At 45.9% G+C, this 256198-nt stretch overlaps 4 protein-coding genes and 4 long non-coding RNA genes across 13 annotated transcripts; 4 read left to right on the forward strand and 4 right to left on the reverse strand.

Annotated features, from left to right (window-relative positions):
• The first annotated feature begins 10860 nt into the window (after positions 1-10860).
• On the forward strand, positions 10861-43022 carry ankhb (ANKH inorganic pyrophosphate transport regulator b). Its single transcript, XM_018757767.2, has 12 exons — positions 10861-11078; positions 18614-18830; positions 20523-20641; positions 23605-23688; positions 24442-24612; positions 25513-25647; positions 29894-29986; positions 32345-32440; positions 36994-37123; positions 38442-38565; positions 41502-41601; positions 42391-43022. The coding sequence occupies exons 1-12, from the start codon at positions 10983-10985 to the stop codon at positions 42508-42510; spliced, it is 1485 nt and encodes a 494-aa protein (XP_018613283.1). The 5' UTR covers positions 10861-10982; the 3' UTR covers positions 42511-43022.
• Positions 42699-54051, reverse strand: otulinb (OTU deubiquitinase with linear linkage specificity b). Its single transcript, XM_018757766.2, has 10 exons — positions 53777-54051; positions 50873-51298; positions 49912-50091; positions 49238-49519; positions 47939-48042; positions 47540-47655; positions 47197-47340; positions 46569-46700; positions 45799-46068; positions 42699-44980 (listed from the first exon to the last, which is right to left on the reverse strand). Exons 1-10 carry the CDS (start codon positions 54004-54006, stop codon positions 44789-44791), a joined length of 2076 nt encoding a protein of 691 aa, XP_018613282.2. The 5' UTR covers positions 54007-54051; the 3' UTR covers positions 42699-44788.
• Positions 54052-74539: 20488 nt separating this feature from the next.
• LOC108937540 (POU domain, class 6, transcription factor 2-like) lies at positions 74540-145731 on the reverse strand. Its single transcript, XM_029253680.1, has 9 exons — positions 145557-145731; positions 130037-130134; positions 126345-126573; positions 107522-107877; positions 90562-90699; positions 85161-85364; positions 80662-80836; positions 79293-79461; positions 74540-75238 (listed from the first exon to the last, which is right to left on the reverse strand). Exons 1-9 carry the CDS (start codon positions 145729-145731, stop codon positions 74722-74724), a joined length of 2061 nt encoding a protein of 686 aa, XP_029109513.1. The 3' UTR covers positions 74540-74721.
• A 3561-nt stretch (positions 145732-149292) lies between these two features.
• On the reverse strand, positions 149293-156912 carry LOC108937507 (uncharacterized). The gene is made up of 3 exons (XR_001966350.2): positions 154721-156912; positions 154453-154546; positions 149293-150995 (listed from the first exon to the last, which is right to left on the reverse strand). It is a non-coding gene; the product is annotated as an uncharacterized LOC108937507 (long non-coding RNA).
• An 857-nt stretch (positions 156913-157769) lies between these two features.
• On the reverse strand, positions 157770-170246 carry LOC108937526 (uncharacterized). Of its 2 annotated transcripts, XR_001966351.2 has the most exons (5): positions 170045-170246; positions 169731-169868; positions 169583-169624; positions 158707-158800; positions 157770-158632 (listed from the first exon to the last, which is right to left on the reverse strand). It is a non-coding gene; the product is annotated as an uncharacterized LOC108937526 (long non-coding RNA). The 2 variants fall into 2 exon arrangements; XR_001966353.2 differs by lacking the exons at positions 169583-169624; positions 169731-169868; positions 170045-170246 and adding an exon at positions 160434-160959.
• Positions 170247-170384: 138 nt separating this feature from the next.
• Positions 170385-239303, forward strand: amph (amphiphysin). 5 transcript variants are annotated; one of them, XM_018757916.2, is made up of 25 exons: positions 170385-170504; positions 187852-187932; positions 195581-195635; positions 197457-197551; positions 200081-200176; positions 200674-200781; positions 201759-201844; positions 204414-204489; positions 211165-211247; positions 214545-214683; positions 214786-214914; positions 219037-219135; positions 219304-219327; positions 221267-221290; positions 223585-223617; positions 224813-224854; positions 225525-225761; positions 228485-228544; positions 232590-232640; positions 233620-233673; positions 233867-233908; positions 236209-236274; positions 236865-237029; positions 237570-237671; positions 238052-239303. In XM_018757916.2, the coding sequence occupies exons 1-25, from the start codon at positions 170436-170438 to the stop codon at positions 238154-238156; spliced, it is 2121 nt and encodes a 706-aa protein (XP_018613432.2). In that variant the 5' UTR covers positions 170385-170435; the 3' UTR covers positions 238157-239303. The 5 variants fall into 5 exon arrangements, with proteins under 5 accessions (XP_018613432.2, XP_029109534.1, XP_029109533.1 ...); XM_029253701.1 differs by lacking the exon at positions 233867-233908; XM_029253700.1 differs by lacking the exon at positions 223585-223617.
• A 1688-nt stretch (positions 239304-240991) lies between these two features.
• Positions 240992-241637, forward strand: LOC114910985 (uncharacterized). Its single transcript, XR_003797833.1, has 3 exons — positions 240992-241260; positions 241360-241480; positions 241568-241637. It is a non-coding gene; the product is annotated as an uncharacterized LOC114910985 (long non-coding RNA).
• Positions 241638-252407: 10770 nt separating this feature from the next.
• Positions 252408-253005, forward strand: LOC114910924 (uncharacterized). The gene is made up of 3 exons (XR_003797815.1): positions 252408-252502; positions 252602-252722; positions 252810-253005. It is a non-coding gene; the product is annotated as an uncharacterized LOC114910924 (long non-coding RNA).
• Positions 253006-256198: the final 3193 nt, after the last annotated feature.

Below are 256198 nucleotides of genomic sequence, written 5' to 3' on the forward strand. Positions count from 1 at the left end.
AAGCAGCTTCAGACTGTGTGTGTGTGTGTGTGTGTGTGTGTGTGTGTGTGTGTGTGTGTGTGTGAGATACACGATACTGCATACAGCTACTTTAAAGGGTAAATAAGTGTGAGTAGTTTGTTATACAAACGTAACATTCTAAGTCAAATAAAACAAAGGTGTCAGTTGAATAATACCTTAATAATAACAATAAAGTAGCTCTCAACTACCCAGTTGGTTTATTTCTGAGGACAGGTTTCGCCTAAAACCACGGATGTCCAGCTAGGGCCCCTTTATGCGATTACTGCACGCACACGAGGAAACGAGGCGCGTTGTCCTCCCCGCTCTTCCGCGTCCCGTGTCGGACACGTGCGCGTTGCTCTGCTTTCACTCTTCTGCCCAGTTTGTCCCATATAAGCAAAGGCGAGGCGCACTCAAACTTTTGACTTTGCCTGTATGCCGCTTCCTAACCCCCCCCCACCACCACCACTCCCCACCCCAAGATGAGCTATTCATTTAAAAACAGCAGTGCTGTCTTCTGACGGAGGGGTGGCTGGAGCTTGCGCCCGTTCCCCCAGTGTGCCGGATGACCTAAGGCCATGTTTAGTAATGAAACAAGGCCTGAGAGGGTGGGGTTCCAGGGTGGGGGGGGTAAAACTGGAGCTGTACCTCTGCCAAGTGCTCAGCGGAGTTCGCTGGGGAAGCCCTGACCGGCGCCGAAAGCTGAGCCTCGGTACAGTACGCTCCACAGGCCGGGCCACGGTACCGGACCGCACCGGGGTGTGTCGTGCTCCGGTCAGACGCTATTCCGGGTCCTCGCCACGCTGCGATCGAAATAAACTCAGCTGCCACCCGTGGCGATGAAGAGAGTGGTGGATTCCTCTGAAGATCACAATGTACAGAGCCTCAGGGAAACCTTTCGCTCGGACCGTTCTGTGCGGTCAACATTCTCCGCTCGGACTCTTCTAGAACAATAACGGAGCGTCAGCACAGCGCTCACCTCGACCGTATTATTAGAAAAACAACCTCATCGACCTTGAGCATCGCCGCCCTGTGCGCTGAACGATTCCGCAGGGTCTTATGTTATTTGGGCCCTTTGAAAATGAATACATGTATAACTAAGTGGTTGTACTGCCCTCATACACTCTGGCTGCAAACCTGTTTTATTTAAGCAACACAATTTGTGCTACACAAGCATTTCGGCACAGAATGTCCCGGCAGCAATGTGAGCCCAGTCGTGCTGACTGTATATTTGCATTATGAACTGTAATTGCTGTAATATTTCCTGCAATTTTCTCATTTTTACACTTCCAGTATGGATTGGAACCTACATACAACCAACGTCAGACCAATCTGCCACAAGGCACCCCAAGCAGGGCTAAAACCTCACACCCACCACACAGGGGACACTGGCCAAACCTGCTGTGCCGCTGTGCCACCGCACCCCCCCACCTACATACATTTCACTGGATAAAGGACCGTGAAGGCCAAACTCTGCTCACTGTACATGGTGAGGAAAGGGTGTGCAGTCAAAGGGGATGGATGAGTGACCCAGTGTAAGTAGTGTATCTAGCAGGGTAAGTCTTGGAGTGCTCTGGTTTCCTCCCACACTCCAAAGACATGCTGTTCAGTTTCCCCTATAGTGTGTGTGTGCTCCACTGATGTATGGATGAGTGACCCAGTGTTAAGTAATGTATCTAGCAGTGTAAGTGACCACGGTGAATAAGGTGTGTGGGCTGGTAACACTACATAGAGTTCACTGGAAGTTGCTTTGGAGGAAAGCGTCTGCTAAATAAATGTAAATGTAATTATGGGAACCCAGTAGGCGGCTGGGTTACATCGCCCGGCAGGATCTCTTTCCACAAATGCACATTGCTCAATGTCAGTGTGGTGCATTCTGTACCGGCGACAGGCCACACGCCATGTCTCCAAACACTGGATCATGTTTCCAAGCTCAGTGTCTCTGCTTTTACTACATGAAGGCGCAGAGGGAACAACGATCACCGCCCATTTTTTGAAGGCATTTAGAAATCGGTGCCACCAGGTTGATGACACCGAACCACATGTGAACACCAGAATAAAACGGAAAAAACGATCAATGCCCTTGTGTTTAGGAGGCAGTGAAAATACAGCCCAAGACGAAAGAACGATCAGAGTCCATAGGGTAAAAACAAAGTCATCTGTCCGTTGGTGTTTTCCCATGTGGCGGGTGGTCGTGAGTACAGTTGTTTTGTTGCGACCAGTCGACGAGTTTCAGCATCGAAAATCGGAAAATTCTGCTGGCGATGGACTATTCTGATTGGCGACTGAGTTTGAACAAAGACACCAACACCAGGGATGAAGAGGATTCAGTTGCAAGAGTTGCTTCATCGCAATCTGACACCCACTTCTAGATCATTGCCAGGAAATGTTTACATGGGCATGACTTGCTGAGTCTTAAAAAAATTAAAGTGTATTTTTCTTGGAATGAATGTTTATGGACCTTGATTGTTCTTCCCACTGCGCCTTCACCTTCATTGTGCACCTCCTGCTCCCGGGCACCTTTTTTTACCCCAATCCTAGTACGTTTTCTGCAGCATCGCGCTACGTTGTGGTGTGCAGAGCAACTCCAGGAAAGAAAGGGGAAGAAAACATTTTTGACAGCTTTCGACGACTCCAGCTGACACATAACGGATCAGACGGAGTCCTCAGTTTAAACATTTAGAAGTACTTATCGTGCTTAAATATATATATTTTAAAGCGTTTTTGTGCTTCTGAAAGAATAAAATGATGAGGAAAGAGCTCAGTAAATAATTCCGGCATGCAGAAAACATGACTGGAGGGCATTTGAAATGAATGCCTCCGCAGGGGACACTGGAAGAACTTTTAAGTGATAAACATTTTTTTGTTCGTGAAACTGGAAGAGGACAATGATGGAGTACAGAGCTGCTGAATCTATGTGCACCTCATAGGGATGGTCATTATTCTTGCAGAAAATATTAAAACAAAAGTATAAAATCTAAATGTTCAATCTTAAAATAAACTTATGAAATGAATAAATGACTATGATTCTACTTACCTACTTGGTTTAACCAATGAAACTTGGGCTTCGCTTATTTTTACGCCTGCACTACTTGTGTGACCCCGTAAGGGACAAGCGGTTCTGAAAATGTGTGTGTGTGTGTACTTGTGTGTTTCTACCACACACACGATTTCCTCTAAGAAATGCATGAAACTGGAATTCACACACCGGTAATGTCACATGGGAAACACTGATTCTCATTAAATACTCATTTCATGGTGAAAGCAAGGGACGCTTACCGCAGGGCAATTCGGCTGACACTGGTATGGAAGGTCTCGGAGAGCATAAAGAGTTTTTCGTAGCGAAATAAAACTGTAATTTCTCCACTGAGATGGAATTTCGCATTTCTCAGAGGTCCAGCCATACACACTTTTTTAGAAAGGTGTGTAGACTGTAGTTGTTCAACACTTATGATGCTGTGAAATCAGCAAAGTGCAGGGCTGCTCCCGAGGAGTCCGAGTTCTCAGTCTTGACCCTGTCAGGTACAACAATTACTCGTTATTAAATTATGAGATCTTTTCTTCAGAATAAGGGGGGCATGGTGGCACAGCAGGTTTGGCCAGGTCCTGCTCTCTGGTGGGTCTGGGGTTCGAGTCCTGCTTGGGGTGCCTTGCAACAGACTGGCGTCCCATCCACGGCGTGTCCCCTCCCCCTCCAGCCTCGCACCCTGTGTTGCTGGGTTCGGCTCCAGCTTGCCGCAACCCCGCTTGGGACGAGTGGTTTCAGACCGTGTGCGCGTGTGTTTTCTCCAAAATGATTTGCAATGTTAGACTTCTACATGTAGCTTCTTATTGTTCTTTATCAATTTATACAGCTGGGACATTTTTCTGGAAATCAGCAAATTAGCTCAGAGGTGGGATTCAAACCGAGGTCCTTTGATTGCTGCCCCTATAATGTAACTCCGTTGTTCACTTATTGTCTCCAATTTGACTTGGACACAAAGGGACACGTAGAAGTGTTGTAAAGAACCACAAGTTGGTGTTTCAATTCATTCAGCTGACATTTCTCTCCAAAGTAACTTACAATCATTTACCCATTTATACAGATGGGTAACTTTACTGGAGCAATGTAGGGTAAGTATCTTACTCAAGGGTACTACAGCTGGAAGTGGGACTGAAACCTACAACCTTTGGGGGCTAAAGGCAGCAGCGCCAACCCCTACGCCACCAGCTGTTTTGGATTCACCGTGTGGTGTTCAAACAAACAACAGAGTGCCGCCCACCATGTCAACAGGCTCACTGTCCGAAAAGGACCTGATGCCTGGACAGCGGGGGACATTGTCAGAAGGGTCTGCCAGGACGCAGTGATCGGGAGTTGACAAACGGTAGGAGGTTAGAACATGGCATGTTACGCATGGTCACCAGGACACTGAGCCAAGCATTTGTCCTCCTAATTTTCACCGCTGCCTTTGACCTCGGTCCAACTCGGACGGTCCCGGAGCGCTGGACCATAGATGAGTTTCCTGGAAAGGTATTTCTGTCCGTTTGACCAGGTACCCAGCGAAAGGACATATGGCTGCTCTCGCCTGAAGGTTCACCAGTCCAGGAACGGAGAGCTCGGTGAGAAAGCGGACTTTTAAGTACAGAACGCAACTGGGGAAGTGGGCCGTGGAAGGTGAAAGTAAACCGGAGCGGGACTGAGAACAAACACCACAGCGGTCATGATGACACGGTTGATTAACGCTGAACGCAGATCCGTTTTTATTTATTCATTTATCTAATGCTTTTCCACAGAGACTTACTGCACATTGATAGCTTTGTACACTAAGCTACTTAGAAGGATTTACCTATTTATAAAGCTGGGCAATTTTTTACTGGAGTAACGCAGAGTAAGTAAGCTGCTCAAGAGCATAACAGCGGGAGAAGGGATTCGAACCTGAGCGCTTTGACTTCCCCGCAACAGCGCTAACTGCTACGCCCCCTGCTGTGAAGTCAGTGGGTGAGAATTGGTAATGGGATGGGACATCGATAGTATGTTAATGAATAAAGCAAACTTTTAAACAGCAGGCTGTATGTTCAAGTCCAGAGCAGCCTAAGCTCCTTCGCTGTGTTTTGGGGTGAACTGTTTCAGTGAACATCCACACACACACACACACACACACACACACACACACACACACACACACACACACACACGCACACTGTCTGAAACCACTTGTCCCAAGCAGGGTCCATGGCAAGCCGGAGCCTAACCTGGCAACACAGTGCTGTTTAATTCTGCAAATGTCTTATGATGGGACCCTGCTACTGGACTTCAGAGTAATTGGTCATTGCACTGTACAAATTTACTCTGAATGTTCACTACGGGGTGCGATGGCACAGTGGGTTTGGCTGGGTCCTTCTCTCTGGTAGGTCCGGAGTTTGAGTCCCACTTGGGGTGCCTTGTGATGGACTGGCGTCCTGTCCTGGGTGTGTCCCCTCCAGGCTTTGTGATGGAACACACGGATGGGAATACTTTGATTAACGCACCTGAAAGAGTGTTAATTATGCAGTCATTATTCTTTTTCTGCAAACCATTTTTCATGGTTTGATGTCATTTTAAGTTAATGCAAAGTATAAATAGATACTAAAATGGGCAAAAGTATTTAAGATTTTGTTGTGGGCCCTGCTGTAGAAATGATCACATCCATTATTCCACTTATGTAACAAAAGTACCGTATTCCCTCGATTCCATGGCGCCCTTTTTCCATTTGAACTTGAAAATAGGGACGCCTTACAATCGGTGGCGTCTTTGTTTTGAGTAATTACGGTAAGTCTTGTTCTCGAGCTAAACACATGAGCGCACTGACACCTACTGGACAGTGATGGTATTGAACTGCATCGCACACTTTTTTTGTAAGGTTTTGCTTTTGATTGAAAAATGTTAAGGTCATATTTAGGAAATGTGTTCATTTTATATTTAGGTACTTTGCATGTTTAAGGAATAAGTGGCTCCTTCGAAACTCAGGGACAGCCGCTAGCATACTGCTGTTGCCTTGGGGCCCAGTGGTTGCAGGTTCAATTCCCACCTCTAGCTGTCGAATCCTTGACCAAGGTTCTTACCTTAAAATTGCTCCTGTAAAATTACCCAGCTGTATAAAGGGGTAAATAATTGTAAGCTGCTTTGGAGAAAAGTGTCAGCTAAATGCTCTCTTTTAACATGCTAGAGAGTTCTTGGCACCAAGGTCTTGCAAAAGTTAACCAAGAAGCTGGATTGGATGTCCATCTAACCCACTTCCACATGGTCCACTAGTCGTATCATGAAGTTTTCATCGTCCCTGAGCACACGACAGATGTTTAACTTCATTAACACCGATTCACTAACCTGGTTTGTGGTGTAAAACTCAGTAAAGGTTGCTGAGACGGAGATGTCAGCCCCCAAGACTCACGACCCTTTGGATCCAAGTCTCCTCACCCGGAATGGTTCGTATTTTTCCCAGTTCCGTACTCTGGGAGTGTTTTAATGACACCCACAGGGAGCATGTATTGGAATGATGACCCATTTATCACCTCTAAAGCTAACTTGTTATTGAGACAAGCAGCAGGTCTTGTCTTTAGGACCCTTTCTGTGTAACCTAACAGGGTAAAATCTTGCAAATATGAATACTTTAGCAGTGTTGAAAATCCAGGTTTTTCAATGAATGTCAAAACTGCTCTCACTTTAACTGCTAGCTGGTATTACATTCCTGCATGAATTTAGGTAGTTGAAAAGTAATAATAATAATAAGAATAATAATAATAATAATACACCTGCTACCTTGCAATCAAAGTTTTGTAAATTTTAAAATATAAAAGAAATTAATTACCCTTGTTTAGGCCCAAGCGACTTGCCTTATACACTTATCCAGTATGGGTTCAGTCCTTTTTGTGTGAAAATACACACACACACACACACACACACACACATCTTCAGAACCGCTCGTCCCATACGGGGTCGCGGGGAACCGGAGATACATACAAACATAAATAAATACATTTTCAATATTTTATGAATGGTGACCGTTCCCCAAGTTTTCCACTGGATGCCTCTTGCGCTTAGGTTTGTCTACCTCACCAGTAGGCTTTGTGTGCAGGAACATAGGACCAGGTCATGGTCCAGGGAATAGGCTCTGAAGTGAGGGGTTTAACTAGGAAAATTGGGAGCCATGGCAACTAGATGCTTGTTTACTGCATAAGGGTGCCTGTTTTGGGGGGGCAATGTAACTAGGTGCAGATGTTGGTGTACGTCGGTGACTCCCCCCCTGTCCCCCTGGATGGCACTGAGAAATTTCACACTGACAGTTTACTCCAGCTCTGTTCAGGTAATGCTGATTGCTTACCTGTGACATTTCACCACACGCCACAAATTTTCCCTCAATCTCCGTCCCTTAACGCACATCAAAACACCACCATCGCAGATAGCTACAAACTAACGCGGCTACATATATTTATTTTTAATCCTACTGCTGTTTTCATCTCTATGACCATTTCACCATTTTTGCCCATGTGCTCATAAACACCCCTGCACGTAACTGTTCTGTACAGGTTGTGCTCATTGTCGATCTTTTAAACCCTTTTGTAGCACATTTTGAAAAAAATTAAGATATGGAACCTACCGCTTTTGACGTCGTTCTGTATGTTTTTGAGGCTGATCCATATGTCACGTGTGTCTCAAGGCGCATCCTTGTATTTGCCAACATCCTGGGCCACTGAAGGTACCTGCAGAAACAGCTGCAGTTTCTCGGAATGACCACAAGGTGGCGACGTCCGAAAGCACGATTTGGATACTGGGAGTATTTCTGTCAAATATTTCACATTTTGATACCATTACCACAAATTTTGCGCCGGTTATTGCAATGCCTCGCGTGCTCAGATGTCGCCAGTAAAGTGAAGCGAAAAGAAGCCAGCCAGTGACAGCTCCCTCATTATTAAAAGAAAAGGTGTAAAGTAAAAACTGTAATCCCATACATGGAAATGAATGCGCTGCGGAGCCATATAAATATTTTTGTTCTGTCAAAAAGAAAAAAAAAAAAAAAAAAGAATCAGATTATGAGGGAATCTGACATGTTGCCAGTTCTCTGTGTTTATCATAGATAAACTTTCTGTTATTTGAACTTTCCTGAAATAGCAGCGTCAATATGCAGCAGAGGGACCAAACTCTGAGTTCTAATTGCTGGTAAAGATGATTAATAATTAAAAACTGACTTTATTAAGGGAGCAAAAGGGAGGCAGCAGATGCACCAGCTGCCAGGTATTCACCTCTAAAGTTCAGTTTTTGGTCAAACTCTTCATACGGGTATGTTTATTCATAAACAAGGCCGGACTGGACAACAGTTAGTGTTATTACAGTATTTATTATTAACTATTTATTGTTAATTATTCATTTAGCTGACACTTTTCTCCAGAGTAACTAACAATGTGAACCTATTTTATTTACAATGATTTATCCCTTTCGTACAGCAGGCCTGTGTTTACCGTTCGCTGTAAGTACTTTGCACGAGGGAACTAGAGCAGGAGGTGGGATTCGAACCTGGGTCCTTTGAGTGCTCTAACCACTGCGCCACCTGCTGCCCCCCGCTGGCTGCTTCACACACTTCATGTACACCGATACATGTACCCAAGACAGTCCCATACCTAAACCTTTGTTCTCACAGCCTTTACCATATTGCACCATATTGCACCGCATTGTTTCCGGAACTTTACCTCTTACCATAAACGTTTAATTTTTTTTCAACTTTATAAAAGAGTACTCACTGTGTTAGTGCGCTCACTGCCTGAGTTCTGCTGCACTGCATTGCAGGGCACTTCTCACACCTTCACATTTCACCTTAAAAAACCCTTTTCTGAGCTGAAAAAGGAACAAGGAAATAATGAAACACTGGACTGCATGATTTTGCACTATATTGTTTCCAGACCTTTCTATGTCTTCTGAAAATTCTCTGTATTCATAACCCAAACATGTCGCAAATCAAACCTTAACTCACATTTTCATATCAGTTAAACCATTTTTAATACTCATTTTATTCCTAATATTGCAGTAAGAGCTGTGTGTAACATGTACTTCTTAATGGACATGTCTGAGCACCTATTTCTGGAAGGAATAAAATAAATGATAAGATAATAAGAAATGAAAAGCTGCAGTGCTGTGTTTTTCTGGCTATGTCTGTTGGTGAAGGTGAAGGTCGAGGGTGGTTATGTTTGCCAGCGGTTTCCCTTGATCGGAACCCAAACCACCTGACTGACACACACACACACAGCTGGCTCTGTCAGTGGAGCCACCTCATCCTACATCAGCCAATTCTGGTGTGCGGGGAAGTTTTCAATGAAAATTTTCCACTATTTTGGCTTTTTTTGGATTCACAAAAGGATTCAAGAATAAAGTGAGCAGCGGAGGGAAAAAAACTGCTCACTTTGTTCCACGCAGCATGGGGGGGGGGGGCAGGGTGGAACAGCATGCAGGTGGATCTGAGTTCCCCACAAAATATATTTAAACACAGAGTGACACTCATTGTAACACAAGCACTGCAGTGGTATAGTATGGGCCCCTCACAGCCTGTGGGCTCTGGGTTCGAATCCAGCTCAGCCCATCTGGAGCTTGTTTGCGTTTCCTCCAGGTGCTCTGGTTTCTCTCACAGTCTGAAGACATGTTTCAGGTGGATCAGTGACTCTAAACCGATTATTGAGAGTGTATGGTGCTACCTCTGTTGGACTTATGTCTTGTCCGGGGTGGACCTTGTATCACGCCCTATGCCTCCAGAATAGGCTCCGGACCACCGCGACCTTGTATCCGATGAACGGGCCCATTAATCACAGTACAGTCAGAGCCCGAGGGTCACTTTAGACACAGAAACAGTATAATTCAAGCTGTAAAATCATTTATAACTGTAAATGAGAGTCAGTCACGCGACTCCACTCTCCCCTCAATTGCACGCGACGCAGACCATGACTCCGGGCCACGTGACGAGCGGCTCGGTCACGTGACGGAGAGTGCGCCACCTGCACCGCAAACAGATTGCGCGATACATTGTAACATGTTCATGTGTTATTACGTGAACGCGCGGCGGTGATACTCACACTTCTAATCTAATTCTATTTAAATGAAATAAATGGGAAGATAAAATGAATAAAGAAATAAATACATTTCAAGATAAAATGTTGTTTATTACATAACGTGGACAGATAGATAGATAGATAGATAGATAGATAGATAGATAGATAGAGAAAAGCCTGGTGTCATATCAAGATTGTTCTCGAGATGTTGTCCAGCACTCGCAGCGCGCGACTGGTGACGTGACGTGACGTCCTCGAGAGGAGTGGTTGCAGCGTGCCGAAACCCCTCCCCCTGCCGCGCTCGCTCCGCTCCTCTCCGCTCCGCTTCTCCACCTCCCACGTGCCGCCGCGTTAAAGAGCAGGGTGATGAGGAGGATGATGATTTGATGGTGATTGATGATTAAAGTGCAGGTGGTCATGGAGCTGCAGAGCAGCGGGGCCGAGTGACGTACCGTGCGTTTGCACGCGCGCGTGCCGCGTTCGTTTCGCGATTTCTTTCTTTTTTTTTTTTTTTCTTTTCCTTCTTATCCCCGCCTGTTTATTCGCGTATTTATATATATATATATATATATTTTTTTTTTTTGTCGCTTTCTCGCGGGTGATGGATGAACAATGGAGAATCTGTCAGCAGAAATTTCTGGCGAGTCTGTGCTGCTCGCGCGCGGCTCATCATTGTGCGGCGATGTTGTTGTTGTGTAGGAGGGCAGTGCGGACCGAGCGCGTCTTTGGCCTCTCCTGATCATCATCATCATCATCATCATCATCGTCGTCGTCGTCTCCTCTCCTCCTCCTGATTATCATCATCATCATAATCTCGGGCTAGAAAAGCGCGGAGGAGCTCGGCGTTGCTCTCAGTCCCGGTGGGCTCTCCTCCTCCTCTCTGCTGCTCTCCTCCTCCTCTCTCCACCATCCACCATCCACCATCCACCGGCACCATGGTCCAGCTCCCGGCGCTCACCCACTACTGGCCGCTGGTCCGCTTCCTGGTGCCCCTGGCCATCACCAACGTGGCCATCGACCTCGGCGAACAGGCGAGTATCCTCTGCTTTCGCTCTTTTCCTGTTTCTCTCTCTCTCTCGTTTATTTATTTATTTATTTATTTTATTTATTTTATTTATTTAAAACCCTTTCAAACCCCCCTCTCCTCTAGACTAATGCGTGCCGTTTGTATGGATTCGGGGGGAGCGACCGCGGGCGCGCGCCGTTCTGCGGGGGGTTTCTGTCGATTTGCCGCTAATCGCAGCAGCCCGAAGAAGCGTCGCGCGCGACTGTCATCTTCGTATTTAGACCGCAGACGGATGACAAGGACGCGGCCTGGGTCGTGCACGAGCTGTCTTGCCGTCATGGTGGCGTTTTGGAGGACGGCGGGGCAGCAACGACTGGGGAAGCGCAGAGACCGGACCGGGGTTGGGGGGGACGAGAGCGCGAGCCGATCACTTGTGCGCGTGTAAACAGCTGGCCAGCCATCCATGCGGGCACACAGCTGTACATCTAGTACATATCCATTCTAGTACGAATCTAGATATTCCAGCAGTTCTAGATCTACATGTCCATTCTAGTACACATGTGAACATCTATATACATTTTGTTTATTTATCAGACTTTTATTTATTTATTTTCCCCCCCCCTCCAACCAAAGCCACTTTCAATGAACTCTATGTAGTGTCATCAGTTCACACACCTTATTCACCAAGTTGCCTTCCACTGCTAGTTCTGTACACTACATACAATGGGTCACTCATCCATACATCAGTGGAACACACGCTCTCTGTCACTCACACACCACAGGGGAAACTGAACCGCATGTCTTTGGACAGTGGGAGGAAACCAGAGCACCCGAAGACATGGGGAGATCATGCAAACTCCACACAGACTGAGCGGGGATCAAACCCATGCCCTCTCACACTACCCAGGTGCTGAGAGACAACAGTGCTACTCGCTGCACCACCATGCTGCCATACATCCCTACAGCTGTACATCCACATATCCATTCTAGTACACATCTGAACATCTATACATCTGTTAACTTCTACATATTCATACACCCACAAACGCATTGCAGCACGCATCCACACCTTCATACATGTAACCCTGCACACCGGTACACATGCATATATCCATTTTAGTAAATCTGCCTATATCTATACATGAATACATATAATTAAATGTCCTTTCTAGTACATATGTAAACATCCATATATCCATTCTAGTATGCAACCAGACATCTGTACATTCATACCTGGGGTAATATAGGCTGTATTGTAGGTGGCATTCAAGGATGGAACAATGCAAAATGAACATGAGAGAGATGATTGTGCACTTTCGGATGGGCTCATTTTCCCCCCGTTTGTTATTTACTCCCAATACCCCACTGGCATTATTGTTACAGCAAACCATCCTGTTTTGTTTGCTGGTTTGTTTTGCGAGGATGTGAAAGCAACCTGAATATGAACAAAAGCATAAGAATAGAGGCCAGATGAAGTGTAAAATTATACATGTAAACATTGTATTGCTATTTTTTTAATCATACTGTGTATGGTTCAGTATGTGGCCTGTTACTAAACTGTAAATTTGTAGTACTGCTGTCTCAGCAATTGTTTTGTTAGTGCACTATATATAAAATATAACCTACAAATGTTACTTTTGATTAAAAAAAAAAAAATCAGGTGTTTGCCAACTTTGAATAAATTTGACCGCAATGCACATATAATCCAAATAAACAGAAAAATTGAGGTTTTTTTTTGTATCCTGATTGGAATTAATTACGCTTAAGAGTTTCAAAAGTCTTCTGATCAAGTGTGTCTGTTCTTACGTTGGTCTGAGTAAGAAGGACCTTCCCTTTGCTGTCTGTATGAATAGTATAAAGTGTTCCAGTGTTCTTTAAGTGTAAAAGCTTAAAATGACTCTGCGTTGGAGTAAAGCTGTGCCCTTAAAACAATTATCACTGAAAACCTTTTTATTTGCTCTCATCGCTGGAAAGTTATCCAGTTCTGTAAGGCGCTCACGAGTGTCCATGTTTACACATGATTTCCTAAATAAGAACAGCCTGCTGATCTTACCACTGTAGGTATGGTCATTTACCAGGATTGGCCCTGCTGGTCTCTTGAATTATGCGTAAAGGTGATCATTTTGAGCTTATGCGGCATTGCCCCCCCGCCGCTCCCTTATTGCCACGGAATGGCACCGCCTGCCTCCTCGTACACTGAATAGGTGTGTGTGTGTGTGTGTGTGTGTGTGTGTGTGTGTGTGTGTGTGTGTGTGTGTGTGTGTGTGTGAACAGAAGGTATCGCATGCACACGCACCTTTCCCATACAAGGTCCAGTGCTACTTGAAACCATAAGCAGCTGAGGTCTCACGTAAAAACGATTATGCTTTGAAACAGTTCGTTCAACGCGCAAAGTTCAACGGATGCGTGCGTAAAGCACTAGAAGATGTGCGTTTCTCCCCAGTGCCTCTGGTCATGTCATGGAAAAATTGAGCTTCAGTAGGCCACTATCTATTTTTTGAAGGTTGGGTTTTTTTTTTTTTTTTTATATAAATTTTTCCCTAGCAATTCTTAATTTATCTAAAGACGACCTCCTGCCCGTAAGAGGAGGTCTGGCAATTAGCAGGCCAGAAAAAGACGCCACAGGAAAATGGGACACCTACAGAAGCACTCAGCCAGCGTAGGGTCCTCCTACTTAATGTCCCAAAAGGAGGAATTTATTGGTTACACAGCAATTATGTGTTTTTGAATGTAAGGTACTCGGGCAGCCAGGCATTTAACCAAAACCTGAGGGTGACCACGGTTAGAGCGCTCGCTAGGTTGGCGTTGGGGAACAGGCGGGGATCTGACGTAATTCAGGGCTAAATGTGAACACAAGCTAGATGTTTTACTTGCTGCCTGGAACTGTAGTGCTCAGCCTCTGCTATTTTATAAAAAAAAAAAAAAAAAAAAAAAAAAGCTGTCATCCAAGGTCACATTTTCCACTTTCTTTTTTTTTTTTTTTTTTTGTTTTTTTTTTTTTTTTTTTTTTTGGAGCGGTTATTTAGATAAAACTGGAATTGTGGGTCCAAGTTTTTGCTGCAAACATCATTACACATGGAGGTTCGCTGCTAAATTAAATTTACCGACAAGACCTTCCAGAAAAACATTTCAGCGTTTAACTGGGATGGAAGATTGCTTTGCTGTTCAACTTCATTATTCTATCTAAGCAGCACATCTTAATCCCCCCATAATTTATGCAAGAAAATTTATTTTACGGACCCCGGTGACTTAACACTGAATATTCATCCAATTAGGCTTGGTGAAGATAGGAACGTAAATAATATGGAAAGCAGAAAATTGAACACCTCTGACATGAGGATTAAGAGGTGCCTAAAACCATCAAGAACTGGACTGCTCACTGAAATGTAAATATCCCCCCCACCCCCCATCTTTGGTTTTTTATTTATTATACCCTTTGCACATGTAATGCGATGTTGAAAGTTGACTTCATATGGTGATAACCATATTCTTCTGTTTTTATCTGATTCACCTAATCAGTGTGTTAGTCTTGCTCTACCACCCCTCTTATTTTTGTAATATTTTGTTTCATGACAAATGGAGACAGTAGTCAGAAGTTTCACGCTGTCCAGGTTTCTTTATTAACAGGTTTCTGTGGTTTTGTTGTAATTTTCAAGGTAAAACTGGGATGTGGGGTCCTGCCACAGTGGGCTCTTACCTGGATCCTGGTGCCGTTAGGGCTGGAGATTGGTTATTCTAAGGCAGACGTTCTAAACCTGGGCTCCGTGGATGGCCCGGGGGTCTGTCGATGGTCTCCACGGGGTCTGTGAAGGGCAGGTTTGCTTTGAAAGTAACACTAAATAAGCTAAGGAATATTTTCTGTGGAGGTAATTAAGTTTCCCTGAAGTGCACTAATTTCTCTGAATTAATTTATGGACATTTTTCTAGGAGGGTTCCTCAGATTTATGGCCAAGAAAGGGTTATGAAACTCTGGTCTAAGTGGGTCTCTGAAGTAGTGGTGGGCTTTTTTTTTTTTTTTCTTTAAATAAATAATAAAATCTCTAGCAAAAATCCTGCTAAAGGTTAATGATAGGACTTGGCTCAGCTCTATTTATTCTAGCATGACGATTGAACATAATATGACAAGGACTGTATCTGTTAATTTGCTCTTTACTTATTCCTTCGTAAAGGTTCTACTTGATTCAGGAGCTGAAGTCTGACCCGGTATTTTAGCGAGTGGTGCAGCACTGCTTACTCACTGTTCCTCTGCACCTTCCTTCTTGGTCCAGATTTACACTCTCACTCTTGCAGATGGATTTCTGTTCCTTAACCGTCCAGCCAGCAGGAGCTCTCCTCCTCCTTTGCTGATTCTCGGGGCGCTCTGCCAGCCTTCTGTTCGTAAACCTGTCGCTTTTCCATTCCCTCCTGGACTTCCCATCGGGCTCTTTTTTTTCTTCTTCTCTCTCCTGCTTTCCTTCTCCCTCCAGAATTGAGGTTCTCCTCTTGTGCACCACTTCCTTCCAAAGGCTCTTTGATGCCGCTTCCCAAAAGCTCTTGTTGACGTTCCCTTCCACATCCCTGGCATGGTGCCCTCACATCTCCTGGGGTTTTTCACGCTAAGCTTCCCAGCAGGACACTTGTCCAGTTATGTGGGTGTGAGGCACCGAGGAAGTAGGATTACGGTTACGTAATGGTCAGGCGGAAGGGTATAAATAGCTGTGGTCTTTGCAGCCATGAGGAAAGTAACGCACGGCATTTAGGTTGCAAAGAGGTGGCTGCCGAAATTAATAATTCAATGTCGCTGTGTTGTGAGACGGCGTTTTCCTGCTTGTTGAGCTTTTTTTTAAAAGCAAATACTGTTGTATCAGTATCTCTCATGATCTAATTAATTCTATCACATTGTCTCCGAAACGGTTCACGCACATTTTGTGACAAGCAAATAGGTCTGAGAAATCAGCCAAAGTATCAATATTTACAACATATAAAGAATGATTAATAGATACAGGCATGACTTAAAAAAAAATTATAAATGTGTCTGATCTTGTTCCAGTAAATGTGCAAATTTTCTGTTTCAAGGGAAAATGCTTGTTTTGCAGAGTTACTGCAATTATTTTACAGTAGTATATGTACCCCCCCGGTGTTTTTTGCCCTTTACTGAAATGGTAATAGGGAAGTGGTTCTTAAGGGTAAATATGGTGTAAAAGGAGCACGAAGGTTCATTGCGCGAGAAACGATGATTGTGCGTCTGGCCTTGATCGGTGCCAGCGGAGAGAATGTGGAAATGAAAAGTGAATGTAAAGTTCAGGAGTGTTACAAGGTATGACGGAAGTTGCGCGTATGTCGTCGGGAGGGTGTATTCATTCCGTAGTTGCTGCTACTTATCTCTTAACTGTCACGCTTTTTAAAATACAGATTGAGTGATTCTGCACTTTCCACCTGTTTGCATTTCTTTCCTTCTCCATGATGCTTGCTCTCGCCGGCAAAAAAGGTCTCTCACTTCTCGTAGTGTGTGATAAAGGAAGCAGTAAATAAATAAAGCTAAAATGCTAGCAAATACAAAGTAGCGTGACCGGCCTGAACGGTGTTTTCTCATGTTTCATGTTGGCTGCAATGTCAATTTGTGGCTTTCAAGACAAATATTTGCGTATGTTCTCCTAGTCATGTGTGAAATTCATGGGAGGGCGGGTGTTGCACTCTTTATGCCCGGACTTAGTTAAACTTTGAACGTAAAAAAAGGTAAATTGCCCTGTGATTTGTCCATTTTTAATAGTATCCATAAAACAAATAATTAAAATTTCTTCTTTGCCCTGAGCGTACCTTGCTTCACACCCAGGGTGGACTCTGGATCTCAGTGACAAGTACAGAATTTTTTTTTTTTTTTTTTTTTTTTTTTTTTTTTTTGGGTGATCATTTAGTGGTGTTTGGCTTCATTTAAATTTTTGCATAGCAAAAACATGTATTGTGTGCATGTTAAAGAAGAGAATATTGTGCTCATATGTGCCGTACTTTTTCTAATTATTTGATTAACTTAGAAACACCACCCCGATGAAATAAAACTTCCAGTATTTTCCTCCATTTTGGCTTTCGACCTGGTGGTGCAAGTGGTTGGCCAGGAAAAACACAAAGCTGGGAAGTACTGGGTCTCCTGAGGAGGGTTCCTCCATCTTTAGCTCGTAGCTAATGAGACGTGGCACTGCAGGCCGCCTCCGTCTCGAAGGAGCATTCCTTGCGGCGTGGCACTCGCAGCTTTGTTATGGCATAAACATACTTAACTCAGACATGTAAATATAAAGACAAAGCCCAGAGAATAACCTTCTAGACTGTTCTTAGCTACAGACTTGTTGGAAGATGTGCAACTATGAGCCATACTTTGGATCTCTACTCATCCTCCCATTAAATTTGAGCAGCACAGTTAGTTGTCTGCATTGTGTGTCTCTTCGTGTTTCTTGAGTTAATTTTCTGTTTTTGTGAGGGTGTTTAACTCATTTGTCGGCTCTTTTCGCGAACAATGTGGAGCACAAGGCCATGACAGAGGCTGTCAGCAGTTAGCGTGCAACACTGACACGCTGCACGCGAATGGAAATGCTTCTTTGACTAGTAAATTTTGTATTTTTTTTTTTTCCCTACCTAGTTTACTCGTCATTTCCAAATATAAAGTGGCATGTATGTATCAGTCAAGTTAATCTTAAACAGAGCAGTAAGTAATCTGGCATTTACCTAGAAAAACCCATAAATATAGTACAGAAATTACTCAGTGTAGAAATTTTTTTTTTTTTTTTTTTTTTTACTATAAACCCTACAACAAATTAATAATACAAGGCACCCAAGAGATATGTATGTATACCTAAGGTGTAATTATTTTTGACTCAACGAAAAGGCATAAAGTACCAGGGACCTGATGTAGTCTGTGATTTGTGGTGCGTGAATCTGACAAGGGCGCATTTGGTAGCGGTTCCAACCGAGCGTAGAGGTATTGTGCGCTAAAACAATGGCGGTCTTGTCAAACACTCTGTGTTTAAAATGGGAGCTCTTGAGGGTTAAATAAGAAGACTGCATTTCTTTGTGGGAGATGTCTTGCGTTAGTGGACCCGGCGTGTCGGTGAGCCGATACGGTTAATGTGCAAAGTCACGACTCGGGGAGTTATGAGCCGGTAATGTGAGCCGGGGGACATCCAGTCGAGTCCAGGATAAGATGGGCTTTACGCTTTACGGAACTGCTTCGACAGGCCCCGGATTGAACGCGCAACTTTAATCTGAAATATAGTGACTCGTATCGGAGTACTACCGCAGATTGTCCCGTGAAATACATCAAGGATTTTGGGTTCTTGCTATGCTGATGCTTTCCTTCAGATTTTTCAGAAATCTGAGAAGCCCCTAACGATGTAGTTTTTTTTTTTTTTTTTTTGTAAGTTATACTAGTATGCCTTAATCGTTTTGCTTTTTCATCATTAAATCTATTTTTCCCCAAAGTACTCTGCAGCTACCACTGTAAAACAGTGGTATTTCATGATTAGAAATTATGATGTGTATTTTAATGTTATTACAAGTGCTGATGTTGCAAGTCTTCCTTGTCCCCTGAAGGCTCTCAACAGGGGCATCGCAGCTGTTAAAGTCGATGCGGTGGAGATGCTGGCCAGCTATGGGCTGGCCTACTCCCTGATGAAGTTCTTCACCGGGCCCATGAGCGACTTCAAGAACGTGGGCCTGGTGTTCGTGAACAGCAAGCGAGACCGCACCAAGGCCGTCCTGTGTATGGTTGCAGCCGGAACCGTGGCCGCCATCTTCCACACGCTCATAGGTGAGCCGTTCCGTCACCCGTCTGGTGGCACACGTCCATCGCGAAGACCTGTGGTGCGCTGAAGTCAGCCAGAACGGAAGCTTGAGTGTGTTTACTCTTATTTCATAACTGAGTTTGAAATGAATGAGTTGTTTGATTTTAATTTTGAATGTGTATTTTTTTATATATATATTGGAGCGTCTGCTTTACCAGGGGAGAAGGCAAGAATGCAGTTTGTGACCATAGTTTAAAGTATTAAAAAGCCCAAATCATCAGACCAGATGTGTAGGTGGGGGTGATCATTAGCATTTTTTCCACACGCACTTTGCACTCAAAGGAATAAACAGAAGAGCACCGTGTTGTAGATGTACCTCACGTTGCTGCCCTGGTTGTGCTGATGCTTCTGCTTTCCCATGATTACACGCTGCTGGGACAGGGTGTTCTGCGTTAAATAAAAGGTGAACTCGAGCATGAGTTTTTGTAACCCGCGTGTCTTGGGGAAGCAGGTGAAAACTGGCTTTACACTTACTACAGCACATTCTCAGGGGTCAACGGTGTCACGTGCTGCTACCTGCAAGTACGCTTGCGGTATTGTTTGTCAGCAAGAAACAAACACGCCCACACACCTATCTTGCAGGCACTTTTCACATTATGGCTGTCCTGTGGCTTGATACTCGTGTGGTAAGATTATCCTGAGGACGCTCTGGCCTCTTGGCCGTCCTGTGTCCGGGCTCTCGACGGGCCCATCCGAACTGGCCGTTTTCTGGCATGGCTTGAGATTGACCGGAGAGCACTAGGCATGCTCCCCGTGGACCGCTCTTCCCTGGGTATTTCGCATTGTTGGGTAGAAGGTAAATATTTTGAGGAACACTGAATGTCAACTAAAGGAAGAACAAAAATGGTAGTGCTTTTCTTCCCAACCCAAAAACCCGTTAAAATGGCAGCTTTATCTCAAAGCTGCAGTCCTGCTTGCTGCGGATCACGGTTGGTTTCTTGCGGCCCTTCCACAGGAGCGTGTGACTGGATCCTCCTGGCACTGTCCAGATAGAGGTCTCTTGTCTTCGCCTGAGATAGTCCAGAGCGCTGGCTGAGCCGCGCGTATGAACAGAGTAGCAGATAGATACGGTAATGATAGTTATCTTGTAAATGATACGTCAGGTTTCGCTTCCAGACCACAACAGAGCATTTCAGCTGTGTCAAGGATCTTTGTCTCTTCCTATCCAACAGATTTGAAGTTATTAAATGCAAGACCTGAACTCATTTTTGACAATAATTTCACGCTAAAGATAGTTTCTAAGGAAATGTTTTTGGTTTGATTTGATCAGAAGGAGTTTCCAGAGGTGTGACCACCTGAAATGTCAAGTGACAAGAAAAGTGGAAATTAGTTATTTTATAGAAATTCAATATCTTTTTGTTCATATAACTAGAAAAAACTGCGACCTTTTAAAGGATCTTGCTTTTAAAAAGTTACAGAAGTTTATGTTCAGTAGGGTCATTATAAAGAGAACATACTGTGACATACATGACCTTCAGTGCAGATTTAAATGTCACAACAGAATCTGATTCCATCCCAGTCCATGTTTGACTACTTGGCCTTTATTTCCTATTAAGATTGCTCTCAAACTTTCAGGTGAACTTCCTGTTGCAGATGAGCTTAATTTTGTGGGGGTGGATGGAGAGTGTTTCTCTAAACCGTTTACCACTGTCATCCAGCTTACACGGATCTGGGGTACTACATCATCAACAAGCTGCATCACGTGGACGAGTCGGTGGGCAGTAAGACCAGGAAGGCATTCCTCTACCTGGCAGCTTTCCCACTGCTGGATGCCATGGTGAGCTAATTCCTCTGTTTGCCTGCCGTTCAAACTGGGGGCACAGCGGGATGTCACTGGGGTGTTGGGGGGGGAGGGGGAGGGCATCTCTACTGATTCACTCCAAGAAGAGTCCCATAGTCCTTCATGTCTTCAGTCTAACCGTGCCAACTTGAGCGGTGTGGGAAGAACTCTTTTGACTATCAGCTGGTTTCTCTGAGGATCGACCAAAAGCCTGAGGTACTCTGGAGGGATCTTGGTCGACTTGGAGTTATGGTAACCAGGCTTGGAATAATGTGCCGTTCTTGGTCACCCAATCTACTTTCAATGTTCAGTCGTTGTTCTTATTTTACAGTTTCATTTATTTAACTGATACTTTTTTCCAAAACAGCTTTCAATGTGAGGTTAGTATACTAAGCTCCTTACAATGATTTGCCCATTTATAAAGCTGGGTAATTTTTTACTTTAATTCTCGGTAAGTACCTTGATCAATGGTACTAAGCAGGAGTGAGAATTCATTTGGATGGTGACCCTTCTAACCACTGCGCCACCTACTGTCTCCTATATAGGATAAAATGTTGTGCATTTGCTTGATTGCTCTCCAAAAAAAGGAATTTGTATTGTAAAGCTACATGTTCACACCTGGGCATTTTAAAATAGAAATAGAGTAGTCTGCAGTTTATGTATTTTATAAGTGCACCAGCGGGGGGGAGGGAACAAAAGTGTCATTTAACGCCTGGCAGCTCTTGCCTTCCAAGCGTGATGGAAAAGAGGAATGCTGGTTTTGAGCACCCTGTCAGCATCCCCCTGACTGGGCTGTGGCAGCATGCCATGTGGCTTTAAACACTCTTACATATTTAATGTTGTTTATGAAATGGAGGAAAACAAAGTTGTAAACTGCATATATGGGGAGTCAAAATATGCCTTGGTGTGGAACATTGAGTGTTATGGAAGCTATAATAGTTTTAAATATTTGATATATGGATGAAGAATTTCAGACTGAGTACTTCTCTCAGGGGTCCAACAGACAGGTTCCTCTTTGGCTTTGAATTGACAATGTTCTGATTGCTTCTGTCCTGGATCTCTTGTCCTGAAGTGTTGCCTGCTATGCCACCTTGATGAACACCTGTTTTGAAAGTTAAAATGCAAACTGGATTCAGTTGCTGCATTCAGTTCATACTTAACAAAAAAATTGTAGTACAGTTTTTAAAATTTGGGGAGAATGAAGTACAGCACACTTTTTCTTTTGATATAGTTATTTCAAATCCACATTGTGAGTGGATGGGTGGGTAGAGGTGGGAAGAGGAGGTCCAAGCAATGAACCCAAAGACCTCTCTGGGGAATGGAGAATCCCTTGCCAATCACCACAGCACAAGAGGCCTCAAAATATAGCTTTGACCGGCAATGCGGGATGATGATGATGGATGGAAATAGCACAGCGCAGCAGATCTGTGAACTTAGATCCTTCCCTCACTGTTTCTGCAGGTAGCAGGGTGTCAAAGATAAGGCCATTGGCTGTAGAAGCTTTGACGTCTCAATATTTGTGTCCTCTGATCATTTTTTCCTCTTTGGTACTTCACATAGCCTATGTGCTGTGCTGAAATGTGTAGTATTTTATACGGCTGTGTCTGTTGGGGCAATAGGTGGCATAGTGGTTAGAGTTGTATTTGAATCCAGGTCCTTCAACTGCAAGGTGCAGTTTAAGGACCTGGGTTCCAGATATTGTTCCTGCTACAGTACACTCAAGGTACTCGCCCTGAATTGGCTTAATTTTTAGTACTATAAGTAAATAATTTGTACGTACAGCTGGTCTCCGGCTCATGAACTTCCGAGGATTTAACTTTTTGTTGAACTTGTTCTTGAAGGATTTAGGCTGCCGTGCAATTCAAATAGCCTGCTGAAGTGTCACGCTTTCTGCTGACAGGCAGCGGTCATGAATAGTAAGCTTTGCTTTAATTCTTTCGAAAGAAGGTGTTAAAGAAGCATCCATAAGATGGACAAACTAGATGATCCTCTATCTCCTACATCCACCAGATCTGAGCCTTCGGCCAAGTCCTGCCTCTGTCATCCTCCATTTCCATGTAATGGGTCCAGCTAGTTCTTGCAGAGTTGTCTGTGCTTCAAGACAAATGACATTCATCATTGTTTTTTGTTATTACACTGGTATTGGGTACTGGTGAATAAGGGCGAACACTTTGGTCTTGCTAGGGATTATTGGGCTTTCTAATTGACACAGCGCCGTAAGTACTATTACGAGTGGACTCAATGTCCAGGCGTGTGCACAAGCTGCCCGGCTCACCAGAGGCAGGAGCTGTCTTTTTCTCCATCTAGTCTGCTCAATGGGAGAAAGATATCAAATAATCCCCACCCCATGGAGCTGTTCAGGCGGTTGACATTTACGTTCAGTCATTGAAGACACTTGCCTAAAGTGACATACATCTCTGAGAAGGACACAAAAAGTTCATCACACCAACAGAAGGAGAGATTGGGATGTAGATGTGTGATTCTTGAGTGCAGTTTGTCTCACAGCAGTGTATAAACCAGTACATGTTACGCAAGTAGCTGAATAGTGGTGTGTGTGGGGTTTTCCCCCCTCTTCCCTTTCCTCTCTCCCCTCTTAAGATAAAGATGGTACACCTTTATGAAGCACATAGCAATCAGAAGAGAAGTCAGTCTGAACTCTTGAATGTTGGGAGTGGTTCTAGATGAAGGCACACAATTCTCATAGTAACCTAGTCCAGTGCCGCACTTTGTTTTGCTGGCACGCGTTACCCCAATAGTGGCACGTAGCATTAATGACAACGCTCCTCAACCTAACTTTTCACATGATAAAATGAAAAGAGCAGAATTGTGATACTTTCAGTCTCTATTAAACTTGTAAGTTGGGGACCAACTGTAGCTTAGTGTCCAAACCCAACGTAAGTTGTTTGGACAGAGGTGTGAGGTAAATGTGATGTAAATGTCTTCCTGATTGCCTGTTTCAGGCGTGGACCCATGCTGGTATCCTCCTGAAGCACAAGTACAGTTTCTTGGTGGGTTGTGCCTCCATTTCTGACGTCGTAGCTCAGGTAAGGGTCATCGTCACCGGTAATCACTGAGTAAACCCCACCCCCAATAACACACACACACATTGACTGAAACCGCTTGTCCCGAGTGGGGTCGCGGTGAGCCAGAGCCTAACCTGGCAACACAGGGCGTAAGGCTGGAGGGGATAGGGACACCCCCCAGGAGAGGACACCAGTCTGTTGCAAGGCACCCCAAGCAGGACTTGAACCCCAGACCCACTAGAGAGCAGGCACAGGCCAAACCCACTGTGCCAGTGCACCCCCCCCCCAATAACATATAATTTAATAATGTGTTATCATTTAATTGTACACAGATAGGGGACACGTTGCGTAAATATCTTTGTGAGCAGATGACATTTGCAAGGCATGTTTTGTTATGAGTGCAGAATGACTGGGAATTTGGGTCTAATGTCTTTCTCAAGGATTTACAGTTGCTTTCCTGGGATTAGAACTTGCAACTTTTGGGGACCACTTTTTATCCCTGTCACCCTTGACATAGTTACTAAAGCTTGAGTCAATATTTAATTAAAAAAGAAACACTTTAGAATTCTAGGTACCAGGCATTTTTCATATTTGAAAGTGTAACCAGATTTCTGGTTATGTTTGTTTTTGGAAGTATGATGTTTAATGAAGTATATTTGCCTTTGTAATGTGCTGGTGTCATGACATGCTTGTGTTGAAATGTTATTTTTAATGTTTCATTGTAACTGTTGGTGGGCACTCTTATCTGAGCAGACCTGCTCTTTCTTTTGGCAGATCATGTTTGTGGCCATCCTGCTCCATAGTCACCTCGAGTGTCTGGAACCTCTCCTGATCCCCATCCTGTCGCTCTACATGGGCGCCCTGGTGCGCTTCACCATCGTGGGCCTCAGCTACTACCGTAACATCCACGACCGCATCCCCAACTCCAGCGGGCCTGAAGTGGGGGTGAGACCACAGCGCCGCTGAGGCTGGACGGCCTCCTTTGACCTGTTGGCGTCGGGGTTGGAATGTGCTGTGGGAGGTGGCCGACCTCAAGGCTGTGGCCTTATCTCAAAAACCCAGAAGCTCAAACCCAAACAGGCTGGTGCAGCTCTGAGATCAGAACCCAGTGCTCGAGCCGGAGGGCAGACTACTTCCTAATGTGCCCAGGAAACGGGGAAAATGATAACTAGTTATCTATTTGTGGCAATAACAGGTCAGGAACTAGAATAAACAAAGATTTAGACTATCCTGTAAACTGAGAGCTTGAAGAGCTCAGGGATTAGATGGAATGATGGTCTCTGGAGTTTGCAAGTGCTGTTGGAGCACTGGTCTAGAATTGTGCAGCTGCATTAAGCTGTTTTGATTTGTGTAAACCGATTGTATCAGTGAATCTCTCAGGTCTGTGTTACTCAGAGAAGACTTTGCAGAACATTTATTAGGTTAATTTCCATCATTTTGTGTGTTGGGCACTCCCCCCCCCAACAAAGTGACATACGACTCGGAGCAGAAGTGCGTCAGCAAGAGAGGAGCTTCAGATACAAACACATGATGGTCAAAGCACAGATTGCTTGTTTGATTTTGCTCGTGCATCAGTCTAGTAGCTGCTTATAAAAGCAATACAAACAAATGGCAAAATGCATAGATAAAATGAAGAGGTGGTGGAAAAACTAAGTCCTGAAGCTGTCAGGAAGGAAATGGATCCGAAAGAGATTTGTTTTGAGGCCCTTTATGAATGCTGGAAGGGATCCAGCAGTTCCGAGGGTCGGGGGACCTTGTTCCACCACAACGGAGTTGAGACTGAGACATGTTGGGCTTTACATTTTGGCTCCTGCACTCCTCACCACGTTGCTCTTGGTCTTCCAGGGAGATGCCACCATCAGGAAGATGCTGAGCTTCTGGTGGCCTCTGGCTCTCATCCTGGCCACCCAGCGAATTAGCAGGCCCATCGTAAACCTTTTTGTGTCCCGGGACCTCAAGGGAACCAACGAAGCCACTGAGGCAAGTTACAATCCTCGTTGCAGAAACACCTCCCCTCAAAAACACACCCCTGGCGTTGATGAGCTTTGATGCACCACATGTGGATTTTCAAGTTTCCCCGCATACCCAGCCGACAAGGAACCGAATGATAATCATTGACAAACTTGCCGGTTTCATAAGAGGCCATGTGCTGCTAATCTTTGACCGAACTGCCAATTGGAATGCCATGATCAAAAGCGCATGCAGCACCATGGCTGAACACCCGGTTCAGTGAGTCATGGGTTGTCTGCAGTGTGTCGCTCGCTCGAAGTGCTGCTTCGTAAATCTTGTGTATTTATCGCCCAAGTTGTTCCAACAGGGTGTCTGTGCCTGAGGCCATGAAGAGTTTCAGTTTTTTGTTGATCTAGAGAGAAGTGAGGAACATCAAGCAGATAGACTGCTCTCCTCCCCATGGACTGTAGGTGATGGAGGGACTGTCCAACAGTGCCTGTTGGGCTCTGAGGTTCAAAAGCCCCATCCCCACAATCAAAAAAACAAAAAATGCATAGAGGAAGGAGGCAAAAGCTAGATACTCAGCATTCAGTGGCTTTGTTTTGCACGAATGAAATGTATAGGTCACCTTGGTTCATAGTCCAGCTTGTCACCCTACACCTCATGCGTACAACATCTTTTCGCCACAGCATGTTGGCTCGTGTATCACGTGAACGCTGTTTACTTTCACCTGCTGGACTGTAAACCGATCAAAGCGTCACGATTCTGCACTTTGAACATCCATAAAGCCTCCATCCAGGCTTTGTTGAGCAGCACTTGTCGTTTTAGGTCACATCACTAAGGTTATTTTATTGTGTCTGCGCATTTTATTCTTTGCTTTGTATTTTCAATTTAGTTTTATTAGATTTAACATACTTGTGATGTACATATGTTGGTTTTTAGAAAAATATTCCACATTCTTAAAATTAGCAGATTTTGGCACCAAATATCCTAGTACCTTGTAGGATCTTATGTTTTCTAGAATGTTCTGATTCCCTCTAGAATCTTCCTATGACTAGAAAGTACTGAACTAAAACTGATACTCTAGAAGAACTAGTGGTATTTTTGTAACCAGTGAACTTTAACTAATCATAATCAATGCAAAAATCAACATGGCCAAGATCGTTGGAAAATTTTGTTGTTTTCAGGCCAGATGTCCCCCCCCCCTATTTTTAAAAAAAAAAAAAAAAAAAAAAAAATACATTTTACAAGTTTACCGGAATTATGGGGGAGCAGGTAGTGTAGTGGGTTGAGTGGCTGCCTTGGACCTGAAGGACCCAGGTTCAAATCCCACCCCTCTGCTGTAGTACCCTTGAGCACACTACTCAACCTGAACCAATACAGTAAAAATTAGCCAGCTGTATAAATGGGTAAATCACTGCAAGTAGTATCTTAAGTCACCTTAAAGAGAAGCATCAGGTACAAGAATAAGTGGTTGGACCGTCAGTCATCTCAAGGTTTCTTTGACTGAAGGCATTTAAGTATGAATGAACTGAATCAAATTTCATCTTTATTTGTATTTCTTCCCTAGGGCTTCATTTGCAATAACCGATAGGATTAATATCTCAACCCACTTACTGTCACTTATGTTTACTATACTGTAAGTGGCTATGAAAAATTGCATTTGACATGCTTGCATTAAAACTTTACATCGCTATGCACTATTAGTCTGTCTACATCTATTTATCTTTCAGACTCATACCTGTGTATTGCTTGCCTTCATTTATATCACTATAAATTTTTGTATGTGTAAAACACAAATGCGTCTCATTCTGACAGATTCAAAAAAGTAGAAATCCATACTAATAAAAACATGACTCATGTTCCCAAGAGTACAATGCTGACAGATCTGTTTTTGATCTGTCAGCTTTTGTTTGTGGTACGTTTTGTGTGTTCGAATCCGAGGTCTTATCTTGTCCGCAAAAATATATGTAAACGCGCATACAGCTCTGCCACAGTTTTTTTGAAGTATTTACCGTGTAATTACGGTGGAGTGTTTCACCGGGGGGGGGGGGGGGGGTGGTGCAGTGGATTGGACTGGGTCCTGCTCTCCGGTGGGTCTGGGGTTTGAGTCCTGCTTGGGCTGCCTTGTGATAGACTGGAGTCCCGTCCTGGGTGTGTCCCCCCCCAGCCTTTCACCCTGTGCTGCCGGGTTAGGCTCTGCCTCCTCGCAACCCCATATGGGACAAATGGTTTCAGGTGCGTGCGTGCGTGCATCTCACTTCCCTGTGTCAATGTGTTTTAATTCTATGGCACAACATCTCCATGTTGTCTGTGTTTAGACATAAACTGGCTGCGTGGTGTTGGAAGGAATTAAAATGGTATTTGATGTGTAAATACTCTATTCCAACTGTCCAAGTGAGACTTTATGTTCCATTCAAACAATGCGCTGCTTTGATCTACAGTCTAGATTTGATGTATTATTAAACTGGTACATGAGTTCAAAAGTACAGTGTTACATAATTCAGTAATTCATTATAAATGGGTGGCGGCACATAACATGCAGGTAAGGAGAGTCTTGTATATGTCTGTGTCTCGAGTGCTGTGCTCTCGCTGAATGACGCGTACAAAGAGAAGGGAGAATATTACGCTCTATATCGCTGGGTTATCGTGTTTGCTTTTGTGTCAGGAACCAGGCAGGGACAGACTCTGAAATTTTAATTAGGATTTCAGGGGACACCAGTGAACTTGGACTGCGGGTCCCGTGTACTGTCATTACAGCAGCTAAATGAGACATGGAGGCACATGGTTGTGACACGACGCCCGTGACCTTAACCCGCTGGGCGACTAACACGGTACTCGGCATCACTTGCAGTCCCCTACCCCACCCCACCCCACCAACATCACAGTCCAAAGGCAAAACAAGAAAAATTTACCTGGATGAAGCTGCCAGGATTCTGTGATTCACAGCAGCCATGTGACGATGACGGGTAGGACTTAGCACCGACATGAGAGCTTTTTTTTTTTTTTTTTCCCCTCCCCTTGTCCTTCCTCTCTTCTCTCGCCCCTTGCCTGTATGTAATTAAAACCTTTCCAAGACTACCAGTGGTTTTTAAACCATGGGAAAAGGAGTTGGCATTGCGTCACAGAGCTTTTGTCATGAAAGGACAGCAGTGCTTACATGTCATCCACCTTGCAGCAGTATACAGTGTGGAGTACATACTCTGATTTACTCCCAACTGTTAGTATTGTTTGTGGAGCTGCTGCCTTTGTCCAAGGTGATGTACAATGCCAGGATTGATATGATCTGGTAGCAGGTAGAGGACACAGGTTTGAATCCCACCTGCTGCTGTAGTACCCTTTAGGAAGATACTTGATCTGAATTACTGCAGTAAAAATTTCCCAGCTGTATAAATGGGTAATTGTAGTGCTTTTGAGTGTACAATTACATTGCAGATCTTAGATAAAGTACAGTATTGTGGTTAACAGAAGATCAACCTGTTTGATGACATCCAACGGTTGGTGAAATAAAATATCAGTGTGGTATAGAATCGGGTGTCTTGCAAGAGCTGAGTGAGACATGCGTGTTCGGTTAAGGTCACAGATTGTCTCAACAGAGCGGGGCTGAAGGGTTCCAATGTGGTGTGAAGAGGCGCTTCTTCGTGAGGTGATTGAACTTCAGGAGACTGGGAGCAGGTGTGGTCTCGACAAGGTTGTCGTTCCAGAGCTTGGGAGCGGACTGAGCAAGAGAATGGACGACAATTAATTACCTTTTTAAAATAAGTATGTCTGGAGAGTGCAGATGAGCAACAGGATGTAATGAGCTGAACTGCCTGGAGAGGACAGACAGCAGATGTAGGAAGCCCTGCTGCTTGTTGCTGTTGCATAATCATGATGGCCACAGGTTGGGGGGGGGGGGTTTAAATAAATTCATCAGTTACTTTTTACATTATTTTTTTTGGTGGCTTTTAGTCACAGTGCCTTACTACCTCTTTCAGTTTGAACCAGTGACAGTTTGAGTTCCCTGCACGGTGCCTGTCAAACCAAGGTGTCATGGTTTGCACAGTTTTCCCTGAGTGCTGTCCTGTTAACTGGGATTGGGTTCTTCACGCAGTCCATACATCGTACGGAAAGGAGAAGGTCAGCCTGTGCCAGCGGGAGCACGGTTCTCAAACTCGCACTGGTCGGGGTGAAAGTCAACACCATGCTGTTCGTAGGGATGGATTCCTTAGAGGATCCTCAAGCTGACTGCTCTCCACACCTCTGACTTATTTACTCGGTTTTGGGTGTTTTGCAGGCCGTGGCTGTGCTCACTGCTACTTACCCTGTGGGTCACATGCCCTACGGCTGGCTGACGGAGCTGCGGGCGGTCTACCCAGCCTTCGACAAGGTAAGAGACGACCGCTCGGTTACTGTCAGCAACTCATCACCTGGAATGAAATAACTTTTGATCCACTTGGACTTTAACATCTGCTATTGATCCTCTGGACTTTGCTCCTAACTAGGTCACTTCACACTTACAATCATAAGTCTATGTTAAGTCATAACACAAATCAGGTCACTTTTACCATTGAATCGCAATGAATAAAAGCTACACAATGCAGGTTCCCTCATTTATTCCTTGGTTATGTTCTGTCAGACCTCAGATGAAGTTATAATAAAATAGAACTTCCTTACTCATGTCCTCTTCAGGTGCCTTTTACTGCCAATTAGTGGCTGGGCATGGAAAACTGGTTGCGTTTTTCTTCCTCCCCCCCCTTATCTGCAGCCAAAAGGAATTTAAAAAAAAGAACAATGAAGAAAATATATTCCAGTTTATTTTTAGCAGTTTTAATCTTCAGAAATCTGTAACTTGAACCACACCGGGATATTTTATGATATACAAGCCTTCCCTTTTTCCTTTATACAACCTTATGCTCTTTGTCATCAAATAAATAGCAAAGTATTAATACATTTGCGAGTTACATAACTGTGTGTTGTGTAGCAAAGAAAGTAGCCATTAAATCATCCCCATGTATTATGTGAGCCAAGGTATCTGTTAGAGCAGGAAGAACTTTTCATTAAAGCCACAAGTCAACCACACACACAAAGGACAACCCCCATCGCTTGTCAAGCAGACCTGCACTCGCCTGTAGTGTCAAACACTCTGGTTATGTAATCTGTGTTTTTTATTGTTGCTCAATCACCTGAATGCCTTGCAGCTCCCTCCCAATGTTATATGAGTTCCAAAGAAAATAGTAAATAAAAAGTAACATCTTAAGATTTAACAATGTTAAGAGATTGCAACTCATTCAATTTTAACAGAATCAGCTTCATAAATAACTTGTTTAGAATGTTGAATCGTGTTTTTATTTGCTCGTTTTGCTTTGTGTGCAAAATGATCAGTAAACAATTGCTGATATCATCATCTGTGGTTGACGTGATTTATCCATCGGCCCTGTGGTAACTGTATGTGTGCTTGTGCAATCCATCGTCACACTTTCTGTGCTTTTAGATTAGTGTATTAAGTGGGGGAAAAATAGACAGATACAATAATACACGGGGTAAGATGACTGTTGAACTTTTGAATAATGAACTTCCGGGGTCTTTAATGGAAACTGGGGATTTTGAGAGTACAGAGCAAAGTGATGTTGCCAACCCAGTAGATCTATGTATGTGGAAATATTTACTTTAGCTCTGTGACGTGTGGCGTTACGGATTTGCGTGTTGTTCTCTCGGGTAAGCGAGTAGAGTGCAGATGGAGGTTTACAAAGACAAGAACGTGAAGGAGGACGGACTGACTGACCCGTAGCATGTGCTGACATCGGGGGCCTGCGGAGAATGTGCAGAGGAAGGATGGGTGATGAAGACACAATTGAGTGCTACATTTAACAAGGCGGTGCATGAAAAGGGGGCCTTTTGGAATTAGCTGTAGGCGTCTACAGGAAACTGATGTAAAAGTCTTTTTGAGGACTAGAACAGTCGTGAGTTTCCCCACCTAACATTTTCATTATAGGCAGTGGAAATTTCCAGAAATAAAGGCGTTTGTGGCCCTTCTCTGGCTTCTTCGCATGGCTTCTTTGTAGAGGAAGCGTGACGTTCGTTAATCCTTTTTGTTGAGATCAGTTTTAAGAGAGGGACTAACTGCCGCATGACTAATATTCAACAAGTTCAAACAAGCCTTGAATAAGTATAGTTGTGATTCATTTATTTGGGTTTGATAGTGAGGTGACGACTTTTTTTTCCATCACTGCACAACATAGTTTTTTTGTTAAATTTTAACTGATTAGTCTTCTCATAAGACTGCCCTTCTGTAATAGATGCACCTCTAAGATGACCAAAGCGATGACCGCTTTTTTTGAAGATCTACGTAACCTTAATGTCATGAAGACTTGGTGAAAAGAATAAATGAAGGAAATTCACAAAAGGAAAGCAAGCACTAGATGGAATACTAGGTAGTGCTGTTGCTTTACAATCTGAAGATGCTCTCTTTAGACCTCCGTTCCTGATGTAGTCCCCTTGATTAAGGTACATTCAGTTGATATAAGAATACTGTATAGATGGGGAAAATCATGGTAAGCTTGATTAATGTTATAAGAAACCTTGAACAAAGGTATCAGTTGGATGATGATGATGATGATGATGATAAATTGACATTTCGGTACTGTGATTACCAAGCTGTATTTCATACACTTTTTTTTTTTTCCTCTTCTTTCTCCCCCTCTTCTCTTCCCCTTTCCCCCCCACCAACTCTGTCTTTCAATACCAGAACAACCCCAGTAATAAGCTGACTAGCGGCGGTGCCATGGTCACAAAGTCGCACATCAAGAAGTTCACTTTTGTGTGCCTGGCGCTTTCCATTACGGTAAGAAACGGATATTTTTGGGTGGTTTTATTTCTATATGTTTGCTGTGAAATTTAAAAAAAAAAAAAAAAAAAAAAAAAAATTTTTTTATTTTATATTCTTGTTTGGTTGTATATATTACAGAACAGTTTGTGCTCATTGGTTTGGGTGAAACGTGCAGCCAGGGGAAGCCCTAACACATTAACCCTTGGGTTGTGTTTGAAACAGCTTTCTAGTGTTGGTGTTCCCATCCAAAATTAATTGACCCTATTATAATTGCTTATGAAGCAATAATACAATGTTTATTATAATCCAATGTTGTAATACACCTTTTTAAACATTGTTGCTTCAAGTCATTATCACAAGTTAATACCCTTTGTTTTGGAATTTATAGCCTATAGACCACATGTCACTGCACTGATACCTGTGTGTGTGAGACAGAGGGAGGGAGAACTCCTGAATGTGGAATTTGATGCTCAGTTACCCTACAGCTGGCCAGATGTAACCAAACACACCCCTGATGTGATGAATGACTGTATTTGTGTTTTACTCACATTAAGTACAACTGGTGATCATTAGTTTTATGTGTTCAGATGCCTGCTGTGGATGTTGTCATGTTGCCTTTATGGCAACCAGATGAAAGAAATCATATTTATGGCATATAAAACTTGTAAATGGGTTAAATTTGACCGGAACATAACCAAGGGTTAAATCACTGCATGTACAGGTAATCCCAGGTAATAATGTTGCTGGTACACAGAACTGTTTACAGAGTTCTTGCAACCAACCAATGTTACAGCGAAGGGTTAATTTTACAGTGTGACAGGGGATGAGTATGAATCTGGAGAGAGGCTCTGTGCCAGTGCAGTCATCCCTGACTCTTTCCCCTCACACAAGGGGAAAATGTGATGTCTTTGAGAGCCGTTTTCACAGAACTTGTTCTGTATGGGGGGGCAAAGGGGTGGAAAACTTGCAACTTGTTCCTTTTTTCCACTACCACACTTTTTTTTTTTTTTTTTTTTTTTTCCTCTCTCCCCCCTTCTTCTCCCCTTTCCTCTTTTCTCCTTCCTTATTCTCCCCCCCCAAAAGACCTCTGTCTGCTTTTTGCCCTGGTTTGATAACGCAATGTGTAGTTTCTTCAGAATGTCTTTCAGTGACAAGACCCAAATTGGGAATATTTAAAGGAAGATTTTTTTTTTTTTTTTTTTTTAAATCATAGAGAGATTAAAAAAAGCTTAAGTAGAGGGAAATGTGTGTAAATCTTTAGCAACTGCTTCAAGATGTATTTTAAAGATCTGTTAAGTTGCTTAAATTCCAGGGAAAAAGGTGGTAGCTGTAACCTCTCCCCCTCCTTGTCAACCATCCCCGTGTTGTAAGCGGTGGTGTTGCAGGCTGGCTGTAGGAAATGATGACAGGCAGGCACAGATGTGCGAGCTGCTGTTTGTCAGCAGAGCTTCTCTGCAAAAGCACCTTTCGGCAGGAACGGGTTTTGCTAACCTGTGAGGGAGAATGTCCTTCTCGCACTGTCGAATGCATTCTGTTGGACTGGGCTCGTGGGACCCAGAGTGGGGGCCCAGGGGAGGGCTGGTGGGGAGAGACAGCTGCCCTGTGGACACCTTAGGAACGGAAGGGCTTTGACTGGGCTTGGGAAAGGGACGGGGTTCAAATCCCTTGCCCCCATATTCCTGTAAGTAGCATAGGGTAGCATGTCCAACATTTTAAGTCACCTTAGGTGTCTGCTCAATAATAATAATAATAATGGGTGGCTGAAAGTTGCCTCCAAGCTGAGACTGACTCATGGTGACCATTTGTGTGCTTTCCAAGGTAAGGTAGGAGCGGAAGTGGTTTCCTAGTGTTGCCTTCCACGCGTGTCTAATGAGTGCAAATACAGGGAGAAACATGCAAACTTCACAACCAGAGCTGGACTCGAACCTCTCACCCACCGAGGAACTGCAAAGCACCGGCTGTATGCGCTGTCAGCATGCCCCGCAATTTTAACAGCGATGGTGGTGATGATCCCTGACTGGAGAGAAGAGAAAACCATGTGACTAATGAACAATATAGAATTTAATGAGTTAAAGCTGAACATTCAGCATTCAGTGGATATGAACACGGTAAGATGTACACGAACCAGATATGAAAAGTGATCCAAACAGATTCTGTGCATTTCCCTTGACTGGCCGGATCAGGGTGGTGCAGCCTAATGGGTGTTTCTGGCCGTGGCGGCAGCTCTGCTCGGTTGACCGCCTAACAAGGGGTCTCTTGACCGACATTAATCCCAGCCTGCAATCTTGCTCCTCCGCCGGACTCCCTGCCGCATTCGCCTTTTTGACAGGTCTTCATTAGAGCCGTGATTTGGCAAACGACAACGCGGGGGGGCCGTTCCCGTGCAACGCGTTTACAAGTCTGTTGTTGACCTGCGGACAGGAGGCGTGGGGGCCTGCCAGCCAAAATTCCATCCTACCGACAGCTCTTTACGCATGTTTTTGTCTGATGCCAGACAGGCACCCAAGACTTTTGTTCATAACAATAACACAATGTAACAGTTTTTCTAAATTCTTAATTATGTTGGCTTTCTCCCCCCCCTTCTCTCTGCTGGTTATGATTAAAGTTTGCTGAATACAAAAATACCACTACTACCTCTAGAGTCAGTTTTAGTTTGGTACTTTACAGCCATTGGAAAATTGTAGAAGGTACCAAAATATTCCAGAAAGCATCAGATCCTGAAAAGTACCGGAATATTTGGTGTTCAGAACGTGGTGCTAAAATTTGCTAATTTCAAGAATGTGGAATATTACCCTAAAAAGTGACAGTACAATCTAAAGCCAAAAGTACGTTTAACAAAACTAAATGGAAAATGCAAAAAAAATTTACATAAGATTACACAGTGTAACAAATTTTATGTAAATCTGGGACAGGCTCCAGACCGCTGTGACCCTGTATTGGGTAAACAATTTACCTAGTAGCTAAATACCTAAATGATGTGTATTGATGGAACTGCAAAGGCTGTAAAGATGAAGACTGTTTTGTTTGTTTTTATAGTACAGCAGTTGCACACTTTTGCCAGAACCTCACGAGTGTAGTCTGGGTCCTCGTGTTCCTCCGCATTTGCCTGTAAAGTGCCCTTAAAACATTCAGTTCCCAAAAAGCAGCAGGGATCGCTTTCTGGAAGAAATTAAAGCCCTCAGACGCAGTACCCCCCACCCCCCCATGACCTGTTTGTTTACAATGTTTTGGCCCGGCCCGGCACGTTCGGTCCTGTCCCGTGAACTAGCCTACAGGTAAGCTGCATTTTTCCCCATTGTAGATCGCGGTCTTTCTGATAGGAGCAGGAAGACAACGGCCGAGCGCCGCCTTCTCTGCAGGCTCCGATCTGCTTGTGGTATTTTAACGAGCTGCTGCTCAAAACGGGAAGCTATCATGCATGCAGGGTGGCGAGCGCGCTCTTCCACATGTTTCCTCCCCTGTAAACAAGAGAGGAGCCGCCCACCCAAAGCCTGGGTGCCGTTCCTCGGGGGGGGCTGCAGGGTCATGCTGGGGCGAGCATGCCTGGTCGGAGTGGGACAGCCCCACCTGCACGTGCTCATTCCCACTCGCACTCACTCACGTGGACCTTGGAATGCAAAAGCACACCAGGCTTATTTAGAACAGAAAGCAAAGATGAAAAATTTGGATGCACTAGGATGGAGGTCCAATGTAAGCATCTGGTACACAGTGACAATCTGTCAAAAATGGTCCCCTGGGTGATGAAAAGCAGTCGTCCTCCACTGCCTGGAGGGGGGAGGGGGGGAATTGAAGGATTGAGGAACCCAGGAGTGTGTGGCCATGAAACGCAGTATGGCGAAAGCCTGCAGGGGGGCGTTAGGGTTTGGGTTTCTGGTTAATGTGCGATTTTTAGCATGTGGTAAATTGTTGGGCTTTTCCCAGACTGAATGGGACGGCTGAAGTGAAGCACTGCACCTACATTCCTGCAGACAGGTAGCGCAGGCATGTCTGGAGTGCAGTCGCGTGAATAAATAATATGCGGTGGTGTCCGAAAAAGGTAATATTTTATGGACAGATAGTGTGGATTTTGCCATCTGCTGCTTTGGCCTTTCCCTGCTGCAGTTGTTTAATAACTCTGTTGGCATTCTCAAATGATGTCAGCAAGTCTGGTGACAAAGGGCCCGAGTTAGGATTTCTCTGTAGCACCAATGACTGAAGTATTTACCCTGCACTGATATAGTAAGAATTACCCTGCTGTATAAATGAGTAAATCATTGTACATAGTTTAGTATACAGTAGTTTAGAATACAAACCTAGACTTACCCTAGTAAAGTGATTGATTCTTTTAGTGTTCCAGCTGTATAAATGGGTAAATAACATTGTAACAAGTTTACAAGTTGCTTTGGAGAAAAGCATCAGTGAAATAAAGAATAAATCTAAATGTAAAATCCAGAGGACCTTAAAGGATGTGGAAATGTGCCCTGGGCTCAGAGTTTGTTGGAGCTGTGAAAGGTCTATAGGTGTCCACTCCAGCTGGAGATGACTGCCTTTGGTCATCTGATGAATGCCTCCGTCTCTCGTCTGTGCAGCTGTGCTTCGTGGTGTTCTGGACCCCTCACATCTCGGAGAAGATCCTGGTGGACATCATCGGGGTGAACGAGGCCTTTGCGGCGCTCTGCGTCACACCGCTACGGATCTTCTCCTTCTTCCCGTTTCCAGGTAAACCATTGCATAGGCCGCTGTCCTTCCCACACGCTGGCGCAACCCTCCAAACTGCCAATGGGCGTTTGCCGCTGCTCCCGCCTGCGGGTTCCAGAGATGCATCCTGACTGCCAGCGACCCAAATGGTCCACTTGCGGTGAAGGGATGTTTTGCGCTTTGGCGTCACGCAGCGTAACGCTCGCCATGCCGCAGTACCCTCATCCGTGTGCCGAGACGTGACGAGCAACCATCTAGAGATGCTTTCTGGAGCATTTAAAGTCCAGCGGGTGAGGAAGGTTTTGTGTTCCTTCCCAAAGAGAATACACTGGAATGTGCCCAGTTCTATTAAACTGTGGGATTGCATTCCTTCCCTTGTCCACAACCAACCATGGACAGGCCTATCGCACACTCACCTTAAACACCATAAACATATTTTGCTTTGCAGTAGGTGCTGTGGGGGATGCAGTGGCACAGTGGGTTTGACCAGGTCCCGCTCTCTGGCGGGTCTGGGGTTCGAGTCCTGCTTGGGGTGCCTTGCGACTGCCTGGTGTCCAGTCCTGGGTGTGTGTCCCCCTCCCCCTTCAGCCTTGTGCACTGTGTTGCCGAATTAGGCTCCGGTTCACCGTGACCCCCTTGGGACAAGCAGTTTCAGCCTGTGTGTGTGTAGGTGCTGTATAGGTCATGGTCTTGTAACCTGAAGCTTGTAGGTTCAACTCCCACCCATTGATAAGTATCCTTTCCCTTGATTGCTCTAGTAAAATTATACAGCTACATACATGGATCTAATATGGCAGGTCACTGTGGATGATAAGGTCAGCTAAGCAATGAAATAATAGTAAATAATATCAGGCCAGCTTTTCCGAGACTTACCATTAGCATTTGTTTCTATTGTCTTATGAAACAAATGCATTTGGCCTCCAAAGGTCCAAACTGGTTTTTCAACTGCTGCCCATAAAAAAGAGAAATTTCAATGTTATCAAACTAGCCCCGCCATAAATTCGTTTCCTTTCATTGTAAAGATCCTCTTTGAACCAAACTGTCTTTTATTTGTCTAATAGTGTAAAAATGTATTGCACTGCATAATGAAATTTTACTTCCCAGCGGTTCTGTGTTCATTTCTGAGATGAATTAATCCTTTTGTCAAATTTTAACTACTCAACACTGGCCGAATAAGAACCAATTTCCTTAAATATGTTGCAGAAGACCATAAATAACGGCTGACAAACGCTGACGTTTGAGTTTCCGATTGTGTGATTTATACGGTATTATAATTATTTTTGAAAGTAAGAATCGTTTGTCCGGCTTTTGTAACCTGGGCCTCTGTGCCTCTTTCCAGTGACGGTTCGAGCTCATCTCACCGGCTGGTTGATGACTTTGAAGAAGACCTTCGTCTTGGCTCCCAGCTCTGTGCTGCGCATTATCGTCCTCATCGCCAGTCTCATTGTGCTGCCGTACCTGGGGTATGTTTGTTTACTTACCAGTCGTGACCTCTGCGCTGTCTACCCTTACGTTCGGTTGTTCATTTGAGTTCCATGAGGACAACTTGTGGACTCATCTGCAAGATGAAAGATGGGGACTGGGTGCAGTGCCAACCATGTGGTAGGGCTGGGTGGTATGAGCTCTGGACCCGGGGAATGCAACTGGCTCTGGGAACACAGTCACTCCTCTGTCAAGGAAAGAGTCTGAGCTGATGGTGTAGATAGGGAAGTACCGGCTAGATATAGTGGGTCTCACCTCCAGATTTCTTGAGTGGTCATCTCTCTTTCTTACTCTGAAGTTCTTCCTCGTGAAAGGAGGCAGGTGTCGGGATATGCTCAAGCCCCCAGCTGAGGACCATGCAGTTGGAGTTCTTCCCAGTGAACAACAAGGGTAGAAACTAAAAGAACAAGATTGTGGAGAGAAGTGGCCATGATAGTACTTCCCAGACTGATCACTGGGCTCACTGTCTGCAGAAGGGTGAAGAGTTTTTGGCAATTCAGGAGAGCACCGGAGCGGACTCCTCCGGCTTGAGAGAAGACGGATGAGGTGCTGTGAGCATAGTAATAAGAATACCCTAGTTGGCTGTACTGGGCACTTCCCAGTAGGAGGAGACCCGTGGCTGACCCAGGACGTGTTGAAAGGAGTAGATATCTGTTGGTCTGGGAACACCTGGACATCCTTCAAGAGAAACTGGAGATTGAGGCTGGGAAAAGGAAGGCCCGTGCCTGGATGGTCAGCCTGTTTCCATTGCACTCCTCCCCAGGACAGATGGAAGGAAACGGACTACTAATGTAGTCTTAGACAAATATTCTATCAATTTTCATATTTTAAAATCCATTCCAGTCACCAAAGACAAATTTCCTGTTCACTTAAGTGGTATTTACAGACTTGTTCTGTACCTGATGTGGTGAAATAAACGTGACGGTAGACGCGCACCCCCCCCCCCCCCCCCCCATTGGCTATTGGTCCATCACTGACATTTAACCCCTCACTCACATTCATTTCACAACCTTATAGCTGACAGACAAATGATTTACTGCTCTCTAGGCTGGAAGACAAAGGAATAAGAGAGCTTGTCCGTAACTCTTTGCTTGGGTGAAAACATTTACGCATTTTGCACCTCTGAGGAAACTAGACATTTTATGGCCATGATTATTTCCAACTGCGGAAGGGACCACTAAAGGTAAACAATGAAGTGATTACATAATCTAAATAGGTTCACTAAGGGCAACTTGCCAACAAAACAATTATCTAACTAAAATTTTATAATAATATGAAGTCAATTTAAAAGCTTTTCACTAATCTTTCTTACCGTTACATATTGAAATGCCTGGATTAGATGTCTACTTCCCACCCACATGTTGTCATGTGGACTCTCCCAACCCATGTTCTTTGCACTTTGCTTAGAAAGTGCATAACATCCTGTCTACTTCATGGGCATGTTGGAACCAAATCGCCTGCAACAGAGTTCATACACATCTGATTTTGCTTCAGGCAGCAGGAGACAATACATTCCAAAGGGTCTGTTGCCAAACTAGAAATTTCCATTCACTAAAGAAGTCTGGGAAACCGAATAAATGTTGAACAGCATTTTCGCTCTCATTGTATGTATGGAAGTAGGGCCATCGCCTAGGATTATGAAAATTTTTATCGTGGTGTAATTAATTTTTGGTTGGAAAGTTAAAACGCCAATACAGTGGGGAGTGGCTTCCTGTGCTCTTTCCATTAAACTAGTAATGGATCATCCAGAACTCACATTGTCCTATGAATTTGATTCTGCTCACGTGAAATTGGCAGAGTGAGGAAATGAAAGTATTTCCCATATTTCATCTGTCCAGCTATCGATAAACTCTTGTCCAGCGTAGGGTTGTAATAGTCCTGGGTGCCTTCTGGATGCAAGGGATATGACTGTACAAGGTGGCCGGGATGCCAGTCCATCGCAAGGCAACCACACACTCGTTAAGGACAATTCGGAGTCACCACTTCGCCTGAAACATGTCTTTGGAGTGTGGGAGGAAACGAAAGCACCTCGGGGACATCGACGTGAACATGGGGAGAACACCACAACTCCACAGACTGAGGAAGATTGAAACGCAGTGCCCAAAAGGTGTGAAGAACCGGTGCTATCTGTGGTGCCCCTCCCTGATTTGTTTCTGGTTAATTTTCCCCCAGAAGTGCAGCTGCCAGTCCCTCAGGAATTTTTTGTTTTGTTTTTGTCCCATATTCAAAGTGAGAGTCTCGTAACCCCTGTCCACCAGTAGAAAGATCACAAGTAAATTTCGGCATCGCTGTCAGTGACTTCGGCACGAATTATTCACCAGGCTGCATCAATAATTCACTCGCTAACTGGGAAGGTTGCGTGGGCATCGTCTTTGGGGGTCTGAGCTCAGGTCAAATACCCGTTCTTACCCTGTTGGGACTGCACGGCGTTGTCGCCTTGCTGGCTTGTTGTCTTCTACCCCTCAGACCTTTAATCAACAGTGAGAGCTGAATAATGGAAGGGTGATTCACCTTCAGTCTTCCAGGAACAAAGAGAGAAACCCATTGTCATGCCCTTTCTCTAGCGAAATATCAGAACTTGAACAGCTATTTGTCAACCGTATCCAGGCCTCAAGAATTTTTGTTCAGCTTGTGCTGATGTTTAAGGTGAATGCCAACATGGGAACCTGATCACATTGTGCTGGTTGGGTTATTGATACAGCCACAAGCAGGATGTCTTAATGTAACTGTACTTTACACAAATGTGTCAAAACACATGTGCTGTGTGAATTTACTTAAAGAGCAGGCTTTTTTTTTTTTTTTAAATTTCATTTTGTGGTGCAGTTACACAAGCACGGTTGGCCATGTGGGTGTGTGTTCTGATTGTGTGAACTGCACGTTGCCTGGTGTGTGAGCTATGTTCCGACTTGTGTTGCAGGGTGCACGGTGCCACACTGGGCGTAGGGTCTCTGCTTGCCGGCTTCCTGGGAGAGTCCACCATGGTGGCAATAGCTGCTTGTTATGTCTACCGAAAACAGGTGCGGTAAACCCCCAATAAGGCTGATTAAGCGGGGGGGGTCAATTTATTCCCCAAAAAAAAAAAAAAATTAAATGATCTGCTGCAGATGACAAAATAGATGAATGGTCCATGTTTTTGATTCTGGTGTTGGGGAGGGTGGTAAGAAGCTCATAATGCACAAATAACTTTCAACAAATGTAAATGATTCTCTCCAGCAGGTGACTTTGTCTTGGTAATAAAGGCCCCTCAAAGTCCAGGGGTCTCAGATGATTATCAATTTTTTTTAACAATCATGAGATTTCTGGAATACAGTATAAATCTTTTGGTAATATTTATCCAGCAGCTGTTTCTGGTAACAGTGATTCAGGAACATTAGAACTTTAGTGGAGAGTAAGAACTATATTCATAAGATGAAACCAGAATTATGAGTTATGATATTAATAAGATGGAAACCACAAATTTATGGAAACTCAATCTAATATTTCTTGCTTGGCCCTGGGCAAAATGTTTTACATTTATTCAGTTGGTAGACTTTTTTGTCAGTTTAAACCTTATAATCTTATCAGCCTGTAATAGTTGATCAATTGTGACCAGTAAAATTTAACTGCCATCATAGGGAGCCACTGATTGAAGGACTAGAATTATCAACTACATTATGAATTATTTGAGCTGAAAAGTACTCTGGGAAAACTAATTCATAAGGGTTCATGGGTCGGTGCAGCTCAGTTATTGATTTAGTACGTTGGTAGCTGGGGAATTTTGCTTGATCTTGGAGTTTCAACCCTTCTGTCTCAAAATCTCCTTTCAGAAGAAAAAGAAAGACACGGACAACGAAGACAGAGCTGCTTGCGAGGACTCGGCACCCATGAACGAAGGGTCCCGCAACCAGATCGACGACATCCTGGAACTGCGGGAGGAGGACGAGTAGATTTGCTATGTCCAGGAGGATATAGCCGAGGAAGGAGGGGTCACTTTTGTACCGGGACAGTAGTGAATTTGCTAAGCGCTGCCTGTTTAACACTCCCTTACCTGAAAAGGGGTGGCAGGACCTGACTTGAGCTGACTGACCCCCCCATGATGTGACCTGTGGGCTACCCCCGATCTTCATTGTGTTGGTTTTTTTTTTTTTTTTTAATTATGAAAGTCACTTGACTCCAAGAGGAACCTTTTGTGTACGTGTACCAGTGACGCGACACAACTGTTGAAAGCGGGTTCGTGTACCGCAACTTATCCTCTAAGAAAATATTCACAAAGACGCGCAGGGTCTTCCGTCTCCCGCGTGGTCACTGCGGAGGCAGGAAGGTACAAAAGCGAAGACGCCAATTTGTACCAAAGCAGTCTCGTATCTGTTCCATGTACGCTGAACTTCTTGTGCTGCCGTCCTTCACATTTATGAACCATTTACCAAAAAAAATAAAAATTTCTATAGAATAACTTTAATTGCTTGGACAACTAAGACTTTTTACTTTGAATGTATAAGAAAAGCTTAAATGGCCTGAGGTCCAAGTGCTCTGACCTTTGTGCTTCGTAACTGCTGCAGAGCTCCCGAGGGGCCGCGATGCCCAGATTCCAGGTTAAGTGCTTCAGCTTGAGTCGCTGGTGGTGCAGGTAGAAAAAAAAGCAGATATTCTATAGCTATTGAGTTCTATTTAAGTTGAGTATCAAGGGGGGGGGGGGGGACTGTTTCTCATGATGTGTGAGTGCCGGGTTGGTGCATTGGTGCCATTTAAAGAACATATTTTTTTATCATGTTATAGGTGTACAAATATTGTTACCAGTTTCCTTTTTTATGGGTGACATATTGTATTATCTGACGCAGGTCGGGATGAGGACAGGATGCCACGGTGGGACTGGATGTGGGGAGGGGTGTTCTGTAGCTTTTTTTTTTTTTTTTTATAATGGCATGTCATTTGCAATTCCCCCCCAGCTGACTAGGGCATCTCTTTCAATCTCAGGATGTATCTCCATACCTTGCATGGTTGTCTAGCTGTGTTAGTCCTTTTAGTAAATGGTGCATAGTCCTATGTTAAAGATGCACAACTACAAGGTGTCAAAGCTTCTATAGGTTTTTTTTTCCCTTCAAACTAGCTGGTGTATAGACTTTTTTTGTAGTTAGCAACTGCCTAATTCCCGACCAGTGCAATACTGGATTTATGATGTTACAGTTAAAGAAAAAGGGACAATAAGTGATTAAAGGGTGATTCGGTGGCTCAGTTGTATTGTTTTTCTTGTTTAATCCAACTTCTGTTCAGTACATTTGCACAAGTGATTTTGAAGTACTGAAAAAGCCATTATTTTGACAAAGCAGAAATCCATCCAAAATTGTCAAAAGGAGGGCTAAACATAGTGCAATTTCAATTTTACAGTTGTCACATTTTTTTGTAAATGGTTCCTGAACTTGATATTAAAATTGTATACATTTACATGTATTTCAGATTTTTCTTAAATGGTCCTAGAAGGACCTCTTTCCCCACTTCACAAATCTATAACCTATAGATTACCAGCAACATACCAGTTTTTTCAAAAATTCAGGACCAAGTTCAGAAGTGTTCAACTAAGAAACAGTGCAACAAGTAGAGGTTATTTAAGGCAATGCTAGACTATCATACAATTTAAAGTTGCACATTCATGGTCACTACACTTCCAGGCCCCTCTTCCGAAGCAGCAGAGACTTAAATACACTCAGGCCCCAGTAGATGCTGGTCAGTCATCTCAAGTCAACAAGGATCCCATGGAAATTGTATGGTTATCATTCTGGCAGCCCTGGCAGGCTGTGGGATTGCTGCTGCTTTTGTTTTCCTTTTGCATAATGCTTTCAAAATGTTCCTCTGCCCACACATTTGGGTTAGGCTGAGAAATTCTCCCATCAGCTGAACAAATGACAATCATGGGGGGGGGGGGGTGTGAATCTAAGATGGACTAGAGCCTGACAAGAGAACCAAAGTATCAGCTGCAGTAGTTAAACCAAACAGAATTCTGTATGTCATACAGATAAATATTAATAGTTGTCTATTGTGCCTTATTCAAGGGCCTAAGCCCTCAAGAAGGCATTTTTGCCAGGTGTTTACTGATCACTGTAAAGTGCTAAGTCCTGGCTGTCAGGAAATATCCTGAATCTGTTTTCAAGTTTACTAAAACATCACAGCTACTTCATTAAACAGAAGAGCATAGGGTGAGCTGAAGCTTATTTTGGGAATTCGACAAGCTCAGCTCTCTTTCTCCCTCTTAACCACGGGAATGTTGTAGTGACGGTCATCCTCTGTGACCAGACAAACGTGGGGCCAATCCTCCTTGTGGTCATCGGGGTAGTACGTCACAAACTCCTGTGTCTTGGTCTTGTATAGCCGGTACACTTTGATCGTCCTCTGTAGAGTGTAGCCCAGCAGAAACATCTCCACCTAGGAGAAAGGTGTCAACAATACACCTCCCACCACCTCTCCTTCACTATATGGATTTAACTACCCAACTTAATGCACTTCAGAGCAACACTTGTCACAATTACTAACGGGACAGTGCCTCACAATGAGAAGGTTCCTGGTTTGAATCCCTTCTGAGGTCCTTATTCTGAATTAGTCCAGTAAAAATTACTCAACCATACAAGTAGGTAAATCGCTGCAAGTAGTTCAGTGAACAAACCTAATGTTACATCACCATAGACAAGGTATAAGTGGGGGGATGACAAATACAACCTTTGCTTACACAATGTCTTCATGCAAATCTCCTGGTAAGGTAACCAAACTTACATGATTTTACAGGATACTCTGAGCGACACGATTACAACGGCAGTGTGCAGAAGAAGCCACGCCAGGTGTTGAGGGGGTCCGCTCACCCCCTGAGGTGTTTGACATTACCCAAAGGCTGTTTTTGAACAGAAATTTCCGTTCTTGTAAGATATTATGTGAGCTTGGTATGCTAACTTTAAGGTATAAATTGCACACATTTTTAATTCCAAATTCATGTAATATGAGCACTCGTTATGTGGCAGAAGACTAATTCAGATGTCAGAGGTGGAATCAAACTTGTTATCCAAAATACAAAACATACAATCCTTTCATCTCCAAAAGCATTTCCCATTTGTGTAACATAGAATTCAATAAAAGACATGAGCCTGCAATCATAACCTGGAACAAAAGAGATGACTGATAGATCAGATCTGCACCCACCACAGCTAAAGGGGACAGCTCAAACAAAGCAAGCGTGCCGAACGCAGACTCACCTGTTCAAGGCCACCGCTGAAACCAACATGGCAGAGGTGGTTCGTGAGGAATGTGCGCGGGCAGTCGGAGGAATCACGGGCGAAGAGCAGCCAGCAGAAGACCGGCACTGGCTCGTCCCGCAACATACGGCCATGAAGCTCCATGGCCATGCGCAGCATCAGGAACTTGACCGCTTCCAGCAGGCCATACTCCTCCTCGCCACCCTGGAAGACCTCTTCGCAAATCTCATGTCTCTCCTGGGGGTTGCGTGCCTTGGCGGCTGAGTGCCACTGTCACGCGTTTCATATCCCCCAAAAAAGATAACTTTAATGTACAACGTTCACTCGCTTACCTGATATTCTATCGTTTAAAATCTTCTGTTAAGACTCTTCAAATGACATGCTCTAATTTGAAATGACATATTTACTATGGCTACCTTGGAGGTTACAGCATTTGAGGATTGATGCTGCCAGAGAATATTAAAAGACAAAGATTAAAGTCACTTAGAAGTACTGAAAATATTTTGGCTGAACAGCATCTTTGGGTTCATTTGTAGCCCATGACAACCAGAGTAAATACCTATAATTTTGCTACAGACGTAGGGTGGGCATTATACACGTTTGTCAAAGACGAGATCCAAGCGCTCATCTGTTTTAAAAGAACCCAAAGCAGCCCGTAACACAGGGGCCTCTCTGAACTACATTTGACAACATAAACCAGTGGAGCAGAACATGAGCTGGCGTGCAGACCGCTCTCAGAGTCAGACGAAACACTGCAGATGACAACGTACCCTTTTCCTCAAGAGGTTCAGGTAGAGTTTCAGCTGCTCAACAGAGGACGGTATTGAATCGCCATCCCTGTGGTCCAAGGGAAACCTCCACTGGCCAATAAGCTCCTCTGTTGCCAGCAGCTCCTCTGGCCACTGAAACAGATATCACCAGATCCCTCAGTTTTAACCGCTAACTGCAGGTTTCTAATCACACAGTTGGAGGACAGACTTGAAGCAGCACCCTTCAGGCTTCAAGTTCTGGGAAGAACCCACTGTAATAGTTTGAAGTACATAACTTAAAATACGCTGCAGTGAGCATAAGAAAAGCTGCAAGTCTCGCTCAATATCGACAGCATTAGCGTATCCTAAGGCAGGGCTCTCAGTAAAGACAAATCAAGAGGCACAGCAACGAAAGTTGAAGGTCACACTGTGCTGGCTGGTGAGGAATGTGCCGTTTAATCACAGTGGAAACATACAAGATTATTGCTCTTTTTCATTTGTGAGAAAGTGCCAGGCTGGACAGCAATATCTAGTGCCAAGTCCACAACCCTCTGGGCGGAAGTCCACCTCATACATAAATATCACACAGCCCTCTGTGGTATTTGTGTGGTCTAATTAGTGTGTTACTGCTACGTTCTACTTGATGGACCTGGGCGATATCGCCTTGCTGGAGCCAATCAGGAAGCGGGTGATCCTGGGAAAGAACTTGGAAGAGGGTGGCCCTCAGAGCGCAGTAGTTGTCTCCCCTCACACGGCGGAGGCTCTGAAAAGTGTGCGACACCTCCTCATAACCCTGGGGGCACAGCATACATAACAGCTGGTTATTCAAAACACCATCACTGGCTCAGGTCCCAAGGCCAACAGGTGATAATTAAGCCTGAATTAGTCTGGAGGAAAAAAACCACGAGCCTCAACAGGTTTACTGCTTGCCGGGTGGCGGCTGTTCAACTCCACCACACGTATCCAGATGTGCAGTTTTCACACTGTTGTACCTTCCTGATGAGGGCGCTCTTGGCTGTGTTGCCCCTCCATTCCATCTGGCTGTAGAAGAGGAGGTCCACCTCTGCTGCCACACTGCTCCTGTCCTCAGGTTCACAGGTTGTGTTTCCTGGTGTAAAAACCAAAGAGGTGCACTGAGGAGAAGCAGGACCTTTGGACCATGCTCCCCATCTCAGCATCTTCTCCATGGCCTCTGTCCCCGTGTAACTGAGAACCATGGCTAAGAAGTAGTGCTGCCATGCTCCTAACTCCCGTCAACACCAGGGCCAATGGTTAGTACATAAGAGAGAGCGCGGGGAGGTCGGGGGGTCTAAAGCAAACAAACAAAGGCAATAATGTTCTCACTGGTTAGAGAACCAAGACAGAGGGGTTGGGATTATAGTCATACATACGGAGAGCGAGCAGCGCATCTGCAACTGACTCCTGCACTTGCAGTTCCTCCTTCTTGAGCCGTTCTTCCTCGATCTCTTCAACTCCTCTATAGAGGTCCACCTCGCTTGGGGGGGGGGGGGGGAGGGGGGGGTGTAAATAAAAGAAACATTTAAAGAAAAAAAGAAAAAAAAAGGAGATTTTTAATGAAAACTTCATACAACCATCTGTTCGGCACTTCGACAAGGACAATTATTATTTTGCCAGTAAAATAATGGCAAATTAAAATGTTTACAACGGAATGTTACGGAAGACCATCAAGCCTACAGGAGCAGAAAATGCCAGAGATGAGAGGGAGGAGCATAGTTAGGGGGATATACGAGGACCGAGGACGCAAAACAGGAATGAGGAAGCTGGGTATTAATTTTTATGTGATGCGAATCCACGCATCCAGCTGTATTTCAGGAGCACTTATTCACACACCACGCTGATTATGATCCAGACTAAACACAGGCACGAAAAACAGCCATGTGTTGGGATAAAGTAAAAACGCCAGAGGAATTGAGGGCACCAAGAGTTCCCATTTCATCTCGAACACCTAGAGGAGGAAAACCAGTCAAAGGCTGCTAAATCACGTACGTTAGTTCCTCATCTAACAAATGGCAAAATCACAAAAAACATTTTTCAGTTTGTTCATATACTGTAACTTTTAACTGCATTCATTTAACGGTTCCATTTTCTACGAGTTTGATTCAGAGAGAAATCTACCTGTGTTTAAGCACCCTGCTGGCAAAAGGAAATAAAACGCACTCAGAATAAGGAATGTGGGACAGTGTTATTCAATGGGCTTCCACAGTATTTACAGCTCCTGTCTGCTGTTTCTCAGACTTTATTATCAATAGTGAAACTTTAATAGACACTGAAAAAGAGTTAGTGGAAATTTTTATTTTCAGTCATTTCAATGTTTTTTCTTTTTTTTTTTTTAAATTGTTTTAGCTATATTGGAGAGTTTTGCACAGTCTAATCCACAAAAATTGTGAGACCTCCGTTTTATTAGGCTTCGACTCTGACAGTGTGAAGTGACTTTGGATTTACAAACAAATTGTGTTCATAACTACAGAAACATGTGTACCAGTACCACTTAAACACCTGGCTAGTCATTAAAAAAAAATCTTTATAGGATCCAAAAAAAAAAAAAAATAAATAAAAAATGCATGTCTGTCTTTTCTGCTCAGGAAAAGTACATCCTAAAATACCTTACAAATCAATCTTTTTGTTTTACTTGCAATGAAATGAATTTCATGAAGTCCTCATACACATACCTGCTGTCCTCTTCCATTTCATTTGAACCACTTTCTCCTTTCATTGGTTCTTCTCTCACCACACTGGGGGGACCTTTATTCTGGTTGGCTGGAACTTCCTGGACTTTGGCTGAAGATTTATTGACACTGTCCCGTCGCGAACCAGCATCGGTTTTGCTCGCGTCTCCCCCGAAATCCTGCTTGCCTCCCTGCGGCTGCTCATCGCTGTATCGAGACGATGGGTCACTCGCCGCTGCGGACCCAGCCTGGGAATTCCTGGCTCTCTCTTCCTTGCAAGCATCACTGTGAAAATACACAAAGAGTCCTTACATTTACATTTATTCATTTAGCTGATGCTTTTGTAATACCGCTGTGATCAAAGTACTTACTCTAAATATAAAGTTAGAATACCCTGCTGTATAAATGGATAAAACATTGTAAAGTTCATCACCTAGCACTCCAAGTTACCCTACACCAAAAAGTGGGGAAGATAATGAAAATTAAAGACACAACTTGTGACTTTTCTAGAAATATACATATTTAATGTAAAGTAATACATATAATTGCGTTTACTGTGTAAGAACACAAAACCAAAGCAAGTATCTAAAAGGGGTTACGATCCTTTACTCAACGGTTCAACAAAGCGGTACAGTCATACAGTGTGTGAGCGCCCCCTGGGGGAAGCTGTTACTCACCTCTTGACAGGTGACGATTCTGCATCCTTTTTTGACATTTGACCACCCTGGTTCTCGTCTGTGGACCTCTGCTTCGTCTTCAGCTTCTTCGGCATGTCAGCCTCACTTTTCTCTCCACTGCTGTCTGTTAAGCTTCTGCCTGAACACATGCCAGCGGTCACATCTGCCTCGAGTGGCACGCTGCGTTGACAGAAGAAAACACCGAAAGGTAAATGGCTCATTGATTCCCCCCACCACCACCCATGTGGCTTTTATTTCCTTCAAGTTTACTGGAAGAATTCACATTTCAAAATGGCCTAGCAAGTTAAGTGCTGCATCAGATGACCACAGTCAACCCAAAAATATATATATACATAATTTTCAAACGTGTATGGTTATTAGTCATCACCACATTTAACGGACATCACTACACACGTTTGGAATCTCCGCTGACATATTTTCCATTGATGGCATCTTCAACTCATTAGAACGCTATAAATATGGTACAGGACAATGTCTCTCTAAATTAAGGACATCTACTTTTGACAACACTTGAATAAAGACAAAGGAGGACAACAAAACAAAGGTTTAACACTCAGACTTTATACCTAAAATGTCAATTTGCCTGACCCTGCTGTCCATGGACCCAACAGCAAATACAACAAAAGCAAAGATGCTGGAAAAGCTACCAAAAGGTCACAGGATTAAACACTGTTGTACTACTGAACCTTCTGCCACGAATCTTAAAACGTGAAGCATGTGTATTGTGTATACACCCTTAGGTGAAATAAATAATGCTGCAAGCTATGTTTCTGATGATTTTTTTTTAACCCACATTCTACAGGAAACCTGTGTCCACCTCCCAGAAAGTTACTGAAGTGCTCTTCATTCAAACTGATTTGCCACAAACACCAGTGGCATCATTTCCATCTGATAAAGGTAGAATCTCCTAAACCCACATTCCTGTAATTGAGAGCCTCACCTGCTGGGGTCTCTGAGAAGGTCTCCATCACCATGCTCTGCAGATGCGTCCTCAGAGAGGCTGCTACTGGAGGGATGTTCCGCTTGGGTGTCCGACTGAGATATTGTGCTGTTCTGGAAAACCTCAGACTTTTCAAAGGAAGCTGCAGTCTGTTTGTCTTCCACTTCTAGAGGGCACTTGTCTTTGTGTTTGTCCACCGATGTGCTGGAGGCGTCCGCTATTTTGCCTGCTAGACACTGATCCTCGACACTGGTGTCAAAGTTGTTAATGTGCGTGTCTTCCACAGGACAGGAGAGATTGTTGACATGTGGCAGCGAGGCGTCTCTGCTGTGCTCCTCCTCAGCCTTGGACTCCTTATGAACCTCCACACAGGACCTTGGATTCACCGGATCAGCATCACTCCACCCATCAGCTCCCTCTCCTCCCCTGGCACGGAGAACACCACAAGTCTTTGGGCTTTAGTTTTCAAATCTGAAGGTTACCTGTTCAAATCCTTCTCCTGCTGTAATACCCTTAACTGCAGAGTCTACCCTGAATTGATACCTGAAGAATACCTTACTGAGTAAATGGGCATGAACAAAGATCTCAGCAAAATTTAGTTTAATAACATCAGGAAACCTGCAAGTTCTAATGACACTAACTGGCATTGTAATGTAGTGGTTAGAACAATCACCTTGCTATAGGAAGGACCCAGGTTCAAATCCTTTAATAAAGGTACATTACTGATACAGTTTAAAAAAAAACAGCTGTATACATAAATAGGATAAACAAACATTTGTTATATATGAATACATAGTTTTCAGTATCTTAGCATAGAACTGGAGGAGAGAGGTGGTAGTGTAATGGTTAGAGCTGCTGCCTTTGGATACAAAGGTCACAGGTTTGAATCTCACCTGAAGCTACAGTACCCATGAACAAAGTATTTACTGTAACTTGCTCCAGTAAAATTACTCAGCTGTATAAATGGGTAAGTAACTGTAGGTATATTAACACTGTAAGTTCCTTTGGAGAAAAGCATAAATATACAACCTGAATGCTTCAAATCAGCTAAATGGACATAGATGTAAAAAAAAAAAAACACCTAATTTGTCCAAGTAATCAGGGGCAAGGTGCTGCAGTGGGTTGGGATTCAAGTCCTGTTTGGGGTGTCTTGTGACAGACTGGCATCCTCTCCTGGGTGTGTCCCCTCCAGCCCTGCACCATGTGTTGCAGAGTTAGGCTCCGGTTTGCCGAGGAGCGGTTTCAGTCAGCGTGTGTGTCAGTAATACTCCACTTTGGTTACATCTCACACTTTAATATCTAACTCATTGAGCACTAGTCAACTACTCATCCCTAAACATATAGAATCATTCATGTCAGTGATGCTTTTCTGCAGAACAACTTACAAATTTGATCTACCTACAGTTATTTACCCATTTATACAGCTGGGTAACTTCACTGAAGCAATTTAGGGTAAGTGACTCATTTCAAGGATACGACAGCTGGAGGTGGGATTCAAACCCGCAACCTTTAAGTCTAAAGGCAGCAGCTCTAACCACTACAGTACCAGATGCGCCAGATAAACAGCATTTACCTTGTAACAGTAACTTCCATTTGTTCTAATCTGAACTCTACACTCTAGATGTGTTGCTGAAATTGCACAACACACTGACTTCCCATCATCAGTGTTTTTGTAGGAACATGGTGTAATGCGGTTTAATTCGATTCAGTTCAATTTTATAGAGCGTTCTTCTCGCGCGGAGACACGGAGCACTGAAGAAAGGCACAAGAGAAAGAAACAAATAGGACAGATGACCATTTACTAGAATAACACATTATTATATATTATTAATTTCATGCATTCATTAATGTTTAAAAGCTATAATCCTGGCCATGGCCTCCTAGGCTAATGGACTCCTTAGGCTTATATAAATTACTAGGAGTGGGTTACTGTTGTTGACCAGCAGTTCTGGTTTCTGGATGAAAGTTCTGAAGGAAGGCGCTGGATACGGAGAAAAGAAAGTAAATAATAGAGTAAAGACCCGAGAAACAGGCCTGACTAGTCTCTCAGTACTTACTGTCTGACTGAGGGCTGATTGTACACCATTTTACCACAGAGCAAGAAAAACAGAGCAAGACTGAGGCAAAATACCCATTAAACAGGCGATATATCTCCTAAAACGAGATACAAGTTAAGTTTACCCTGATTGAAAGGCGCCGATAAGCCACCATGACAGCTCTCTGACACTTTCAAAACTAACTTACTGGCTGACGTATCAAAGTCCAGGAAAGAACTTTTGAAGAAACAAAGAATACCGTATTAAACTGTCTTCTTTAAAAAATAAATAACGTCCTCCACGTCGCGTAGTTCAACTACAAACAGCTTCTTGGTAAATAAACTAAAAAATTAACCCAGCAACACACCCTCTTCTCGTCGGAGTTTTTTAAAAAAAAAAGTGACGCGGCGTTATCGCGAGAGTGACCGACTGGAATGCTGGGAAATGGATGTCGCCAAGGCTGCTGCAGAAAGACGGTAGCTATGGCGATCTCACGAATACGAAACTACACTTCCCAGTTACGTTCGGGTTCGCACATATATAGCTTCCCCGGTACAACCAAAGCGACAGGAGCTGGAATACATACTTCATGGTCCTATAATTTTAATAAAAAAAATTGTGCAGCTAAACATAAAACGCTGTCTTTTTAGACTAGGTTAATCTCATAGCAATTTCGATTTCATTCTTATGCGCAGAAGTTTATCCATGCTTGTTTTATCTGCTTAACAAGGAAATCGCCGCAGTGCCGCGCGAGCCTCCTCCAATCAATGGTGTAAAGATAAATAAATAATAAAAACGTACTTTTTTAAACATGCAAAATAGCTGAGTGTTACATAAATAAGAGGTGGTGTCACGAGCAGGCGGTTACCATGTTTCATGAGCATCACCGGGGGCAGCTACATCCCCGTCTCTCTGCAGCTTGTCCTGGGGACCCATTTGGCTCCGGGACCCCTTCCGCTTCCCCACGTGTCCCTCCTTCGCCTTGGCGTCGACCAGCAGCCCCTTCCGTTCCTCTGCGGAGGCGAGCTGCTGGGTGGCGGGGCAGCAGTTTCCCATCTTGACCACAGGCTTCCTTTTCTTCCTTCTGTTGACACGCATTGGGACCGCGGAGCCGAACGCGTACGCAGCGCCGCCCGATCGTCCCGCCCGCGGCCTCGGGAGTCGCACCGTACGATCGGATCGATCGGAGAGAGAAAGAGGCAGAAATAAACTATATCTTTTATAAACACAGCGACGTGTGTTTATAGTATCACTGAGAAAGTGTCACCCACAGCCACCGCAGAGTCCTTCAGGTCACTTCCTGCAGAAGTGATCTTATTTCTGGAGCTTGTCACCTCAAGGTCTCGGGTTCGAATCCCACCTCATCCCACCTCCACTGATCGATACAGCGAGAATACGCCGCTGTATAAATGGGGTAAATCAATGCACGGATGCCTATCTACCAGTGTAAATCATCTTGGACACAAGTGTCAGTCAAATACATTGATTCAAAAGATCAAAGTGACATCCGGTTTCACATTCGCGGCGATTAAAGGGCCCCGGACGCTTTGAAGAACATGATCAAAACATAACAGCGGCATAATCTCCAGTGCTCACTGACCTCAGAATCGCATTGTAATTAATTTTAATAATTAATCCCTTTATTTATGTAGTGTCTCTCGAACCCAATTTAGCAAAGGAACGTACTTTCGGAGGTAATACTAAAATGCTGTAAATGACTGCAGATTGAAACTAACTGTTTTTCACACCAGTTATTATTTCCATTTGGGCTTTTTGCCCAGAAGAGAAAGGTCTTAAGTATGAAGTTTTATTTCATTTGTATGACTTGACGTAACATGCTACCCTGTTCTCATGGAAAGGCCGACAATAAAAAACTGTTAAATGCGCGCTGAGGTGGGATTAGTATTGAACAATATAAACGCATTTCTTGCAAATTAACTTTTGAGGACTTGATATTGCTTTTGACACACAGCAGCTATTAAAGCAGCGCACTTGCGGGGAAGAAAAAGAGAAGTGCGGGCACAGCAGCAGCCCGTTTTGGGGAAGCGCCGCCGCCTCTTCAAACAACACAAAATATCGTCGAGACGTTACGATCTGAAAACACGACGCAAAGTTGGCGAGGCAGCGCGCGAGGGCCCCGCGAGGCGGAGGCACGCGACACACGGCGCGCGCAAGTATAATGATTATCGGTGTGCGATCGGATCGGCGTTACCTCGAACCCGCGCCGCGTGTTTGTGTGCGGTGGGCAGGAAGTGCGCAGTCGGGCTCGGGCACCTCCTGTTGGACCGCGGAACGGTGCAAAAGAAAGCGAAACGAAAAGAAACGGGGGGGGGGGGGTCCGTTACCCCGCTTTGCCCGCGTTATGCACGAGAGCGGTTTACACCGTCCACGCGCTGAACGGGCACGATCGCCGCCGCATCTGCGCGCTCCCCGCTCCCATCATCTTCATCATGATGATCACGGTCACCGCCGTCACGCACGCTTCCTGGATGCGCCGGCTCCGCTCTCCGCGGGTTCCCGCTGCCTGTTGCGCGCCGCCGCGCATCGCTCATGCTTTTTTAAAATATCACACTTCAGTGATGCCCCATTCTGGGGGGGGTGGTTGGTTGGACCCCCCCCCCCCCCCAGCAATGCATCTCTATGCACGTTCATGCAGGAGTTTACGGAAGGCACCCATGTAATGAGATGATTATTATACGAAGCCGCGCGTGCCTTACTGCTCCATATTTGTATCCCGCTTCTGGACTATTTTTCCCCTTTGCCTGTCCCCTCCCACCCCATACGTAGGGCACAGCAGGGCAGGGCAGCAGTACAGTAGTGAGTAGAGCCCATATTAACGCCATCAAAGCGCGCTGGAAGCCAGGTCACGTGACTTTCCTTTCTCTCCCACTGGCACTGCTGTGTGTTTATGAACATGCAAAAAATACGAGTTATGCATTGCTACACGTGCTCGACTCTCGCGCAGCTGGAGCTTTGCATCGACGTATATGTTTTATGAATTTTTCTCACGTAAACTGACACGGCGACGTGACACATTTCCCTTTCATGTTTCCGCCCGCGCACTGCGCTCACGTGACCGCCAGGTGGCGGCATTGTCTCGGAAAGCGAAGGCAGCGGTATTTATAGCGTTCGGGTCAAGCGTCAGAAAAGGCCTTAAAAACACAGTTAAAAATACGCGCAACCTTTTCTAGCCGTGTAAAGCAACAGGGGTGTGCTTACTGCGATTAGTCTGGGAGAACAGCAGGACAAATAAAGTCAGTCCCTGACAGCCAACCAAAGACACATGTTTCTGCTGGGCTGCTGAATCGAAATTGTCCTTAGTCTCTCTGTGTGTGTGTGTGTGTGTGTGTGTGTGAGTGAATGAATGAATGAATGAATGAGTGTATGTGTTGTCCTGTGCTGGACTGTCCTGCTGCACTGCCGTGACCCTGATCTAGATCTGCTGTTTCTCAAAATGGATAAACAGCTGGATGGACTCAACACAAAGTTGTTAAAAAATGACCAAGTAATTACATGGTTATTAACAGAAAGAACACAGATTTGTTTTAGATTACATGAGTTTAAGTATGTCTTCGTCTACGTCCTACGTCTGAGTATAAACTCGTCTACTTCTGCTCGCTTGGTGGTCCCGCGCACGAAAAGTAAAGCACGGAGGTTCTCAGTTCTGGCTCCATTGTGATGGAATGACCTCCCCCTCTCACTCAGAACTGCTGAAACTCTGTCCACATTTAAAAAGTGTCTTAAAACTCACCTTTTCCGTACTCACTTCGCCCAAGATCTCTCCAGCTCATGTAAATGTTCATGCGCCATAACTTCATGATTGTCCCTAGATAAGCCTTTACACAGCCGCTACTCCTGTATTGTATGTAAATATTTGTGTACCTTATTAATAATAAAAAAAAAATTGTAGGAAGGTTATCAGGATTCATCTATCCTGCATTTTATACACCTACTCCAGTGATGAACATCGGTGCATCAAGTGGAAAGTAAACCTGGTTTATTTAAAATCACGTCTACAGCTCTGTCTCTTTCTCCTAATGTAATGCACAAATTGTATTTTTGCAGAGATGTACGTCGCTTTGGAGAAAAGCATCTGCTAAATGAATAAATGTAAATGTAAATATCAGGCTCACTCTGCTTGGGCTCATCAGCAGTTTGCTTATTTTATTCACTTAACTGATGCTTTTCTCCATGGCAACACACACTTTTAAGCTATTTAAATGATGTAATGCATTTGTACAGCTCTGCAACTTTTTATTGTATCAGTTAAGGGTAAGTACCCCGATCAGCGATATTAGAGCAGCAGTGGGATTCGAACCCGGAATCTTTGAGCACCATGCAATAAAAGAAGTGAAGATGATGGCTGACTTCCAGTCTATCATCCGCGGGTGGCGAGGTGAACTTTTCCTGCTCAGAATAAGGTGCTCGAAACGCAGCCGGTCCACCTGCTGCACCACGATGAGCCGGACATTTCGGGAGGGTGAGAAAGGAGCGGCGAATCGCTCAAATCCCATCCGAGTTTCTCCCTTTAAAAGCTTCCGGTAAAGTAAATTTGTATTTGAAAGACCCGTGCGGCTCTGGTCATAGCGGCGGGCCGTAATCCATCCACCGCCGGTGGGTCCTTCATCGCTGCCGCCAGTCACTATTCATCAGGGCTCCACTCTGTAAGGAGAGCCTGCTTAATAATTGATAAAGAAATAAAGGAAAAGCAGCAAATTGGATGTATCGGAGTGAAGCTCTGTCCCGTCCCATCAGCCGGACGTTACATAAACCTCTGCGCATCTCCACCTATTACGGAAGGGGGCCGGAGATGGAGGAGCAGGTCGGTCCGAGGGCTACCCGAAAGCCGGGCGAAGTCGTCCGCCGCGGCTGCGCCGAGGTTAAGCGGCTGATGGCGCCGGATTTGGGCTCGCCGTGAGGGGGACGTCTGCCAAGCGAGTGCAATAAACCGCCAATAATCACACTCTCCCCCCCACCCCACCCCACCGTCCGCTAAAACGTATCGCCCTTCCTCCGTTCTCATTGCTCCCTAATCTCTACATTTGTGCTTATCTGGGCGCCGCCGCCGCAGCTGAATAATGACCCTCTTAACATTTCCTTTCGTATAAAACAAGGTGCTTTCCTGACGTCGCGCAGATTATCGGCGCCGCGCCCGGCGGACGGGAGCGGAGATTAGGGGCGCGATGGAGTCCAAACACCGACAGGAGAGGAGGGGTCGGTCTTCTCGCCCGGGACGCCCCCTCACGTGTCCTGCTGGAGCTCCAGCCTCCCTCCATTGTATGCATTGTTTATAAGGGCCTCCGCCAAGAAATATGTTATTTTTTGAGGACAAACACATCAGAAATAATAACGGATCCATTAATATTGCATCGGCCTTTTCTTTGCCGCGCTCACAAAGAAACTCCGGCTTCACTTTGGGGGTTTTTTTTGGTTTTTTTTTGCCCGCCCCGTGCCATTATTGGGGAAAACACAGGAGAGTCGGGCGCTCGTCAGACAAATGCGTTTTAACCCGACGAAGTGCATTCGCGGGCGGCGCTCCGAAGGCCCCGAGCGCACGGCACCGCCGCCCCGGGGTTGGCCGCGCTCTCCAAATGGGCCGCGCTCCGAGGTGTAATTCACCGCGGACACTCGCTCGCCTCCGCCCCGGGAGCCCGGATGACCCCGCGGGCCGGTCACCTGACAAATTTCCATCCAATTATAACGCCGCAAATACTCCCCCACCCCACCTCCACCCCCACCCGCCACCGCTTTTTTTTTCCGCCTAATGGGATGTCGTTCCGTAGGTGCTCTTGGTCAGGAATTAATCCCGAAGTCAAAACAGATTTTCTGGAGTGTGGTCTTCCATCATGTATTGATTTTGTTACACTCGCGTGCTCTGTACTCCCTAATTTAACCTGACAGCGGACGACACAATGGACCGGGCGCCGCGGAAACTCGCGTAAGGAACTTGGCCATCGCTCTTTTTCCAAAGTGAAATGGGGAAGAACAACAAGAAAACAACGCGCGCTCGCTCGCTCGCTCGCCCGCGCACGCCGGGCCCAGAGTGCTCCTCCGCACTGGCTGCTGCGACTTCGCTTCCGCCATTTGGCCGCTAATTGTGTTTTCAAGCCGGGAGTGCGCGGCGGGGAGAGCGCGGCCGCTATCAGGGCGTCTTCCAGTCATCTTCCCCGAGGAGTGCGGCGCGGCCGCGGCACAGCCTTGTTAAAGAGCCCGGAGTGGGAGCCGCGGGGAAGGTTTAATGACACCGAGATCAGAAGCCGCTAAGGGCGCCTCTTTGTCGGTCGGCCATTTTCCGGCGGCCCGTCCTTCTCCGGCGACGCTCTAAATTGCAGCCTTCGGTTTGCCGGCAAAGGGTGAGAGAGGTGGTGGGGATTCGAGGCAATTTGACCCAAGAAGGAGCGCAAAAGCCGCCCGTAAAGCATGTGGGCCCCGATTTAATAACTGTTTTTCGCGCACTCTCCGGCGAGTCGGGGCCGAGCCAAAATGGATCCGCAGAAATAAAATGCGTCGATTCACCTCCTCCAGTGTAAACTGAACCGACACATCATGCTTTATACCACTGGAATTTGCACTACAGATAGTGACTCGCCGTAATTCACATATTGATTCACTTTCTTTACATTTATTTATTTATCAGACACTTTTCTCTAAAGCAACTTCCAATGAACTCTATGTAGTGTTATAAGGCCACACACCTTATTCACCAAGGTGACTTACACTGCTAGATGCACTACTTACACTGGGTCACTCATCCATACATCAGTGGAACACACACTATGGGTGAAGAGCATGTCTTTGGACTGTGGGAGGAAACCAGAGCACCTGGAGGAAACCCACACAGACACAGGGAGAACATGCAAACTCCACACAGACTGAGCAGGAATTGCACCCACATCCTCTCGCCCCACCCAGCTGCTGTGGGACAGCAGCGCTGCTTGCTGTGCCACCGTGCCGCCCACCAGACAGTAAGGTTATTACCTATCAGTTCGTTCACTATCTATGGTTGTCTGCTGCAGGGTCCTACGAGTCCACTAGTCCATCACAGGACGATGACACACTCATTTACATGATATTCATTTAGCGGGCGCTTTTCTCCAAAGTGACTTCCAACGTTAATCCACCTACAGTCATTTACTCCTTCATACAGCAGGGTAATTTTAGTGCAGCAATTAAGGGTAAGTACCTCGCTCAAGGATACTGCAGCTGGAGGTGGGATTCAAACCTGCAACCGATGGGTTTAAAGGCAGCAGCGCTACCGGCTGGGTTCAACACACATCTTTTGACCACAGGAGGAAACCCAGGCGCGCACAAAAAACATGCGCCTCGCTCGGACCAAGCGGCATCCAAAGCCACGTCCGACCCTGCGGTCCAGGAGCTATGATGCACCACCGCTACCCGCTGCACTGATCTGCATTTTTATTCTTATTTCTGCTGCAAGGGGCTTAGTGGACACTCATCAGAAGGGAAGGACAAGGCATCAAACACCAGCATCCCACACCCGCACCCCTCCGCCGCCCCGCAATTCAGCAGCCACAAATGGGCCAGAAGAGGTCCGATCCTCTAAGCTGATGCCACCACCAGCAGCAGCACGTAGGCTCTTCGGGCTCCTCGGCAGCTTCTCGCAAAGACGGCTAAGTTACACTCCAGCGAACTGCTTAAAAAGCCTTTCCGGAAGGGAGTTATATTCTGTCACATCCAGTGGAAACAGATGGATGTAGATCGACCGTAATTTTGCGCGACGCTCCGAATAAAGTGCGCTGTCGCAAATGAAGACTTTAAAGTGATGCGTTCCAAAGGTGGTGGTGGTCGGGGGGGGGGGTGAGGGATAGCGCGGGTTCAAAACGAATACGTTGTCCACCGGAACGTCAAGTCAGAAAGCTTTTCAACATCCTGTTTGGTGAAACCCCCCCCATTACCGCCGGAGCAACCTCGAACCGCGGTTCCCCCCGTCTCCCTCCTCGGGCCCGGCCCGGGTGCGACGGCACCGACCTTGAGGGAGGTCAGGACGGCGAGCGCAAGAAGGAGTGCGGGAAAAAGCCCGGCCGACAGTTCGTTTAGAGAGAGCATCAGCCCGGCTGCGCGCCGCTCGCCAGATAAGGGAAATGAATACCTTGCTCTTGATGGGAGACAAAAGCAGCAATTTAAAACCCATCTGCATCCCACTTTATTTCTCTTTTTTTGTGCCGATATGGAGGTTGCAATCCTTTCGAATGGCAGACGTGTCATAATATTTACTCTGCTGTGCCGTTGAAAGCCATTTGAGTCTGTCAGATGCCTCGGTACGCTTTCGGCGCGGTGCACGGGGTGCCGGACCGGCCTGTCAGCGCCGGATAATGAGGGCGCGCATGCGGATAGTAAACAAGCTTTGTGTATTTTCATCAGTGGTCCTCGGCGTTTTGTCTCTCCTTCGCTCCTTTTGTGGGAACCGCTAAGGGCCGCCGCCGCCTCTCCGGCCGAGATCGGCGATTACGGAAAGGCGCTCCGCGTTTAAGCATTCATTCATAAATGGCCGGTGGAAGAAAGGCGACGTTAACGATGCGTCTCACTTTCAGCCGGGTCTCTGCTATTCGTTGGAAAGCCGGTGCTTTTATCGCAAGCGCCTAAAGCGTTACTGCTGGATCTTTCTCCAGGAGACCTTTGAGGTCAAGACTTTCCTTACATTTCTTCGCTTAGCTGATGCTTTTCTCCAACGCGACTTACAACACTGAGCTACTTAACAATCGTTTACCCCTCTGTACAGCTGGGCAATTTTACTGGAGTAATTTAGGGTAAGTACACTGCTCAAGGGTACTACAGCTGGAGATCAAACCTTTGACCTTTGCATCCCAAGGCAGGAGCTTTAACCACTCCTCTATTGGTTGAAGATATGGGCACAGGAACCGCTCCTGGGATGGAAACCAATAACATCAAGTTGGGGAAAATATCTCTATGATACATGGGTACATAGGGGGGTGCGGTGGTGCAGCGGGTTTGGCCAGGGCCTGCCCTCTGGTGGGTCTGGGGTTCGAACCCTGCTTGGGGTGCCTTGCGACGGACTGGCGTCCCATCCTGGGTGTATCCCCTCCCGCTCCGGCCGTGTACCCCGCGTTGCCGGGTTAGGTTCTGGCTCACCGCAACCAGTTTCAGGCAACGTGTGTGTACATGGGTACATCATTACAAATCGCTTAGTGTTGTAAGTCTCTTTGGAGGAAAGGGTTGATAATATTATATATATAGTGGTGCTTGAAAGTATGTGAACCCCTTGTGTCCCTTAGTTTTAGCTCAAAATGGTTATTTAAAGAGAATCGGCCTCTCTCATGTGACACAATAGGTGTGTAACGACCGATTCCATATGTTGATTTAGAGGAATCGTGTGTGTAGCAGAAACACCAAAGTAGTGCGGGTGTAAAAATAAGCGAAGCCCAAGTTGCATCGGTTACGCCAAGTAGGTAAGTAGAATCAGGGGTGTAAATCATAGTCATTTATTCATTTTATAAGATAATTCTGAGATTGAACATTTACATTTCAGGCTAATTTTAATATTTTATATAGAATAATGACCATCCCTACAGGGTTCACGTACTTTCAAGCAGCACTGTACATATCAATGTAATTTCGTATTCATCAGCAGTATCCCAACTCTACGGTATCTCAGTGACTGGGCTTTTTCCCACTTCCTAACAGGAGGTTAAAAAAAAAATCATGTATGAGTGGTAGCAAATATGCAAACCAGTAGGACTCGTTGGAGTTCTATAGAAATATCGGAACGGAGGCAAAATAAAAGGTCGGAGCACAGAACCTCGTAGTGTGTTTGGATCTTCGCGTGTCTCACACGCCGAAATGAGCTCTCCCTTCTCCAGAATGTCTCCACTCGCCTGCTGTATCATTTATTATTTAATGGAGCAGTCCTGTGTGTGTGTGTGTGTGTGTGTGTGTGTGTGTGTGTGTGTGTGTCTATGTATATGACTGTAACACCTGCAGCACATCAGAGAATCAAAAGTTTTAAAAATTCAAAGACATCAAAGACATCCATGAGAGCTGTTTTGTTCTTCTCCCTTAATCTGTTACCGGCGTATAAGAGCCGTAAACAAAACTCTGAAAAGCCCCAAACGGCTCCGCCGTGTGTAAAAATGGACGGCAAACGTGAAGAAGAGTTCAGAACTAAGTGCGATGGTGCAACAGTGCACAGGTGACCACATAACAGGATTATTACATAGGAAATAATTATAATTATTACAAATATTTGTCATAATAATAATAATAAGGCTCTGGATCACCGTGATCCTGCTCATGGCAAAGATTATTGAAATTCAATGAATAATAATAATAATAATAATGATGATGATGATGATGATTTGGATCACCGCGGCTCTGGTCAGGACAAAAATGATAGAAATTGGATGAAAGATGATGATGATGATGATAATAATAATAATAATAATAGGGGGCACGGTGGCACAGTGGGTTGGACCTGGTCCTGCTCTCTGGTGGGTCTGGGGTTTGAGTCCCGCTTGGGGTGCCTTACGACAGACCGGTGTCCCATCCTGGGTGTATCCCTTGCGCCCTGTGTTGCCGGGTTAGGCTCCGGTTCCCCGCGATCCCATATGGGACAAGCAGTTCAGACAATGTATATAATAATAATAATAATAATAATAATAATAATAATAATACATTTCCCTACTATCTACTGTTACTATAAATGGCATTTCCACCATCGAGAGAACAAGTCCAGGAGTGCTGCGTTCAAGGTTTTACCTGGAAGCCCAAGTTTTTCAGCGATTTTACAGCACGTAGCTCTAAATAGTACCGGGGTGTCTGAATACCCGTCCCGCGCAGAGACCCACTTTCGGAGGCGTTCGTTCTCCGCCGCGTCGTCGCGCCGTTTCCACACCGTTTTCCAGTTTAGCCATAAATATTACCCTTTTCTTTCTATTGCTTTGACTCTCGTGGATACAGCCGCAAATATACGTACACCCCTGTGGTTTTATTATTTTTACCCAGAAATCATCCATCATCCGCACTGACAAAGGCGTGAGGGAGCGTGCGGGAATAAACAAGCAGCAGCGAGTAAAAGAGAATGATGTTTGTCTTCTTACGAGCGGCTAAAACCGGCAATAAGCTCCGGAGGGTACGAAATGGGGCCTGCGAGCCTTTCAAGGCATCCCTGATGGATCCCTTTACACACCTATATGTCACTTAAAAAGACGGTAAACATTCTTTGAGGCCCGATTTATTCTGACACACAACATGCTAATTGATTCCTCGCACCCTGCACAACACGGCGTACCTTCTCAGCCCAGCGGGAAAATGGATGAATGAAGCGCAGCGCGTCTCACTCAGGCCCTGAAAGTCACCGCGTGGGGAGCTGCTGAGAGTGCGGTAAAGTACCCGCGTCGGGCCTTTGGTCTTCCTGCTCGTGCCTCTCTCCGACTGGGCCACGCATTCGCACTTGGGATCGAATCTTGCTCAGTCTGCGTCGAGCTAATGTTCTCCCCCTCTTGGTGTGGGTTTCCTCCGGGTGCTCTGGTTTCCTCCCGCAGTCCAAAGACGTGCGTTTGAGATGCACTGCTGACCCCGAATTGCCCCTGTCGTGTGTGACCGAACGAGCGTGCGTGACTGCACTGTGACGGACTAGTGTTCCATCCACGGTACGCCCCGCCTCAGGCCCCATGCTTCCAGGATAGGCTCCGGACCACCGCGACCCTGCACTGGACACAAGCCGCCAGTCCCATCGATTTCCTTCACACAGCACAGAGAAACACCTTTCGCCGACGAGCTACGGCGACATATCCGGTCCAAAAAGAAAGGGCTCGTCCTTAAGTGCCGTTCGTTTTGTTTTCCCTGCAATCCGCGGCTGGCTGCGCGCAAACACCCGGGCGCGAGCGCGACGCCGCGTTTCAAAGGATGATCACACAACAGCAACAACAATAGCGCCGCTGCATTACTGCGGATCCTGGAGGCACTGGCAGAGCCGCGGGAGAGCAGATTAGTTCACACTGATGTACACCGAACCCGGAGTTCTGGGGAAATAATGAGAGAGGAAACCTCCAGCAACTTCACTTGTAACAGTAGTGCTAAATGAAAGGGGGCTGGAGCGCAATCCGCGGCGCTGCGCGCTGCAATGAGACGATGGCTCGAACGAGCGCCTTCATTATCCAGGCCGGAGGGAGCTACGGCAGTGATGGACACATCACAGCGCCGCTTCTGCACTCGACCAGCATCAGCCTGTAGACGCGTGGAAAGGGTCTCCTATGCAGCGGCCTGCCACTGAGTGGTCAGTACTCAGATCTCGGCGGCCTAGGAGCCCCGTGACGTGGTACCGGCACGACTGGAGAGGGATCCAACGGGCTAAAGGAGAAAAAGAAGGATGATGATGAGGATGGTGATAATGATGATGATGATTATTATTATTATTAGAGACAGTTGCCACTGTATTGGTTAGAACCTCTGCCTTTAGACCCAAAGGTCTCAGGTTCTAACCAGTACGGTGCCAGCTGTCCCTAATAATAATAGTAATCATCATCACCGTTCCCGTCGTCATCATCATCATCGTGACCCAAAGGTCGCAGGTTCGATCCCCACCTCTGGGTGTAGTACCCTTGAGCTAGATACTTACCCTAAAATGCTCCAGTGAAAAAAATTACCCAACTGTATAAATAGGTAAATAATTCTAAGCTTGTAACTGTAATAATTAACCTTAAAACTGTACGTCACTTTGGAGAAAAGTGTTGGAAAAAAGTAATTATGGTTATTACGCTGTTGTTTTACTGACACCTTGGTGTAAGGGGACTGTGTGTTGACCTCCTTACTCTGATTTACCCATCTTTACAGTTGGTTAATTTTTTCTGGAGCAATTCAGGGTAAATACCTTCATTAGAGGTGCTACAGCAGGTTCCAGGGTGTAAATGTGGGGCCTTTGTTTGCATTTAATATTTATTCATTTACCTTACACTTTTCTCCAGAATCAAGTGATTCGCAGCGACTCCCTGTCAGTTTTCAGCTTGTTTTCCTTAGGTGGAACTGACAGATTAAGAACTCAAGGAAAATTCTACCATAAAGAGTTCTACGTTTTTTTCTTTTTTTAACTGATTTCGTTTTGGTAAATATCTACAGATGACTGAGTTTCAAATGATAACAAAACACAACAGAATTTTCGCAAGTTCTTAGTTATGTCGATTTTTCCGTTGATTAAAATTAAAGTTTACTGATTACAAAAATACCACTAGTTCTTCTAGACTGTCAGTTTTAGTTTGGTGCTTTACAGCCACTGGAAGATTCTAGAAGGCAGCAGAACATTGTAGAAGGTACCAGAATATTCTAGAAAGCATCCGGTCCTAAATGGTACTGGAATATTCGGTGCTTGGTACCCGGTGCCAAAATTCGCTAAAATTTGCTAATTTCAAGAAAGTGGAATACACACACACACATTTTCAGAACCGCTTGTCCCATACAGGGTCACGGGGAACCGGAGCCTACCCGGTAACACAGGGCGTAAGGCCGGAAGGGGAGGGGACACACCCAGGACGGGACGCCAGTCCGTCGCAAGGCACCCCAAGCGGGACTCGAACCCCAGACCCACTGCGCCACCGCGCCCCCCCGAAAGTGGAATATTCTTCTAAAAACTGACATATAGTATGAACTAATAACACCAAAAGGATGTTTAATCTAATGAAACTGAATGGAAAATGCAAAAAAAAACACCATAAGAAAATTTTTGTTAAATTGTGTAATTCAACCACGGGAGCTCGGAAAAAAAAAAAAAAAAAAAAAACACTCCTGGACGTTACTGAGTCGCAGTCCATTCGGAATGAACTGGAATGACGGAACCTCGACCTTAACCATAACCCTATTCCCAACCCTAACCTTAACGCTTCCAATTTCCCAGCCAACGTTCAACACGGTGCACCTACTTCGTTTCTGGTCAGGCAGCTCATGAACCCTGAACACGGGATCGAGCGAACCCCAGGTCCCTCATTACTCAGACATACAGTTTCTTTCTATGACCTGATCTTCATTAGTACGAGGTCACATCTGCTCTCGGGTCACGTCACCAGCTTCTTGCTCTTCATCTGAGGAAGTACATTTCTTCATTCAGCCGAGGCTTTTCTCCAAAGTGACTTGCAATTATAAGATTTTCCGATTACTGACCAACTTATACATCCAGGTCCTTTTGACGGTATCGTTTCAGGGTAAATGTCTTGGTCAAGAGTCTAAAGACATGCTGTTCAGGTTCATCCATGGTGTGTGTGTGACAGAGAGAGTGTGTGTGTTCCACTGATGTATGGATGAGTGACCCACTGTAAGTGGTGTACCCAGCAGTGTAAGTCTTTGGGTGCTCTGGTTTCCTCCCACAGTCCAAAGACATGCTGTTCGGGTTTCCCCAGAGTGTGTGTGTGTTCCACTGATGTATGGATGAGTGACCGAGTGTAAGTGGTGTATCTAGCAGTTTAAGTCACCACGGTGAATAAGATGCGTGGGCTGGTAACACTACACAGAGTTCTTTGGAAGTCGCTTTGGACAAAAGTGTCTGCTAAATAAATTAACGTTACTACAGCAGGAGGCTGGATTCAAACCTGGGTCCTTCAAGTCCAGCGATGGCAGATCTAACCTGACACTACCTTCTGTCCACCTGCTGTGAGCGCTGTGCTACCCACCATCCCTGGATGTGCACACGGCTGGAGATCGAGCGCAGGACCCCCGGTCTCCCGTGCACGTGTCCCTTTGGAGCAAGCGCTCACCCCCCGTTACCCCCTTACCCTGAGCGTACACCTGCAACCGCAGTGATGGGGTGAGGGAATCCCTGCACGGGAACGGCAGCTCATCACAGGACAGTCTAACATAAACACGTTCCCCTCGGTGTCACATGATCAGAGCAATTTAGACTCAGCCATTCATGTGAACACTGGGGGCTGGGGAAGAAATCAAGGCGCTGAGATGAAACGCCCGGGGAGGGGGGGCGGGGGGTCGAGTTACAAGGGGCATCGCCGAAGCCGAGGTTTGAAAAACGCTGCTGACGGAGAGCGAGCGGGAAGACGAGTGACTCATATTACAAATATATTCAAATAGAATTCACAGCCGACACGTCGCGTCGACATAAATCCCGCGGAATCGTTACCAGGCGCCGAGGCCTCGGAGGCCCCTCGGCTCGCTTTCGTGTGTTAACACCACGCGGAGAAGAACGGGCCTTTGCGGCGCTCCTTTCCTTTTCACCGCCAGCTTATTGATGGAGCGATTTCACAAGCCAATAGCTGTGGAAGGACGCAAATCACTCCGAGCGAGATGTTTTCCCACCATTTTTTCACTTTTTCCAGTTGAAATGGACTTTTTAGAAATGATCACCCCCCCCCCCCCCTCCCCAGCATATTCAGTTTTCAAATTAGGATTCTTGTTGTACAAGTTCGGTTTAATAGCGAGAAATGATCTGTCATTAGACGCCGCAAACTCGTGGCCTCAGACTGAGAAACCATGTGGAGACACACGTTACGGGGATTTTTTCCTTCAGGAAAACAACTCAAACTCAAGTAAACCCGCGACTCCGGCTAAGTTTTACTACGTAAAGAACCTGGTTTTTTGACGCGCTCCCATAATGCCGCAGTATGAAAATAATCCAAATAAATACAGATATTATTGTTCCTCTCGTTGACTGTGTATTGCTGTGATTTGCACTTGCTAAATAAAGCAGTGCCCAGGAAAGGAGAGGATGTAAGAGAAGGGCAGCGTTGTTAATAACTGGTGCAGGACGCGCGCAGGACTGGACATACGGTCTCCTGGGACGAAGTGGAGTCGGCAGGGGGTCGCTTATGTCTCCGTCCATCGCTGTGCTGCTCTGGATGTGGACCGTGTGTCAACAGAAAGAGCCGAGCACTGGAATGGGGGAGGGGGGCAAATCAGGGGCTTTTCCCACAAGAGAGAACGGGGAGAGAATGTTCCCTACCATCAGGATGCTGTTGACATCTCCAGTGACCCCCCCGACCCACTTACTCAAATATATTTCTTGACAGGAGTAGAGAGGTTAACTACATTTAAACTTGTTTGCGGACTCAAGTTATGGACTTTTGAAGATACGAACATTTTAATTTAAATGTAGCGTAATTTTAATAAATTAAGTTTTAATTGCATTTTCTTCTTTCATTTTTTTTCTCTAAAACTTTTGTTCGTAGCGGAGCGGATACAACCTGTATTTATGCGCCAAGATGATCCATGGCAGTAAAGAGCACCAAAGCGGAGTAGTGGCGTGGGACCCCGAGGGAGACGCGCACACGGTCCACGGTCACCAATTCGCTCGAAACGCATTTCTTTGCAATGTGGGAGAAAAGCGGCGCGAGGGAGCGCCTTAGTTCAACCCGCTTCCGCAGTGTTTACAGCTCATGTCTGGTGTTCCTGAGTGTTGAAGATCAATAACAAAACAAAAAGTGTGTTGCATGTTCCTGGGATAAACTGATCAATAATTAAGTAAGTTAAAATGTAGCTCAAAGTTTAAAAACAAAAATTTGTTTTTATTTATTAAAGCTAAATCTGAGGTTTTTATATACCCTAAATCATAACCCATAAATACTCAGAGGGATGTCTGTATTATTATGCTTTTATCGATGGTGACTCCTCAGCCAATCAAAATAACGTTGGACTTATGAACAAATCAAAGTACAAACAGACCCCCCCTCCCCCCTACTTGTTTTTGTGATGCATGGAGTCAGTAGGCCTATATATATGAAAAATAAGTGGGTTGATTGTCCCCCAGAGGGGGTTGCAATGGCACAGTGGGTTGGACCGGGTCCTGCTCTCTGGTGGGTCTGGGGTTCGAGTCCCGCTTGGGGTGCCTTGCAACAAACTGACATCCCGTCCTGGGTGCGAACCCTCCCCCTCCAGCCCTTCGCCCTGTGTTGCCAGGTTAGGCTCCGGCTCCCCGTGACCCCATATGGGACAAGCAGATGATGATGGTGTGTGTGTGTGTGTGTGTGTGTGTGTGTGATTGCTCACCCCCCGCCACGATGAGCGTTGCTTTTAAATCGGACGCCCATATTGTCAGGATTGTGCTGCTTACCTGTGGAGGCGCCGAGACCGACACAAAAGACACCGACGCAAAAGGGCTGAGCATGGCTGTCATGTCAAACAATTTAATATTTATGTTACAAATGAAAGTGACAGATCGGGAATCTGTAGAGAAATACACAAAGTGCCGCACCATTGACCAGACAGATATTGCTCTAGAGATTTGGGTACAGTTCTCGATGAATTTAAAGCAATCAGTGGACGTTATTAAGCTCACTTGTCTCTTTCGATTCCAAAAGACTGGCGCGTTTCTCGGGAAAACGATGCGAACTCAGATCACAGAGCCATCTCCAGGTGACTTGACATTAAACAGTGGACATCTCATAGCATGGAGGAGCGCAAACCGAAAAGGAACAGAAAAGGGAAAAAAAAAAAAGCAGCACATTGTTCAATTAGTGTGTAAAAACCTGGCAACAATTTCACAAAGGGATATTTGAATTATATACACAACCGCGCACCTTGGTTCAAAAACACGCCCCGAAATGCCAAGTAAACGCTGCTCACCAACAGAAAGATCCCATTCTTATTCTCTCTCAAAATTCTAGACAAGGTATATGAATGGCGTTGTCCACTGGGTAGGAATACAGTGCTGAGGTAAATCAGTCAATATCTATTAGTCTGTTCATAAATTACTTTTAAATAGCAGTTTAATATTGCAAGATTGTCAGCGACATTAAGCCATCATTTCTGTACAATGTGCATATACCTACAATACATTGAGCTTTGGTCCAGCATTGATAATACGAGCAAAGGCATCGCAATTCGTTCTTATTTTGGTTATAGCTTTATTACTGAGCCCCTCAGCTTGTCGACAATATATTTTCTACCAGGTTCTTTTTTTTTTTTGGTTTTATTGAGAGGTGAAGACACAAGACAGAGAGAGAAAGAGAGATAGAGATTGCTGACAAACCGTTTCCGAAATAGCAATTAAAATCTGTAAATGCGAAGACTAAAGGAAATTGTTGCCTTCGCAAAACTGGCGGCAAACTAGCCAGTTCGCCCTAGTAAATCAGGGCTTCGCCTTTCGCTCGCGCTTCGGAAATGAGAAAGACGGGACTTCTACCGTAATTCGGCCGACTCTGCGGGAAGCCGAGACGTTCCCTCGCACGGCCTCCTCGGGCCTTCGAAATTCTCATCTCAATTTGAAACCAAAGGAAAGTGGTGAAAACAATACGGTAAACCTCATATTTCAATACCCTCCTGAACGCAGCATCCCAGCACTATAAAATATCAATACGCGATGCAATCCCAGACTGACGCAATATCAAGCTAAATTATTTTACTGCTGTACGTCCTTGTGACAAAAGTAAGCGAGGATCAGTTTGTGGTGAAGGAATTCAATCCAGGTAGTTCTCACACACACACATTTTCGGAACGGCTTGTCCCATACGGGGTCGCGGGGAACCGGAGCCTACCCGGTAACACAGGGCGCAAGGCCGGAGGGGGAGGGGACACACCCAGGATGGGACGCCAGTCCATCGCAAGGCACCCCAGGCGGGACTCGAACCCCAGACCCACTGGAGAGCAGGACCTGGTCCAACCCACTGCGCCCCCCCCCCTCCCCCCCCCAGGTAGTTCAGTCATCACTTATTTTCTTCTAAAGATTTCCGTCTAGGTAGCTTGGTTAACGTAAAATATGACTTAAAATATGTCCCGGGCTGGTTCTCGGAGGCCAAAACCCAGAGGAACTAGTAAGTTCATCATCAAGTTAGTCGATTAGTGGGTTGGTTAGTCGGGATGCTATTAAACTCAGCACAGTGCCGATGAGGTGCTGTAGCCTAAAGCGGGGAAAGAAAAATCCGGAAAGGTCGCGAAAGGTTAACATAAGCGCTCCAATTTTAAAGCCAGACACGAAATGCGACACGAAGCGGGACAAGATGCACCGAACGGAGGGATGTGGTGAAATTAGCCTGAGCACCGCATTTTCACCGTCGTTTCACCGCATTTCCACCCGAATATGGATGATGAACGGCATGAAAAAAAAAACACATGCGCGTTGTTCAGAAATACGCAAACATACAAGTCCCTGCCTTGGTTATTTGGTATGACGGTAGAAAGGCGTGTCAAAGGGAATAAAAAAATGAAGAAAACGAAAAAAAGCAAAACACCACTAGAATAAAACCAATACAGTAAAATCCTCCCTGGAATTTGATGAGGAGGAAAAAAAAAAAAGAAAAAAAAAAAAAACCACGTCGGCCCATAGCGCTGCACGTCCTATTCGGCTCGCTAGCGTGTCGCCTGATCGATCCGTCTCTTTGACAGCTGTGGAAAAAGTGACTTTGAAAACACGGACGCAGAATTACACGGATAATCCACTCAAGTTTAACAGCATCTCAAAGCAAATGAACGACAGCGACCCCGTCGGATCTGGAATATTCCTTCGGTGCTGCTCTGCTGTACAGTGTTCCTAAGAGCTTGAACACACACACAACTTAAAGCCTAATAACACTGAAGCCGTTTAATCGTCTTTTCCTTTTTAAATCTAAACGGTAAATCGTGTCTCCGTTCCATTTGCTCGCTGTCTCGTGTTTCAGTTCCATTCCTGCTTCGACGCCATTACAGCAGACCTTCTGAAGCACTCGAACATTTGCGTGTCACAACCGTTCAGCATTTCCTCAGACTCTCGCATGTCCATCTGAATAAAACATCAGTGCTAAATGCATAATTGTAAAAAAAGAAAAAATTGAGAAAAAAAAAAGAGGAAAAAAACAGTTCCGGCTTACATACGCAAATGTTTAACTGGCTAGAAACGTCTCAGCATTTTTAAATGTCTGTAAAATTAAGCTAAATCCAGAAACACGCAACAAAACAAGACTTTTTAATACATTTTTTAAATTTTTTTTTTTGGCTGCCCTCTGCGCTGATGAAGGCTGGGTCACCGAAACCTTAATATAAATAAAAATCGGTTAGTTCCAGATCCTCTGCTTTCGCGCAGCTTCGTGAGTTTGAGAGAGACAACATTCCCGCTCGATTTCGCGTCGCGTCCCGCCTCGCGCCCGCGTCGCCTACGTTGTGTCACCGTAGGCCGGCGCCCCTTCGGCAAGATGTCGAGAAACTCAATGCAACAAACACAAGCTGTGAATGGGAGGGAATTCACGGGACATATTCTGTTTTTTTTTTCTTGTTTTTTGTTTTTTTTTTAAAGAAAGAACAATGTGTGAGACATAACACATAAAATATCACAAGACTTATATTCTTTACCAAGGCAATATTTGGAATTTATGTGACCTCTGTCTGCATGTATGGCCAAATACTGCACACGCGTGTACACATGGATAATCTCCAGAGCAGTAGTTCCACTTAGACACAGTGAGAAGGAAACATGAACCCACATATGCATCATATTTAAAATAAAAAAAAAAGAAGTAAAAAAACCAGTGGTGCTGTTTTTGGCTTAAGGGAACGTCCGGGGGGGGGGAGGGTTTGTTCTGGTCTGAGTTCGGTTCTTTGGCTGACACAGGAACGGCAGACTGACACAGAAGCGAGCGCCGCACGCCCGCCCGGCCCCTCGAACCACGCCATCCTCTGCTAAGCTCGTCCTGCGTGTAAATTCATTTTTAAAAAATAATAATAAATACCTGTACATCGTTTTTTTTTTTTTTCTTTTTTTTTTTTTTTTTTCTTCTCGTTACAAAGTCTTACAAAGCTAATAATTAACACACAGGCAAATAACTGAAAAGTCACCACTAAAAAAAAAAAAAAAAAAAAAGAAGAAAAAAAAAAAAAGAACAATACACAGTGCAGCACCTACAAGATTAGTTCGTACTCTGAGGTTGTGACCTTGACCGGAATAAATAATAAAGAAACGAAGCGCGTATGGACACAGTGCACCCCACTCATCCACCACGCGATGGACTGATTGCTTACAGTGGTCAGGATCTTTGGGACAAACTAATAGAAAACTGTACAAAATTCACCACTCATAAGAATCACCCCCCCCGCAACCCCCCTCGGGCGAAGAGGACTCTCCCAGAGGAGTGCACTGCATTTTTATATAAAAATGGGTACAAACACTAAACAAGAGATACAAGAGAAGTGAGACGTGAAAGGATAATTTCACAAGCGTCCGCCGACCGCGCGGAGGGCGGGGTGGTCATACATTGATTTGCTCTATCACTAGAAATGTAAAAATTTCGAAGACATATAGACACAAAAAAGTAGGTGTGTTATTGGGATCTGACACAGTAGTTCAGACTTTGGTTTGTAGTTAGTTTTTTGTTATTATTATTAATATTTTTTTTGTACAATATGTGATTTCTGTACTAAAATCCTGATAAAAGGCTTCTACAGACTCCAGGCTCCAGTCTGCCAGCTTCCCTCATAGCAAACTGTCTCCAAAAGAGGTTTACGAAAATTATTTTGCATACTTCCCCATTTTCACAGAAATAATATTTTTCTTTTTCGTTTTTTTTTTCTTTTTTCTTTTTTTTTTTTCTTTTTTTTTTGCTGATACATATTTTGGCTTTGCCTAAGTACTTTCAAAAGACTGGCTGTCACAAGCGAACCCCACCGCGTATGCATCTCTTATAGTTGTCATTGGTTTGTTCAAATGTCAAAACCAGAAAAAAAAAAAAAAAAACAAATAGTGAAAATATGTCCAGTGATGATCTTGACTGTCCTCAGAAAGCGAGATGCTTTCATCACGACGAGCATTTTGACAAGAACTCCAGGCCGGAGTTGTTCCATCGCGCGACGAGTCAGTGTTTTTTGGTCTTGTTGTAATTTTTTTTTTTTTTTTCCCTTTTTCAATTTACTATGTTTTTTTTTTTTTTTTCCAGGTTCTCTTTACGGCAGTTTTTCCGGAGAGTCCATTAGGGAGTCCGTGATGGAGTCCATCGGGATGCTGGGGCCGAGCTCGGGCTGCTTCAGCCGCTTAATCGTGTTCTTCAGCGCCTGCCTCTTGTTGCAGAACCAGACGCGCACCACCTCGCGGTCGTAGTTGAGCTTCTCCGCGATCTCGGTCATCTCCTGTCCGGACGGGTGCGTGTTCTTCTCAAAGTGGGTGTTCAAGATCTCCAGAGCCTGCGGCGTGAAAGAGGTCCTCCTCTTGCGCTTTTTGGACGGCTCGCTGCCGATAAAGTCGGTCAGGTTCTGCACTCCGGAGCGGTGCCGGGCTTCGGCCTCGGCCATCCAGCGCTCCAGAACGGGCTTAATCTTCTGGGCGCTTTTTGGGGTGATGTCCAACTTCTCGAACCTGGCAGGATATAAAAGGCCGGGGTTCAGTTTGGCTGACAGACTGCTAGCTATAGCGCTCTCCTGGGCTTCCTGTGGTAGGAAAAAGTGGCTTCTCAGGATGGTGTGTCTGGGGAGAATCGAGAGAGAAGAGTCTTACTAGAGCGCCCCTCCGAGGCCAGGACGTCCCCCCCTGCCGCAGCCGCCTCGGGTGGCCGGCGGCAGGGCAGGAAGTCACCGCAAGCAAAAGCGCACATCAATACAGAGTCCCCAGAGTCCCGACAACTCGGGAACTCGGGTTCCGCTGTTGACATCAACCAACAAGACATAATCATTGTATCAAATCCTGTGTCTATCAGTCTCTCACACACACACACACACACACACACACACACACGTACACACGGCGTGCACACACACTCTGCCGGAATAAAACCCATCGAGGGTCGCATTTACCCTGCTACTGTGTAAATCCATCATTTACACTAGACAGTTTATATGCAAGGATGCCTCTCCATAGACAGGAAGAGGGAACTTAAATATTTATCTCAAATTCACTTTTTGAAATATTTATTCCTTTACAGTACGTAGCACAGTAGCTTTCTTATTGTAAAATGCCACAAAGGGCAGCATTTTTTTTTTTTTTTTGAACAAATATAATACAAAAATGAAAGAAAAAAAAGAAACTGAAACAGAAACAAAATCAGGTACTTATACAGATACTGAATTAATTATGTATAATCAGAAATGCGGTAATGTTTCACAGTGCGGCACAAAAAACATCTAATACAGAGAGCCACTCGGGTCAAAATAAATAGAGGAAAGACAAAACATTATCAAAAACGACAAGCACTCAACTTAAAATAACATTTGAGCTTGATTTTATGTGATTTAATGCCCATGCAATGCAGACAAGCATGGTCGCAAATGTTCAAACGCGAAATACATTTAATATGATTTATTTACAGTAGTAACCTGAATAATTTACTCAGATGCACAATTTAATATATTTTAAAACTGTTCTGTGTACCTGAATAGACTTGACTGTCATTAAATGTTTAATGTGAATACATTTCCAGCATTTCCAGCTCAGGTTTAATGGAGGTTATGAAGGCTCGCAGCAATATGCTGTAATTTGTTCATCCGGTAGCTTTCTCAGAATGGCAGACTGTTAAACTTTAAAACCGGCACTCAGAAATGCTGATTTTACGGAAAGCAAATAAGGAATATGAAAATAACCGGGAACGAAAGCTGTAACACAACACAATAAACGGCCTTCGAAGTTCATTTAAAAATCCATACAACGTGGCGTTAATATTCAAGTTAATTCAATACATAATGTCCAACACCGCTGGGGTGTAAGAGTTCGTAAGAGAATTTTGACAAATCCAGTACAGGGGACCTGAGCATAGATCATAAATTAGAAAAAATAATATTTAGTTGATGACTCTACTTGACATTGCCAAGGAATCAATTTGAAAATTACTTTCAATTATTGTTATATTTTCCCCAGGGCAGATGTGGTTTGTCTGTTTGATTTAGGGTAAATGGCAGCCTTTACCCTGGTAAAGCTCTTGTTTCTGGGATTTTGCACACAAGTGGTTCTCCTATATGAATGACTATCGCAGAGGTCAAACCCTCCAAAAAAAAGAAGGTTTAGTAGATGTTTCGTGGAGGGCATTAGATGACTTTGGCGCATTAATTAAGTCGAACATCGCTTTAAATCGCTTTATATTCTCCCCGGGTTCGACGTGGTTGAACTGGTTTAGTGTAAATTCCAGTTCTTATCATGGTAAGGCCATTATTTCCAGGATTCATTCAACTGCCTTTCTTTTCCAACTGACCTTTGCGGAGGTCGTACGCTACAAAAATATTTAGCTGACGACGCAAAGTGACATCACCAACACATCAAGTTGAACACCTCGTTAATAATGATTTTTGTTAGATTTTCCCCGGGTTAGATGTGGTTTAACTGTGTGATTTAGGGTAAAGGCTGGTATTTTTCATGGCTAAGGCCCAGTATCTCAGTGTGTCCACATCCCAGGCGACTTCCGCCTTCCCCGTGGGATTCGCTGGGCCGTCCAAAGGGTGTGTGTCATGTCCGACTGATGAGTGTTTAGCTCGCACATTCAGCCACGAAGCCTCTGGCTGCACGCGGAGAACTGCGGGAGAGACACTTTGTTCCGAGAGGTGGGAATGAGGTGGGAGTGGGGGGTGTGAGCGGGGGGTGTGAACACGTTCGCGGAGCTCGCTCTGCCGGGACCCCTGTGCCTCTTTACCTGCAACCCGTTTAAAAGAGCGCGGTGGCGCCGCCCTGCTGGAAACGCGCAGGTAAATTTAAGGAGCAATAAGCAAGGAGACAGTAGCTACTTTTCACGGTTCGAACGCAGCGAACCAAGCGAGTCCGGGGGCAACTCGGAGAGAGCGAGGAGTGACGACCCCTGAATAGCCCAGGGTGGAGGAAATAGAATAAATGTATTTCTTAAACCTCTAAACATACGCACGGAGCGGTCATGCGGACGGAGTTCATTTGTAGCTGCTTATCCCTCGGAACGCATGGCGGGCGACGGCTCTCGGCGGCCGGCGAGCGTTTTTGGAGGGAAACGGTGCCTTATTAAAGCGCGCGTGCAAAACTAGGCTTCTTCGGCCTGACGCAGCACGGCGCAGACAAAATGGATCTCATAAAATATATATGGCTGAATATTACACAGAGCGGTGCTGCTTAATTTGTCACATAAACTATGCAAGGGAGATTCTCAGGAAAGGGGCTCCTCTTTGGCGTAAAATATAAATCATGGATTTGGGATATGCATGTTTTAGTGCGAATAAAAGGTGTAATTTTCTGCTGTTTAAACACGACAAGAAACGGAATCCATCTCCGACGCTATTTCCAGTTTCGGCCGGTTTGCAAACCGTCGGAGGACGACTTCCACGTAAAACCCACGGCACCGGCGGATGGCGCTGAACCAGCCATATCCTACAACGGGCCCGAACCTCAATACACCATTATTCCCGCAAGCCGTGTTAAACAAAGGAAAACCACGTTTTACTGGGAACCTTTTCAATGCGCATTCATTTTACAAATCCCAAATTATATATTTGAATTTTGAGAGATGTTGAATATTTAACGTGTGGTTTTAGGAGCCGTGTTCTAATTCCACTCTATTTCTGGAGAGCGTAATAACAGGCAGCTCCTTCAAGCAGCTTAACACCGTTTCCACCCATAGATGTTATCCGATGAAATTTTTAAAAGCGTATGGCGGCGCTGTCACATAAACAGGGCAGGTCGTCTTGTGATTTTTAAAATTGCATTGAAATTAAAAAATAAAGAGAAAGTCCTCGTAAGTGCTGATAGCTGCTGCAGACTTCAGATAATGTCAGTAACCAAAAAGTCCATGGCAACAAAGCGAGTTAAGTAGATTTTATTTATTTTTTCTCTTTGTGAATCATTCCAGTGACTTAAATGGCGGTAACGTGAAGCAATTAATGCGAATGTATTAATCATCAAGATCCAGTTTACAAAAAAGCCTTGGAAATGAAAATGAGTATGAAATTCATATGACACTTAATGAATATTGTACTTTTTAGTGCTGAAAATGCAACCAGAGATTTTTTTTTTATTCCAGTATTTTCTATTTTGGTTCTTTGTTTAAATTAAAAATTTATTGATTGACAGACGTTTTGTCGTAATAAGTGTTGCATGATGCAAGATTAAGTCAATCAGCACACGCTTAGGTGACGTACCTGAATATTTAATTAAATGTAACACGGTCCACTTTACGGGAATACTTAAGCCATTATGCTGTAAAATATCATTACTATTTAATGACTTTCCCCGTCAGCATATTTAGTGAAATGCAGCAAAACGGCAGAGTGTCGGTAATTTTTTTCCTCTGGATGCTAAATTGTGAATGTTTAAATTTCTGTGTTTAAGAAATTACTTAAGAAACGTGTTTGAAATTTTATTTCAGGAGACAGCAGTGGGAAAAAAAACCATATTGCCCTAATTGATTAGTAGATTCAAAGTTATTGCTTAGATTTAATCTTATGCTGGATTTTTAGTGTCATAATGATATTAAATGGAAAAAAAAAAGCACAATGAACACACACGAGCCAATGAAAACCTGCTGCCACACCCATGCCCACGTAACGCGGTAAATCAGGGTGCTGTTGCGCTTCCTCACCTGCAGATGGCGGACTGGCTGTAGGCGGGGCCCTCGGCGGCGCTGAGCGCCTGGCCCACCTGAGTTTGCGTGAGGCCCAGGGACAGGCGGCGGATCTTGAAGGCTCTGGCGAACTCGCGGATCTCCTCCAGGCTGACCCCGTCCACCTCTCCCGGGGCTGTTTGGGGGTCTGCCGGGGGGAGGGGGGTTCGACAGTATGTTGAAACCACCTGGCCTCACCGCAGCACCTCTCACCGTGTCCTGCCCGCACTGACACCCTCCTGCCATCACTGGGCTGCTTTCGATGACTTTGCATTCAGCCACGTTGCCGCCAGGACGCCAAATGACCGTATGAAGTTAACAGTTAAAAAAAGTCTTTAATATAAATTATTCATACTGAATTTATTACTGCTGGCATCCATCACGCATATATAAAAGAAAATGCACAGGCAGGTGACTCATCACCTATTAGAGGCACCTTGTACCTGTGAGCCCCCCTTTACTGTCCAGCCCAGGAACTATAAACTTAAACACTCTTAATAATAACCGAAACTACAGTTACTAGGATAATATTTTTCTTATGGCCAACAATTAAGCATAGAAACTTTATATAACCTTACAGACATGGCCACTGGGATAAAGACACAATTTTGAGTGCATGGCATTATCAACCAATAATATTTAATGTCAGTCTTATCAAAGTAAGTATATTACTTCAGATGCAATAACTCAGTCGTTTCAGTGCATTTACAAGGACCAGGATCGTGAGCATTTTTTATTTAACGTCACTAAAAGTAAGAATATTGCTTCAAATGTAAGTCATCATTTGTTTCGGTATATTTATAAGGAGCAACTTTGTCAGCTATTATTTAATGTCAGTATTATTAAAATAAGCATATTAATTTAAATGTTATCACTCATTTGTGTCAATGCAGTCATGAGAAAAAAACATAATCATCTTATGTATTTAATGTGTCACCTAAATACTAGGTAATTTGCTTTGGGGGAAAGTGTCCGGCAAAGAAATAAATGCAAATCGTTAAATTAATGTAATATCTGTCGCTCATTCGTTTCAATACTTTAATAAGGAGAAAAATGTCCAGTTATGGAAACATTTCCTTGTTATTTAATATCCGTCTTATAAAAAAATAGGTGCATTACTTTAAATGCAATAACTCAATTGTTTCAATACATTTTAAGGAGCAACATTATCAGCTGATATTATGCAATGCCAGTAATTATATTACTTCAAATGCAATCATTCATCTCTTTCCAATATATTTAAAAGCAGTCCACTTGTTCTCTTTAGTTCCGTTTTCTCTTTCCGGAGGTCAAATAAAATTCCAGTTCGCACGTGAACCGGGTGGAAGGAGTCGGTTCGACCGCTCACCTCTGACCAGCTGGCCCACGCTGAGAGCAGAGCAGGAGGAGGAGTTTGAGGAGGTGGACGAGGAGCACGCCTGGCCCATGGGACTCTGGGAAAAAGAGGCGCTCCCGCGGGGCAGGTGGAGGAGGCCAGCCTGGGGGGGCGTGGGGCCCGCCTGCCCCTGAGACACCTGAGACAGCTGTGGACCGAAGGAAGAGGTTGTAAAGCCAGATATGTCACACCCTCATTGTGCTCACATCCCAGAATTCCTCACTCCTCATGATGCCCCTTTAAGAATGAATATTATTATCTTACAATATAATATTCTTTATGATAATATTATATCATATTGTTAGAAAGTCTGGGTGATGGTATGAATATAACACACCTTTGGGATCAAGAAGTTAAAAGCTATCCAAATAACATATCTTCTTAACTGATACCTCTGTCCAAGGTGATTTACAATGTTACTTTTGTTCACTTGGGGATATATTACGATTTACACATTTATACAGCCGGCTTATTTTTCATATTTCTCTATCAGTTCAGGTTTAGTACCTTGATTGTGGGCCCTACAGCAGGAGCAGGATTTCAACCAAGGGGCTTCATATAAGAAGGCAATAGCTCTACCCATCGCAGCACTTGTTTAGCCATAAAGTCCAGTTGTGTTATATCACCATCATCCCTTTTTTTTATGTAACATCTTACGCACAGATTAATGAAGCATCTTTTCATTACGACACCTAGAGTGCAAACATGTTGCAGCACCGACTCCTAAGAAGCAACAACATTTTACAAAGTTGCGAGATAATGAATCAATCATTTCCATTGCTGATTAATTGATTGATTGATTGATTAATTCATTAATTGTGTGAAATATACAGTACGTGTGACCCGGGAGTGGAACCTGCACTCGACCCCCTCGCTATCGCGGCTCCCAAGGACAGACATCGGCTCGCCTTGGGGGAGAGACGTTGTTTTGTCACACGTGGTTTGGCCGCACGCATGATCACGCACAAGCCACCGTTTTGGCGGACGCAAATGTGTGTGAGCTGCTGGACCAGAAAACAAGTGGGCAGCTGAAAGACAGTAAATTACATGCTTGGACACGATGCCAACATCTCTGTAGCACCGTGTGGACGTAGCTCATGGGCCTGTCTTGAAATGGCCAGAGTCTTGCCCCTTAGACATTCATCACACACTTTTGCTCCTTCCTCTGGCTTTTTCCGCTTCCACCGGAACGACCGCGCTAAAGAATTCAGGTGCAGAGTCCCACCTAAAACTCAGGTTGAAATTAAAGGGTTGAACGAGCGGCAGGTAGAATAGTGAATAGGGCTGCAGCCGTGAAACGTCCCCCCTCTGAATCCATCTTCCTGATCAAGGAACTCACCCTGAATTAATACAGTAAGAAGACCCTGCGGTATAAATGGATAAATCACTGCAAAGTTGATTATCTAACACTGTGAGTCACCTTGAAGGCATCGGCTGCACAAAGAGTAATAATAATGAACTTTCCCACTAACTGCACCACGCGCAAGTTTTTCTCCATCCATATCATAAACAATCAACAGTGTGCGTAAAAGTAAGCTGCCCCCCCCCCCCACACAAGCGAGTTTGATATTTATTCGTTTGTTTGTTTATTTATTTATTGCTGATGGTGTGTGCATCTGCGACTGATAGGCTGTGTCAGTAGCTTTGCTCACGTTGTCAGGACCTTGACGCGTTTGAAGATCCGTCAGGCTTCGCGGGGAATACTGCTGACAGCCACACGCCTGGAACGGCAACGGCAGCAACGCGAAGCGAACGAGACAACGAGAACCGTAGTGAAACCACAATATTTGTTATGTAAATTTGTAATCTCTCCTGCTCAATATATGGCCTTGTGTTAACATATCTCCCCTTTACGTACTGAGATGCACAGTTCTCCGTGGGGGGGCTTTCAAAAGCACGTCTTGCTATTCAACAGTCAGTCTTGCATGCGACGCTGATTTGAATGTGACATCGCAATCTGATTTACATCGGAGGCCACAGGTCTCTTAGCTGTTAATTCACTATACGCTCTTCTGTTCCTGTGCGCCACCAACAACGTGCCCAGAAATTGATTCAGTTTTTTCACTATTTTATTGCTTATTTCCACGAAACGCCTCCTCCGTTCCACAAAGCACAAGCGCAGGCATCTCGCTTTGCTTCCAGGGAGCTATGAAAAATGGGCTCATCTGCAAGAGAGTTTAATCGAATTTCTTTCAAAGCACGCATTCATCAGTCCTTGAGAAGTTCGCTAATGTTCAAAATCTCATGATGCTTTCTGAATGTGCTCACAGTGCCAGTCTACAGGCTCCAAAACCTTGAGTGACGTTCACCTGTAGCTCTCGCAACAGTTCACATTTACATGTAGCAGACACTTTTCTCCAAAGTGACTTCCAATGAACTCTATGTAGTTATCAGCCCACACACCTTATTCAGCAAGGTGACTTACACTGCTAGATACACTAGCTACACTTGGTCACTCATCCATACATCAGTGGAACACACACACACACTCTCTCTGTCAATCACAGACTATGGGGGAACCTGAACAGCATGTCTCTGGAGTGTGGGAGGAAACCAGAGCACCCAGAGCAAACCCACACAGACACGAGGAGAACATGCAAACTCCACACAGGCTGAGTGGGGATCGAATCCATGCTCTCTTGCACCACCCAAGTGCTGTGGGACGGCAGCGCTTCTCACTGTGCCACCGTGCCGCTCGTTTAATTTATTTAGTCATTTAAGTCATTGCCATATCATCAGTAGAGCCAAGTAATTAGTTGTTAAATTAACTGAGTTGATTGTTCTGTGTTTTTCTCCTATTCTGGGGGACAGTGTGGAGGAACAGCAGTCAGCCCAGGTTATGATGGTGTTTTGAGCGCGAGGCGTTCAATTTGTGTGGTCAACACACCCAGACAATCATCGGACGTGGACGTGCAGGGACCGCAGCCTCTTCCCTCACAGAAACCATTACGGTGGGGCTGGAAGCTTCATCTCGCAGAGAGTCGGCAGGGCTAACTACAAGCCCCAATTTTTTTCCATTTAGTCCACTCCAACCCCTCTAAAGGGGTATGTCTTGAAAGTGGTTTTGCGCTTTTCGGGAGTGCCGCTGTATCGAAGTGAAGACAGAGGGGAGGAATGAAGAAGGGTTTCGGGCTGGAGGACTATTATTAAAAGGCGTTTTCTCTCCGCTCTGCAGAGGGGCTCATTGGGGGGAGAAGAAGCATTTTCACTGTTACTTAGCGAAGGGAGAGCTGCGCAGGACACAGTGCAACTTATACCCGGCATCAGAGAGCCGAAATGACAGAGTGCCGCGGGGAGAAAACATCTGATTCCTTTTGTCTGACATGTTTTTGTAATTTCATTCTAGTTGGCGTTCCAGCTAAATGGCACACATTAAAAAAAATAACAGGAAAGTGCTTTCTAAAGGGTTTCGATGTTACGTGCATTACGCAAGTCAGAGTTTCGAAGAGTCGGCTAAGGAGTGTACAAGTAGCGTGCCGGATGAGGTTTATTTAATACTGTTAGCTTGTAGGGGGGTGTGGTGGTGCAGCGGTGCAGCAGGTCGGATCGGGTCCTGCTCTCTGGTAGGTCTGGGGTTCGAGTCCCGCTTGGGGTGCCTTGCGGGAATACGGAATTTCGATAATCCCTGTGTGTATAGAGCACTAGTAACCCTATGCACCAAATAGTTGGACCAAAAAAAACATAAGTGCTCAAAAGAGCTGGAAAAAAAAAAAAAAAAAAAAAACCCACAATATTAGCGATTAATAATCAAGAATAATTCTGGCACTGTGGACAAAGAAAGTTTTTCATTTTTTCCAACTTTGGGCATTCCGAAAAGCATTTAAGTGTTGAAACTGAAAATTCGAGGGGTGTCGAGGGTCATTGATAATAGCGTTGGTTCCTCGTAGCACCATTTTCAAACAGGCCATCACACCGTGCGAACTGTCTGCACAGAATTTTGCAAAGTGTTTCACATTATGTAAAGTTTATTAGTTTAATGTACGATGATTTAAGTCATTCAGCATGAGACACAATTGTTTCCAAGATAAGTCGAGGGCATCAGTCGGGCTTATATAACCTTGTTCTAAGATTCCGCTTTCTCACTTGACAAAAGACGGTTTGCCGTTTCGGAAAAAAAAAAAAAAAAGTTTCAACAACTTCACGAAACCTTTATTTATTGAATTACCGAAGTACTTAAAACTCTCGCGGAAATAGCGGCCGAGATGAACGTCGCTTATTTGTTTATTGCCTTTTCTTCACGCTTTCCAAGGTTGTTTAAGCGGCACTTAATCCAACACTATTTATGCAAAGCAACCGCTTATTCAAAGTGTTCAAGGCCTGAAGTTACACGTTCTTTGAGAAGCAGCCCCATCAGCGCCACTTCACCTGCACACTCGACACCGCGCCTTCACCCCTGCGCGCGCGTGTTTGTGCGCGTCTGCGCAGAGCTGCGCGAGTCTGCACGCAGCCGTGTGCGCCCGGCGCAGGTGTACCTGCTGTCCGGGCTTCATCGGCGACAGCGTGATTCCCTGGGTGTTGATGACCGGCAGGATCTGGTTGCCGATGACGGTGGCGATGATCTGACCCTGGTTGTTGGTGAGGAGTTGAGGCATGATAGGTTGGACCGGCAGGCTCCCTTTGGCGGGCTGATTGGCGGGAGCGGCCGAGTTCGTCAGAGGGGGGATCGTCCCAATGATCTACAGCACGGAGACACAAGTGGGAAATAAGTGAGAGCGCCGAGACAACACACACATTGGTGACATTGACTGGGTTCTGCCGAACTGAACCCTCTTAAGGCCGACGAGACGGCAGTAAATGGCAGCGGACGACGTCCCTGCTTTAAAGGTCAGCGTGCGATATCAGCCTGTGGGATGGTGCAGACCACTGCTTTTATTACACGCGCCAACATTCTGGGGAGGGGTTGGGGTGGCAGCGGTCGTGTGATAATGCGGCAGCTGAGGCTTCTAATTCTCCCTCATTATTAATTCAGGCCTCGGGAGGGAGGCGTGGGAAGGGTCCCCAGGGTGTGGGGGTGCGTTATCAGCCCCATTCCTATTCGCTCTCCCCACCTCCTCCAGGCCTATCTGAGTAATTTTCCACCCCCTCCTCTGCTATCATCTGGACCTTGAGATGAGGGGGGGCACAAAAGAACCCTTACTCTCCTGCTCATCAGTGCCAGTGGCGCGAGTGGGCTGGGGGTGCGGTTTCATTCGGGAGGCGAGAGGATCGAGGATGCTGTCAGTGTGTCCGTTTCGGCTCAGTCGACCTCCCTGGCTACAAGCGATTGAACCCTGAAACTGTGAGTCACTTTAGACAAGGGGATGATATAACAATAATAATAATAACAATAATGAGCATCCATAGGTGCACAGACTCCATAGCCATATAACAAGTCACTGCACATGGCCTGATATTAGTCTCTGTCTGGAAAGTTAACTTCAAGGCCAGATTGTGACGACAACAAAACCATACAATAACACACTACGTGGATCTTAAAAAAAAAACTGCCCGGCATATTACCGCAACAAAAATCGCTTCCCGAAGCTGTCTTGTATCTGCAGCTCAAGGCATACGTGTCGGTTAAAGAAAGTGCTATTACACTGCATCTCTGCTAGGGGGCGCTGCATTTACAGGATGTACTGCGTTTGTCCCGGAGGCTGTTACATTACCGTGGTCTGACTCAATAAATCATAGAAATAAATAAATAAACAAACAAACAAACAGCATTTTAGAGCACCAATTACATTTTCTCCAGGGTTTAAGAAAATTAGTGTGGATATAATTTATCTGGTTTATCGCGAGTGGAAAAACACTGAAGGGAACCTCCGCGCAGCTACTAAAGAGTACAGCGCAGCACGGGAGGAAACAGCAGATGTATGTGAGTCAGGGTAAGAAAGGAAACCCCATACTAAGTGCCTTTTTTGCAGCACCCCATTACGGTGAAGCGGTAAGAAAGGGTCCGGGACGTCACGCAGGGAGCCGCTCGAAAAACACGGCTCCCCCTCCGAGAGGCCCTGCGACCGGAGACCTGTGTACATGGTGCTAAAATCAAGTGTTCCTCAAGCAGGTAAGATAAAGTTCGTAGTGTTACCCTTTGGCCTCCTCACTGCAACGTCGCGCTGAATCCCGAGGAGCGAAGTGCGGACAAAAGGAGAGAAAAGCGGAGACACCGAGCAGAGGTGTAATGACAGGTAAAAGCCTTTTCCATTAAACTTAACCTTCAAATCTGCGGAAGTGTGAAAAGGACTGCATCAAAACGCAGCAAACAGAATGTCACGCTCAAGGTCAGCAGAAAGTGGGGGTTGATGGGAAATGTCACCGTGGAATCCTCATGTTGTGGGGTCGCTGCCTGGCAATGAACCGGCTCGTACGCATCCGCCTGCACCCGCGCACCTCGGGTGCTGTGCTGCAATCACAGCTGATCATTCTGTCTTCAGCTACCTGTTCCTGCATCATCGTAATTGTCTCAGCTCTACAGATCTGTAACTATTCTAAAAGCGTACGAGGAAGCAGGCAGTAGAGTGGTTAGAACTGCCCCCTTTCTCTCATAGCACCCAGGTTTGAATCATATCTCCTGCTGTAGCATCCTTGATCAAGGTACTTACACCAAACTGCTGTAGTAGAAATTACCCAGCTGCATTAATGCATTAATAATTGTAAGTGGCTTTGGAGAACAGCATCAGTTATACGGATAAGTACGTCCCAACAAGACTGCTGTGGCTCTCCGCCTCTGGTCGCTTGCTGGTCTCGCGCGCAAGAGGACCGAGATTAGAAGTCCGAAGGTTGTCGGATCTGGCGCCGATGCGGTGGACTCATCTCCCTCTCTCACTCAGAACTCCTGAATCCCTCCCAGTGTTCAAGAAGACTCTTAAAACAGACTCTCTTTTTCAGACCCACTTGTCTTCGGATCTCCTACCTACTCAATACATTTACACTATTCCTCACAATTACCTTCGAATAGACGTGAGCTCCACGTGCCGCTACTCGTGTCATTTTACTGTTAATGTTGTACGTTTTACAAATGTTGCACCCTGTCAGTTCTACATTCTGCTACAACGTGCGATGTATGACACTGGCTGTACTTTAAGAATTCCTTCTTGTAAACGCAGTGTTCGGAACGAATGGGACGATGCTATGAAAAATCGTGATGGTGCCATGTACCACGCTCTGAGCTGAAGCAGGTGAGCGTTCGGCGGTACGGCTTCCCGGGGCCGCTGGCGCAGGGCCGTCCAGGAATGTTCCCAGGCTGTCGGCCCGTAACTCATCCCCACCACGGCTCATTTGCCTACGTTGCTTCACATCAGGCAGCAGATAATTTATCGCTCCTCTTTGAGGACCCCCCCCCCCCCCCCCCCCCCCCAGGCCCACGTAGCCCCCCTGCCAGCGCAGTCCTGCCACTTAGCATATTTTATTGCTCTCGCTGATGCTCCTGCCACCCGACGTCCGCTTTGCATGCCTGCACAGCTAACCGGTCGTTTCCACTCAATTATTCAACCCTGTGGCGCTGAGAGACCGCGGTGTCGCCGCGGTCGCAGAGAGGCAGGAAGTGCTCCGCACTCGTCTTGTCGCTCGTGCGTTCGCTCCTCTCTCGAACTTCCCCGTCTGCCTACCCCCCCCTCCCCCCCCGCCTGTCGTGTATTTATGTTACGGCGCTGATGATCTCCCACGGCCGGGGATGCCGGCATTGCTCATCTCTCTCCCGTGACCAGAACTCATTACGATTATGCTGGTTTTTGGGTCTCTACAGATGTCTCGGGCCTGGACAATCCGGGGTATTATCCACGGTCGGCAGGCAATCTTCTTGGCTAAATTTATTTCTATTTTTTTGTTCTTTGTGAGAGGACTGTGGAAAAATTCACAGGGGAGCAGAGAAGGGGCCCGCTTTCGTCAACTGCTGTTTTATTTCTTTAATAGACAAAAGCACAGCTAACACAAGTGCAGGATGATGGGAAAAAAACAGAGTTTTTAAGAACTTTCCAGAGAATAGCGGGTGCACTTTGAATGACTGTCCTTTCCTCCTTCCATCCACTGGTCACTTGGCGATCAGAGGTAGCCACGTCTGCTCCGGAAGCAAAGACTGCGCCCAGGTGTTGTGTCAGGAGGATGAGGCGGTTCAAAGACGGGGAGAGGAGAAGGGGTTTGGAGAGTTTGAGGAAGGATGCGGAATAAAGGTTTAAAGTGCCGGGATTTTCTACTGTGTATTGGGGCTCGGTTTTCTTTTCCTACACCGCAACGCTGATGGATCACCTCATCTTTGTGCTGCTTGAATAGCCGGACACCTCTCGCACCTTGAAGAAATTACGGAATGAGAACGGCTAAACCTGAGCACTAAGTGGACTCAAGTGGGAGAAGGAATCCTTCAGAACGTGTAAAAGGATGCACAAAAATGCGCAAAAGAGATCTAACTACCAGGAAATTGCTCGACTCCTTCTGGAAGTCAGTCCGGTACAACACATTTTGTACGTCACAAATCCTCTCCGTTGTCTACGCTGCTGCATTCCACGATTCCAAAGACGTCATATTCAAGCCGGACATGACATTGACTTGAACTTGTCACCTGAAGGGTTTCACGGTGGGCTTGTTGCACCTCTAGCAAGGCTCAGTCATGTAAGTACTGCAATGGTGGTATTTAAATGGCCAGTTGAGTTTATTCCTTGGATTTATGTGCTTTTCTCCTCTTCAAGAACCTTGGCGAAAAAATGACGGCCCCCCTACACAAAACCGAGAAGGTTCTGGCTGCAGGCTCCAACTGTCTCCATGACCCCATTGTGTCAAAGAGCGTCAGTTGGTGAGACGCAGTGAAGGCACGGAGGGGGCGTTCTGCAGCGTCCCGTTGAGTCCCGTCGCGTCCCGTCACGTCCATCTCCCCGTGCGGTGGACGCCTGGCGCCACGAGCCCCCCGAGGGTCCAAGGGATGCCTTGAGAACAGCCATGCACCGCTCAACGGGTATCCAAACCACCTTCACACCCAAATGCCAACACATGTGTACACGCTGGTGCAACACAGGCATCCGCATGCGCATGTGCAAACGCGCTGTGCAACCGCGCGCACGCTCTCGCTCTTCTTGGAACGGGGTCCTACACCTGCGCAAGGGCTACTGCAAAGTCTTCCTTTATTTCACGCCCTCCCATTTAAATGCGCAGCAGCACCACGCATCAAGAGGAGACACATGATGAATACAATCACGTGAAGAAGTTGACAGGTTTGGAAATGAAAAATGTACAGTCTTCACAGTAAGGGACACTGGCTCATCATTATTTACGTCATATAAAATATATATATACGTACACACATACACACGCAAACACACACAGACACACGTGCACACAAATATATAAATATAGCACTGTAGTGCTTTATAGCAATACATCTTCCAAGACAATGAGCTTGTGAAGCTATCTCCCCCACCGTTATGTGAAGCTTGTTACAGGAAAGCTACTCCCTTGATGGAAAGTGTGATGAGACAGGAGTTAAGGCAAACAGCACGGGGGCCGATGCTACGGCACCCATCGTCTGCCCAATCTTACTTTAATATGAGCCGGTGTACACCTGCGACGAGATGATTCATTAGACCGGGCGGCTTGCCGACACGTCTCATCACTCAAGCCTCTGGCCCACTGATGGAGCAATTGTACCACCAGCCTCCCCCCCCCCCCGTCACCCCACCCCCTTCCCGGTAAATATGGCATGGTCAGCGTTTCAGTCTGATGCCCAGATCGAGCTCATACTGTATATGCACCCTTGGATGGGCTATTGCATGCCAAACGGGGCAGCACCAGCGCAGTGCCCTCAAGCAGTGGGAAGACCTATCGGGACACAAGTAAAGGGCACTGGAATTATCTGGAAGTTTCCCGGACGATGCCGGAACTCTCCTGAAATTCTCGCAAACTTACCTGGCCTTGCGCGTTGGTGACCAGCTGTCCGCCGACTCCCTGCAGTCCGGAGAGGGTGGCAGCAAATGCCTGTGACCCAGCAAGGGAGCCCATGGCTGCTGCCGCCGCCGCCGCTGTCTGACCCCCGAGGGTGTTCATCTGGACGAGGAGAGGACCATGTTGAGACAGTGCTCCGGGTCTGCTGAGTACGACATCTCCGGTAACATGTTACTGGCTTCGTAGCCATTTATCTGCGCTAACGCACCTTTGAACCAGACCGTAATGTCTGGAGCTTCCAGCCAAGAGTGTAAAGTGATGAATAAGGCTGCCGCTGCTGTACAACCCAGAGCTAAACTTCCAGTGGGCGCCCTGTGAATCCGCCTTCCAGACCACGTATCAGTCATCCTCTCTGACACATGTCTATTTGTTTAAAAAATGAGTCGGGCTCAAACCGGCACCGGCAGCAGCCTTGGATGTTTTTTAAGATGTCACACGAAACGTCCAAGGCCTGTTGAACTGCAGACAGATATGTTCAGCACCTGGGGGGGGGGGGGGGGGGGTTAGCAGTGGCTAAGTGGCCCATTGTACTATGGGTATTCACCTTTGAAGGAGCAGACTTGCCGATTTTATTCACAAAGACTTCCACTTGTCATGGCCTCTGTTACAGCATCCAAGATGTTTTACCCAAAGGATGGCTTGGGGGGATCTGATGAAAAAGTGGCCTATGTACAACTTTAAGTGTCCCTGCACCGCCCCTCGAGGGTAATTCTGAACCCGGTTGGGTTCTGCAGGGGAGGTGGAGGTGTGTGGGGTGTGGGGGTGAGGGAATCCCTAAACAATGGCATGGATTCGCAGAGGCCATGCATCACCCTAACTGGTCCTGTCAGCCCGGCAGCCCTGCACGGAAAAAAGCTCCCCGTTCGGGCCGCTCCATCCGCGACTGGGGTACGGAGGGTTGAACACAAGGACACCGAGTCCCTGCAATTTCATGGAACAACCTCATCTGGGCTCAGAAATTAATGCGGTTCACTCACTCACTCCTGGAACTGTCCCGTCTTGTCAGCGATGGCATCAAATTACCGGCATAAATCAAGCTAACCACCTATCCGGGCCGAGAACTCGTCGCTGATTTGGTTGCGAGGCAAGAATGCAGAGGCCCATTACATGGTACAAGTGGATAACAGTGAAGACAGATTGAAAGAACATGAGTCTGTAACACTCGGACGAATGAAGGGGTAATGAATCCAAGGGCTTTGTGGACAGGTCTGCTCGGCTACTTGTACCTGCAACATTTGTAAGTAGGAAATAAGCCCATTCAAAGAAATACGTTGACAAAAGTCAGCGATCTCAGTCTTGAGACAGCAGGTGCCATCCTGTTTAGAGTCATTGGTTTGTAATGAGAGGGTCTTGGGTTCAGATCCCCAATGCTGCTATAATACCCTGAAGTGAGGTGCTTACCCTGAAGAGCTCCAGTAAAAATTACCCAGCTATATAAATGGGTAAATCATTGCAAGCCGCTCAGTATACAATTGCAAGTATAAGACCCCTTGGAGAAAAGCATCTGCTAAATGAATAAATAATAACATTGGCTATGTCATGTGGAAAATTGGATACATAACATTTTACAAGTTTCAGCCTCCTTGTAAGGGTCAGGCGGTGGTGTTAATTTGTCCCGTTATTGAAAAACTTTTTTTTTTCCCTCTGGAAAAAAGCGCTCGGGAAACACTGCGTAACAACACGCTCTCGAAAAAAAGAAAAACACCGCATGAAACCGATTTGACTGACAAAGGAAACCCTGCATCTGAAGTTACTGTCTCTTCAGACACTTGAAAGAAAACAGTGTTTATTCAACAATGAAAATAAATCTTTTGTTCTAGAAGTGGTGAGCATATAGAATCCATTGTGCAGAAAATAATAGGTAATAACAGGCTTCTTTTCACATTCACCAGAGACATGCCCTTCCATTTTTACATAAAAGGCCTACGAACACAGCACATTTCTTAGGCTGAGGCCAGTGAGCTACTATTTTTTATTATATACCACAACCATATTTTATTACTGTTTCGGAAATCTAATAAAAAAAAAAGGCCACTGAACAATCAATACTTTTTCATTGATACTAAAAGGTTAATCCCATTAACAGCAACACAGCATCTCTTTTAAAAGCATATTATACGTTAGCGATCTAAAGCTGTCTCCAGCCATGAAATTCAGGGGATCACAGAGCTTTAGTGGGAAATGCAGAAGGGAAGGGATGGAACTTTAGATCACATTCATCCAGATAATTTGGACGTAGGAAGCAGAGACTGCAGCAGCGTGTAATGCTTATTGTGTCCTACGAATTGTGGTTAACATGATTTATTTTACCAGGGACACTTCGTCATCTCCTCACGCCTAAGCCAGCAGTGCTATGCGTTTCTCATCTGCTGATGGTTTCCTGACATATCCCTCGGAACCTCACGCTCTCCAGAGACCTGCCGAAAGTGTGACGTCCAGCCTCCGGCATGATCTGGCGAAAAGACAATCTCTTCTCGGACACGGCTAAACCCTCTCAGATGGGAATGCGATACCTTTATAAAGGCGCCGCCAGATTTGAGCAAAGCCTGAAATGGAGAGAGAGAGAGAGAGAGAGAGAGAGAGAGAGAGAGAGAGAGAGAGGCCGCCTTCCCACAAATAAATATTTACGGCGGAAACTTTAGGCGGCTGGCTAGCAGCTACCTGGGAAACCCTGCTGACCGTTTCCTTCGGCGATGCCTTCAGCGATTGCATTAAAAGATAATCCCTGCTCAAGTGCCACTGGACAGATCACTCTTCTGGCAAGAGAGTCTGGAGAATTTCTGAAGTGATAAGCAAACATGTCCCAGGCCATAGAAGGAGCAGTTATGAATTATGGACCCCCCACACCATCCAACTCAGCGGTATTAGAGCATAATTCGGCATGTGGGGGTGGTAAAATGGAGAACCTCCAGGAAGTAATTTTTTTTCAAGAAATACCGGTATTTGTGACAGCTTGCCCCTATAAGTGATGCTAACTGTATCTGACTATATAGAGTTCTCTGTTCAAAGTGATTATTGGTAGGGAGCCTGCTGAGAGCCTTTGTCATTTCTGGTTTCTCAATATTCCCCTTCAAACATGGGCAGAAAGTTGGCTGAGTGTGAGCCAGCAGTGCAGGTTGGGTAGGCTTTCCAGCTTAGATGCAACCCTGTTGGATTGAGCAACTGTTTATGATCAGGCTTCTTAAGTCTAGACCTGACGTGGACATCATTCTCTGCTAAAATCCCGCCTCTTTCCAAATCAGTACGTTCGACGGTGCACCGCACCCACTCAGTATGTCGGCTGGATCTAAAGGATCCAGAATAAGGGGGATGTGGCCTCTTTTCCCAAGGCAGCGACGACCATCGTGGTTCATCCATTTTTTTTCAGAATGTCCCAACTAACGCAAAGAACATCATCACTGCCATGGAAATAATGAGGAAAGGTTGCCTCTTATCTCAGCTATTGAAGGCACAGAGACTGTAAGGCCTTCTGTCCTTGCAAACAACATCCCTGGATGAGGGCAAGAATTTCTCTAAGAGCATTCCAGCCTTCAGTTAGAGCCCACCGGGTAACAGTGAATTAGCAGAAGAATTCAGTGTCACATTTTATAAACAGAGCCAAAACCACAATAAATTATGAAAAGGCCACCTTCTGTACTTTATGGAAGGGTACAATTTCAGCTATTGAATTAATACATCAGTTAGAAATTGGATGACAGACACAACAGGATAAGAGAAGAAAGAGAGGCGCAAATGCAATAAAATGCAGCGGAGCTTATTTTTATGCTCCACTGAGTTTTCATTTAACTGTTTCTTATCCTTAGAGCATCCTGAAGGATCGATGTGAAGATCTTGTGGAAATACACCAGTTGGAAGTCTTTTCTTACGTATCAGACATAACCTCCCCACACACACTGCCACTCTCATTCTTTTCCATGTCGGTGTGAAGTTAATCAGCTGTGATATGAGAAAACATCAGACTCCCTCGTTGGTCCACCACCAGCCTAACGTCCCCAGTCGAAGGGAACTGTAGTCTCAGCGATGCTCAGTGCCCAACCTGCCCCCCCATCAGGGTAGCACATGTACATGGAAATTCCATTAAAGTGGCTAGAAAACCACTCTTCCTCCACCTGTCCCCCAACACCTCCTGTTATGGCTCCACTTGTCCTCCTCATAGGGGACTTCTTCAAAATATATTTCCAGGGGACTGCCGAAGTGACGGAAAGACCTGGAAACAGTGTAAATAAAAGAGTACCGCCGTGCATTGTCTCTGAAGACACTCGGATGTGTACGAGGGATGGGAGAGTCTCGCCGGTGGACAAATGAATGAATAAGATGACCGCAGGATGCTGAGATGACTTTGTGCGGTTTAGCCGCCCGAGAATCGCGGGACACAGAGCCCGGACAGCAGGGCGATCTGCCTTTCAGGGAAACGTTTCCATCGTAAAGCAAGTGACATTAGCCATAACCAAAGGCTCAATGCAAATGAAGTGAAGGGCCAAAGCCAATATAGGATGGATTCTGACTCTAATAGACCTGATTTAGTGCCTGGCAGAAACACTAAATCTTCACTTATCATTACCTGCATATGAAATTAATGCAATTATCACACATTTAATAGTTAAATAAAAATTGACTTTCCTCCATATCTCTTCTGTCTTTTGGTAATTGATGCTGTCAGCAGTTTATGACATGGTCTAACTTTAATGTAACTTTGACACTTCATGATAAGTGTCAAGATATATTACTGTGACATATACATTATATGAATAAATAAGAAAACCTTAGTGAAAATGGCAAGTAAGAAAAATGACCGGAAAGTTCTAATTTCATCCTGAGGTCTGTTTTATAACGTGTTCCTGGGGTGAGTTCTATTCTTTGCTTTGCTATTTGAGAAATAAATCCCCCAACTGATCTACTCTAATATCCAGGTGATCAATGCGAAGTGCTCTTTTGATGGCCTCAATTCAATACATAAAGGGATACCTGTGTCTACGCTTCCTAAACACAATAAAGGTAAATTATTAGTGCCCCCAACACTTCCAAAAATAAGGGCTCTAATGAAGAAAAATACAAGGTTCAAGGTGATGGGAACCATGTGTCATCTGGTGGCTTCAGTACCAAGATGGATTGGAGGCAATGCGCCTGCAGAGGAGAGGTTCTTTGGTCTCCTCCGGTTAGCGATCAAACCCGTCACCCATGCTCCAGTGATATGTTTCCCTTGAATTCTGTTAAAGTTGTTTTTTTATATATAAAAAAAGGAGTTAAAGAGAAATAGGTACAGCTAAAAGAACTCGGCAAAGTACCACCTAAGCATTTCCAAACCCTAGAAAGAGGGTGTGGGTTACTGGAGGTAACACCACATCTCTAAAATACTTAATCTGGACCTATGTTCATAGTGTATTTGAGTTGTGTTACGGTGAGGTGGGTTTGGCTGGTGCTCACTGTGTGGCGGGTCTAGGGTTCGAGCTCTGCTTGGGGTGCCTTGTGACAGACTGGCGTGCTGTCCTGGGTGTGAACCCACCCCCTTTGGCCTTGCGCTCCATGTTGGGACAAGCGGCTGTTGATGTTGGTTGGATTTATATTACAGCCAAAAGATATGTGTGGATATGTTGTATTTTTTTCCAGTGGTACTTTTATTTTGGAATAAAACTCCAAAATCCAGCCTTCTCCACTTCATACCTGAACACTCCCCAGACCAGAGACATGTTAGCATGTTAGCATGTCTCCCAGGGTAAAAAATATTTTTATGGGAGTGTACTTCCTCTAGAAAAAAACAAGATGTCGGGTGTGTCTTCTAAAGACATTGTGAACGACTCCCTTGTGGATGTGTAATGCCCGTCATTCTTGGGTCTGGGATGAGTGTGTCAAAGATGTGAGACTTGCTGAGTGCCACTGCCACGACAGGGTGGAGTTACGGTGGGGTTTTTTTTTGGGGGGGGATAGAGTTCAGCGCTAGTACTGATAGGTTTCCCCAGATCTTCCCTGAACTAATTTTTAAGAAAACCTAAATGTGTACGCATGATATGAGTGAGAGATTTCACTTCTTTTTCAAATGGTTTTCAGACATTCCCGTGGTATCTGAGATCCGGTGCAGATATTCAGGGTTGACGCCATCGAACCGCTCGATACTACTCAATGCAAGAAGACAACATGTCCTCTACGATCTTTCTTTTGTTGTTGTTTTATAAAGAGATGTTTCAGACACTGAACTACAATTCAAGCAAAAAAGTAACCCAAACGCCCTTTACCGGTGAACAGAAACAAGGCACATTCCATGAAGGAAAAGAAATGGAGGCCGGCGTTGATTCCCTCTCCTGGAATGAAATCAAAAACCAGTCTGAATAAAATCAAAAACCAGTTTGAATTAGCAAGGGCAGCTGGCTGGCTGCGTGCGCCACTTGCTTTTTTGCCATAGCACTTGCTCTGTCTCGCACGCCTAGTAATTATTCATCTGAAAAGTAATGTAGCGTTGACGGCCAACAGACTAATTTTCTGCTCGAGTCAACAGTGCACATTCATGTTTTTTTTTGCCCCCCATTTCTTGCATAAAGCAATTTTCTGCCATGGCGAAAAGCTCGCCTCTCCCGCGTGGTAATGAGACTCCTGCCCCCGCCAGCCGGCATTAGTCAGCCAGACACAGCAAACACATCTCCTCGCGCGAGCAATTAGCTCCTGACGCTAAGCTCGCTTAGCTCCCGGAGAAAATTAACTTGTCTGCATCGAACTGAGCGGAAATGCAGGCAGCCTGGGAAGCCTCTGTTAAGACTATGATTGACAGCGAGGTCCTGTCACATCAAAATGTGACGAAGGAGTTGTCCTGCCGAAGCACGTTTCAACATAGCGCACGGTGCCCGTCAAAAGTTTGAGCACACCCGCTTGAAACCGGTCTTGCCTGGGCAGCAAAATGCAGAAGCTCGCTTTTTCAATTTACATTTATTCATTTAGCAGGCGCTTTTCTCCAAAGCGATGCACATCTCATAGAAAACGCAATCTGTGCATTAAGTGAAAAGCAGTTCTTGCTTTTGCTCATTCAGCGTATGTTTTCGTCCAAAGCGACTTACAACGACAAGCTACCTACAATTTATGCAACTGGGGAGTGTTTTTTTACCGGAGCAATTTTAGGTTAAGTATCTTGTTCCGGGGGCGCGGGGGCGCAGTGGCGCAGTGGGTTGGACCGGGTCCTGCTCTCCAGTGGGTCTGGGGTTCGAGTCCTGCTTGGGGTTCCTTGTGATGGACTGGTGTCCTGTTCTGGGTGTGTCCCTTACGCCCTGTGTTGCTGGTTAGGCTCCGCGACCCCACATGGGACAAGCGGTTCAGAAGATATGTGTGTGTATATCTTGCTCCAGGGTGCCACAGCTGGAGGATGGATTCAAATCTGCTCTAATCACTGCGCTACCAAGTGTCCCATTGATGTACTTACTGATCTTATGGCCTCAAAAGTCAAAAAGTGAAATATATGGCTCCAACCGCTGACTATTTGCGATGCGCAGAGCTGAACACACAAGTTGTGCATTTATGGATCCCTCTGTACCGCATGGAGGAGGCAGTGTGATGTCTGGAGCTGCTTTGCCGGTAACACGGTGATTCGGGTCTTAACCATAATGGCTATCACTGCAAACTCCAAAGGTACGCATACCGTCAGGTTTATGGCTAGCTGGACAGTCCTTCACTCTTCAGCATGACAACAACCTGAAACATCACTCAAAGTTGTTCAAAATCTATCTGATGAAGAATGAAAGTGAAGGAACTCAGACCAATGACCTGGATGCGAAATATTCTCAATTGCAAAAAAGCATACGTATTCATATATTTAACATACAAGATATTGCAGGATCTTTAAGTCCACAAGCCCACAGAGACTTATTTTAAGCATTAAGGAAGTAAAGAAATAAATTAACCCCACTGACTTGCAGAACGTTTATTTTCCTTCTCCATTCGGCCCTTAAGTGTCTTCTAAGTGCAATCAAACAGCCTCCCAGGGCTCTCCCTCTGCAAAAGGGCTTTTTTTCCCCTTCCACTGTGGTAGAATTGGGATCGTTGCCAGTCTCCTGTACAGATGCCAAGGAGAACAAGCATATTACTCTTTGTTGTCTTGGCCATAACAGTGAGTCCTTCCTTAGGAAAATTGAGCAAAGAGGCCCTTTAAGTAGTGCTTCACACTGCCTGCTAATACCCACTCATCTGACCCTAAGTGTGCGCGCGAGCACACGCATACACGCATGCACACTGCGCACTGAACGTTCCTTTGTTCATTCTGCCGCGAGCACAGCGCGTGCACTGATCAGAGGTCCTCCGTCAAGAAGGAATGTCTCGTAATTGCACTCTGCGTCGCTCCATCCACCGACAGCACGTGAGGAGACGGACAGCTAGATGAAAATCTGAAAGGCCCTGCCTTCTGGTTCTGCGCTACTAATGGATGAAAACAATGTCCCTTTCGCTCGATACAGCGCACGGCGTGCAGGATGCTGCCACTGCATAAATGTTCACTGATTCCAGGCTGGTACACATCTCCAGAAAAAAAGATTAATATGTGTGCAAACACCATATAATTGCTAAAACAATTTCATATGCGCAAAGCATCTTGTACGCAAATGACCTTAATTAACCCGCAAAAGAGGAACATTGGATTTTGCGGAGCGCGTGTTGTCCGACGCGTTGTTTGATGCGGTCCACACGTCAACACCGAGCGCGGGGTCTGCAGCAGATTGTGAGGAAAAAGCTGTTGCGTGATCAAAGGCATTGGAAAGGGTGAGAAAAGCTGTTAATATAAATCAGAGCCTTTTGCCAGGCTGTTTACGTCACGTTAATGTAGCTCAGGTGGCCTGCCGAGAGGAGGTGAGGTAGTGAAAGCTATAACGGCAAAGGCCAGGTGTGATTCTAAGGCTGATGGAGGTGGATGCATTGATTTACTGGGGTCTCTGACCATGGTAGATTGTCAGTGATTGAGAGGCAAATGAGGCTTTATGACAATTATGGTGAATTTATGAAAATTCTTTTTTTAGTGATGCATTGCTTTGAGCCGTGAATTGAGTGGCTCCCGTCTAGGCGTTTGACTCTGGCCACAGGCTCTTAGCCGGCAGAAGAAACCGGGATGAAACCCAAACAGGTGCAATGTGTGTATTGGGGTCAGGAAAGGCAGGGGCCTGTTGCAACACAAAGGGAATGCATCTCGATTGACGAAGACCGCTTGTGTCGAAGTAGGACCATTTGTGAGAGGTGCTGGACATGGCGGAGTGAGAGAGACAAACATCTCATCTGTTGATGGTGGGACGGTGGAAAACAGACATGAAAAGCAATGGGAAAAATGGAAATGTAACAACACGATGAAAGGTGAACGTGCAGAATATCACCTGAAAGCGAGAAAAAAAGAATCCAAAAATTTTGTCGGGAGACAAACGGGCAAGACAGCGAGGGAGGGGGAAGGACTGCCGATTTCAAAAACGCGAAAGTAAAGAAGGAAAGAGAGAAGAAAAATCTGAAGTCTGGTACATACCGTGTGGGGGTCCCTGCCCATAATACCGTAACATCGATCCCCCCTCAATGTAACACTGACCTCCTCCCCTTGTTCTATATATAGCTTCCCCCACACTGTAACACTAACCTCCACTTGCTGTATCGCTATAGCTGTGGTCTGGAAGCCAGGTACAGTGGGTCTCCTTCGTGAGTGAGTCTGCTGATGGACCCCCCCCCCCCCCCACGAGCCCCCTCCACAGCCTAAGCTGCCGATGTAACCCACTGGAGTGGCAAATTGCACCGGCGCTACAGCTGCAGGCCGACATTATGATTAATTTGATCAGTAATTTCTCCTGTTTTTCATTTTAATCGGCGCGGCCGTTCTGCCGCAGCAGGTCTTTCAGATCTAATTAAGATAAATTCCAGTGTAACAGACCTGGCAGCGCAGCTCCCTGGGCGTGGAGAGGCCCTCAGCTCCAATCAGTCAACGCCCAGGAGATCCTGCGTGCTGCACATCAGCGGACAGCCCATTAACACACTTAAGCACATTTGCTAATCTCCACACTGGCTTTTCTGCGCCACCTATTCCCCCCCTGAGAACAACAGCGCAGAGGAGCCCGAGACGGTCTCACTTCCCGCCAGGGCTACACCAGAGGTTACTCCTCATCGGGGACGTAACCGTACTCCGAGTATTTAGAGGTGGAGTGGGGGCTATAACGGCACTGACTCATAAAAGATATGGCACTTTTCCCAACAAAGCCAATCCCCACACTGGTTACAGCACAAATTATCGTACTGAACGGTTCTCTTGACTCGACACGTTTTCACCTTGATGTAGATCCCATTTCTGACCAGGCATCAAATACCAAGGGCTATTTTCTACATTTAAATTAAGCCAAATAATTCTCTTCTGAAAACAACACATCCCAGCTGAATCCTTGCTACTGTGGTTTTACTTTTTTCTTTTCATTGTGGCACTCCCCGTGATTGCTTTTATGTTTCTGCACATTCTCGATCAAAAAAAGGCACGGTGAACAGCGCTTGTGCCTCAGACTTCCCGGGCCACGGCTGCGAATGTGGGTTCGAGTTTGTCTCGGTGTGTGTGTGTCCTTTCCACGTTCATGTGGATTTCCTCAGGGTGCTCTGGTTTCCTCCCACAGTCCAAAGACACGTGTCTCAGATTGGTTACTCTAAATTGCTCTTAACGTACAACTGCGTATTACACCTCTCTGCTATACGTAGGTATATCGGACATCACAAGTCGACTTGGACAAAGGAATTAGCCAAATACTAGATAATAATAAGCGTACATTGCTTTGGAGAATAAATGTAAATCCCATGTTGGAAAAATACATGTTGCATTCATGTAAAAACATGCAGCTGCACAGAGGTTAACACTGTTTACAGCGTGGGTGGGATCTCAGACCTCTGCAGCTCTTTGGCTTCCGCGCACAGACAGTGCAGTGAGGTTAATTTAGAGCGATGAGCGCCTGAACCTCTGGGGAGATTTTTAAACAGATCTCTACAGGAAGTGAATTAGCTCACTTAAGTGATTCAGTGTGTAGGGTTAATTAAAATCGAGGCGGCCGCGGCCTCGCGAGAAAGCCCAGGGCAGGATGATGCTTCTGCTCCTCTGTCACACGTCGGCCCTTCAATCACGCTGCTCATTGAGGCACTGATTGCTAATTGCTGCGCGCGAGCGCTCGAGCCGCCTGCCTTTTTTTTTTTTTTGTTTTATTGAAGGAATTTATAGATAAAGGCAGAAAAAAATGAAGGATATTCTGTAGAATGCCTTTCATTAAAAGGTGATTTATTCCTATCTTGTTAAAAAGAAGGCAGGATTATGGCATTATCCAAATCCAGTAATTAATCGCAAGGTTCAAATTTGTCGCCCAAATTTAGGCAGCCAATTATAACTGTTGAGAAAGCAACTATAAAATTTAGATTACCACGTAATTCTGTTACACCTTTTAAGCAACTTTGGTCTTTGTCATTATCAGAGGTTCTACACTTCTTTTTGGAATGTATGGTCTATAGACCTCATTTAGCTGAAATGATGCACTTGTGTGTGTGTGTGTGTGTGTGTGTGTTTAAACTGCCGAATTTGACATTTGATACTCTTTGCATTTCATTATAGTTTAACTCATTCAATTACCTATGACTGGCCCGATTTGACCACACATCCCACAGGTGCTGTGCTCCACCTCTCCCTGATCGATAGTCAAAAATTAGAGCGTGAAGATTTTCTGTTCTGGCTCCGATGTGGTGGAATGTCCTCCCCCTCTCACTCAGAACTGCTGAATCTCTCTCTACATTTAAGAAGGGTCTCAAAACTCTCCCCTTTTGGACTCACTCCTCCCCTGATCTCAGACATAAACGATAAACAATTCGTTTAATGATGGAAAAGCCCTTATGCAGCTACTTGTGTGATTTACACTGGTCCATATGGTGGGATGTAACAAATTCACTGCACTCCAGAACCACGTGTCTCAATCCAAAATCTCTCCTCCTGTTGATGTTTTCTTCTCCGAGATGTACGTCGCTTTGGAGAAAAGTGTGTCCATGTACAAAATCTGAAGAAAACATAAAAATCAATGAAACCGGCGATCATTAATTTCACGTGTTCAGACGACCGGCGTGAAGGAGGTCACGAAGACTTATGGCAACCAGATGAAAGACACCACCGTGCTTAACCGGCAATGACGGCAACGACGGTCGCTGGTGAATCTCAGTCTTTCTCTCGTTTCCCATCACGCCTGTCTGTTGCGATAACCGTGGCAGAACACAATTATTACCCAGGCACCCCTGCCAGCCGTGCATTGCGGTATGTCCTTTACCGTGATTTCCCCCCCTTCTGCGTTCGAGTGGGACGTGTGCCGACCACCAGCATCCCTCCGGAGAGGCGGCAGTGACTCCCACCCACGTGCGGCTACAGGGCGGCGAGACACGCGACCTTTGGCTCTGCACACAATCAGACACCTGCGAGCGCACCGCGCACTCATCGAGTGGACTTGTGTTCAAGTGTAGGTGCGCAAGCCACACCCCTTCGTCCCTGAAAAAGGGCCTTCAAGCCTCACGGACTTGATTGGACGGAACGAGGCAATTTGTTAGTAACGGCGAAGGCAGCGCCCTCGACTCTTTGTGAAGAGGATACAAGAGGCAGCATTTCCCGAGTCTGGCGGGAAGATTACGGGGCGCTCCCTCCTTCACCGGCGACGGTGCTGATTAGTGGGTTGGGTCCGCGGAGCCAAGGTTTGCGGGTAATAGAACAGCGGCGAGGATGACACGCGCCGCGAGATCAGCACGGTGTTAAAAGCCAATATTTTGGAAGCCTGGATTTTTTTCCTGGCAGCGAAGACAAACACGGTGCCGTCTTCGCTGTGCAGCGACAGAGATTACGGATGAACGAATAACAGAATGGAATGTGGTATTTTTCTCACCTATAACCTGGCAAAGGCAGCATGGCGGCCCAGTTAATAATGTGACTCTAAAAGAGGCTTTAAGGGGAATTGTAATGGTCCCATTAAACTGTGAGCGGGGGATGGTGGAGAGGCGGGTCTGAGCGGTGCCTCGCTGTCTGGCGGGTATGGGGTTCGAGCCCCGCCTGGGGCGCGGGGCTCTTCCGCGCGCCTCGTTCAACGTACAGAAGACGGCACCGGCAACCCCCTTCCGTTCCTCCCTCGTCGTGAAAACCGCACGGGCGGTCAGCTTTGACTCGACGGCCTCATCAACAACATTAAATTGCGAGCAACCTGAGTGGCAGCTGGAAACACACAGGTGACTTTTACATTAACACCTGTCGTTAGAGCACCGCGCAATGCAAAGGAGTCAGCTGTGCAAGAGGCTTCCCGTCCACGTCTCCTGGCATGTCGGACGTTCAAAGAGTCCATCGCTCACAGCCTGGGCCGCGTTTCTGGATACGGCTGCTTCCAAGGCGACTGGACCCCGGGGACCATTAAGCCGGGCACAATTTGTCCTCTGAAGCCGGGCCGGCCTTTGACAGGGTGGAGAGGGGTGCGGAAAAACAAATGGATAATCTCATCCCAGCCATCAAGAGTGGCCCTCCACAACCCAATTAGAGTCTGACACTGATAAATGAAATGGGGGGAGAAAGGCGATCCGGGTCTAGAAATGAAAGCGGGGAGGTGTAGCAGGAGCCATCATCGGGCTCGGAGGCAGACGGACGAGGTGTGGTCAAACACACGGAAGCGAGCAAAGGTCAAAAACGGGCGCAAATAATCTGCGGAAGAGCGTACAATTAAAGAGATGTGGAGACAGGCACAGGTTCCAAAGTACAGACCTTGGAATGAACTATTGTTAATATTAACATCCAACAACATCTACCGCGCTGAGGTTCCGTCCAGGAGAAAAAGACGGTAAGAAGTTCACCGGCGATCGCGCTGAACTTTTCCCTATTTCTCCCGGAGGTGAGCTTAATGCAGAACAGCCTTGTAATAACTGTCGCGGCTCTTCGAGAAAGGCCCGGGCAGATCTGTGGCAAATGTTTCACGCTATTAGGCAAGAACAACGGATCGACGACGTCTTCAACCGTCCCCGTTCACTGCTGTCCAAGCAAACCATATACCCCTTCACCCGGGAGCGCTAATGTTTACATTTATTAATTTAGCAAACACTTTTCTCCAAAGCAACTTACAGTGTTAAGGTTGCAATTGTGTACCCATTTATACAGCTGGGTAATTTTACTGGAGCTATTGAGGGTAAATACCTTACTCCAGGGTACCACAGCCAGAGGTGGGGATCAAACCTGCAACCATTGGATCCAAAGGCAGTAGCTCTAACCACTATGCTACCAGCTCTCAAAACACAGACATTCCGTTACACCACTAGTTAAAGCTGTCATCTGGCATTTGAGGGTCCCGGGTTCGAATGACTGTTCCCCTCGATTGAGGTATTTACCCTGTAAACGGTATCAATTACCGAGTCATATGAAAGGGTAACAGCTGTTAAATAGGTCCGCACAAAAACGCTGTAAATCACAATGAAGAAAGATGTCAGCTAAATTGTTATTATTATTATTATTTAATAATAAAATATGGGGAGGTGCGGTGGGTTGGACCGCAGTCCTACTCTCCGGTGGGTCTGGGGTTCGAGTCCTGCTTGGGGTGCCTTGTGACGGACTGGCGTCCCGTCCTGGGTGCGTCCCCTTCCCCCTCCGGCCTTACGCCCTGTGTTGCCGGGTAGGCTCCGGTTCCCCGTGACCCCGTAAGGGACGAGCGGTTCTGAAAATGTGTGTGTGTGTAATAAAATAATAAGAATAATAATAAGAATAATAAAGGAAACTGTGCTTTCATGTCTCCCCACGATGGAACGCTTAGAATTGTTATACTTTTTCTTCCAGTGTATATTTACTGTCTTCGAGCAGTTGTCTGGTGAAGGACGGAACACACCACACACCCTGCATTTAGCATCAAAGCCACGCAACACGAAGGCCGAATGTGATTTATTGTCCGTGCGCATTTGGGAGAGATTAACCCTTTCACACCTTCGCCTCTCCATATTAGTAAGGGCTGACAGCCCCCATATAACATCGACAATATAATGACAATTCCCCTGGACTGCCTTTCAGATATTATGATAACATATATCCTAAATAAAGTTTCGCAGCTTCATCACAGCGAGACATCATAATCCTAAATGCAATTTACGGCCTGTGTTCATTTTGCGCGAGTGTGCAAAAGCCACTCGGAGTAGGAAATGGAAGCCTAAACCGTTTATTCTCCATTTCAATTCTGCTCAGGGAGACATGACAGCGCATGAGCGTCTTCTTCAGAGCCAATATTTGTAGTCTCTCGAATTTCTCCAAACAAATTCAATCATGTTTTCGAATTACCTTGCCCCTTATTCTGACAATCGTTTTAGACCCATCTCTGAAACAATATTTCCCCAGACAGATTGTAGCTAATGTAAAAGGATTAGGTTTTTAACCGCAAGCTTAAAAATGAAGGGGGGGGGGGGGGGGGGGGATTGAGCATAATATTCAGCCTATCGCAGTGAAGGCACTAGAGCGCCGTCTCTTCCAGGGCCCCGATTTCGATCGTTACCGCAGATCTCACCGCCTTTACCGATGCAGATATAAACTGTACATCCAACGCTTATTTTCTTCCTGAACTCGAGCTCTGCGGTTTCGGAGGAATCCGTCAGCGCGTTTCCAAAGCGCCGCGGCCCACATCCACCCACCGTGTTCCTTTAATGCGCTCCGTTTTGAGGACCTCTCCGGGCTCCCTTTAGTCCTCCCGTGTGTTTTCGCCGGTGACCCTGCCTCGATTGACAGCTGGGGGGCAGGTGGATCTCGCACCTCCGGGGAAACATGCACTTCTCCAAACGTATTTTTGTGTGGGTTACACCATCTGTCCCACAGCACGGTATATTCTCACAGCATCGACACGCCGTGTGCATTTTCGCAACATCTACATACCGCAGCTTAAAATCCAGATCTGCGTTTAGAAGTATCGATCGGACCAACTGTGCCCTGTAGTTGGCTGAAGCAACGTAATATTAATGGTCTTCGTGACTGTCCGATTTCCTCTTTTCGTTTATTTTTTAAAACGAGAAAATTAAATCACATACACACATTTTCTGAACCGCTTGTCCCATACAGGGTCGTGGGGAGCCGGAGCCTAGCCGGCAACGCAGGGCGGGGAGGGGACACACCCAGGACGGGACGCCAGTCTGCCGCAATGCACCCCAAGCGGGATTCGAACCCCAGACCCACCAAAGAGCAGGACCTGGTCCAACCCACTACGCCACCACGCCCCCCTAGAAAATTAAATCAAATTACAAATAATAAGAGTGGACGTACTCCGAGTTGAGCGTAAGATCGGGGGACTGGAAATGAATAAAAAACATGGGATGAGCCACAAGTAACACACACACACACACACATTTTCAGAACCGCTTGTCCCTTACGGGGTCACGGGGAACCGGAGCCTACCCGGCAACACAGGGCGTAAGGCCGGAGGGGGAAGGGGACGCACCCAGGACGGGACGCCAGTCCGTCACAAGGCACCCCAAGCGGGACTCGAACCCCAGACCCACCGGAGAGTAGGACTGCGGTCCAACCCACTGCGCCACCGCACCCCCTCGCCACAAGTAACAACAGTGTTAAATGGTGCGTCTTAAAGTGACAGCGCCGGTTACCCTTGTACCTCACTTACAGTCGGTGCTTTTTCACCGAAGCAAAGTACAGACTTAAAATACGCAAGATTATTTAATTTGGACAGACAGTTATTTATTTATTTATAAGAATAGGAGCAATTATAGGGTAAGTACCTTGCTCAAGGATACCGCAGCAGGAGCTGGGATGCGAATCTACGACCTCCAAGTTCAGAGGCCGTGGCCCGAACCACTACACCACCTGCTGCCTCATGTAGTGTATATCTGGTCCGGTTTTTAGATTATTATATTAATTCTTTTTTCAATGCGTTACGGACTTTGGTGGCCTCGTCATCTGCAGAGCTGGAGCGCCTACCTGCCGAGGAGTGGGCGTGCTCAGGGGCGAAGGCTGTCTGTGGGCTGGCGAGTGGTTCTGCTTGTGCTGGGGGGAGCCGGCGCCCGGGCCAGCCTGGGGGGGCTGAGCCGGGCTCCGAGGGGAGGGCGAGGCGGACGCGGGGGCGGAGACCGAAGCGGAGGGCTGCTCCTGTTTAGCCATCGCCTGCTGGTGCGGAGCTGGCTGCTGACCGGGCAGGTGCGGCTGAGCCGGTGCCGGATGGTGCGGTTTCTGCTGCTGCTGCTGCTGCTGTTGATGCTGCTGCTGCTGCTGATGCTGGTGTTGCAGCTGCTGCAGCTGCTGCAGGTGCTGGATCTGTGAGTTCAGGGATGAGGTAGCTGTCACAAAGTGGAGGGCAGAGAAGAAACAGAAACAAGACGCTATTATGAACACCGCACTGGCGTTGCACGGAAAGGTGCGTTGGACGAACGGGACACACGTGGCGTCCCTCTGCCCCGCAAAATTATGTTGCGCTCACCTGGGATCTAAAGGATCGCTTCGCGGGCCTACCCAAATCAGAGCGATCGCTCACGTATAAAAAGTACTGAGGTGTCTGTCGACGGATGCGTCTCTTTATAAGAATTACCGTGAGATTATCGGAACGCGGCTCGGCAAAGGGCATCCGAACACCACCGAACACTGAAAGGGAGGAATCTATCAAACACTTCGGTTTATTTCTATAAATGCATTCGTTTATTGTGTAAGAAATGAATGCAGCTACAGTGCTGCTGTGTGTCCCTTCATAACGCCACCAAATGGTTATTTAACGACAATCAGTGTTTCTCATGTGACATAACAGATGTGTAACGACCAGTTCCATACGTTGCTTTAGAGGAAATCATGTGTGCAGTAGAATCACACAAGTAGCGCAGGTGCAAAAATAAGTGAACCCCAAGTTGCATCGATTACACCAAGCAGGTAAGTAGAATCAGCAGCATAAATAACAATCGTTAAACTTTTATGCATTTAGGAATGGCAATTTAGATTATTTTTTTTTAAGTTTATTTTAAATATTTTATACAAGACTAATGACCATCCTTCTGGGATTCACATACCTTCAAGCAACGCAGCATTTCTAGTACTCAACTGCAGTGGATGTTTACAGTAAGCTACCGCCCATGTAATGTGAAGTCACGCATGCATAATCCATACAAACGAAATGTTAGAGAGAATGCGTGCCGTTAATACAGAAATGTTACTGAGAATATAGAGGATGTTAAATTTACTCAGGGAACGTTTCTGTATTATCTGCAGTGCTTTCCGATGACCGCATCCATGCCCCGCGCTCTGGCACCTCAAGGCTTAGCCCTTCCCGGGGCATTGTGGGCACGGCTGAAAAGCGGGGACGGAGAGAGCGCGGGCTGAATGATACTTCAAGGTTAAGTCGCGGAACGACCGATCAACAGCGCTGTCAGCATTCCGGCATTGGCGGTGTCAAGCCCGCCGCCGCGACACATAAAGGATGGCCAGCCTTGACAGCAGCATTCAGCGGGAGCGCGTCTCACTGGCCACTGCGGAACAAGTAACCCCAGCAACCCGAGAGGGCGGGTCTGCGATCACCGGGGAAACGGGCCAGCAGACACATTCAAACACAGCCGTCTTTTTATACAGGTGTTGGCATTTCTGGACGGAATTTATTTGTCCATCATGTGGCCGGTGAAACAATGCCGGCTGCGGTTTGTGCACAGGAGCCATTAAGACAGACAGACAAAAAAAAAAAAGCACCACTGTTGTGGTAAAGTAATAAAGCTTTTAATGTAATGAAGCTATTACGATTATTAACTATTGCTTAACTGACACTTTGCTTTAAGGCAACTTACATTTACATTTATTTATTTATCAGACACTTTTCTGCAAAGCGATTTCCAATGAACTTTATGTAGTGTTATCAGCCCACACACCTTATTCACCGCTAGATACACTACTTACACTGATTCACTCATCCATACATCATTGGAACACACACACACTCTCTCTCTCACTGTCACTCACACACTATGTGTTGAACCTGATCAGTATGTCTTTGGACTGTGGGAGGAAACCAGAGCAACCAGACATAGGGAGAACATGCAAACTCCACACAGACTGAGCGGGGCTCAAACCCACATCCTCTCACACCACCCAGGCGCTGTGAGACAGCAGCGCTACTTACAGTATCGGGTTTGAATATTAAGCTGTTTGCAATGATTAACTCTTTTATAGAGCTGGGTAAAATTTACTGTATCAGTGCAGGGTAAGTACCTTGCTCTAGGATGCAACAGCATGAGCAGGAATTCAAACCCGGGTTCTTCAATTCCAGTTTAACAGCTCTAACTACTACGCTACTCACCGCCAGCTGGTCATCTTAAATCTCGCTTGTCAAAGTCATCCCCTTTACTTCGATATCGTGGCCACAAAACCTGGAAAAGAACGACGACGACCTAAAGCGCCTGCCATCGTCAAGGGGGTTCACGAAAGTTTTGAGATGTATTTTGACGACGAGTCAGAAACTCAAGCGAGGCCTAGCGGTGACAGTGTTAAAAAAATCCCGAGTTAAAATTTAAACAATCCTCAGAAATGAAATTCCACATGTCCGTTCCCCCCCAAACCCCCCATGAGCAGAAACATGTTGTCAAGATGCTGGATTTCGCTAACAGAGGCCGACGGCACATAATCAAAGGGTTCCAGGAACTCCCTTGCTCAGACCCCGGGGTTGAGCCATCACTCCAACCTCCCCAAAACCGACCGTGGGTAAGAAGCCTCCAACTAAAATAATAATGGAGGGAAAAAAACGTGTTCCTATTTTGAATACATCACTAGTCTAACGTGAATTAAATGGCAATTCCAAGAGGTACGGTCACGCGTTGCTTGGGCTGCGCCGCTGGTGGACAGTTCAGTAGTATTCCCTACGAGACCCCGCTGTTTCATCATAACTGTGAAGAGCGAAACTCACAATAAAACAGGCAGCGCTCTCCAGTAAACAGCACTGGAAAATCACAGCACCCCCCTCACCCCACCCCACCCCACCCCACCCCACCGACACGCTGACATCGCTCTCGACCGCGCCATGAATTATATATATTTCCAACTCAAAAAATCCAAGAGTTCGGTCCTCACTTCAAATGCGATGGCTAGTCCTCTTACGAGCCTTGACAGGACCAGCTACTCTTTTCGAATATAAGGAGTCACGCTGAAGGGAAGGAAAGGAAGAAAAAAGCGAAACAAACAAAGCAAATGAAATTTCTCTCCGAAAATTACCCAACCCCGAAAAAGATCAAAGTTGATCCGAGGGCCTCGGCTACATGGGGTTGGGATGGGGGATGCGGTGAACGATAGGAAAACAAATTCAAGGGGAACACCCGCGGGCCCCGAGTGGGCTTGTTATACCGCGGCTCCGCAGGTAACGGAGTCCTTTAACGCCGCCGCTTTATACATTCTGTCATCTCGTTAAGACTGTCAGGGCCGCTGACCCGCCCCTTCGCCGCTAACGAGGCAATCCGGCCCCGCCGCGCGCATCCCTTCCACCGAACCCTGGCCGCCGCCGCCGCCGCCCGTGGAGGAGCGCCGAGCTTGGCAGCTCCCCTCCACTAATTGTTGTTGCTGGTCCCCCCCCCCCCCCCACCTTACACAGCTTTCGCGAAAACGGGGGATGAAGGAACGAGACGGGAGCTCAGCCGCCGTTTCCTCCCGGCCGCTCGTTATTCGTCCCGCCCCTCCGGCTGGCGCCCCGTAGGGGTCAGATTGCCGTCGCTGCTCCGCCATCCCCCCACCCCTGGTAATTAATGACAGGAACTCGAACCGGCGCTCTGCTCATCCCGGCAGAGGGCCAGAAATCCCCAGGAAACAGAGGAGAACACACCGTCTCCACGGTTACGCATGTACGCTTTCTGATGGCTGCGCTGCTAGGGCCAATCCTGACTGGGCGCCGGCTGTGGAGCGCACCATACCGTGGTACAACAGTACAATGGCTCCCAGGTCAATACCCGGCCAGCGCCGCAGAACAGACAGAAACCCACCGCACATCCATATACAACACAGATTTCACACAACATTGTTCTTTGCACTCATTTAAGTGCAGAAAACTTCTAAGAGTTTAATTACCTGCTCCAGTAAAGCAACTAATCTTGGATGGTATGACGATGTGTAAAGACACTCATTTACATTTTTTTAAACTGGCATGCTTTGCCAAAACAACGTTAGGCTTCTTGCAATTATTTTCCCATTTATGCAGCTGGGTAATTTTTACCGGAGCCATTCAGGGTACGTGCCACGGAGCTGGGATTTGAACCCAAGGTAAGACGCTCTCACCGCTGCCCCACCTGCTCCCATATAGCCGCTCACCCTACAAATATTAAATGTTACTCGGCATTTATCAGGCACGTTCAAACAGTAAATAAAGGGTAATGAGTGAGAGAAATTAATTCAGCTAAACAGTCTTGATTCGCCCCTAGCGGGAATTGTGATCGACTTCAATAGGAGAGAAAGCATTTTGGTAATTTTTATAATAAACTTCCCCCTGCGGGAGAAAACGTCGGCAATTCTCAAGCGCGTCCTCCCGAGGGCTGTAGCTTAGCGTGCTTGAATAGTGAAAATCCGTTGTGGAAGGCAGACGGAGAGGCTGTAATTCAGTTTGAAGCGGACCGATAGTCAGAGGTCGCGAGTCTGGGCCAGACAGGGCCTGTTCATCAGAGGAATGTCATTTTTTCGTTTTTTTTGTTTTTTTTTTTTTTTTGCCTGTCACCGAGAAGCCGGAGGAAGGGGAGCGACTCCCTCCTCGTTATCGGTGCTCTCCTCTCCATCCCTGCCACCCTTTATTAACCAGACCTTGGCTCACGCCTGTCTTTTATCCCATCCCCTCCCTTCCCCTATCCCCCACCACCCCCCGAAGCCCCTTATTGTTCTCCCTCCTTCTGAGACCCTTTCGGTTACTCCTTGTGTCTGCCTTGTTATTTTTTATTTCCAGAGCGGCTCGACCTCCGGAAACCCCGGGATCTTGGAAACGGGTCGCCATTGCGGCGGGAAAATATATACGTGAAATCCACGGGTATCGCTCGGGGTTTGCGTTCCTGCGTGGGTGCGTCGACGTTCTGTGCGTGCATCCCGCATCGGGCTGGTTCGGGGTTTGCCTCGATGGGGATGGTCTTCTTCCTGATCACAGCACACATCCAACTGAGCGAGTGTGCAGACTGCCAGGACCGTGGCCGCCCCAACAAAACAGGACTCGGTCGGGACCGACGAGTCTACGGAGGCCTCGAACAAACGCTCATCTTGACGGTAACGGCCGGAGCGACCTTCCGCACGTTGGTATCGGACTCTGCTTTTTCTGGAGCGGCAGAAATGAATTAGGCCATCTGTGAGTAACGGTGTACAAGCAGGGTTCGAAGGGCGGTCGTTGGACTGTCGTTTTCTCTCTGCATGGAAACGGCTCTTCCTTTGAGCAGTTCGCGAACTCGGTCCCGCTTTCCCCATCACCGGTCTACCGCAATCACCGCAGTCTACCGCAACCAGTCACAAAAACTGATCAAGAATGGTCTTATTCAGAAGCGAAACAGATTTTTTACTTTACGTTTAGCCGACACTTTTCTCAAAATCAAATCATAATTTTTTACCCATTGATACAGTGGGTACGGGGGGGATGCGGCGGCGCGGCGGGTTTGGCCAGGGCCTGCTGTTTGGCGGGTCTGGGGTTCGAGTCCTGCTTAGGGTGTCTTGTGACAGAGTGGTGTCCCATCCTGGGTGTGTCCCCTCTCCCTCCAGCCTTGCACCCTGTGTTGCTGGGTTAGGCTCTGGCTCGTTGGGACAAGAGGTTTCAGACTGTGTGTGTGCGTACAGCTGGCTAAATTTACGGGAGCAATTTAGGGTAAAAATCGTGCTCAAGTATACTGCAGTTGGGGGTAGGATTTAAAGCGGCAACCTTTGGTCACAAAGGCAGCAACTCTAACCACTATACTACCTGTAGTAGCACCTACTTTTAAAGGTAAACACATAAATATGAACATTTAGGCAAAACAGCTTTTACGGCATGAATACTCTTACACTGGCCTTCCCACATTTTCGTTATGATGCTTTAAAATGGATTGATTGTGACCTAAGAATTTTTTCTTAAAAACTGTACTTAAACTGTTAAATGAACTCTGGACGTGCTTTTTCTGCAAGTGCCTGATATGTCCGCTTAATAGACAAGGTTAATGCTTGTATCTCACACCCAAGGCAGCCCTGCATCCGAAAGAGCTCATGTTTATGAATAAACCAAGTAATGTAAGTAAAGATTGCCCATATTACCTCCTTGGCCCTGTGCCATTAATGAGTTTTTGTTAACGGTTCCCTGAAGCAGGAGCTCTCACCGCAGTCCGTAAAGCCTCGGCGGGGCCCGCGAGACCAGCCCCGGAAGCTTCCGGAAAGGCCACAGTTTATGACTGTTTGCCAGCGCTTAATGTGATGGATTTGTGATGTGATTAAGGCCCTCTGATGTCTTTAATTGCGCTTGCGAGGGCTGTGGGTCTAAGCGCTGGCGGCTACATACTCCCGAGGCCGGCATCCCCCCACCCCCCGCCAGCACACGCGCGAACACACACGCACGCAAACCCCGTGCACGCACTCACACGCCCCCAGAAGTGTCGGATCCTTTCTTTAATATGCATGTCCGAGGTAAATCAATGACAAGTCAATAGAGCAATTATGAAAAATTGCATTTGCACAGCTCAATTCTGCCGAACGCTTAGCAATCGTCGGTGTTGGTCTCAACTCCTTTCCTCTGATCAGATTTCTGTCGAGCGACGAAGGCCTTTCGCTCGCCCCGATCCGTCAGTTTCGCGTGGCACGCCGGACGCGAGCCGGGCGGGGGGGCATTTTTCTGCGGCAGTAACGGAATGTGTTTTTCAAAAAGAAATTCCTGCGTGAATCAAGAGCCGAAACGAAAGAAAATTCCACAGACCCTCGGCCAGGAAAGACGGGGCTCCCGGACTCATCCTGCCATCAGGAACCTTGAGACCGGGACCACGAAGGCCACGGCCGTCTCCGGGAGCACCTACGCGGTTTGCGCCAAAGACAAATCGCAGAGCCCGACCCTCCCGGCGTCCGAACACGCGCCGTGTTACAATGAACCCGATACCGCGGTCCTTACCGCGTTTGCGTCGGGACGGTAGTCGCTTCGATCGAGATTTTACTTCCTCGCTTTTTCGCTCTTGATTATGTAAGTTCTGCCGGTCCAGCTCACCGCACAGACTTAGAAAGCAGATACGAGGAGGGTTGACCCATCACATTATTTCCCCGCACAGCGCAGCGGGTCGACAAAAGAGCCTCGTCCCGGACGACCATGCAACGGCATCGCGGCTCATACTAAGCAATTGATAAGTCTTTCGAAATGAACATAAAGACAAATGCCAAGCAAGCTTAGAAAAAGCAAAGTCTGCCACATGTATGGACCGGGAGGATAAAACCGTGCTCTTTGCGATGCCGGGCGATGCGGAGCCCCTCGCGCGCATCTCGCACAATCCCTGCTCACTCGGGGTGTAATTGAAAGTATCGATCGGGCTTCATGGAGATGAGACGGAAAACAAACAGCGGAGCACAACGCGAGAGGCCCCGCGCGACGCCTTTGATGTTCCACCCATCGATCATCTCGCCGGGCTCTCCGAGACGAACGCGAGCTCGGCCGGGTGAGCTCCTTAGCGGGCCGCTCGGGGTTCGTCTCCCCCCCCACCCCACCTCACTCCACCTGCTCAAGGACCCAGCCGGAGAGGGCGCCATCGAAGCCCCCATGAGGGCGCCATCGAAGCCCCCATGACTTCACCAGGGGTGTGGTTACTAAACGGCGCTGGCGCTCACTTCTGGGCAGCAGGTCCCGGGGAGAGGATGGGGAGTAAGAGCCCTCATAAAGAATGCATGCTTATGTGGCCCCCCGGGGGGCGGGCAGGAAGGTCAACAGAGCATGGTGGATGCGCGGCAATAAGTGAGTGCTTCTCCAGTGACACTAAAAGCGATGCCGCTGTATTTGCTGATAAAAAAAGAGCTACTTCAGAGCGACTATAATAGACTGTCCGCCTAGTAATGCCGCTTTCCGGGAATGATGCATGTACGCACGTCGCTAAAGAAAACCAAAGGGGCTGAAGGGTGGGAAGGCCTTTGAACTACAAGCGGAGCAAATGAAAAGGGCGACGACGGCCCGCATTTTGTGTTTTCGCTCTCAATGGGCAATTAGGTATTTTATATCGGTTACACGGCCGAGGGGAAGGAGGAAGGCGGGACCTGCACCCCTGCTCCCCGTAGACGCTCTTCCGGGAGGGGGAAGAGAAAGCCGGGGCCGCGAGCGCTTCGCTGCGATGCCGCCGAGGTCTGAAAGCAGGTAAAACCGCAGTAAGTGAATTCTTCGGAGCCGAGGAGGCTTCCATTAGCGCTCCGTCGGTATTCCCTGCGGCGCCCGGCAAGCGTGTCTCTGAGCGTCGGCGGCTCTTAAGAATGCCCGTCTCGCTCGTTGGCCTGTGCTTACCGGTCCGAGCCGCATGTCGATGTATGACTAACGCGTCGGCTCGAGATGGTCTCGGCGCAGGAGAGACGGAGCGCGGAAAGCGAGGCGTTCGTTTCACGTTCGCGCATTTGGCTCGCGTTTTTTTTCTCCGAGGTGACTCGAAATCGACGCGCGTCCCATGGATAGATGAGTCAATTCCGTGCGGAGAAGCCAGCGTTCGTAAAAGAACTAAGCATAAACGCACCCGAAAAACTCGCAAGATCTCAGTCGATATGCAGATTGTGGTGCGTATATAAAAAAATAGATGAATAAACGTAAACCACCATTGGAAGATATCAGGCTGTTACGGTTATTGACCGTTACTTAGCTGACGCTTCACAATAGTAGGTTTGCATATTAAGGTACATGCAATTGCATGTACCTTAATATGCAAACCTACTATTGTAAAGCGTCAGCTAAGCAGCCCATTCAAACAGCAGGGCAATTTTTACAGTGTCGGTCAGGGTAAGTTCCTTGATCGAGGGTACTACAGCCGGACCGGGATGCGAACCCAGGGCCCCTGACTGCGAGGCGACGGCTCTAACTCTGTAGCACAGATACATACATTCTATTCAATTATGAGACAATTATGCAGAGCATCACCCGCGGACGGAAACGCGGCGCGGGCAGGAGAGTCTTTCGTTAGCGTCACGATATTTCCGTGCGTCGCACGCGTTCTTCTGCGCAACGGTTCAAATGACAAGGCGCTGCTTATTGTCCCATATTATTCCATGTTCTTGTTTTGCTGCAGGGACTTGTTATTTTGCTACCTCAGTGGTTTCTTCCGGAACGGCATATGAGATCGGCGCGCGTCTGAGACGACACATGATAAATGAAGTGGCGTGGCGCTTATGCGCTTATCGTGGCCGCTGGCTCGCAACAGGTTCAGTAAAGGGCGCTGCCAGTAAATGAAATTCCCGGGAAAGACAATACATCATGGGAGGAAACGCAGAGCGGCGGGAGACGTCCGCCGCGGAGCACATCCTCCCGTGGATGCAGACGGGGGCCGGGCCTGGGACCGGGTGGGGGAGGCGAGGAGGTGTCTGTTTGGGGAGGGATAAAGAAAAAAAAAAAAAGGGTGGGCAAGAGAGAAAGCAGATTTTCTCCTGTTCTTACAGCTGAGCTGGGCCTTTTTTTAACCACTTCAGCTGTTGCGTTAAATGGAATGTGGGACTAACTAATTTCACAGTGAAATCCCTTTATGATGATGCGTGCTGCATGTCTGCGCGACGCACTTGAGCGCGTGAAAAGCGTGTTGTTCTACCAGCCTGGGCGTCTGTGATTAATGTCATATGAGCACAATAAATGTAAGAATAATTTCAAATTTGACTGCGGTCATTCACACCTTAATATTAAATATATGCTGCAAAGGTTTATATAGACAATACATATTTACATAAGGAACTAAACATATACACGCACCCCGAAAACTCGCAAAATCTCAGTCAGTATGCAGATTGTGGTGTGTATATAAAAAAATAGATGAATAAACATAAACCACCATTGGAAAGTATCAGGCTGTTACGGTTATTGACCGTTACTTAGCTGACACTTTACGATAGTAGGCTTGCATATTAAGGTACATGCAATCATTTGAGGTGTTACATACAAGTTGCTCTTCTTTGTGTAAACATGGCCCTTAAATCTGCTCTCTATAAAGCACCAAATCATTTGCATCTGTTTTGGTGCAGCGGCGAGGGTCGCTTCTTTCACTGCAGGAAAGTACATTTCTGTAGACGTGTCAAACAAATAACTGAAAAGTTCAGATTCGGTTCGTTGAAAGGCGGACCCTTAACCCACCAGCAGCAATTAAATAAGGATCAGAAATCCACGCCTTATATATATTTAATACAACTAATCTTTCCGGGGGGGTTGAACGACCTCTTGATGTCACTGTCTATTATTATTTATTCATTTAGCTGATGCTTTTGTCCAGGGCAGCGTGCAATGTTATGTTCGCTCACCAAGCTGCGTACAAATATTCACTAGTTTTTATAACCGGGTCATTGTGAGCGGAGGTGTCAAGGATCCTGCAGCAGGAGTGGGGATTCAAACCCTGGTCCTTTGATAGTAAGGTGACGGCCCTGACCCCTATGCTATCTGCTGCCCCTATAGGTAGAAAACACACCAAGTTGCATTGTCTTCTAAATTCCATTTGCATATTTCTCTCCCGCTCCTGCGTGACAAAAGTGTATTTTATTTGTCCTCCTCTCATAATGCAAACGCTGCCTTCGTATTGCCCGGTGCTGCTTGTAATAGAAGGGTGGAAAAGAGGGAAGAGGAAGCAGAGAAGGTGGCGGAGTTGGGAGAAAGGGGAAAAGAACTCGGAAGGAAAGCGGGAGGAGTGAAATGAGAGCTGAGGGAGAATATGATGGCGAAAGAGAGAGGAAAGAAGACGGGGGGAGGGGGGCACGGCCCGTACTTTGCGGGGGGAGCACGGCAGGGGAATGGATCAGCTCTCTCCCCGGTGCACGGCCCACCACCGGCTCCTCTGAGGTCTGCGGAGAGGCCATCTAATCCGTCCGAGATGTACTTGAGGTTAGCCCAGCTGGGTCCCCGGGGATCATTAGAGCCTGGAAAGGCCTCCCCGCAGGCCTTTTACCGAGCCGACACCCCGCTGACACCGGGTGGAGTGGAAAAAAAAAAAATCACAGGGCGACGCGTGCCCGAGGAGCCACCGCTATTAATTAGAACAATTAGGCCCAGGCCTGCCATTTAAAACCGCAGACTCCTTTTAGCGGCGCCGCCGTCAGGTGACCCGCCCTCCTCGCCGCGCTAATGTTCCTCTAAGGTTCATTTACGAACCATTTGGTGACGAGATTGACCACGGGATTTTGTTACGGCGGAGAAAAAGCAGAAAAGCAATACTTCATATTGACCTTTTTCGCCATTCGGAGGGAGAAGTGGCCCGACCTCGCCGTTTATGCTCCCCTTGGCTTTGGGAAGCCTGTTTGTCTCGTGTTCATATTTACACCCACCGGAGACCACGCGGAAAAAGTTTTACATGGACGCATTCCTAGGATTTCTGGAAAGTTGCCTGAGGACGTCACCGAAACTTGCGGTACCGTGGAAGACTGTCGGATGCCCTCCGTAAGGTGCGTTAACATTCCGTATGGCATCGCGTGCAATTTAGAGGAAAAGTCCTCTAGAGTGGACAAGAAAACGAACGGCTCCGGAGGATAGGCCATATCAAGAGCTGCGCTTTAATTCTTTCGGAATTGACAGTCCGCACTCGGTGTGGAAGACGCGGCTATCGAAAAGCGTTTCGCGAAAAGAGTTTCATGACAGTAACTCGATTGCCAAATATTCCCCACGGGGTATTCATTACACCCCCAGCTGCTGTTTGATAGACTCGGAGGCCCGATACAATCTTAGGCAGAGCCACTTTGCTCCGACAGTGTAAAGTTTCACCGCGTTTAATGAGAAGGAGCAGAAGCAGGCTCGCACGAGCGCGAGCGTGCGAGGGCGACGCGGCACCTCGCCCGCCTCTATCTTAAAAGCACCACCGTTCGATCTGATAATCTGTCCCACTTTTGCGTGTGTTTTGTAAATGTCAGACACGCGCATATAAGCGCCCCTCCTACTTCATGTGGCTAAAAGCTTCTCCGCCCCCCACCTACTCGTGAGAGGGCGAGCAGAGAGGTGTCTCTTCGCATCCCTAAGACGGTCCAACGCCCCGGACAAAGGGCTCCGGGCACCTAAACGAGCGACTCCGGCTAAAGCGACGGCTTCGTGTTACGGGGACTCGCGGACGGGACGCGCGCCTATCCGTCCAAGGAGCCGCGCACCCGGTATCGCCGACAATCTGCAATAGCAAGACTTTCATTTCATCTCTGCCCCATAAAATTACCATTAACATCGCAGCTCATGCGGAACGCAGATAAAATGTAGAAATGTCACCGGAATCGGATGAGATGGGATGGGAATTTCAGTTACGCTACAGCACCGACGCTCCACCTTCTCCTCCCGCAACCCCCCCCCACCGACCCAAAACCCAGCACCCACTATGTCGAATGTTTAATTTACAATATTTCATAAGCTAATTTTCTTCCTGCCAGCCATGTAAATCTCAAATCAATTTTCGTTTAAAGGGGTTCAATTCGTATTGCGTCTGGTAAGCTGGCGGAAGACGGTCGTGTCTCGGGGCCCCATCGCGAGGCTGAAGCCGTTCGAGGGACAAGACGCTTCGGAAGAGGTAATACTGCACGCCGCAGAAGGCGAATGGGCTCTGGGGACGAGCGCCCCGCGGTACGGGGATGCTGACATCACAGCGACCCGCCGAGGAATTCTCCGCAGCAGCCCCGACTGCTCCAGGGAGTGCGTGCGGCTGATCGGATATCAGTTCTCCAAATGCACCGATGCCAAACACGGTAAAAAAAAAAAAGGGTAAACTGAAAAAGAAACGTACTCCGAAATCGCACTGAAAAAGAAACGTGGCCCTGGATCAAAATAAATAAATGTTCACATAGAGCCCCACAGAATTCGAAATTTTGTTTCATATGTACATCTTGTCTGTAATCATCAGTATATGCCAGTCTTTTTATAACTAAGGATATTAAAAATATATGAAGGCTTCTGCGGGCTGTTAGGGTTTATTTCTCGCTCCGCGACTGTTGCGTACCGCCGAGAGAAAAATTCTCTTTCGTCTCTCGCTGCCATTAAGAGGCTCTGAGGCCGAGCGCCAGCAGGAGGTAACGTTCTGCCCAAAGACCAACATACATTAAAGGCTCCCCCTCGGTGGCGGTTTTTAAAGCGCGAACAAACACGAAATTATTTAAGAAGACTTTTTATCGATTTTTCTTTCATTGATTCGACATTGGATTCCTCTTATGTTATTTATCATGCTACTTTATCTTCTGTCTTTACTTTTATTTTCGATATTTTCACTGACAGTCTCTCGAATTGAACTGTTTACCGTGTTTTTAAACGTTAACTACCTTTTCCTTACCGTTAATTTTCGCTCCGTTGTAATAATCATAAAGATGGTAATGAGACGGTAACGATGATATGAATCCGGCACTTTCCTTCAACTGAAGCGCAGTGAATAAAACCACAGTGAAATTTCTGTTGCATCTTCAGGGCTGTTTCTTTTTTACTTTAATTTCTCCTTATGATGCTACTTTTTGGTTTCTGGCATCTGCAGAACTGCTTTTTCTTTCTTGACCATTAAAATCAGACCCCCACCCCCCCCCGCCCATTTTACCCTGCAGCATTTTTACCTCCCTTCTGAAGACATGACTTCTCTTGTTTAAGAAGTCAAAACTAGGCCATGATGCTGACAAAGTCATATATTCACTATATAATGGAAAGGCTCTGATATGGAAATAAATAAAAGCAGAGAAGATTTAAGCGGGACCAGATGAGGGGCAGTTAAAATGAATAAAACAGTAATAGAACAGGTTTTGGAAACGATCCACTTTACGAAGTGTGCAGGTTTCGCTCTGTGTGTGTGTGTGTGTGTGTGTGTGTGTGTGCGCGCGTGTGTGCGTGCGCGCACACTCCTCTGTGTTTACACACCGCCCGTCTACTTGCGCACGATCTGGAATATTTTAAGCCTCAGCGAGCAAGGATTGTGTCGGGCCTTTCTTCTTCTTTCCACCTTCTTCCATCTTCTCGGCGCACGCGAGCGGGTGCGTGTTGTGTGTGTGCGCGCGAGCGAGCGTGCGTGCGCCTGTTGTTTTAAACCACTTGCTGAAGGCAAACAACAGAGAGCGGGCAGATATCAATGGAATAGGAACAGAAAAAGCCGGGAACGCGGAGTCGCTGCGGCTGCCGGGATCGTCTGGCGAATCTCCGCCCTGCATTTCATCTCCGCTGGCACCTCTCACTCTCAATTATTTGGCTGCTGTCACAACAGATCAATCAAATTGCCGCTCGCGGTCTTTGTGCAGGCGCTTCTATTGAACTACGGCTGCATTAGCCATGAAATGTACAGAAGAATAAATTCCGTGTCTATTATTTATTTTATACACCCCCCACCCCAGCCCCCACCCGAGTAAACTTACAGCCCCCACGTCCCCCTTCTTCCATCCTTAAATGTCTGTGTGGAGAACATGATGCACATACAGAGTAATTCAGATGAAAAGAGTTGTCCGTGTAGCGCCGCACTACTTTATTGTAGTTCACGCTGAACCCTTCTGGGCCGACGCGATTCGTGTTTACAGTGTTTCACTAATGCTTTTTTGTTTCTGCCTTCCTTTGTCTTCCGGAGATTAAACGCATAAACAAACATTCGTTTGCATGCACCTGACCGAATCCCCCCGGAGGTAATTTGTTTTTACAAGTGTCGTGATAACTCCTGGACACCGGTGCCGGCTGGGCTTTTTCTTTTTTTTTTTTCTTTTTTCCCTCCCCTTGCTCCTTCCTCTTCTTCTTCTTCTTCTTATAGAAACATCACATGTGCGACGAAAACGTAAACAAGAGTCGGGAGAATGAAGAGAGCGCGATATCAAGCGAGCGCGAATCGAAAGAGACGCGACGACATGCGGGGAGCGAGCAAGGCGACAGCGCGGAAGGATGCTCTCCGGGGCCCGGCGTTTCCACAGAAACGGCGGCCCGTCGGAAGAGATCGAGACAGACAGCGGATGCGCGGCTCGGAAGCACGGCGACTTCCCCCTTCGCGGGCCCTTTCCCCGAATCCGCACCCTCCCGCCCGTCGCGCGGGCACCGACGGGTCGGGACGAGCCTCGCCCCCGGGAGCGACGTCGGGCTCGATAAGGACCGGCGCGGCGGACTCGACGCCCCGTACGGGCGTCCTTCGGCGGACGGGGTCTCGTTTCGAAAGAACGAGGCCCCGACGCCGCGGTTAACCCCCCTCCGCCCTTCGACGGGGACGCTGCTCCTCTGGATGCAAGCAGCTGAGGCGGGCGGGCGAGCGGGCGAGCGGGCGGGCCTCATGAATATTAGAGGATCCCGTAGACTCGGAGGAGGCCGCGTCTCTGCCTCGGCGATGCCTCGACATGACAAGGACAGAGCGCGCACGCTTTCATCCCCGTCCCTTTAAAAGGGGAAACAACGGCGCGCCGACTGCATTTAAATGTAAATTTCCCGGAGTCAAACAAGCGTCAACCAAGCGAGGTGGGACGAGGTGTACCGACATCGTGTTTCCGCCTAACGTTTCACGCCTTGCAGTATTTTCAATTTTCTTTTTTTTTTATTTCCCTCCCACCCTCCAGAATTAGTTAAGCTCGTAACGGTGGCTAAGCCCGCAGAGAACGAGCGGAGCGGCGGAGCGGCGGAGCCGACCCCGACCCCGTCAGTCACCGCGGCGCTCCATCCGGGCGCCGGAGAGAAGCAGGCGACGCGCGACGGAAACGCCGAGTTCTCGACGAGGCCTCGGCGCGCGCGCAAACTTGGGGAAGTTCCTACAGCTTCTTGATGTACACATCCTTCGCGATTTCTATTATTTATATCTTCCACCGGAGAAAATACGAGCGCTTGTCACGTCATTAAATTTGTTTGGGTGTGTAGCGTAGGTAGCTAATGTGGTACCATAAATAATTTATAAAAGGATAGCTAAACTTTAGCATTGACGATTTTCTTTTCAGACTCTTGTGCTCGGTGGCACTTTGTTCTGTTTTTTTTTTTTTTTTCTTTTTCTTTTGCACTTTATAGACAGTTCAGAACGTGTCACTCCCGTCAACTTCCTGACAAGTAAGTATTTATAAACAGGAGCCATTTCTTATTCACTCCGCACTGGTGTTCGGCAAGATTCTCTTTAGGCCACGGGGTTAATTTTACATCAAAGCCATGTCATTTTGACAGTTATTCATCACAACCAATAAGTATCAGCACATTTAGAAATTCCCTTTCATTTCTCAGCTTGTTTTCCTTAGGAGGGAACTGACAGATGTAAGAACTCAAGGAAAATTCTACCTTAAAGAGTTCTAGTTTTCTCTTCTTTTTTCTAATCTAGTTTTGGTAAAAGTCCATGAATGATTGAGCTGACTGAGCTTTGAATGATAATTCAACTTTGGGAGCTTTCAAAAAACAACATTTATGGACACAGAGTCACAGTCCACTGGGAATTAATTGGCATGAAGCAACCCTCGCCCTAACCCAACACCAACCCCGTCCAGCCTGACTTACACTGCTAGATACACTACTTACACTGGGTCACTCATCCATACATCAGTGCAACACACACACACACTATGGGAGAAACTGGACAGCGGGAGGAAACCAGAGCACTCAGAGGAAATCCACACAGACACGGGGAGAAAAATCAAATTCCACGGAGTGGAAATCAAACCTGAGGCCTCTCGCACCCTCCAGGCACCACGTGACGGCAACACCGCTCCGAGCGCCACCGTGCCGCCCTCACAGTTGTTCGCTTAGTTGAGGCTTTTCTCCACAGCGACTTACAATGTGACAATACAACTATTCCCCCATTTATTCAGCTGGGTTATTTTTTACTCGGTTCCGAGTAAGTAACTTTGGTCAAGTGTACAACAGCAGGCGTTCAATTTCAAACCTCGTTCCTTCAAGACATCAGGTCTAATCATGACACCACCTGGTGCAGTACCTCCCAGCTGGCGGTGCGAGCTACTAGAGTTGGGTTCGGTTGGCAGGGGGTGTTGGTGGGGACGGTAGGAACACGGTGCCACGGCAGTGCTGGGTCAGCAAGTGTCACGCGGGCGAGTCCTGATCTCAGGCGACAGAGTGACGGGGTGGACTGTGCAGCGCGGTGGCCGTAGGCTCCAGAACGGCGACCCTTTGCGTCACTTGTGACTCGCGTCGCTCTGCTGATGTCTCTACGCATTTGCCTACTCACATGTGGTCACACCAATTCTATCATAAGGTAACGGTACACACACACACACACACACACACACACACACCATGGAGGTAGCTGCCAAATGTCTACTGTAAACAACAGAAGAGAAAATCTTTCTGATGGACAAACCGCTATGCCTTAAAGCATCTGAAAGGACTTTTCTGTCGTGTCAAACCCAATGTGCAACGTTTGAAACTCTAAAGCCGAGACGAGACGTAAGTTTATTCTGTTTTTGGCGATTCTCCGCTGAACACAAAAAGACATGTCGGACGGAGCCACCGCAGAAGACGTCTCCGGGTTATTCCCTTCATAATTACCAACTGGACAAACTCCCTCTTTCCCTCAGAACTGCTGACTCCCTTCCAGCATTCAAGGGTCTCCAAACTCCTCTCTTCTTGGACCCAGTTCCCTCCCAATCTCCTGAGAGCTACGCAAACGTGTCCAACACCTTCGACTATGATCATCGATTTATCATCTGAATATCACTTCTACAGGCAGCGGCTCGAATGAACCAGCAACACGGTGGTAACAGACAAAGCGGCCGTGCTTTGAAAATCCCGTGTGTGTCTAAAGCTCGTCATCTGCCGATGCATTTTTGTTTACTGTGAGTTGTTTGCCACTTCGGAGAATGTATTTCCCAAATGCATAAGTTTACCTGTTAATGTAAATCATCCGGCCTTACGCCCTGTGTTGCTGGGTAGGCTCCGGTTCCCCGTGACCCCGTAAGGGACAAGCGGTTCTGAAAATGTGTGTGTGTGTGTAAATCACGGGAAGGGCAAAGAAAATGTGCAAAGGTCCACAGCTGGGTTTTTGAAACTGCGGCTGCGATTCTCGCAGGTGCATTCTGGGAGTCCAGAGGTTCTGATGGGGAATACGAGTGCTCATTAACCTGCGCAAAGTGCAGCTCAACTCCTCCGGCTAGCACTTTAATGCACTTCTGCCATTTTTTCATTCTCCCAAACTCCCTGCTTTGCATGTACACCAAATAACCCACATTGGGTTGTCCTTTTTTTTTTCTGTATTAGCATGTCCTCGTCTTCATCTAAGATTCATGACTGACAGGTCCCCCCCCCAATCTAATGGCATAAGAGAGACAATATTTTAAACATTAAACTGGAAACCATTTACAACTGTGACCAAAAGAGAGGACATCTGAGCATTAAAGTTTAAAAGGGACCGTTAAGCAGAGAACGCTGCATGCGGAAATGAAGGCGGGAGAGCTGGTTTTAATGCACGGGCGCCTGAAGTGCTCCTGAAAGGGAGTGCCAAACCCTGACCTCACGTTCAGGTAGGGAGGCTTTATTCTTGGGGGGGGAGGGGGGGGGGCAGGGAGTCTGGATTTGTATCTGTCACTGGTTAGCGGTCAGGTGGTTTGAGATGGACAACGAGAAATATGTATTTTTTGTCCCGCTGAGATATATTTGTCCCCTTTATGTACAGATATTCAGGTGGAAGCAAGGTGATGTCACATTTGAAGGTGTGCCACTCAGGTTCAAAGCCACCTGAAGACCGAGGGAAACCAGGTAATCGAATGATCCACTTACCTTGAAGGTTCTGCAGGGGCAGGGTGACGATGCCCCCGGCCGCCGCTGCCGCCATGAAGCCTTGGAGGTTGCCGAGGTTGGCGGTGGGCATGGTGAGCACAAGGCCCTGCTGCCCACCCAGCTGCCCGGCCATGTTGAAGGGGATGAGAATGGGCTGGCCGAGGCCCGGGGCTCCGGCGGGCATCACCCCGGCCACTGCCGATGCCAGCTGCTGTGCTGCCAACATGTGCTGCAAGAAAACAGCGAGGTTTATGGCATTCCGGCGCATGCAGTGAAAGCACTAAATGCGAGCTCAGCGTCAGTTAATTAATTACCACATATTGTCAACGTCTAGCTTTTCAGCGAATCATTCACTTCAGTCCTCCTAAGTGGCTCAAAAACATTTATAGTCTGTACAGATCAAATTGCTGCGGGGTTCTGAGCGCTGCATGGAATGTATGAAAAACTGTTACACTGACTGTTTATTTGACTCAACACAACAAAAGAGTCAAAAGGATGTTTTTTCACATGAGCAGAGGTGTAGGTGTAGTGTCTGTATACTGATGTAGCGGTGGCATTATTTGAAAGGCTGTAGAAATTTCGTTTTGATCCTCAGGAAAGGGGCCCCAGACAGATGGGACATAAAGGAGGATTTAATTAAAGAGGACATGATGTTATGTAGGAAGTGTTTTCCCCAGGTTGTAGCATTTCAGTGTATACGCTATGCTGGGCCGCTGAGGTCCTCGCTGCCATCCGCAGCACTGGCATACCTTACCTGCCATCAACACATAAACCCCACAGTGCAGTGTTCACATGGCAATGGCAGGCAGGAGTCAGCCCACACCCACTCCCTGCGCGGAATCACAGCCACCGCATCCTGGTGTGGGCTTGTTTGGCGGAACCGAGCACCAGGTGCGGCCAATTTGGAAATACGAGGACTTTAAATGGAAGGCTGAAGGAAAGCTTTTATATATTTTTTTTTTTTGGTGTGTGTGTGTATGTGGGAGAGGAGCCCACGGGGAGAAAACTACTCTGTGAGTAAAGTTTTGCGAACTTTTGGATATTGTGAACTGTTTGTATTTTATAGTTTGAGTAGCGGAGAACTTTGTGTTAAAGCTGAGTTGAGTCGGTTCGCGATTTTTTCCTTTCCAGCATTATTAAAATCCTAGTACATGTTTGGTTCTTCCTGGAAAAACACTGTTTTATTTGTTTGCTAGGTGGGGGTGTAGTGGTGCAGCAGGTTTGGCTGAGTCCCACTCTCTGGTGGGTCTGGGATTCGAGTCCCGCTTGGGGTGCCTTGTGATGGACTGGCGTCCCGTCCTGGGTGTGTCCCCTCCCCCTCCGGCCTTGCGCCCTGCGTTGCCGGGTTAGGCTCTGGTTCGGTGCGACCCTGCTTGGGACAAGCGGTTTCAGACAGTGTGTGTGTGTGTGTGTGTGTGTGTGTGTGTGTGTGTGTGTATTTGTTTGCTCTCAAGGATCATGTGGAAGAACAACAGAACTTTGAGTTCCCCAGTTGGTCGCTCCCAGAATCTGGTAAGATCTTATGGATAAAAATACAGGTAAGGCCTGGTCACCCAGAGCCGTTTACACCCCGGCGCGCTGCGTAAGATTTGATAACCGTGGCGGAACAAGCATGGCCGAGCTCTTCTCCAGCTTTGAAAGCATGTGGGCTCATTTCTTCCCGAGCATCGCACAGGGAGCTTCTAACGACAGCTTCCTAATACCTGTCAAGGCTGGCCAACCCTGTTAAGACTCAAGTGTTTCATCAGGAGGATCAGTGAGTGAGGAGAAAAAAAAAATCTTTAGATTATTTTTTTCCCTCCGAAACAGATGGGATGCTGCAAATGAAAGCAACATGACTAACAGCGCCGACCCTTTGGACGCTTGACTAATTTGTCTCACAGCAGAGAGAGGATGGTCGGCAGAGTCGTGTCACAGGTACGGAGAGGCTCCCGAACTACGGGAGACGGGCGCGATCGGCCGGGGCTGTCGTTCGGTCTTCCCGCGGAAACAAAAGAATTAGCGGTACAAAATCTCTCATCATTTATGCATTCTGTTGGCACCTGTTCAACAGGCACTAGCGATGGCGCTTGAGAAAAGACTCTCTGACCGCAGCCTGCATAAAAACCCCCTTTAGCCGTGCCTGTCACACCAGAACTGCGTTTGCTGTGATGCGGCAGTGTCAGCGCTGGACCGAAGGTTAAACGGTCAGCGGAGACGAAGCCGTCAAGTTCGGAGGGGCAGAGCTCATTGGCATCGCGATGAACCGTATGATACGGAAGGTACTTGTACACTTAACCGTAGCCACGGCTAAGGGCACACAGTAAAATGTTGCCGTGCGACGGAAAGGACTCGTGATCGTTCTTCAGTTGTAGCAAAGGTGAAGGGAGGTGTAAAGGAGAATCAGCAAGCAGGAACACATGCAGATCTGCTCACATCCATCAGTTCACCATGTAACGGTATTCTAGGAGATTGGCAGCACAGCTGCTTTATTTTAAACCCACGAATATAGAGTGAAGAAACCCCACTACCGAGTTTCAATCTTTCCATGTGATGGGCAAATTCTGAGTGGTAAGATGGAATTTGGCTCATAACGGTCTTGCCCTTGGGGTGCCTGGAGCAGCGGGCTTCAGCGAGGCCCATGTGGGGTGGTGGAGGCAGCAGGTGGGTGGCCTCTGCAAAGCCCTCAGTGAAGTGGATTTCGCTCAGGGCTCGCAGGAAGAGCGCATAATGACTCGGCGGCCGGGCCGACCGGGTGTTCGAGCGCTGCTGGGGGGCAGAGGGCTGAGCGTGGATTAGCTTTGGGCTAACTGCCGTCTCCTGCGATAACAGCATCTCGCTCCGCTGTTCGTCCTCCAAGTGCATCGTGACCAGATTAAGGATGCCAGCATGATCTACGATACGGATCGGCTCTTCATTAATCTGATGCTTGCGAAGCATTTTTTATTCGGGTTTTGTGATCTTGGTGTCACGTTATAAGATCGTATATATCTATTTTTAATAGCGAGACGCTATAGCGAGTGGTGGGAGATGCAGTTGCAGGGGGTGCGTGGTCTTAGTTTTGTGTTTGTGTTGATGCAATAGGTACGAAGAAACCCATGACAGAGTTCATGCTTCAGTACAGACACAACAAAACAGGATCACATGTCTTACTTTCCCGAGAACGTACAAAGTTGGCCGTCTTAGCATTTTTTTTTAGGAAATTCTCCATGGTCTACCCCAAAGGCGTACTTTTTTAAATTAACAACATATTTTTATTTATTAAAATTATTTAATAATATTTCAATAATTATATTTTTATTCTAATTTTGACCCTGTACTTCTTGCTAATGTCTCCAATATAAATTGAACGAAATCCTTTTTACTAGCATAACCCTGTACTATGTACAGTCTGAGATGCATTTAAAAACATATGTCCCCTATAGAGGACAAAAATGAATGGCTGCATCTCAAGAGGTTAAACGTAAATGTATTGATTAATTATGGAACCATCTATACTGAAGGGGATAAAACAGCTTCTAACTGTATCATAACCGCTGTTACCAGGGGGGCAAACGCCAGAAACTGTTTTATCGAGCTGTTTCACATCCGAAGCCAGAAGGACCACACGTCCAGTACTGCTTCGTTTCTGGAACCCCGGTCAAGAACGGTGGCAGTACTGCCCAGCTGGGTGTGTGTGACCGAAGACTGCACGAGCATCGAACGTCACTGACCTGTCGACCCACTGGATACGAAGGGTAGTTCTGGCTGGTCTGGTTCTGCTCTGAGGGGCTGGTACTCGGTTCCGGCTGGTGCAGGTCTCTTCGGCTTCCTGAACGACAAAGAAGGAGAGTCGGGTTAGTGAGGGACACTTCTGCGTTTTATCCCTGAACTCCTTCCGTTATTTCAACGTGTGACTTACTAACACGCTGGACGACCAACAAAACTGACACCATGTTTACCGCAGTTAAAATCGGCAGTGGCCAGAAGGTACTGCGCTGTATTTCTGGACTTTTATTTGAGATGATACAAAGCTCAATGCCAGATGGACAATGGCTGAGCCATTCTTTACGCTCCAGTGCATTCTGGGTGGTCCTGTGCTGGTTGTCCAAGGTCACACGAAAGCCTTACCAACGTCGTTCCGCTTTATCATACCTCCCGTTATCAACGAATGGCAGAGAAACTCGCAGGCGCCACCTTGGCTCAGTGATACACTTCCGAGGCCGTTGCCATTGTGCTGGAATTTTTGAAACCCCCCAACTTGAACCTTTATCGCCAGCATCTGCTATCACATGGTTTCCACGTGCTCTTAAGGGTTCTCCAATCTTGTCAGTCCAAAGCAAACATTCCTCGATCTTCTGGCCTCCTAAGAAAGTCCTCCGCTTAAAATAAACCCACTTAAATAGGATCTGTAATTGATCGTCATGATCTTTAATCTTCCCAGTCAAGGGAAGGAGTCTATGGACCCTCAGTAATGATCACCTTGCAAGAGTAGTACTTTGTATGCAACAGGGCCTCAATGCAACATTAATGATATTAACAACCGCGCACCCAGCTCCCCAAGGCTCCCCAACCCTGGAATGTGAAGGGCCTTTATGGAGGGCTTCACTTCATCTTCTCTAAGTAGAAAGGTCAGTAATTAAGCTGCAGCGTTGCAGTCATCCTTGTTACAGCATTTTCTGTATGGAGAGTACAGGACGTGCTTAGCAACGGCGAGATGAGCAGTACTGCGACCTACGAGTTTCCCTGCGTCGGTATCCCATCGCGGTGACCACGCATTTGACGGAAGGATGTTGGTAACCTGCAGCAATGTCTTGTACTTTGAATGTCACATCGGCCATACGGGAAAAGCAAAATGAGAAGAAACAGGCCAGTGCGGTGGTTAGTTAAGGCACCCAAATGAGCTCAGTGTAAGAGAAGATCCTTGGTTGTAACCCAAATTGCTCCAGAGAAAAAGGAAAAGAAAACAGAACTCGTGAGACCACAGTACATGTAGAAACACTTGTACAAATGCACACGATTGGGATTTACTGAGAGAGTAACACCACCACCACCGCCCAGTAACCAAACAAAGGGGGAATTGACTTTTATTAACTTCCAATAACTTATTTCATCGAGTTTAAATGGCTGTTTGATATAGGACCGGATAATTACCCAAGCGCCTTTATTCTAAAATGAAGCGTTTATACTGAAACATTTTTTTGAAATCCGTAAAGCTCTCGGAGAAATCTTTATTTTCAGTCAATGGAAGAGGGCAAAATAGCTCGGAGCAAACAAAATAATGTTTGTGCTGCATTCGACCTTGCCATTTAACCAAGTGCCAAGCTATGTTCAATCTAGTCCTATGAAAGGAATGCAGTTATGTACATTGACACAGAATTGACCAAGTCAGAATGTTCTATCAAGCCTTTTGACGCCGTTATTCAATCACAGTATAATAGGCTCAATGCTGGGGCTGCTAAATCAATTCCACCTTTGAATGCAGCTACCTTTAAGTATAGAAATATATTTTTTCAGATGTCTTTGGTGCAGTTTAGTCATATTATTCCTGTAAGTTAAATAAAAACCTGTGAAAAAAGCGTCAACTCATTATTAACAGTGAGGGCCACTATGGAGAAGCGCCAATGCCGCTCTTGGCGAGGGTTGCTAACCCGGGTATGCTGTGGGATTAGTATTTGAGTTTTCAGATCTAAACATTTTTTCCTTGCTGTTCAGCTTCTGTCCTCACGTTACCAGAGGTATGAAAATGCCTTCAACGATTTATCCTCCTTATTCCTCCTTACTTCAGCCTCCTGGGAGTAAATATGTTGAGATGCCTCCAAGTCTTCCAAAACATAGTGAATAAAAGGAGCCATAAAGCTTCAGGCTGATCAATGAAATCAATGGCTCTCATCAATGCCTCTCATCAATGTCTCTCATCAATTCCTAATACACATACAGCTCCAGTCTCCGCCGTCCACCGCTCCCTAACTTGTGAACCTGTAAAAGTCAAGCAGATTTAAAGCAGATTGGTAACCTGTACCTCTCGGGCACAATGCATTCTGGGTAATGGTGATGGCGGCCGTCTGCCGGGTGATGCAGTGCGTCTCCTGTGTCTTTTAACTTGGAGTGTATTTTATGAGCCTCCCATTGCCGAGGGTCCTGATGGCATCTTCCCCGGGGACGGTGGGACTGTCCACCCAGGTCAGGAAGAGCCCATTGGCGCAAATTCCTGGTGTCTCTTTCAGATAGATCCTGGACCCTCTGACTCATCTCCCATCTCTCATGGTGGCCATTAAGACGAGCTTTTTTCACACGCCATACTCCTGTGTTGGGCTTTTCTTTTTTTTTAATCCAAAAAAAACCACACAGCCAACCCCACACCGATAATTTCCTCTGCTTTATTACATAAGCCACTGTTCCTTTCCCCTGAATCCAGAACTTAGTTTTAATAATAGTTTGTAATTTATCAAGGATAACATATTTATGATGCCCCCATGGCCTGGGGGTGATATTGCTTAGAAAATTAACCAAGAGAAAGATGATATATCCTGGGAGTCCACCTGCATTTCATTGCTTCAGCTCTTAAGTCTATATATTGTGTTTTTATAATCTGTTTACCGAAATTGAGATCTCAGAGTGGATCTCCCTGCTGACTCTAAAAGCTCGCTCACGTCTCTAACGGTAACAGCAGCGCAGCAGATATTATTGGCAATAATCTCATTTCCTCACATGGCAGGAATTGTGGGAATAAAAAGGCTCCGATGACACAAGGCATCGCAGATCTCCTTTTGTGTTTCCTGGAGGCTGATATGCACAAATCCCGCATGAGGACGTAAGTGCTTTGGAATTGCCAAGCCTGTTAATACGCTGGCTGACTATACGTATCAGCTGCAAAGGAGTTTATTTGGGGAATATAAATAGGATAACCTTACGATTACAGGGTGATCTAAGTAGCGTGGAGTTTTTCCTCATCAATTTTAAAAGCGCAATTTATTCAGCAGTTTCAGAATTAGAGCAACAGTCCCTGTCTGAAACACAACATGACTTCAAATACTCTGTGTATGTAATTCATAGGGTGTGAAAAATACGGGGGTGCGGTGGCGCAGTGGGTTTGGCCAGGTCCTGCTCTCTGGTGGGTCTGGGGTTCAAGTCCTGCTGGGAGTGGCTTGCAATGGACTGGTGTCCCGTCCTGGCTGTGTCCCCTCCAGCCTTGGGCCCTGTGTTGCCGAGTTAGGCTCCGACTTCCGCGGCCCTTCTCGGGACGACTGGCTTCAGCCAGTGTGTGTGTGTGTGTGTGTGTGTGTGTGTGTGTGTGTGTGTGTGTGTGTGGAAAATATGGGGGGGAAAAATTCAGTCGGATGTTACGAAACAGTGCTCGGCGACTCCTAAGGTGCTGTGCACGAATTATTTGACAGCTGAACTCCGCAAGTGACGAAAAACATCGGGGCGCGTGTTCGTCGCCCACTATCAAGGAAGTGCGCAGGCATTAAAACGAACAGCTGACATTTTCCAATAAAGGTATAACTGCGGGGACCCCTCGGGGGGGAAATCAATCACATCTTCAGCACCAAAGCTCGGAAACTAAAAATACTTGGCTTGTTTCTGTTTCCGGGGAGATCGCTTCAGATGCCGGGGCGAGAATAGAGAAGTTTCGCCGTGGCTTTCGGCACTGCCGTGTCACGGGTCGTTGTGGGGATGGAGGGTGGCGTGGGGTGGAGTGGGGTGGGGTGGAGACACCACCAGAGCCACGAATGTCCCCGAGGCCTCCTCTTCAGCAGAGGCCTGCACAGGTGCTCCGTTGAGCAGGACTCCAAGTCACAGGTTATGTCAGGTGAGGTTGAACACACATTGCAGTGTAGGAGGGGTGTGGAGGCGGGGAGACGGAGCGCTGCCCTTCTCCAAAGCTTGACTGGTGGCTGGAACAAGGGTGTCCATGTTCTTTGAATTTCATCCCATCCTCGTCTCATACCAGATTTTTCGAAAACATGTCACGGCTTTTGTATCGTCAAGTCACCCGTTGGGGTTCTTGGGGATCTCTTCGAACCGAAGCCCGTCGGTAGGGTACACTGTGGGCTGTATGGCTCCCCTTTGTAGAACATCCATCCAAACACATCTTCATTCACACTCGCAACCTAATGCACAGCTGGAAGATCTACGAAGACGATAAAAAGCCGTGTGTAACGTTTTGAAATTCCATTTTGCCTTCCGGCACCGTAACCCTAATAATAATAACAATAATAATAGAACTAAATTACCAGTGGCTTTGTGTACATTTACTTTTGTATCGTAAGTAGATTGATTGCTGCAAATGACAGAGAGTCATTTAATCCGAAACACCAGACCAATCATTTGCACAAATGTGTCCTTCGGCAGACGATTATCGTCATCAGACGGGAATGAAAGGCTGTTCATCCCTCCTGATCACGCCTGACAGCATGCACTTAAACCCGTGCACCACTGCTGCGCGATCACTGCAATTTTAAAGGACACGTTGTGCGGAATCAGCCCTTATAGAGCCACGGAGTCCAGACAATTGAGGAAGACGCCTGTATGATGCCGGAGTGTGACTTGTATTTCATTTTTAATTAAAAAAAAAGAAAAAAAAGCTCACTTCAAAATATATGATATGCATAAACTCAATTAAAGGATTTATTTATTGAATTATTCAATATGATTTTGTACTAAGTAGACGCAAAGCTCTCTTTTAAATTCCAAGAAAGAGAATTCACAGCAGCAGCGTAATCGTATGGTTTCGAGTGCCGCGCTGTGATTTCGCCGGAGCGTCGTTCTCCCGGGTTACGAAGAGTCCAGCGGAGGGGGTGTATCTGGAAAAAGTCCCCTGACACGGATGACCTGGGTGAGCTCGCCGGGTGCCCGTGAGCGAGGGGGTGATGTGCGATACACTTTGTGTGCTCCCAGTCACTTCCAATTTATATCAGTGGTGTCCAATTCGGAGCGTCGCCCGGGGGCCCGACGAAGTGACAATTAGCCGCGATTCTGCAAAGCAACCGGGGGCCCATCAGCCGCAGCGTGCAGCTTTAAATGGGCGCAGCAGGTCCAGCGGGTGCTATTGATGGCTCCGGGTGCATCGGCTGTCATCTCCGATGCATACGCGTTTTTTTTTTTCTTTCATGAAAGCATCCTAATGCGTTGAGAGGAGGGCCGGGATATTTTTGTGCAAATGCATCTCTGAATATTTCAGCATAGAGGTTTACCCAAGTTCCTTTACTTTGTTCCCCTTAACATTTACAGGTTAATCGATTATTGATCTTACTTCCTAATCTTGGTTGGTTTTTCAGCATGTAAATCTTCATTTGTAATAATCAAGGCAGATCAATAATGTGCCTTCTAATTTATGCGGCCGGTTCTCCGCAGCATTCAGCATTTCGATACCTCTAGTATTTTCCGTTCCGAAAAATTACATTTTAATTGTACAAAGGAATTATTTAGTGGCTTTTTTTATTTTAAAGATAATATTTACGGGGTAGTGATGCGACTGCCTCAGCCTGCGGGCCCGGGACATGCTGGATCAATGCTGAGTTGCGCTAACAGCTGCATTTAATTCCGTCAATACAGAACCAATTGTCCTGGATTGTTCGCCCATTGATTCCACTTAGCGGCGCTGAAAGGTGCGACAAGGCCTTGCGTGAGCAGCATGGTCGTACATTGCAATGGGGGTGTGGCCTCACAAGGGGCGGGGCCGCAAACAGCAACCGAGAATGCATCTATTGCACATTGTCCACCGCTTTTTCCAATATATGGCTTAAACTAATTTTGCCCGTTTTCCCTGTGATGGACTGGTGTCCTGCCCAGGTTGTACCCTGTGCCACGCACTCTACGTTTGGGATAGGCTCTGCACCACCATGACCCTACAAGGATTATTGATAATGGATCGATGGGTAAATGGATGGATTGCCAATTTTCGCAAAATACAAAACTAATCCAATATTGCTTAAAAACATTAAAACAGCAGAAATGTAACTACAAGGGTAAGTCAAAAAGCATCCACAATAATAATCCAACAAAAGGAAAATATAATTAAAAATAATATATAGTATAATGGTGTAACAGTATAATTAAAAATATTATTATGGATACTAGATTTACCGTTGTGGTTTTTTTTGCGTCAGATACCATGCGCTTCCTTTTCCCTTTTACTTCCTTTGGGATCTTCAGCCCTTGTTAATCCCTCAACCCGTTCAGTGGTTTCTGAAGCACTGGAGCAATAAATGCAGCTTCGGACGACATTTTCCCAGATGGTCATTTTCTGGATGAGTTAAAGGTCTTATTACTAATTTTGTTATTTTTTCCGATGAAATGATTGGGAGCCGGGGGGGGGGGGCATATTAGGTATGATGAGGACTGCCGCAGCACCACTTCTGGGCATGGGAGCACTTTCCATACCGTGTTAAATAACCCACCAGCGTTTTACCTCCCCCCGTTTATTTATTATATTTATTATTGACAACGGCAAAGCCCTCAGCAATATCCTGAAGCGATATCTCCCATCAGTACCGCTGGGTCCCCTTTGTCAGTTGGGTCCCCACGGTACATTCTGCATGAGAAGAAAAGTAATATTGCATCGACAGCTGTGAGCGGCTCTCCGCAATGCCGCTGCGGCCAGTAGGGCTTAGGACACTTTAGGAAACATCCTCTCCATGTGAGTCGTGGAGGAGGAGGTTGCAGTAACGCTGTGGGAGGCGAGCGGTGCTCAGAATCGCAGAAATGAAGAGTGTGCCCCGCGTCCTCGGCTGCTGCGATCGCTCGCCTGCATTTACGTCGCTTGTCCGGGCGAGGCTGTTAGAAGGCGTCCAGTTGCAGCGATGGGGGGCCGTGCCCCAGGGCCAGAGGTGCACGGGAGTCCAGAAAGCAGGCGGAGAAGCGAGGATGCAGAAAGGCGAAGACCGGAGGAGCCGGGCTATCTGTCAGGAGGAAATCGCTTCGCGGCTGCTGCGAGTGATGGATGGATGGGAACTGGTGGCCCGGGTTCGAATCTCTGGATGGATGGAAGGCCAGGCCTCTTTGAAAAGGCGCGTCGATGACACTTTGAAGTCCGTAACAAGCAAGCGAGGAAAAGATGTAAAGTTTGAAGAAGCTCACCCAACATCCTCAAACATGAAACAGAAACACCTCGGGAAACTCCCCCCCGGCCCCCCCATACCGCACACCCTCACTCCCAATCCAATCTTCGGATTCAAAAGAAAGCAAGTCATCTAGAAGGACAAAAGGTTTCGCATTAGTACTGGTCATTGCTCAAAGAGGGAGACTCATAAATAATAAAGGATGCTGAAGGACAGAAGGTGGAAAAAATACACTTCAGCACCGTGGAGAACTAGTCAAAGTACAGAATGTAATTTGGACTTTAAAGAGCAGGACGGCGCAGCAGGGACAATTAGATGTCCGGGTCATGGCTGGCGCAGCACGCAAAGTTTCCGAGCGCCACGAGCAGGACCGTCAGGTGCTTCTGACCGAAAAAGGAACATTAAGAACGCACTCAATGTTTGTTCAGCAACAAATATACTTATGAAATGAAAAATGAGATACATTATTGTCACTGTATGCAAAGCAATACAATGAAATTTAGTGTGGCAATCCTCCCAACAGCAAAAAGAAAAAACACTTAAAATGAGGAAATAAAGAAAGAAATAAATAAACAAGTAAGAATTAGGTTGAAACTTTGAAGTCCTAAATCCGATATATATATATATATATATATATATATAAGGTGTGTGTATGAATAATAAATCTTGTTTTTCTTTTAGAGTGTCTATTTAATATCTGTGCAGTGCTGAACATTTTGGATTTATCGTAAGTTTATATTTGTTATTTTTCTCTTTTTTTTGTATCCCTCAATGTTTTTCCGCACAACTTTTTTTTGATTATAGTGATATTCTAATATTCAATGGAAAAACAGATATAGATCCCATTAACAGGTCCTCCTGTCACAATGGACCTCCAAGAAGCGCCTGCAGGGCCCCTTTTGGGCTCAGCTGCCACGGTCCTGCCAGCACACCTGGAGCGTCACCAGCACCGCTAACGGATCTCCTTTCCTGATCTTTAACCATTGTTATTCTCCAGTATGTGATCTCCAAGCATGCACCGCAACACAGGCCCCAAATCTTGAAAGAGACTGCAGCAGTATTTGCCAGATATAAAAAAGAATATGGGAATATTTTCGAAATTTTCAAACACATCAGTCAATCGAAGAGCAGTGGGGCTCACCTGGAGCACTGTGTCTTTACAGTTATTACATCAGTGCCATAATACCGGCCAAGGAAGCAGGTGGCTGAGTGGTTGGAATGGCTGCATTTGGACTCGGGGGTTGAGGGTTCAAATCTCCCCACCTGATGCCTTACCTATAATGAAGGTACTTATTGTGCATTGCTCCAGTTAAAAAAATACCTCCAGTGCTACTTGAAAGCATGTGAACCCTACAGGGATGGCAAATATTCTTGCATTAAAATAAAATTTAAATGCTCAATCTTAAAATAAACTTACGAAATGAATAAAATACTATGATTTCCACACCTGATTCGATTTACCTACTTGGCGTAACCAATGAAACTTGGGGTTCGCTTATTTTTGCACCTACACTACTTGCGTGTTTCTACTACGCGCACGATCCCTCTAAAGCAACATATGGGAACTGATCATCACACACCTGTTACGTCACATGGGAAACACCGAGTCTCATTAAACAACCATTTCATGGCGACACTAAGGGACACGAGGGGTTCACATACTTTCAAGTACCGCTGTACAAATGGGTAAATCAGTAAGTACATTAACACTGTAGAAAAGTGTTAACACGGTAAGTGTGAATGCGTTTAACCGGGACTTGAACAGCGTGTACCCGGCGATGGCCGGTCTCCGCTCCCAGTTCGTCTCGGCGCGGGGGGCGTCTGAGACGTAGCCGCTGGCGACAAGGGAGAGCATCACCAAAGTTCTTGCGCTCCCCCCTTCTTATGTACCGCATTAGGCGTTGGCAGCTGTAAGCAGCGTCCTCGTAATAAGGCCCCCCGGTCGAACCGTCCGCCCGCCCCTCTCTCCATCTCACCACTTTATTACTTACCCTAACAGAGCTACATTAGCGGCCTGTTGCGTGCCGAACAGCAGGCTGAGTGCCCGGGCTCCGCGCTCCCTGCTAAGCTGATTACACAAACATAATGTGTGAGGAGCCAACTGGAGCGTGGGGGGGGGGGCCCAGGGTGAGGCCTTCTGCAGGATAGCGGGGCAAACCGAGGCTCCGCAGGAGGACGATCGCGCCTTCCCTCCGGGAGACCCCGGCGATGACACCCAACCTCTGCATGGGGTCAATTTCTTCATTTAAACCAGCTGGGAACCAAGAAACTGCCAAGCGTGCCATTGGGGACGAGCTGGTGCCTCCTGACAACTTGTTTCGAAAGCGGAACGGAGACGGAACCGGTTTGGAACGTTCCGGAAGACGACCGGCACGGTCCTTAAATCTTCCATTGTTGCTTCATCAAAAGCCGCTCGCGGTTTTCGCCCATTTCTTAATTTACCCGGGTTTTTTGTACCACGCTGAAAGGTACCGGCCAAGGGCGCCTTGCAGGACTTGCACCGGAAACGTTCGTGTTTTGGGTCGACGTCCTTAACCTCTACAGTCTCCGATGTACAAAAGGCCAATCGTTTTGCATCCACATATCACGCAGTCCTACTCCTAGCCTGCATACAAATAAAAACTGATCAAAAGGAGGGAAAGAATCATGCAGCAGCAGCATGTCCACAGCTGGGGTATCCAAACAAATGAGGCTTTAGATACACATCTTTCCAAACAGACCGCCTCTTTTACAGCGACAGTCGGGCCCGAACCGCTCAGTGGCTCTTCGAATCGATACAACTTTCTCTTCCCCTCGTCCTTCCCTTCCTCCTGTCTTTCTTCTCTTTCTTTGTGGTGACCTTGCTGAAATTATTCCCCCATTTTGCCGGGTTCGGGATAAGTGCTGGGCCATTTGGTAGGGCCACTAAGTGTGCGAAATGAGAGCCTTTGTCACTCTCCGCCGCCGGCCCCCTTTGACATTATGATGGCAGAAGCGCCGAGTCCGCTGGAGAGTAAATGCAAACTGACAGGAGATGAGCCTTCAGATGCAGAACATAATACTAAATTGTCCTACTGGTGTCTTATTATCTTGTCTCCTGATGCTCAAAGGGTTTGCCTTGCGGTGGGCGGGCTGGACGCGAAATGCACCCGTCCCTTTCCATCTCGGCGTTAAAAAAAAAAAGAAAAAGATTGTTTTGCCTTTAACGACCGATCTTCTGACTCGTGTCCATTTTTTACCCTAACGGGAGGGGAGCCGGTCAGCGGGAGGTGACAAACAATCGGGGGCATCGCACACTCCGCAGCGCTGTAGTATTTTAATCGTTCGGAAAAATGAGGTTAAAAAAAAAAAAACGAGCGATGGGGGCAGGGGAAACCGGGTCGGGGGTGGGGGGGGGAGCCCTCCGCCCGTGGGCCGCGGAGGCAGCGAGGCAGGCGGGATTCGAGGCAGAGCGGAGCAAGGTAATGAGGGTGCCGTTATTACCGCCCGCCACTTGTTGGAAATTGCCGCACAGCGTTCGCAGATGGAGCTCCAGCTGGGAGCCTGATGTTGCTAAGCTCAAAGACGAGCGAGCTGGAGATCAGGCGGGCGAGAGGCTTGCGGGATACGGCCGATTGTTATGACCTGAAAGAGTTTTCACGCTCGCTGAACACCCAGCCTATGGCAGGGCTTTCGAAACACAACATCAAGCATGAGAGCTGTGATCTGACTGTTCGCACCCGCGCGCGGCAACAACGGCCTGGAAACGGACTCGGCGCTGCTCCGCTAGAGCCATTTATTTAATGTGAGTTCTTAACCGTGCTCTGATCAGTCGTAAGTTTATCAAGGCAGAATGCAAACAAATGCTACCCTTCATCGAGTATAACACAGGGACAGTTGGTAGTGTAGTGATTAGCGCTGCTGCCTTGAGGCCCACAGGTCGCAGGTTCAAGTCTCGTTTCTGTCTCTGGCACCTTCGAGCAAGGTACTTATCCTAAATTGCTCCGGTAAAATTGCCCAGCTGTTCGAAGGGCTGAGTAGTTATAAGGAGATCCACATTGTGGGTCACTTTGGAGAAAAGCACCAGCTGAATAGATAAATGTAAACCCAGGTTGCTTATTGGGTAGAACTGTGGCCTTCAGATGTAAAGGTTCTGGGTTCAAATCCTGCCTACTGCTCAAGTGCTCTTGAGTAAGGTAGTTGCCCTAAATTGCTCCAGTGAGTTACCCAGCTGTATAAATGGGTAAACGGCAATAAGGAGTTTAATGCCCTTTTGGAGAAAAGCGTGAGCTAAACAAATAATTGTCTGGAAAACAAGGTACGACGACGTGCAAATCCGATCCTTCAAAAAATTCCCGCGATCGTCAGGTTGGAGTCAATCGCGTCCCTTCATCTCCTATTCACTCTGTAGACGGTGCTCGTCGCCATCAACATCGTTGCCATCATCGCAATCCAGGGGGCTTCGTTTAAAGACGGCTTTTTTGACAAACGCAATAATAATTTGCAGCCGTCTGCTGTCCCGCAAACAGTAAACAATCCCCACGGTGCCGTGATCCGGAGCCCTTTACTCACTCCATCAGACTTGTGCATAAAGATCAGTTCTCTGAACAAGTACTGAGCGCTGATGCCTGGAGGGGTACAAAGCACACACACAGGCCTGGACAATGCGGATCCTCTCAGACACACACACACGCCACGGAGCATATCTGCTCTCGCACAGAGACCGAGCCGCTTTGTTTTATCAACAGAAAGGCCTCTATCAGTAAAGCACCAGGGACGCAAACAGCAATACAAAAACGCTCTGGGATAATTACACGCTTTCAGAGAAAGGCTACTTCACATCGAACCCGGCGGTAGCATATGAAGCGGAGCTCTGTTTGCCGCGACGAAAACTTGCAAAATTTGCGCGTGCCGCAAAATGAACACGTGGTGCGCGAGATGCTGCAGCCTGGAACGGGATGGCGAGGGCCTTGTTTTGGTGCTTCTTTTAAAGGTCAGAGGAGGTGTTAATCTGCGATCCTATCTGTGTTTCCATGGTTGAGGAACAGTCTTTGCCCAGATGGTGTGTATTTATGGATGCAAACAGACCTGACCTCACACACACACACACACACACACACACACACACACACACACACACTCACACAAACACACACTCGAGCGCGTGCCCATAAAGACTTGCAGTCTGTGCCACGGATTTGCTGCTGGAGGGGTGCGCAGGGCTTCCGCGACAGAGCAGAAGTAGACAAAACCACGTTTCTGGACAAATCCATTGACGGCAGTTTGCTCTTGAGAAGCTCTGAAGAAATCCTCCGAGAGGAGATACGTTCCATCTCCCCAGAATCGCATTTGAGACACATTTGAAACCTTGAAAAGGCCATTTTGGGTTAATGTAAATGGCCATTCTTTCATTCATGCTGCTTTCATTTGAAGGGGAATGTTATATAAATATATATAAATACCTGGGCAGTGAGCAGTGTGTGTGTGTGTGTGTGTGTGTGAGACACCTTCTCAGACGTGCCATTGAAAGCGGAGACCAAACGGTGGACACTGATTGATTTCTGTCATTGATCTCTGTCTCCAATAGATCCCCGAACAATGGTTTGTAACGGAGGGGTGCTTTTCGCATCTCCGTCTCTTACAGGACACCCCGGATCTCTCAGCACACGCGCACGCACACACACACATACACATAGCTGCGTACTGTGTGACATTATGTTATTCTGAAAGGTGTGTGGGAGTCTGGCCCAGTCAAGCTGCAGGGGAAGTGTTCTCATGCATGCTGCTGTATCACAAAGACATGCAATACACACTCCAGTAGTGAACTAAACTATGTGCAACATACTGTGTGCGTGTGTGTGTGTGTGTGTGTGTGTGTGTGTGTGTGTGTGTGTATGTGGAGGTGTTAATATATGTCTTTGATCCTAGAGAAAGAGGTCTCCAGAGAGCCTTTCATGTCAGACAGTCCAGCTAAGAGCTTTTACAGGACACACAACTATTATTATTATTATTATTATTATTATTATTATTATTATTATATGAAATAGTACATCTGTAGTTATTGTATATCACTTGTGTTTCTATATCTTTATTTATACTATGAAGGGACTGATCACCAATTTACAAAATACTGCAATACAATGAAGTAAAAATAAAAATAAAAAAACAGGAATATGGTGGGTTTTCAGGTTTTATATGTATGTCCAAAATTGACATGAACTATAGATGTTTACTGGAAGATTATAATCCTGTACTTTGCTTCTTTCTTCACTACAAAAAAGAGCAGGTTCACACCCCTCAGAGGAGAGAAGACCCCTTATTGGTTTGACACGTCCATCACCTAGACATCAATACACACACACACACACACACACACACACACACACACACACACACAAGTCCAGCTGGGGGGTCACACTCCCTCCAGGTCTCCCATTTACTTCCATTCTCATCTCCATGCTGCAGATGCCCACTTTGAACAGTGTAAGAACTCCTATTTCCAAACTTCATATCTATTCAATTACAACAGACCGGATTATTACTATGTACCAGTTACCTGAAATTCTTTAGGTGGTTAAATTATGATAAAAAAAGTTTTTGTGTTTCCATAAGGGAAAGAATAATTACAGCACAAATAAAAAACTTTCCTTTTTTTCAAATCAACCAAACTAAAATTAAACAGAAAAGCATTCATTCATGCATGCTGCTGTATCACAAAGTTAATCTGAATATTTTTATTAATATTAATTTATTTAATATTAATATTTTTAATTTAGCGGACACCTTTCTCCAGGGCAACTTGTAACGTTAATTATACAGAGTTACGGCTATTTAAAGAGATTTGCTTCAATATGAACAAGTTTGAACCAGTTCGAGGAGCGCGTAAGTAAATATGTTTTGGATACTCATCATATTATACATACATGATGATTTTAATCCCTCGTGTGAAATTCCAGCAACGACAGAAACGCAGTTCAATGGGATCATTAATTATTTGAACCCGATTTCAGTTCATTTTAATGAGTTTTACTGGTGTGAGAAGTAATTCCCATCACACACACGTCTGAAGTGAGTCTTTTATAAAACACACAGCACTAATGACACGCGATCGTGCCACGTGCTTGATGGAAAAATATACTTTCATCAGTCAGACAAGGATCTGCATATTAATTAAACACTGATCGTTCATTCATCTCAGCTCCACGTGGGGGGGTGAATAAAATAATTCTTTCAAAAGCAACAAATTAGATTTGCGTTAAACAAAACAGCATGTTTTCAGTTTAAAATGCAACTTTAGGGTTCTAGAAGGATTCCCTACTTGGCGCAAGAAACGGCTGCAAATGGTCATATAATAATTCTGTGCATAATTATAATAATAATATTTTATTCTGCACTGTTTTATTTTGTTTTATTTCTTTCTCATTGAGGAACGTGGTGCGGATGCGCTCTGGAAAGAATGAGCGTCTCCAGCCGTGTGTGTGTGTGTGTGTGTGTGTGTGTGTGTGTGTGATGCGGGGGGCCTCTTTCGCAGGTGAACATCTCGCTGGAGGGCAGCAGCGCAGGTGGCCCTACCACCATGACCCTGTCCGCTCCGCTGCTGTGCTGAGTGTGTGTGCAAAGCCCCTCCGCTCACAACACACACCAACCGAATCTGAACTTCGGCTCGATCCAAAGACACCCATCCAGACCAGTCTCTGTACGCACTCTTTACAGCTTTACACTTTGAAAAGCAAAAGAAGCTCAAGTCTGGAGCTGGAACTTCTGTTATCGACGAGCCAAGGGGAAAAAAAAGACCCCACCGAATATGTTATGATAAGTCATTTTCCGTTATTCCGCATTTTCCCCCAAAACTGCGCGCACTTGAGAGAAACAGACACTTGGGTCCCGGTAACGGAGCGCAGCTCGGTGAGGAACCCCGGGCCCAGAGCAGATCAGCGGTCCGGGTGGACGCGAGAAGCTCACGCGCAGTCCTGGGACGCGACACAAACTCCTGCGACTCGCAGCGACGACGTGGGTTCGCTTCCGAAAGTCACAAAGTGCCGCTCGGCACCTGCGCGGCGGACGCGACGGACGGCGCCACAGCGCGACACGGGGACGCGCAAAGTGAAGCGAGCCCCCGGCCGAAGCGCCTCTCTCCGTCCCTCCCTCCCTGCCCTGGTCCTGAGCTGGCGGCCAGTTCGGTGGAGGTGCTGGGGGGCGGGGCGGCGGAGGGGGGGGGTCGAGGGGGACTCACCGAAGAGCCGCTCGGGACCGTCGTCCGCCTCCACGTCGCTGGCCTCCGGCTGCAGGAGCGCCGGTTCGCTGAGCTCGCTGTCGGCGGAGTCCGGCCGGCCCTCGGGCCGAAGCGTCGCCGCGCTCATCTCGGTTCGCAGCGTGAGCAGCGGCTTCCCCAGCTGCCCGCTGATCATCGGGTCCCGGTGGGGGAGCGAGAGACCCCGGCGGCGGAGGGAGGGCGGAAGAAAAGGGGGGAATAAAAAAAAAACGCGCTGAGCTCTGGCTGCGGGTGCGTGTCTCCACTCTCCTTCCTTCGCTCTCTCTCCGCTCCCCTTCTGCTCTCCACACTCTCCCCCTTGTCTCTCTCGCTCGCTCGCCCACCCACTCTCCAACTCCCCCCTCCGTCCCTCCCTCCCTCCCTCCCTCTTATCTGAGCCGATGCTTCTCCCCATCGCCGGCTGCAGTCAAGTGAAGAGCCATTACTGATTGCATGAGTTTTCCATTACTCCCCAGCCCATTAATGGTGCTCCGCAGAGCCGAGGATGCTCGCAAACTTCTCATTAACATACGTGGGGTTTGGGGTCGAGACTCGTCCCTCCCGCAGCATGAACGCGAGCTCCGAGCGACGCCTACGAATAGGTGGGGTGTACGTGATGCGCGTACTATGCACAAGACCGTAAACTTAGCGTTGGAAGGGGGGGGGGGGATGCGCTGGGCTTCGGCGCTGTTGACCTTTTCCTGCGATTACTTTCCGGGTTTATCTCCTTAACAGGGAGACACGTGTTCTAGAGCACAAAAAGGTGCTGGCAGAAGGGTAGCCCCCGATACGCAACGGCGCTCTTTTCCTGTGCCAGATCCATATCTTTCTCGCCGTGGGCGGATTCACAATAGGTCGACAGAGGCCGCTTTGTCGATGCGTGCTCCCGAAAATCTGTACCCCCCCTCCCACCGAGCGCTGCGGCGACTTCCGGAAACTTCCGAAGGCCCCTATCTGCTGCGGTGCTGGAAAGTGAAGCACCGGCAGCGCGTGCGTGCAGAGAGCGACGGCCGCGGGAACGAGGAAGTAAAGTTAGAGTGGAGGCCGCGTCCCGGTGCGGGATGGGGACGTGTGGGTTTGGGGACGGACAGGCCGGGATAGACAGGCGGGAACCAGTGGACTCCTCAGCCGTCCATCTCAAACCCATAGCCGAGGTCACTTCTGGGGTCGCTCCCTGATGACATGCGCCAGCAGTTCTGTCAAACTCTCCCTCGTGCTCCTCCTCTCCTCCTCTCCTCTTTCCTTCTTGGCCCTCGTCCATCGCTGGGGAATAAAGAGAAAGTGCGTCGGGGCTGCTGTGACATCCCTCCCTGCCAGTCTTTCGGGGGGAAAATTTGGCCCGAATGGCTCCAAATGGGACAATGGGTGACTGGTGTGCGCACGCTGGGCCTGGGGGGTGGGGGATGGGGGAGGGCTCGGCCATCATGCGCTGTCCATCCCGTAACCCGAGCCTGTCGATGCTGTCAGCGCCCACGGGGCCCTTTTAGTGTATTCATCAAGGGGAGGAAATGGCCCTTGATATGACAGATGATAATCTATGAAAATGTTAATCAATAGAAAATGGTTTAAGCCGCTATCGAACGTGGCATGCCGGGGGGTCGATGCGTCCATCGGCGAGAACAATGATGCTTGTCCGCCTTGGCGCCGGCGCTCGAACGCCGGGACCCCCGTGCATTTTGCCCGCTCTCGGCGGCCGCCGCCGCCCCCTGCATGCATTTAACCCTCCGCTACATTCTGCCTTTTCAATGCCCTGATAGGTCCACTGGAGGGCAAAATTAATACTTAATTGAATCCTTCAGCCGTCAAAATAATCAATACTTTTTTATTATTTATCCTTTACAGTCTGTTGGCTGTTTGAGGGCTTTTGGAGGGACGGTGGGTAACTGCGGCTTGGCTTCAGACTGCTGTCATTTTCAATAGGTTTTCCGCAGAGGCGTCAAGGTTCGCCATACATACATTAGAGCGGGAGGGGTGGAGGGGAAGGGGGCGGCGGTGGGGGCGGGGTGATGCTTTTCCCGCCTCGGTATTAAAATAAAATATAACTACGGAGCAGCTACAGTGGCCGTATCTCTTCCCGTCTCCCATCCTTCCCTCTTCATCCTCCTTGAAGGGTTTACCATATCAGGAGCGTGGTGCCGCTTTCATAATGCTGACATTTCTCTTTCTGACAAGCTCCAAACAAGGGGGTTGGGGGGGTGAGGTCCCGGCTATCATCATTCTCTCAGGCAGGGGAGAACGTGACAGCCGCACCTCGATTGCCCCCCCCGCCCCTCGCACCCCTGCCCCGACCCACCAATTCCCCCTGCTGCCATCTTGTGCAGTTAATTACTTTAATGAAACTGTGATCCCACGGCACCATCATGACCCCACCGGTGGGAAACCAGAGTCCAGGCGGAGGTGCGGGTGAATGCGGGGAGGGGCTGAGTGGGTGAATCGAGGCTGGGGGGGGGGGGCAGAGAAATGCACTCCCCCCCACCCCCTAGAGCCCGCAGCCTGCCCTGGCACACGGCGGTCATCAGATGTCAGTGCTAATTGCTAATGGGCTGAACGGCGCGGTCCCCGGAGCGCAGAGCTGTGGTCACTGATGGTCACAGTACCAGCGAACCCTTTGCACTGCCGTATCGTTTCATTGTGTTCTCTCTCGCAATGGAGGAGGACCGTACAGGTTTCACCACCAACTTTCGTAACTGCATATAGTGTAGAGCAGAATTTAAAAATATAAAAAAATAATAATTAAATAATTTTAAAAAATAGTGAAAATAATAACAATTAATATATAAATATATATTAATTGTACACACACACATTTTCAGAACCGCTTGTCCCATACGGGGTCACGGGGAACCGGAGCCTACCCGACAACACAGGGCGTAAGGCCGGAGGGGGAGGGGACACACCCAGGATGGGAAACGTTGCTTTATTTTGATGTAATCATTTATGTAATCATACTTCCCAGAAATATGTACATTCATACCAGCTGTGGCTGTAATTTCAACAATACTTGTAAATACTAATTACTGTAGTACAATGGTTACACGACGTAATATGACAAAATACATTTGTTTCTCATAAAAATTGCAATACAATAATGCATATGCAAAAAAACCTTTGTATATTAATAGAAATTTTGCAAAAGTACTTTTTTCCCCTCCAAATTCAGCCCCAGTCTTTTTTGAAATGGTAATAAAAAGAATTAAAAGAACAATGTTTGCTTCTCAGCTCAGCCTTCATTTAGTCTTCCGCTGGTTAATTTTCTCGTCATTTATAGATACTTTAAATCATATTAGAGTCTGTGGAAATGCTATTATGGCACTACTGTATCCGTGAAAGAGAGTTCAATGGCATTACAGTTCTATGGTCGTAATTAACCACGGTATTTTTTTTTTTTAATATATATTTCATATCAATCAAAACACTTACGCAATTAGTAATAAGAAAGGATGATCAGAATTATACAATTACAATTACAATGTGTTCCATTATTACTGGATGTTACATAAAGAGATTTTTTTTTTTATCCATCATTATTAAAATAACATTTCATGGACTAGAAAATGAAGTTAATGAAACTGGTTTCGAACGGCTCAGGCATCCCACGAAAGCCCATCCCTGGTGCACACGAGCGCTCCCACATTCCTGGCTTAATGGGAGCTTAGTTCCCCTGATGATGCCTGGGAACCGTGGACATGAGGGGACCGCGGAGCCTTTTTGGAGCGACTCCCAGCCGAGTATGACAGGGTGAGGCCTGGGATGGGGATGGGAGGGGAGGGGGGTCTTAGTGAAAGAAACGGGCCGAGGCCTAATCACAGTCATCCTGGTTCTCGCGCAAGGATTCCGGCTCATTCCGCGGGGATGCACGTAACAGCTTGGGTCATAATCACGTTGATGGAGAAAATAGGGGGGGAAAAATCAAATTAAAATACACTAGGTTTTAGGTTAAGCCTTTTTATTTTTTTAATATTCTTTTCATGGTGTGAGACTTTTCCCCTCAGTGCCCATAAAAACTTTGTTCTGCAGAATTTAAGCACAATTACAGAAGGGGGAAGGATAACAATGGGATATGCTGTAAATGTAAATGGCTGAATTACTACTTCCCACTAAAGCAGAAAAACTGCTTTTTTCCAATAATAAAAGACTGTTTCTCTTTTCATATAGGATGGAGTAACAGAAATACAGAGGGCAGCACTGTAAGAGGGGTTACTTTACCACAACCAACAATTCATTCAGCCTGATTTAATGATCATCTGAAACCTGCAAACCGAATGGTAAACAAATTTCATCACGACTAAGATATATATTATACAATAGATATAACATTATGTAATGATAAAATTCAAAAGAAAAGAAAGTCAAAAGCAGTTTACATATGGAATTATTATGTCAGTCATGGAATTTTGCCAGCCAGGTAAATGTTATGTCCATGTCCATCTGATCAGGCCCTTGTGATCAGTCCTTGGTGCTTTCCAAGGCTCTCTTTACAACCAGTGTCATTTCCCACCAGTTCCATCTGCGACACTGACAGCAGTCATTTTTACACAGTCAGACATCCTCGGTTGATGTCAATCTGGACTTCAAACACTGCTTGAGTTCGCTTCCAAAACCTGGACTTCTGAATTCCGAGAGCCTCAGCTTTTCTCCAAAACGTCTGCTGAACGAATTTTCAGTCTCGAGTTTCTTCCCACACTTTCTTTTGCCTGCTGGGATCACCCTCATCTTGCTGGACATCTCCATCCCATCCTTCTCTGCCTTTGTAAGCCTTCTAAATCTGGAATGTGCCGCCCACAGTATCCTGTATATCCAAGCTTATGATCATCAGCACTGTAACTGTGCTCCTGCTATATATGTTATGCACTACGATGCATTATATTCAGGAAAATGAGAATATAATGTGAAAGAAAGGCAATGCTGTAACTGGATATTAAAATGCCTATTGGTGCTTATTTACTTAAGGCCCGAAGCAGTAAGGGTTTAATTCATATAAATTAAAGGTAAGCATTTTAAATCATAAGTTGCTTGCATAATTGCCGGAACTATAACCCTTACAGGTGTATGAATTATTGTAAAGAAGCTAAAATTTGTGCCATAATGACACCAGTAAGTCTGGTGCCATCTCACCCGTAGGACCAGTTGAAAGCATTTTAATTTACTTTAAAATAGCCGGTGTTATTAAATACCTTTTTGCTATTACTAGACTCAGTGGTCAAGAAACCTCTCCATGCTGGAAGCTGTTTGGTTTCGCTTTGAAGCTGTGGAGACCTAAACATCCAGCCGGTCTGTTTCAGAGGAATATAAAAAGGCATCGATTGGTGGCAGAATTGAGGGGTGGTTTTTTTACCCCCCTTTCCCCTCTCTCTGACCTTCAGGAGCATCAAAGGCGAGACAATCTGACCCCTGGTTAGGGGAGGAGCCGGGCGTGGGCGCCTGTGTGTGTGTGTGTGTGTGTGTGTGTGTGTGTGTGTGTGTGTGTGTGTGTGAGAGAGAGAGAGAGAGAGAGAGAGAGAGAGAGAGAGAGAGAGACTGTGAAGAGGGGGTATATTTCAGTCTCTCTCTACAACCCATTTTCTCTGGCATATAATAACATACACTACTAAACAAGTCCAAATTCAGAATGGTTTAGGTTAAAATCACTTTAAATCCCGATCTCCTGTCACACTGACAGCTTCTGATTGGATGCATTTACCTTAAGCACCAATCACTGCTTAGATGCTGAAAAATCATACTTTAAGCCTCGATAATTGTGCTATAACACCAATCAGATTTGACTTTTTCAATGTTGTATTGGCAGAGTTGATCGCCTGAGTTTCAGGAATATATGACTTCAGTTCACAAGGACAAAGTCATAGTTAAATTCTGCAAATTTGCCCTGTATAACACCTACAATTTAATTTAGCTGGTTTTTCCACTAAATGTACAAATCTTTCAGGCAGATTTATGAAGGCTTGGATATATGTTGTAAACATTCAAACCAAATCATGTGTCATCTTTACAGGATGTTTGCTGTCTGAGGGAATGATGTATTGAGTGAATATGGCATACGGGACGCTGGTGGCTGCAGGACGCCTGTGAAGAAGCAAACCTTGAGCTGTATAATTTATCAAGCAGACCGTACCCTCCACGCGTTAATGGAAATATGAGTCTCTTGCATTTTGACCAAGCTCTGTAGTTGTTGTCTCTCCACGAACACATGACCCAAATGCCTGCTTATGTGCCTTTTACGGGTGGAGGATACTGGACAAGCTTGGTCCAGGAGCTGAAGTCACTGAGATGGGTGGAGGGCTGTGACCTCATCACCATCCTCCCAACTCCCTCTTCTTTAAGTTACAGGCAAATGAATGGGTCCGGTTCATGCGAAGTTAAATGCTCGGCGGTAACCTCTACGCAAATTATTCCGCATTAAACAGATGATTCAAAAATCCACATTTATTATTGAACAATGTTGTCTTTTTCCAACAAAAGGAAAAACTCTCGTATTGATTTTGGTGGCTTTAAGGATAATTACTGCAACATCGTTATTCTTCTAAAGACGGACGTACGGATTAAGAGAGAAACCTCTTACTGGAATGATGCAAATGGAAAGTACACTGGGAAAAAAAAAAACTTCAAAGTGAAAACCACACTCTTGGACGAGATGTCTTAGTTCCAACAATATGTTTCTGCTGCCACATCTATTTTGACACCCCGCCGTTAGAAGATTAATCAAAATCAATACTGCCATCTAGAAAATGGAACTTTAAAGCAGGTAAAAATCCATGACTTTTTTTTCCTCCCCGTTAGCAAAGCTCAGCTTATATTTTGAAGAAAACATCAAATGAAATTATATTCACCATCTCTGCATTATCGATATTAAATAGTCGTCAGCCTACAAAGACAGGTGTCGCAAAAGGGCCTTTTTTTGCGCACAATCGGCTACCCCGGCCACCGCGTGCAGCCCCGTGCCACGCCGGCCCTCATTTAAGGTGTGAAAGTCCGATTTTCCCCCAACACGGATCCATAATTTTCCAAGGAATCTGCAATCGATAAATAATTGCCAGGACAACAGATCAGAAATACTAATCTTGTCCCAGCAAACACATATCACGACGACAAAGATGAGGGCCGACACAAGCGGAAAAACTGCACTTTTCGCATTTTTCGTGCAGAAAAACGGTAAACCGCAGCTTCGTAACAGTAACGTTAGCTTAATAAATCACGTGGTGAGCTGAAGGTACCGTTTCCCCGGGTCACAACCTTTCAGCCTCCCGTGACTCTTTTTAAAACCAAATATGGCAAACAAATAGGACATTAATTGCTATAACCACGTTCGTATCGTGACCTAAGACAGCCGTGCGGAAGAACCGAAAGCAGAGGCAAAAAAAGGACAGAAAATGTTCATTTCCAGCCTGCGATCAACACAGTGAATTAATCCACTTAAACGGAGCGCTTCATTGCCTGATAAATGTAATGGCGGCGCCGAGCGTTAGTCATTAGCGGTGAAATGCGCGCTAATTGCAGTGGAAAGGCAGCGGACCGGCCGCGGCGCAGGTGATGATTAGTAGGGAAGAACGGCCGCGTTTTATAAAACGCGACTCCTCTCCAGAGGCAGAATTAATGACCTTTACCATTCAATGCAAAGCGCCATTAAAAAGGGAACTATATATCAAGGTTCTTTTATAACAAATTGCATTTGAACAATTTGTCTGGTAATTTATGTTAGCACTGCTTTGCATTTCAGGAATTGATTACTGTAATTACTGCTCTTTTACCTGCCCTACGGAAAGAGTCCTTCCCCACGAGGGCCAGAAAAAAAAAAAAAAAAAGACGAACCGGCGGGGATCCTTTCTATTGATACCTGGAGTGAAAAATGATATTTGTTACCATGAAAATATTAACCATAGACATTTTTCTGAAATATTTTACACTATCATTAGTGCTCTCTTCTCTGGACCCTTTAATGCCGCGTGTGTTATTACTCTGATGTACGGTGTTTTTAATGATTTCTTTGCAAATAAACCCACTATGGGGCCGACACACAGAGACGGGCGGAGGGCAAGCTCATAATTTGGCCTGGATGACACTCTCACACCGGGTGTTAAAGACAAGAGAGGTGAAAGCATTGAATGCAGCCAAATGAAGGAAGAAAGAGGAAATAGCAGAGGTGGTGGCCGTGGGTGGCAAATAGAGACAACACAGCTACGTCCTGATATCAAGGGGGAAAAAAATCAAACGCAGTGCTTTTTTTTTCCATTTTGTCCTCGGAATATCAGCATGAGTTATCGACCTGGTCCGAATCCCTCAGATCTGAAGTAAATGCACCAACTGTGCTCTCGATGGGTACATCTTCACGGAAAACCAACAGGCTACCGGCGAAGCAGGGGGCGGGGTGATACCTGGACCATGTGACCGGGACCATGTGACATCATCGATCTGAGGGGGCGGAGCCAGACCGTTGTTAGCTGGGTTCATTTTTCCTGGTCACCTTGAGGCTTCACAAAGACCCAGACAGTAAGCGAAATGATCTCCAGGTTAAATGCGCCAACAGCAGAGTGCGTTTAATACGGAACCACAGTAGTACGCGTGCTTAGCACAGTATGGCACATATTCATCACATAATAATTCATTACAATAATGGATTTTGGGTTTTGGTGTAACGATGCTGGTGTTGGAAAATAGGAGGAAAGTAACGCTTTGCTAATAGTGTACGCTGAGTAACAATCCATTAACGGTGAAGGGCCCCTGAAATGGGATACAGTCATAAGCGAGTGATTAGTGTTTGACCAACTGAAATATGACCTCTGTGACAAGTGACAAAAACAAGGAGTGTCACAGCAACGCCGAGGGCGCGGCAACTGAGGGATGGGTGTCAATCAGGAACAGGCCACGACATCTACACCACGCAGACCTTAAAGGTCACCTCCCGGGAACGACGGCATCGGAGGCTGTTTCCACCTGGAGGGGATCCAGCGGTGTATTAGGAGTGGGAAAACACGGTACTGCTGAGGGAGAGAGAGAAGGGAGGGAGGGAGGGAAAGAGACAGAGAGAGGAGGGGTCGTTCAGGCATCTTGCTCTCCTGAAACAGCAAGACAAACAACCAGTGCTTCGCTGAGGACGATAAGAACCACAATGCATGTCACGGAAAAACATCTTCTTTCTGACATATTCTACTTACAGCTGTGGCCTCAAATATCCGAGTGGACATCTGCAGCACCCGTGGTTCCACGAACTCTTCCCATCCGAGACGATCCGAGCGCTCGGAGAACTTCGTCTCAGCGGTTTCCTCAACCCGACTCCAATCCGCAGAAGAAAGCAATTGAAGAAAAAGGGCTGCGTCTTGCGCTCGTCTGTAGCACGTGTGCCGGGCCGCTGTTCGGCGACGGCGACGCGCGCAGTTCGACAATGCTTCTTGACACGCGAAGGCCTCCGTTGACCTCCCACACCGTAGCTCGCGCCCATGCCCCGCTCCTATAAATTCACAGCGGCGCCCCGTGACGCACCCTTCTCTCGCTGGGAGCCGTGTCACCCTGACACTCTCTGTCACGTCCGAAATGACATCGGGACCTCCCAAGAGGTGGCAGATGTTTCCTACAGGAGAACAGCTGGCGCTCAAAGCGAAACTGAAATTAATACCCATCACACAAATATCAGTCGCATCAGGACATATCGATACATTGAAATTTAATATTCCATACTCACTCTATATCGCAATGCTTTTCTCCCACATTTAGTTTGGTAGAAATAGATATATAAAATATACACCCTTAAGAGGTTACTTTGTTCTCCATAAAAGGTACAGTGAAACCTGTTTTCATATGAAATGAAATTGCAGATTATAAAATGTAATAACGAGATTTCCCAGCATGTTCTGTCTGTTATTGGTTTCATCGTAATAACTAACCAATGGAAAATAAGGGCCGGCAGATGTAATGTAATAGCGACATATTTCTAATTTCAGCACTACGTACAAACACAATAATGCACAGTCTTTACATGGGGCTCGCTTTTGTTATTTCAGCAATTATTTCCTGCGGAAAATAAAACACAGCGGGTGTAATTTTTTGGTGCACTGGATGCTGGTAATTACGAGACATGCTTTGTTCTCCAATTACCGAAAAAATTCGCACTGAATTCGTTTATAATTTTCCGGCACACTAAAGCGTGGCACCCTTGTACATGTCCGTGGCATTGCTCTTTGATTTAGGGGGAAAGAAAAAAAAAATTATATTAGAACGAAGAAATGGTTTCTCCTAACAGGGAGGGCCTAAATGTCATCCTGTTCATATCAAAGCCATCCGGCAAGTCTAGACATGTGCACGTTATGCTGGGTTGTCATAGAAACAAGGCTAACTGTCACCCGAGCTCAATCCATTGATGGTTAAATTTGTTGCTTCATGGGATTATTAAAATTTAAGTTAAAATATTGATTTGACTTTTTCATGCTTGCCTGCTTCACCCTTGGCAGTTCCGTCTAGACGAAAAAATGGGAGCGGTATTTGGGCTTCGGGTTTTCTTGCGTCGAAGCACGATGATGGTAACAAGAAATTTATTTTCATTTCGACAACCACGCTAAGATCCTAGGAGCGCCGAGAGCACTTTGCTTACTGTAAACGCAAACATTTTAATTACATGGCTTGTCAATAGCTCTCGCGAGGGGTTGAAAATGAATAATTCCCATGTCTCTGCCTCTCGATGCTTCCTTTTTAAAAGATCTAATGATGAAGCGCCGTGTCGGGGATCCACTCGGGGACTTACATCTGACTTGCAGCTGTAGTTGAGGGAATTTTGGGACGCGCATCATTACTGCATTTCCACGAGGTACCAGCATCCCCCTGTCAACTGTAGCCGTTCGAGCTGTCATTGTGCAATTTGAATGTCCTGGGTTCGAATCCCAGCTCTACTGTTGCGCCCTTGAGCTAGATACCTATCCGGGATTGATACGGTGCTGCTTCAAAGTATGTGGACCCGATAGGGGTGGCCATTATTCTTATATTAAAGATTAAAATAAGCTTAAAAAATTAATAAATGATAATGATTTTCACACACTTCTCTACTTGGTTAAACCAGTTCAGCTTATTTTTGCACCTGCGCTATTTCTGTGTTTCTACTACACGCACGATTTCCTCAAAAGAAACACATAAAACACACACCGATTATGTCATACGAGAAGCACTCATCTCATTAAACAACCATTTCGTGGTAAAACTAAGGGACACCAGGCCTTCGCATACTTTCAAGCAGCACTGTCAATAATATTAGGTTTATAATAAGAGCATTGGGCCAGCAGGTGATACAGTGGTCAAGGGCTGTTGCCTTGCAACCCAAAAACCCTTGGTTCGAATCCCACTTCCACACAGTACCTTTGATCAAGACCCTTACCCTCAACCGATACAGTAAAAAAAACCCTGCTGTAAAAATCAGTAGATAAACTGCTTTCCTCTTTCCTACATTCCAAGTTGCCTCGGACAAAGGAGTGAGGTAAGTAAAGGCGAATGATAACTTAAAGAACGTTGGTTGTTCTCGTCGCTTTGCTTCAGGAGTACGAAGCAGCAGAGAAAGCGGTGTATTTGCAACCGTCGACTGAGACTTTCTTCCAAGTGGACACCTAGAGGGCTCTGGCTGCAACATGTCTGTAACATATAAACCTACAGGTGCTATTAATATGTCCAGTGCAATATTAATAAGTGCCCTGTGAAATTATTGTCCTCCGTTAACACCAATATTTTCTGCCTTACTGGGTGACCTGGGAGCAGGCGATGAATTTATTCAACAGACATGAAACATGGTTGGAAGGAGACACCTCTATCTCCCTATATCTCCTCCCCGTAATTCTCCGTGCCCCGATATATAGTTGCAGTCAGAGGTCTTTACGTGAGTTGCCTTTTATTGTCTCCCCGATTCCGGCTTTTTCTGCTTTCAAGCATCATATTGTTCAGAGGATCCGTCTTTTCCGGATGGCTAATCGTCATGGCACCCGGTGCGTTCATGCAGGCCGGTGCAGGGGAATAGTCGTACCCGGTTATGTCTCCTCACCTGATGGTTTATTAACTACTATTGATTTTCCTTCTCTCCTTTTTTATAAAGGAAACCCAGGGGATTTTTTATTCTTCCTTCCCTCCCTCTCTCCTGAAAAAGGCAGCCTAGCTGGAGTAAAAAGGCATTGCATGGCTGCTTTTTCTCCAAGGAGCCTCCTCACAACGCACCCCCTGCCAGGTTAGCCTCCTTACCCCCCCCCCCCCCCCTTTCCACCCAAGTGGTATTAATGATGGCACAAAGTGTGCCTTGACTGGAATTTCAACTGTATTTTATTTCCTTACTTTGCCGAAGCGCCCGTGTGCCATTCTTGCTTGTGCCTGTAAATGAAGGTATTTTGTTAAAGACGACATTGGTGTGTTGGCAGGTGTAAAGTAGATAGAAGAGTGTGTGTGTGTGTGTGTGTGTGTGTGTGTGTGTGTGTGTGTGTGTGTGTGTGTGTGTGTGTGTGCGCCAGTCAGAAAAAAGCAGGAGGAGCGAGCAGAATAACAGAATAAGACAGATATAGTGTTTAAGCCCCGCCCCCCACAATTTTCACACATTGTGAGCCATTAGAAAAAAGGGTTCGTTTTCCCGCGTTTGCTCTAGGAGCTACATTATTTGAGACACAATGCGGGCCTGATTGTAAAGGAGACGCTAATGGCAGATGTCTCTCCGAGTCGAAAGCGCAGGGCGGCGGGATCTCCGTTAATTACGTCTCCGCATTTCAAATAGCTCGGAATGTCATTTCACACCGCTGTGTTTTTAATAAACACACATGGCCCCTGCAATTTCACACTTTTCCGCACCGTGCGTCGCCACGACGTCCACCCTGCTGAAAAAAAAAAAAAAAAGAAATGTTGAAAACACATTTAAAACTAATAACTCAAGCATGCATATTAGCATCTTTGTAATTCGTTCACATCGTACGAGGGACCGAGACTGGGCCGGGAGCCTCTGGTGTCACATGCCTTGTACAGGTGGTCTTCTGGTGAACAGACCTGCTGATCCAAATCCAAAGTTGTCAGAAAGCATCTACCACTCGCTCTCGGTTCTGTCGTCCTGAGAAATGAAGCTGAACGAATAAGCGAATAAATTCCTGAAAGCTCCTCTGCGAGACGTCTGTATGCATCACCTCTCCACGCCCACCTTTGGTCTGGATGATGTCCAGAAGAACTGGATGAGAATTTGTTCTTCGACGGCGTGTAAGTCAAGGAAATCTGGCCTGGTTTGGTTCACTCTCCTACGAATCCAAAGGACCTGATTTTAGGAAATGCCTTTTAACATTTTTCAAACCTTTTAATTTATTTTTTTTAGTTCAGTTATATGCTTGATGTGCAAAGATCATAATAAAAATTGTACGTTGTATTCACTTACCTGATACTTTTCTCCAAAGCGATTCAGAAAGTGAGGTGTGTGCTCTGAGCTCCCTACAGTGATTTACCCATTTTTACAGCAGGATAATTTTTACTGTATCAATTCAAGGTAAGGGGGTGCGGTGGTGTGGCGGGCTTGGCCGGGTCCCGCTCTCTGGCGGGGCTGGGGTTCCAGTCCTGCTTGGGGTGCCTTGCAACGGACTGGCTTCCCGTCCTGTGTGTGTCCCCTCCCCCTCTGGCCTTGCACCCTGTGTTGCTGGGTTAGGATCCGGTTTGCCTCGGGACCAGTGGTTTCAGACAGTGTGTGCGTGTGTGTGAATTCAACTTAAAGGCAAGTTCCTTTTTCAAATATAGGCATTGAAACCTGTGCCCTTCAACAGCACAGTGGCGCTTCTAACCACTACGCCCCCTGCCGCTTTACTCCCTCAACCAGAGCGAAGTATTTTCATCTCACTTTTTAGGATTATGTAGACCTGAAGTTATCAGCTTTGACCAGGTGATGTCACCGGACCCATCAGCCCCGCCCACCACCTAAGTGCGGTGAAAAAATCCATTAGTTCAGGCAGGACAAGGACACGCGACACGGGGGAGACGGGAGGGTCCGGGAGACGGGGGGTGGCTTGGGGGGGGCTTCAGAGCGGCGGTCACCCAGGGCAGAGATAACCATTCCGTACTCTTTATCTCCGGCATCTGCCGGGTCCGGCGCCCTCGTGCAGCACATGGCGCTGTCATCAGCGCTTCTCCGCCGGCTTTGAGCCCCACTTTACCGCGAGGGTCTCGCGTACGTCACAGTCCAAACCGACGGCCCTGCCTCCATTCTGGCAAAACGCGTGTTTTGGAAAGCAAAAAAAAAAAAAAAAATTAAAAGGTTTCGCTCGTGCTGCTGACTCTGCTGGTATCCCTGCGGTGATCTCTGCTCCGCTGTTATCTGCTCTCTCCGCGCCGCGGCCGCCGTCAACCCACAATTCCACAGGCGGCAATACAGGCCCTGATATCGTTACAGAAAACCTCTCACCCCCCACCCACGCACCCCAACCCGATCTTGTCTCCCGTCACCACTTCCCCATTGGAACCCGCGCTCCTGCCCCCCCACCTGCTCGCAGATCGCGCCGATACCCCAGCAGCGGCGCTCGTGCTTCCCGCGCAGCCCGATGGTTTTAATCACCATTTGCGGCAAACAGGCCTCCACGCCCGCGTGCCGCCCGCGTGAGGATCGCGTTTGTCTGCCGCGATTAGATTCTTGTTAGCCATCGATGTTTGAAGCTCGGGGGCGCGCGGAACGAGAGCGAACGCGCTCGTTACAAAGATTTTGATTATTTTCCTCTCCCATAATAATAAGCAGCGCTTCGCCCGCTGCCGGTAAGTACGAGACCCCGACAGGAGGCGGCCGGCGGCTTTCGGCGGCAGATAAGAGAGAGGCCATTGGAGCTCCGCGCGCACCGCGCACCGCGCGCCGCCTCACTACACATTGTATCAATATCGTCGGGCTGCGTCACCTACCTGAAGTGTGTTCGCCGTGAAGAAGTTACACCGCCGCTACTCGTGTAACTAATAATATCCAACAAGAAGAAGCATCTTCTGCACCGCGCTTTCCAGCAATATTCCGTACAGTTCTGCTCGAGTGGAGTCGCGCAGAAAAAAAGAATCAAAATTGGTTTTATACGCAGCAGGAAAATTAGGCGTCTGGAATCACGGCTTAATCTGGTGCCAAGATAATTCAGTGTAAAAAGCTAAATAACTTCGCAAGTGTCTGAGGACTAGTTGTTAAAACGTCATTATTACCCAAGTCAGCGATGACTCAGAAGTAATAAAAAAGCGTATAAAATATGTTTTAAAAATATTGCTACATGTACTTTTGTTTTGGAAAATTTTTGACATGTAATTTTTTGTGAAGCGTTTCCTAAATGTGGTTTAAAAGAAGGGACTGTTTCAGTTCTCGCGGGGCAGACGTGGTGTTTGCAGCCAGCGGAGGGTTGATCGGTTCATTTCCCATCTCCAGCTGTAATACCTGCGAGCAGGGTACTTACCCTAAATTACTCCAGTAAAATTAAAATCACCCAGCTGTATAAAAGGGGAAATAATTGTAGGCAGTTTAATATTGTAAGTCGCTTTGGGAGAAAACCGTCCGCTAAATAAAAAAGGTATTTATTTGAAAGGTATTTAAACGAGGTATTTAAAAGGTATTTATTTATTTAACGGTCTTCGGGCGGTAGGGCGGCACAGCGAGTAGCGCTGCTGTCTCACCGTTCCTGGGTGGTACGAGAGAACATAGGTTCGAAGACCCCTCAGTCTGTGTAGACTTTGCATGTTCACCCTGGGTGCTCTGGTTTCCTCCCACAGTCCAAAGAGATGCTGTTCAGGCTCACCCATAGTGTGTGTGTGATAGAGAGAGTGTGTTCCACTGATGTATGGATAAGTGACCCAGTGTAAGAGGTGTATCTAGTAGTGTAAGTCACCACAGTGAATAAGGTGTGTGGGCTCATAACACTACATAGAGTTCACTGTAAGCTGCTTTAGAGAAAAGTGGCTGCTAAATAAATAAATGTACTGTAAAATAGCTTGCTGTATAAAGGGGTACATCGTTGTGAAGTTGATCACCAAAGACTTCTTGGAGGTCAGCTAAATTAATAACTATTTAATGGTATTAAGTGGGGTTACATGTGATCACACACTTTCCTCCCATCTAGTGAACACAAGTAGTTTGAGCTAAAAACATCAAGGACATTTAAATGTGGGGAATTACATTTCCGATGCATTTTATGGGTAAAATGACCGTGGAGCTGTTGGATGGGTGAGGGTGAGAGCGGATGTGTTGTGGGAGCGCAGCACTCGGCGGGGGCACCGTGGGGAGACACGTGGCACGGCTCTTGCAGACTTCGACCGGCACTCCAGCGAAAATGAGTCAGATCTCATTCGGCAGCGAGCCTCTTTTTCCCCACTAACACCTACAGCGACACAATAACCTTCCGAGGCGCCTCTCTGCTCGGGCAGGAGGCCCCTAAAGTGTTAAGAAGTAATTTCATAAGATGTACTTGGAAGCTGCAGTTCGAGCGCTGCCCACCACGAGGGTCAGGGGTCGCGTCAATACGGCAAGCAGCTGCTTGCGCCGGTGGACTCAAACATCTGGGGGGGGTGGGGGACACGCCACGCTTTTCACATGTGCTCACACCAGTGCAACACAAGGCATCATGGTCATCATCATCAACATCATCATCATTATCTCTACAGGCTCCTGGGAGGCGAACAAATAGAAAGCGCCCGTTATGACCTGTGCCGACCCGGACCGGGTAGGTGTTTGGCTACGACGTGCTCGGCCCCAAGTGGCAGGTATTATCGAACAGGAACATACACATGCAGTGGGCCTGTTCCGGCGTGCCGCTCAGTGTGTGGATGGAGGTGCAAATCCCCGAGCAGCTTCCACCCAATGAGCGACTTTCGATCGGCGGGGAGGAGCCGCGCATCACACCCGCCGAGCAGGACGTGGAGCAGTGCACACATGCCGATCTGTGGGACACATCGTCACGTGTGTTAGAAGACCAGGAAATGAGCACTGGGGCCCCTGTGGTAAATTGTATGAGGTTCGAGTTAAACCACTTGTTAGCATCAGAGATAGATGATAGTGTAAAGGTTAGGGCTGCTGCCTTTGGCCCCACAGGTTTGAATCTCATCTCTGGCTGTAGTAGCCTTCAGCAAAGTACTTATGCTGTACTGCTTCAGTAGAATTACCCAGTATACACTGGTAATTAGTTGTAGGTAGATTAAGTTTGTAAGTCACTTTGGAGAAAAGCATCTGCTAAATAAGTAAAGTGTTGCTGCCTGTGTCATGTGTTTAATGCTGATGTGTGTGTTCATGGGATGCTGATGATGACTGCTGGTGCAGTGTGGCTTAAGGGCACTGAAAGTCACAGCCGGTATTTAAATCCATCAATCAATCCATGGTCAATAAGCACTTGTTCAGTGCAGGGATGCCATGGTCTGGAGTCTATCGTGGAAGCGCAGAGTGTGTGGCAGGGTACACTCCTGAGGGGACACCAGTTCATCACAGGGCAATCACACACTAATACACTCACACACACACACTAAGGGCCAATTATAGACGCCAATCCAACTGAAACACACATCTTTGGAGTGTGGGAGGAAACCAGAGCACCTGGAGGAAACCAATGCAATCACGGGGAAGCATGCAAGCTCCACAGTCCGCAAAGCTGAACTCGAACCCGTGTCCAAACTCAAAAAACTACTATGGCCATATGAGTTATGCAGCCAATAGTTAATCACTAGGTTCAAATACTGGATGGAACGGTGGAGCGGGAGGGGGAAATAATGCCAGAGGCTCATTTTCATAGGTTCTAATGGTTGGATTGGCTAAATGGGCTAATACATTTGCATACACCAGAGGCATTCTGGGAAAAACCCTCCACCTGGCTCTTCAGTAGATTAAGGCGCTCTGTCACTTTCACACTGTAATGACTGAGGTATACTAGTGAAGAGCTCTGATGTGGAGCCAAGTGTTAAAGTACCGCCGTCCAGCGACAGGAAGAAAGAAGAAGTGTAAGCGCATCACAATCTGGCGCCCCAAGTTCCACTTTGAGGTGAAGGAACTGGAGCAGCAATATGTGCCACCTGACCTCAGATGCAAGAAGGTCCACTGAGCCGTGGGACGGGGCTGTGAGAGTCCACTCAAAACAACGATATGGAGGGGAACCACAGGGGAGCACTGCCTTCTTCCGGAAACTCGAGCCAGAGTCCCGAGGGGATTAAGCTGAATCACTGAGGGACATCTCGGCAAAGGTTCCGCAGTGATGGAGGGCCGGAGGAGGGTGGTTGCCAGGTAAACCACGGTCTTCCCACTTTCAGAGCCTCCCACTTCAGGCCCATGACAGGTTCTACAAGGAAGGACCATGAAAAACTCCAACCACTGAGACCGATATGCCTTGGAGATCCATGCGTCAACGTGGCGGATCTCAGTGGAGTTTGACATGGTTCCTGTCCTTTTCCAGTCCTGGGAAAAAAAGAAGGAGCCTTGCCACCCAAAGAGCCTGGACAGAAGTTTGAGTACATTTGCTTGAGAGGAATGCGGTAAACAGGTTTGATGAGGAAATGAGGCACTGTGTCTTCCCAGCTCTTCTGGAGCACTTCCTGCAGATGTTGGACACGATGCAGGACTCTGCTTTCACTCTGCTTTTACCCTTCTGTCCTGTTCCTTCCACACAATGTTGCCCAGAGCTGCTTTGACTGGTACTGAACCTCTTTATACGTCTGGACATTGAGCAGGTATCCAGTCAGAAGCCAGTACAGGACGATGAAGGGGGCTCTTGGTACTTTCTCTCAGGAGAGGAGCCATCCGTGCCAAGAGCACGTTGCCCTACCCATCCGCCACCCGCCAAAAGTACTCAGCACTCGCGTGTGCTTACGAAACGCAAGCGGGGGAAATAACAGTCATTACGGGAGAGAGCCGCCCCTCCCAGGTGTGCCGTGATGGAAGGTAACAAGTGCCGGTTCCTTCCGCCGTGTTCCTACCAGCTTTTACTGCCGTCTCACTCACCCCGAGGTGTGACGGAAGGTCTTGGAAAGACCATGTGCTTCACCCCCCAACCCTCCTCTCTTCCCCATTTTAGCATTTTAGATTTTCCTCCCCGTAATGACAGCATTCTTCCACCGATGGCTTTCCGCGGTTCTTCGCCGAAGCTCACAAACACTCAATGCATAGAAAGTGTGTGTGTGTGTTTTTTTTTTTGACGCTGCACTGAGTGCTGTAAAGAGCAGAAAACATGGTTGAGGGTTTGAAATGAAGACTCCGTAGGACGAGAACATGAAATGGTTTTTTTTGGTGAAAACGCCTTCATGTTGGAGGATGAAGGTCACATATCTTTCCCTCCCTTCTCCGCCTCTGGGACGGGGGCCTCTGGACATGAGGCATAATTGATGAAAATGTAGCCACAGAATCACCACGGCAGGAGAACCCTTTTCACACTGAGTTTTGCCAAGTCGATAAACAAATTCGACTGAAATGCATTTTCATTCGTTCGATGTGCTGGGGTCACGGGGTCATCCCTCCTCATTTGGGGCAGCTGATAGTATAGCAGGTAGAGGTGTCATTCCTGGATCTGAAAGTCACAGGTTCAAGTCTCACCTAGTGCTGTTGTACAATTGAAAAATGTACCTACTTGAAATTGTCCTAAAAACGTTACCTGCCTGTATAACTGGGTAAATAAGTGTAGGGAGCTTACTATGGTAAGTTGCTTTGGAGGAGAGGGTCATGTACATGAGTGAATGTGAGGGAATTTCTAAGGCAGGTGCATGATTTGTGTGACACTGCAGGTTTGTGAAACAATAAGCAGTGTTCTGGAAGAACAGGAACCAAAAACCTCACAACTAGACACATATGAAGTATGTAACAGGACACATTAAGACACAAACATGTGAAAGGTGATGGTAACTACTATGGTAAAGTCCAGTGCTTGGCTGCCCCCTGCTGGTGCCAAAAAGAGCACAAGGAAGGTGGGAAGGCCCCCTGTCTATGGGGTCCTGAATGCAGGGCATGATGGGTAAACAACCACCAACATTGGTGTTAGCAAAGGAGGCAGCGATGGACTCTTTGTAAAGCCTGTAACTTCAGTGTTACCGCAGTAAAGGCGTGCAAGACACTCATCCAACACACACACACAAAGTGACAAATCAAACTGGCACCATATTTAGAGTTGCTGTGTTTGGACCCAAAGGTTGCAGATTTGAATCTTGCCTCCAGCTGTAGTACCCTTGAGCAAGGTACTTACCCTGAATTACTCCAGTAAAATTACCCAGCTGTATAAATGGGTAAGTAATTGTAGATAGATTAACACTGTAAGTCATTTTGGAGAAAAGCATCAGATAAATGAATGAAAGCAAATGTAATTTATACTAATCACATAGCAGTGAGTACCTGAGAACCTGGTAAATGTTCACCACGTTTGGACGCACTGTGATCCACTGAGCCCAATCAGATGTTGCCATAGAAACTGACAACATGGGACCGGCTTAACCAAAGCAAACATCAATTAGTGGGATTTAGTGATTTTAACTAATTGACAGGCGATTGGGATCAATTGGCAGCTAGAGACACTGACAACTTGTTGAAATAATTTCACTGATGAATTTGCCCAACTTAGTATCTTATATTTCTATAATAATATAAATAATAATTGGCTTCCCTTCGTTGAACTGGCATCCTGTCCAAGGTGTACCCCCTTCTCCAGCTCTGCACCCAGTACTTCTGGGATAGGCTCCGGATCACAGCGAACTTGCTCAGGGCAAATGGTTATTGAAAACTGGGAGGATGGATGGATCATAAAAATTACATAAGAATAATATTTACATTATGAAAATCTACACCATAACTTCTGACGAGTGTCTGGTTACAGGAATGCGTAGGACCACTGTCACGGGTGATGGCTAAATCAGCTATGAAGTTACTAGATGTACTACATTTAATTTAAAGTTACTGCATTTCTTACTGCACTGTCTTCAAACTTTGGTACTTTATGGCTACCCTGTCATTTTGATGTCGTTCTGTTATGATCAGTGCATCTCAGCAAGTATCCATCGTATTCATATTCCTTGCGTATGCCAACGTACTGCGCAAGCAAAGCATCACAGGTGTATTATACACCTGGGTCACCTTTGGGTAGTTTTTAAGGTAGCAATTCAGAGCACGTGTCTTACTCTGGGATATCGCAGATCCTTTAACTGGAAGGTGCTTTAATCACTTTTCCCCCTGCTGTAAATGCTTGGAACAGGTGGGTAAGTGACCCAGGGTGGCTCAGCACCATTTGTAGCTAATTGTTAGTTAATTAGTGGATGTGACCAAGCTGAGGCTCTTTTGACCCCACCTCAGGTGTGCTGCACTGAGCAAAGCAGGTGGCTCTTGGGGGGGCTCAGTAATCTGACGTCACTCTGGCACACTGCTGCTTTCTTATGCCTGACCAGCAGGTGGCGCTGCATTCCAGTTAATGGTGTGTTCCTGCTGAAACACAGGAGCTCAACTCAGCCACGTTGCAGTACAGGAAATCAGCCTGGGTGTGTGTGTGTCATGTGAATTGTAGAAGTGCAGGTGATGGGGATCCGTTCAGCGCACGTGTTCATGGTCCTTCCTTTAACAGGGGAACGTACACACCACCCAATGGCTACAACCGCTTGTCCCGAGAGGGGTCGCGGCAAGCCGGAGCCCTACCTGGCAACACAGGGCGCAAGGCCAAAGAGGGAGCGGACACACCCAGGACGGGATGGGATGCCACTCCATTGCAAGGCACCCCAAGCAGAGCTCGAACCCCAGACCCCCCCACACAGTAAGCACTGGGAAAACCCGCTGCACTACCCCAACTCCCGCGTCATACAAGTGAGGTGCAAATACTACACTACTTATAATTTAGTCATCATGCAGCTGGGTAATTTTTACCGTGTCGATTCAGGGTGTCAACCTTGCTCAAGGGTGCTACAGGGGGAGGTGGGTTTAAAACCTGAGTCCTTCAGCTGTGAGATGATGGGTGGAACCATTAAACAAACCGGTCTACACTCCACTATGACAGGCGACGGCACCAGAACAGAGGAGAACAAAGCGGAAGCGAACAGTCTGTTCTTCTCTGTTCTGTTCTGTCCTATTGAATGTTGCTTTATGTGTTACAAGTTGTATAAGTTCATTAAAGGCCACATAATAGAGAAAACTATAAAATCAGAGCTCACAACTGCAGGCTGTGTGATGACAGCGTCTTGTTGCGGCGTACAATAAGGACTGAAAGAAAAAAGATCTGAAAAAATTACAAATTATGAAAGGATTTCAAAAAATTTCTCAAATATGAGTGACATCTCAAAACCTCCTGTGATGGACTGGCATCCAATCCTGGGTGTACCTCCTCCCCCACACCAAAGAGACTTGTGCCCCATTCTTCTGGAATAGGCTCTGGGTCACCGTGATCCTGCTCAGGACAAGTAATTGAAATTAGATGGACGTTTGGATATATCTCAAAACCTATTTGGTGGAATAGAGTGGCTACGTCTAAAAAACAAAATCCATGTGACCTGGCAGTGGACCAGCTGTCAAGCAGAGTAAAAGAACAAAAAGGGTGTTTCCAGGGGGCAGATGGCATCCAGGAGGAACAGTAACACAAGTGGAATCACATGGTATTGTTTTTTCTAACCCTCACCCTCCGCACTCCATCCACAGCTCAATGGGATCTGGGACAGGAGAGCAGGGGGTGGGGGGGGTGTGACACTCGATTTACAGTAGTCCAATTACCCATGATAACCACACTGAACATGTTATATTTGTCACAGAATAGACCTGAGAGTCACATGGTCACCGATGAACACCTTCTACTAGCTGATCAAGTACGGTGGCTTAGGGTTTGAGTGATAGTTAGGATTAGGAATAGGGTTATGGTTAGGGTTAGGGTTAGTGTTAGCATTAGTATTCCGGTTAGGAGTAGGAATAGGGTTAGGGTCAGGGTTAGCATTAGCATTACGGTTAGGGTTTGGGTTAGGGTTACCATTGCAGTTATAAATAATTTTAGCTGGATTGTTTCTAACACAAGAACCCAGTTTGATCCAGTATGGTTTCAAAAATTGCACAAAACATTCAAAATTTCAACTCAGAATGGACCTGCAGAGGAGATCTGTATATTATTATTCTTTCTTTCTTCCAAAGATGGTAAGGAGGGGATACAAACTGTGTACGACTGACACCCTGATCGTCTCCTGGAGCTGCTGAGTTGATGAGGACTCAGCTGGGCAGCGGAGCAGCAGTTGAACCTGTTCTGTGGTACCTGGTGTCACTGGAGCGCTGTCCTTGGTGCTGAAGGTGTCAAGTCTAAGCAACGGGGTGTATCTCCTCACATGGGCCTCAGAGCACCACACCAAGACACATCTAGCCGTGTTCTTCATATTTCTCATGTAAAATCTGAATGCACCACATTGTAAACAGGATCTTGGGTCAGATCTTCTCCTCCGTTCATTGAAATGTGATGATCAGGGTTTGGGGGGCGTGGTGGCGTAGTGGGTTGGACTGGGTCCTGCTCTCTGGTGGGTCTGGGGTTCGAGTCCCACTTGGGGTGCCTTGCGACAGACTGGCGTCCTGTCCTGGGTGTGTCCCCTCCCCCTCCAGCCTTATGCCCTGAGTTGCTGGGTTAGGCTCTGGTTCCCCGCAACTCTGTATGGGACAAGCGGTTCAGAAAGTGTGTGTGTGATCAGGATTCAGCATTCATAGTGCTGAAATCAATACCCTCACTAAATGTGTAAGTGTTCTGTGTGGGTGGTACAGTGGCCCAGCGAGTAGCGCTGCTGCTCTGTCCTTGCAGAGCCTGGGTGGTGTGTGGGGATGTGGGTCCAATCCCTGCTTGGTCTGTGTGGAGTTTGCATGTTCTCCCTGTGTCTGCGTGGGTTTCCTCCCACAGTCCAAAGACATGCTGTTCAGGTTCCCCAACAATGTGTGAGTGACAGAGAGAGTGTGTGTGTGTGTTCCACTGATGTATGGATAGGTGACCCAGTGTAAGTAATGTATCTAGCAGTGTAAGTCACCATGGTGAATAAGGTGCGTGGGCTGATGACACTACATAGAGTTCGTTGGAAGTCATTTTGGAGAAAAGTGTTTGCTAAGTGAATAAATGTAATGTTCTTACCAAACTGCTTCTTTGAATGGAATCCCGCTGTGCCTCTTGGCACTGATTGACATGCGACACAGAGAGGTGAGTGAGGGCTTTCAGTATTGCTGCTCCCGGCAATGATAACATTTCTCACCGTCAGTTTACAAAGCGAAGACTCACCTACCTCCTCGTCAGTCAGCACTGGTGAGTCACAGATATGTAACAGCAGGTGGCGTAGTGGTTAATGCCGTCACCTTCCAGTCTGAAGGTCCAGGGTGTGAATCTCCTTCCTGTTACAGAATCCTTAATCAAGGTTCTTAACCTGAAAGGAAACAGTATAACAATTTGCTCATATGTAACCTTGCTTTGAGCAAAGGAGCCAGATAAAATGGATATTTAATCATATGTCTGAGACAGCAAAGATCCGTCAGCGGTCAGTGATCCAGCATTGGAGGGCAGCTGACATTCGCTACTGCATGGTGTCCATCGCTTACTTACCACGTCACGTGTGTCCAGTGCCACGGGTCCGAGCGACGACAGCTTGGTTTCCGCGCGCACCTTTGATCAAGATGAGCTTTGCGCCACCGGGGCTTTAACTGCTGCATTATTCACTGTTAATCCAAGGAATGTGTGATAGTTTGTAGCAGGCAGGTGAGAGTGTGTGAGAGTGTGTGAGAGAGAAGGGGGCTGCGGAGCGGCAGGGCTCTCGGAAAGGGACCGTTCGTCTTTAAGAGGCGCTCCTCCTCATCCCTGCCCGTCCTCCTCCTCTAGCTCCCTCCCCCCTCGCTCCTGCTCCTCCTGCCCCCCCCCCCCCCCTCCCCGCCCCCCCGCGCTCGTGCGCTCCGCTCCGCCACCACCAGCAACAGCAGCAGCAGCAGTAGCAGCAGCCATGGCCGAAATCAAGACGGGCATCTTCGCCAAAAACGTGCAGAAGAGGCTGAGCCGCGCGCAGGAGAAGGTAGGGGCCACGATCGCGGGTCCGAGGACTGATGATACCGGGATGATGATGATGCTGCTGCTGGCACCATGGGGAGGATGAATCCGATGATGCTGGGAGGAGCAGGTGCAGTGGAGCCTGGCAGCGCAGAATACACGCGAAGCGCAGTAACGTTCCGCGGACATATTCCGTCACCGGGGGGTGTGATGTGCTCTTATTCATAAGCACCTATTTATTATAAGGCTTCCTCCTGTCGTTCGCAGGCTGAGGCTCGCGCGGTCCTGCCTCGCGCGCGCACACCGCTCTCGTGGGACCGATCCCGTTTTCCCACCCGCATTCCACGCACGGTGACCTTGTTTTACTCTCGGTACCCTGTTTACGGTGTTTCCTGGTGCGGTAATCCTCAGTGGTGTCCCTCGCAGCGCGTGAACATGGCCTGGAGGACAGTCAGTCACAGTGGCCGTGTGAGGATCCGATCAACGTTGCTGCGGAATAATATGTGCTTCTAACACACACATATCATATTGTATCTCGTCTATTCGATGTATCTGGAAAGTGTTTAATATTAACGTTGCTTTTTCCAAAGCAAGCGTGGGCGGTGTGTAAAAGGATATTGCAGTACAGTAACATTAATCCAGAATGGCCGCACGCACGCACGCGCGCCCGCGCGCACACACACAAATATCTCCCCTGCAAGGTCAGTACTGATGTGCTCTCCCGTGCAGGGAAGGAGTAGTGAGTGAGAGGTGATGCTGTAGTGAAAGGGTAAGGAAAGAGGAGTTACACTCTGGTGAGTGGGTGGTAAAGGTGTTTTAATGGGGGAGTAAAGGAGTAGTGAGCGTGTAGCTAAGGGGAAGTAACGGGAGAGTCAAAGTACAGTATAGTGGAGGTATGGTGAAAGAGAAATGAAGTTGAGGAGAAGGAGCAGTTAAGGAGTAGTGAAGGTGTAGTTAATTGGTAGTGATGTTGTAGTAAAGCAGGAACGATGCTGTAGCGGAGGGGGAATGAAGGTGTAGCGAAGGTGTCATGAAAGAGAAACAAAGGTGAAGCCAAGGTGTTGCGAAAGAGGAATGAAGGTGTAATGAGGGTTTAATGAAAGGGGAACGGAGGTGTAATGAGGGTGTAATGAAGGTGTGTCGGAGTGAACTGAATTTCCACAGCTGTGATGTAAAAGGACCGACGAAAGCTGCTTTTATAAAATCACAAAAACAAAACCTCGGAAACAGAGGCCAAACACCTCCGGTTTTCACACTTTTTGAGCAGTGAAATTCAAGCAAGACCCATAATGACACACTGGAGCCCTACAGATATAGCGTAACCACTTTCGACCCATCAAACACCCGTTCTACCTTTAATATCTACATGCAGAATATCATGCATAACCTATTGTTTTTATCCTTAAAAATACACATATACACTGAAACCACTTGAGCCGGAGCCTAACCCGACAACACAGGGCGCAAGGCTGGAGGGGGAGAGGACACATAAAACATGGGACACCCATCTATCACAAGGCACCCCAAGCAGGACTCGAACCTGAAACCCACCAGAGAGCAGGACCTGGCCAATCCCACCATGCCACCACGCTACCACACCCCCCCCCCCTTTAAAATAATTAATATATAATTAATGTATGTAACTATAGCCACTCATTTTAACTAAAGTGCAGATTTCTCATACAATAATCACATTTAAATAATACATATTTTTAAATCCCCATCCTGTGAAATCTCTACATAACCAACACTCAACACAAATAAAAGCAAGAATATTTCTAAGACGGTCGTGCTAAACCGTCGTGCTAAAAAGACTAATCTGGAGTGTTTTTACACTGGTAAAAACGGTGTGTTTCCCTGGGCGTGATCTGAATTAGCGGGAACGACAGCGAACGAAGGAGGCCGTCTTCCCCAAGCCGGCCTCTCTGTGCACGTCCTCTAAGAGGATTGTCCTTCTTTTAATATCCGCCACGGCAGACTCATCCTGTCCCCACGTCCAGGCCCAGTGAGCCATGAAGTCTGTCCCTTCAGATGCACCATAATCCCCCTCCGCGTTTTCCACCCGCTTCCCTCTGACCTCGAGCGCTGATCTCAGATCAGGTGTCCCAGACCCAACCCAAAAGTCATCTCCGCTGGACAAAACGCCACACGCCGTCCACCCCGTGAGGCCACATCTTCTTCAATATTTCATCGTCGGCTGTCTGGTGCCTCCAGGCAGAATGTAAATTTGACCATATTTTCATCGTCAATGAAGAAACGGGTGTGTTTGTGAGATTAACTCTCTGATCTTATTTCGCACATGGAAAATATTGCATTTCTCTGTTGGCTCCGTTGATGTTCGTATGCGAAGGACACCATGTGGGTTTTAATATCAAAAATGCACGGTTCGCATTTCTTTTGTCTGCGCTGCTGTTCGGGCCGAATCTGCAGTCTGTGCAAAAAAAATAAATAAATAAAAAAATAATTTTTTTTGTGGCCTGACGCAGAAGCGGGAGTCGAGGAGGACACGGACACGCGGGAAACCCCGTTTCCATTTCCAGCATGTTTCCACGCTCTGAGTACAGTACTGCGCTGAACCACATGGGGCTTTCTTACCCTATGGCTGGTAAAGTCCGAGTAAATAGAGGAGTAGGAATTCATGGTAAAGAACGAAACGTTTGCATGTTAGAAAAAATGTGGATGAATTATTTCAATATATGATGAAAACATTGGGAGCTGTCATACACATAGCACCAAATCACTGCTGGTAGTGTAGGGGTGAGGGCTATGGCCTTTAGATCTGATGGTTGTGGGTTTGAGCCCCTCCTCTGGCTGTAGTACCCTTGAGCAGGGTACTTACTCTCAAATTACTTCAGTAAAAAACTGCCCAACTTTTCAAATGGGAAAATAATTGTAACATTATCAATTGCTTTTGAGAAAAGCATCAGCTATATGGATGAAAATATATTTAAAACTGTGAAGGTGAGTGTGTTGTAGGATGCAGATCAATCACGATAAACACGACTGAGCCCAGGAGCCCCTGCCTATAAGACACCTGAGATACTCACTGGTGTCTCTCCAGAGAGCAGAAAAAATATACAGTACATGTCCTGTTGTACATTTGCATCTTGTCCTTCATTGTGCATTTTTTTTTTAAGGCAGTACCTTCATAACATACCCTGTTTTTGGTCATCATTCAAAGTGTGCGATTACACAGGGATGTTCTGTAACTGGTAGCAATGACAATAATTACGACCGAATACGGGGACCAAGTTTTTCACAAAAACGTGCAGTATTCACAGGCCTGCTGTTTCAAACGCTCTGTGCTTATCATTAAGTATTTCGATAGCTTTTTTTTTTTTTTTTTTTTTGCAATATGACAGCAGCGCTTCTTTCACACCTCCGTCCGTGAAAATATCATTATATAAGACACTGAGCGTCTTGTAAGATATTAGGAGATTTTCTCTGCACGAGTCTCCTTCCTCCTGGCCTTTGCGGATTTCCGTGTTATGCTTTCTCATTTAAGTAATTTATGCGTGTCGTGGTTGGGGGGGTTGGGGGGGGGGTGTGAGTCATAGGGCCCCGCTTGGTGTCTCTGAGGGCCTGCAGTAGATCGGGGGGCCGTCACAGTCCTAGGGAACCGCTGATTGGCCAAGCGGAAGACGGCGCCTCCAACACGTATTTTGGGCTGCTTCCGAATGCTGCTGCGTTCATTTCTGAAGAAACATGAGGGATTTTGGTCCAGTGTTTCAGTCGCTATTTTCCCCCTGGGTCAGGTGTCTGGTGGAGTGGTGGCGCAGCAGGCTTGGCTGAGTCCTGCTCTCTGGTGGGTCTGGGGTTTGAGTCCCGCTTGGGGTGATGGACTGGTGTCCCGTCCTGGGTGTGTCCCCTCATCCTCCAGCCTCACGCCCTGTGTTGCTGGGTTAGGCTCCAGCTCACTGCAACCCTGCTTAGGACATGCAGCTTCAGCCAGTGTGTGTCAAGTGTCTGAATATTAATAAGAGTTATTTATCAGGGCCCTTGCAGAAGCTGTCAATAGGAAAACACAATGTACAGTATGTGACTCCTGACGACTGATCGTTAAACTAACGTTATTTTCAAATCCCAACGTTTGGTCGTAAACATCTAAGGACAACCGCTCTGTTTGCTGCCTGACAGCAACATCAGCACCACATCTGTTATCACCGGGGTCTCAGCCACTGTTTGGGTGTCTGGCAGCAATTGCGTTTTTGCTTACAAAAAAATTGTTATTTACAGGACGTTTCCTTTGCGCTTCCATTCAAGTTCAGTTCAAGTGTGTATTTTTTTTTTTGTTTCTTTGTTTACATACTAGCAAGCAGTGCGAGTATTTTGGTGGTGCAGGAAAGAGAAAGATGTGGAAATAACATCGCAGTACAAAAATGTTATGTTTTAATACAAAAATCTAATTATACATACCATACATATATAATTATTACTCTATTTTAACATGAGTAATAATGTGAAATGAGCGAAAAAACATAGGAAAACCTTACTGTGTAATATACCATTCATATCTGTTAATACTGTATACCCTTATGGTTACATTTATCTGACACTTTTCTCCAGAGCAATTTAAAAGAGCCACCTCCTATTTTTTTTTTTTGCAGTTTTCTACTCATTTAGCTGACCCTTTTTTTTCAAAGCAACTTACAATGTTAAGGTCACAATCATTACAAGCCTCCTATTATTTACCCATTTATACAGCAGGGGAATTTTACTGGAGCCATTGAGGGTAAGTACCTTATTCCAGGGTACTACAACCAGAGGTGGGGATCAAACCTGCAACCTTTGGAGCCCAAGGCATAAGCTCTAACCACTAAGCATGAGCTCTAACCACTAGGCATGAGCTCTAACCACTAGGCACCAATGTGTGGTAGACAGGAAAACCCTCTTATAAGTCGAGGACCACCTGTTTACCGTGTTCCAGAGAGCAGCCCATGAAACGAGCCTTTCAGAAGCTGCAATATTGTAAACACAGCTTTGTGTTGTTATTGTCAGAAATTAACTGCTGTTCTTCCACTGCATAAATTACTTTTTCACTCGCCGCAGAGTGTAACATCGTCTGCTGCTTTTCCCGAGCACTGTCCCGCCAGCCAGTCATGCTTTTTACACAAATAGGATGGAAGCTGGATGTGCAAGGAAATCTCGACACAGCGACGCACATTTAAGTCTGTCAGCCGGCCCAGAAGAAATCAGCGTTCTGATTTCCGGCACTTTATTTTTAATCGCGTCAGCGCTCCTTTTCTGAGCATTGACACATTTCCAATGGATCGCAACCCTTATTTAGACTTCTTGATGCCTGAGTATCTGCTTCCCAAGAAACGGTTTCATCACATTTAAACCTCAAGGCTGTATTTCAGCCGGATCAGCCAACATGTTCACGCTGTCAGAGGACAGACATAACGTTCACACACTTTTTCTTTTTGTTTCGTGAAGAAAGCGCAGTGTAACATACTACAAGATTAATGTGTATAGCGAAGGAAATGCAGTCTAACCCAAACACCAATAACCTTGCAAGAGTGGCATAGCTTGTGGAAAGAGGGTTCGAGTCTCACTTTGCGTGGAGTTTGCGTGGGTTTTCTCTGGGTGCTCTGGTTTCCTCCCACAGTCCAGAGGTACGTGTTTCAGGTGAACTGGTATGTGGCTCCCCCTCAGTGGGCTGGCATCCCTTCCAAGATGTACCCTGACTCACATGCCATACTCTGGGGATAGGCTCTGGACCACTATGACCCGAGCCTATAAAGGGTGTATGAAATAATAATGCAAAGGTGCTTTGAACAAGTTAACTGGTAGTGTAGTAGTCAGAGCTGTTGCCTTTAGATCTGCAGGTTGCAGGTTTGATCTCCAGCTGTAGTACCCTTAAGCAAGGTACTTACCCTACACTACTCTAGTAAAATTACCCAGCTGTATTAATGGGTAAGTAATTATAACCTTAACACTGTAAGTTGCTTTAGAGAAAAAGCATCAGCTCAATGTAAGTTGCTACTTTAACAGACTTTTTGTGTCACTCTGCAATGGTTTTGTTTTAATCTTCGCAATGTTTCGTACTTTTAGCCTTTGAACAGAGCTACAGCACTGTATTTCGTCTCCAAATGTGATATAATTCTTATTATGAGCACCTTTGCCTTGCATTAACCTAACAGGGTAAGATACCCTGGACAAGTGTTACATGAACACAAGTTATCTCCCAGCTTTGTGTGTTAAAGATACATGATTACAGCGTGATCTGTTACTGCTGCAGTGTTGTGGTGACAAGGCTCTCGTACAGAGTTCCATCTTCATGCAAAAGTTGAATCCAGTTAAATCCAGCATGTCACCCATTCAGCCCAAGGCAGCAGTCTGTACTTCACCTTGATTTCCAAAACCACAGTCACTTACCTCGCTTCCCAAATGTGCATGTCGTGCAGTTACCCACAGTTAGGGCTGTACCGGTGCATAGGCCTTCCATAGGCAGCAAGCAGTATACATTTACATTTATTTATTTATCAGATGCTTCTCTCCAAAGTGACTTCCAACAAACTCTATGTAGTGTTACAAGCCCACACACCTTATTCACCATGGTGACTTACACTGCTAGATACACTACTTACAATGGGTCACTCATCCATACATCAGTGGAACACACACTCTGTCATGCAGATACTATGGGTGAGCCTGAACAGCATGTCTTTGGACTGTGGGAGGAAACCAGAGCACCTAGAGGAAACCCACGGGGAGAATATGCAAACTCCACACAGACTGAGTGAGGACACCACCCAGGCACTGTGAGTTACTTAGGGGCACTTTCCCACGCAGGGGATGTGGAGGGATGAGAGAAGCAGGTAGAAAGAGGCAGAGCTGATGAATAAAGCCATTTCAGTGAAAAAAGTGCAATTAAACTCATTGAAGAGGGATATCCAAGAACCCAAGGATTTCATGACACGTGGAAGGTAGGATCACAGGATGAAGCGAAGAGATGAAAAAAGTCCCTTCAGCTAAAGACAATGTTGAGTTCTATGGTAGGAAGGCAGGGAGTACAGCTACAAAAGCCACTGCATATATATATATATATATATATATATGTTGTCAATTTAAAATACGTGTGTGTGGCAAATTACATTATAGTGTCATTGCATAGTGTATTTTAAAACCGTATTATATAAACGTATGCACACACACACACTCATATATATGTATGCTTATGTATGTGGGTGCATTTTATATATATATATATATATATATATATATACAGTATATACATATAAAATGTACTCACAACTCCCACCTTGACCCACCTGGGACTCATAAAAAAAAAACACAACACCAATAAAAATGGCCACAGGGTTACATATCCCACAGTGCTATATTTGAATTAAATAAATAAATAGAAGCAAAAATGAGAAATTATATAAACAGTGATGCTCACCTAACTAAAATATCCATCACCCTCTCCAAGGACACTTCAGGAAAGAGGGTGTCCAATAAGGAACAAAGCCACTGTTTTATTGAGAATTATAATAAGGGATCCCATGTTGAACAATTACCTTCTTGGCTGCAGTCAGACTTGCCTGCCTGATTTTTGGAGTCCTTTTCTTGATGAGGAACGAGGAGTCGTCACACAGACACACTTCATTTCCTCCATTTCTCTCATCAGCATCGTCCACAGAGCCTATGGTGATGAAGTATTCATACTTTGTTTCATTATTTTTAGGCTCAATGTTCGTTGCCAGAGCAGGAGCAGGTCAGGGACAGCTGGTAGTGTAGTGGTTAGAGCTACTGCCTCTGGAGCTGAAGGTTGCAGGTTTGATCACTATTTCTGGCTATAGTACCATTGAGTAAGGTACTTACCCTGAAACTGTTCCAGTAAAAATACCTGCTTATATGAAGGGGGTAAATAACTGTAACATTAACACTCTAAGTTGCTTTGGAAAAAATTGTCAGCTAAATGTTGGTGACATGATAGCAGTGGTGTGGAGAAGTGGAAGCCCCACTGATTCCCTGCAGCACCCTGTTGTTGGTGATGTTTGCTGTTGTCAAGCTCTGTCCTTTAGCCCACAGTCTGGGACTCAAACCAGCAGCACCCAGGTCATGTTTATTATTCCATACAGTTAACATCTTAAAATAGCAACCATTTCCTGAGCACTTATGTCTGACGTTTGTGAATTTGGTTCATTTTAATCCGCCTTCACTTTACCAGGCCGGGCTTTGACTAAATGTTTACTGCTGGGTGCCCTATGCAGGTCTGCGGGAAGCCTCAACTTACCGGCCCCCATGTATAATTGATTAGCCTCCGCCAGGATGTGGCAGCGATGCTGTTGTAACGGAATATTGCCGAGCCCTTGTGCCTCTCATCAGCTATATGAGAGCAGGCTCACCTGGGGGCAAGGGGTGTTGGTCATTTCCATTATTGATATTGAAAAGCCCGGGTGTGTAGACAAGGTTATTATAGAGAGGAGGGAAGGGAGGCGGGGCCTGAAGAAGGTGGGTTGAGAGGCGGAGCTACTGAATAGAGGTGGACACAGAGGGGGTGTGGCCACAGAGCAGAGGGGCGGCAGAGCAGAAGCAGATACTGGAGGGGGCGGGGTTGTAGAGCGTTGGCAGAAACGGAGGGGGCGAGGCTGCAGAGGCAGATGCTGGAGGGGGCGGGGCTACAGAGCAGAGGTGCTGCAGTGTGTTCCTGGTTCCATGGGATCTGAACCGCCTGTGGGTTCTGCTGCAGTGTTAATATTTAATCTGCTCTGGACGATGACCTTCACGCAGTTCGGTCTCTCCAGCCTGGATACAGGCCCTGGGCTAAAGAAAGGGATGTTCTAAGCGTAACATGAAGCGCACGCCACGGTGGGATGAGATGTTTCGTTTCAATGCTGGGAAGGCGGAGCCTCATCGGTAGCCTGCCTGCTTCTTGAAATGATTTAATCACGCTGGAGACTCAAATGACACTTTAAATGCCTTTTGCCTTCACTTCTGCACCGTCTTCATAAAATATTTGTGTCCGTCTGGAAACAGGGCGGGACCAGGGTAAACCTATCTCGCATGCAAAATTTAGCACGGTATGTTCAAGTACTCGTGATCGTAGGTACGCTCCGCCCACTGAGCCGCGTGTTTCCTCGCTCCGTGCAACCGCGCCGACGAAGGCGGATGGAGCAACGGCGCGGCCGCGAGCCGGGAAAGTGCAATCGGATGTGACAGCTTGGTGGCCACATGAGCGCGCTCGCTAAATAAAACAGCGTTACGCCAAGCGTGGCGCCACGCATGTTCCCGTTCAAGTAGCTCCACGTTTCGCCCTGGGCCCTCCCGATGCCTCTAAGACAAGACAAAAACGTACGAAATATATGAGTCCAGATATGGTCCGAGTCCTGCCATCACTCACCGTTATGAAGTGAGAAATCGCTCTGTAAGGGAAACGCGCTTTTGGATTCACCACGACTCGGCTTCTCCGGCTATGACTCCGAGCTGAATCCTCCGCCTCATTTGCATGGCAACGTTGAAATATTTTGGGGGCAAAGCGGGTAAACGGAGGATGCCCACGGGAGAGTATGCATGCACTTCAGAAGGGCCCTTACCAGATATATGTTGCTTTGTAATTCACGGCCGTGCTGCGGAATAATAGCCGGTGTGACTGAGTCGAAACGGTGCTGCCGGCTGAGCGCAGGGGGCACAAAAGCAACGTATGAACCCACCAAGATATTGCGACTCTATTGCCAGGGTTCAGGTCGTGGACAGAGGATGTGTTGTGATGGGAAAGAAGCTCATTAATGCGCTGATTTGTTTGGGGGTTTTACTGCAGCCGGTGCGTCCCCGGCTGAGTCCTGTGCGGTTTGCTGTGACGGCTGAGATGAGCCCCGGCGGATTCTTCCTCAACATTAACACCGGTGAACAGGCGATCAGTAGAATACCAAGTAGTGCAGAGCTTTACACTTCAAACAGGCTGCAGAGCCACTTTTATAGCGCCTCTAACTGGACACACGTCTTTATTCCCCTCCGCAGCTCTTCGTTCGAATGGATGGAGGAATTTCATTAGAACTGTCTGTATGTTCTGTTTGTATTGAATCAAGAATGAATGCAGGGTGTATGCAGATGCTAAAATATCAGTCAGAATGAGAACGAGAATGAGTTTTATTGGCCAGTGCTGACACACACAAGGAATTTGCTGTGGTTCTCGGTGGCTCCAGCATTTACAGACAAACTACCAGCCGACACAGGATTACAGAACAACATATTTACAGAGTATACAAATACGAGAGTATAAATAATAGTATAAATACTAAAAAAAGTAAATAAATACGAAATAAATCACAGAAAGTGGTTGGATATTTTTGCAGTGACAGAGAAGAGATTTAAGATGAAATAAATGCATACTAGTATTCTGTTGTATGGATGTATTGAAAAACTTATGCAAGTCATTCCATGTTAAGGTTCAGATGTCCCATAGGTCTAAACTGTGATCTTTTGTGTCACTGCTTATTTTAGAGGTTTTTTTTTTAAAAGGCCAGAGTAAACAAGCCGTTTTCAGGTAGCTAAAATGCTGCAGCATGTTGCCATTTTTTTTTTCCCGGACGTCCGGTTCTCATGTTATAACATGTTCACTAACACCTTTCCCTCAGCTGCGTGCGAAGTGACACCTCGGGTCTCCGCTCTGTAACAGATAGATAGTTGCCTCATTGAAACATTTACAATATGTGTACATATGGAATTCCTCCATCCGTACCGAACGAAAACGCCTCTTCTTCCTTTACAGTCTGAGTGTTGGGTGTTACCAGAACTAACATATGGACAAAGAGCTGACTAGCATGTTCATTCTATTAAAATCTAATAAATATTACATTGCATTACATTTATTTATTTAACAGACGCTTTTCTCCAAAGCGACTTACAACGGATATTGTGTAGTGTTACCAGCCCACACACCTTATTCACCAAGGTGACTTACACTGCTAGATGCACTACTTACAATGGGTCACTCATCCGTACATCAGTGGAACACACACGCTCTCTCTCTGTCATTCACACACTATGGGGGAACCTGATAAATATCAGTATTTTTACCATTAATAATATTAACATTAATTACAACCACGATTCCTTATCGCTGCCCCTTAGCCACTCGGGTGCCGTAAACACAGTTGTCCCAATTTTTCACATCTGAATTCAAGAGATTTTCTCACACAAGGGTTGTGGATCCTCAATATTGAAAGTCGGAGCTGCACAACTGAAAATCCCACTCCTGACACCACAAGTCCGAAGCAGCCTGGGTAACAGCCTTTATTGACATGTCCTTAGAATGCATTACAGGTCCCCTGCTGAGAGAACCAAGCCTCTCTTTCGCAAGTGTGTCTCTCCCACAGTTCTGAGCATACTCTCATCTTACAGTCTTCCATAACAGAGAGCAATTGAAACGACCATATTGACACAGCTGCTTTCAGAACATTTGTATTGATTAATAAGTATCAGTTTGATTAATTGCCTCCGTGGCTGAACTTGTATCTGAGTTTCTCAGGACTGTGGCAAAATTACAGCAAAAGCAGTATCTGGTTACATAACATTTCCTGGCTTTGTTTACGCGAAAAAACAGGAAAAGCACTCAAGGAGAATGGTTGCAATGTGGTGGAATAATCACGTATTTAAAGATTTCTTGTTTCATTAAATGGACTTTGTTTCATAAATAATAGGACCTGAAAGCAAGATTTAAATGATACCAAAATTCTAGTGTTTTTGTCAGAACGGGTGACAGGTTAGGTAGTGGTTAAGGCTGCCACCTTTGGGCAGAGGGGTTGTAGGATTGAATCTCACTTACTGTGGTAATACCCTGAGCGAGTGGGGGGTGCGGTGGCGCAGTGGGTTGGACCACAGTCCTGCTTTCCAGTGGGTCTGGGGTTCGCGTCCCGCTTGGGGTGCCTTGTGACGGACTGGCGTCCCGTCCTGGGTGTGTCCCCTCCCCCTCCGGCCTTACGCCCTGTGTTACCGGGTAGGCTCCGGTTCCCCGTGACCCCGTATGGGACAAGCGGTTCTGAAAATGTGTGTGTACCCTGAGCGAGGTAGTTACCCTGAATTGCTTTGTTGCAAGTTACCCAGTTATTTAAATGAATAAATAATTGCTTGATGCTATATGTTGCTTTGGAAAAGAGAGTAGTGTAATACCAGATATAAATGATCCAAAACCCCTGTGTAGAGACTTTATTAGATGCCATCCTTTCTCCTTGTTGGATACCTTTGTTTGACAGTTTCAGTGCCTTGGGTTAAAATGCTGCACTTATTTCCTAACAGAACATATTGCTTCCCCAGACAGATGTCATTCAGTCTTAATCAGATTTATCAGAGTTCATTAAACATGTAATGATCCGTCCAAACCGATGTTGCTTGGTCAATTTTTGCTTAATCTCTACACTTGTTTGCCTTATTGCTTTATTTCATTGAACACAATTCATTTTTTTTCTACTGTTTGTTTAGTAGATGAGTTTTGATTTCACTGAACAGCAGGACTGAACCATCCAGTAGTGCTGCACTGCTTTGTTCGCGATGAACGGCTGACAGTCAAGGGTCAAATGGAATAATGCTGTTTCTTTATTATGTTTCATTACATCCTTACACATTCATTGGAGTCACCTGCATATATACTGTTCATGGAGCCACAATCAGAGGTAAAACAACTTTGACCAAGTCCAGCCTTTCACCTCCTTACATGCAAACACACATTTGTCACCCAAGTTGTCTTAGAGAAAGGTATTTGCTTAATAAACAACAACAACAATATTTACATTAATTAATTTATCTGGTGATTTTCTCAAAAGCAGCTTATAATTCCAATATACTTACAACTATATACTCATTTATGCAACTGGGTAAATTTATTTAACCAATTAAAGGTAAGTACCTTGCTCAAGGGTACTATAGCAGTAGGTGAGCTTCAAACTGGCAATCTTCAGATCCAAAGGCTGCAGATTTATAATAATAATAATAACAATAATAATAATAATAATAATAATAATAATAATAATATGAATTACTTATTCACATTCATTACTATTTAATCATTAATAACAATTATATAATAATTATCATTCAATAATATTTTGTATTATTATTATTAATATTATTATTATCATGTAACCTGTCAATCACCAATTAAATTCTTTAATTACTGCATCACTTCCCTCCTCAGGAGAAGAATCCCTGTTGAGTTCTAACTGAAAAATGGTGCTGCCGTCTGTTTGACTAAACAGTAACGCTGCTGACTATAACAGCAAGGACTCGGGTGGGGGGGTGTGCTGCTCCCACTCAGATCTGCAGGCTTACCAGGGTTCCCCCCCCCCACTTGCTGCAGCAAACTGCCACCTCAGATGGCAGGCGTTCTGGCTGCTGGCGGTAATCTGCTTTTTCACGCTCAGGACACAGTGTTGTAACCCGCAAGGGTGAAACCGGAGTGAAATTTCCTGCTAAGAAGAAAAAAAATGTTGCATCTATGATATTTTTAGTTCTTCGGATAGTTGCGGTTATTCAAAATAAGGCTGAGAGTTTGTCAAAACAAGGTCATATCCCTAATTATGTTGCAAAGGCAAATTTAACAGTAGAAAAAAAATCATTTTAAAAGGGGTCGAGTTCTGGTTAATTTGACGGATTCAACATTCAGGACCTACAGCAGATACTATGGAATCTAGCGAGGTATTTATTAGGCATTCACTGTAGCACTGCCCACACACACACAATTTGCCAGTAGCCATATGATCAGTTTGAACATCCACCACAAATAGATCAATAGTAGTGATGTATTTCATACACATGTGAGAGACAAGCCACCGGATGCCACCTTGGGGGTGTATGAAGAGGTCAGCCAGGGGTCACTCTCTCCTCTTATGGTCTAGATACCCATCCAGCCCACAGTGCAAAGGAGCCCTTGTTGCCCCTGGAGGAGCTCTGATGTGCTCCTACACTGCCGGACTCATCTCAGAGAGCCATCGGAGTCATCTCCCTGAAGGCTGACAGGTTACCAACAGCAACATCAACTTGACCAGAACTGCAGGGAGGCTTCCGTTAGCGGCAGGTGGCCGAGTAACACCTTGTCCTCGTTCACAGTCACGCGGAAGTTGGGAAAAAAGAAATCTAATGTGCGTAATTGAATCAGGTGATACTACGGTACATTTAACTGGCGTTTTCATGTCTCCAATTAACTTTCGCTTGATGCAGAACATCAACTAATGTGGCCATTTCGGCGTGACATGAACGCCTAGTGAGCTGAACCTGGGTGCTGCGACATGAGATTTTTTTTCTTGGTCATAGTGAAGAGCCAAAGTCCTATTTAAAAACAAAATATCTCACGGGGATCAATAATTAAATATTTACTCATTAAATAATGATTTGCATATGATACATAGAATTTAGATTTTATACTTGTATACAACATATATTTATTATGTCAAGTTTTGGTGCCCATAAATTACAATAGATTCAGAGAAAATCTTTATGGAGCAGGTATAATTCATCAGTGTTGTGCTGCATGGGGTAAGACAAACGTCACAAGAAATATATGGTTAATATATGGGTCCTCAGCTACCATAATGCCATCTTGACATTTTGATTTTGAGTTTGATTATGTAGACCACATTTATATCCATTTGAGACCCAGCAAAAAAGTTTTTGGACATATTTCTGGGGTTTAAACGCAGTTTGATGTCCACTTCCAAATGCGCGGTGTCATTGAAAAGCATAGAATGTCTCCTACAAGGTGTATTAGGACCCAGCATTATAGCATGTATCGTTTTGGAGGGACACTTATAAATATACAGTATGTCCTCTGGAGTGGACAAAAGCAAACAGCTGGGCTTCAGGGTGATATGACCTTTCCGACCAGCATTGCTCATATTCTAAAAAGAAGAAACGGGAGTCGCAAGTTTGCCACATGCAGTCTTATCAATGGCACCTTTCCTTATAGCAGCGGTGCCCTCCTGCCTCTGATTTTATTCCTGTGGTGCTGGAGTGTGTCCTGTAGCCGTTGCCGTGGAGACGCTATTGTTAGCAGCCAGGAAGCTGAGAGATTGATTGCATGCTCTGGTAATGAACCGATGGCACTTTCCGACTCCCCTCGTCCTCCCATGACGTGCGGCTGCATGACATGCGCTTTATCGATCGGCTGCGCTGCCTGCACCCTCGTGTTTCCAGTCCGGCATCACGGACACCGCAGACTGATCACTTCTGCGGGACTTGTAGATGTTTGGTGATCTCCACAGCGCTAGAGAAAGAGAAATGGTCTCGCAGATGTAACGTAGGGCCTGCAGCTGCATCCGGCCGAATCATTCAGGATGGCGGCGCGATACGTTGGACCATTAAAGCACAAGGCGAAGGTAACTAAAAGTGTTTTGTGCCGGGGCGTATCTACCCCTCTCTCCTCCCCCAAAGGGATCCCTTTTGACCCAGGGTTTCTACCATCACAGTCCTTCTCCTTTCCTTGCTTCCTGTCAATTTCCCTCACCCTCATCCTTAGCATCTAACATTGTGCTCAAGACAAACAAACAATTTTCAGTGAAAAAATGAGAAAAATTAAAATAACTACAGAACGGTTACAGAAGCGGGTTCTGAACTGCATTTCCTGACATTTTGGAGGCAACGCGCTCAAACTGTTCGCGCCGATTACTTATCTGTCTTTTTTCATCCATATTACATTGTTGCTGCCTTCACTCTTGATTAATTATTATTTATTGTGTGTTTGGTATTCAGAGCTGGTGGGACTCATATTAGATGGCATCTCTTACAGTGGAAAAGCTCTCAAAGAAATTAGTTCTAGAAAAATCCCCTTCAAATGTGAATTTAAGGAATGTTATAATGAGTAATAATTATTTTTTCTTTCGAGAAGCTCATTAACGCTTTGCAGACAATTTGTCCTCCCTTTTTTAAAATAAACCAGTGCAATGATTTTGGTAAAGATTAGGCTCCAGTCTTCCATCTGTTAATATAAAATCATACCTACATTTTGCACTATTTCCCAAGAGGGGAACATGTTGAAGGGCTTTTATTATAAGGACGTTCAAATTATAAGTGAAATGAGACCATGGTGATCTTTGTGATTTGCAGCATTTTTCCATCATCTGAAGTAAACTAGCTGGAGAACTTTTATGTGAAATTTTCAGTGTTTGTATAAATGACACTATATGAATAATTGTAGAATATGGAAAAAGAAGGTTGTATGACTCAGCCTAAGAGAAGAGCCGCTATCCTACTGTACTTTACGATAATAATAGAGTGGATTGGCCTGATTCACCCTTCACCTGGTGCCCATTGTTTCCAACCGGTTACATTTGTTCTCTCACTCTCATATATAATCAGGGTTTAATCTTCACTCTCCGTGTCTTGGCCTTGTGTGTGAGGGTGTCTGGGGTGACCAATTAAAGGTTTAACTCTTCCTCTAAGAAAGGGATGTAAAGAAAGGGAGATTGCAAATGGCAAAAGGTGAAGAAGCAATAGGGGTATCCTGGGGATACTGAAAATGTTCACTTTTTGGCAGTTTTTTCTCAGGCTCTGATGTGGTGAGTGGCATCCAGTGATGGGTAACTTACTGTCCAGGTCACAGTGATAAGATAATGTAATGAAAATTAAATTAATTGAAATAAATGGGGAGGGGGGCATGGTGGTGCAGTGGGTTGGACCGGGTCCTGCTCTCCAGTGGGTCTGGGGTTCAAGCCCCACTTGAGGTGCCTTGTGATGGACTGGCGTCCCATCCTGGGTGTGTCCCCTCCCCCTCCGGCCTTACGCCCTGTGTTGCCGGGTAGGCTCCGGTTCCCCGCTACCCCGTATGGGACAAACGGTTCGGAAAATGTGTGTGTGTGTGTGAAATAAATGGGAGATAAATTTGTTAACATAAAGTAGATTTTATTTGCCCGAAAGTGTTCGGTCAGCAAGTTTCATCAGGAAACCATGTTTTCCCAGCTCCTCTGCATCAATTGTTCTGTCCACTTTGTCCCATAAGAGTACTGCCCTAGCGTACAAGACTTTAACTGTATTTCATATAGATAACAATTAAATTGTTTGAGGTTAATAATATCTTCAAAGGGCACAACAGTGTTCATGTTCACTGGTACCTAAAAGTTTCCTTTCATATTCCTCACTGTATTCTTCCACTGATGATGACTCTTGGAAATTGATGGAGGTGAAGTTAAGGTTTGGTGCTCCTCAGGTTATAGGGTAAATGAAACGTATGTGAATGTAGACAAAGCATCGAGACGACATACAAGACAACATTAGGACTGGAGGGGTGGAGTACAGCTCTAGATGAAGAGTGAAGCTCTTCTGCTGTTAATATCCGATTTTTTGCGTGGTGATCCAGTCACAGATCTGTCTCAAAGAGGCGTTGATGAAGAAACACGTGGCCATGGTTTTTCACCGTGATCTTCCCTCGTTTCTTTCAGGTCCTGCAGAAGCTGGGAAAGGCCGACGAGACGAAAGATGAGCAGTTTGAGCAATGCGTTCAGAACTTCAAGAGGCAAGAGGTGAGGCGTGGCGCCGTTCTGCACTGCACGCAGCGGTCTCTGCAGCACATCAATTTGCACTCCCTTGCTGTTTGTGTGGGACGGATCGGGGACTGGCGGCTGTTCTGAGAGCAGCCCCCCATGAAGCGCTGCTCCCGGAGGCACAGCATCATCTGGGAGACTAATGATTACCGGGATTTCTTCCTTTGCAGTAATAATGCAGAGTAAATTTACAAGTCATCTTGTCATGTTTCAGTGACAAAGAAAACATGAGTCACTCTAACAGCAAAATGGTTTCATAGCTTAGGATGCAGAGCCGATCCATAGGATCTGATCAGGATGGCTCCCCAACCCCTGGGGTTTAGACTGCTGCATTGTGAACTGGGGGAAGTATGAGAGTCCTGGCAGTGTGTGTTTACTGGTGCTCATGTGAGCAGCGTGCAGATCATCCCACTTTCCCAGAGTCGTAAATGCAGATGGAAGAGGTTGCGGCACTGGCACCGGAGACGAGGCGCTCCCAACATGACAGGTGGCTGGGAGCCCAGTGCAACCAAGGGGAGGAGAAAGGGGGATGAGGGAGGAGACAGAATAATGGTGGAGGTAGGCGGAAGGGAGAGCGGGAAGCTGATGACAGAATGGGAAGCGGGTGTAATCGGTGAACAAAGAGCACGAGAGAAGGGGGTGATAAAGCCGAGTGGGACAAAAGGGAAGAGGAAGCGAAAGGTTTCCAAACGTATCCTAGTAAATCAGGAGGTGCAGCAGCACTGCTTTAAAGTGCACAATGTCTAAATGCAAGGTGGCACAGCGGGTAGAGATGGTGCCTCACAGGCCCTGGGCTGTGGGTTTGAATCTGGTTCAGTCTGTGTGAAGTTTGCATGTTCTCAACATGTTTCTGTGGGTTTCCTCTAGATGCTCTGGTTTTCCTGCATAGTCCAAAGTCATATGTTTTAGGTAAACTGGTGATTCTAAATTGCCCTTAGTGTGTGTAACTACAAATAGTTTTGTGATTTCCCTGTGATGAACTGGTGCCTCACACCTTCTGTGTCCGGGGCTGGCTCCAGAATACCACAACCCTGCACTGGACGTGTAGTGATAGATGGAGTCCAAAGACATCTTTCTGGTAGAGTAGTGACTCTAAATTGCCCTTAGTGTGTGTACGTGGTGTGAGTTAATTAGTGTGTATCATTGCCCTGTAATGGACTGGCATCCTGTCCAGGGTGCACCCTACCTCATATGCTTCAGAGATAGGCTGTGGACCTCCACAGCCGCTCAACGGGCAAATGGTTATGGATGGATGGATGGAAACCCATGCTGGCATATGTACCTTCATAATTATAGTTGAATTCACAATTAACAGGATGATTTCATGCCAATCCCTCCACTTCCAGAATGTTTCCTAGAAAGAGGACCACTCTTTCATAGAAGGGAAAATTCTGGATTCTCCTGACAGATGTTTTAATGCAATGAGTTTCAACAGTGTGTCTGAACCTTCTCCTCACCAACCCACCGATTCCCGATCTCCTCCACACTTCACTTTTCAAAACTACTGAAATATGAGTGAATGAGGGGAGTGTTTACAAAGGCATCTTCCCCATGGAACACACGTGTTAAACAGAGGGTAAAACAGTGTAATCTCTCATTCCCCTATTGCCTGTGCTGATCCCGATTAGAGGTTGTGCCACGTGTCTTGGCTCAGCTCTTCAGGCTCTAAGACCATTACAGTAATCAGTCTGACAGCATTTTGCAAGAGCCCCCACTCAGGATGTAAATATCCACCTGAAAAGGGATGAAAAGAGGGGGAAATTTAAAAGAATTTCAGGCTTGAAGCAGGAAAAGCAATAGCTAAAGATCTGACCTTGAACTTATTTTGATTTGTTTTGCTTATTCTTTTTCGACACCCAGCGTGCTCTGGATTCTGCTGTAATTTAGGCTCTTTTCCTGTTTAGAACAATCAGTGTCAATCGCGGACTGTGCACTGCCAGCTAAGGCCGAACGTCAGCTCAAAGAGCTTTTAGCAAATTCCTCTAAATATCCTGGAACGCAGGGAGCCCTGTTTCCCCATGTAATTAGCCTTTCGTTGATTTAACATTAGTGTCTCTCAACAGCATTTCCCTCCCAGATAAAGACAAATACATTATGATTATCAAGTATTCAAAATTAAAAAGTTTGTGGCTATATGTATATGGGGCAGCAGGTAGGTAGCGTAGTGGTTCGAGCCATTGCCTTGTAATCAAAATACTTGGATTTAAATCCCTGCTTCCACTGCTGAAAACACTTTGTATAAATGGTTAAATTATTTGGAAAAAAGTATCTTAACTAGGCGGGGTGCGGTGGCGCAGTGGGTTGGACTGCAGTCCTACTCTCCCGTGGGTCTGGGGTTCAAGTCCTGCTTGGGGTGCCTTGCGACGGACTGGCGTCCCGTCCTGGGTGTGTCCCCTCCCCCTCTGGCCTTACGCCCTGTGTTACCGGGTAGGCTCTGGTTCCCCGTGACCCCATATGGGACAAGCGGTTCTGAAAATGTGTGTGTGTGTGTGTGTGTATCTTAACTAACACTCTACATTGGTCAATAATAATAAATGTATCTCACAGTAACACAAAGATGCCTAAACTCACTTCATCTCTGCATATAGAATGGAATGTATTAGGCAGCTGGATTATTACCTAAATAAGTTTGTTGCCTCTTCTTGGAACTATTAATCAGGAAGTATATTATGTTTATTTATTCATTTTTATTTACCTTTGAATTACAAGTACTTCAGCCATAAAAAAATCAAAAAGAAGACTTTTAGTAATTGATGTGAAATATTTGTTTTCAGGGCGGTGTGGTGGCATAGTGGGTTTGGCCTGTGCCTACTCTCTGGTGGGTGTGGGGTTTGAGTCCTGCTTGGGGTGCCTTGTAGCAAACTGACATCCCCTCCTGGGTGGGTCCCCCCAGTCGTACACCCTGTGCTGCTGGGCTAGGCTCCGGCTCACCATGACCCTCCTCAGGAGATGTGTTTGTTTCTTTTTAGTGCAAATATAATCATAATCGTCCTGATTGGTTGCTGTCTAGTGGGTGTGTGTAGCTACACTGAAACTATTAGGCAGCTGGTAGTGTAGTGGTTAGCGCTACTGCTGTTAGAACCAAAGGTTACTAGTTCAATTCCCACCTCTGGCTGTAGTACCCTTCAGTAAGGTGCTTACCCTAAATTGCTCCAGTAAAATTACCCTACTGTCTAAATGGATAAATAACTGTAACCTTAACGTTGTAAGTTGCTTTAGAGAAAAGCATCAGCTACATGAATAAATGTAACAGGACCAATGACACTGAGGGCTCTCTGAATGTTGACCAGACCATTGGTGACTGTGATCAAAGCAATAGATACTACCTTAAAAAGGTGCCTCTGTACACTTTTTTTTTTTTTTGGAGGAAGTGGGAACTTCCGTATGTTTCTAATAGTTCCCAAAGCGATGGATTCTCTCTTTTTCTTATTTTTTTTTTAGTCTCATTTGCTATCCCTTCCCTTGTTGGAAGCATCTTTCACAGCCTCAGCCATGTGACATTTAGGGGGCACAGCTGAACCCATTGAACACACGGTCATCTTGTTGCAATTCTTCTAGACTGTGGAACCTATATGCATGGCCATTACAATTCTTGATGTTTGAGTAAGGTGCCTTTACAATTGATGAAGAGCGTTTTCACTGTGATCCCCTGCAGTTAGGATAAACAGATGTGGAAGGCCTGTTTATACGTATTCCAGTTTCCTGACATCCAGCACCATGAGCGCTCGGTGCTTCGGAATGCGTCAACACTGCAGTGAAGATGCCTTCGATAAAAGGGCCTGAAACCTGGGCTGGTATGTGATGTATCAGCCATGATCTCCACTTTCACTCAGATCAGTTAGATTTGGACAGAAAACTCACCTACTGTTTACTCTAACAGGTCACCAACACGGCTTTGACTGATGAGTGATGAAGGATAATTGTGTAGTTGATGAGATATGACATATGACAGCTTCCCATGCGCAATAACTTGTGTGTGTGATTACTTCCTGTATGTGAGTGACAAAGAAATACTTCCTGGATTACTTCCTGTTTGACAGATGATGGATTACTTCCTGTATGTGAGTGTTGGCAAATTACTTCCTGGATTACTTCCTGTTTGAGTGATGATGGATTACTTCCTGTATGTGAGTGATGGCAAATTACTTCCTGGATTACTTCCTGTTTGAGTGATGATGGATTACTTCCTGTATGTGAGTGATGGAGAATTACTTCCTGGGTTACTTACTGACCGATGACTTCTAATTTCCCTTCGACTGTAAACCCTTTGGTGCTAAATCCGGCGTTGCTGACATATTCCACATCCGCTAAACTAGTTTAATCTGTTTGTTTAAAACGTAATTTGTATACTGAAGTTACGTGCCCAAAGATACTATTTATCAAAGAAATTGGTAGCTGGTGAGACGTAATTTGATTTCACTTGTAATCCGAAATTTTTGGGATAAATTCTGCCTGTTTGGAAAGATATAGATTTTAATGGTCCTCTCTGCAATAAACACATCCATAAATTAATAATTATAAACACATACAAATATTCTCCTTGGGGTTTATTGCATTTCTTCTTAATGTCATACTTCATGGAATTCCACCTGTTAGGAAAAAACCCAGAAAAGTCTAAGGATTGTATCCAGAGACCTTGTTTGCTCGTGCATCATTCTGTAAATAAGAGCTGCACTGGAGAAGCATGTAGAGAATGAATGCGATGCGGGATGTGATATTGCTTCATTTGCATTCGTTAATGATTTTGGGGACGGTTACACACAAAGTTAACGTCAGCGATGTTCTCGGGATAACCAGTTTACAACTGTGCAGACGTCAGGAAATAAGCGAAAAGGCATAAAATGAGATGAAACGTTTCACTGGTTCACACAGCCCTGTTCTCATTCCCCTTACAGTTCTGCTTTAATTCTCCATTATTCATAATTCATTCTTGCTTCAGTGAAATTGCTTCAGTGCAAAAAAAAAAAAAAAAATATTAAGCACCACAGCATTTTGTGTTTGTTTCAAAAATAACATTATTGCTATTATTTACTTAGGTGACTTACCATGTTAAATTTGTACACTGAGCTATTTAATTATTTACCCATTTATACAGCTGGATAATTCTTACTGTCTCAGCTCAGGTTAAATACCTTAATCAAGGGTATTACAGCTGGAAATTGTCATTCAAACCGGAGTCATCTGAGTATCAGGTAGCAGCTCTAACCTCTGTGCCACTTGCTCTCTGACCACTGAATGTGTCGCAGTAAATGAATTATTGTCGGTTTCTATGGCTGTGAACCTTGTGCCAGAAACACAGAGTTCAGTCTTATGTGCTTAAGTCAGTCATTCTGTTTTACCATCGAAGGTCTGAGTGATGCAGCACAGAATCCCACCCATCACCGTGTGACTCACCTCATAAAAACATTCAGTTTCAATTTAAATTTTATTTATAGCGTTTGATTAAGCAGCATTAGGAGAAGGCGTCTAATGATATGCATAGACACGCTCTCCCGCTTGTTGTGCAGTGTGTGGGTGTGTTGAGATGAGGGTTTCCAGGTTGCTTCAGTAGGTGGTGCCTTGAAGGAGAGCGACGGCTGTTCCCCTCATTGGAAACAATGCAAACCCATGGCCGTTCTGCTGCCAGGATCATGTGCACGACCAGGGTTCGGCACTGATCATGTGACCGTCTGACACGCTTCCCTGGGAGAAAGGTCATGTGACATACCGCCTGTAGGGATGCAATTGGAGATGTGACAGGGGAATATGAAAGAGCTCTTTACAAAACAGTTTGCTCGTGCTGTTTTGACGAGAGTGACATTTCTAGAAGAAAGCTGCGGTCCCAGGATACAAGGACTTGGTTATTATAGCTGCAGGAGGCAGCTTAAGGGTATTTAACCAATTTACAATTTCAGTTTCAGTTGAATAATAATGACAAAAACTCAATATTCAAAAAATGAAAAAAAATCTAGATAAAATATTCAATGTTTTATAATAACAGTGTTAATGATATTATTGTACAGTATTTATGAATCATTATACTGATATCATAATTATAATAATAATCATTATGTTATTAATTCTGATTGTTATTGTTAATACTGTTATTATAATTTAAAAAAATGTACCCATGTTAAAAGTTATACATATTGTTGGTAAAATTACCATGAAGTTTACAGAACAATAATTGTTCATTTTAAGTATTTTAAGCACTTGGATCTTTGTAGATTCTATATATTGTCCTCTTTGCTCCAAAGAACTGCCCAGTCTGGTATTCCATACATCAGTTTTTGCAGTCCACCCCGTGGGTTCGAGCCCTGGTTCTGTCTAGGTCCTCGGTAGGGATTAACTAAGTGTGTCCTGTTTGCGGGATGGTGAGGCTGATGTTTCAGGACCTTGGACAGCGGTGGTCACCCTCCCTTGGTCTTTGTGTGTCTTGGAGTCATCAGTTCTGTATGAAGATGATGTTGAACCACACACAGCTTCACTAGAACATCAGGAAGCTGACCCAAAGTCAGAATCGCAGAGCCGCAGAAACAAAAGGATTATTTTGTCCATCCACCGGATTATTTACTCTGCGTCATGACGAGTGCCTGTGCGACCGGTGACTTTCAGGAGCGAGCTTCATCGTCCCCTTGTTGTGTCATGCTTCTTTTTCTGCTTTGTTCTATCATAACAGTGATAAATGGATAGACTACCTGTTTGGACCAGAATTTGAGCTCCACAAATGGAGAAAAAATTTGAACTGTCAGTGTGATTAACAGCATTGATTTTGCAGCAGCCGTGTAAAAAAAAAAAAATCTGCTTTTTCCCAATCAATTTCTGCCATTCTTATATAAGAGTAACTTGGTAACACAGACGAGCAACCGAGCAACTTCTCTTTAGATGGTATGACACTGCTCTATGTATTTCAGACGTGGTTGATAAAAGTTGACTGTCAATTTATGATCATTTATACTGTTCTACATTTCACAGTTCTGCTGTGATATCCAGTGAGTTTGAGATATTATTTACTTATCCATGTTCAACCATCCATTCTGTTTATAAATCATTTGTCTTCTTTACAAGTCACAAAAAGGTGGCAAAGCAGGTAGCACTGGTGCCTGGGCTTCCTCCAGGTGCTCTGGTTTCCTCTCAGTCCAAAGACATGTTTCTGGTGGATTGGTGATTCTAAATTGCTCTTAGTGTGTGTATGTGGTGTGAGTTAATTAGTGTGTGTCACTGGCATTATGTCCAGGGTGCACCCTACCACATACCCTATGTTTCACAGATAGTCTGTGGACCTCCGTAGCCGCTCAACGGGTAAATGGTTATTGACGATGGATGGATGGATGGATGGATGGATGGATGGATGGATGGATGGAAAGCACCATGGTAAAGAATGCCAGGGCTCTGTTTAATGGACTGCTTATCAATGATTCCACAAGAGAGCAGCTGAATGTCTGAGATGAGCTCCCCTGTTAGTTGATGGACTGATGGGTGGTGTACATATTTAATTTCTCAAGGGGATTTATGTCTGTGTCTCTGGGTAGTGCTGCTGTTGCCGATGAATTAAATGAGTTTTCAGTCCCAGGTGATTTTGGATCCCTACTCAACGTTCCCTCTCTCTCTTCTCTCTCTGTCTCTGTCTCTGAATTCCACACCACAGACTGAGGGCTCGCGTCTCCAGAGGGAGATGAAGGCCTACCTGACTGCTGTGAAAGGTAAGCCCCACACAGACACACATACACCTGAACATGAACACCTATACTTATGCACCTCTATCTACACACATTGCACATTAACACACAAATTCAAATGTAGTGGAGGGCCCTTCCATCCAAAATTCCTTGCCTCCAAAAGGCAAAAAGTCATGGAATATACAATATTTCTAAGCTTTTGAGGGGGTTGTCCAAGCCCCACCCACAAACCTGTGGAATCATGTAACAGCATAGAACGTCCTCTATAAGAGAGGTACACTTTTGTCCTCTAGAGTGGACAAAAATTAATGTCTGGGTCTCAGGAGGATTTATTGGGGCCATGCTTGGTGCAATCCAGCCTGGAGAAGATCTTAAGTCCCTTACTTGTTTAGAGTTCCTAATTGATTCTTTCACATGAACAGAAAAGATCAGCTTTGGCAGTGAGACAGCAGACTAAAATTATTATTATTATTATTATTTGACACCTTGAAGGGACAGCTGCTTGAATGTCATTATTATCAAACCCTTAAGTAAAGGTGTACAGCAGCTGTAATCTTATGAAACCAAAAGGCTGAGGAGTCACTATTCCAACAGTTTGTGTTCTGGTTTCATTAAATACAAATAGATATAAAAAAGATACTAAAAAAGATGTCAAAATGCCCAGAACCACAGACTGGTCTATTGAGTTCATATTGGTCATACACAGACATTACATTGATCACTACGAGTGGTGGTTAAAACAGTACATGGTAACATTGTCTGACGTTTGTGAATGAGGTTGCTGGTTCATGTCCCAGTAGGGGGTTTGGAACTGGTCCTGTAAATTATGCTGAGTAGAATTCCTCTGCCATGTTGGCTTAAAAATGATACAAGGCAGGTTTTTAGCTCTGATCCCGGGGGTGTGAGGCAGTCCTGATAAATGCCCACCTTGTTCTCACAGGGTGGGTGGGGCTCTTGTAACCAACCCCACACCCACCCGCTCATACAGATGAAGGCGTGAGGCTGTACAGCAACCCCCCATCCTGCTCCCATGAGCAGATGGTCTCTGCTGCCCACCCTCGAGAGATCCAGACCCCCCCCTCCCCCCCGTTCACCTACACTTTGGCCAGAATGTAGAAGGCTGGTGCCATCAAGGTCAGCATGGGTGGAACGTGACTCAAGACATCCATCACTCTGCTTCCAAAGGCACGAGAACAGCAGTTGAGCTTGGAAAATGACATGTAAATTGAGTCTGGACCTTCTCATACTCTCATGGTGGTGATATTATTTATTCAGTTGAACATTTCTCCAAAGCGGCTTAGGTTTATACAATGAGTTACAAAAATGTATCTGTTTAAAGAGCTGGGGAATTTTTACTGGTGTAATTCAGGTTAAATGCCTTGCATAAAGGTTCGACAGCAGGAGCAGATTTGAACCCGCATCCTTTGACTGCAGCGTGGCTCTAACCAGAATGCCACCTGCTGCCCCTGTTGTGAGCTAAAGAATTTTTCTACTCTTTGGAGTATTTTTGATCAAGGCATTTCATGCAAAGTACCAGATGCCTAATGAAGTCCAAAGGTTTCCAGTCTGCGCTCCAGTCGCCATGGAAACCTCACAGCTGTGTTATTCTTCTTTTACATTTACTTTTATTTATGACACTTTTCCCGAAAGCAGTGTTATGCTACTTACAGTGGTTTACCCATTTATACAGCTGGGTGATTTTTACTGGAGCAATTGAGGGTAAGTACCTTGCTCAAGGGTACTGCCACAGGAGGTGGTATTTGAACCTGGTTCTTTCAAGGGCCGCCTGCTGCCCATCTTGACAGTGTCGCTGTTTGCTAAATGCCCCGGGGATGTGTTTGGCAGGGATGCAGCAGGCCTCCATGAATCTGACCGAGTCGCTGCACGAGGTCTACGAGCCAGACTGGTACGGGAAGGATGACGTCATGACCATTGGGAAGGTAACTCACCTCATCTCCTCCTTCCACCGAATCACGTCCACTTGGAGCCTCGAGTTTGTCCTGGAGGATCTTCTGACAACCAGTACACACCGAGATGGGCATCAATATTTTTACTGTAAAGGTCTTAAAATTCTCCTGAGAAAATGATCGGTAATGATGAGTAACGATGATGATGGTTAGTATAATTCTAATCGTTTTGGAAGTACACCAGTTATTCATCTTTCGGAAGTCAGGTTGTATGGATCGTGGTATGTGTGTAAACACACGGAGGGGGCACTGGGGGGTGGTATTGCAGATGAGGGGGACTGCGGTGAATCACTGACACAGCTCCTCTGGGTTGCGGAGGAGGTTCGCTGGGCTTCTACACCCTCCACGGTCAGGCCCAGTAGTGCTCCCCTCCTGCTAGAAGGATGTAGGCAAGAATCCTGAAGGGCACTGGATCAGGTCCCAGTCGTGACTCTGCTGGAGTAGTACCCAGGAGTAAAACACTTAACCTGAACTGCTCCAGTGCAAAAATGAGTAAAACTGTAAATCCTTTTTGATAATAGCTTCAGCAATTGGAAAAAATTTATAATATAATATAATATAATATAATATTGTTTTATAGAAAGAATAAAAAATGTGAAAATATAACACACACACACATTTTCAGAACTGCTTGTCCCATACGGGGTTACGGGGAACCGGAGCCTACCCGGCAACTCAGGGCGTAAGGCTGGAGAGGGAGGGGACACACCCAGGACGGGACGCCAGTCCGTCGCAAGGCACCCCAAGCGGGACTTGAACCCCAGACCCACCGGAGAGCAGGACTGTGGTCCAACCCACTGCGCCACCGCACCCCCTGTGAAAATATAACAAAAAATATAATAAAATAATATTACATTATACAAGGAATAATAATAAAAATAAAAGTGTGAAATCCAGGAGGCTGTGCAGGTTCTCACACAGTCCCCAACTTGATGTGCCCTTCCACTGAGACTCCTCACCAAGTGTGCATGAGGTCAGAACTCTGGCCCAGCTGATGATCTCTCATTTGCTCCATATGAACACTGACGTGCTCATTTTTCCACTCACAGGAAGGTCAGTGATCATACGCGGGGCGACCCTGGGAAAAACCAAAATAGATTGGAACACACACTCGGACCACAGAGATACGCACATTTACAGCAATGCGGCAGCTCACAAAAAGTGTGTGTGCATTTACACCGGGTTCTCATCATGTTCGTCCCATGAGTACATTCAATTTCCATTTGAGATATTTGTATTTAATTCCAGAAATGCCTTCCCCGTGTTCCTCTTTTATCTCACACGCAAAGCTTGCCCTCCCGGCGCCCGACGCCGCATCTTCCTGAACACATTCGCCTGTGTTTCTGTTGTTCCTCTCCACTCCCACGCCTCGGAGGCACAACAGGCTGTGTTTAACATCCCGCTTTTCATCAAATGCCATCATCTGTGTATAAATAGAAACTAAATTCAATTGTGATTTTTTTTTCCCCCAAAGGCCTGAGTCACAGATTAAGAGCCCAAGCAGCAGTTCGCTGTGCTGCGGGAACAAAAAAGTGCACAGTGCTCAGTGGGACGTGTATTAAAAGCCTTCCCCTATTGGATGCCTTGAGTAGATCCATGTGTGAATAACATCCGTTCTGTTAAAGCAAATTGTGTTGTTGAATAAACTCGTCCGTTCTGATCTGGCCATTCCGGCTTGCGTGTTTTTGGCCGCCGCAAAGGAGGAATGGGCTACTCGGTGGACTCAGCTTATCAACTGGACATTCTAGATATACGTAGCTACACCCCACAGAGCCATAATAATACACTAGAATGCCCAGGTGGAGTCGGCCACTACTGGTACACAGACCATAAATGGGTTCGCCTTCTCCCAGTTCTTTGGTCTGGGATTTTTTTTTTATTTTCCTCCCCTCACTTGCCAGTTGGATTTCTTGCAAACTGCTCTCCAGGTTTATTGTCTCTTGACTTTCTCCAACAATCACTATGTCACTGTATGAATGGCTCCCAAAATTTGTTCTGCTCTTCATCGAAGCCATAATAACGAAAACAAGTTATTTAACAAACAAAACACACATTTCTTTTTCTTAGTTTTTATGATCTTTTTCTTATTTTCCATTGGTGGAAAACATACGTGAATCTCCTGCTGTAGAACTCGCCCCATATTTAGCAATTAGAGGAACCCCATTTACTGGCAACCTGACCGCACACTTTCTGTAGCTGCCGATCAGATCTTTGCTATTGTCTGCCAATCATGCGAAAATCCAGGCAGTTCCAAAAAGGTTCGCAAACTTCTTCCAGCAGTTGCGTGTTCTCAGTTGTGCTGCACTCTGATTAAATTTGTTGAAAAGAGCACTGTATGAAAATACTTTCGATTGGATTTACCACCAGTTACCGCAGTTTTGGGTGATGTCCCAGGCAGGAGGCCACCAGGAGACCACCCTCTTTTCTTCTGCTCATTTTGTAGTACGGTTTCAGTGCAGATGACCATCTCAAGCTGCCCCCCCATCCCCCTGTCTCCCGCAGAGCTGCGATGCCCTCTGGGAGGATTTCCATCAGAAGCTGGTGGACTCGTCGCTCATCACCCTGGACACGTACCTCGCCCAGTTCCCTGACATCAAAGTATTTTGCCTTTACTCTCATACCTTCATTAAAAAAATACTCACCTGCCACCTCCCAGGCATGAGTTCACAAAAGCGCGGCGTAGTTATGCGATTTTACTCGCACCAAATAATATCCATCCAAGGGAAATATGCCACAGAATTACCTTTAAATAGAGGGAAAATGTGGGGTGTAATCAGCAAGATCTCAGCTGTCAAAGCTACTGTATATCATGAATTACAGCACAGTACACACAGTACAATTTACTGTACTAATACAGTATATCTCTTTATGTTCTGTAGTCAAAGAATATAGTGATTCTGTAGTTTGTGATTAACTGACCGATACGAGTTTCTCCAAACACACGTGTGTGGATGGATTTCCATCCTCTGGGCTTTTTTAAGAAGGAGGTCAATAGGATGTGTGATGTCAGTCTCTCGCATCTGTCGTTATGGAAACAGCCGAATGCGCAGCCGAATGCGCTGGCATTGACTGCTGTGTGTACCGTGTCTCTATAGAACCGTGTGGCGAAGAGGAGCAGGAAGCTGATAGACTATGACAGTGCAAGGCACCACTTGGAGACCCTGCAGGCTGGGACTATAAGGAATGAACGTAAAATCTCCAAGGTGGGTCGGCTGGTGTCGAGGTCAAGCGGGAAGGTGTACGGAGGGGTGTGCCAGTGTGTGCATGCGTGGGTGTGTGTTCGCCATTTACCAACAGGACTGCACAGTGCCGAACCAATTCTGCCGTCAGCCGAGGTGTGAAGGCAGAGATGAACCGCTGATATTCAGAGGCGCCGCCAAGCCCGATTTTGGTGCCAATGAGGCGACAGACTCAGCCAGGTTTGGATGCATGAGCAGTGAGGCACGTGATGCGTGACACGGCACGGCACGCTTTACTGGACGTTGTCATGGCAACGGGCTGAGTGGTACATTCCTCTCACTCCTCGATTTTTCCTAAATCAATTTTAATTTATTTTCTACTGAAAAAAATCCAGTTTTTTGTTTGCAGTTCTATTAACTGGTGGATTATGATGGTTTTCAGTTTTTATTTATTTACTTATTTTTTTTTCATCTTTAATGACCACTATATTAGTTCATTACACATCAATTATACCAAAGAAAGAATGTTGTACAATTTTAAGTCAATCAAACATTTTGGTGAATAGGATGGAGGTAAAGGGGATTAGATCTCAGATACTACTGATACATTAACATTACATTTACATTTATTCACTTATCAGACACTTTTCTCTAAAGCGACTGCCAATGAACTCTATGTAGTGTTATAAGGCCACACACCTTATTCACCAAGGTGACTTACACTGCTAGATACACTACTTACACTGGGTCACTCATCCATACATCAGCGGAACACACACACTTTCTCTGTCACTCACACACTATGGGTGAATCTGAACAGCATGTCTTTGGAGTGTGGGAGGAAACCAGAGCACCCAAAGACTTACACTGCTGGATACACTACTTACACTGGGTCACTCATCCATACATCAGCGGAACACACACACTCTCTCTGTCACTCACACACACGCTGAGAACTCTTGATGCTTCATTGTCAGTCAAAGGTGTGTCTGTGTTTGCAGGCAGAGGAGGAGTTCCAGAAAGCACAGAAGGTGTTTGATGAGCTCAATGTGGACTTGCAGGAGGAGCTGCCATCTCTCTGGGAGAGGTAAAGGACCAGAATGTTTTGCAGTGAAAAGATGGCATCACTCTGTTTACAGTCAACATGTTTGTTCAGTATTTATACAAATGTTTTCCATTTATTCATTAATTCTTCAAAGCATTTTTTTTTACATTTACCTATTTTCTAAAACCACTGTCAATCGTGGTGCAGACACAACCACAACCTGAGCTTACACTCCCAGCCGGTAACTGACAGTTAACACATGCAAACACAATAGGAGTGTGAGACCACCTGAACTCAACTCACTTCGATAGTGTCTACAGCTCAGTGTGTGTAAGTTTTGGTGACCAGTAACAATCTCACACATTTTTTTAGGTTATCTGGATAAAAAAACTGCATTAAATATGAGTTTGAGAGACAGGGTTTTATTTTCAATCATTTTAAATTAGTTTCAATAAAGTTTTAAGGACGTTCAGAGTCACAAATACAGATGCTCCTCGACTTATGATTTTTCGACTTTTACGATGGTGAGCTGGCAATAGACGTTCAGTAGAAACCGTACTTAGAATTTCGATTTTTTACCGGGAAAGCGATATGCGGTGCGATATTCTCTCACGATGCTGGGCAGCGGCAGCGATCCGCATCTCCCAGTCTGTCACGCGGTTGGGTTTAGTGCATCCATAATGTCACAGAAACGCCCATCTGTATCTCCTGCAACTGGTAGGAAAAAGAAGAGGAGGGCAATTACTCTTGAGCAGAAACTCAAGATAACTGTCCAGCACGAAGGCGGCAAGTCCATAATGTTAGGTGTATTAAATGCATTTTCAACTTACGATATTCTCAACTTGCGATGGTTTCGCGGAACGAAACACCATCGTAAGTCGGGGACCACCTGCAATAATATTAGTATTAATGCATTTCCAGACAACTTTATGATATAGAAACAGTTAGTTGTGTAGTAATAAACTATATGTCTCTGAATGAGGACGAAAACCAGTCTCCAGTGGTCTCCACCACAGCCTCAGTGCGGAACACTTTTATTCCCAGCAATGTTGTGCATTTAATTATTGCCAGTTCACTCGAGTTCCTTATATCAGCAACATCTGTTAATTCTTGCAAGTCGCTTTCAATGTCACTTTTCAGTAACTCTTCCACTACTAATTGAGAAGTACCGAAGTAAAGGAAATGTAAAATAAATCCAACTCTTCATCACCTCTTCATCATTCGGCCCGTAATGAGTTTCACGTTGTACTTAGCGGCTCCTTCCTTCGTTTGACCCTTCGAGGTCCTCATTTTCCGGCTCGCAGCAGAGATCGTTTTCTATTGAACCCTCTTGTTTTTTTAATTACCCTGCAGAACAGACCAGTTTCCTGATCGGGCCCGGTCAACACCTCATCCGGCTCTTAGAAAAAACGATTTGGAGGGTTTAGTGAGAGGCACGTTGGCTCGGCACTCTTCGCAGCTGGAGATTGGAGATTAGATTGAAGGGCAGCAGGAAACCGCTGCTCAAGTGGAGGTTCCGTTTCTCCAGCTGAGACGCGGCGCTTCGCTCCTTTTCGGAGTTTGTCCCTTTTCGGTCGCGCCAACCCTGACATCCCACAGTGGCTTATCGCACTATTTATTTGATCTCCAGTTTTATAAAGGAAAATCCCTCAAATGGCCTTATCTCAGCGTACTGCGGTAAACTGATAGATCAGCTAACGCTCCCTGCAATGTTCTTCTGAGGTTACGAGAGTGTTGGGACAATGTCGCGCATCCACTGGGTTTGCGCCGATGGCCTCCGCAAGGCTGAGCATGATCAATGAAGCGGAAGGAGGTCCCAGTTACATAATCGACTGGCAGAAGAGGAGTACGCCCTGAAATGCCTCCAGAAAGAGGCGGGGCTCCAGCTATTTTTAACATCATCATCAGCGGCCTATATGGCAGAAGCCAATAAAACATGTCAGAAACACTCACGGGCTACAATGTCAGAGCAATGTCTAACTAATATAATGATCCTGTGCTGAAATCTCATTTTATAAATATCCATGAATCCTTCATCAATAGCTGTTTGGCCAGTGCAGGGACTTCATAAAACGAGAATCTGATTATTTCTATAGCTCCTTAAATGTCAGCTTACAAGGTTAATTTAACTACTCATCTGTTTAGCCATAAGAATTGCAGTAAATTCCACAATAAATTGTTCTAGCGTTAATCCTGTTTATAATATTTGCTGGGGTGCAATGCACTTCTACAAAGGAATTTTCAGAACTGCTCCATAAGTGTCGTCTATGGCGACCTTATAATTTGTGTCTCATAACCTGTAATTTCAAGCACTGGTGCTATTTATCATGGAACATTTTGATGCAGTCAAACAGGCTCGTGCTTCCTATGAAACCCATAACCGTCTTTCAGCTGCATAGGTCCGATTCACTCATATTGTTATTCTCGATTTTAAGAGTGCACCAGTATTTCGTTCAAATATCAGTAAGTGCCCATCTCTCCCTGGGAGTGTGCAGCCTTCAGAATAAATCTGTGCATCTTAATCGTGCTCTTCTTCAATTGTAATAAACTATGCGCATGTGCGCGTTTGAGTGTGTGTGCGTTCATGTGTGTGTTTCTCTTTTGCCTGCAGCCGGGTGGGATTTTACGTGAACACGTTCAAGAACATCACAAACCTGGAGTCTAAGTTCCACAGAGAAATAGCCATGGTGAGTAGAGAAGAGACACACATGCAAGCACACACCTGTGAACATGTGACTGAACAGTGTCATAAACATACTAAGACTGTGTCTTTCTCACATCTGCTTATGGCAGAACAATATAGGGGGTCGTATGCTAGGGGTTGTAGTCAGTTTGCAGCTTTCAATTAATGATATACACTCGCTGGCCACTTTATTAGGTACACCTGTTCACCTGCTCGTTAACGCAAATATCTAATCAGCCAATCACATGGCAGCATCTCAATGCATTTAGGCATGTAGACAAGGTCAAGACAATCTGCTGAAGTTCAAACTGAGCATCAGGAGGAAGAAGAAAGGTGATTTAAGTGACTTTGAATGTGGCATGGTTGTTGGTGCCAGACAGCCTGGTCTGAGTATTTCAGAAACTGCTGATCTACTGGGATTTTCACGCACAACCATCTCTAGGGTTTACAGAGAATGGTCGGAGAGAGAAAATATCCAGTGAGTGGCAGTTCTGTGGGCGAAAATGTCTTGTTGATGCCAGAGGTCAGAGGAGAATGGCCAGACTGGTTCGAGCTGATAGAAAGGCAACAGCAACTCAAATAACCACTCATTACAAATGAGGTACGCAGAAGAGCATCTTTGAATGCACAACACGTCGAACCTTGAAGCAGATGGGCTACAGCAGCAGAAGACCACACCGGTTGCCAGTCCTGTCAGCTAAGAACAGGAAATTGAGGCTACAATTCACATGGGCTCACAAAAATTGGACAACAGAAGATTGGAAAAACATTGCCTGGTCTGATGAGTCTCGATCTCTGCTGCGACATTCAGATGGTAGGGTCAGAATTTGGCGTAAACAACACGAAAGCATGGCTCCATCCTGCCTTGCATCAACGGTTCAGGCTGGTGGTAGTGGTGTAATGGTGTGGGGGATTTTTTTTGGCACACTTTGAGCTCCTTAGTACCACTTGAGCATCGTTTAAACGCCACAGCCTACCTGAGTATTGTTGCTGACCATGTCCATCCCTGTATGACCACAGTGTACCCATCTTCTGATGGCTACTTCCAGCAGGATAACGTGTCATATCACAAAGCTCAAATCATCTCAAACCGGCTTTTTGAACATGACAATGAGTTCACTATACTCAAATGGCCTCCATAGTCACCAGATCTCAATCCAATAGAGCACCTTTGGGATGTGGTGAAACGGGAGATTTGCATCATGAATGTGCAGCCGACAAATCTGCAGCAACTGCGTGATGCTATCACGTCAGTATGGACCAAAATCTCTGAGGAATGTTTCCAGCACCTTGTTGAATCTATGCCACAAAGAATTAAGGCAGTTCTGAAGGCAAAAGGGGGTCCAACCCCGTACTAGCAAGGTCTACCTAATAAAGTGGCCGATGAGTGTATTTGCTCTGAATAATATTTCACACACAACAGTTAGTGATGCTTAACGTGGCACAGTGTGCAAATCTATGTTCCCGTGGGAACGAAAGGGGCTTTGAGCTGGTTAACCCCCTCCTGACAGTACATCTACAGCAATTCAGTGAGAAATATGTTCAACAGAATTTGTCCACCTTGAATCACTGCAATATGATATTCTCTGTGTTTGTAGTTTTTGAATTATGGGGTTACTGTGCATAGCTTTCTCCGTTTAGATTGCAATGCCAGTGTTGTTATGGTATAATGTGCATACGCTGAGCTCGCATGAGATGTAAATGAGCTCATTAGTAATATTATTATTTTTCTTTATCACCTGATACCTTTGTCCAAGGGTAGTTGCAGTGTGACTTAACTTTACGTTGATTTACCCATTTTCACAGAATAGTAATCTTACTGTATTGGTTTAGGGTAAGTAGGTATAGAGTAAGTTTAGGGTAAGTAACCTTAATCCAAGCTTGCACTAGTGTATCTACCATAACAAATCACCTTGGGTGAATAAGGGGTGGGCTCATGACACTACATATTGTTTGCTAAAAGTCACAGGGACAGCTGGCAGCTACTGCCTTTGGACCCAAAAAATCACAGGCTCAAATCTCATCTCTGGCTGTTGTACCTTTGAGCAAAGTATTTACCTTTAATTGCGCCAGTAAAATTACCCAGCTGTATAAATGAGTAAATCATTATAAGCTGCTTTGGAGAAAAGCGTCTGCTGAATGAAGTAACGTAATGTAACGCTTCCGTAGCAGGAGTGAGATTTGAACCTGTACCCTTCAGATGACAAGGCAGTTCTGTGAAATCAGAACTGGTTACTACAGTGCTGTTGGACTACATTACCCATAAATCCCTGCAGATGCCTCCTGTGAAATGGGGAAATCTTTGTTGTTCCGAAAACCCAGCGCAAAAAGAATTGGAAGATACACAAACTCCCACCCTTTCTGCATGTTTACTTTCACAGTAGCTGCGCATAATTGTCACATATTTTGTTATTGGTAAGCAAAAGCATCATTTTTCCTTTGGGAGCCGTCATGGATGTGGATTGGCTGCAGGGGTCACTTTTCATTCAGCGGAGTAGTGCTGGGTGGTATGAAAGGATGTGGGTTTGATCCCCACTCAGTCTGTGTGGAGTTTGCATGTTCTCTCCGTGTTTGCGTGGGTTTCCTCCAGGTGCTCTGGTTTCCTCCCACAGTCCAAAAACATGCTGTTCAGGTTCCCCCATAGTGTGTGAGTGACAGAGAGAACGTGTGTGTTCCACTGATGTATGGATGAGTGACCCAGTGTAAGTAGTGTATCTAGCAGTATAAGTTACTTTGGTGAATAAGGTGTGTGGGCTGATAATACTACATAGAGTTGGAAGTTGGTTTGGAGAAAAGTGTCTGCTAAATGTAAATCGTTCAGCACGTCACTCAGGCGGCCCCGGGGCCGATTTGATTTGTTGTCATGGAGAGGCCAAGGTAGCCGTGTCTCTGGAGTTAGCAGCTGCCTTCCGCATTATATTTATCTTCGGCGCCAGGCCGCGGGATTCGGCACGCGCCAAAGCGCCAAAGCGAAGCCCCCACACAAGAGACACTAATGAGGAATTAGCATATCCTACGGCACGGCGAGCTCTTCATTAGCAGCAGAGCACTCCTTGCATTCTCACAAAGCTGAAAAACACGTCTTTGGACGTTTTTTAAATCTCTGAGCTGAGAGAGAATCCACGTTTGTTTTGTTCTAATGAAAAGTCCAGCAGGACTGCGTCCCCACAAAGAACCGCTTCCTTCCGCACACATTTCTGATTGAACTGCTGATTGTTCTGCCGTCACCTCTTTATTTTCCACCTTTATTTTGTTACTTAGCTGTTTAATCCAAGCAGGTGCCACTTTTTTTACCTATTTGCACAGCTTGATACAGTGATGTGTGTTGCTTGAAGCTACGACAGCAGGGCCCCCCCGGGACTCGAACCATGAGGGCCCCATGTGATGAGCATTACGTGGCTCCCTGGGGGTGACGGCGTGTCTGCCGGGGGCCTCGCGGCACAGCCCGCATGGCTGACTCTGTGGAACACGGCGCACCACACGCTTCCCTAATTAAATATGCGCGAGGCAGTAGCTTTCCTGTAGCTTCTGCTGTGTGAGCCACGTGCGCGAGTGTGTGTCTGTGTGTGTGCATGCGTGTGTGCGTGTGTGCATGTGTTTCCTGCTCTCCTCTTGTCTCTGTGCAAAGTGCGCTTTCGCTTTTAGCCCCTTGAGGCTCTGGCATCAGTGAGCATGCACCCACCCCTCGCCGCCCCCCCCACCGCCAACTGCAGCAGCCCGTGGGTCGTATGCAGCACACACTCAGCCGTGGACACACGCGTAGCCATGCTGTTCTCCACAATCATGTGCCTTTTGCACATCTCCCCCCCGAACTCTTTCTATATGCATTTGTTTTACCAGTATTTACCATAATAATAATAATAATAATAATAATCATAATAATTTACTGAGATGTACGTCGCTTTGGAGGAAAGCGTCTGCTAAATGAATAAATGTAAATGTAATAATGGATTGGATGGTAATGTAGTCAGGATGGCGAATCCCTTGCAGTGTCTGTGCTGTGCAACAAGCAGTTATCAATAGTGGTTTAATTAAAATAATAATAATTATACATAATGTTGAAGGGGAACAATTTCTTGGTAACTTTGGTAACCTTGGTAACCTTGCGTGCTCGCAAAGAAAGGATCTCAGCCCAAAGACCCAGAAGGTTGAGTAGAGTGTAGAATAGAGTGTAGAGTAGATTGTGGAGTAGAGTGGTTGGATCACGTTTGTGTCTCCGCTGCGGTACAAGTACTCTTGGCTCCAGGCACTCTGACACTTGGGCCCCCCTCTCTGACTTTGCCTCAAGGTGCTGAGTCAGCGCACCCTTGCCGGTGCGGTTTGTGTGTCTCGTTCCTCATGGCGACAGCAGCCCTTCCTGCAGCTGCCAAGCAGAGAAAGACCTGGGAGATACGCAATTTGCACGGCAATAAACCGTAAACGAACGCTTTCTCATTCTTTGAAGAGCAGGCGGTAAATTATCATGTGCAAATGAGCAAAGTTGAAAGAACGTGTCGCTCCCTGGCTGCCCTTGTCGGGGAAATCCTTGCCTTCTTTTTAAAATTTTTTTAATGTTTTTAACTGGGTTTATTCACAGCACAGGGTCAAAACAGCATACAGATAGACGGTGTGCCGAGAAAAAGCAAATATGTCCACGTACACAGAGCCAGGGCTCAGGGTCAAAAGGTTACCGCTTGTCACAGGTATGATCATATGTTCCTTCTCTGAATTTTTGTCTGTCATCCCAACCAGCATTTCCTCTTGTCCCTGGACTCCCTCTTTTGTCCCTAAAAGGCACGAAAGCCCTTTTAGATTCAATCTCATTTAGGCATCTCTGGGTGCCGGCGGTGGCTCACAGTTTTCGGACTATGAGTTCGAATGCGGGTTTAAATCCAGATCAGTCTGCGTTGGTTTTGTATCTTCTCCCTGTTTTTGTGCATGTTTCCTCCAGGTGCTCTGGTTTCCTCCCGCAGTCCAAAATGTGTTCGGTTAACGGGTAAATTGGAACCGGCCTTAGTGTGGGATTGTGTGTGTGTGGTCCATTGTACTATAGTAAGGGGATGAAAGTATGTGAACCCTACAGGGATGGTCATTATTGTTGCAAAACATATTAAACTCATTAAATCTCAAACTTAACCAGTGCAACTTGGGATTCACTTATTTTTGCACCTACACTACTTCCGTTTTTCTACTACACACAATTTCCTCTAAAGCAACATATGGAATGGGTCATTACACACCTATTATGTCAAAGAAGAAACACTGATTCTCATTATATACATACACATACACACACACACACACGCACCATCTGAACCACTTGTCCCATTTTGGGTTTCAGGGAGCTGGAGCCCAACCCAGCAGCACAGGGCATAGGGCTGGAGGGGGAGGGGATACACCCAGGACAGGATGCCAGTCTGTCGCAAGGCACCCCAAGCAGGATTCGAACCCCAGACCCATCAGAGAGCAGGACCTGGTCCAACCCACTGCGCCACTGTGCCACTGCACCACCACCTCCCCCCTCTTATATAACCATTTTGTGGTAAAACTAAGGGACACAAGGGGTTAGCATACTTTAAGCAGCACCGTAGATATGTGTAGATACATGAAATATCTTGGTCTAGTATATCTAGCATTGCAAGTAGACTTGGATAAAGGTATCAGCGAAATATGATCAATAATAGAAAATTAAGGCTCCTTTTTCTCCTCCGCATCAGACCTTGAGGTATTGCTGTATTACCGGGGTCTTTGTGTTTCCTCTGTTTGTACCAAAATATTTTAAGATCCGCAAAGGCCACCAATGCATCCAAATGACAGATGAGTGTCTGCTGGGTAGACTCTATTAGCACATGGGAACATGTAATAACAGTGTTTACCCCTTACGAGGGAAAATAACTCCCTGTCTTGACAAGGTCAGGGTTTAAATTGGAGTAAATATGAGAAATTAATGGAGCCGTGAGTGAGGCAGGGCTGCGACGCAGGGCTTTTGTCCATTGCTGTAATTCACCATCGCAAGGGGGGAGCGAGGACGCTGGCTGGGTCTCCATGGTTACCAGAACCCGTAATGGTGCTCTGGGGTGATGCGGCTGAACGCATGGAGGAGAAACGCTGCAGGAGAGCAGATTTTATGTACCGCTCCCAGTTTATTACGTTTAATGTGTTAATCCATGCTGAGCCATCCCTCAGAAAGTACCCACGTGATCCATCTTGTCCCAGAATGGAATGTCCCTGTTTTCTGCCAATTGTATCTCAACGCACTTCTCTCAGAGACATGTTTTGCTTGTGTTTTGAGGAGCGGAGATTGGACATTAAATTAATGGAGGGCAGGATGTATAACCGTGGAGCCCAGATAGAGCGATGAGACAGAATGGTTTGCTCTGTAATGGGCACAGAGAGAGAGACGGTGATTGTGAAAGGCGGGGAGTGTCAGCTTCTCCACGATGAGAACATCGACCTCGTGTCCTTCTTCTCCGGTTGATGCTGGACTTCCTTGGTTTCATGTGTGTTCTGCATGTTCGTCGACCTACGCAAAGATCTGGTCATGGTGAAGTACTACGGCTTTGTTCGGAATCTACCCTTGGCCCGTGTCGTGGATCTTCTGACTGTCTCATGATCCGAGTCTTTGGAGATGTTCTTGTGACGTATCAGAGGACTCTGTCATGATTCCCTCTCACTGTCTGCTCTCTCCTGGCTGACACAGCTGTGCCACAAGCTGTACGAGGTGATGACCAAGCTGGGAGAACAGCACTCGGACAAGATGTTCACCATCCAGGGAGCTCCAAGGTACTGATCGGGGCAGGAAAGGGGGGGCTTATTGTCCAGTCACCATACACACATGCTCAGACCCAACTTCACACAACCTGCATATCTGACCAACTGCTCCCCTTCAGTGGGTCACTTTGGGGTTGGGATAAGTGACCTTTGACCTTTGGAGGAAATGTCATCATGGTCTTACACTGGTCACAGCTCCTGGCCGTTGTGGCACGTCAGCTGCGCTAAGTTCGGAGAGTGACCACGTGTGAGGTGTTATCGAGTGGAGTTATGGAATTTTTAATACCAAATCAAACGTTGCAAAAACAAACAATAAAGCACAAAAATGGGGGCCTTGTGTCAGCATCAGCATCCCTGCTCTTCTGGGTACACCTGCGTGCAACAAAATCCTGTCCTTCGACAGAGTGTTTGAAACAACACGGCCGCACCTGACCCACCTGGTCATGAGCGAACGTTAATCCAGGAGGCGGGCATGACCGCACCCCGGTGTGCCAAAACCATCCTTGGTTAACCAAGTACCCGGTTCCCAGCACCCTGTTTCCTACATCCTGCCCATATTTGCACAGCTTCTCCCATTACACTCAAAGCACACGAGGAATAACAAGCTACCGACCTGTCACCACATCCCACGAAACCTCTCCAGGATAATCATTTTATTAAAAAATAATGCACAAACACAGCTCCATTATGAGCCAGGAAGCCCTCATGGAGGTGTGAGAATCATAAGATAATTTAGCACTTGCAATTAATGTGACTGATGTTCCAGAACAGTGAGCTGAAGCGCTCGGTAGGACTCACGGTGTGAAACTGTTTTGACACACGATAAGTGCTTCGAAAAACAGTCTTCAGCTGAATTTCACTTGGCTACAAGAGCTGAGTATGTTCCGAAGGTAGGTTCTGATCGCCTGTTGGTCCATAACGAACTTTTGTGCTTCTCCTTGTCTTTCTCATGTGCCGAGCAGAACCAAGCGGTAAGTAGATGCGTAGGTGTGTATGTAGATGCTTTGCTCTCCCGCACCATTAGGGGCATGACTGAGTGCCCAACTTTCGCCATCATGGCCCACATGGCCTCCTCAAAACAGCAGCTCAGCAACCCCGATGGGACCAGAACCCTTTCCTAGTTAGTATCAGAAAATGTCTAGACATGGTCACCTTTCCCAAGACTGGGAGTGATGGATTTGATGAGTGATTTGTGAGGAATCCACCTTTCGTTTTCCCATCATTCTGGTCGATGGATGGAGTTTGAGAGGTAGACCGTAGAAATCCAATGTTTAAGTCCTTTCATTTTCTCCTTCTCTTGCATCTTGAATGAGCTGTGAACTAATCCACTCGCAGTGTTGCGAAGGAGCAGCTTGGGAAGTGAAGTCGGATCACTTTGGGAATGACTGTGACGGTGTGGTGTGTTTGTAGCTCCTGCCTGTCTGCGATTAGGCTTCAAACCCAATAATTTACACACACTGGCAGGGAGTCTCTGTAGCAGTACAGAGCCCAACTGCAGCGGTGAGACATAGACCCCAAGAACACCCGTCTCAGTGGCAGCCGTTAGTGTGTCATGGTGGATGTGTGTGGGTGTGTGTGTGTGTGTGTTATAGCATCCTGAGCTTTGTGATCCCAACCCACTTAGTCTTTGCATCTCTTTAGCAGCAAAGCTTTTATTCTGATAGCTAAAACATCCAAGTTTTTTCTTTTAAATGTGGAGAGGATCTAAAAAATTTTAACTTCGTCATGTGAACAATTAAAAATTAATCCAATGCTTACGATAGATCAGTTGTGCTCAGGTAACTGATAAAATATACCCTCAAAGATCATTCCTTTGCTCAAAAACTAAACTGTAGGTTAAACAGAACTAAATCCGTAGGCCCAAGTTGAGAGGTTTTATCTTCGCTGTCAGCCACGGCTTCCCTTCTCCATGGAGACAAGCTATCCGGTGGCATTATGGGATACTGGATGTGTCCTACTTCTGTCAACTGCGAATGTGAAAAACGAGTCTCTACATTTCAGAATAATCCCTTCAGAGCTGTAAAATTCTATCAGATGTAACTATGGACTGCATTCCTTCTTAATATTTTTTATTTTATGTATATGAATTAATTTCAGTAGATAGCTATGTGTAAGCTCCACCTCTTAGTCCAGTGGCTCCACCCCTGTTTTTCTCATGTGACCAAAAGCTAAGCAGTATGGCTGCTATTTGAGTCACATGACCTGATAAAGCCATTCATTTGTGATGAAGAGTAGAAGAGCAGAGCAGTAAAATGTCCAAACTGATGAGCACCACGTCCAAGCCCATTATTTGTATATTACAATCTCTTTTTATGTTTAGGAAAATTGAAATTCCTGCTGACTGAAATACTTCCGGAGGGGGTGTGGTGGCGCAGTGGGTTGGACCAGGTCCTGCTTTCCAGTGGGTCTGGGGTTCAAGTCCTGCTTGGGGCGCCTTGCGACGGACTGGCGTCCCGTCCTGGGTGTGTCCCCTCCCCCTCCGGCCTTACGCCCTGTGTTGCCGGGTTGGGCTCCGGTTCCCCGTGACCCCGTATGGGACAAGCGGCTCAGAATGTGTGTGTGTGTGTGTGTGAGTGTGTGAGTGTGTGTGTGTGAAATACTTCCATATGTACATATGGGGAAAAGTATGGAACAGATATGGTGGTTAGAGTTGCTACCTTTAGATCCAAAGGTAGCTAGTTCGTATCTCACCTCCAGCTGTAGTGCCCTTGAGCAATGTATCCTAAATTACTCCAGTAAAATTACTGAGCTGTATAAATGGCTGAATAATTAACACTGTAAATCACTTTAGAGAAAAGCATCAGTTAAATTAATAAATGAAGAACAGTTTACTTAGGTTTTATTTCACATAATAGTAGTTTTTAAAGCCCATGTAAAAATCATCACCCCATTTAATGTTTTATTATTTCATATTTTTGTTTTTTTATCTTTTGTTGAAAACGTCATCTGATAAGTGAGCGTTAGCAGTTCTTAAGCTTCCTTTGATTCAGAAAGAATATCTCTTAAGTGCTGGGATAACTCTCCAATTGTTTTATTGTCAAAGACAGATTTTAAATTGCTGAAATTAATTATTTGATTTCAAGTTTCAAGTTTATTGTCATAGGTATAAGTACCGTGTACAAGTATCATGAAACATAGTTAAACAAGTATGGTTCAGTGCGGCCTGTTAAAATATTTGCAGAGATGTTAGCTGAGGATTTGAAATCCATGTTATTTTTTAACAGAGAATTTCCAGTGTTCATAAGAAATCTAGATCTCATGGGTGTGACAGATGCAAGAAAAAGTAGATTTTGTCTCTGAATCCCACAGTGATTCAGGACCCCTGCGACTGGCCAGGACCCCATCGCCCACTGAGGACGAGTCCCCACCGGGCAGCCCCGAGGCGGCGCCAAACCACACATTACGGCCCACGTCACCTGGCCCGCCCCGGCCCAAGTCGCCCTCGCAGGTACGCTGCTGCTTCAAGGCTGTCGAACGGAGTGCTCTCGGTGTGTGACTCCTTCCACATACAAACACACACATACTGCTAACGTGATGCTTGGTGTTGCAGCTTAAGAAGGGGCCACCAGTACCACCCCCACCCAAGGTCACGCCCACCAAGGAGTTGCACCAGGAACAGATCATAAACCTGTTTGATGACAACTTTGTCCCAGAGATCAGCGTAACCGTACCCGCACAGGTCAGTGCCAACCATTTGCCGGCATCTGGAAACACACTAGACTGGTAACACACCGGTCCAGCCACAAACCAACCCAGGAGGGAGCCACAAGGCGGCTGAGCTGGGTTTTGTGCTCATTCACAGGATCATATATCATAGGATCATATTTGTCCTAAGCATCAATTTCCATCAGGACCTGTTTGTGTGTGTGTGTGTGTGTATGTGTGTGTGTGTGTGTGTGTGTGTGTGTGTGTGTGTGTGTGGTTCCATCCTGATTAGATTACCCCGATCAGCAAAACTGTCTGATCTCCACAGCTGCAAATCAGGCCAAGCAAATCCAATCTGAAGACGAAACGGTTGGGTATCTCGAGACGAATCGTCCGATTTCACGGGTTGACAAGCAAAGGGAGGTTTCTGTGATCACTCATTGTGCTTGTGGCATCGCCAAGCATCTATGGCTCCGTACTTGTACCTGCGCCTTCACCCGCGGTCACACTTTGCACATTAAAGTGACCCCACTCCCTATGCAGAATGACTGTGTGGCAACCGCTCTGCTCCGGGTGCTACCTGTGAGGCACTCACAGCGATCACTGAGAATCATGTTTACTGCGAGATGCCAAATAGGCTCCAACCCCCTCCAGGAAAGTCGCTGCTCGTTCCGCTGTTTTATTCCCCTTAATGAAAAACATTCATCATCAAACGTGAAATTTTTATTTATTCAAAACTGATTGCTCTTCGCAAAAATGTCCATGTCTCAGCCTATTGAATTGTTCCCAGGCAGCCTAATATTGTCTTTCATGGTGAATTTTCCCAGGATGCACTTCGATTTCCGCCACTGTAGCGATTTAGTGTTGCGGCAAAAGCGTGGAGTAGTTATGCATGAGTTCGTTCATCACTCAGGAGCAGTAAAGAGGGAGAGTAATATGAAGGAGTAGCTCATCAGATGTCTGAAGAGTGACGAATCACAAAGACACACCCTCCTAGCGTTATTTTAAAACATGGTGAGATTACCTTGTATTACCTGTGACTTTCTCAGATTAAAATGTTCACATTAACACGGGGGTGGGCCAGGGGCGAATTAGAAAGTTCAGGTGTCTCATTTCTCATTTCCCTTCCTGGATCGGGGCCTTGTCGTGGCGGAAGGGCTTGCGTGATCTAGGGATCTCCAGAGCTATATCATCGGGAGCAGTATGCTCCTGGTAGGGTCTCCCATGGCGACCAGGTCCGGAGTGAAGATCCAGACTAACACGATCCGAAAAACCCGTATGACGAAATTAGTTTTTTCGCAGGGTGGTGGGACTCACTCTCCGTGACAGGGTGAGGAGTTTGGCCATCGGGAGGAATTCAGAGTAGAGCCATTACTCCTCCGTGTTGAGAGGAGCCAGTTGAGGTGGTTCGGGGACCTGGTAAGGATGCCCCCTGGGCACCTCCTGTTGGAGGTATACCAGGCACGGCCAACTAGGACGAGGCCCTGAAGTCGGCCCAGGACCTGCTGGAGAGATTACATCTCCCAGTTGGCCTGGGAGCAGCTTGGGATCCCCGGGGTTGAGCTGGAGGAAGTCACAAGGGACAGGAGCGTCTGGACTTCTCTGCTCTTCCTATTGCCACCGCGACACTAGAAGGACTAAGCGGCCTAGAAAATGATGGATGGATGGATGGATGGATGGTGTCTCATGGCTCCTGGCTGTGGGTTAAAACCCGGCCTGGTTCTAATGTAGTTTGCGCCTTCTTTCTGTGGGTTTGCTCCCACAGTGCAAGGAATGTGTGTGAGTGAATGAGTGTGTACGAGTGCCCTATGATTGACTGGAGTCTCATCTGGGGTGTACCCTACCTCATGCGCTTTGCTTCAGGGATATGCTCTGGACCACCGTGACCCTGCACTGGACAAGTAGAGTAAAAAATGAATGGATGGATGCATGAATATTAATATGGTCGGAACACTGGAGCAACACACCGTTTCATCCACATGAATGGACACATGTGTCACTGAGAGCAGGAGAGGTTCCCTACCCTGTTGGTCTTCACTGTGGACGGAGTCAGTCTCGGAGACTGATTCAGCCTGTAACCACAGCCCTGGACACACACACTTCTTCAACACTTACCCACCCTGTGGTGAAATTCAGGACACACACTTCTACAGTATTGTTGAAATTGATGTTTTTCCCCCCAACTGAAGGTTCTTTAGAATGTTCAACAACGAGGTACAATAAAGCTGGTTTACTACAGTTGTCAGCAGATGTTATCCCTCAGACTTGCAGAGTTACTCCACAAAGACGTTCCAATGTCTTCTTCACGCAATCCAAATTAAGTGGAATTTACCAGCAGCAGAGGCACTCTGTTCTAGAAGCTTCTACACCAGGCCGTATCATATACACATAAGAAAACCACACACACACACACACATTTTCTGAACCGCTTGTCCCATACGGGGTCACGGGGAACAGGAGCCTACCCGGTAACACAGGGCGTAAGGCCGGAGGGGGAGGGGACACACCCAGGACGGGACGCCAGTCCGTCACAAGGCACCCCAAGCGGGACTCGAACCCCAGACCTACCGGAGAGCAGGACCTGGCCAAACCCGCTGCGCCACCGCACCCCTTCAAAATAAAATCAGAATTTAATAAAAAGTAAACAATATATATATATATATATTTTTTAAACAATAACATTCCAAGAGCACTTTCAAATCATATGGTGAAAGTCAGGTCACAGTACAACACTTATCCATCCTGGTGTTACAGGCACCACCACTCTCTGCGTGTCGCTCTTTGTTCCAGCCGAGCTCTTAATTAACGAGGCTTAATTGAGGTATTGATGTGACCTAATTTGGCATTTATTCTTTTTTTTTTTGCGTGAGATTTATTGAAGGTTTTTAACTGATGACAGACGAAAATAAAAATATTTCATAAACACTGTGCATCCTTTGAACCGCTCACATTTAAAGTTAATTATTATCAATCTATTATCTCATTCATTGCCTTTACTTAATAATCCCAAGCCCCTGGACAGAGGTTTAACCAGTGAAGTTAATCAAATTTTATTCAGTCAATACAAATAAAGTCACATTTAAAGAACTTGTATTTACTGCAAGCATTTGTTGTTAAAGAGGTAATAGTAAATAACTATAAACAGTAAAATAATAATTTTAGTATAATTAAAAATACAATGTGCATATGCTATCGCTTGGGTTCACCTGTGGGGTAGGCAGAGCTCCTGTCGCTGAAAAGCAGGGGAGATCTGTGACTCAGCCACCATCAGCTCCTCTTAAATCCCCTGGGTCAGCGAACAGACGGAGTGGAGCTGAGCAGCGGCTTAACTGGTCTCGGGTTCACCGGAGCGAGAGCAGCGAGGTGCCGTCTGCGGGGGGTGGGGAGACAAACGGCCCGTGTCCTCCTACATCTTCTGTCACACGGCTCAACTTGGTGCACCTGGGTGGTGATTTACTGTCATCTAAACAAAATTATTTTTTTAAAGATTGTCATTGTCTTGCAGTTACGACATTTACATTTTTCAGGTGCTTTTCTCCAAAGCGACAAATAAGTCAGTGAACAAAAGTGCACCATCAACAGATGAAGAGCATTAAATACAAACACGGGACTATCGAAGGACAGCTTGTTTGTCTGATGTCTCTGTTTTGCTGCTTCAAATTATTCATGTAGCAACTGCCGTATAAAGTGACATTCAAAATATTACATACATAAATAAAAAAAAAACACATGGTGATTACAGTGGGGGGGGGGGGGGGGGGTTGGATCGGGTCCTGCTCTCCCGGTGGGTCTAGGGTTCGGGTCCCGCTTGGGGTGCCTTGCGATGGACTGGCGTCCCGTCCTGGGTGTGTCCCCTCCCCCTCCCCCTCCAGCCTTTCTCCCTGTGTTGCTGGGTTAGGATCCGGCTCCCTGCAACCCCATATGGGACAAGGGGTTCAGACAATGTGTGTGTGTGTGTGTGTGTGTGTGTGATTACAGTGTTGGAATAATATGCAAAGCCTCTGGGAGATCAGGAGAGGAATGGGTGTTAAAGAGATGTGTTTTGAAACCCTTCTTAAATACTGGGAAGGATTCAGCAGTTCTGAGGGACAGAGGGAGTTCATTCCACTACATTAGAGCCAAGACTGAAAGAGAATACCTCCTCGTTCCCCCGCAGAAAGAGTCTGTCGCGGAGTCTCTCCTGGACTTGGACTTCGACCCATTCAAACCTGATGCCACCACCCCCATCGGACAGACGCAGTCGCCCATCTCTCAGGTGAGCTTGTTCGCTTATGGCAGCTTCCTTACAGTTTTACCACATGCCTCGCCTTTACCTTTTACTGTATTCAAATAATGTGCCAGCGTTTACAACCCAATATGTAGAACCTTGATTTAGACTTACAACAAATAAATGACTAAACCTATAATTGTTGCCCCCCCACAGACTCTGCCTTGGGACCTCTGGACGGTAAGGCGTCATTTAGAATTACTGAATTTTTCTGCCTTGCCTTGTGTTCATAAACTTAAAAAGGAACAAGTAGATAGACATACACACATTGACTGAAACCGCCTGTTCCAAGGGGGGTCGCAGTGAGCCGGAGCCTAACCCAACAACACAGGGCACAGACACATCCAGGGCCAAACCCGCTGCGCCACCGCGCTGCCGCACCCTCCTTGAACAACTAGACATGATTGTATAGATCGCCCATCCTTATGTTATTTATAATGTATTTTTATCCCAACTTTAAATGAATGGTATTAACAGACAGTGCCACTTGAATTTCAGAAATATTTTTAATCTGATTACGTCACTTATGTTGTCATACAAAAAAAAAAAATTCATACAGTTTACCGCTATGTATCTTACACAGTGTGATACATTCATTCCGAAGAAAAGTTTTTTCTTGTTCCTGACGCAGTCCAATTTACTTCCCAGTATCCAAAACCGTATCTGTGTTTAATTTGTATACACACCTATTTATACCCACTATAAATGGGGCTACAAAGTAAAAGTATTTTTTAGAAAAAAGTAAATTTCAGGTTTTCTCCATTTTTTTTGACAATTTTGGGTTTTCTCTTTTTTATCAGTTCTAGTACTATATGAATAGAGCCTGAAAGAGGAAAAAACACCAATATTATTTTTGTTTCACTTCTTTTTGTGTGGAAGACAGTGAAATGTGCCATGATATGTTTGAAAAGCTTTAACTGTCCGTCACAGTTAATAAGTGTTTGTGACACCTTAAATTGCAATAACCGCAACTAAGCAGTCCCTCCTATAGCTGTTGATTACAGTCCCATATCACCGTGAAGGAATAAACATATTTCTATACTTATTTTTGCCTAAATAGACACACACACACACACACACAGAGTCTGAAACCCCTTATCCCAAGCGGTGTCGCGGGGAGCCGGAGCCTAACCCGGCAATACAGGGCGCAGGGCAGTAGGGGGAGGGGACACACCCAGGACAGGACGCTAGTCCATCACAAGGTACGCCAAGCAGGACTTGAACCCCAGACCCACCAAAGAGCGGGACTCGGCCAAATCCGCCACACCACGGCGCCCCCCTGCACCTAAATATGCATTGTGTATATATATTTAAATACATATTTTATTCACGACGGGAGCGCGGTGGTGCAGTGGGTTGGACCAGGTCCTGCTCTTCAGTGGGTCTGGGGTTCGAGTCCCGCTTGGGGTGCCTTGCGACGGACTGGCGTCCCGTCCTGGGTATGTCCCCTCTCCCTCCGGCCTTACGCCCTGTGTTGCCTGGTGGGCTCTGGCTCCCCGCGACCCCGTATGGGACAAGTGGTTCCGAAAGTGTGTGTGTGTATTTTATTCACATAAATATATACCTGTATTTGTGTGTATATATATTTCATACAGGTGTATATACCTCATTGCACATTTTAATTAACCATTTCCGTTCCTCCCTTGCTTAGAAAACTACACAGGTGGTCACCAGGAGTCAGATTTGACGGGCTGGCAGTGCCCCCCCCCCCCCCCCCTCCACACACACACACACACACACACACACACACACACACACTTTAATTGTATATCTATATATACCTTCTTTTATTCCTCCTGGGATTTTTCTGTGAGAAAACAAAACCATGAAAGTTGTTTTGCTGGAATCAGTTTGCAGTAATTTGCACACCTCCTAAGAGTCATCCGTGTGGTGTGTGTCCTGAATAGGAAATAAAGCACGTACCTTGAGCGGGACTTTAGAGCACTTGACTTTGTCTTGGTCATATAAGATGGGTGCCAAGGTCTGGGATCTAGAGAACAGGCCTTGATGTCATGCAACCCGTGTGTGTGTGTGTGTGTGTGTGTGTGTGTGTGTGTGTTCAGCAACTACCACATTTTCCATTTTGCACTGACTGGTTGTGTTTGTCTACACTTTTTAGACGACCGCTGCTCCTGCACAGCCTGTAAGTACCGCTTTCATGTGTTTAGCGACCGTTTCATGAGAGCCAGGGCTAGAGGGAGGTAGTTGTGGGACAGTTACCCGGCACAGTGGGCTGCTGGGGTTGGAGGGGTGGTGAAGTGGAACAATAACCGAGATAGCGAAGGAGGGTTATATTGTCAGCTTCCTAAGTATAACCGAGCGTTCGGGGTGCTGAGATTAGTCTCATTAATTCTCCATCCCGTGGCGCTCAGTATGTGCAGAGTGATGCTCTTATTACCATGTGCTGTTCACTGGCTGTGATTTACCTGTCCCCATCCGCTGGCTCTGTCGTTCTCCTTCTTCCTGTTGCCTCTACTGTTTCATTTCAGTTGCCTGCATTCCTTTTCGTGCTTTTTTTCCCCCCTCATTTTAAAAGGCTTTCTGTTCTTTCTTTACTTTTTATGTTTTATCTTCTGGCCCAAAGCCTGAGTCTCTCTCACTGGGTGACGTGGTTGGGGAGGAGGGCACTGACAGTCACAATGCTGAGCGTGTTACCCACCTGCCCCCGGACCAGGGCGGCAGCGGCGCCGGCTTCGCCGCCGACTGGGCGGCTGACTTCGGCTCCCCGGCCGCGGCCCCCGATGGCAGCGGCGGCTCGGACCTGGCCCCGCCTCCTTCGGCCGACCAGGAAGAGCAGGAGCTCGAAGGGGATGTCGCCCAGTTCACCGAGGACCCCTATGCAGGGCAGGGGGAGGCACAGGGCTGGCCCCCCGCGGACGCCTGGGGGAACGAGGTGGCGCCGGCACAGGCAGAGGAGGTCGGAGCCGAGGTTAGGAGCTGGGAACTCGCCCAGAGTCCTGATCCCAACCCAGACTGTGATCCCTGTAATGTGAGCGGTGGTGAGGCGGAGCCAGGGGAGGGCTGGAGGGTGGGGCGGAAAGACAGCGTGCAGCCCAGCATCATATTCACCAACGAGTTTGGCCAGGAGATCCAGGACACCACAGAGGGCAGCGAGCAGGGGCTCTTCCTGCAGCAGGATTCACAGGACGACACCGCCGGCGGCTGGGGGTTGTCTAACCCGCATGACTTGGACGGCTCAGGGTCCGAGTACGAGACAGCGGAGGAGTGGGGGGACGGACAGGGGCACAACGGAGAGTGGACAAGCGCAGAGGAAGGTCCCACAGCAGCAGAGAGGCCAGGGCTCACTACAGAGGGAGGGATAGAGAGTCAGGGCACAGATAGCAGTGCAGCGCAGGGCAGTTTTGCAGACTGGGGCTCGACAGACAACATTGACCCTTTCCAGGATCATGTAGGTGGCACGAGCTTCCCGAGTGAACCAGAGGGGGCGCCATGGGCAGAGGGCGGCGAGACGGTCGCAGTGCACACCGCTGCTTTCGACACATTCGGTCCATCGCAGGGCGACCCTTTCAGACAGCAGGGCGGCGACAGCGGGGAGGTGCTGGATTTTGTGACCGATCCATTTGCGGAGCCCCCGGTTGCGGGCGACGCCACATGGACTTCTGACCCTTTCGCCGGCGACCAGAACCACATGTGGCCCGAGAACTGGGAGCCTATGGCAGGCGGAGATACGTGGGGCTTCCCCGGCGCCCCTGAGGGGCACGCTAACGGCTTCGCACAATGGTCAGCCTTCCCGGATCCCGCGGCCGATAAAGACGCAACCGGCGGTGGCAGCCCGTGGCACGAGGTCAGCGGCAGCAGTGGATTCTTCTCCTCCGACGGCCAGGGCGACTTTGCCAGCAGCTGGGGCGATAGCGACCAAAGAGACGACCCCTTTGCCACAACATCCACCAGCCCCACCAAAGACTCCCCCACCACTCCGGGATCCCAGTTTGAGGGGCAGAGCCCGAGGAACGGCGGCGGCAGTGGCGGTGGCGGCGGCGGCGGCGGCGAGACGTCGAGTCACAAAGAAACCGAGAACAACAACTCAGACCTGTCCGAAGACGAGGTCGCGAACCGGAGATACGGAAAGTTGTACCAGGATGTAGATACGGAGAAGGACGAGGTATCGGACTCCCTGCTTCGCACTCGACGCAGCGTAGAGTAGTGCAGGAGGAGCAGCCCCGCACCACCACCTCCTTCCCCTTGGATTACAGCCGCCCCCCCCCACCCTCGGCCCTACCTACCGCACCCCGAAGCTTTGCCGTCCCCAAACCCCAGACCTCCCCATCCCTTTTGTTTTGCTTCATTTGCTGTTTGTTTGCTGTTTCTTATTTTACCAGCATTTCGTTTCACTGCATTGTGTCGCGAGCACAGCGTGTTCTGGTGCGCCCGAGTCGGGAGGTTCCCTGTTAACTCTTTCTCTCTGATCTGACATAGGTGTCCAACAATGCTTTTAATGGATTCTCTCAGGTAATCAGACTTTCCAGAACTTTCCTCCGCTTCTAGCAGTAGCGCCGACCGCAAAAGCCGCCATTACGTTTTTGCAGTAGTTGCTAATAAATTTTATTGAAAGGCCACGTAGCAGAAATCTCAGAGTCGATCCCTGTGTTGAAAAAATTAAAGATCAATTCACAGACTCATTAGAATAAAAAATGCCCGACACACAGGCGGTACCAGGCAACGTGTTTTATTTCTGCTCCACACAAAGGTCTTATAACATGAGCAGTGTGATCCCTTACTAACTCCTCTCCAACATTATTTTCCCATGACTGTCATTTAATTTCTAACTAACCACGCCATTTATAAGACCATCACAGGTAAATATTTTCAAGCGTCCAGGGTCAAAATGTACCGTTCTGCAGATATTAACAGAACTATATATAGTCGGGCCAGTGGTACGGATGCTGATTGTTGATGCTGGAAAAAAATGAAAAATAAGCGAGAGAAACTCTTAAAGGGACACGTGTTTATGTCGGTGCTGTATGCAATAATTCGGAACCGGGCATGGGTCAGGATGAATCGCATAAACACCGGTCCACACGACTGACTACAGGTTATTTTTAATTGCATTTGAAATGGATTTTGAAGTCGGTGCTGTTTAGACTGAGCAGTAATAGGCCCTCATTTTCAGCACTATGTCTCAGGGGCATTGGATGCCATCTCGATATTTCTGTCACGATAATAGGTGCAGCAAACGTCTAAACAGAAAACAATTACAAACACATGTATATATTGCCACTATGCACCCTGTTACTCCCTCTGACATGTTTTTCGGTTGGCTTTGTTAATTTACCAATTCGTTATGCATGATAGAGACAAACGCTTTTCAGCTGAGAAGCTTCATTTGACCTGTTTTTTTAAACAATTTATTTATTATGATACTATATTTTGCTTCCAGCCGAAATAGCGTCGTGTTCCCTTTAAAGTAACGGAACTTGTTTTATTTTATTCATATGAACTACAGATTTTCTCCAGTTTAGGGGTGCTGATTGGGGAACGGGTCAGAGGTCGTGATGTCGCCTAAATTATTTGGCTTATTCTGTAAAAGACTCGTTGCGTCTGTGTTGATTTTGAAATGGATGGGGAACACGGTGTTTGTTTTGTGGGCGATTTCCACCTGTGTGGATTCTTACCCTCTGTTAACTCTCCCCCCTCCTCCATAAAGCTGGACTCAGGACCCCCCTTTACTGCCGATTTTGATAAGATGGTGAGTGACCCATTTCATCACGATCCACACTCCACCCCCTTTTCCCGGGTCTCTACGGGCTTCGTGTGTGAAAGGATATTTTTCACCATAATTTCAATACAATTTCTGGTGTACTTTTTTATTTCTGTTTTTTTTTTTTTCAGTTTAATTGTATTTTATTTGTTTGCTGCTTTTATTTATGTACTGCTGTGTGTCAGACTGTACTCGTTAGCTATATTTTTGTTCAGTTTTCATTTTGCTGTTTTTTTTTTCTGTATATTATGTACCACATTTGATGGTAATCCCAGGGGTCTGTGCTCTTTATATGTGCTTCAGTATCTGTGTTTGTGTACAGTATATTCCCACTTGAGAAAGTGTTTATGATTTTGCTATCGGGAGTGCGTTTGCCTAATTTCTGTGTAGTTTCTGTCTGTAGGCTGACGAAACGACGGGCTGCGGATGCGCGTTTAATAGATGCGAAGCTGTAAATTATGTTTCCGCTGGCTCTCGCGTCTAGACTAGGGCCTAAAATTGCCCCCCGGCGGGGTACATATAATGGAGGCAGGCTAGAGTGACTCGCCCCGTTTGGGGGGGTCGGGAAAGCCTACTGCCTAGCCCCCCCATGGCCGAGGGGAGGGGAAAGGGAGTGGCATGCTAACACTCTCTCCCCCCTCCCCATTACGTGACAAAGGCAGAAGCAGAGGTAGAGGCAGCAGCCGCCGCCCCAGAGTCGGAGGCGGCCCCCGAGTCGCAGGTCGAAGCGACTCCTGCGCCAGAGGCTGAGGTCACCCGCTCTTCTGAGGTTGCGGAGGGCACCGAGGTCACAGAGGTGGCAGAGGTCACCGAGGTCACCGAGGTCTCCGAGGTCACGGAGACAGCAGAGACTGAAACAGGCGCCGAAGCCAGTCCTCCCGCTGAGAAGGCTGCGGTGAGTGTTCAACGCGGCGCCTTCATTCGCGCCCTCCCCATCAACGCCGTCGTCAGCATCTGCAACGCCGCTGCCTCCACCGTCACCAGCTTACCTGCAACCATCATCATCATCATCATCATCATCATCATCAATGTCATCACCGCCCGCATCGTCACTGATATGTCCAGCACGGCTACTGCTGTCTTTCTGTTGCGCCTCCGTTCTTGTCCTCAGCGCCTGTGTTTGCTTTCCGGCAGCTGCGACTCGTGCGCCGCTCTGCCTCCGTCGCGAATGTTTCACACGCACCTCATTGTCTCCACAATCACTTTTTTTTTTGGCGGGTATTTTCCTACGTCGCCATGGCAACCAGTGTCTTGTATGTGTGCACGCATGCATGTGTGAACCATGTGCCATCCCATTACCCACAGCACGGACAAATCTCCCTGCACAGAAGCACAAAAGACAGCGAGGTCCCCGCCGTACTCAGAAATACCATAAAATTCCTGTATTTGTACATTGTTAACAATAAGAGTGTTTCACTCTGTGTTCAGAAAGCAAAGGAAGGAAGAACTAACATCATGTGTTACATGGTCTGCAACAGAGATGTAGCATTTCAGATCCAGTATGTATAACATCAAGGGTCCATGTAGAAACTACATGTATTAAATGATTATCATTTAGGGTCAACATGTGTTTTTTGGTGCATTTACTACAATCACACCTCTCCTTACATTTTCATGAGTTAGTGAAAGTCTTACCATATGTAAGACTGCTCTCACATCAGGGGCTGTTATGGAGAACACACACACACACACACACACACACACACACACACACACACACGAGACTCACTCACTCTTCGGCACAGACAAGACTGAAGGAAAAGTGTAGCGATCGATGTTCTGACTCGGTCCAGCCAGGGTGACACTGACAATGCTGTGTCACAGGTAGACGGGGGGTGATTGCGTGACAGCCGACCTCCACGTGCCGTTCAGCTCACATGTCATTCTGAGTGACCTGTTGCCTCCCATTTCTGGCATGACCCTGGTACTTTACTGCCAGTTTACCTGCCCCCAGGAGTAAATCGGTGACATGTCTGTTCAGGACAAGCTAGATCTACATGACGGAACCAAAGCACCCAGTAGCATACCTATGACGTCTACACGAGAGAGACATGACTGGGCCTTGGGTGCTATTTGTAATGTGTCTGGGGTCAGTCATAACCTACACGCACACACACACACTGTCTGAAACCGCTTGTCCCAGGCAGGGTCACAGCAAACCAGAGCTTAACCTGGCAACACAGAGCATAAGGCTGGAGGGGGAGTGGACACACACAGGATGGGACGCCAGTCCATCGCAAGGCACCCCAAGCGGGACTTGAACCCCAGACCCACCGGAGATCAGACACAGGCCAAACCTGCTGCACAGCCACACCCCGCACTCATAACCCAACATATTTAATTTGATTTAAAAGGAGTGGAATCATAAAAACATTTGGTGTGAAACAGCACATGCAGCGAGTTCTCCGAGACACACGAAGGCCCAGTTTCACTGTAGCCATGGTACTACTAACGGTAAATTAGCACCACAAACCAGAAGCGAGCTCCGTTTTACCTCTGTAACCGAACGCTGGGATACTGGATCAAGAGCAGTGGTGGAAACAGTCACACACAGGCCTGTTCACCATGTGGCCCACAATGCACCAGTGTTCCTGCCGCCTATTCCTTTGCTCGGGAGCGCTGCAGCACTCGTGTTCGAACCATCGGCAGTTTTCCACATTATAGTGTTCGAACTGCCGAATGTGGACAGTACTGCAGTGACCGTGTGGTACGAATGTACCGGTCCTTGTCCAGAATGCGCTGTTGTGTGTTTAACAGTGCATGTTTTCGAAGATAGTTGTGCCAAAGGTTGTGGGTTTGAATCCTGCCTCCAGATGTAATACCCTTGAGCAAAGTACTCACCCTCAATTGCTCTAGGAAAATTACCCAGCTGTATGAAAGGGTAAATCACTGTAGATACCTTAACAGTGTAAGGTACTTTGTAGAAAAGCGTTGGCCAAATGAATAAATGTTTGCTTGCTTTGTGAGCACAGTGTGAAACATTCAAACTATAGATGTCTGAGCTGCAGTAGGTGTCGGGCTCCTTCAGGCTGCCTCTCCTAGTCCTCGGCTTTGTTGCCCACGTACCATCGGTCGGAAGATGGTGAGATGCAAGGGATCTGTTGTCGAACCTTAGCCGATAATCTGAGAGATAGAAACACAATCATGCGTGTCCTCATCTGAACCCTAAGGCTGATCTGAATTGTAAACAAATTTAAAAGTCTTCCTGTCCATCGAAGGACATCCGGTGTCTGTTCCAGGTTCTAGTAAATTCCTACAGTACAGTACCAATGCAAAATAACCCACCTGGTGGTAAGTAGAGCTGCTGCCTTCAAATCAGAAGGTTGCAGGTTCAAATCCCACCTACTCCTCTTGTACCCTTGAGAGAGGTACCTACCCTGAATAGTTCTAGTAAAATTACCCAGTTGTAGAAATGGGTAAATCACTGTAAGGTGCTTTATGGAAAAGCTCAGAAAAGATGTGGGTGATGGAGAAAAGTGTCTGTACACCCACATGGTCACAAACCCTGCACTGTAGAGGGCGCTGTTGCCATATTCTATAGACAACGGCTCAGCCCTTTGCCCCATGGCATCACTCCGGCACCATGCTAACGCTTCCCTGTCATTGCTCCCTGTGAAGGAGGCTCCCGAGGCACAGCCGTCGGAGCTGCCCGTGAGTCCAGAGTCAGAGTCTGCTGAGGTACGTATGAGACCCCTGCCGGGCCCCTCTTCCATGCGCACCCGGTCTGGCTGGTGGTTAGGGGCCATGTGGAGCCTATCCCACCCCCCGCTGTCACTGTGGCTGTTCCAGCCCATCAACAGGATCACCAAACCAGTGCCACGGGGATGAGGTGTGCATGGGATTCATCTCCTGCTGTCATCTCCTGTCCAGTGTTCCGACACATTATCACATTGGCTTCACCATTTGTAAGGGATGGTCATTTGGAATTATGTACAGTGCTGCTTGAAAGTATGGTAACCCCTTGTGTCCCTTAGTTTCACCACGAAATGGGTGTTTAATAAGAATTACTGTTTCTCTCGTTAAACTAAGTAGGTAAGTCGAATCGGCGGTGTAAATCATAGTCATTTTATATTTACTTTAAGATTTAACATTTACATTTTATAAGTTTAATATTTTATTCGGTAATAATGACCATCCCTATAGGTTTCACATACATTCAGCAGCACTGTATGTGTTCGTTATGAGGAAAGTTTCACAACATATATTAAATGCTTGTAAATTTCACTACAAGATTCACTTACATCATATTTGGCATTCGCTTTCATGTTGGTTGTCCATTGTGTCTTGTGGGTAATGGTTCCGCTGGCTTATGTGTCATATGTTACTGTGCTGCACTCATGCATGCAGGCCATGATGTGTTACAAATGTACCTCGGTTACCCTGTGCTCACCATGTCCTCTCATACCGAGATTAAATTTTACCTGGATGTGGACTAACTCCCCTACTGGGAGACAGAATTGTCTTCCTAGAGGAACTGAAAGTGTACCTATTTAAGCTGTTTATCCATAACTGAGTTTTAATAACATGGAACTAGAAGTAAATCTATTTTTCATTAAAACTCTGGACTGGCCTCTTTTAGTGTATCTGCGTGGTATTTTACAGTATCTGCCTGGTATTCCTGCAAGGATCTGCTGGAGACTTGATGAAGGCTTAGAGATTGCCGCAGGCGTTTTATACTGCTGCCCCCCCTCACTTTGAGTCACCGCTGCTAGATGGACAGGATTTATTGACATAAATTACATCACCGCACTCTGCGATTTGGTTTATGAGTCACCGGTGCAGCCAGTTGTCCGCCAGTTACCTTCCAGTTGGCATCTCTTGCTGTCTGGTGAACATCCCACGTTACAGAGGTTTCCACCAATGATTGCTACGCAGAAGGAAACAGGCCAGTCCACGCGGTTAACGCTCTGCTGGGTGTATTTCTCTGTGATGACTCATTAAGCGTACAACAAAGCTGCCCACTTTTGTTTATGTTTTGGATGCCTTCCATTAATATATTTGTAAGATATTTGTAATTTTTATCATAAGCTGCTCTCATGAAGCATACAATGTATGTGTTTACTTCATTTCTACATTTTTCTTACTAGAAGAGGTTTAAATTTCAGCTCCCAATGCCAGAGCGCCTCTTAGTGTTTCACAGTATCTTACAAATATTTCTTTTAATACCAGTTTTATTTTTGTTTTTTTTTTCACTTTGATTTACCTGAATGCAAAGCACACAGTGTTTCAGGGTTATTACGATTCCTTGTTGAAACGGGTGAATCACAGTGAACATATATTTTTAAAAAAGAATGCTTTGAGCTGGAATTTCAAAGCATCCTGAGTACTGCAAAATATATGTTGTTCTGTTTTTTTTCTGCGTTCAAATTGTGTTACTTTATTGTTTTTCGTAATGGATGTTTTAAAAAGTTTGTGTGTTTATTTATCTAAGTATATATTTAATGTAAATTCATAAAACTTAACATTGTTCATTGTAATGTTTTTGTATTGGGGCCTCGTGCAAAACGGCAACATTGTTGTTTTACCTTGTTTTTGCTGGTTTGTGTAACCGTATTAATCATTGAGGGCAAATGCTGGTGGGGAGTCAGTGTCACACCAGTCAGTTTCCCCAGGGAGGGCAGAGAACAGCAGTAACTGTCCAAGCGAAGCATCTCATATATAAACATATATGTTTTCCTTTTTTATTTTTTTTAATGAAATACTATCTTCTCACTTTGCAACCACGCTGCCATTTTTCCCCCTTGGTGTTTGCATGTTTGAGGTGTTCTGCAGCTCGATGAACAGATCTTTATCTAAAATCAAGTCACCCATGTCATGAGCTCCTCTTCACCTCAGTGGTGGACCCAGCTGGATTGGGTTATGGCTCATGTGCAGATAAATCACAAAGCAGAGGGGAAACCTGCCTCTTAATACAACTGAGGCCTTCTTGGCAGTGCTGCCAAATCCAAGTGCTTGTTGTCAGAGTGATCCCTCTAACCCCACATATAGCATACATTGAGCTGACACTTTCCTCCAAACTGACTTACTCTGTTAAGATCTTTACAATTATTTACCCATTTATACAGCTGGGTAATTTTACTGGAGCAATTCAGGGTAAGTACCTTTCTCAAGGGTGCTACAGCCAGAGGCAGGGCTCAAACCTACAACCTTTAGAGCCAAAGGCAGCAGCTCTAACTACTAAGCTACCAGCTAGAGTAGAGTAGAGTAGAGTAGAGTAGAGTAGAGTAGAGTAGAGTAGAGTAGAGTAGAGTAGAGTAGAGTAGAGTAGAGTAGAGTAGAGTAGAGTAGAGTAGAGTAGAGTAGAGTAGAGTAGAGTAGAGTAGAGTAGAGTAGAGTAGAGTAGAGTCAAAACCATCTAAAATGGTTAATGCAAATCTATGTTTATAATAGGGGGGTGCGGTGGCGCAGTGGGTTGGACCGCAGTCCTGCTCTCCGGTGGGTCTGGGGTTCGAGTCCCGCTTGGGGTGCCTTGCGGCGGACTGGCGTCCCGTCTTGGGTGTGTCCCCTTCCCCCTCCGGCCTTACGCCCTGTGTTGCCGGGTAGGCTCCGGTTCCCCGTGACCCCGTAAGGGACAAGCGGTTCTGAAAATGTGTGTGTGTGTGTGTGTGTGTGTGTGTGTGTGTGTGTGTGTGTGTGTGTGTGTGTGTGTGTGTGTGTGTGTGTGTGTGTGTTTATAATATTCATAATAGCATGTAACCAGTGAGGACAATGCTACATCAGTTAGCATTGTGTGGCAGGTAGCTTGGTGGTTAAAGCTTCTGCCTTCGACCCACAGGTTGCAGATTTGAATTCCACTTCCAGCTGTTAGTACCTTAATCCTAAATTGCTCCCAGCTGTATAAATGGGTGAATGATTGTAAGTAGCTAAACATTGCAAGTCAGTCTGGAGAAAAGCGTCAGGTAAAGATGGATAAACCAAACAATTACAGCACCTGAAACACTGAGTGCATCTGTAACAATCACGAAATAAAAATTGTGAGTGTAGTTCTACCTCCGTAATGGTGTTAGTATCTAAAATGATTAACAACGAGCTTCGTCTGTTATGAGCATTTAAAATGGTTAGCGCCGCGCTACTTATACAATGGTGATGGGATCCCTAATACAGCAAACTGAGTATTACTATGAAGCATCTCAGAGGGGCAGTTCAGATACAAGAGCGTTCAGTTCACAGCATTTAACACGTTTCATATGTCACTGCTGCATGTTTAGAGCATCGCAGCATCTGACATGGTTATCGCAGAACTACTGTATGTCTATAATATCTATATCTATGGCATCTGCCCATATTACAGCCATAGCACCTCTTGCACAGGGCTATTAATAGAAAGTAACGGTTATTACACTAGAAGGAGTTTCATCCATCGAATGGAAAAACATACATTTTATTTAGTGTCTAAAATGGTATTATGTATGCCTGAACGGTGAAAATGCCTGGAGATGAGTTCTGACACTCTTAGATAAAGATCTTGCTGCAGTTTTGTTTGTCTTAACATCCAAATACATGGTTGTGTAAGCAGAACAGCTTTTCTGCTCTTAGGGAGAAAAAAAAGTGCTATTTTGATGTTAAGAAGTATTTGTTATGTGGAAAAATGGCGGGAAACGCTTGTTTCCGGACCCATCCACTAAGAACCACCCATCGAGCTGTCTGGTTCAAACCGGTTCAGCTCATTGCCTGTCGTGGCCCACTGCTGCTAAAATAACTGCTGTGATTTCTCCACGCGTAGATACCCCCACCTGGCGATGGCGAGAACGAGCCCTCCAATGAGGCGGCACCGGTAATTATGACACGTTGTCACGGGCCAATGGGAGCCCAAGAAATGTGAGGGGGAGGAGTCACGTGTGCTTGGCTTCGGCACTAGGCGGCTCATAGCGGATGTAGAGTGTCGATGATTTTTCTCATCTGGACAGAGAGGGAGAGACAGTGGAAGCCGTCAAAGTTATGCAAATGTTATTTTTTTATTAATTTCCTGAAGGATTGTCTGCAGGAGTAGCAGATTTCTACTCTCGCATCACTTAAAAAAGAGGGTTAAATTTATACATTTAACATTTTTTTCTTTTTTTTTTTGGTTTTATGAAGTAATGGATTAAAATATTTTTCAAGCAAAATAGTTAACTTTTAAACTAAAGGATTTTCTCATTTATTTTAATTTTGTGGTATATTCTGGGGGAAAAAAAACACTTATAAAAGGACATGACAGGATGTTTTTTTATGAATTAATTAAACGACAGAACAGAAGTGGGTCACAGTAATGTATTGGTAGAAAGAGTGTTCCAAAAATTATTGATACGTAGTACAATATACAAGCAAAAGGTTACAGTAATTAGCTGAAGCGGTCATGTCACACTAAGTTCTGAAAGAGTGAGCAAATATTCAGAAATTCATCTGAACGAGCCTGCTATTCAAATATTCATCTTTCTGTTGGATGAACCTTAGACAAAAATGTTTTCAAGTCATTTTGTTAACATTTTTGAGCCAGAAGGATCTTTTTATTTCTTATTTTTAATTAGGCTCCATATTATGAAAATAAATCCCTCGTAAAAAGATGTCACATAATCTCCTTATTTCAGATTTTGGAAAATGCGTTGAACTTTGAAACGGTTTCTCGGATCGGCTCTGACAGCACAGAGCCTGCGTTTCCGAGTTTTACTGTTACTTTTACCGTGGGCCGCGTCTCTGTGTCAAGCTCCGATAATGAGTTGGTTGAGAGGCGGCCCTTCCTCTGGCTATAAATGTGAATGACCTCTCCCATGTAGGACGCAGCCCCGACCTCGGAGGCCGACAAGGGCTCCCCTCCTGCTGAGGCTCCGGTAACTATCATTGATCGCCCCTGTGCTCACCTTCCCCGACCACCCAACCTCCAACCCTTCCCCAAACTGGGGTTCGACCCATACCCAGCCAGTCAGTGCAATCCACTTCCCAATCCTGATGGAACCTTTTACCTCTTCCCAGTCTTTTTTTTAACCATCGCTGGTAATGCACTTTACCTGTGTTTGCACATAGGCCTCAGCTGTGCCGCTGGAGCCCCCGAACGAGCAGACCCCGGTAACTACCCGCACTTTACCGTATGAGTACCCAGCGAGTACTGTGGGTGATTGAAGGGCATTAGTGCACAGCACGGTAGAGCAGAGTACAAAAGGACCTTGATGTGCTCAGAAGGACGCTGCTCACATTACTGCACACGGCGCTACAGCAGGGATAACAGGCCTAAATTATTCAAAGATATTTTCATAGCTTTTATTCGGGAAACCTGACTGCGGCACCAACAGCTTTGAACGGGTTTATGCTTTTAATGTCGTGACTTTGTGCCGGATGTGTCGGCGTCCCGCTAGCGAAGGTCATTAGCTCCTCCTGAACTTTTCTGTTTGCTGAGGAGTGTGAGGTTTGCGGTGTCATTTTCTACTAATGCAGGGGATCACGTGGGACGCCCGGTGTCTTCTGGGAATAACCCGAAAGCGACGTTGCCGTGCATGATTGTTGACCGTTTCATGGTTCGAACCTTGTGATGTATATCCCTCTCGTGTCATTTCACCACCTTCATCAATCAGAGCTGTACAGAAAATGTTTCTGTCCATCTGTTATGCCGTTATAATGTGTTGGTACACTATGTACTGTAAGTCACTTGAAATATTTCATACGGTTTTCACTGTCGATTTTGGAAAGCACTGATTGCGCAAATTTGCGGAAATAATCTGGGGTCCTGGGCCGAGTGTTTTTCTAAAGGGTCGGCCCTCACCGAGATGCTCTGAGACGGACACACAGCCGCTAAATCACAGCTTATGCAGAAAATGTGCAGAATATTTAATTTCTCAATGTACACACTTGCTAATGGAAATTTCTAATTAGCGATAAGGTAAAATAAGATTTACTCTGGTCAGTTTTCCAGTGTACCTGAGTGAGACAGGGTGCTTTCACAGAGCATCTGGATGGTTTATACAGCATAATCTGTGTTTTATTAAGGTTTATTAAGTCACAGAAAATAAATGTATCCGATGCAAATCTATTAACTGCATTATGGGGATGCAGATGGAAGCAAAAAAGACATTGTGGTGTTGCGTTATTTATTTTATATTTTATTTCTATGGTTGTTTTTGCACATTTCTGTATTTTTGTTGAACTGAGTGGAGCTGTCAGTGCGGTTTGGTGAACCTCATGCCTGGATCGAAGACAAGGTCAGCAGCAGTGGTTCTAGTGTTGCCACGGTGCTGTGGGAACATCACTGCCATTGACCTTTCTCAGATTATACCTCCAGTCGTCCCCTGTCGACTCCTGCCTCATAATTAACCGGCATCCCTAAAGCCCCCTTATAAAGTCTGGAAGATGCTATAATGTAAATAAGCGGTGACTATCAGAGCACAGAACAAAGTTCCACTGACCATTGATGACCATTTTTTGTGGAAACCCTCAATGCAACCTTGTCCAGGCCTGGTGACCCTAAACACTGGTACATACAGTGTGAATGACCACTGATTTCAGTACCTTCTGTTTATTCATATAGTTTTAATGAAATAATTGCCAACACATAATGATTTTTAAAGTTTTTAACTGGGCAAAATGAAAAAGAAATTTACATGAAATTGAGACATTATTGCACAGTCAAATATTTTCTCAGTGGCTACCATGATTTTTCGTTTTGTGATTAATTTTAATTTAGGTTCAGCGCTGTCTATAATATCGCTTTCAGATAACAGTGCTGCTGAAAAAAGGGCGCGCGCAGGTATTGAACATGAACGGACCCGATAATTATTATATTAAGCATAAACATATATGTGTATAATTAAGCATATATATTATTGTATGAGCATTTATTAAGCATATCTACTGTCATTCTTGTTTAATTATTCTTTCAATACAGTAATCCTTCGCATAGCGCAAGTGAAGTAATCCACTTATAACACTAGTATTTCTTTTTTAAGACCGTCATACGACCCCCAGGAACGCCCACATCATTTTGGGTCTCGACAGTCGGTTTGGGTCATTTTTGCGGTTTTCTGGTCCTTCGAGGCCACAGAATGAGACAGGACCGTGTTCGAGGTTTGATTTGGTCATCCAGGCCAGGACTAGTGTTCACACTATACTTCAGCTCTTAGCCAAGAAGCTCATTGCTTTTCTTTTTACCGCATCTTTATAAGGGGCAGAACTCGCTGGACATGGGCTGCATGGTGCTAAAGTGGCTTGTCTTTCAGACAGTGTTAAAGTCCCTTTTACCATCACCGATGCCCCACTAACTGCCCCCACCTGGCCCCTCCCAGTGGGCCCAGGGCATGTCTTCCCATACACCCCTTACATCGTGCCTGAGTGCGGTGCCGCAACAAGGGCCCTCATGTGTGCAAACACTCTTTTAGAGCGCTGAGCCCGCGCTTGAGGACACCAACAGTACCGAAGGTGCTGAAGACTCAGAGGCCAAGGAGGTAGATATTCCACACGGCTCCGTTCCATTCGCACCTGAGTCGCTCTGCTCAGAAGGGCAAATAGAAAGAGTCTCATTTTTTTTTTTATTTTATAACAATTTATTATTGAATATTATGTGTTTTTCAACCTCTGAGACTGATACAGATGTAATATTGTTCATTTTTAATTGTGCTGTTTTCCAAGGTTTGGTTTGTTTTCTGTTCTCCGTTGACGGGAGCTACATTTGAATAAACAATGTCAAACTGCGCTGTGAACATAGTATGGGTTGCATCACGTTTATTCAGTTATTGTTATTTGACTGCATGATCTTGTTGGTTAATGGTTACCCTAAAATGCATTTTGTCACAGTATGAACTGCAGTGTGTGTTTAGTGCTGGGTAATAAATAAGAGAGAATCTGTGTTGTTTATGTTGCAATGTTTCGATGTTTGTTTTCCAAGCCTTGCATTTATGAATCAAGATGTTTATTGGTTATAGGAATATTGTTGTATCACACATAAGGGCAGTAGAGGGAGCTGCTTTGTTCTTGCTTTAGTGTGTGCGTGCGCGCACGCACGTCGTGACGCTTTCTCCTTCAATGGCCTTCAAAGGAGAAGATGCCAATCCCCTCGGTCGTCATCGAACCCGCCTCCAGCAACGAGGGCGACGACGACCGCGACGGTGACATAACCTCGCCCAGCGGAGTCAGCGACAATGGAGTGACGCCCGAGAGCCAGACCACTGCTCCCGGCCTTCCTCCTGGATTCCTCTACAAGGTGGGCCTTCCCTTCTTCTCTTAGAAGAGCGAAGCATTATGGGACAGCGGGAGTTGCAAGAGTCTATGATATCACAAGGTTTTGCAGTATCATATGTTCTGTGGGGTAAACTAGGAATTAGATGTTGGTCGCAACCTGTTAAGATCTTCTGGGGGTTTCAAGGTGGTGTCGTGCTTAGGGCCTCCACCTTGCATTTGAAGGTCATGGGTTTGAATCCCTCCTCCCACCTTTGTACCCTTTATCAAGGTTACTAACCCTGAACTGATACAGTAAAACTTGCCCATCTGTGTAAAAGGGTGGACTTTTGTAAGTAGCCTTGGAGTAAAGTGTCAGCAGAAGGTATAAATGAAGGCTGTGTTTCATGGGGAGGGACGTGACAGAGAAAGAAAACGAATGTGAACGTTCCTAAATAAATCATGTTTCCCGATTGTTTCATTCTCCGACTGGCCCTCAGAATACCCCACTCTTAAAGCGCCCCACTTTGAAAGTGCCCCCCACAGAGAATACCCCTTCACTTCTTGACTTGCTCCTCTCCCATAGGTGGAGGTTCTGCACGATTTCGAGGCGGCCAACTCTGACGAGTTGGACCTGAAGAGAGGCGATCTCGTCCTGGTTGTCCCCACAGAACTGGCCGAAGACCAGGTAAGAGGACCCATAACCTTCTGAGATCCAGCACACATACTAATAATAATAATAATAATAATAATAATAATAATAATAATAAATCAATGTAAATTCTGGATGAATTTCTGCAATTTATAGAAACTTGCCCTGTCCCCACCCAGAAAAATTGGGTATAATTTAAAAGCACAGAATGCCCTCTGTAAAGTACTTTAGGACTCTGCATTGTACAGGTTGGGAGAAATAAATGTCCTCTAGAGTGGACAAATATGAATACCTTGGAATCAAGAGGATATATTTTAGCTCCAGGATCTAAGGATCAAAGGATCACGATGCAATCGGCTCTTAATAAGAAGCCACATATTCAAAGGAAGTTCGTCTTCCTGACCTGTGTATTTCAGGACGCCGGTTGGCTCACAGGACTCAAGGAAGCTGACTGGTTGCAGCAAGGCAGCAGCGCCCAGAAGGGACTCTTTCCGGAAAACTTCACTCAGCGCTTAGAGTAGCCTGTGGGGTCGAGGAGGAGCAGCAGCAGCCGCGACCCAGGTGACCTCTCCACGAAACCAAGCATGGAAACCGCAGCCCGCCTCACCTTTGGAGACGTCTATATCAGATCACGGCGGACCTTGATTTTTTTTGGAGGAGGAGAACAACGAGTGGTTGAAGAATCAGACCCTGCGCGGAAATACCCGAGGAAAAGTGCTACGATAAAACAGCGGAGCGCAAAGAACCGGCTCTCCAACCTTCCTCTGGATCCGAGAGCCAAAAGCGTTCGTCTCTATACCTGTAAACGGCAGCAAAAAAAAAAGATGTGTGCTTTGTCCGAGCGATGGTGACCTCCATATGTAACCCCTGTCTGTGAAATGAAAAACAACAAGAGAAATTAATTATATGGAAAAAAAAACTTATCTTCTTTGCACAAAGTGTATTGTATCAATTTTGTTTGATCAGCAACCGGTAGTTGTAGCGTATTCAACGTGGTACAGACTTTTAAAATGTTTTTATTTTAGACATAAATGTTAAATTTGATCATTGTTAGTGTTCACGGTAGTTTCATTGCTCAACGTGTGAGGCTAAGGTAATACTCGGCATATTCGGTGTTTCACTTTGTTCATGGACAAGATTTGTTGGTCTTTTACATTGCTCTTTTTTTGCCAAACGAAGTTTTAAAAGAAAAAGAACCTAAATTCTGGCGTATTATTAATGAGATATAATGTATGGGATGTTAAGGAGACCCTTTTCCAATCTCTCCTCCCCAGTGTACCCCTTACCCAGTATCCACCGGTGCATATATCCTACAGTCAAAGTTACGCTGCGGAACCGTATAAAGGTGTTAAATGGTGAATGGCGTTTTACCTTACAATATACTGTACTTTAATTTTGCATTTGTGTGTCTGTGTGTATCTGTGTGTGTGTGTGTGTGTGTGTGTGTGTGTGTGTGAGTCAGATCTCTGGGAGGGTGAAAAACCAGGTATGCAATACATGTTCCTGAGCAGAACACACATCCTAAGTTCACACTGAAATCACCACCATTCCAGTCCCTATATATACTCCCCCCCCAGCCCCCAGCCACCAATAAAGTAGAACATTTTATTATGTATACATCCATGTTTATTTATCTAAAGATGAATAAAGAGTAGATGGTATTACTGACCACCAAGAGGTTCAAGCGAATTTGATCATGTTTTCTGTTTTTTTTCTGTAGCTTCCTTTTCTCAGGCCTGTTGTTTGAGTGCCATCCTGTGGTCGCCATGGTTACAACACAGACCACCCTGTACATGGGGTATTTAGAGCACCGGGGACATGTTTCATTCCTGCACTGCACTTTTCTGAAAACAGATTAAGACCAGGACCTGTCCTGCCTTCTACCGTTTTTCTTCCACCCCCCCCCCCCCCACCTCCACATGCCAGTCCTTACATTGCAGGTCTCAGGTGAGAGTCACCATGTACTGATGGCATGTAAACCTGTGTTCAGCCAGAAAGAAGGAGAAAAGGACACTGTTTCTCTGGCCACTTCGGCTCCTGTCAAAAATGACAATAACACACACGAGTCCAAATCGGCCATTTCACTCCCTGTAAAGACCTCCCCCCCAATAGATTCCATACATACGGGCAATTTGTGATGTTCACCTCAGTCTATAATTGATTTTTTCCCAGTATAATCTCCCGTTTGCCTTTATATATAGCCTTATATGCTAGAGTGATGATGATTATTATCATAATTTCACACCAGGTTGAGGACGGCTGGTAGCGTAGCGGTTGGCACTTCTGCCTTTAAACCCAAAGATCTATCCATCGTCAACAACCGCTTGTCCTGAGTGGGGTCGCGGCGAGCCGGAGCCTTACACGGCAACACAGAGCGAAAGGTGAAAGGGGAAGGCAACATACCCAGGATGGAGCGCCAGTCCGTGTAGGTTCAAATCCCTCTTCCAGCTGAAGCACCCTGGAGCAAGGTACTTGCCCTGAATTGTTTCAATGAAACTACTGCATTGGTGTAAATGGGTGAATAATTGTCAGCAGCTTAAGATGATAAATTGAAATTTGTGTTTAGTGGAGCACTAACCCATTTTCAACCCTGGAAAAGAGGTACCGTCTCTTTAATAATGTGAATAGGCACAGTGTGAGTGTTATACCCCCCACAAACACCCCCCACAGGGGATGAATAGACAAAGAAAAGACTACCGTTAGAGCAAACCACTCAATTTTGTGACCACAATTCTGTAGGTATCAGAGTTTTTACCCCTCTTCCCCAATATTGAAGGGGTGTCACAATTTGAACTGACCCCAACCCTCATTTGGGTCTTGATGCATGTTTTTCTGTTTTAACCTGATATTTTCCCTCAAACTTTTAATTTCAAGTGGAATTTACATCAGGAATTCACTGAGGTATTTTATAAACAGACATTTTATCCCAATTTTTAAAAATGTGTGGATTTTACTGACTTTAAAAAAGAAAGTGTCTTTAAAACCCAGAAACTGTTGGCTCCTAACTGCGACAGCACTATTTCGATAAATAAATCAAATGGCATATTTAGATGTGCTCCAATCCATGCTGAAACATTAATGCTCATTTTAAAATTTAATTCATAAAACTCCTCATATTTTAATTACCGCAAGCTTTTTTAAAACAAACTTCTGGTGTTTCCAAACATCACGTGGAACTGATGTCCATGGGTTATACCTCTGATTTTACTATTCAAATGCACAGTGAAAATGTGCACCCGAACTCTCAGAGAGCTAACTGAGAGATAGGATGCAGAATTTCATTGGTGAGAATTCCAGATTTCCAGTAATGCCTGTAAATATATAGTTACACAATGAATCAGATCCCTCTCCCTGTTACTGCTGCAGAACCTTTAATCAAGGCATGTACCATAAGCAAATATTCTTATCCAGCTGAATAGAGTAAATACTGCACATCAGGCTATAAGATACCGTGAGTGGCTCCTCCACCTTACAGTCCAACCCCCACCCCGGAGACACCACCCTCAGAACACAACTGAATAAATGCTGTGTTGGTGCTGGTAAAGGGTCTCGTTGGAGGTCGATGGCTGGATGAGAACCAAAATGTCACTCTTGGAAACAGTGTGCTGGTGGTCTCTCATGTTCGGTAGGATTTCAGAATTCATTCTGAATGTTCCTGTCTGTGTCCATCACTCCGTCGCCAAACATTTGCATGTGGCTGTAATTTGCTTTTCTTCCCTTTCAGGGTGTGCGCTGTCCCAGATCACACATCCCAAGGAGCTGTTACTGTACAAACCGGGAAGGAGCGCAAGGGTCATCTGTGAAGCGGATGCATCCGTGCCCTTGAACAGCAACCCTCTCCACTGGTACCAGCAGAAAGAGACGATCGAGCGTATTTTATATTTCACACCTGGACAGAGCAAGCCAGTAAGGGACGACAACTTTCCACCCAGGTTTCAAGCGTCCAAAAGGGACCAAAGAAGTACTCTGACCATCAGCAACGCAGTGCCTGACGACAGCGGGTATTATTACTGCGCCTACTGGCAGTCCCACTGTGAGGAAACAAAGCAGAAAGCAAGACAAAAACACAAGTTGTTTTGCACTGGAACACAAACCACAAAGTTGGTTCAGTGTTTCGCTCACATGGCACCGCAATTGGCACAGCTTCTTTCCTCAGCAAAGCCCCATATTTCTATTATTATTATTAACATTATTATTATTATTATAGTGACACAAACACAATACTGGTATGTTTTTGCGGGGCCTCCATTCAAATATTGGTATAACTGACAAAAACAACTGATCGGATTCAATGTCCAAAGCTTCAAATAAAAAAAACTGAAATCACAGCACTCTATGTTCTAATAAGTCCATCAGAAAATCTTCTGTTCACCTATACCTTTCCAGAAATGGTCCTTCAGTGTCTTGCAGCGCTAAGGTAGGTATCAACAACCTTAGTTTTATCTTCCATTTGAATAAAACCTAGTCTGTTGCATGACTGACTGGTGCCAGGTCAGGCTTCTAGTGGAATAACGTTTGGCTATAGTTCAGGGAAGCAGGGAGAACAGCAGTAAATTTAAAAACGAAAAAACTTATAGCCTGAAGACTGATATTTGAAGCCCCAGGAGGGAACTGGCAACAGCAGACAAACACATCACTTGAGTCACTGGGCAGAAAAATCTAATAATAAACCCTGTGCTGCACATTTATTGCAAGAATAACACACAAGGAGCACATATATTCAACATTCTCATGTTGCCATATTCTTATCAGTCATCTTTACTTCGTCAACCAATTAAGCAAATGTTTAATTCTTAATTCCCCTAGCAACTGTGCAGTTTTCTGCCAAGTAAAACAATAAAACAGAACAAATGAAACTAATTAAATTGGAGAAAAGAAAAAAAACACTAAAAAAAAACAAAATATGGACGTGATATATAGTGTTAGAGTTTTGTTTTTTAAATCCAGAGCTTACCTTTAGAGGAAAAGGATTTTATTCAACTGGATTTTAATCTGTCGTCAGTCTATGTTGAACATGCTTTATAATCCAAAAAAGGCTTTTAAAACATGTAACTTTCTCCTAATAAACACAGCACACAGTTCCAGGAGACATAAATTTCGTACCTTGAAGGACCGCCTCTGGACAGAAATTGCAAACGCGAAAAATATTTCCATGTAGAGAATAAAGGCTTTTCAAAAACTGCACAGTCAAGGCCATCGTAGAAACTAAAGTGAAACCTTCTCTGACCAGGTGAATTCGGTACATTGGAGAGGCGAGCTGTGATTGGAGAACACAGTCAGTGTCGTCGGTACCGTGGTAAAAAGCCCCGAGAGCTCCAGCAAACACAGCTCTGAGCCCCATGAGAGCAGCAGCGATGATGACTGACAGAGTCGTCCTTCTCATCCCTCACATGCTGGTGCTCCTGCTCTCTGCCGGTCAGTGTTTTCTCTCTGGAATGTTGCTCTTTGGCTACACATGATGTACAATATACAGTTATACAGTACTAATAATCCTCTCTTTACTTCAGCAGCAGTAGAAGCAGCAGATCTTCACCATGACACACCCACAGTGACCAAACCTGAAGGCAAAACAATATTTTTCAGCTGCAGGGGAACCAGTGGCTGTCAAAACTACCTCCACTTGTACCAACAGAAAGACGGAAAAGAACTCAAGCGGGTTCTTTATGTGAGTCTCTCCGGAGACAACGCAGTTAAGGACCCTGGATTTCAAGACTTTGATATCGAAAAGCCTCAACCCGACACTTTCAAAGTGAAAATACGTGCACTCGACAAGAAGCATTCCGCCACCTACTTCTGCGCCTGTTGGGTTTACCACGGTGATGTAGACCCCACTCACCACCTGGAAAAAACCTGCATCAGCAAAACAGCCTGTGTCACTGAGGCAGTACACTAACATGTAATAACAGCATCTTCATGCACACAGCTGTACGCCACCCTGAAGTCCATCCATTTGTATGCAACCTGTTACGACCCCAGCGTTGTCTGTACCAAGTTACAAGTTATGAATTATAAATTGAGACGAATACAAATAAAGTGCCCAAACAGAAGTGTGTGTTTAATGTTCTGGTGAAAGGGCAAATAATCAAAGTGTACAAAAATAAAGAACCGACAACAAACCTTACAAAAGTGGACAGAAAGTAAAGGGTAATCAAAAAGCAGAGAAAAAAACGTAACTACCCTCACCCTTGTAAATAATCCACTTTCTAACTCCAACCTAGAAACAGAAAGGAGTCAAAACCAAAAACAAAGAACAAAGTTTCCTTTCACCTTTCAAACTACATTACACTTTTACACTTGTTTTTTTTTTTTTTACAATTTACACTTTTACACTATCTAAGGAAAACAGAGCCAAAGAAGTGTATTATAAGCAGTATAAAAGTAATAGACACAAAGAAAGAAGCAAAATATCAAAGTACAAAGAAGAAGGTAAACATGAAGACCAAAAGCACTACCAAAATCACAGTAGAATAGTTGGTTAATCCTTAAGCAACTCCTCAATGGTGCTCAGGAAGTGTCCGTTCAATATCTGGGAAGTCCCGCCCTTCCCGGTTCAGCGAATCACGTCCAATGTTCTTCGGACTGACATTGATGGACAGTTGTAACTCCAAATCCACATCAGGGAAGGGAATAACTAAAAAGCAAAACAAAATGAACACCTGCTGTGGACGTAATAAACCTTATAAAATGTTTTCAGTATTTCAGTGACAACTGAAATTATCCTGCTGCATGTTAGTGTAACAAAGCGTCATTTTGAACTGAAATGCATTCATTTCTTAAATTAGAAAAATGCATTATTAATTAGAGGGGGGTGTGGTGGCGCAGTGGGTTGGACCAGGTCCTGCTCTCCAGTGGGTCTGGGGTTTGAGTCCCACTTGGGGTGCCTTGCGGCAGACTGGCGTCCTGTCCTGGGTGTGTCCCCTCCCCCTCCAGCCTTGCGCCCTGTGTTGCCGGGTAGGCTCCGGTTCCCCGCTGTGGTGTTTTACACCAAGAACGAATCCTCGAGAGTTTTGTAAAAGAAAGGTTCCTGCTGGCCTGTAGGGTTTAAGTTGACAAAGGAAAATTGTTATTGGTTAGTTCCTAAAAGAAGCGGGAACCGTTATTGGGGGCACTATATATAACGGGGGCTTTTTCGCGCGAACGCAGACGAGGTTCCGCGGTGTGAAGTGAGTTTGTGACACAAGCCACTGTTCCTAATAAACTCTTTGTTTGCACACTTCAAGTGTTCCAGTGCTTTGTTTCAGGGAAACCTCCAAAGAACGGTGTACCTTCCTTTTCGGACACTACACCCGCGACCCTGCCTGGGACAAGCGGTTCTGAAAATGTGTGTGTGCATTATTAATTATGGCTCTTATCTGAGTTACCTGAATTTCTTATTTTTTCATATTCCCTTCATAATCTCATGGATGTAGCTCTGCACATGACACCAAAATCCACCTGCCTTAATATTAAATAAATCTAATGCATATCACTCATATATGGAGAAACATTTGAGCTTTGTTCTATAATACTTTAGCTGAGAGTAAACCATACTGTACTTCTCCCTGATTGGCTAAAACACACACACACACACACACACACACACAAACACTCACTGCTGTAAATCACTTTGTAGAAAAGTATCAGGTTAATGTAAACATTCTACTGTTTTGCAGTTACAAATTTGCTGGAGGACCACACTAGGTAAATTTTTTAACTGCATTAATTTTGCTTACTTCCCAAGCTGTACAAATAACACAGTGTTGACTGTATTAGGGGTCTGGTGGTTGTTGCTCATATTGTTCTATAATATATCATGTGTCATAGGGGGTACGGTGGCGCAGTGGGTTGGACTGCAGTCCTGCTCTCGGGTGGGTCTGGGGTTTGAGTCCCGCTAGGGGTGCCTTGTGGCGGACTGGCGTCCCGTCCTGGGTGTGTCCCCTCCCCCCTCCAGCCTTACGCCCTGTGTTGCCGGGTAGGCTCCGGTTCCCGTGACCCTGTATGGGACAAGCGGTTCAGAAAATGTGTGTGTGTGTGTGTGTGTGTGTGTGTGTGTGTGTGTGTGTGTGTGTGTGTGTGTATGTATATCATATGTCATCTTATGAACCCGTGAGACTGCAGAAGAGCCGCTGTCTCTGATTGGTTGATCAAGCGCAGCCACGCCTGGCTGTGAACACCCATCATCTCATAATAAACACCATGGTGTGGCAGCAGGGTCATTAAGAAACCTTCCATTCAGAGGAAAGATGTTTCCTGGCTCTGGTTTAGTTCTCTTCTCACTCTTTCTAGGTAAGTCAGCATTCATGTTTTCTCCCTGGAGCACTGAGGTTCACTGGGTACACACACGTACACACACACACACTGCATTTCTCTTCTCTTCTTCATTTCAGCAAAAGCAGAAGCAGAAGATCTTCAGCAAGACAAATTAACAGTGACTAAAGGTGAAGGTAAAACAGCAATAATGGGCTGCACAGAAACCACTCGCTGTCGTGACTATCTCCACTGGTACCAGAGAAAAGATGGAGAAGAGCTGAAGCGGATTCTCTATACGAGTCTTAGTGGTAGCAACCCAGTAAAGGAGCCTGGATATGAAGATTTCTTAATTTATAAAGCTGAATCTGGAGCTGGCAAATTAAACCTGCAAATACCTAAACTCCAGAAGAAGCATTCAGCCACATACTTCTGTGCCTGTTGGGTTTACCACAGTGATGCAGACCCAACACACCACCTGGAAAAAATCTGAAGTAACACACGGAGCAGACTGTTCTTACAGAGACTTTGAATAAATTCCACAAACGTGTAAGGTATATTAACCAAAACCAGTGACTTTATGATATACAGTAACCTGTTTTGGAGATATGTCACCAAAATCCAAACTGCAGTTAAAATAATAAAACTAAGCTTCTTGTTTATAAAACTCATTTATATGTATTATCATAATTTTTGTATTGTTTTCATCTCATATGAATTAAACTAAAATTCTGAATATCATACAGCCAACTAAATGTGTTTCACAGTGTGACATCAGACAATGCAAAATTGTTAAAGTAGGAATGTGACCCTCAAGTAATCAGAAATACCACAGTAAATGAAGAAATCACAGTAAGCCCATAAAAACTGCTGGAGGGTCTAGAACATTAATGATCACAAACCTTCACTGAAGTCAAACCCATCTGTTATAATTCCTTCATCATCTAGATTTGGCTTAATGTATAAATGTGCAGTAATTAAATCGCGGGATTATTTGCCGATGGTCCTGCAGGTCCAATCCTAGACGATTTTTGCAGCTGTTTTTGACAATGGATGGATGGATGGATTCAATGAATAGTCATCACTGAATATATTTACATTTCTTTCTGCCAGAAACCCTTCTGTTCTCATTCCTCCAGGACCACAAGCGAACAGTTCTGGAACATTAAAGACCATTGAAGAAAAGTAAAGACCCACCACCATCAACTCACTGTACACTGGTAGGAATGAGAAACAAAGCATTAAAGGTGCAATTAATGTGATCAACTACGGTGTGCAAAACTGCTCTCTGATTGGTTAATATAGTCTGGCCACGCCCCCCACCAGGAGGAACGCCCTCTCACTTAAAGGCACAGCACAGCAGGGATGGTGACATAAGCAGATCAGGTTCAGAAAAGATGCTTCTTGGCTTTGGTGCTTTTCTTTGTTCTCTTATTGCAGGTAAAGTATTTAAATGCAAGTTTATCTTCCAACAGCCAGCGAGTAAATGTAGCATTAAAGGTAAATTTAGAAATTTTCTGTCTTTTCCTTATTTCAGTGGTAATGGGGCAGCAGGGAGTATTTCAGGACCAAATATCCCTGACCAGAAGTTCAGGGAAAACTGTTGCCATTCGTTGTAAAGTATCTGGCCTGAATGCAGGTGACTACATTCACTGGTACCAGAAGAAAGAGGGCGAACCCTTCAAAAGGATTTTATACATCAAAAGTGATGGCTCAGCGTTAACCCGGGATCCAGCCCATCCTCAGAACCGCGACTTCTCCGCTGACGAGACTGGTGGTCTTCAATACCTGAGGATGTCTGCTGTAAAACCTGAGCACAGCGGCACCTATTACTGTGCCTACTGGAAATACCACAGCAGCACAGAGACCCTGAAGCACAGCACAAAAACCTCCAGAAGGCTCAGACTCCACTCCAATAATAATATATGTGAAGCATAATAAAAATGTATAGTTGAAGCAATATAATCAATAAAAACAGATTAATCAGAACACAATTATTTAGGCATCTATGACATTAAAAGGAATTATCTCAAGTTTTTTTAAAAATATCAGTTAAGATTAAATGTTAATTCATTTTTCATTTTGATACAATGAAAAAAATATTAAATTAGGCTCTAACATAATAAGAAGGTTGCAGTAAACACAGAAACCGCATCTCAACAAAAAGGAAACTGCAGTTGGTAGATGATCCAGAACCGTTACAGATAAAATCTTTCAAAAACCCACCTGGAATATTAACCCTCTGACCTATAGAGCCGTCAGATTTTTCTTGACACATGACCTCGCAATAGTCAAAAGTCATAAAACTTATGCAAAAAAAATAAAGTGCCATGAAACGACATTATTAATCTGTAGCTCTGCATGGTCAACTGCATAATTTTTTTCTTTTTTTTTTTCTCCTGTTGGGCAGTGAAAAACCCAACAATAAAAAAGACAGCATTTTGTATATTTAAATGTGAGCTACCAGAATAGCTGGAAACCCTGCTGTATTCAGTTCTCCAAGACCAAAGTTCAAGGTGATACTTTAAAGGCAATTAAAGGTCCACCATCATCTGGTTGTCTATACTCATCAAACTGAGACACGAAAAGTGTTAAAGACTGAATAAATGCGAGCGAATAGCCATGCAGGCAACAGCTCTCTGATTGGTCAATATGGTACGGACACGCCCCCCCTTCAGTGGAAGACCCTCTCCGTTAGAGAAGGTATGGTGTCAGAAGTGACCAAATGACTGGAAGGATGATCTCTGCTGCCGTTTTGTTCTCGTTCAAACTTCCGTACCCTGGTTGCTAACGACTGAATGTGGTAATAATTTTCTTTCTTTGTTTTATGCTAATTTCAGGAGTGCAAGGACAGCCAACATTTTCTCAGGACATAGAATACCTGATGAAAAAGAAGCATGGACAGCTTCATCCACTGGTACCAGAAGAAAGAAGGCGAACCTTTCAAAAGGATCCCCTACATTAACTATGACAGTAAAAATTATGTTCTGAACAACGATCGTCCTCAAAAAGATGACTTTGAAGATGACAGTGACCCTTCAAAGAGAAAACACCTAAAAGTGGAGACCGTTACAGGGACTTGTTGCTCCCCTAGTTATGATGAATGGCCAGGTATTAATAAACAGAATATGTCATCATTAAAATTTCTGTGGTTTTCTTTCTACACTCTAATAACACGATATACCAGAAATTTTATCACGTTGATTTTTTGCATTTTCCACTCAATTTTGTCAGATTGAACATACTTTTGGCGTTACTTCGTACTAAATGTCGGTTTTTAGAAAAATATTCCACATTCTTCAAATTAGCAGATTTTCGCACCGAATATTCCAGTGCCTTTTAGGATCTGATGCTTTCTAGAATGTTCTGATTCCATCTAGAATCTTCCAATGGCTGTAAAGTACCAAACTGAAACTGACACACTAGGTGCAAAAATCGACTAAGAACTCTGAAAAATGCTTTTGTGTTGCATAATGAACGAATTTGCTGAAAGATCCAAGCAAAGTCCCATGAACTTAAAGCAATTTTAAACAAAAGACCTGCACATTTATTTTACCACAAGTTGCACTGTCCATAAGTTATGAGCTACACACAAACCAGTTTACAAGCAAAGCAAAACTTCCAATTTTTGCAAATTCCTTCACAGACCCTACAGTTCGTGTCCTACCTTCTCTCCAGAAAGCCATGCACAGAGTAAAATTCAAATTCAGACAGAATCAGAGACAATCAGCATTTAAAAAAAAATCTGATTTCAATTTTAAATAAAAAAAAAAATCTTTTTACCTGTGCTAAAAACCGATCACACATGATGCCTGTCCCAAAAAACAAGAATAAACACAAAAAAAAGATAATGAATATACATCTGTTGCACAATTTTGCAGAATTTTGATGTCCTTGTGAAGAAAGCCAAAAAAGCCATTTCAGTTCCACTTCACTTGGGGAAAAAAATAAGTGTATAAAAACACGCAGTAGTAAAAAGAGATTCGAAGAGGACTGCCTCTGGGTGTGGCTCTCTGTCGTACTATCAGTTGCTGAGCTGTGATTGGAGAACACAGTCAATGTCGTCGGTACCGCGGTAAAAAGCCCCGAGAGCTCCAGCAAACACAGCTCTGAGCCCCATGAGAGCAGCAGCGATGATGACTGACAGAGTCGTCCTTCTCCTCATCCCTCACATGCTTGTGCTCTTGCTGTCTGCCGGTCAGTGTTTTCTCCCTGGAACACTGTTGGTCATTGTCTAAACACACACACACAGACTTTCTCATCTTCTCTCCTTTTCCTGTTTCAGCAGCAGTAGAAGCAGCAGATCTTCACCATGACACACCCACACTGACCAAACCTGAAGACAAAACCGTAGTTTTCAGCTGCAGTGGAACCAGTGACTGCGAAAGCTACCTCCACTTGTACCAGCAGAAAGACGGAAAAGAACTCAAGCGGATTCTCTATGTTGAACTCGGCGGTAGCAACCCAGTAAGGGAGCCTGGATATGAAGATTTCTTAATTTATAAAGACGAATCTGGAAAAGACAAATTCAACCTGAAGATACCTAAACTCCAGAAGAAACATTCAGCCACGTACTTCTGTGCCTGTTGGATTTACCACAGTGACGCAGACCCAACACGCCACCTGGAAAAAACCTCCACCTGCAGTTACACAGAGCAAACCTGAAATGCACGTTACCTAAAAAAAAAAATACACATCGATTTGATATTTGTGACATTTAAACCCTGAACTCATCCTCAACTAATACACACACACTTATTTCAGCGGTGCAGTCACACACAGTGCAGACTGTTCTCACTGAGACCTTGAGTAAATTCTAGAGCTTTCCATCCGTCCACCCGTCCAGTTAACACGACACAAGGCCAATTAGCCCATGACAACACTCACCTCCCTGAGGATGAAAACCAAGGGCTTATCAACATAGAGCAACATCTCCAGTGATACCAGCGGCACCGTCCATAAATCACGAGCAAAACATCACTACAGTGTGGTAATGCGATGAAAAAAAGGCAAACCTTTTAAAACCATTTATTTTTACTTTCTTCAGTTTGTCCACAGTCCCTTTAGAATGAAGGAGTTTGGATACGAAGGATCTGAAGGTGAATGAACCGTACCTGGTACTGCTCACCACAACGAGGTTCGACTTCATTTGAGGATGTTGTGTCTTTTTGCCAGGTGCACATTTCTCGTTTATTCCTTTGGCATCATCTTCTGATAGAAAGGATAATACAAGGTTACATCGCAGACCATCCAGATGTGAGATGTTCACGGTGAAAATAACAGCTTTAATTCCTGTAGGTATTTTATAGAAATAGTTTCTGGTATCATCTTTCTTCCATTCTGTGCAGATTTATTTTTTCTAACTTTTAATTGCAGATTTTGGCCACATATTTTTTTTTTTATCCAAATGGGACAAGTGTCTCAAAACTTGAACAATGTCTAATGTGTAACACCTCCATTAAATAAGAAATACCTAAATTGAAAGATTTCATCAATAAAAAAAAGTTTTTTTAATTACTAGAAGTTTTTGTTCACCCAAAACTCTCTTCTTCAGTTTTCACACGTAAATGAGCTGCCACGTTGTCTGACTGCCGAGTCCAAGGATGGGAAATTAAATCTCCTGTCTCATTTCAATTGCAGATCATACCTCTGATTTTCTGTTTAAATACACAAATATGGTATATGATGTCATAATCACAGTTCTTCTTTTAGAAATGAAAAAATGCATAAATAAAAGTCCTATTTACATATTTAGCTGACACTTTCTTCCAAAGCAGCTTACAATTATTTACCAGTTTACACACCTATGTAACTTTACAACAGTAACTCAGGATAATAACCTTGCTCTAGTGTAGTAGAGCTTCAGTTGGGATTTGAACCTGTATGTTTGGGTCTAAAGGTATCAACTCCAACCACCACGCTTTTACTCACCCCCTTGATTTAAAATCTTCAGCAATTATTTAAATCACCTGTATATCACTTTTATTCAGCAAGCCTGGTGTGTGTGCAGGGGGGGCATGGTGGTGCAGCGGGTTTGGCCTGTGCCTGCTCTCTGGTGGGTCTAGGGTTTGAGTCCTGCTTGGGGTGCCTTGTGATGGACTGGTGTCCCGTCCTGGGTGTGTCCCCTCCCCCTCCGGCCTTGCGCCCTGTGTTGCCGGGTTAGGCTCCGGTTTGCCACGACCCCTCTTAGGACAAGCGGTTTCAGTCAGTGTGTGTGTTGTGTGTGCAGTAGACTATGAGCCTGTATCTTCACAAGTGCCTCATGGACTTGATGAAAAACCAAGCAGGATCAGCAGGTGGCAGAGCAGCTTATATATTGTTACATAATTAAGGCAGATTTGTTGGTTGTGGGATCAGATCTCTTTCCCTGCTACTGCTGCAGAACCTTTAATCAAGGCATGTAACAAGAGTCAATATTCTTACCCAGCTAAATACAGTAAATACTGCACATCGAGCTATAATATATTGTGGGTGGCTCCTCCACCTTACAGTCCAACCCCCACCCCGGAGACACCACCCTCAAAACACAACTGAATAAATGCTGTGTTGGTGCTGGTAAAGGGTCTCGTTGGAGGTCGATGGCTGGATGAGAACCAAAATGTCACTCTTGGAAACAGTGTGCTGGTGGTCTCTCATGTTCGGTAGGATTTCAGAATTCATTCTGAATGTTCCTGTCTGTGTCCATCACTCCGTCGCCAAACATTTGCATGTGGCTGTAATTTGCTTTTCTTCCCTTTCAGGGTGTGCGCTGTCCCAGATCACACATCCCAAGGAGCTGTTACTGTACAAACCGGGAAGGAGCGCAAGGGTCATCTGTGAAGCGGATGCATCCGTGCCCTTGAACAGCAACCCTCTCCACTGGTACCAGCAGAAAGAGACGATCGAGCGTATTTTATATTTCACACCCGGAAAGAACAGCCCAGAAAGGGACGACAACTTTCCACCCAGGTTTCAAGCGTCCAAAAGGGACCAAAGAAGTACTCTGACCATCAGCAACGCAGTGCCTGACGACAGCGGGTATTATTACTGCGCCTACTGGCAGTCCCACTGTGAGGAAACAAAGCAGAAAGCAAGACAAAAACACAAGTTGTTTTGCACTGGAACACAAACCACAAAGTTGGTTCAGTGTTTCGCTCACATGGCACCGCAATTGGCACAGCTTCTTTTCTCAGCAGGGCCCCATATTTCTGTTATTATTATTATTATCACACATACACACACACTTTCTGAAATTGCTTGTCTCATACTGGGTTGCGACGAGCCGGAGCCTAACCCGGCAACAGAGGGCGTAAGGCTGGAGGGGGAGGGGACATACCCAGGACGGGACGCCAGTCCGTCGCAAGGCAACCCAAAGCGAGACTTGAACCCCAGACCCACCGGAGAGCAGGACCTGGGCAAACCCGCAGTTACTGCTGTTACTGCAAAGCCCCACTTACACACACTTTGCACTTTTCCAATGGTGTAACACTGGAGGCTGCTCCTTATTTGTCCAAAAAAAGGATCAGCAAAGATCCAAACTGTCAAACTGAACACTTCTGCTGCACAGTGACAGTGGGCTGAGTAACCTGTGGAGTGCTACAGACAGTAAATAATATGTAAATATATAATATTTATCAATAAATTAATAATTATAATATAATAATAATTAATGGTGTATAAATAATAAACATTCATATTTGTTAGTAATGTTTATTAATATTCATTAATAATTATATAAGAATATATAATATTCTTCTGAGGGTTGCCATAGGAATTTCATTGTATTGTATATAGTGACAATAAAGTATCTCATCTCATCTTTTCTTATCTTAATAGAGTGTTGTATAAGACTGTAGGATACTGTATTTCATCAACAAATTTCTTTTTATCATCATCATCATCATTATTATCATTATTATTGTTGTCGTCATGGTTCTTTAAACATTTAAATTGTTCACAGGAAAAAAAATCCATTTACTTCCTCCGATTACCATACTTTGATTTTGTGCTCAGGCAACATCCCTCTAGCTTTACCTGGACAGCAAAAATCATCTTTTGAGATATTTGGTTTTTGAAATGTTTTGTTTGTGAAAACCTCATATTGCCAAAAATGTCCACACCTTTATTTCCACAGATATCAGAGCGCCCCTCACTCTCGCTACTCTCTTGTTAGATCGTTTCATGCCTTGTGCTCAGGGACCTTCCACACCCCACTGTAACTCAACCTCACCCATTCTGGAGCAGGTGACACTTCCACCACCATAACTGGTGGCTGTGGTTCAGGGCAACAGACAGAACAACAGTAAAAACACAAAGACTTGCTGTATATATATATATATATTTACATGTATTCATTTAGCTGACACTTTTCTCTAAGGCTGCTTACAATGTTAATCCACCAATTTAAGTACTTATCCATTTATACAGCAGTGTCATTTTACTGGAGTAATTCAGGGTAAGTACCCTGAAGCTCCCTAGATCAAATGTAAGACCCTGGTTATGGGTCTACAAATGCATTAAAAAAAACTGCTCCCAGGTATTTACAAGACTTGATCATCGCCTGCACCGCAACCAGACTGCTACGCTCTTCCCCATCTGTCCGCTTGGTGGCCCCATGCATGAAAGGTAAAGCACGGAGGTTCTCGGTTCTGGCTCTGTTGTGGTGGAACGACCTCCCCCTTTCACTCAGAACTGCTGAATCTCTGTCCACGTTTAAAAAAGGTCTTAAAACTCACCTCTTCCAGACTCACTTCGCCCATCATCTCTTAAATTCATGTAAGGTGTAAATGTTCATGCACCATAACTTTAATATCAGGTTCGGATAAACCTTTACGCAGCTACTCCTAGAATGTAAGTAAATATTTGTCTATCTCAAAAATAGAAAAATGGTAGGAAGGTGATCAGGAATTGTCAATATTCTGATAAAGCTTTATGCAGCTACTCCTGTAATGTAATGTAAATATCTCTATGTATCTTTTAAAAAAAAAAATTATTCCTAGGAAGGTAATTTCGAACTGTGGATATTCGGATGAAGTTTTATGCAGCTACTCATGTAATGAACATTGGTTCGTATCGAAAAACTAACTGTACTTCAGTCTCACACGTCTGCACCTACTGTATATCTCTCTTCCTGCTAATGTAATGAACACATTGTATTTTCTATGAGATGTATGTCACTTCGGAGAAAAGCGTCTGCTAAATGAACGAATGTAAATGTAAGAACCTTGTTCACGGACACTACAGCAGGAGGTAAGATTCACACATGCAACCTTTTGGTGCAAAGGAAGCAGCTGTAATCCCTACACTACCAGCTAGTGCACAGTCAAAGCCATCGTAGAAACTAAAGTGAAACCTTCTCCGACCAGGTGACTTCGGTACATTGGAGAGGCGAGCTGTGATTGGAGAACACAGTCAGTGTCGTCGGTACCGTAGTAAAAAGCCCCGAGAGCTCCAGCAAACACAGCTCTGAGCCCCATGAGAGCAGCAGCGATGATGACTGACAGAGTCGTCCTTCTCATCCCTCACATGCTGGTGCTCCTGCTCTCTGCCGGTCAGTGTTTTCTCCCTGGAATGTTGCTCTTTGGCTACACATGATGTACAGTATACAGTTATACAGTACTAATAATCCTCTCTTTACTTCAGCAGCAGTAGAAGCAGCAGATCTTCACCATGACACACCCACAGTGACCAAACCTGAAGGCAAAACAATATTTTTCAGCTGCAGGGGAACCAGTGGCTGTCAAGACTACCTCCACTTGTACCAACAGAAAGACGGAAAAGAACTCAAGCGGGTTCTTTATGTGAGTCTCTCCGGAGACAACGCAGTTAAGGACCCTGGATTTCAAGACTTTGATATCGAAAAGCCTCAACCCGACACTTTCAAAGTGAAAATACGTGCACTCGACAAGAAGCATTCCGCCACCTACTTCTGCGCCTGTTGGGTTTACCACGGTGATGTAGACCCCACTCACCACCTGGAAAAAACTTGCAGTAACACAGCAGACAAGTCTCACTGAGGCCAAACAAATTCAACACACTTCAAAAGTTTAAAATTAACTTTATAATCAGACCAAAACCACAACAAGCATGATGTCAAAAGCCACCTGATGTAATGTAACTGAAAACGAGTTAAATATTTCAGTCCTATAGGGGGTGTGGTAGTGCAGCAGGTTTCGCTGGGGCCCCCTGTGTGGTGGGTCTGGGGTTCGAGTCCTGCTTGGAGTGCCTTGTGGTGGACTGGCGTTCCATCTGGGGTGTGTCGCCTTGCTCCCCGTGTTGCTGGGTTAGGCTCTGGTTTGCTGTGACCCCCTCTGAACAAGTAGTTGTTGACATTGTGTGTGTATGTGTGTTTCAGTCCT

The sequence above is a fragment of the Scleropages formosus genome, chromosome 7 (genome assembly GCF_900964775.1).
Source record: "Scleropages formosus chromosome 7, fSclFor1.1, whole genome shotgun sequence".
Taxonomy (NCBI): domain Eukaryota; kingdom Metazoa; phylum Chordata; class Actinopteri; order Osteoglossiformes; family Osteoglossidae; genus Scleropages; species Scleropages formosus.

Coding starts and splice junctions, on each gene's coding strand:
- ankhb (XM_018757767.2), top strand. CDS start 10,983: ATGGTCCAGCTCCCGGCGCTCACCCACTACTGGCCGCTGGTCCGCTTC. Junction 20,642..23,604: donor TCCCACTGCTGGATGCCATG/GTGAGCTAATTC, acceptor TGCCTGTTTCAG/GCGTGGACCCATGCTGGTAT. Junction 32,441..36,993: donor GCCTGGCGCTTTCCATTACG/GTAAGAAACGGA, acceptor TCGTCTGTGCAG/CTGTGCTTCGTGGTGTTCTG.
- otulinb (XM_018757766.2), bottom strand. CDS start 54,006: ATGCGTGTCAACAGAAGGAAGAAAAGGAAGCCTGTGGTCAAGATGGGA. Junction 48,043..49,237: donor GAAATGGAAGAGGACAGCAG/GTATGTGTATGA, acceptor CCCCCCCCCAAG/CGAGGTGGACCTCTATAGAG. Junction 47,656..47,938: donor AGATGCGCTGCTCGCTCTCC/GTATGTATGACT, acceptor TTTTTACACCAG/GAAACACAACCTGTGAACCT.
- LOC108937540 (XM_029253680.1), bottom strand. CDS start 145,731: ATGATCAGCGGGCAGCTGGGGAAGCCGCTGCTCACGCTGCGAACCGAG. Junction 130,135..145,556: donor CGGTCCCGAGCGGCTCTTCG/GTGAGTCCCCCT, acceptor TTTGTCGTTCAG/GAAGCCGAAGAGACCTGCAC. Junction 90,700..107,521: donor GCACGCCCACTCCTCGGCAG/GTAGGCGCTCCA, acceptor CTCCTCGTCCAG/ATGAACACCCTCGGGGGTCA.
- amph (XM_018757916.2), top strand. CDS start 170,436: ATGGCCGAAATCAAGACGGGCATCTTCGCCAAAAACGTGCAGAAGAGG. Junction 219,136..219,303: donor CGCAGTCGCCCATCTCTCAG/GTGAGCTTGTTC, acceptor GCCCCCCCACAG/ACTCTGCCTTGGGACCTCTG. Junction 237,030..237,569: donor CTCCTGGATTCCTCTACAAG/GTGGGCCTTCCC, acceptor CCTCTCCCATAG/GTGGAGGTTCTGCACGATTT.